At 37.2% G+C, this 264,616-nt stretch overlaps 7 protein-coding genes, 3 long non-coding RNA genes and 1 pseudogene across 15 annotated transcripts; 5 read left to right on the plus strand and 6 right to left on the minus strand.

Moving 5' to 3' along the window:
• Window positions 1–33,051: 33,051 nt before the first annotated feature.
• LOC102803524 (zinc finger SWIM domain-containing protein 8-like) lies at window positions 33,052–67,388 on the minus strand. Its single transcript, XM_085493944.1, has 17 exons — window positions 66,692–67,388; window positions 60,897–61,050; window positions 60,417–60,511; window positions 59,870–60,153; window positions 59,523–59,725; window positions 49,033–49,234; window positions 44,378–45,301; window positions 42,909–43,229; window positions 42,624–42,810; window positions 42,252–42,475; window positions 41,298–41,802; window positions 40,613–40,805; window positions 40,413–40,499; window positions 39,613–39,905; window positions 39,206–39,417; window positions 37,175–38,084; window positions 33,052–36,419 (listed from the first exon to the last, which is right to left on the minus strand). Exons 1-17 carry the CDS (start codon window positions 66,855–66,857, stop codon window positions 36,025–36,027), a joined length of 5,355 nt encoding a protein of 1,784 aa, XP_085350070.1. The 5' UTR covers window positions 66,858–67,388; the 3' UTR covers window positions 33,052–36,024.
• A 262-nt stretch (window positions 67,389–67,650) lies between these two features.
• LOC100374006 (small ribosomal subunit protein uS11) lies at window positions 67,651–76,809 on the plus strand. 3 transcript variants are annotated; one of them, XM_002732335.3, is made up of 5 exons: window positions 67,651–67,743; window positions 68,032–68,182; window positions 71,391–71,552; window positions 72,720–72,796; window positions 76,669–76,809. In XM_002732335.3, the coding sequence occupies exons 2-5, from the start codon at window positions 68,034–68,036 to the stop codon at window positions 76,734–76,736; spliced, it is 456 nt and encodes a 151-aa protein (XP_002732381.1). In that variant the 5' UTR covers window positions 67,651–67,743; window positions 68,032–68,033; the 3' UTR covers window positions 76,737–76,809. The 3 variants fall into 3 exon arrangements, with proteins under 3 accessions (XP_002732381.1, XP_077863350.1, XP_077863348.1); XM_078007224.1 differs by having other exon boundaries at window positions 67,735–67,781; XM_078007222.2 differs by having other exon boundaries at window positions 67,741–67,823.
• A 4,624-nt stretch (window positions 76,810–81,433) lies between these two features.
• LOC100374363 (neurotrypsin-like) lies at window positions 81,434–184,709 on the minus strand (annotated as a pseudogene). Its single transcript, XR_014927489.1, has 22 exons — window positions 184,702–184,709; window positions 184,213–184,453; window positions 166,729–166,971; window positions 165,738–166,004; window positions 155,118–155,333; window positions 152,539–152,754; window positions 149,521–149,772; window positions 149,237–149,371; window positions 147,785–147,955; window positions 140,230–140,278; window positions 132,610–132,680; window positions 131,733–131,984; window positions 118,194–118,304; window positions 117,491–117,653; window positions 116,717–116,895; window positions 115,975–116,118; window positions 99,690–99,920; window positions 84,928–85,081; window positions 83,343–83,536; window positions 83,045–83,234; window positions 82,154–82,425; window positions 81,434–81,917 (listed from the first exon to the last, which is right to left on the minus strand). The product of XR_014927489.1 is annotated as a neurotrypsin-like (transcript).
• On the minus strand, window positions 174,179–175,298 carry LOC144351696 (uncharacterized). The gene is made up of 2 exons (XR_013420437.2): window positions 175,128–175,298; window positions 174,179–174,257 (listed from the first exon to the last, which is right to left on the minus strand). It is a non-coding gene; the product is annotated as an uncharacterized LOC144351696 (long non-coding RNA).
• Window positions 184,710–184,914: 205 nt separating the features above from the next.
• On the minus strand, window positions 184,915–191,619 carry LOC102803543 (uncharacterized). The gene is made up of 3 exons (XM_006820793.3): window positions 191,478–191,619; window positions 185,739–185,772; window positions 184,915–185,294 (listed from the first exon to the last, which is right to left on the minus strand). The coding sequence occupies exons 1-3, from the start codon at window positions 191,547–191,549 to the stop codon at window positions 184,915–184,917; spliced, it is 486 nt and encodes a 161-aa protein (XP_006820856.2). The 5' UTR covers window positions 191,550–191,619.
• Window positions 190,722–191,015, minus strand: LOC144358582 (uncharacterized). The gene is made up of 2 exons (XR_013421881.2): window positions 190,848–191,015; window positions 190,722–190,809 (listed from the first exon to the last, which is right to left on the minus strand). It is a non-coding gene; the product is annotated as an uncharacterized LOC144358582 (long non-coding RNA).
• Window positions 191,620–204,332: 12,713 nt separating the features above from the next.
• LOC146730229 (uncharacterized) lies at window positions 204,333–208,261 on the plus strand. The gene is made up of 7 exons (XM_085494051.1): window positions 204,333–205,331; window positions 205,540–205,665; window positions 206,083–206,261; window positions 206,531–206,675; window positions 206,900–207,019; window positions 207,149–207,482; window positions 207,903–208,261. The coding sequence occupies exons 1-7, from the start codon at window positions 204,876–204,878 to the stop codon at window positions 208,259–208,261; spliced, it is 1,719 nt and encodes a 572-aa protein (XP_085350177.1). The 5' UTR covers window positions 204,333–204,875.
• Window positions 208,262–208,421: 160 nt separating this feature from the next.
• LOC146730230 (uncharacterized) lies at window positions 208,422–212,651 on the plus strand. The gene is made up of 6 exons (XM_085493971.1): window positions 208,422–208,670; window positions 208,951–209,335; window positions 209,895–210,164; window positions 210,452–210,691; window positions 211,378–211,509; window positions 212,009–212,651. Exons 1-6 carry the CDS (start codon window positions 208,473–208,475, stop codon window positions 212,356–212,358), a joined length of 1,575 nt encoding a protein of 524 aa, XP_085350097.1. The 5' UTR covers window positions 208,422–208,472; the 3' UTR covers window positions 212,359–212,651.
• LOC146730231 (ATP-dependent DNA helicase Q1-like) lies at window positions 211,116–218,204 on the minus strand. The gene is made up of 3 exons (XM_085493972.1): window positions 216,950–218,204; window positions 215,273–215,446; window positions 211,116–213,753 (listed from the first exon to the last, which is right to left on the minus strand). Exons 1-3 carry the CDS (start codon window positions 217,063–217,065, stop codon window positions 213,153–213,155), a joined length of 891 nt encoding a protein of 296 aa, XP_085350098.1. The 5' UTR covers window positions 217,066–218,204; the 3' UTR covers window positions 211,116–213,152.
• Window positions 218,205–219,537: 1,333 nt separating this feature from the next.
• On the plus strand, window positions 219,538–222,043 carry LOC144358580 (uncharacterized). Of its 2 annotated transcripts, none has more exons than XR_013421879.1 (2): window positions 219,538–219,593; window positions 221,950–222,043. It is a non-coding gene; the product is annotated as an uncharacterized LOC144358580 (long non-coding RNA). The 2 variants fall into 2 exon arrangements; XR_013421880.1 differs by having other exon boundaries at window positions 219,556–219,741.
• A 1,068-nt stretch (window positions 222,044–223,111) lies between these two features.
• On the plus strand, window positions 223,112–251,736 carry LOC102803422 (SPARC). Of its 2 annotated transcripts, XM_085493611.1 has the most exons (7): window positions 223,112–223,368; window positions 228,397–228,649; window positions 234,140–234,190; window positions 235,285–235,512; window positions 246,071–246,290; window positions 250,625–250,773; window positions 251,218–251,736. In XM_085493611.1, exons 1-7 carry the CDS (start codon window positions 223,303–223,305, stop codon window positions 251,232–251,234), a joined length of 984 nt encoding a protein of 327 aa, XP_085349737.1. In that variant the 5' UTR covers window positions 223,112–223,302; the 3' UTR covers window positions 251,235–251,736. The 2 variants fall into 2 exon arrangements, with proteins under 2 accessions (XP_085349737.1, XP_085349738.1); XM_085493612.1 differs by lacking the exon at window positions 234,140–234,190.
• Window positions 251,737–264,616: the final 12,880 nt, after the last annotated feature.

Genomic DNA, 264,616 nt, shown 5'->3' on the forward strand with positions numbered 1-264,616 from the left:
CAATTGATAGACACTAGTGTTGGTCAGTGTATGCCTATTAATAAAAACTAGTGTTGGTCAGTGTATGTCTATTAATAAACCCTAGTGTTGGTCAGTGTCTGCCTATTAATATACCCTAGTGTTGGTCAGTGTATGCCTATTAAGAAAAACTAGTGTTGGTCAGTGTATGCCTATTAATAATCCCTAGTATAGGTCAGTGTCTGCCTATTAAAAAACCCTAGTGTTGGTCAGTGTATGCCTATTAATAAACCCTAGTATAGGTTAGTGTCTGCCTATTAATAAACCCTAGTGAAGGTCAGTGTATGCCTATTAATAATGCCTAGTGTTGGTCAGTGTATGCCTATTAATAAACCCTAGTGTAGGTCAGTGTATGCCTATTAATAAACGCTAGTGTTGGTCAGTGTATGCCTATTAATAAACGCTAGTGTTGGTCAGTGTATGCCAATTAATAAACCCTAGTGTAGGTCAGTGTATGCCTATTAATAAACGCTAGTGTTGGTCAGTGTATGCCTATTAATAAACGCTAGTGTTGGTCAGTGTATGCCAATTAATAAACCCTAGTGCTGGTCAGTTTGTGCCTATTAATAAACTCTAGTATAGGTCAGTGTTTGCCTATTAATAGACACTAGTGTTGGTCAGTGTATGCCTATTAATAAAAACTAGTGTTGGTCAGTGTATGTTTATTAATAAACCCTAGTGTTGGTCAGTATCTGCCTATTAATAAACCCTAGTGTTGGTCAGTGTATGCCTATTAATAAAAACTAGTGTAGGTCAGTGTATGTCTATTAATAAACCCTAGTGTTGGTCAGTGTATGCCTATTAATAGACCCTAGTGTTGATCAGTGTATGCCTACTAATAAACCCTAGTGTTGGTCAATGTATGCCTATTAATAAACCCTAGTGTTGGTCAGTGTCTGTCTATTAATAAACCCTAGTATAGGTCAGTGTCTGCCCATTAATAAACCCTAGTGTTGGTCAGTGTATGCCTATTAATAAACCCTAGTGTTGGTCAGTGTCTGCCTATTAATAGACACTAGTGTTGGTCAGTGTCTGCCTATTAATAAACCCTAGTGTTGGTCAGTGTATGCCTATTAATAAACCCTTGTGTTGGTCAGTGTATGCCTATTAATAAACCCTAGTGTTGGTCAGTGTGTGCCTATTAATAAACCCTAGTGTTGGTCAGTGTATGCCTATTAATAAACCCTAGTGTTGGTCAGTGTATGCCTATTAATAAACCCTAGTGTTGGTCAGTGTATGCCTATTAATAAAAACAAGTGTTGGTCAGTGTATGCCTATTAATAATCGCTAGTGTTGGTCAGTGTATGCCTATTAATAAACCCTAGTGTTGGTCAGTGTCTGTCTATTAATAAACCCTAGTGTTGGTCAGTGTCTGCCTATTAATAGACACTAGTGTTGGTCAGTTTATGCCTGTTAATAAACGCTAGTGTTTGTCAGTGTATGCCTATTAATAATCCCTAGTGTTGGTCAGTGTGTGCCTATTAATAAACCCTAGTGTTGGTCAGTGTATGCCTATTAATAAACCCTAGTGTTGGTCAGTGTATGCCTATTAATAAACCCCAGTGTTGGTCAGTGTATGCCTATTAATAGACCCTAGTGTTGATCAGTGTATGCCTATTAATAAACCCTAGTGTTGGTCAATGTATGCCTATTAATAAACCCTAGTGTTGGTCAGTGTCTGTCTATTAATAAACCCTAGTATAGGTCAGTGTCTGCCTATTAATAAACCCTAGTGTTGGTCAGTGTATGCCTATTAATAAACCCTAGTGTTGGTCAGTGTCTGCCTATTAATAGACGCTAGTGTTGGTCAGTGTCTGCCGATTAATAAACCCTAGTGTTGGTCAGTGTATGCCTATTAATAAACCCTAGTGTTGGTCAGTGTATGCCTATTAATAAACCCTAGTGTTGGTCAGTTTGTGCCTATTAATAAACCCTAGTATAGGTCAGTGTCTGCCTATTGATAGACACTAGTGTTGGTCAGTGTATGTCTATTAATAAACCCTAGTGTTTGTCAGTGTATGCCTATTAATAAACCATAGTGTTGGTCAGTGTATGCCTATTAATAAACCCAACTATTGGTCAGTGTTTGTCTATTAATAAACCCTAGTATAGGTCAGTGTATGCCTATTAATAAAAACTAGTGTTGGTCAGTGTATGCCTATTAATAATCCCTAGTATAGGTCAGTTTCTGCCTATTAATAAATCCTAGTGTTGGTCAGCGTATGCCTATTAATAAACCCTAGTATAGGTCAGTGTCTGCCTATTAATAAACCCTAGTGATGGTCAGTGTATGCCTATTAATAAACCCTAGTGTTGGTCAGTGTATGCCTATTAATAAACCCTAGTGTAGGTCAGTGTATGCCTATTAATAAACGCTAGTGTTGGTCAGTGTATGCCTATTAATAAACGCTAGTATTGGTCAGTGTATGCCTATTAATAGACCCTAGTGTTGGTCAGTTTGTGCCTATTAATTAACCCTAGTGTACGTCAGTGTCTGCCTATTAATAGACACTAGTGTTTGTCAGTGTATGCCTATTAATAAAAACTAGTGTTGGTCAGTGTATGTCTATTAATAAACCCTAGTGTTGGTCAGTGTCTGCCTATTAATAAACCCTAGTGTTGGTCAGTGTATGCCTATTAATAAAAACTAGTGTTGGTCAGTGTATGCCTATTAATAAACCCAAGTATACATCAGTGTCTGCCTATTAATAAACCCTAGTGTTGGTCAGTGTATGCCTATTAATAAACCCTAGTATAGGTCAGTGTCTGCCTATTAATAAACCCTAGTGTTGGTCAGTGTATGCCTATTAATAAACCCTAGTGTTGGTCAGTGTATGCCTATTAATAAACTCTAGTGTAGGTCAGTGTATGCCTATTAATAAACCCTAGTATTGGTCAGTGTATGCCTATTAATAAACCCTAGTGTTGGTCAGTGTCTGCCTATTAATAGACCCTAGTGTTGATCAGTGTATGCCTATTAATAAACCCTAGTGTTGGTCAGTGTATGCCTATTAATAAACCCTAGTGTTGGTCAGTTTGTGCCTATTAATAAACCCTATTGTTGGTCAGTGTATGCCTATTAATAAACCCTAGTGTTGGTCAGTGTATGCCTATTAATAAACCCTAGTGTTGGTCAGTGTATGCCTATTAATAAACACTAGTGTTGGTCAGTGTATGCCTATTGATAGACACTAGTGATGGTCAGTGTATGCCTATTAATAAACCCTAGTGTTGGTCAGTGTATGCCTATTAATTAACCCTAGTGTTGGTCAGTGTATGCCTATTAATAAACCCTAGTGTTGGTCAGTGTATGCCTATTAATAGACACTAGTGTTGGTCAGTTTATGCTTATTAATAAACGCTAGTGTTGGTCAGTGTATGCCTATTAATAAACGCTAGTGTTGGTCAGTGTATGCCTATTAATAAACCCTAGTGTTGGTCAGTTTGTGCCTATTAATTAACCCTAGTGTAGGTCAGTGTCTGCCTATTAATAGACACTAGTGTTTGTCAGTGTATGCCTATTAATAAAAACTAGTGTTGGTCAGTGTATGTCTATTAATAAACCCTAGTGTTGGTCAGTGTCTGCCTATTAATAAACCCTAGTGTTGGTCAGTGTATGCCTATTAATAAAAACTAGTGTTGGTCAGTGTATGCCTATTAATAAACCCAAGTATACATCAGTGTCTGCCTATTAATAAACCCTAGTGTTGGTCAGTGTATGCCTATTAATAAACCCTAGTATAGGTCAGTGTCTGCCTATTAATAAACCCTAGTGTTGGTCAGTGTATGCCTATTAATAAACCCTAGTGTTGGTCAGTGTATGCCTATTAATAAACTCTAGTGTAGGTCAGTGTATGCCTATTAATAAACCCTAGTATTGGTCAGTGTATGCCTATTAATAAACCCTAGTGTTGGTCAGTGTCTGCCTATTAATAGACCCTAGTGTTGATCAGTGTATGCCTATTAATAAACCCTAGTGTTGGTCAATGTATGCCTATTAATAAACCCTAGTGTTGGTCAGTGTCTGTCTATTAATAAACCCTAGTATAGGTCAGTGTCTGCCTATTAATAAACCCTAGTGTTGGTCAGTGTATGCCTATTAATAAACCCTAGTGTTGGTCAGTGTGTGCCTATTAATAAACCCTAGTGTTGGTCAGTGTGTGCCTATTAATAAACCCTAGTGTTGGTCAGTGTCTGCCTATTAATAGAAACTAGTGTATGCATATTAATAAACCCTAGTGTTGGTCAGTCTATGTCTATTAATAAACCATAGTGTTGATCAGTGTATGCCTATTAATAAACACTAGTATTGGTCAGTGTCTGTCTATTAATAAACCCTAGTGTTGGTCAGTGTCTGCCTATTAATAAACCCTAGTGTTGGTCAGTGTATGCCTATTAATAAAAACAAGTGTTGGTCAGTGTATGCCTATTAATAATCGCTAGTGTTGGTCAGTGTATGCCTATTAATAAACCCTAGTGTTGGTCAGTGTCTGTCTATTAATAAACCCTAGTGTTGGTCAGTGTCTGCCTATTAATAGACACTAGTGTTGGTCAGTTTATGCCTGTTAATAAACGCTAGTGTTTGTCAGTGTATGCCTATTAATAATCCCTAGTGTTGGTCAGTGTGTGCCTATTAATAAACCCTAGTGTTGGTCAGTGTATGCCTATTAATAAACCCTAGTGTTGGTCAGTGTATGCCTATTAATAAACCCCAGTGTTGGTCAGTGTATGCCTATTAATAGACCCTAGTGTTGATCAGTGTATGCCTATTAATAAACCCTAGTGTTGGTCAATGTATGCCTATTAATAAACCCTAGTGTTGGTCAGTGTCTGTCTATTAATAAACCCTAGTATAGGTCAGTGTCTGCCTATTAATAAACCCTAGTGTTGGTCAGTGTATGCCTATTAATAAACCCTAGTGTTGGTCAGTGTCTGCCTATTAATAGACGCTAGTGTTGGTCAGTGTCTGCCGATTAATAAACCCTAGTGTTGGTCAGTGTATGCCTATTAATAAACCCTAGTGTTGGTCAGTGTATGCCTATTAATAAACCCTAGTGTTGGTCAGTTTGTGCCTATTAATAAACCCTAGTATAGGTCAGTGTCTGCCTATTGATAGACACTAGTGTTGGTCAGTGTATGTCTATTAATAAACCCTAGTGTTTGTCAGTGTATGCCTATTAATAAACCATAGTGTTGGTCAGTGTATGCCTATTAATAAACCCAACTATTGGTCAGTGTTTGTCTATTAATAAACCCTAGTATAGGTCAGTGTATGCCTATTAATAAAAACTAGTGTTGGTCAGTGTATGCCTATTAATAATCCCTAGTATAGGTCAGTTTCTGCCTATTAATAAATCCTAGTGTTGGTCAGCGTATGCCTATTAATAAACCCTAGTATAGGTCAGTGTCTGCCTATTAATAAACCCTAGTGATGGTCAGTGTATGCCTATTAATAAACCCTAGTGTTGGTCAGTGTATGCCTATTAATAAACCCTAGTGTAGGTCAGTGTATGCCTATTAATAAACGCTAGTGTTGGTCAGTGTATGCCTATTAATAAACGCTAGTATTGGTCAGTGTATGCCTATTAATAGACCCTAGTGTTGGTCAGTTTGTGCCTATTAATTAACCCTAGTGTACGTCAGTGTCTGCCTATTAATAGACACTAGTGTTTGTCAGTGTATGCCTATTAATAAAAACTAGTGTTGGTCAGTGTATGTCTATTAATAAACCCTAGTGTTGGTCAGTGTCTGCCTATTAATAAACCCTAGTGTTGGTCAGTGTATGCCTATTAATAAAAACTAGTGTTGGTCAGTGTATGCCTATTAATAAACCCAAGTATACATCAGTGTCTGCCTATTAATAAACCCTAGTGTTGGTCAGTGTATGCCTATTAATAAACCCTAGTATAGGTCAGTGTCTGCCTATTAATAAACCCTAGTGTTGGTCAGTGTATGCCTATTAATAAACCCTAGTGTTGGTCAGTGTATGCCTATTAATAAACTCTAGTGTAGGTCAGTGTATGCCTATTAATAAACCCTAGTATTGGTCAGTGTATGCCTATTAATAAACCCTAGTGTTGGTCAGTGTCTGCCTATTAATAGACCCTAGTGTTGATCAGTGTATGCCTATTAATAAACCCTAGTGTTGGTCAGTGTATGCCTATTAATAAACCCTAGTGTTGGTCAGTTTGTGCCTATTAATAAACCCTATTGTTGGTCAGTGTATGCCTATTAATAAACCCTAGTGTTGGTCAGTGTATGCCTATTAATAAACCCTAGTGTTGGTCAGTGTATGCCTATTAATAAACACTAGTGTTGGTCAGTGTATGCCTATTGATAGACACTAGTGATGGTCAGTGTATGCCTATTAATAAACCCTAGTGTTGGTCAGTGTATGCCTATTAATTAACCCTAGTGTTGGTCAGTGTATGCCTATTAATAAACCCTAGTGTTGGTCAGTGTATGCCTATTAATAGACACTAGTGTTGGTCAGTTTATGCTTATTAATAAACGCTAGTGTTGGTCAGTGTATGCCTATTAATAAACGCTAGTGTTGGTCAGTGTATGCCTATTAATAAACCCTAGTGTTGGTCAGTTTGTGCCTATTAATTAACCCTAGTGTAGGTCAGTGTCTGCCTATTAATAGACACTAGTGTTTGTCAGTGTATGCCTATTAATAAAAACTAGTGTTGGTCAGTGTATGTCTATTAATAAACCCTAGTGTTGGTCAGTGTCTGCCTATTAATAAACCCTAGTGTTGGTCAGTGTATGCCTATTAATAAAAACTAGTGTTGGTCAGTGTATGCCTATTAATAAACCCAAGTATACATCAGTGTCTGCCTATTAATAAACCCTAGTGTTGGTCAGTGTATGCCTATTAATAAACCCTAGTATAGGTCAGTGTCTGCCTATTAATAAACCCTAGTGTTGGTCAGTGTATGCCTATTAATAAACCCTAGTGTTGGTCAGTGTATGCCTATTAATAAACTCTAGTGTAGGTCAGTGTATGCCTATTAATAAACCCTAGTATTGGTCAGTGTATGCCTATTAATAAACCCTAGTGTTGGTCAGTGTCTGCCTATTAATAGACCCTAGTGTTGATCAGTGTATGCCTATTAATAAACCCTAGTGTTGGTCAATGTATGCCTATTAATAAACCCTAGTGTTGGTCAGTGTCTGTCTATTAATAAACCCTAGTATAGGTCAGTGTCTGCCTATTAATAAACCCTAGTGTTGGTCAGTGTATGCCTATTAATAAACCCTAGTGTTGGTCAGTGTGTGCCTATTAATAAACCCTAGTGTTGGTCAGTGTGTGCCTATTAATAAACCCTAGTGTTGGTCAGTGTCTGCCTATTAATAGAAACTAGTGTATGCATATTAATAAACCCTAGTGTTGGTCAGTCTATGTCTATTAATAAACCATAGTGTTGATCAGTGTATACCTATTAATAAACACTAGTATTGGTCAGTGTCTGTCTATTAATAAACCCTAGTGTTGGTCAGTGTCTGCCTATTAATAGACACTAGTGTTGGTCAGTGTATGCCTATTAATAAACGCTAGTGTTTGTCAGTGTATGCCTATAAATAAACCCTAGTGTTGGTCAGTGTATGCCTATTAATAAACCCTAGTGTTGGTCAGTTTGTGCCTATTAATAAACCCTAGTGTTGGTCAGTTTGTGCCTATTAATAAACCCTAGTATAGGTCAGTGTCTGCCAATTGATAGACACTAGTGTTGGTCAGTGTATGCCTATTAATAAAAACTAGTGTTGGTCAGTGTATGTCTATTAATAAACCCTAGTGTTGGTCAGTGTCTGCCTATTAATATACCCTAGTGTTGGTCAGTGTATGCCTATTAAGAAAAACTAGTGTTGGTCAGTGTATGCCTATTAATAATCCCTAGTATAGGTCAGTGTCTGCCTATTAAAAAACCCTAGTGTTGGTCAGTGTATGCCTATTAATAAACCCTAGTATAGGTTAGTGTCTGCCTATTAATAAACCCTAGTGAAGGTCAGTGTATGCCTATTAATAATGCCTAGTGTTGGTCAGTGTATGCCTATTAATAAACCCTAGTGTAGGTCAGTGTATGCCTATTAATAAACGCTAGTGTTGGTCAGTGTATGCCTATTAATAAACGCTAGTGTTGGTCAGTGTATGCCAATTAATAAACCCTAGTGTAGGTCAGTGTATGCCTATTAATAAACGCTAGTGTTGGTCAGTGTATGCCTATTAATAAACGCTAGTGTTGGTCAGTGTATGCCAATTAATAAACCCTAGTGCTGGTCAGTTTGTGCCTATTAATAAACTCTAGTATAGGTCAGTGTTTGCCTATTAATAGACACTAGTGTTGGTCAGTGTATGCCTATTAATAAAAACTAGTGTTGGTCAGTGTATGTTTATTAATAAACCCTAGTGTTGGTCAGTATCTGCCTATTAATAAACCCTAGTGTTGGTCAGTGTATGCCTATTAATAAAAACTAGTGTTGGTCAGTGTATGTCTATTAATAAACCCTAGTGTTGGTCAGTGTATGCCTATTAATAGACCCTAGTGTTGATCAGTGTATGCCTACTAATAAACCCTAGTGTTGGTCAATGTATGCCTATTAATAAACCCTAGTGTTGGTCAGTGTCTGTCTATTAATAAACCCTAGTATAGGTCAGTGTCTGCCCATTAATAAACCCTAGTGTTGGTCAGTGTATGCCTATTAATAAACCCTAGTGTTGGTCAGTGTCTGCCTATTAATAGACACTAGTGTTGGTCAGTGTCTGCCTATTAATAAACCCTAGTGTTGGTCAGTGTATGCCTATTAATAAACCCTTGTGTTGGTCAGTGTATGCCTATTAATAAACCCTAGTGTTGGTCAGTGTGTGCCTATTAATAAACCCTAGTGTTGGTCAGTGTATGCCTATTAATAAACCCTAGTGTTGGTCAGTGTATGCCTATTAATAAACCCTAGTGTTGGTCAGTGTATGCCTATTAATAAAAACAAGTGTTGGTCAGTGTATGCCTATTAATAATCGCTAGTGTTGGTCAGTGTATGCCTATTAATAAACCCTAGTGTTGGTCAGTGTCTGTCTATTAATAAACCCTAGTGTTGGTCAGTGTCTGCCTATTAATAGACACTAGTGTTGGTCAGTTTATGCCTGTTAATAAACGCTAGTGTTTGTCAGTGTATGCCTATTAATAATCCCTAGTGTTGGTCAGTGTGTGCCTATTAATAAACCCTAGTGTTGGTCAGTGTATGCCTATTAATAAACCCTAGTGTTGGTCAGTGTATGCCTATTAATAAACCCCAGTGTTGGTCAGTGTATGCCTATTAATAGACCCTAGTGTTGATCAGTGTATGCCTATTAATAAACCCTAGTGTTGGTCAATGTATGCCTATTAATAAACCCTAGTGTTGGTCAGTGTCTGTCTATTAATAAACCCTAGTATAGGTCAGTGTCTGCCTATTAATAAACCCTAGTGTTGGTCAGTGTATGCCTATTAATAAACCCTAGTGTTGGTCAGTGTCTGCCTATTAATAGACGCTAGTGTTGGTCAGTGTCTGCCGATTAATAAACCCTAGTGTTGGTCAGTGTATGCCTATTAATAAACCCTAGTGTTGGTCAGTGTATGCCTATTAATAAACCCTAGTGTTGGTCAGTTTGTGCCTATTAATAAACCCTAGTATAGGTCAGTGTCTGCCTATTGATAGACACTAGTGTTGGTCAGTGTATGTCTATTAATAAACCCTAGTGTTTGTCAGTGTATGCCTATTAATAAACCATAGTGTTGGTCAGTGTATGCCTATTAATAAAACCAACTATTGGTCAGTGTTTGTCTATTAATAAACCCTAGTATAGGTCAGTGTATGCCTATTAATAAAAACTAGTGTTGGTCAGTGTATGCCTATTAATAATCCCTAGTATAGGTCAGTTTCTGCCTATTAATAAATCCTAGTGTTGGTCAGCGTATGCCTATTAATAAACCCTAGTATAGGTCAGTGTCTGCCTATTAATAAACCCTAGTGATGGTCAGTGTATGCCTATTAATAAACCCTAGTGTTGGTCAGTGTATGCCTATTAATAAACCCTAGTGTAGGTCAGTGTATGCCTATTAATAAACGCTAGTGTTGGTCAGTGTATGCCTATTAATAAACGCTAGTATTGGTCAGTGTATGCCTATTAATAGACCCTAGTGTTGGTCAGTTTGTGCCTATTAATTAACCCTAGTGTACGTCAGTGTCTGCCTATTAATAGACACTAGTGTTTGTCAGTGTATGCCTATTAATAAAAACTAGTGTTGGTCAGTGTATGTCTATTAATAAACCCTAGTGTTGGTCAGTGTCTGCCTATTAATAAACCCTAGTGTTGGTCAGTGTATGCCTATTAATAAAAACTAGTGTTGGTCAGTGTATGCCTATTAATAAACCCAAGTATACATCAGTGTCTGCCTATTAATAAACCCTAGTGTTGGTCAGTGTATGCCTATTAATAAACCCTAGTATAGGTCAGTGTCTGCCTATTAATAAACCCTAGTGTTGGTCAGTGTATGCCTATTAATAAACCCTAGTGTTGGTCAGTGTATGCCTATTAATAAACTCTAGTGTAGGTCAGTGTATGCCTATTAATAAACCCTAGTATTGGTCAGTGTATGCCTATTAATAAACCCTAGTGTTGGTCAGTGTCTGCCTATTAATAGACCCTAGTGTTGATCAGTGTATGCCTATTAATAAACCCTAGTGTTGGTCAATGTATGCCTATTAATAAACCCTAGTGTTGGTCAGTGTCTGTCTATTAATAAACCCTAGTATAGGTCAGTGTCTGCCTATTAATAAACCCTAGTGTTGGTCAGTGTATGCCTATTAATAAACCCTAGTGTTGGTCAGTGTGTGCCTATTAATAAACCATAGTGTTGGTCAGTGTCTGCCTATTAATAAACCCTAGTGTTGGTCAGTGTCTGCCTATTAATAGAAACTAGTGTATGCATATTAATAAACCCTAGTGTTGGTCAGTCTATGTCTATTAATAAACCCTAGTGTTGATCAGTGTATGCCTATTAATAAACACTAGTATTGGTCAGTGTCTGTCTATTAATAAACCCTAGTGTTGGTCAGTGTCTGCCTATTAATAGACACTAGTGTTGGTCAGTGTATGCCTATTAATAAACGCTAGTGTTTGTCAGTGTATGCCTATAAATAAACCCTAGTGTTGGTCAGTGTATGCCTATTAATAAACCCTAGTGTTGGTCAGTTTGTGCCTATTAATAAACCCTAGTGTTGGTCAGTTTGTGCCTATTAATAAACCCTAGTATAGGTCAGTGTCTGCCTATTGATAGACACTAGTGTTGGTCAGTGTATGCCTATTAATAAAAACTAGTGTTGGTCAGTGTATGTCTATTAATAAACCCTAGTGTTGGTCAGTGTCTGCCTATTAATATACCCTAGTGTTGGTCAGTGTATGCCTATTAAGAAAAACTAGTGTTGGTCAGTGTATGCCTATTAATAATCCCTAGTATAGGTCAGTGTCTGCCTATTAAAAAACCCTAGTGTTGGTCAGTGTATGCCTATTAATAAACCCTAGTATAGGTTAGTGTCTGCCTATTAATAAACCCTAGTGAAGGTCAGTGTATGCCTATTAATAATGCCTAGTGTTGGTCAGTGTATGCCTATTAATAAACCCTAGTGTAGGTCAGTGTATGCCTATTAATAAACGCTAGTGTTGGTCAGTGTATGCCTATTAATAAACGCTAGTGTTGGTCAGTGTATGCCAATTAATAAACCCTAGTGTAGGTCAGTGTATGCCTATTAATAAACGCTAGTGTTGGTCAGTGTATGCCTATTAATAAACGCTAGTGTTGGTCAGTGTATGCCAATTAATAAACCCTAGTGCTGGTCAGTTTGTGCCTATTAATAAACTCTAGTATAGGTCAGTGTTTGCCTATTAATAGACACTAGTGTTGGTCAGTGTATGCCTATTAATAAAAACTAGTGTTGGTCAGTGTATGTTTATTAATAAACCCTAGTGTTGGTCAGTATCTGCCTATTAATAAACCCTAGTGTTGGTCAGTGTATGCCTATTAATAAAAACTAGTGTTGGTCAGTGTATGTCTATTAATAAACCCTAGTGTTGGTCAGTGTATGCCTATTAATAGACCCTAGTGTTGATCAGTGTATGCCTACTAATAAACCCTAGTGTTGGTCAATGTATGCCTATTAATAAACCCTAGTGTTGGTCAGTGTCTGTCTATTAATAAACCCTAGTATAGGTCAGTGTCTGCCCATTAATAAACCCTAGTGTTGGTCAGTGTATGCCTATTAATAAACCCTAGTGTTGGTCAGTGTCTGCCTATTAATAGACACTAGTGTTGGTCAGTGTCTGCCTATTAATAAACCCTAGTGTTGGTCAGTGTATGCCTATTAATAAACCCTTGTGTTGGTCAGTGTATGCCTATTAATAAACCCTAGTGTTGGTCAGTGTGTGCCTATTAATAAACCCTAGTGTTGGTCAGTGTATGCCTATTAATAAACCCTAGTGTTGGTCAGTGTATGCCTATTAATAAACCCTAGTGTTGGTCAGTGTATGCCTATTAATAAAAACAAGTGTTGGTCAGTGTATGCCTATTAATAATCGCTAGTGTTGGTCAGTGTATGCCTATTAATAAACCCTAGTGTTGGTCAGTGTCTGTCTATTAATAAACCCTAGTGTTGGTCAGTGTCTGCCTATTAATAGACACTAGTGTTGGTCAGTTTATGCCTGTTAATAAACGCTAGTGTTTGTCAGTGTATGCCTATTAATAAACCCTAGTGTTGGTCAGTGTATGCCTATTAATAAACCCCAGTGTTGGTCAGTGTATGCCTATTAATAGACCCTAGTGTTGATCAGTCTATGCCTATTAATAAACCCTAGTGTTGGTCAATGTATGCCTATTAATAAACCCTAGTGTTGGTCAGTGTCTGTCTATTAATAAACCCTAGTATAGGTCAGTGTCTGCCTATTAATAAACCCTAGTGTTGGTCAGTGTATGCCTATTAATAAACCCTAGTGTTGGTCAGTGTCTGCCTATTAATAGACGCTAGTGTTGGTCAGTGTCTGCCGATTAATAAACCCTAGTGTTGGTCAGTGTATGCCTATTAATAAACCCTAGTGTTGGTCAGTGTATGCCTATTAATAAACCCTAGTGTTGGTCAGTTTGTGCCTATTAATAAACCCTAGTATAGGTCAGTGTCTGCCTATTGATAGACACTAGTGTTGGTCAGTGTATGTCTATTAATAAACCCTAGTGTTTGTCAGTGTATGCCTATTAATAAACCATAGTGTTGGTCAGTGTATGCCTATTAATAAACCCAACTATTGGTCAGTGTTTGTCTATTAATAAACCCTAGTATAGGTCAGTGTATGCCTATTAATAAAAACTAGTGTTGGTCAGTGTATGCCTATTAATAATCCCTAGTATAGGTCAGTTTCTGCCTATTAATAAATCCTAGTGTTGGTCAGCGTATGCCTATTAATAAACCCTAGTATAGGTCAGTGTCTGCCTATTAATAAACCCTAGTGATGGTCAGTGTATGCCTATTAATAAACCCTAGTGTTGGTCAGTGTATGCCTATTAATAAACCCTAGTGTAGGTCAGTGTATGCCTATTAATAAACGCTAGTGTTGGTCAGTGTATGCCTATTAATAAACGCTAGTATTGGTCAGTGTATGCCAATTAATAAACCCTAGTGTTGGTCAGTTTGTGCCTATTAATAAACCCTAGTATAGGTCAGTGTCTGCCTATTAATTGACACTAGTGTTGGTCAGTGTATGCCTATTAATAAACCCTAGTGTTGGTCAGTTTGTGCCTATTAATAAACCCTAGTGTTGGTCAGTTTGTGCCTATTAATAAACCCTAGTATAGGTCAGTGTCTGCCTATTGATAGACACTAGTGTTGGTCAGTGTATGCCTATTAATAAAAACTAGTGTTGGTCAGTGTATGTCTATTAATAAACCCTAGTGTTGGTCAGTGTCTGCCTATTAATATACCCTAGTGTTGGTCAGTGTATGCCTATTAAGAAAAACTAGTGTTGGTCAGTGTATGCCTATTAATAATCCCTAGTATAGGTCAGTGTCTGCCTATTAATAAACCCTAGTGTTGGTCAGTGTATGCCTATTAATAAACCCTAGTATAGGTTAGTGTCTGCCTATTAATAAACCCTAGTGAAGGTCAGTGTATGCCTATTAATAATGCCTAGTGTTGGTCCGTGTATGCCTATTAATAAACCCTAGTGTAGGTCAGTGTATGCCTATTAATAAACGCTAGTGTTGGTCAGTGTATGCCTATTAATAAACGCTAGTGTTGGTCAGTGTATGCCAATTAATAAACCCTAGTGTAGGTCAGTGTATGCCTATTAATAAACGCTAGTGTTGGTCAGTGTATGCCTATTAATAAACGCTAGTGTTGGTCAGTGTATGCCAATTAATAAACCCTAGTAATGGCCAGTTTATGCCTATTAATAAACCCTAGTGTTGGTCAGTGTATGTCTATTAATAAACCCTAGTGTTGGTCAGTGTATGCCTAATAATAGACCTTAGTGTTGGTCAGTGTGTGTCTACTAATAAACCCTAGTGTTGGTCAGTGTTTGCCAATTAATAAACCCTAGTGTTGCTCAGTGTCTGCCTATTAATAAACGCTAGTGTTGGTCAGTGTCTGCCTATTAATAAACCCTAGTTTTGGTCAGTGTGTGCCTATTAATAAACGCTAGTGTTGGTCAGTGTATGTCTATTAATAAACCATAGTGTTGTTCAGTGTCTGCTTATTAATAAACGCTAGTGTTGGTCAGTGTCTGCCTATTAATAAACCCTAGTGATGGTCAGTGTATGCCTATTAATAAACCCTAGTGTTGGTCAGTGTATGCCTATTAATAAACCCTAGTGTAGGTCAGTGTATGCCTATTAATAAACGCTAGTGTTGGTCAGTGTATGCCTATTAATAAACGCTAGTATTGGTCAGTGTATGCCTATTAATAAACCCTAGTGTTGGTCAGTTTGTGCCTATTAATTAACCCTAGTGTAGGTCAGTGTCTGCCTATTAATAGACACTAGTGTTTGTCAGTGTATGCCTATTAATAAAAACTAGTGTTGGTCAGTGTATGTCTATTAATAAACCCTAGTGTTGGTCAGTGTCTGCCTATTAATAAACCCTAGTGTTGGTCAGTGTATGCCTATTAATAAAAACTAGTGTTGGTCAGTGTATGCCTATTAATAAACCCAAGTATACATCAGTGTCTGCCTATTAATAAACCCTAGTGTTGGTCAGTGTATGCCTATTAATAAACCCTAGTATAGGTCAGTGTCTGCCTATTAATAAACCCTAGTGTTGGTCAGTGTATGCCTATTAATAAACCCTAGTGTTGGTCAGTGTATGCCTATTAATAAACTCTAGTGTAGGTCAGTGTATGCCTATTAATAAACCCTAGTATTGGTCAGTGTATGCCTATTAATAAACCCTAGTGTTGGTCAGTGTCTGCCTATTAATAGACCCTAGTGTTGATCAGTGTATGCCTATTAATAAACCCTAGTGTTGGTCAATGTATGCCTATTAATAAACCCTAGTGTTGGTCAGTGTCTGTCTATTAATAAATACTAGTATAGGTCAGTGTCTGCCTATTAATAAACCCTAGTGTTGGTCAGTGTATGCCTATTAATAAACCCTAGTGTTGGTCAGTGTGTGCCTATTAATAAACCATAGTGTTGGTCAGTGTGTGCCTATTAATAAACCCTAGTGTTGGTCAGTGTCTGCCTATTAATAGAAACTAGTGTATGCATATTAATAAACCCTAGTGTTGGTCAGTCTATGTCTATTAATAAACGCTAGTGTTGGTCAGTGTATGTCTATTAATAAACCATAGTGTTGTTCAGTGTCTGCTTATTAATAAACGCTAGTGTTGGTCAGTGTCTGCCTATTAATAAACCCTAGTGATGGTCAGTGTATGCCTATTAATAAACCCTAGTGTTGGTCAGTGTATGCCTATTAATAATCCCTAGTGTTGGTCAGTGTGTGCCTATTAATAAACCCTAGTGTTGGTCAGTGTATGCCTATTAATAAACCCTAGTGTTGGTCAGTGTATGCCTATTAATAAACCCCAGTGTTGGTCAGTGTATGCCTATTAATAGACCCTAGTGTTGATCAGTCTATGCCTATTAATAAACCCTAGTGTTGGTCAATGTATGCCTATTAATAAACCCTAGTGTTGGTCAGTGTCTGTCTATTAATAAACCCTAGTATAGGTCAGTGTCTGCCTATTAATAAACCCTAGTGTTGGTCAGTGTATGCCTATTAATAAACCCTAGTGTTGGTCAGTGTCTGCCTATTAATAGACGCTAGTGTTGGTCAGTGTCTGCCGATTAATAAACCCTAGTGTTGGTCAGTGTATGCCTATTAATAAACCCTAGTGTTGGTCAGTGTATGCCTATTAATAAACCCTAGTGTTGGTCAGTTTGTGCCTATTAATAAACCCTAGTATAGGTCAGTGTCTGCCTATTGATAGACACTAGTGTTGGTCAGTGTATGTCTATTAATAAACCCTAGTGTTTGTCAGTGTATGCCTATTAATAAACCATAGTGTTGGTCAGTGTATGCCTATTAATAAACCCAACTATTGGTCAGTGTTTGTCTATTAATAAACCCTAGTATAGGTCAGTGTATGCCTATTAATAAAAACTAGTGTTGGTCAGTGTATGCCTATTAATAATCCCTAGTATAGGTCAGTTTCTGCCTATTAATAAATCCTAGTGTTGGTCAGCGTATGCCTATTAATAAACCCTAGTATAGGTCAGTGTCTGCCTATTAATAAACCCTAGTGATGGTCAGTGTATGCCTATTAATAAACCCTAGTGTTGGTCAGTGTATGCCTATTAATAAACCCTAGTGTAGGTCAGTGTATGCCTATTAATAAACGCTAGTGTTGGTCAGTGTATGCCTATTAATAAACGCTAGTATTGGTCAGTGTATGCCAATTAATAAACCCTAGTGTTGGTCAGTTTGTGCCTATTAATAAACCCTAGTATAGGTCAGTGTCTGCCTATTAATTGACACTAGTGTTGGTCAGTGTATGCCTATTAATAAACCCTAGTGTTGGTCAGTTTGTGCCTATTAATAAACCCTAGTGTTGGTCAGTTTGTGCCTATTAATAAACCCTAGTATAGGTCAGTGTCTGCCTATTGATAGACACTAGTGTTGGTCAGTGTATGCCTATTAATAAAAACTAGTGTTGGTCAGTGTATGTCTATTAATAAACCCTAGTGTTGGTCAGTGTCTGCCTATTAATATACCCTAGTGTTGGTCAGTGTATGCCTATTAAGAAAAACTAGTGTTGGTCAGTGTATGCCTATTAATAATCCCTAGTATAGGTCAGTGTCTGCCTATTAATAAACCCTAGTGTTGGTCAGTGTATGCCTATTAATAAACCCTAGTATAGGTTAGTGTCTGCCTATTAATAAACCCTAGTGAAGGTCAGTGTATGCCTATTAATAATGCCTAGTGTTGGTCCGTGTATGCCTATTAATAAACCCTAGTGTAGGTCAGTGTATGCCTATTAATAAACGCTAGTGTTGGTCAGTGTATGCCTATTAATAAACGCTAGTGTTGGTCAGTGTATGCCAATTAATAAACCCTAGTGTAGGTCAGTGTATGCCTATTAATAAACGCTAGTGTTGGTCAGTGTATGCCTATTAATAAACGCTAGTGTTGGTCAGTGTATGCCAATTAATAAACCCTAGTAATGGCCAGTTTATGCCTATTAATAAACCCTAGTGTTGGTCAGTGTATGTCTATTAATAAACCCTAGTGTTGGTCAGTGTATGCCTAATAATAGACCTTAGTGTTGGTCAGTGTGTGTCTACTAATAAACCCTAGTGTTGGTCAGTGTTTGCCAATTAATAAACCCTAGTGTTGCTCAGTGTCTGCCTATTAATAAACGCTAGTGTTGGTCAGTGTCTGCCTATTAATAAACCCTAGTTTTGGTCAGTGTGTGCCTATTAATAAACGCTAGTGTTGGTCAGTGTATGTCTATTAATAAACCATAGTGTTGTTCAGTGTCTGCTTATTAATAAACGCTAGTGTTGGTCAGTGTCTGCCTATTAATAAACCCTAGTGATGGTCAGTGTATGCCTATTAATAAACCCTAGTGTTGGTCAGTGTATGCCTATTAATAAACCCTAGTGTAGGTCAGTGTATGCCTATTAATAAACGCTAGTGTTGGTCAGTGTATGCCTATTAATAAACGCTAGTATTGGTCAGTGTATGCCTATTAATAAACCCTAGTGTTGGTCAGTTTGTGCCTATTAATTAACCCTAGTGTAGGTCAGTGTCTGCCTATTAATAGACACTAGTGTTTGTCAGTGTATGCCTATTAATAAAAACTAGTGTTGGTCAGTGTACTAGTATGTCTATTAATAAACCCTAGTGTTGGTCAGTGTCTGCCTATTAATAAACCCTAGTGTTGGTCAGTGTATGCCTATTAATAAAAACTAGTGTTGGTCAGTGTATGCCTATTAATAAACCCAAGTATACATCAGTGTCTGCCTATTAATAAACCCTAGTGTTGGTCAGTGTATGCCTATTAATAAACCCTAGTATAGGTCAGTGTCTGCCTATTAATAAACCCTAGTGTTGGTCAGTGTATGCCTATTAATAAACCCTAGTGTTGGTCAGTGTATGCCTATTAATAAACTCTAGTGTAGGTCAGTGTATGCCTATTAATAAACCCTAGTATTGGTCAGTGTATGCCTATTAATAAACCCTAGTGTTGGTCAGTGTCTGCCTATTAATAGACCCTAGTGTTGATCAGTGTATGCCTATTAATAAACCCTAGTGTTGGTCAATGTATGCCTATTAATAAACCCTAGTGTTGGTCAGTGTCTGTCTATTAATAAACCCTAGTATAGGTCAGTGTCTGCCTATTAATAAACCCTAGTGTTGGTCAGTGTATGCCTATTAATAAACCCTAGTGTTGGTCAGTGTGTGCCTATTAATAAACCATAGTGTTGGTCAGTGTGTGCCTATTAATAAACCCTAGTGTTGGTCAGTGTCTGCCTATTAATAGAAACTAGTGTATGCATATTAATAAACCCTAGTGTTGGTCAGTCTATGTCTATTAATAAACCCTAGTGTTGATCAGTGTATGCCTATTAATAAACACTAGTATTGGTCAGTGTCTGTCTATTAATAAACCCTAGTGTTGGTCAGTGTCTGCCTATTAATAGACACTAGTGTTGGTCAGTGTATGCCTATTAATAAACGCTAGTGTTTGTCAGTGTATGCCTATAAATAAACCCTAGTGTTGGTCAGTGTATGCCTATTAATAAACCCTAGTGTTGGTCAGTTTGTGCCTATTAATAAACCCTAGTGTTGGTCAGTTTGTGCCTATTAATAAACCCTAGTATAGGTCAGTGTCTGCCTATTGATAGACACTAGTGTTGGTCAGTGTATGCCTATTAATAAAAACTAGTGTTGGTCAGTGTATGTCTATTAATAAACCCTAGTGTTGGTCAGTGTCTGCCTATTAATATACCCTAGTGTTGGTCAGTGTATGCCTATTAAGAAAAACTAGTGTTGGTCAGTGTATGCCTATTAATAATCCCTAGTATAGGTCAGTGTCTGCCTATTAAAAAACCCTAGTGTTGGTCAGTGTATGCCTATTAATAAACCCTAGTATAGGTTAGTGTCTGCCTATTAATAAACCCTAGTGAAGGTCAGTGTATGCCTATTAATAATGCCTAGTGTTGGTCAGTGTATGCCTATTAATAAACCCTAGTGTAGGTCAGTGTATGCCTATTAATAAACGCTAGTGTTGGTCAGTGTATGCCTATTAATAAACGCTAGTGTTGGTCAGTGTATGCCAATTAATAAACCCTAGTGTAGGTCAGTGTATGCCTATTAATAAACGCTAGTGTTGGTCAGTGTATGCCTATTAATAAACGCTAGTGTTGGTCAGTGTATGCCAATTAATAAACCCTAGTGCTGGTCAGTTTGTGCCTATTAATAAACTCTAGTATAGGTCAGTGTTTGCCTATTAATAGACACTAGTGTTGGTCAGTGTATGCCTATTAATAAAAACTAGTGTTGGTCAGTGTATGTTTATTAATAAACCCTAGTGTTGGTCAGTATCTGCCTATTAATAAACCCTAGTGTTGGTCAGTGTATGCCTATTAATAAAAACTAGTGTTGGTCAGTGTATGTCTATTAATAAACCCTAGTGTTGGTCAGTGTATGCCTATTAATAGACCCTAGTGTTGATCAGTGTATGCCTACTAATAAACCCTAGTGTTGGTCAATGTATGCCTATTAATAAACCCTAGTGTTGGTCAGTGTCTGCCTATTAATAGACCCTAGTGTTGATCAGTGTATGCCTATTAATAAACCCTAGTGTTGGTCAATGTATGCCTATTAATAAACCCTAGTGTTGGTCAGTGTCTGTCTATTAATAAATACTAGTATAGGTCAGTGTCTGCCTATTAATAAACCCTAGTGTTGGTCAGTGTATGCCTATTAATAAACCCTAGTGTTGGTCAGTGTGTGCCTATTAATAAACCATAGTGTTGGTCAGTGTGTGCCTATTAATAAACCCTAGTGTTGGTCAGTGTCTGCCTATTAATAGAAACTAGTGTATGCATATTAATAAACCCTAGTGTTGGTCAGTCTATGTCTATTAATAAACGCTAGTGTTGGTCAGTGTATGTCTATTAATAAACCATAGTGTTGTTCAGTGTCTGCTTATTAATAAACGCTAGTGTTGGTCAGTGTCTGCCTATTAATAAACCCTAGTGATGGTCAGTGTATGCCTATTAATAAACCCTAGTGTTGGTCAGTGTATGCCTATTAATAATCCCTAGTGTTGGTCAGTGTGTGCCTATTAATAAACCCTAGTGTTGGTCAGTGTATGCCTATTAATAAACCCTAGTGTTGGTCAGTGTATGCCTATTAATAAACCCCAGTGTTGGTCAGTGTATGCCTATTAATAGACCCTAGTGTTGATCAGTCTATGCCTATTAATAAACCCTAGTGTTGGTCAATGTATGCCTATTAATAAACCCTAGTGTTGGTCAGTGTCTGTCTATTAATAAACCCTAGTATAGGTCAGTGTCTGCCTATTAATAAACCCTAGTGTTGGTCAGTGTATGCCTATTAATAAACCCTAGTGTTGGTCAGTGTCTGCCTATTAATAGACGCTAGTGTTGGTCAGTGTCTGCCGATTAATAAACCCTAGTGTTGGTCAGTGTATGCCTATTAATAAACCCTAGTGTTGGTCAGTGTATGCCTATTAATAAACCCTAGTGTTGGTCAGTTTGTGCCTATTAATAAACCCTAGTATAGGTCAGTGTCTGCCTATTGATAGACACTAGTGTTGGTCAGTGTATGTCTATTAATAAACCCTAGTGTTTGTCAGTGTATGCCTATTAATAAACCATAGTGTTGGTCAGTGTATGCCTATTAATAAACCCAACTATTGGTCAGTGTTTGTCTATTAATAAACCCTAGTATAGGTCAGTGTATGCCTATTAATAAAAACTAGTGTTGGTCAGTGTATGCCTATTAATAATCCCTAGTATAGGTCAGTTTCTGCCTATTAATAAATCCTAGTGTTGGTCAGCGTATGCCTATTAATAAACCCTAGTATAGGTCAGTGTCTGCCTATTAATAAACCCTAGTGATGGTCAGTGTATGCCTATTAATAAACCCTAGTGTTGGTCAGTGTATGCCTATTAATAAACCCTAGTGTAGGTCAGTGTATGCCTATTAATAAACGCTAGTGTTGGTCAGTGTATGCCTATTAATAAACGCTAGTATTGGTCAGTGTATGCCAATTAATAAACCCTAGTGTTGGTCAGTTTGTGCCTATTAATAAACCCTAGTATAGGTCAGTGTCTGCCTATTAATTGACACTAGTGTTGGTCAGTGTATGCCTATTAATAAACCCTAGTGTTGGTCAGTTTGTGCCTATTAATAAACCCTAGTGTTGGTCAGTTTGTGCCTATTAATAAACCCTAGTATAGGTCAGTGTCTGCCTATTGATAGACACTAGTGTTGGTCAGTGTATGCCTATTAATAAAAACTAGTGTTGGTCAGTGTATGTCTATTAATAAACCCTAGTGTTGGTCAGTGTCTGCCTATTAATATACCCTAGTGTTGGTCAGTGTATGCCTATTAAGAAAAACTAGTGTTGGTCAGTGTATGCCTATTAATAATCCCTAGTATAGGTCAGTGTCTGCCTATTAATAAACCCTAGTGTTGGTCAGTGTATGCCTATTAATAAACCCTAGTATAGGTTAGTGTCTGCCTATTAATAAACCCTAGTGAAGGTCAGTGTATGCCTATTAATAATGCCTAGTGTTGGTCCGTGTATGCCTATTAATAAACCCTAGTGTAGGTCAGTGTATGCCTATTAATAAACGCTAGTGTTGGTCAGTGTATGCCTATTAATAAACGCTAGTGTTGGTCAGTGTATGCCAATTAATAAACCCTAGTGTAGGTCAGTGTATGCCTATTAATAAACGCTAGTGTTGGTCAGTGTATGCCTATTAATAAACGCTAGTGTTGGTCAGTGTATGCCAATTAATAAACCCTAGTAATGGCCAGTTTATGCCTATTAATAAACCCTAGTGTTGGTCAGTGTATGTCTATTAATAAACCCTAGTGTTGGTCAGTGTATGCCTAATAATAGACCTTAGTGTTGGTCAGTGTGTGTCTACTAATAAACCCTAGTGTTGGTCAGTGTTTGCCAATTAATAAACCCTAGTGTTGCTCAGTGTCTGCCTATTAATAAACGCTAGTGTTGGTCAGTGTCTGCCTATTAATAAACCCTAGTTTTGGTCAGTGTGTGCCTATTAATAAACGCTAGTGTTGGTCAGTGTATGTCTATTAATAAACCATAGTGTTGTTCAGTGTCTGCTTATTAATAAACGCTAGTGTTGGTCAGTGTCTGCCTATTAATAAACCCTAGTGATGGTCAGTGTATGCCTATTAATAAACCCTAGTGTTGGTCAGTGTATGCCTATTAATAAACCCTAGTGTAGGTCAGTGTATGCCTATTAATAAACGCTAGTGTTGGTCAGTGTATGCCTATTAATAAACGCTAGTATTGGTCAGTGTATGCCTATTAATAAACCCTAGTGTTGGTCAGTTTGTGCCTATTAATTAACCCTAGTGTAGGTCAGTGTCTGCCTATTAATAGACACTAGTGTTTGTCAGTGTATGCCTATTAATAAAAACTAGTGTTGGTCAGTGTACTAGTATGTCTATTAATAAACCCTAGTGTTGGTCAGTGTCTGCCTATTAATAAACCCTAGTGTTGGTCAGTGTATGCCTATTAATAAAAACTAGTGTTGGTCAGTGTATGCCTATTAATAAACCCAAGTATACATCAGTGTCTGCCTATTAATAAACCCTAGTGTTGGTCAGTGTATGCCTATTAATAAACCCTAGTATAGGTCAGTGTCTGCCTATTAATAAACCCTAGTGTTGGTCAGTGTATGCCTATTAATAAACCCTAGTGTTGGTCAGTGTATGCCTATTAATAAACTCTAGTGTAGGTCAGTGTATGCCTATTAATAAACCCTAGTATTGGTCAGTGTATGCCTATTAATAAACCCTAGTGTTGGTCAGTGTCTGCCTATTAATAGACCCTAGTGTTGATCAGTGTATGCCTATTAATAAACCCTAGTGTTGGTCAATGTATGCCTATTAATAAACCCTAGTGTTGGTCAGTGTCTGTCTATTAATAAACCCTAGTATAGGTCAGTGTCTGCCTATTAATAAACCCTAGTGTTGGTCAGTGTATGCCTATTAATAAACCCTAGTGTTGGTCAGTGTGTGCCTATTAATAAACCATAGTGTTGGTCAGTGTGTGCCTATTAATAAACCCTAGTGTTGGTCAGTGTCTGCCTATTAATAGAAACTAGTGTATGCATATTAATAAACCCTAGTGTTGGTCAGTCTATGTCTATTAATAAACCCTAGTGTTGATCAGTGTATGCCTATTAATAAACACTAGTATTGGTCAGTGTCTGTCTATTAATAAACCCTAGTGTTGGTCAGTGTCTGCCTATTAATAGACACTAGTGTTGGTCAGTGTATGCCTATTAATAAACGCTAGTGTTTGTCAGTGTATGCCTATAAATAAACCCTAGTGTTGGTCAGTGTATGCCTATTAATAAACCCTAGTGTTGGTCAGTTTGTGCCTATTAATAAACCCTAGTGTTGGTCAGTTTGTGCCTATTAATAAACCCTAGTATAGGTCAGTGTCTGCCTATTGATAGACACTAGTGTTGGTCAGTGTATGCCTATTAATAAAAACTAGTGTTGGTCAGTGTATGTCTATTAATAAACCCTAGTGTTGGTCAGTGTCTGCCTATTAATATACCCTAGTGTTGGTCAGTGTATGCCTATTAAGAAAAACTAGTGTTGGTCAGTGTATGCCTATTAATAATCCCTAGTATAGGTCAGTGTCTGCCTATTAAAAAACCCTAGTGTTGGTCAGTGTATGCCTATTAATAAACCCTAGTATAGGTTAGTGTCTGCCTATTAATAAACCCTAGTGAAGGTCAGTGTATGCCTATTAATAATGCCTAGTGTTGGTCAGTGTATGCCTATTAATAAACCCTAGTGTAGGTCAGTGTATGCCTATTAATAAACGCTAGTGTTGGTCAGTGTATGCCTATTAATAAACGCTAGTGTTGGTCAGTGTATGCCAATTAATAAACCCTAGTGTAGGTCAGTGTATGCCTATTAATAAACGCTAGTGTTGGTCAGTGTATGCCTATTAATAAACGCTAGTGTTGGTCAGTGTATGCCAATTAATAAACCCTAGTGCTGGTCAGTTTGTGCCTATTAATAAACTCTAGTATAGGTCAGTGTTTGCCTATTAATAGACACTAGTGTTGGTCAGTGTATGCCTATTAATAAAAACTAGTGTTGGTCAGTGTATGTTTATTAATAAACCCTAGTGTTGGTCAGTATCTGCCTATTAATAAACCCTAGTGTTGGTCAGTGTATGCCTATTAATAAAAACTAGTGTTGGTCAGTGTATGTCTATTAATAAACCCTAGTGTTGGTCAGTGTATGCCTATTAATAGACCCTAGTGTTGATCAGTGTATGCCTACTAATAAACCCTAGTGTTGGTCAATGTATGCCTATTAATAAACCCTAGTGTTGGTCAGTGTCTGTCTATTAATAAACCCTAGTATAGGTCAGTGTCTGCCCATTAATAAACCCTAGTGTTGGTCAGTGTATGCCTATTAATAAACCCTAGTGTTGGTCAGTGTCTGCCTATTAATAGACACTAGTGTTGGTCAGTGTCTGCCTATTAATAAACCCTAGTGTTGGTCAGTGTATGCCTATTAATAAACCCTTGTGTTGGTCAGTGTATGCCTATTAATAAACCCTAGTGTTGGTCAGTGTGTGCCTATTAATAAACCCTAGTGTTGGTCAGTGTATGCCTATTAATAAACCCTAGTGTTGGTCAGTGTATGCCTATTAATAAACCCTAGTGTTGGTCAGTGTATGCCTATTAATAAAAACAAGTGTTGGTCAGTGTATGCCTATTAATAATCGCTAGTGTTGGTCAGTGTATGCCTATTAATAAACCCTAGTGTTGGTCAGTGTCTGTCTATTAATAAACCCTAGTGTTGGTCAGTGTCTGCCTATTAATAGACACTAGTGTTGGTCAGTTTATGCCTGTTAATAAACGCTAGTGTTTGTCAGTGTATGCCTATTAATAATCCCTAGTGTTGGTCAGTGTGTGCCTATTAATAAACCCTAGTGTTGGTCAGTGTATGCCTATTAATAAACCCTAGTGTTGGTCAGTGTATGCCTATTAATAAACCCCAGTGTTGGTCAGTGTATGCCTATTAATAGACCCTAGTGTTGATCAGTCTATGCCTATTAATAAACCCTAGTGTTGGTCAATGTATGCCTATTAATAAACCCTAGTGTTGGTCAGTGTCTGTCTATTAATAAACCCTAGTATAGGTCAGTGTCTGCCTATTAATAAACCCTAGTGTTGGTCAGTGTATGCCTATTAATAAACCCTAGTGTTGGTCAGTGTCTGCCTATTAATAGACGCTAGTGTTGGTCAGTGTCTGCCGATTAATAAACCCTAGTGTTGGTCAGTGTATGCCTATTAATAAACCCTAGTGTTGGTCAGTGTATGCCTATTAATAAACCCTAGTGTTGGTCAGTTTGTGCCTATTAATAAACCCTAGTATAGGTCAGTGTCTGCCTATTGATAGACACTAGTGTTGGTCAGTGTATGTCTATTAATAAACCCTAGTGTTTGTCAGTGTATGCCTATTAATAAACCATAGTGTTGGTCAGTGTATGCCTATTAATAAACCCAACTATTGGTCAGTGTTTGTCTATTAATAAACCCTAGTATAGGTCAGTGTATGCCTATTAATAAAAACTAGTGTTGGTCAGTGTATGCCTATTAATAATCCCTAGTATAGGTCAGTTTCTGCCTATTAATAAATCCTAGTGTTGGTCAGCGTATGCCTATTAATAAACCCTAGTATAGGTCAGTGTCTGCCTATTAATAAACCCTAGTGATGGTCAGTGTATGCCTATTAATAAACCCTAGTGTTGGTCAGTGTATGCCTATTAATAAACCCTAGTGTAGGTCAGTGTATGCCTATTAATAAACGCTAGTGTTGGTCAGTGTATGCCTATTAATAAACGCTAGTATTGGTCAGTGTATGCCAATTAATAAACCCTAGTGTTGGTCAGTTTGTGCCTATTAATAAACCCTAGTATAGGTCAGTGTCTGCCTATTAATTGACACTAGTGTTGGTCAGTGTATGCCTATTAATAAACCCTAGTGTTGGTCAGTTTGTGCCTATTAATAAACCCTAGTGTTGGTCAGTTTGTGCCTATTAATAAACCCTAGTATAGGTCAGTGTCTGCCTATTGATAGACACTAGTGTTGGTCAGTGTATGCCTATTAATAAAAACTAGTGTTGGTCAGTGTATGTCTATTAATAAACCCTAGTGTTGGTCAGTGTCTGCCTATTAATATACCCTAGTGTTGGTCAGTGTATGCATATTAAGAAAAACTAGTGTTGGTCAGTGTATGCCTATTAATAATCCCTAGTATAGGTCAGTGTCTGCCTATTAATAAACCCTAGTGTTGGTCAGTGTATGCCTATTAATAAACCCTAGTATAGGTTAGTGTCTGCCTATTAATAAACCCTAGTGAAGGTCAGTGTATGCCTATTAATAATGCCTAGTGTTGGTCCGTGTATGCCTATTAATAAACCCTAGTGTAGGTCAGTGTATGCCTATTAATAAACGCTAGTGTTGGTCAGTGTATGCCTATTAATAAACGCTAGTGTTGGTCAGTGTATGCCAATTAATAAACCCTAGTGTAGGTCAGTGTATGCCTATTAATAAACGCTAGTGTTGGTCAGTGTATGCCTATTAATAAACGCTAGTGTTGGTCAGTGTATGCCAATTAATAAACCCTAGTAATGGCCAGTTTATGCCTATTAATAAACCCTAGTGTTGGTCAGTGTATGTCTATTAATAAACCCTAGTGTTGGTCAGTGTATGCCTAATAATAGACCTTAGTGTTGGTCAGTGTGTGTCTACTAATAAACCCTAGTGTTGGTCAGTGTTTGCCAATTAATAAACCCTAGTGTTGCTCAGTGTCTGCCTATTAATAAACGCTAGTGTTGGTCAGTGTCTGCCTATTAATAAACCCTAGTTTTGGTCAGTGTGTGCCTATTAATAAACGCTAGTGTTGGTCAGTGTATGTCTATTAATAAACCATAGTGTTGTTCAGTGTCTGCTTATTAATAAACGCTAGTGTTGGTCAGTGTCTGCCTATTAATAAACGCTAGTGTTGGTCAGTGTCTGCCTATTAATAGACCCTAGTGTTGGTCAGTTTGTGCCTATTAATAAACGCTAGTGTTGGTCAGTGTATGTCTATTAATAAACGCTAGTGTTGGTCAGTGTATGCCTATTAATAAACCGTAGTGTTGGTCAGTATATGCCTATTAATAAACCCTAGTATAGGTCAGTGTCTGCCTATAAATAAACCCTAGTGTTGGTCAGTGTATGCCTATTAATAAACCCTAGTGTTGGTCAGTGTCTGCCTATTAATAGACACTAGTGTTGGTCAGTGTCTGCCTATTAATAAACCCTAGTGTTGGTCAGTGTGTGCCTATTAATAAACCCTAGTGTTGGTCATTGTCTGCCTATTAATAAACCCTAGTGTTGGTCATTGTCTGCCTATTAATAAACGCTAGTGTTGGTCAGTGTCTGCCTAATAATAAACCCTAGTGTTAGTCAGTGTGTGCCTATTAATAAACGCTAGTGTTGGTCAGTGTATGTCTATTAATAAACCCTAGTGTTGGTCAGTGTCTGCCTATTAATAAACGCTAGTGTTGGTCAGTGTCTGCCTATTAATAAACGCTAGTGTTGGTCAGTGTCTGCCTATTAATAGACGCTAGTGTTGGTCAGTGTCTGCCTATTAATAGACCCTAGTGTTGGTCAGTGTGTGCCTATTAATAAACGCTAGTGTTGGTCAGTGTATGTCTATTAATAAACCCTAGTGTTGGTCAGTGTGTGCCTATTAATAAACGCTAGTGTTGGTCAGTGTGTGCCAATTAATAAACGCTAGTGTTGGTCAGTGTGTGCCTATTAATAAACGCTAGTGTTGGTCAGTGTGTGCCTATTAATAAACGCTAGTGTTGGTCAGTGTATGTCTATTAATAAACCCTAGTGTTGGTCAGTGTATGTCTATTAATAAACCCTAGTGTTGGTCAGTGTATGCCTATTAATAGACCCTAGTGTTGGTCAGTGAGTGCCTATTAATAAACGTTAGTGTTGGTCAGTGTATGTCTATTAATAAACCCTAGTGTTGGTCAGTGTCTGCCTATTAATAAACGCTAGTGTTGGTCAGTGTCTGCCTATTAATAAACGCTAGTGTTGGTCAGTGTCTGCCTATTAATAAACGCTAGTGTTGGTCAGTGTCTGCCTATTAATAAACCCTAGTTTTGGTCAGTGTGTGCCTATTAATAAACGCTAGTGTTGGTCAGTGTATGTCTATTAATAAACGCTAGTGTTGGTCAGTGTATGCCTATTAATAAACCGTAGTGTTGGTCAGTATATGCCTATTAATAAACCCTAGTATAGGTCAGTGTCTGCCTATAAATAAACCCTAGTGTTGGTCAGTGTATGCCTATTAATAAACCCTAGTGTTGGTCAGTGTCTGCCTATTAATAGACACTAGTGTTGGTCAGTGTCTGCCTATTAATAAACCCTAGTGTTGGTCAGTGTGTGCCTATTAATAAACCCTAGTGTTGGTCATTGTCTGCCTATTAATAAACCCTAGTGTTGGTCATTGTCTGCCTATTAATAAACGCTAGTGTTGGTCAGTGTCTGCCTAATAATAAACCCTAGTGTTAGTCAGTGTGTGCCTATTAATAAACGCTAGTGTTGGTCAGTGTATGTCTATTAATAAACCCTAGTGTTGGTCAGTGTCTGCCTATTAATAAACGCTAGTGTTGGTCAGTGTCTGCCTATTAATAAACGCTAGTGTTGGTCAGTGTCTGCCTATTAATAGACGCTAGTGTTGGTCAGTGTCTGCCTATTAATAGACCCTAGTGTTGGTCAGTGTGTGCCTATTAATAAACGCTAGTGTTGGTCAGTGTATGTCTATTAATAAACCCTAGTGTTGGTCAGTGTGTGCCTATTAATAAACGCTAGTGTTGGTCAGTGTGTGCCAATTAATAAACGCTAGTGTTGGTCAGTGTGTGCCTATTAATAAACGCTAGTGTTGGTCAGTGTGTGCCTATTAATAAACGCTAGTGTTGGTCAGTGTATGTCTATTAATAAACCCTAGTGTTGGTCAGTGTATGTCTATTAATAAACCCTAGTGTTGGTCAGTGTATGCCTATTAATAGACCCTAGTGTTGGTCAGTGAGTGCCTATTAATAAACGTTAGTGTTGGTCAGTGTATGTCTATTAATAAACCCTAGTGTTGGTCAGTGTCTGCCTATTAATAAACGCTAGTGTTGGTCAGTGTCTGCCTATTAATAAACGCTAGTGTTGGTCAGTGTCTGCCTATTAATAAACGCTAGTGTTGGTCAGTGTCTGCCTATTAATAAACCCTAGTTTTGGTCAGTGTGTGCCTATTAATAAACGCTAGTGTTGGTCAGTGTATGTCTATTAATAAACCCTAGTGTTGGTCAGTGTCTGCCTATTAATAAACGCTAGTGTTGGTCAGCGTCTGCCTATTAATAAACGCTAGTGTTGGTCAGTGTCTGCCTATTAATAGACCCTAGTGTTGGTCAGTTTGTGCCTATTAATAAACGCTAGTGTTGGTCAGTGTATGTCTATTAATAAACGCTAGTGTTGGTCAGTGTATGCCTATTAATAAACCCTAGTGTTGGTCAGTATATGCCTATTAATAAACCCAAGTATAGGTCAGTGTCTGCCTATTAATAAACCCTAGTGTTGGTCAGTGTATGCCTATTAATAAACCCTAGTGTTGGTCAGTGTCTGCCTATTAATAGACACTAGTGTTGGTCAGTGTCTGCATATTAATAAACCCTAGTGTTGGTCATTGTCTGCCTATTAATAAACCCTAGTGTTGGTCATTGTCTGCCTATTAATAAACGCTAGTGTTGGTCAGTGTCTGCCTATTAATAAACCCTAGTGTTGGTCAGTGTGTGCCTATTAATAAACGCTAGTGTTGGTCAGTGTATGTCTATTAATAAACGCTAGTGTTGGTCAGTGTCTGCCTATTAATAAACGCTAGTGTTGGTCAGTGTCTGCCTATTAATAGACCCTAGTGTTGGTCAGTGTGTGCCTATTAATAAACGCTAGTGTTGGTCAGTGTATGTCTATTAATAAACCCTAGTGTTGGTCAGTGTGTGCCTATTAATAAACCCTAGTGTTGGTCAGTGTGTGCCTATTAATAAACGCTAGTGTTGGTCAGTGTGTGCCAATTAATAAACGCTAGTGTTGGTCAGTGTGTGCCTATTAATAAATGCTAGTGTTGGTCAGTGTGTGCCTATTAATAAACGCTAGTGTTGGTCAGTGTATGTCTATTAATAAACCCTAGTGTTGGTCAGTGTATGTCTATTAATAAACCCTAGTGTTGGTCAGTGTATGCCTATTAATAGACCCTAGTGTTGGTCAGTGAGTGCCTATTAATAAACGTTAGTGTTGGTCAGTGTATGTCTATTAATAAACCCTAGTGTTGGTCAGTGTCTGCCTATTAATAAACGCTAGTGTTGGTCAGTGTCTGCCTATTAATAAACGCTAGTGTTGGTCAGTGTCTGCCTATTAATAAACGCTAGTGTTGGTCAGTGTCTGCCTATTAATAAACGCTAGTGTTGGTCAGTGTCTGCCTATTAATAAACCCTAGTTTTGGTCAGTGTGTGCCTATTAATAAACGCTAGTGTTGGTCAGTGTATGTCTATTAATAAACCCTAGTGTTGGTCAGTGTCTGCCTATTAATAAACGCTAGTGTTGGTCAGTGTCTGCCTATTAATAGACCCTAGTGTTGGTCAGTTTGTGCCTATTAATAAACGCTAGTGTTGGTCAGTGTATGTCTATTAATAAACGCTAGTGTTGGTCAGTGTATGCCTATTAATAAACCCTAGTGTTGGTCAGTATATGCCTATTAATAAACCCTAGTATAGGTCAGTGTCTGCCTATTAATAAACCCTAGTGTTGGTCAGTGTATGCCTATTAATAAACCCTAGTGTTGGTCAGTGTCTGCCTATTAATAGACACTAGTGTTGGTCAGTGTCTGCATATTAATAAACCCTAGTGTTGGTCAGTGTGTGCCTATTAATAAACCCTAGTGTTGGTCATTGTCTGCCTATTAATAAACCCTAGTGTTGGTCATTGTCTGCCTATTAATAAACGCTAGTGTTGGTCAGTGTCTGCCTATTAATAAACCCTAGTGTTGGTCAGTGTGTGCCTATTAATAAACGCTAGTGTTGGTCAGTGTATGTCTATTAATAAACCCTAGTGTTGGTCAGTGTCTGCCTATTAATAAACGCTAGTGTTGGTCAGTGTCTGCCTATTAATAAACCCTAGTGTTGGTCAGTGTGTGCCTATTAATAAACGCTAGTGTTGGTCAGTGTATGTCTATTATAAACCCTAGTGTTGGTCAGTGTCTGCCTATTAATAAACGCTAGTGTTGGTCAGTGTCTGCCTATTAATAGACGCTAGTGTTGGTCAGTGTCTGCCTATTAATAGACCCTAGTGTTGGTCAGTGTGTGCCTATTAATAAACGCTAGTGTTGGTCAGTGTATGTCTATTAATAAACCCTAGTGTTGGTCAGTGTGTGCCTATTAATAAACCCTAGTGTTGGTCAGTGTATGTCTATTAATAAACCCTAGTGTTGGTCAGTGTCTGCCTATTAATAAACGCTAGTGTTGGTCAGTGTCTGCCTATTAATAAACGCTAGTGTTGGTCAGTGTCTGCCTATTAATAAACGCTAGTGTTGGTCAGTGTCTGCCTATTAATAAACGCTAGTGTTGGTCAGTGTCTGCCTATTAATAAACCCTAGTGTTGGTCAGTGTGTGCCTATTAATAAACCCTAGTGTTGGTCAGTGTTTGCCTATTAATAAACCCTACTGTTGGTCAGTGTATGCCTATTAATAAACCCTAGTTTTGGTCAGTGTATGTCTATTAATAAACCCTAGTGTTGGTCAGTGTCTGCCTATTAATAAACGCTAGTGTTGGTCAGTGTCTGCCTATTAATAAATGCTAGTGTTGGTCAGTGTCTGCCTATTAATAAACGCTAGTGTTGGTCAGTGTCTGCCTATTAATAAACCCTAGTATAGGTCAGTGTCTGCCTATTAATAAACCCTAGTGTTGGTCAGTGTATGCCTATTAATAAACCCTAGTGTTGGTCAGTGTATGCCTATTAATAGACCCTAGTGTTGGTCAGTGTCTGCCTATTAATAGACACTAGTGTTGGCCAGTGTCTGCCTATTAATAGACACTAGTGTTGGCCAGTGTATGCTGATGCTGATGAACATGATCATGACCAGTTTATAAAGTCAACATTTATTTAAGCATCATTAGGACGCTGACAATGGCATAAATAATTCACAATCTCAATAGAATAAGAGAAAACAGATAAATAAAGTGTCCAGTCTAACTGCATATTCACATGATAAAATATTCAACCTAGGCTACCTGAATAAATCTACACTGATGCAGGTTTGCATATGGAAATTAAATTAGTAAAATTCTAATTGCAGGATTTACAAGTTTTATGAATTATCTACAGAAAATAGCTAGCAAATAGTTTTCATTGTAACTGGTAGACAACACTAGAAATATCACACAATTCAAATAATCACATTCAGGCTACATTGCTTTTTGTTACTACCATGACCTGGGGTTTTAAAATGACAGTCCTTAAGTCAGAAAAATGTACACTCTTAATTTAAATTCAGACTACCTTTAAATAAATACAGAATAGCTAACTTCTGCCATCATTTAACATAATATTCAAATTATTCAGAGTTACATGCAAGAATACAACCAACCTGATCTGAATTGAGTTGTCTACAACCTCCCAGATCTAGTCCGAATTGAGTCCTCTACAATCGACCAGGTCTAGTCTGAATTGAGTTGTCTACAACCTACCAGATCTAGTCTGAATTGAGTTGTCTACAACCTTCCAGATCTAGTCTGAATTGAGTTGTCTACTACCTACCAGATCTAGTCTGAATTGAGTCCTCTACAACCTATCAGATCTAGTTTGAATTGAGTTGTCAACAACCGACCAGATCTAGTCTGAATTGAGTTGTCTACAAACTACCAGAATTGAGTCGTCTACAACCTACCATATCTAGTCTGAATTGAATTGTCTACAACCTACCAGATCTAGTCTGAATTGAGTTGTCTACAACCTACCATACCTAGTCTGAATTGAATTGTCTACAACCAAACAGATCTAGTCTGAATTGAGTTGTCTACAACCGAACAGATCTAGTCTGAATTGAGTTGTCTACAACCTACCATACCTAGTCTGAATTGAATTGTCTACAACCAAACAGATCTAGTCTGAATTGAGTTGTCTACAACCGAACAGATCTAGTCTGAATTGAGTTGTCTACAACCAAACAAATCTAGTCTGAATTGAGTTGTCTACAACCGAACAGATCTAGTCTGAATTGAGTTGTCTACAACCGAACAGATCTAGTCTGAATTGAATTGTCTACAACCGAACAGATCTAGTCTGAATTGAGTTGTCTACAACCGAACAGATCTAGTCTGAATTGAGTTGTCTACAACCGAACAGATCTAGTCTGAATTGAATTGTCTACAACCGAACAGATCTAGTCTGAATTGAGTTGTCTACAACCGAACAGATCTAGTCTGAATTGAGTTGTCTACAACCGAACAGATCTAGTCTGAATTGAATGGTCTACAACCGAACAGATCTAGTCTGAATTGAGTTGTCTACAACCGAACGGATCTAGTCTGAATTGAGTTGTCTACAACCGAACGGATCTAGTCTGAATTGAGTTGTCTACAACCGAACAGATCTAGTCTGAATTGAGTTGTCTACAACCGAACGGATCAATGACTACAGTTGTAGTGATCACAATACTTCCATTAGTAACCCAACATGTTTTTCCATGGTTATAATAAAAAGATGTGCTTATAACAGAATAGAGAAAATACAGAATATTACTGAAGATGAACTATGGCAACCAATCAAAAGTTGATTCAATTAATGACATCAGCAGTCAGCATCAACATGAACATTTTATATAAAACTTTACCACTTTCCAAACATGGGGGTACAATTACATTTTATAAAATATTTAGAATTCTCAGAACAAAAGCAGTTAAAACACATTTGTGCTCATGTTTCAAACAAAGTCATGCTAGGAAACCAGTAAAGAAAGAAACTGTTTGAAACTATCTTGGGATTATTGTTTCATTCTGAAAACAATTACATTGTTTCATTGTAGAAAGTTAGACACAATTAGTGCTTAAATGGATAGTACCGGTACCTTTAATTAATCTGCAGAAACACTAACAAACTTAGGGATATTTGGTGACTTTGGAACATAAGAGACTTTAAACCTTAAACAAGGAGTGGAATGAAATTGATATGTAGCACCAAAATGGAATGAATCGCACACCCTGGCTGGCAATTTTGCTCTTGGATTTTCTGGATTTGTTATTTGAACCAGTAAACAAGGGTGTGAATTACGTAATCTACATTTGCATAATATTGAAGAAAAGCAGAACGTGCAGTAAAATTTGTTAATTTGACGGTGAAAGAAATTGAGTTCAATAACTTACTCGCGGCTTTGTAGTAGATCCTCACATACAATGAATAAAACAATTTCTAGACATTGTTTGTTAATCAAATGAAGGTTCAACAGCTAAGTGCAGCATGTGACCCTTTAACTAATTTTTTAACTGTAATTTGTGTTTTAATTTCAAAGAACTGAACATGTCAAAGGTGAAAACTTTTTCTCATAGCATCAGTGAATGTATTCCTAAGTGGGATGTTCCAATTTAAAAAGAGTTCACTGATTGGTCCACATAGTATCAATGAGAACTTTTAACAAGTGTGACGAATATTGTCAGTACGTTTACTACCACAAATCTATAAAATTTTAATTAAAGCAGCAATCACCAAAAAAAAACAATTTTAAAAACTCCTGAGATTCAAAAATACAACAGATCACTTCGCAGCAGATGAATTCAACTGATACTGAACAGCGCCCTCTATGTTGAGTACTCGCATCACTCTAAAGAATCACATTAAAACAAATATTTTTTTTAATTAATTAAGTTAATTTTTCAAGATTTTTTTTTTGTATTTTCAGCATTTATATTGTAATGAAATTTTTTTTGTACAAAAAGAACACTTATGTGTTCAGTCTCAGCATTTTTCGGGGGAATTTGTGAGGTTTGTTAAATCAACATAGTATATTCAGAACGACTTTATCAGTAAAAATATTTCATGACACCCCCCCCCCCCCTTAAGTTTACATATTTGGTGTCGCAAGACAGTTCCATAGTCGCTGCCACAGTTTTTTTTCACAAGACTTGGATCGTTGTAAAGTTCGGAGTAATTCACTAAATTGTACCATGCCACCAGGAACCATGGAGAATGCACCCCTTGCAGATCGTACAATATTCACAAATTCATCATACTCATTTGGAGCAATATGGAATAAACGCTGGTGTATACACTGTGTATACATCTGAAGGCATTTCTGGACAATAGGACTGAGAATAGGAGATCGTAGATTGGCTGATACTTGAGCATGATTGGTTTGTGTCAAGTAGTGCGCTGATTCTATCGCAATTTCTTGTAGTATAAATGGACTAACGATGATGTTAACAGCACTGACGCAGAATTGTTGTAAGAATGATGTACCTACAAATTAAATAAAATGCAAGTATATCAGATGATATAAAGAATGTATTAATTGTATACAGTACAAAGATATGATTCAATATCAGATAATATCACTCTCTCATGCACAAATTTCAGACTTGTTGATATCATGGAAACATTTTATGTGAAATGAACAATCAATTAAAATCAATCAAAAGCTGCCTGATCACAAAGCAAATGCAAGACAAGCGACTGACAGTGGACACTCATGCAAGAACTTCAAAATCGCACATTAATAGCTGAAGTGTTGCATTATACACCTTGAGAAACTGCTGATTATTTTGCATTAGTATAACTTTATTTAGGGAAGTGGCGGAGGTTTTCTGAGCTTCTGCAACAATGCAAGTATATCCTAACAGCATTATTGTAATCAAGACCTATTTTAACACATTCATGGTAATAGAAAGCTATAATCGTAAACAAAATAACTGAATTTTCCTGTTGGAAACCTATATAGTGTAAACAGTATACAGTGTATTGGTTTCCTTCATTGACTAAAAAGTGTTCCAAGAACATTCAAGCGCAGGATGCTATTCATTGCATTCTCAGAATACTAGTATTATATCACACATAAATCAATAAACAAATTGACAGTAGAAAATTATCAAGTAAATAAGTGCATGTGTTACTAATAGAGCAAATATGGTAAGACAAAATACACAAGTTTTAACTGGCAATTAGTTTTAGCTAGTCTTGTTACCGGTGTTATAACTTAAGAGAAGTTTGATAATTACCTAGTTTCATGGCAACATTTAGCAGCCACTTGATGTCATCACCGTAAGGAGGGCTTCTAGCAAATCGTGTTTGTGGTCGTTCATCATGTACTCGTCTTGCGAGAGTCTCCATGGCTAGCATACCCACACGAAAGGTTGAATGTAGGTAGTATAGAGCTTGTTGATTGGTTGGAGATGCTACCACAGCCACAGGTGTACAGTTTTGGTTCGTCTGAGCAAGTTGGGGTGATGGTAGAGTAAACTGAGCCTGTGATGGATGTGCATAGGATATTGGTGCTGGAATGTGAGGTGGTTGAGTTACTGTTGGTGGTTGTGGTACATAGTGGAAATGTGATGACATAGGAATTGGTAAACATGTTGGTACCTGTGTAGCATAGTGTGATGGTGGAGGTGCTGTGGCTGTGGGTGGTGGTGGTGGTGCAGTTTGATAGGCATACTGTGGAATATATGCAGGTGGCATGGCTTGTGGACTGGTCACTGTCACAACAGCTGATGTTGACATAGGAGGTGTTACAGTCACTGGCATTGGCTGATCATATCCAGGTCTTTGACAGTAAGTATTAATGGGTATAAACTCTGCATACATCGGTGCATACGTGACAGCGGTTGTATAGCTTGGTGATATCCCCCCCATAGCAGCATTCATCATACTTTCATCCATTGGAAGAGACTCGCTCACATGAGTAATAAAATTAGTACTATCTGCAGTTACAGTCACTTGAGAATTTGTCGGAATTGCGACACAATTTGACAAAGAACTTTCATTAGATTTATGACAGGATTTCTCAAATAACCAGGACCACTGACGAGCTACATTAAACAAGACTTCAGGATACACTCCACCGCCTTTAGCTGCTTTCTCCACGGCAGCACAGGCTTTTTCCAGCATTCCCATATCCTGCTCTTTACACTGCAAGATTAAATCACAAAGTACAATTAGACTCAAAACAATCGACAACATTTAAATGATTTTGTTCTGTTACAACTCAGTTGAAAGAGCTAGATGTATCAGATGTTATAATATTATTTTGTAATGTCTACATTTGATGACAGGTGAAAGTGAGACAGGTATGTGGCGATTACAACTCCATGCAAAGGTTCTTGGCAGAAATACCAACAATCATTTTGTAATTCATAATCAAGTGTCAAAGACCAGCTACTATAAATATTAGAAATATATAAAATATACAAAACTAGTGTTTTTACTATATACATAATTGCTTTGCCTTGAATAACTTTACATCAAATTCAAATTTTGGCAACTTTGGCTGTCAATTGAATAGCATTGTTACATGTACTGAGGAAGTAACGATTAGAAAAACACACTAAACTGGTTGTAAAAAATGAAGTTGAACCAATTTACTTAAACTACAGGATCATATCACACACAAATGGAAGTGAAAATACATTTTGACCAAGGTGCATGAGACTCTGGAAAACATAAACACTAATGCCCATGTGTAAACAAAATTAGCATAATTTATTAGTGGACGAGTAAACAACAATATAGACTTTGCAGACTTGACTTGATTATTTTTGGGACTTCAAAATAAATAAAAAACAATCTTTAATTATAAATTAGTTGTAATGTGTTCTTTGTTTATGATAAAATAAATAGGATGCCAAAATTGACTCACTAAGTATTTTGGGTCATCATGGCTGCTCAGTTTAATATGGCCCATCAGTTCAAATTATTCCTGTAGCTATTTAATCTTAAAACCAAAAATGTTAATGATATAGCAGTGTTTATTGAAGACAACTGCATTGCTACAGCCATTGGTGAAATGATGGTGCTTTTTAAGACCTCTGAAGACTCAAGAAAGGTGCACTACTTCTAGGGCTTTGGTCATTACAACCACGCCTCAGGGGGATTCAATTACGGCAGGTATATGCAGGGGGATACTCTAAAAAGGTTTGATATTTATGAGAATCAATGATGGCGATAAAGAGTTGATGAATATACACAACTTAAATTATTTGCACACAAGATTTTTGCTACAAATACTACACCAATTTTTGAAAAATACTTGCCTGCATGAGGGCTCTGTTGACTTCGGTAGGGTTCAGAGCATGTGCATGTGGTAAACAGGACAAAGCCAACTGAGCTGCTGCTCTCACCATATTTGGATCACGCCCTCTAGAGGCACGGTCTGCCAACGATGCTACTTCTGGTGGAGTTAAGTGGCCTTCCCAAGATTCCACCAATAAGAAGATAGCAGCACTACCAATCTCCATAGCTTGGCCTACAATAACAAGTAATAGATCATTTTTATAAAATTTGTTACTCTTGAAATGTGAAATAAATATGTTCACACAACCCATTGGTAAATACATAGAGTATGCTGTGAAACTTACCAGTTATCCATGAAACATGAGATAATTATGTACAGGACAACCAATTTGGAGATATATAATTACTTGTATCTTGCGAAACTTACCAGTTATCCATGAAACATGAGATGAGTACGTCCTCGACAACCAATTTGGAGATACATAATTATGCAGTCCCAATGCATAAAGACCAATCTCAAATGCACAGAGATGCAAAGCACGGTGAGGTCCGGCTTGATTGGAGCTATTAGCTGGCTGTGTAAATAGTGATGTACTACTGCTACCTCCAGCTTTATTGAGTACAGTTTTAGCTAACTCAAAGTAGAAATGAGCTGCTGCTTCACTAGGTTGGTTTGGCACTGTAGGGGATAAGCCTTCATTGCGACGACCACGTCGATACCTACTTGTTACAAAAAATACACCAATAAATCAAACTGACTCTAACAATGACACTTGCTTTAATGTAAAGCTTACATTAATTGTGAAGCCAAATGAAGATTGTGATTGTCAGGACCACTGGAGGAGACATTTAGCGTTTGCTAGCTTTAATACAAATGAAATAACGACAAATAACAATGTGTCCATGAGGAGTCATAAATAAAATGCCACAGTCATGATTGGCACCACAGCGATGTCGTCTCTCTTGAATGCTAGCAGTCACATTTATTTTGGTCAAGTTTTTCAGTCATTTATATTTACCTTGTATGCTATCATTGACGAATTATTAAAAGTAAGGTAATTAATATGCACAGATTTTACCCAAAAACTAATCAGTTCTTCACTTTGTTCTCGGGCATAGATGTACCAAGTTTGACTGAAATGCAATGTTTAGTTCTTGAAATAAAGGTGGTGTGTGCGCACACACGCGCACACACACACACACACACATAGCTGAGAGAGTACATACCGATTAGTTTTAGGACTAGGTGTAGAACTTCTAGATTCTCCCATCTCTGCAGCAATAGCAGGTCCTAAGCGCACAGTCACACCAGAGCTGTAACAAACATGAAATACTGACTTGGTGGTTCTTGTGGGTGGGTAGACAGTAATCTTAGTAACATCTCATCAATGTTCAACTGAACAAATCTGTTATTTATGCTTACTAACCTTTCAAGATCTCTTATCTTCTGCCTCGTAGTCTTTTCTCCAGAGCTACTAGAACTGACAGAGTCACTTGAGTTACCACTGCTGCTACTGTCACTGCCAGGACCAGGGTGCCTCCAAGCATATAATGCTGGGCGACGATTAAACATTATAGCATTATCTCCATGGGGATCAGTAGAGTCAGTTACAGGTACACCTATGTTAAGAGATGTACACAGTTAGTAAATGAATCAGAGGCAGAGGTCTCCCCTTCTAAGTATATGGCACAAACAGCTTCATTTAATAATGGCCTTCATACGCTATATCCTTGTAGAAGTCATGCACAGTGTACATTATAACCCTAATTAATCCAGGCACATACCAACTCAAACTTATTAGCCATCTCAACCCAGGCTGCCATTTATATTGCAATGGCACACATGAATTAACATTTCATACCTGGTTACTATTTATTACTTGGTGGAGAGAGGCAGTATGAGTCTGCCCTCGGATACAAACCATGGTATGGCCAAGACTAACAACTAAAAATTAAACTAAAATTAAAGTAGCAACAGTCATATATTAACACAGAACATTTCCTTCAATTATGAACTTGGCCTTGCCTTTTGAGTTTTTTTTGCTACCATGAGTGCAATTTTAGTGACCCTGAAAAAGACCTGACATCAATGTTCACATCTGTAGCACTCACCTCTACTCTTCTTAGTTTTAAACCACATCCTAGCCTGCCAGAAAGCACCAGTGTGATGGTGAAGATGTCGTTGTTCCCATGGTGGTACTGGTGGTGGTGGAGGTTGCGAGGATTCAGATAAGGCTTCAGCTGCATCTTTCTGCCATTCTGTCACCAAATCATTTTTGTTATCATATTTCTCAACCATGTGACTAGACTCGCCACCTTCATCCCTGGAAGTGCCACTATTACCTGCAGCGCATGCTAAATCCATTACTCCAGTGTCTTCAGGATTCCATCCACTCTTCTTTTCTGATTGGCTACATTCAGCAACACTAACAGCTTCACTTCTCACTGATTGGCCAGCTTCATCTACATCAACAGATTGCCTCATACATTTGGGTGGCTCAGATTGACAAGCTGCTCTGTTAGCTGCTGTTTGCAGGGATGATTTCTCAGCCATCTGGTTGTTACCTGGTGGTTTATGCCTCTGTTGAGGAGTTTTATCCAATAAAGCATCTAAAATCTGAAAGTATAGAGAAGAACAATGTAATAAACCACTCAAGATCCACTACGGGTTAAATAAATGGGACAAACAATGGTCATAGCGTTGTAGTGGTGTCAAAACATTGTAAGGAATTTAACAAGTACTAAGCATTTTTGGGTATTTCACATTTAATATTGTGCTAAACACATTTGATGATGGTCAATTATGTTATAGTAAGGATATCTAAATGCAATGTTCTCCTCTGAAAGTATTCAGTACTTGAACATTGAAGAATAAGGAAATTCTAGTTCAAAAGATGTTCATTCAGTCTCTGCTTTTCAGGTATAATGCAATCTTCTATAAGTTTGTAAAATGTTTTATTGTACTAGATAATCATAGCAAGCTTGCAGTGTCTCGTGTATCGCTAATAACATTTTTTATTTTCAGTTCAATATATTAGGATGGGTGCATTTTGTGACAATACTCACCAGTCTTAGTTTACTTTGGTCATCTTTATATCTTAATAATAACATAATAGCAAGTTCACCTCGCTGTCGTCGTGTACCTTCACACAATAAAGGATGATCAGCTTCACATACGTTGGCTTTTAGACTGAGTGCTGCTACAGCTGCATCAAATCCTAACTTCTCATCACTGGGCAAACGTTCTTTGGTATTGCGACTTGGTGGCCGACTTGCATTTGGTGAGGTACCTGTTATAATAAGTTTTACTTGAAGCATACTTTTGTGGCAACATCAGCATTTCACGATGAGCATAAAACCATGTAACCAGGCAAATCAAATACATACAAGGCATGAAAGTATCATCTAATTATGCAACCAGACTAACTGAATACTTACAAGGCATAGATAGAGCATCAAAGAGGAATGTTGCCAGCATAATAGGAAGTAAAGCATCACCACGACTTTTCAATCTGCCATCTTTGAGTTGTTCAGCACGGTCTCTTACAGCTGAAAGCTCTGCTATAGACAATGGAATTTTCTTCAAAAGACCAACTAATTCTGATTCTTGATGTGCTAGTTTGACCTGAATACAACACAATGGAGACAAGTTGTTTAGTACATGTTCTTTGTGACTTGTAACAGTCGGTCATCATTGAACATATTGCATAACATAATACTTACCTCTAATGCCTTGTTGGATGCTGGCAACCTGCACATCTCCAGTCCCAGCATGGCAACTTGAAATGCAACATGGTATGACTCTGCCTCCTCAGATAACACACTACATAGAAACCCTGCCTTGGCAAGTGTATTACTTGCCAATAAACTGAGAACATTCAGTTGTTTTCTTCTTGCTTTGTTTGATAAACCAGACAACATGGATTGGTCAATTGTTACTTTCGGTTGATTTGAAAGAAGTTCTTCAGCTAATTGAAGAGCTAGTTTACATGCTTGCCTTGTATAACCATGGGCATACAGTGCTTCAGCTTGAGCAAAGAGTATCTGAAAGAAAACAATGTGATTAGGAATTATCAGAAATGTTTAAAAATAAGATTGGCTGAGCAATCTCAAAGCTGGTATTCTGAAAATCAATATTTCTAGATAACACAGCCCAGACTCTTCAGAGTATGAGCTTATAGCTAAGCAAGCTGATTTCTGGTTATCTAACATTTCAACAATGTTCTGTAACAATGTCTTGCAGTAGAAACATCTATTCATTTTGGTAACGACATACATACATTTTGCTGTATTTGCTCATATAACAACTTGTCCAACTTGGTCTGAAGGCTACTTGCTAGTTTGAAAAAAATATCTGCCTGAAAGATATATAGAGGATATCTTGTGAGTGAACCTACAGTATCAGATTTATTGAACAAGTGTAACCTAATTTTCATTTGTTCTGAGTTAAATAAATCTGATATTGTAGGGTCACCAATTTGATATCCTGTTTATCCCATACATCCATCTTGACATATTGGCTTATTTTGGAATTGCCATAATTTTATTATGTATTACACTGCTTTATTATACTGAACTACCATGATATAAATTGGATAAGTGTCATATATTATAATCTTTCAGGATTATTTTTTTATTTTTTTTTATTTAACACCCACATTTTTATTATCAGATTTTTCAGGTTTAGTTCCAGACATTCAAACAATGAACGACACTGTTATCGTTCTTGATTTTCTTTTATGTGCAAATAGCGAGTGCAAGTACTGACATATAGTGAATTTTGTTACAGAACCAATTCCATGTTTGGGATAACATGACAGGGCCTGGTGTCAACCATTAAACCTGTAGCATACTCACCCAAGGTAGGAGTTGACACTTTTTGGTGTTCAACCAAAGGTATTATTTCATGATTCAACAACCACTACATGTAGCAGTGACCTGTTGTCAATTTTATTGGCAACTGGAGTGCTATTTTTCCAAATCAGGGCCAAACTTAGGCGGTTGAGTTTCATTTGATAGTCATATTGAATGTTAGTAATGACTGAGCATAGTAAAATTGTGGTAATTCAACAGATGAGAAGAAAATGTGTTAAAAATCAACCGATTGGTCATGATAAACAAACAGCTTGTAGTGTGAACCAGTAAGTGCAATGTTGCTGTTATATTTGGTGTAAAAACTAGCATATACTTACATCCATGGCAATTTCGGGCTTCATGATACCAGCAAATAAATTAGGAGGTTCATCTCTCTTCCTGTTTCTGTCATTACTAGGCGGTAATTTAGCTTTTGTGTCATAAAAATACACCTGGTATTCATCAGAAGGCGGCGGGGATTCATTTTGAACTTTACTGTCAATAGCTACATCTGACTCAATATCACTGCTCTCGTTTTTCCCAGGTAAACCATCTTTAGCTACAACTGCAGCCACATCAACTTCACAATGTTTGCTTTTGGTTTTTCTTTTACCACTTTTTTTAGATTCCAAAAATTCACCTGCAGAAGTTGTTATATTATTGTCTATATTTGATGCACCCTGTGATGGTTTAGTGTCAGAACTCTCAGAGTCAGCATCCTCCCCAAGGTCATTGGATGCTGAGCTATTGCTAGGCTCTGCAGTTATTTCACACTTACTAAGATTTTCCTGAGATTGAAATGCAGCAGTCTCTTGAAGATTTTCAGCAACCCTATTTTCAGCAACGTCACCTGCAGTTTGTGAACTTTGACCTTCAACAATCTTGTGATGCAGACTAGGATGTCTGTTTATACAGGCAATACCATCAACTGGGTATTCAGACCAGTCTAACAAACATGCCTCAATAGATGGTTTGAATCCAGAAAACAATTCTATATCAGCTTTGCGTATTCCACGGCCTTTACGCACTTTATCTATGACTTGAGTATGCCAGTGTCTTAACTGTTCCCATAGGTCCTGGCATTCTTGAGGTGTTAAGGTTGGATTTAAAGCTGCTAGTCTCCATAGAGTTACTATCTCATCACATAGACTAGCACATGCATGCTGTGATGCTGCAGAAGAACTATTATTATTACGATTACCATGACCACCATGTCCATTATGAGATGCTGACGTTCGAGTATTAAACCACCAAATTATTATCTGTATGAATAAAATCAAGCTATCATTATTTAAACTTTATATGAAACAAACTGTGACAGAAAAATATCCACCGAGTTTTAAATTCACTAGTTTGTAAAGGAAACATTGCATTATGTTGTCAACAGCATTTTCACTAGGTTTTAATTTACTGTAAAATACTTTATTTTAGCTGGAACTAATTTTTGCTGAATATGCTTTTTGGGTGTTTTGGGTGGAATTTAGTTTCTCTAATTTTTGACGAGTTGAGTGTAAAATATAGGAACAACAGTATATTCGCTGGGTTTTATTTTCACTGAAACATTCTTTCAGCGAAAATAGCTAAAATTAATTCCCAGCAAAAACAAGCCATGCATGGCACAGTCCCCGTTAGTTATTAAATTTAAGATATATAGTTTTGTTTATAGTAATATAGCTGGAATATAACCATGTCAGGAATATGATTTTTTAACATTAAAATGATTGACATTTGTATCTGATCCTCAAACAAGTACTTGTCCATATTGAGAGAAATTGCTCTGGAACAGCATTCAAAATCAGCCATTTTGAATACATGTATATATATATATATATAACATGATGTATAACGAATATATATATATATAATCTAGAAGTCCAATCATCAAAACAAAATGGCCGCCAGGCAGTCATTTTGAATCCAATCTGAAAAATATAATGACGAGCATCAGGAACCCATAATGTCTAATGTATTTACCAAGTTTGAACGAAATCCACCCATAAATGCTTGATATTTGATGATTTTTTAGCACAAAAATTAACAACCATTCGGCCATTTTGAATAGGATAGTCAAATCAATATATCTGTCTATCTATGACATGATGTAAAATGAATATTTAAAATTTGAACAAAATCAGTGAAAGCAAGTCAGAGATATGGCACGAGAACCACATTCATTAATACAAAATGGTCGCCAGTCGACCATTTTGAATCCTATCTGAAAAACAAAATTATTTGCATCAAGGTCCCATAATGTCCAATGTATATACCAAGTTTGAACAAAATCCATCTGTAAACAGCTGAGAGATGGTTGATTTTTAGGATTTTTTAGCTCAAAAATGGCTGCCATTCGGCCATCTTGAATCAGATCGTAAAACAAAATGATGTGCATCAAGGTCCTATAATGTCTAATGTATATACCAAGTTTGAACAAAATCCATCTGTAACCAGCCGAGAAATGCTTAATTTTGATGATTTTTAGCACAAAAATGGCCGCCATTCGGCAATCTTGAATCAGATCGTGAAACAAATTGACGTGCATATGTATAATATCATGTATGATGTATGTGTGAAGTTTGATTGTGATTGGTCCAGGCATTTCTAAGATACAGGTCGGGATGCACGCACAGACGCACACACGCACGCACACACACACACACACACACACACGCACGCACGGAGGTAAAAACATAAGTCCCCGTTTTCGGACTGCGTCCGAACGGGGACTAATAAAGTATTCTACAGTAGCACATTTAGCTATCAGTGAAATAAGCGAAAATAAAACCCAGCCAAAAATTAAACTTGTATCACAAATAAACTTAGTTGAAAGCCTGTTCAATTTTTAGTAACTTAGCGAAAATTCAAATCTGAAAGTTACATCTTTTGTGTGTACACTGATTGAAAACTGACATATGCTGAAAACTGACATATTGGCAACATACATATCTAACTGTACAGTATAAAGCCTTCAAACAAAATTTTGCTGACAATACTACTTTAATAACAGGTAATGGGACTGTATAAAAAACTGGCATCAGTATTCACATGTCCCAATGTCGTGTACAATACATGTACGGTCAACATTTTACAAAGAGTTGTTGCAGAATTCAAGAAAAAATACTAGCAATTGGCAAATTGGAATAAGCTAAGTTCTCGGAAGAGTTATGTGAAAAAGTAAAAGAAAACTAAAACCCTTTAGGTGAATTTATCTAAGGGCAATATTTGATGTTTTTTCCTGCATTCAGTACCGTAAAAATCATATTTGAGGCAGCAGCTTCAATAGAAGCCACACCCCTAACTTGAGACATTGTTTCATGTTGAAATTGACAAGTTTTGATCCTAGGAAAAGGTCTGCAATATAAGCCGCACCCCAAACTTTCACAAACCAAACAGCCACCACATATTTCAGAAAAAGATATACCATTTAATTTTAAATTAAGGCATAATTTTTCGAACATTTCAATCTTTCCTGACGCCAAGATTAGTCTAATTCAGGTTTTCCGTAGTCATTGACGTACAATGTTCATTGTGGGTAGCGTGAATGGGTAAAGTGCATTTCGACAATGAGCTGCTATTATCGTCAAACTTCTTCTTCAATGTTCAGCTTGTCTTTCGAAAACAACTAATTTCTTAATTTAAAAAAAAAAATCATGCCGTTTTCCCATCAAAATCAAAGCACTACAACAACGGTAAATCTCTCCAGTTTTTACCATGAAGTCGCCGAACTACCATTAACATATTTAAATGAGCTATGGTAATTTAAACACGTTGGCACCATCCAGCATTTTGATTGGTTAATTAGCGACTATCAGGTCAAAAAACAGTTTCAAGTCACTAAAGTGTTTGAACAAACATGGCGGATATCGTATCGGATCGAGCGTTTACATGTGACCAAAATCATTCGCTTGCGGTGAAGCTAAGTTGAATTTTCACAATATTCCAACGAATTTATTTTTTGTACGTTATTGTAATCACTACTGAGCAATAATCATCAATTGTAACACTTCGAAAACAAGTAGGTTACTCACTTGTATGAAACAAAGCATGACCGGCTGGAGTGCGATACCGTTACCGTGATCATTTGTTACTAAGAATGCATTCGTTTTTGTTTTTACTTCTTTTAGAATATACTTTTCGTTATCAAAAAAATTAAGAAAATAAATATACTGAGTATTTTTTTGTTATCATGTGAAATTTTTTTATTTTTTGATTGACTGTAATTTCCCCGATGTCTAAATTAGAACATGGAAGGTACAGTCGTTCTACCGGAAGTCAAACATGCCAGTAGTCGAACGCAATCGACTGTGTCAGACAACTGTCTCTCAGTTATGAGAGTGCTAATGAATTAGAGTGACGTCTATTCAAGAGATTATAGTTTACGGTACCGTAATCTGCAAATGCGTAAAAATCTATTTGTAGATATTATTTTTTTTGCAGTATGTTATACAGTGTGAAATTTCGTTTGTGTACAAGTTTGTCTGTGTGTAAAAAACCGAAAGTGCGCTTAGAATTGCAACAAAGTTGCAATAGATTGTCATGTATCATCCCTTCTGGCCTTTGTTTTCTGAGAAAAATTTCCCACTGACACCGAAGTGAATGCTCTAATTAAAGCCGCACCAAGACTTAACGCCTCTGAATTCGCCCATTGAAAAAAAGAATTTTAATTAAAGCCGCAGCCTCAAATAGGAATTTTACTGTAAATAAATTACCAGAATGCACTATCGTTCTCCGAATGAGGTTGGTCAAGATGTAATTAGTTTGCCTTCCTTTCATGTTGTTTCAAAATGAAAATTGACCAAATATTACAAATGCGGCTAGAATTTTTGTTTGAGTTTACAAAAGGGTAGAGGGTGAAGACTCTTCTGCTATGGGCTGGGAAGTACAAGTTGTACGACCGTAATACATGATTGGGCTGGCCTTAACACTTGAGAGGTGATCTGTAACTTGATAGGTTATTGTGGACAATAATGATCCTAATGAGCAACACCATACATACCTGTTCACAAGCAATGCATTCTTCTGTTAGGATCTTCAGTAAGGATATGCCATTGCTGTCCTGTCTTTTGTACATCTCTCGTACAATGGACAGCAAGTTCCATACACCTTCGGGTTCACGTCCCCGTAGAGGACGCAATAAACTAGCCCACTCCGCAGCTGATGGAGGTGCAGTGGAAGACAGGTACAGAGAGTTGACATCACTGCAAACAATAAACACTTATTGTTATATTGACATGATATACAATATAGTCCAAGTGTATCTCAATTCAAAGCTGACTATCACCCATTATATTTATGTACACCGAGTGCAGCCAGAAAATATATCAAGTGCAGCCAGGACATACACCGAGTGAAGCCAGGACATACACCGAGTGCAGCCAGGATATACACCGAGTGCAGCCAGGATATACACCATGTGTACTCAGGACATGCACCATGTGCAGCCAGGGCATGCACCATGTGCAGCCAGGGCATGCACCATGTGCAGCCAGGGCATGCACCAAGTGCAGCCAGGACATACACCAAGTGCTGCCAGGACATACACCAAGTGCTGCCAGGACATACACAGAGTGCTGCCAGGACATACACCATGTACAGCCAGGACATACACCGAGTGCAGCCAGGACATACATTAAGTGCAGCCAGGATATACACCGAGTGCAGCCATGACATACACCAAGTGCAGCCAGGACATACACCATGTGTACTCAGGACATGCACCATGTGCAGCCAGGGCATGCACCAAGTGCAGCCAGGACATACACTGAGTGCAGCCAGGACATACACCATGTACAGCCAGGACATACACCGAGTGCAGCCAGAAAATATATCAAGTGCATCCAGAACATACACCGAGTGCAGCCAGGATATACACCATGTGCAGCCAGGATATACACCATGTGCAGTCAGGACATACACCGAGTGCAGCTAGGGCATGCACCGAGTGCAGCCAGGGCATGCACCATGTGCAGCCAGGGCATGCACCATGCGCAGCCAGGGCACGCACCAAGTGCAGCCAGGGCATGCACCAAGTGCAGCCAGGACATAAACCATGTGCAGCCAGGACATAAACCATGTGCAGCCAGGACATACACCATGTGCAGCCAGGACATACACCGAGTGCAGCCAGGACATACATTAAGTGCAGCCAGGACATACACCGAGTGCAGCCAGGACATACACCATGTGCAGCCAGGACATACACCATGTGCAGCCAGGACATACACCATGTGCAGCCAGGACATACACCATGTGCAGCCAGGACATACACCATGTGCAGCCAGGACATACACCGAGTGCAGCCAGGACATACATTAAGTGCAGCCAGGATATACACCATGTGCAGCCAGGACATACACCAAGTGCAGCCAGGACATACACCGAGTGCAGCCAGGACATACACCGAGTGCAGCCAGGACATACACCGAGTGCAGCCAGGACATACACCGAGTGCAGCCAGGACATACACCAAGTGCAGCCAAGACATGCACCATGTGGAGTCAGGACATACACCGAGTGCAGCCAGGACATACACCGTGTGCAGTCAGGACATACACCGAGTGCAGCCAGGACATGCACCATGTGGAGTCAGGACATACACAGAGAGCAGCCAGGACATACATCATGTGCAGTCAGGACATACACCGAGTGCAGTCAGGACATAGACCGAGTGCAGTCAGGATATACATCGGGTGCAACCAGGACATACACCAAGTGCAGCCAGGACATACACCAAGTGCAGCCAGGATATACACCATGTGCAGTCAGGACATACACCAAGTGCAGCCAGGACATGCACCATGTGGAGTCAGGACATACACCGAGTGCAGCCAGGACATACACCGAGTGCAGCCAGGACATACACCGAGTGCAGCCAGGACATACACCAAGTGCAGCCAGGACATACACCAAGTGCAGCCAGGATATACACCATGTGGAGTCAGGACATACACCAAGTGCAGACAGGACATGCACCATGTGGAGTCAGGACATACACCGAGTGCAGCCAGGACATACACCGAGTGCAGCCAGGACATACACCGAGTGCAGCCAGGACATACACCAAGTGCAGCCAGGACATACACCAAGTGCAGCCAGGACATGCACCATGTGCAGACAGGACATGCACCATGTGGAGTCAGGACATACACCGAGTGCAGCCAGGACATACACCGAGTGCAGCCAGGACATACACCGAGTGCAGCCAGGACATACACCAAGTGCAGCCAGGACATACACCGAGTGCAGCCAGGACATACACCGAGTGCAGCCAGGACATACACCAAGTGCAGCCAGGACATACATCAGGCGCAGTCAGGACATACACCAAGTGCAGCCAGGATATACACCATGTGCAGTCAGGACATACACCAAGTGCAGCCAGGACATGCACCAAGTGCAGCCAGGACATACACCGAGTGCAGCCAGGACATACACCGAGTGCAGCCAGGACATACACCGAGTGCAGCCAGGACATACACCGAGTGCAGCCAGGACATACATCAGGTGCAGTCAGGACATACACCAAGTGCAGCCAGGACATACACCGAGTGCAGCCAGGACATACACCAAGTGCAGCCAGGACATACACCAAGTGCAGCCAGGACATACACCAAGTGCAGCCAGGACATACACCGAGTGCAGCCAGGACATACATTAAGTGCAGCCAGGATATACACCGAGTGCAGCCATGACATACACCAAGTGCAGCCAGGACATACACCATGTGCAGCCAGGACATACACCATGTGTACTCAGGACATGCACCATGTGCAGCCAGGGCATGCACCAAGTGCAGCCAGGACATACACCGAGTGCAGCCAGAAAATATATCAAGTGCATCCAGAACATACACCGAGTGCAGCCAGAATATACACCATGTGCAGTCAGGACATACACCGAGTGCAGTCAGGACATACACCGAGTGCAGCCAGGACATACACCGAGTGCAGCCAGGGCATGCACCAAGTGCAGCCAGGGCATGCACCGAGCGCAGTCAGGGCATGCACCAAGTGCAGCCAGGACATACACCGAGTGCAGCCAGGACATACACCGAGTGCAGCCAGGACATACACCGAGTGCAGCCAGGACATACATCAGGTGCAGTCAGGACATACACCAAGTGCAGCCAGGACATACACCGAGTGCAGCCAGGACATACACCAAGTGCAGCCAGGGCATGCACCAAGTGCAGCCAGGACATACACCGAGTGCAGCCAGGACATACACCATGTACAGCCAGGACATACACCGAGTGCAGCCAGAAAATATATCAAGTGCATCCAGAACATACACCGAGTGCAGCCAGAATATACACCATGTGCAGTCAGGACATACACCGAGTGCAGTCAGGACATACACCGAGTGCAGCCAGGACATACACCGAGTGCAGCCAGGATATACACCGAGTGCAGCCATGACATACACTAAGTGCAGCCAGGACATACACCATGTGCAGCCAGGACATACACCATGTGTACTCAGGACATGCACCATGTGCAGCCAGGGCATGCACCGAGTGCAGCCAGGACATACACCGAGTGCAGCCAGGACATACACCATGTACAGCCAGGACATACACCGAGTGCAGCCAGAAAATATATCAAGTGCATCCAGAACATACACCGAGTGCAGCCAGGATATACACCATGTGCAGTCAGAACATACACCGAGTGCAGCAAGGACATACACCGAGTGCAGCCAGGGCATGCACCGTGTGCAGTCAGGACATACACCGAGTGCAGCCAGGACATGCACCATGTGGAGTCAGGACATACACCGAGAGCAGCCAGGACATACACCGAGTGCAGCCAGGACATACACCAAGTGCAGTCAGGACATACACCGAGTGCAGCCAGGACATACACCGAGTGCAGTCAGGATATACATCGGGTGCAACCAGGACATACACCAAGTGCAGCCAGGACATACACCAAGTGCAGCCAGGATATACACCATGTGCAGTCAGGACATACACCAAGTGCAGCCAGGACATGCACCATGTGGAGTCAGGACATACACCGAGTGCAGCCAGGACATACACCGAGTGCAGCCAGGACATACACCGAGTGCAGCCAGGACATACACCATGTGCAGCCAGGACATACACCATGTGCAGCCAGGACATACACCATGTGCAGCCAGGACATACACCATGTGCAGCCAGGACATACACTGAGTGCAGCCAGGACATACATTAAGTGCAGCCAGGACATACACCGAGTGCAGCCAGGACATACACCATGTGCAGCCAGGACATACACCATGTGCAGCCAGGACATACACCATGTGCAGCCAGGACATACACCATGTGCAGCCAGGACATACACCATGTGCAGCCAGGACATACACCGAGTGCAGCCAGGACATACATTAAGTGCAGCCAGGACATACACCGAGTGCAGCCAGGACATACACCGAGTGCAGCCAGGACATACACCAAGTGCAGTCAGGACATACACCGAGTGCAGCCAGGACATACACCGAGTGCAGCCAGAACATACATTAAGTGCAGCCAGGATATACACCATGTGCAGCCAGGACATACACCGAGTGCAGCCAGGACATACACCGAGTGCAGCCAGGACATACACCGAGTGCAGCCAGGACATACACCGAGTGCAGCCAGGACATACACCGAGTGCAACAAGGACATACACCAAGTGCAGCCAGGACATACACCAAGTGCAACAAGGACATACACCATGTGCAGTCAGGACATACAGTACTCATTCCGCCCAACCTCCCGCTTTTATCGCTTTTTTTCCGACCGCTTATCGCTTAATTTCCGACCGCTCGCTGCTTTCCGACCGCTTTTTTTCCGCTCGCTCGCGTTCGCTTTTGTTCGCTCGCTCGCTTTTGTTCGCTCGCTCGCTCCTGCTATGACTGGCTTCAGAAACACCGTCCGCTTGCCAACCGACCGCTGGAGTAACAATGATCGTACATTGTATGTATAAACTTAAGTTTTTATTCGTAATAAATTTAGGTTTTAATGACGATTCAAAATACAACGCCTATTGCTTCTCTGTTTTGGAAAAAAGACGCCTTCAAATCACTTGACACATTGTAACGTTTGCTACGCAAGTCGAACTGTGACCTGTATTTACATATTTACGTCCTTGTGTGTGTAGTTCAAGCAGCTATATAACTGGTCAATCGCGATATTATTGAGTACTAGTATTTGTGTGTTGTGTGTGTGTGTTTCTGTGTGATTTTGACTAAATTTATTCCGAACGGCGCTCAAAATAATTTGACACTTTGTTATTTGCGAACGCAACTCACACTATGACTCTTACTCAATTTGCACAAGTAATACGAATGCTGTAGTTCAGAAAATCTATTGGTTAACTTTTGATCGTGTCTGGGTGCGCAAAACAAAACTGCACATATAATTATCGCATAGCTGAATTTCTACAAATCAATTGGACTTAAACAACTAGTATAATGACTGTGACGATTAATCGCTTGTCTGATTACATGCGATGACGAATTATTGGATTGGCAGCAGCCGGACGAAAAATGAAAGAGGTCTCGGAACAGTTAATTTGTTGAGGAAAACAAAACAAACGCAGCCAGTGATACATTTTGAAAACAAAAATACAAAATAAACGCAATCAGAGGCGCCGACCACGCGCGTTGGAAATAAATAAAACATCTGTTTTAGTATGTTGTGACAGTCTCACCAAACTCTTTTACTCGCGCAATATAATTATGTTATTTCCCAAAGCACTTATATTTAATACATTGACGAAAAACACCGCAAGAAAAATGTAAATCAGGCTTATAATTACTAGTAACGCTACTCGAACGCAATGTTGATCACTGTAAAAGTGGATAAATTCGAACCGTCATCAAATTCAAAATTCAAGCGATCTCGTTGAATGTCAAAAATAAACTCGATGTTTAGAAAGACAAAAACAACAACATATTAGAGTGCAAAAAAAGTTAGCAGCAAAGAACGTGAAGTGCATGTGGGAAAGCGATGAGTGAATTCGAGAAAAATTATGCTGATGTGAGAACAAGCCATATACCCGCGAAGTACTCGCTAAAACATCGAGAAAATGTGCCATTTCAAAGAGCACCCTTACAAATAATGTCTGCGATTGTGTGAACATGATAACGTGCAAACAAGGAACAGAGCTCGTGGTCCACCAAGGAAACTTAGCGATGACGCAGTTTTAGATGTATACGGCTGTTGAAAACAGAGACTCCTTCGATCTCATATAAGCAGGTTCACGTGGATGTATCATTTTCAACTTTTACCAACAACGCTATGATAATAAAGACATTGTGAAATTATTTTGTTTTTATGTAGAAAAATACAGTAATTTTACCAAGTAAAATCATATTTATTAAAATTGTTGTTCATACATGAGTTGTCGAACACACTACATACATGTAGTTTGTAATTTCATCCAGCTCCTTTCAGTCACGATTCAAGACAAACAAAAGGCACAAATATAGATAATATAGCAAATTATTTTTTTCTGTAATATTCGTGTGTAATCAGTAATTATGAAAAAAAATTATGGGTACATATGGAATACATTTCGTTATGAATTATTCTTAATATCAATTTCTAAATTATCTTGTCAAAATCAGTTTTTTTTCAGGGTTTTTCCCCCAAAACGAAAGAATTTCATAATGTCGGGAACGATTTTTCATGCAAACATTGTGAATGGTTCCCCGACACTGATTCCTTTTTAACTTTCAATTTTTCTAAGACGCGGCAAACCCTGCTCATGACCGGAGACGTCGTCGAGATGCAGGTGCGATTCCTCTTAGCAACGCGTTCTATTTATTTCCAAAGCGTGTGGTCGGCGCCTTTGATTGCGTTTATTTTGTTTTTTTTATTCACGTAATCTATCACTGGCAGCGTTTGTTTTGTCGCGTCTCACAACTTAATGTCCAAGCTGACTTTGTTTTGGCTGTAAGTACAGCTCATTAAAGTATTTCGCCCGGAGTTCGCAAAAAACGGAATACCCTGCAAACTATGAATCCTTTATTTTATAACGAGACATTGGGCGCAAAAATAAAAACCATAATTGTAATTCAACAAGTTTATGTAACGTGTTAGTCCGATTGCCAGCCGCCTAGTTAAAAAACGCGATCTCCATTGATGTCGGCTTCGACAACTTCGGACAAGTAAGATGGGCGCTGGCCGACATTACATTTGCAAGTATTGTATTTGTTTGACAAATTTCAATCGATTGGTCGTTTTTTTTCACAGTCTTACTATTCCTGCAGATATTGTTCAATTGTTATAGGTGCCATAGATTTACATAATTACAACTTGACCCGTGTTAAACCCAAACCATGCGTGCATGACAACCGTCACCCTATACACGGTTACTCAATGAATACCATACTCTACAGTAGACATTTTAAGCTCTCCACCAAAAATTGAATGGTTTTATTTCATATTAGTTGTGTCTGTGTCAGTGTCGTATTTGATTTCACATGTTTGGTTCGATCTTGTTTATGGTGGACATTATTGCTACGCGTATGTATTATTACCAATTTTATATGGCCGTGTGATCCACCGTATTTTTTCAACGGTCGTTCTATAAATTTTTGATTGTATTTATTCTTATTTTAACATCATAAAAACAAAAATGACACACTTGTACATGAAACAGTAGGTAATGAACTGTAAATGCGGGCGGTTGCACTGTCAGGCGAGCGAGCGATTGCGCGAGCGGATACTTCCGGATTTGCGCGGTCGAAAAAAAAGTGGAAATTGCGCGGTCGAATTGAACAAAGCGAGCGAAAAAAAAGCGATCGAAATCCGGAAGCGGGCGGGAGGCTGGGCGAAATGAGTACTGTACACCAAGTGCAGCCAGGACATACACCATGTGCAGTCAGGACATACACCGAGTGCAGCCAGGACATACACCGAGTGCAGCCAGGACATACACCATGTGCAGTCAGGACATACACCGAGTGCAGCCAGGACATACACCGAGTGCAGCCAGGACATACACCATGTGCAGTCAGGACATACACCAAGTGCAGTCAGGACATACACCGAGTGCAGCCAGGACATACACCGAGTGCAGCCAGAACATACATTAAGTGCAGCCAGGATATACACCATGTGCAGCCAGGACATACACCAAGTGCAGCCAGGACATACACCGAGTGCAGCCAGGACATACACCGAGTGCAGCCAGGACATACACCGAGTGCAGCCAGGACATACACCGAGTGCAGGCAGGACATACACCATGTGCAGTCAGGACATACACCAAGTGCAGTCAGGACATACACCGAGTGCAGCCAGGACATACACCGAGTGCAGCCAGGACATACACCGAGTGCAGCCAGGACATACACCATGTGCAGTCAGGACATACACCAAGTGCAGTCAGGACATACACCGAGTGCAGCCAGGACATACACCGAGTGCAGCCAGAACATACATTAAGTGCAGCCAGGATATACACCATGTGCAGCCAGGACATACACCGAGTGCAGCCAGGACATACACCGAGTGCAGCCAGGACATACACCGAGTGCAGCCAGGACATACACCGAGTGCAGCCAGGACATACACCGAGTGCAGCCAGGACATACACCGAGTGCAGCCAGGACATACACCGAGTGCAGCCAGGACATACACAGAGTGCAGCCAGGACATACACCGAGTGCAGCCAGGACATACACCAAGTGCAGCCAGGATATACACCATGTGCAGTCAGGACATACACCAAGTGCAGCCAGGATATACACCATGTGCAGTCAGGACATAGAACAAGTGCAGTCAGGATATACACCATGTGCAGTCAGGACATACACCAAGTGCAGCCAGGACATGCACCATGTGGAGTCAGGACATACACCGAGTGCAGCCAGGACATACACCAAGTGCAGCCAGGACATACATCAGGCGCAGTCAGGACATACACCAAGTGCAGCCAGGATATACACCAAGTGCAGCCAGGACATACACCAAGTGCAGCCAGGACATACACCAAGTGCAGCCAGGACATACACCATGTGCAGTCAGGACATACACCATGTGCAGTCAGGACATACACCGAGTGCAGTCAGGACATAGACCGAGTGCAGTCAGGATATACATCGGGTGCAACCAGGACATACACCAAGTGCAGCCAGGACATACACCAAGTGCAGCCAGGATATACACCATGTGCAGTCAGGACATACACCAAGTGCAGCCAGGACATGCACCATGTGCAGCCAGGACATACACCGGGTGCAACCAGGACATACACCATGTGCAGTCAGGACATACACCAAGTGCAGACAGGACATGCACCATGTGGAGTCAGAACATACACCAAGTGCAGCCAGGACATACACCATGTGCAGACAGGACATGCACCATGTGGAGTCAGGACATACACCAAGTGCAGCCAGGACATACACCAAGTGCAGCCAGGACATACACCAAGTGCAGCCAGGACATACACCAAGTGCAGCCAGGACATACACCAAGTGCAGCCAGGACATACACCGAGTGCAGCCAGGACATACACCAAGTGCAGCCAGGACATACATCAGGCGCAGTCAGGACATACACCAAGTGCAGCCAGGATATACACCATGTGCAGTCAGGACATACACCAAGTGCAGCCAGGACATGCACCATGTGGAGTCAGGACATACACCAAGTGCAGCCAGGACATACACCAAGTGCAGCCAGGACATACATCAGGCGCAGTCAGGACATACACCAAGTGCAGCCAGGATATACACCAAGTGCAGCCAGGACATACACCGAGTGCAGCCAGGACATACACCAAGTGCAGCCAGGACATACACCGAGTGCAGCCAGGACATGCATCAGGTGCAGTCAGGACATACACCAAGTGCAGCCAGGACATACACCAAGTGCAGCCAGGACATACACCAAGTGCAGCCAGGACATACACCGAGTGCAGCCAGGACATACACCGAGTGCAGCCAGGACATACACCGAGTGCAGCCAGGACATACACCGAGTGCAGCCAGGACATACACCGAGTGCAGCCAGGACATACACCAAGTGCAGCCAGGACATACACCGAGTGCAGCCAGGACATACACCGAGTGCAGCCAGGACATACACCGAGTGCAGCCAGGACATACACCGAGTGCAGCCAGGACATACACCAAGTGCAGCCAGGACATACACCGAGTGCAGCCAGGACATACACCAAGTGCAGCCAGGACATACACCGAGTGCAGCCAGGACATACACCAAGTGCAGCCAGGACATACACCGAGTGCAGCCAGGACATACACTGAGTGCAGCCATGACATACACCGAGTGCAGCCAGGACATACACTGAGTGCAGCCATGACATACACCAGAGTGCAGCCAGGACATACATCAGGTGCAGTCAGGACATACATCAGGTGCAGCCATGACATACACCAAGTGCAGCCAGGACATACACCAAGTGCAGTCAGGACATACACCGGGTCAGGGTAAACATACCAAAACATTCTATGACACAAGGTATACATTGTAAACGACTTTACCTGAACACAATAGGAGCAGGTCCACTGAATCGAATAAGAGTTTTTTTGATATTTTCATGCAGTGTACTGTCATCAAGACACCATCGTGTTTGTTCTGTAGCTGATGGCCCAGCAGTAGGATCAGGAGCTCCACATACTGTATTAATAGCACTTTCTTGTGAAGAGAGTAATTCATCCAATAAACGCTGAGCAGTAGGTAGAATCTACAAAAGAAATCATACATGTATTTAGGTTTCAATCTAGCACATGCTATGTAGGTTTCGATTTAGCCTGATTGCTCTAATAATCAGATAACAAGTGGTCTGTCAGAGATGAATTTGTTCATGTGGTGTTTTTTTCTCTCTCACCTGTTGCGGTAGTTCACTAATTAAATACTGTGCAAACTTCTGTAGTTGATCACGATGCAGTCTGGATAAGGATTCTGATACAGGAGCTCGAAGACACACCCCTGACGCTTGATGGATTCTAAAGAGACACAGAGCCACCACATGTGCACACCATTTGGCTAGACTACTACAGGTACAACTACATGCTGTTATTTGTCTTCTGTCAAACATAACCGCAACATTAAAAGTCCCTTTCGGTTGGGCTAGATGTTGTGGTGGAACTACTGTAGCACTGAGGTGAAACCCTGTGTGAAAAAAAATTAAAACCCAATGAATAATTAAAGCATTAATGGTATAAAACATGTGCATCTTCCAGTGAGTCAAAAATCTATTTTCCAAATAAGAAATATGCTATGCTCAGTGTGATAGTCTCTACTCATCATGTCCAATAAAAATACAGCCTGATAACATAATAAATTTGATGCACCAGATACACAACCATCATGTACAATAGAAACACAGTCTGATAACATAATAAACTTGCATGCATCAAATATTGTACACATACCTATTTGTAAGACTTCTTTGACTGCTCTGGATTTCAACAAATGTTCACCTTTTTGGAATTCTTCAGCTGAGCCATTAGCCAGGCATGAATACAACCTGTGTGAAAAAAGAATGAGAAGTTGAAATGGAAAAACTGATGGAAATTATGGCAACACTATGGGAGAAGACAGTAGATGCAATGGGAAGATTGGTAGGAACACTCTGGAAGAACGGGTAAGGCAGTAGATGAAATTAGAAGAAACTGATAGAAATGAGACAGTGAATGAAATGGAAAGACAGGTTGAAAATATGGAAATACTATGGGAAGAAATGAGTAATGAACAGGACAGACAATGATGCACATACAGATGATCAGATAACTGTCAACAACACAGGCTAAGAATATTCTAGCATTTCTTACAATTCTTAAGTAAAACTAGTGTTTTCTACTGCATGGAAATAAAAAATACTGTTGTCATTTTCTCCATTCAGTATTATGTACCTTATATCTTCTTCATTCTCTGGGAAGCTCCAAAACGCAATCCTTAGTTGTAGTTGTTCTGGAACTGGAGGATATACACGCTCAACAAACTCAAATGGCAGCTGACATGCTACAACTCTAGCTGCTAGTTCAACCAGGGGCATTACTTGACATTCTACAAAAATATCAAAGGTATCAGGTTTAGTTTCAAACATAATTCTTCTTGTTTTAGTTACTCCAGTAACTCCAGAGGAAAACCATTTTATTTTCAGTAAGACAAGATGGCCGACATTTTACATTTTTACTAACAAGAAAGCTGCATTTGGCAGTCAATTAATCCTCTACCTAAAGCAGACTTCAATGAATTTTTCATACATAGTATTATACAAGCAGCCTCTCGGCTGAGATAGCTCCGCTGTTAGCAATGCACATTTCAATTAAAGAACAGAAGATATCATTAGAAAATGAACAATATGCATAGTATCAATGCAATGGGACTTGCTGTTTTCAACAAGAATTCAAAAATATCATTTTTCACCATAAATGATTGTGGTTTTTAACAGGAAGAAAATATCACTTTTTACCAAAAATGACAAAAATATTCACCAAAATTAAAGAATTAAAGATATCATTACAAAATGAATAAATCTGAGAGAGGTCCACATGTAGTACCTATATATGTAATATCAAAGCAATTGGACTTGCGGTTTTTAACAAGAAGTCGAAAATATCACTTTTTACCAAAAATGACAAAAATATTCACCAAAATTAGAGAATTGATGATATCATTACAAAATGAACAAATTTGAGAGTGGTCCACATGTAGTACCTATATATGTAATATCAAAGCAATTGGACTTGTGGTTTTTAACAAGAAGTCGAAAATATCACTTTTTACTAAAAATGACAAAAATATTCATTAAAATTAGAGAATTAAAGATATCATTACAAAATGAACAAATCTGAGAGAGATCCACATGTAGTACCTATATATGTAATATCAAAGCAATTGGACTTGCAGTTTTTAACAAGAAGTTGAAAATATCACTTTTTACTAAAAATGACAAAAATATTCATTAAAATTAGAAAACTAAAGATATCATTACAAAATGAACAAATCTGAGAGAGATCCACATGTAGTACCTATATATGTAATATCAAAGCAATTGGACTTGCGCTTTTTAACAAGAAATCGAAAATATCACTTTTTACCAAAAATGACAAAAATATTCACCAAAATTAGAGAATTGAAGATATGATCATGAAATGAACAAATCTGAGAGAGGTCTACCCAAGGTACATATACACCAAGTATCAAAGCATTCAGGCTTGTAGTTTTCAAGAAGAAGTCGAAAAAGTAAAACATTGACACGGACGCCGGACGACGACGGACAATCACTCATATGATAAGCTCCGCTCGACTACAAAACTGTCCAATTTAGATTGAAAATTCCCAAGAAATTACATAAATCGTAAATAATCAAAAACAAAAACTATTGTAAATCTGTATTTACAGACTAGAGATTGATGTCTTTCATTTCAATAACGATTTTAGACAGGCACTTTCTATTTTCTGGCTATAACCATGATAATTAGACAAGCAATTTCTAGAACCAACTGTCCCAACCAAAATGTGCCTGTTTGGGACAAAAAAAGCATTACCACACATTTAGTCATCCAATAATATTGAGAAACAAGAATAACTGCTATAGTTGTTATGTTGTTGTTGTTGGGAAAAAAATTTCTCGTTTCATGAAAATTTTAAAATGAGGCGGCAAGGAGTTTTTTCTTTTTAATACTGAGCTAAAATGGGGAATTCTGAGACAAGTGCGAGTACAAGCGCATTTTGGAATGCTTTAGAAGGAAAAAAACGTTCAAGGCACACATTTCAAAATGATGTGTGTGGAAACGAGAAACAGATATTTTTTTCTCAGCCTTATGGGTCATAATATACATCACCGGCAGGCTAGTTAAGTTTCATACATGTGATTTGGCATGTGATAACTGACACAGGGTCAAATAGTCTTTTTCCATTTAAGTGTTAACACTTGTTTGATCAAATTAGTTCAACTTTGTTTTTTTAGTAGTTTTATGTATTTTTCAGTAATTGCTGATGGAAGTAGATGGATGGTTGCAGCAAAACTGTTCAACTAACACCGGATCATCAGCAATGGTTGCAAAGCATTAAGCTTTGAACATGCATTCTCATAATAGATAATACAATAGGGGTGGGATGGACCACTTGATAACTGGTATTTAATAAAATTTAAAACAAATGTACATTCCAGACTGCCTGCAGTAACGATGAATGAACACTTAACAAAAATTGTATTTTTGAAAAAGCTGGATACGATTGCATGGCTTTTATTTTATTTAAAAAAAATAGACTTTATCTACATGCGTATATGCATTTTATTATAATAAAATTAATATTCAGGTTTAATGTTCACAATGAGTTTGAATTAAAGTTAGTGTGAGCAAACTGAAAGATGTACATTACACTGATTCACTGTCACAGACAATGTCAGTAAAAATCATGAATTTTTTTAGCAATAAATATTTGTGTTCTATGACCCATGTGTCAACGACTTTCACACTATTTTGTTTAAATATAAATGCCATAAAATCATCAGCTGAAATTAGTTTAAGTATATTTGTTTAGATATACCCCCCTCCTTAACTTAACATATTGCTATATAGCTATTTATACGATTAAATGAACAAAATTGAAAGGGAATTGTATCTTTACTTGATATTCAGTATTAGTTTGGCATCCCTGTTGAGGATCAACCAAACTTGTTTATAAAAAAATGATGAAAAGCAAAACATATAGTTTTATACACTTGTATTCCCATTGTAATTTAGCATTCACAATAAATCTGATAGTGTATCAAAAATGGATAATATCATGTAAATGATACTGCCTAATAGACTGAACAGTGAGCATTCATTTATATAAAATGCATTCATTGATACATCCACACTATCCATTAGCTGTGATTACTTCAGTTACAATGCAGTAGTCCACCGAACTAGCTTTTATATGGAATACTCAAAATGGAGATTACTTTTTAATAAGAAAAGATAATTCTTCTCCATTCAGATTGTTAAATATCACGTAAGCTATCATAAAATTACCATTCTAATAATCAGTAGAAAACTTACACACTTGGTATGGCAAAAGGCTAAATACAGACGGCCTCAACAACTCTATGGTGGTCCACAAAACATTTTATCATGGCATTTGTCAGTCACTCCAATCTAAATATTCCATTTATTGCCAGCCAGTTAGAGCAGTAAAATGCACTCAACTCAGTAATTATATTCCAAACAATGCAGATCACAGGCATATTTTAGGGTTATATGCATATTCAATATAACAATTAGTCTGATTTTATAGACATTTTAATCTTCAATTTTTATCAAAGGTTGTATATGGTAATTTTGTTGCTATAGACAATATGTCTACCAGTCTACATGTAATGTTTGACCAAGCACGTTTTTTTTTCGAACTAAAACTGAACTGTGTACACTTTGATATTGTCAGACCAAGAGAACCAGACACATGTAAAACCTACTCTATATATTTGACCATGACATAGTTTAGTTTGCTCAATGAATATCACCCAATAGCAATGACATATACAAAAGATGTCCTTGTGGAATCTAGGCCATCTCATCATGTTGCTCCAAGGTAGATTGGGGTCTTCATTTCAACCTTATGGTTTCTGTGTTAGTAACCACATCTATATAAAGACAACCCGTCTATAGAGACCACTTGCAAGTAGTCCCAAGGCATAACCATATGAGCAACCTTTGTATAAAGACCACCTGCCTATATAGACCACTTTTAGGCAGACCCAGGACATAACATATAAACAACCTTTGTATAACGACTACCAGCCAAAAGGGACCACTATCAGGCAGTCCCAAGGCATAACATATGACCAAAAAATATATAAAGACCACCTGTCCATAGTGACCACTTTTAGGCAGTCCCAAGACATAACATACAGTATGAGCAACCAGTGTATAAAAAACACTTGTACTGTATATAGCAACCTCTTTTAGACAATCCCAAGATGCATTTGACAAGCAATTTCAACCTTTAGGTAACATTTTTGTTTTGTTTTTAAAGAGATAAAAATATTAATCATCATTCTGTTTATTGACCGATTTTTAATTTCCACAAGTCAAACTTATTTGATTTTGATAAATCACATCATTTTTTTCTACAAATGTGGCAAAAGTATAAGTTGGCAATTGAATAAAAAAAAATCAACCTCTATATAAAGACCATTGTAATGAAATCCCTTGGGTGGTTGCTATAAACGTGTACCGGTAGTTTATTTTTGAGATGACAAACATGTGACCTGATGCACTGTGAATGCATGCACAAAATTATGTCACAGTAAAGAGATTTTTTTAAAGAGAAGGTCAGCATGACATTATTTGAACCATATCTGATTTGTGTGTTTTTTTTCATTCTGTGCTACTTCACATAGGGGTTAGTGTGCAGGCATGAAATGCACCAATTGGTACACCAAAAGAAGACAACGTATCATACATGTACATATGTATGAACACTAGGTGAATATCACATGACAGTTGTCAGTGAGATGTGAATACAATATCCACATTACCATAGCAGTGTTTCACATACCCCGTCTATTGTCAATAATAAATTTTACAATACCTTGTTATAAAAATTATATTAAAATAATATAAATTAAAATACGAGCTATTTACATGGCCAAATATATTGCTCTGTTGTCCCCAGGAATCTTAGAGGATGGTGGTTTTACCATGCTGGACTTATCATGAATAAAAAAGGGAAATTAGTATTATGCTAATAAAGGCTATTGTTCTAAAATAATCTGTCCTGATCAAGGTAAATAGGTTACAGTGTTATGCAAATAAGAGTAGCATTATGTTTTGATTTTTACTTTATTTCTATATTGATGATATAGAACCACTACAATGTTGTTGGACTTAATAAATCAATATTGTCACAGGACATTAACTAAAAGTAGGTAACAACATTGGTATCATTTAGAAAATAAACAAATTTTTAAAAATATCAAATTCCTATTTGAACTATTTATCTTATCAATTACCCAGTATAGCACTAAAATATCTTACACAAAATAATGTATTTTATAGACACCATGACATGTCACACAAAACTGTCCAATGACAGTAATAGTAATGGAAGGCAACCTTGAAAACAACATATTCAACTATTATCATTTTCTGTCTATTATGATATTTGGGGTGGGTTTACTGGCCTAATTTACTCAAGATGTGAGCAAAAAAAATTCTATACAAGTCATAGGTGACACAGTGATTGATGGAAGAGAAACGGCTTCATGCAATAAAACTTGGGTGAAATATGCAATTATAAATGGCTTCCTTAGAAAGGTCTGCATGCAGCACAGAGATATATTACATACCAACTCGTGACATATTAATTTTTCTCAGTGAACCACTATATTTGAAAATTTTACACAAAACATGTTCCAACAGTGTTTACCAACTATTTCTTTTATAATGATTCCAAAACATTTATACTAAGAAGCTTAATTTACAATACATTGCAATATCTACAATTATCCTACATTGACCTCTCTGTCCTCAGACAGCCTTTGGTTAAATATGTGAACATGCTTTAAAATAGTGTGTATAATCAAGGTCGCCTTTGTCTGCAACCTTGCTGACGTCACAAGGCCACTATGTTTTCAAGGTCAACTTAATTTTTTTATACATTTATGGGGATACATATTTTTTAGCGTGAGCATAATGTTCACAAATATTACCTTCCGGAGGTATGTAGGGTTGGTTTCCTGTTTTTTTCCATCCTCGCCAATTATTGCAGACGCTCTCTGTCTCGCTGATCCAGGAGCACAAAGAGTCTTCTTCGAAGCGATCACTGTCTTCAAATGAAAATTGGTCGCCTTCTTCCCAGTCGAACATGAAATCCATGTCGCCTAGTTGACGAAACTGGACTCAAATGCAAAGTCCACAACTAACAATGTGGTTGTAGTCTCCGAAAGTTTAAATTCTCGTTTCCAACATAGACCGTACGATGACTCCGCCTCAAAATTGTCGGCAGAACTGAAGAGTATTGTTGAACTAGCTAGCGAGGTCCATATGCAGTAATAGCAAATAATAATATTACAAGCTACAAATCGGTATATCTTCAGAATTTAAGATGCATTACGTGGATTAACAGGACTACAAGTTCCGTCATATGAACGACAGGAAGATCATCTTGAGAAAAGTGAATAAACTCTTCAATATTAAAAAGTCCGGCTTCAAAATAAAAACAAAGATGGCCACCTGATCAATGGGTTCGGCAATGGTCGGATCATTTCGGGAAATAAATCGGACGTAATGTACGGGAACACGAACAAATAAAAAACATTTTGTGGAGAAAGTCCCCTATACCGTCAAATAAGACTACCGATAATAACAGCATACGAGAAACGCAGGAAATAGACGAACAACAAGAGGATGTGAACTAAAAAGGAGAGGTCGTCCACGCATAACATGCACCCTAGCTTGATGAAAACTAGTTTTCTTGATGTGAATACTCACCAAATTGTTCTTTTATTAAGAAAGAAGTCCCTACAAAAATATTATATTTTGCAAAATTATACCCATTTTCAGCCAATTCTCACAATGGCCCTTTATGCCATGGTGTTCATCCCAATGTGGCAACAAAATATTAAAATTACGAGTTGACATTGTAAAAACTTAAGGAGTCCAATAGACACCCCCCCCCCGAAAATTCGTAATCTCGCCAAGTACTCCGCGATTTAAACGAGAGTTCAGCCTCTTCGACCAAGGTAGCCATTTTGATAAATAGGTGAGTGAAAACATGCTTCGAAAATCGGCAATCATCAGGTCTGTTGGATAAAATAAAACCTAACTCGCAATAAATTTGAGGTAAAAACATATTTGTGAACAGCATGAAAGAAATATTTGAGCAATATTCTTTCGTAAATATCATAGATTGTACGATGTTTTGATTACTGTACGTTGGGATCTAGGTTGACTTTATCAATGATTATCGTAGGTGTATTCTTTTATTCACTAACAACTGAGTTATCGTCTCTTCCCGCTTACTAAACAATTTCATTGTGAATTGTTTTAGCCATGGCTCCACGTAAAGGTAAAGAAAAGAAGGAAGAACAACAGATCGCACTTGGTCCACAGGCGGTGGAAGGCGAAAATGTGTTCGGCGTCGCTCATATTTTTGCGTCTTTCAACGATACATTTGTACATGTGACAGATTTGTCTGGAAAGTAAGTATCACTACCCTACCAAACATAGTTGTGAGTAGTTGTCACAAACAAGATCACCACAACATCCCTTAATTATTTACCCACTCGCTTCCTTTTTATAAACATCTGGAGTAACTTGAAAATCATGTGTCGTTTGTTGTTGCGTTTTGTTACATTCAGTCCACAGGCGCTCGGAACGTTTCTTGGATAATAAATAAATGACCTATAGTGGGATTGGCATAGTTAGTCAGTCGCGCCGGTACATTCGCCTACCACTCATAATAATAATAATACAAGGTAGGAAAGCGTTGACACCATGACATCGAAATTGTTCGAAAATAACACTATTTTCGAAATTATATTTCGATCCACTTAACACAACTCAAGCATGATATCAGTAGAAACTATCGATCGACTTATATTACCTTTATTCGAACTAAAACTGGTTAATTCCTGTGAAAATCAAAACACCAGAGCAAAAATGCCACTACCCTCTATGCGGAAATTTTGAAGCAGAGACCTGAGCATGCGCAGTTCCCAAACATGTATGCGCATACTGCATAGTCTCAAAATTTAAACATTGTATGTTGTATCATTATATGTTGTATTTTTAAATTGAATTTTCCTGAAAAATAAAAATTGATATAGTTCGCAATATAAAAAAAACATCTGCATCAGTTTTTGATTACTTGGTACGCGCGAACATCTTTTTTTTACTACCAAAAATTGTCAAGATTGTTTATAGCATTCGTAAAAACAAAAGTTTGCAAAAGTTGTTGATGGACTGTGCCGTTAGCACCCAAAGAAATTATCATTGCTATAAAATTTCACAATTTTCACTTAATTAAGAAATTCATGAAAAATTCTCTTATGATATTAAAGTAGCTTACAGTACACAATTCTTTTCAAACCATGTTTTAATTGTGCATGCACATTCAAGGTTTTCTTTCCAAAAAATGTTCAGTAGGAGATTTGAACCTGGTGGTGTTGTCACCTATGCATGCACAGGAATAGTCACGAGCTATGAAACACAAAGACTCGCAGGTAGACACCTGTTTGTAAATGACATGCTATGACTGTCTGCTACATGTGCAGGTCATGACCCCCCTCACTTTAACTGCCAAAAGACAGTTAGATTGTATTGTTTGATTTTTAGGGACAGTCATTTAGGACATAAACAACTAACCTAAATTGTTAGTCTGTCTCTTTTTAAAGAAACTGTTAATGTTTAATCATTTATTTACTCTGATCTCAAACACTATTCAAACACAATGAACAGTATTGTTATTAAGACGTGAAGGGGGCACAATATGACAAATAAAATCAGGCACACACCCTTTTAGCCTATTTTTAAAATCTGTACTTGATATATTGAAAATTAGCTGGTAAAATAAAGAACTGGAATAGTCTAAAGTGACGTGCGTTTATGTCGTTGTCACTAACATATGGCAATTGGATTACTGGTCAACAGATTACAAACAAAACAACAACTGTCAGAATGAATGAATGTTCCAGGCATGCGATTGGTTAAGAACTCCTATCATTGAATCCTAGGTGAATTTTAGCCCTAAAAGCAGGGGTTTTTCTAGAAAAAAACTGCAAGAGGGAGCACTGAAATTCAGCGGAGCCACCAAGTGGGGGAGATGGGGTTCTCCTTACCAGGGTGTGGAGTTTTTGATAATTCAAAGTTAAAATGGAGCATTCTATGGCTTCTTGTGACCAAAATTACTATCAGACAGGTCACAGTTGAAGCCTGTGGCCACATGTGATCCCTGGTCCAGTGTTCTCCACAAGGGGTTTTAGGCGGGCCATCAAGTTTTACGGCCGCCCAGTAACTCAACACCCGCCCACCAACGTACATCCAGCTGAAATTATTAGTAAAAAGCTTGCATTGTTCTTCCCAAGCCTAGACAAAAGAGTAGTTGCCAAACCCTTTATTTTGCTATTGTTTCAACAGTCCAAACATAAACAATGTCCATTGGAAGTCTGCAAGCAGTTATCAAGTGTATTCATGGCAATGTGTCAATCGCTTGAATTCATTGTTGCCCGACATTGTTGCCACTTATTGCTCACGATACGCAACTACAGTGGTTTCAATTTACAGCTGTATTTTTAATAATCGTCTTCCGATCACGAAAGAAAGAAGTAAATACGAACGAAATGTATATGCACAGAAAATAAACAAATATATTAGCAGATTGCATGTAAACTCGAACAAAAATTTAAATTCTAGCCGTATTTACAACGTTCGCTCGATTTTCATTGTGAAAACAGCATGGAGAAGGCAAACTGATGACCTTTTGGCCTACCCCATTCAACGACCGTCTGCTGCCCACCGCTGTTGGCGCTGTAACGATTTAGTATCTAAGTTGCATAGGGGAACAGCGCATTCTGGGTGTTCGTGTACTGAATTCGGAAAGCGGTAATAATTATACATCAAACATGGCTGCTGGATTAGTTTACCACGAGTATTTGTAATTGAATAATATTTTAGTTATCTTTTCCACGTACTTTTTTCAATTTATCTATTTTTTATGTCTAATCTTTCGAGAACATATCAGATTCTTTTATTTTGCCGATTGCTAGCATTTTTTTCTTGAATTCCAAAACAATGTGTGAAAACGCAACGTATCGTGGCCGTACATGCGTAAATGCATCTTACCGTATGTCGGCACGGATGAGTACATGATGCCACAAATAAAAATGTTATGGATTTTGTTTTGACAAATTGTCCATTTTGGCTTCGTGGGCAAATCATCTCGTATATTTTCTACATTATAACTCAATTATGTTTTGTACTTGCTCTTGGTTACTCGAATTGCATTTCATGAACGCAGAATAATTTGCGAACGCATAAATCGCAGATTTCAAACTTTTTGCATTTCGTAAATATTGATAGTGACCAATCTGTTTGTATTTCAAAAAATTGTAACATGTTCCAATTAAATTAAATTAAAAAGAGAATAGTAAATAACTTAGTGTGTATTGCAGTTCATGTCATAAATGCGAGAATGCTGTATGTAAATGATATGCAAATTTATGCTAATTTGGATTGTGGAGAACACTGCTGGTCAATCAGAATTTTATGGTTGCCAGAGAATCTGCTCTCCAGGGTAATGGGGTGAATGCCCATGGCATGAGGGCGCTGCGCCCCGTTCCTTGTTTAAAAACTCTGTCTAAAAGTATCTGGTGATACATTGTTCAATTTAACTACTATTCTATCTTGCAGAGAAACAATTGCCCGTGTGACTGGTGGTATGAAAGTAAAAGCTGACCGTGATGAGGCATCACCTTATGCAGCTATGTTGGCGGCTCAGGATGTAGCTACTAAATGTAAAGAAATTGGTATCACAGCTCTGCACATCAAACTCAGGGCAACTGGTGGAAACAAGTGAGTCTCAACACAAATAGACTATCAGTAAAAACAATGCAGGAACTATACATTGACATACACCCAGACCTGCAAGTTTTTTGTCATCTGGCGTTCAACCTATTAAATGAGAGTGAAAAAATATCAAGTTTTTTCGTTTCACGAAATATACAAATTATCATCTTTTGGGCTTTTTTTTACCCAGTGCAAAATATTTTGATAGAGAAAAACTTACAATATGCAAACATGGCTTTTGTTGTACTATTTCCTTAGTAATTCATGATAAAGCATTATAAAAAAAAAATGTTCATCAGAATTTCCTGATGATTCAAGACGACCACAAATACCCATATAATTTCTTTTATCGTATGTACCCAAATGTAATGTAGAGATGACAAAACTCTGCGCCACCTAAACCAATATTAAATTGTTTTTCAGTGACCATGCTTTGAGATTTTGTGAGCTACCCCCTAAAATAGCCAGATGGTAAAATATGATTTTAATGGTTGTCAACTAGTGTAACAATCATTTATTTTCACTGACATTTAATTTGGCTGTGAAACAATTAGTTCCAATTTTGATGAATATGTTTGGTAAAAAAATATTTTTGACTTCTCCTTGAAAACTGCTTGTCCAATTTCTTTGATATTGTTTATGTAGGTATATCAGGTGGACCTCTGTCAGATTTGTTCATTTCGTGATGATATCTTCATTTCTCTAATTTTGATGAATATTTTTGTAATTTTTTGTTCTCAACTTCTTGAAAACTGCTAATCAGATTGCTGTTTGTAGGGAATCTGTCATATTTGGTAATTTCATGACGATATCTTCAAATCTGTAATTTTAGTGAAATATTTTCTGCAACAAAATCAAGAAAAGTTGGTGTCTTGCAATATTAAAGCAGCTAGCATTAAGTTTAAATTGCTTCTTAGTCATTGTTTTCAGAGCATGCATCACAAACAGCTGAGTTATATCAGCAGACAGGCTGCCTAGTTTTATTAGTTTAGCAAACTTTACTTATCAGTGAAACGGCAAAATTCAAACCCAGTGAATAATTAATCCCTATACACTACCTTTAAGTGTTTCCTCCCTTCTGAGCAAAGTGTGTGTGTCTGTAGGGGAGGTAGAATATTGGAATGTGATTGAACGCCATTCTCAAATTGTAGATGTGTATAATTTTTTTTGCAGAACAAAAACACCAGGACCAGGAGCACAATCAGCTCTCCGTGCTTTGGCACGTTCAGGCATGAAAATTGGACGCATTGGTTAGTATTTATCAGTAGAATCTTAGTTGTGCTGAGTATCAATTATATTTATTGTATTTTATCATTGCTTTGTCAATATAATAATCCCATAATTTGGAGTATTTTTTTTAGTTCTGCTGGGCAAATTCTGCACAAGTGATTGCTCACCTTAAAAAATAGCTATTGTGATACAACTAAAATATGTCAATTATATCTACAGTGGGTTTCTTGTGCAACATTGTAATAGTCCTTGCAACATTGTTGCAGGTTAGGGGATAACAATGTCTGTCATTGTTAACACTGTTCATACTTGAGGACTCTTGGTTGTGTAGTGAAAAGTTCATTAGTGGAATATGGATCAACAAACTGCTGTCATCTCGTGTATGCTGTATCCATGTTGTACTTACAGCAGGTCTCAGAAGTATTAGGGCAGCCAATTTGCTCGCGAATTGGCTAACTGCTTGGGTTTTGACTAAACAGTTGGCTTTCGAATTTTGCTGGCGCCGACTTGTGATCGTGTCCACTCTGGGCGAGTCTATATTGCAGTAGTAGACATAGAATGCTTTTTACGCAGCCTGGTACGTGTCTGGATTCCCCTATGAGTAATTTGAGCCACCCCACCCCTGTTTTAACCTGGAAATAACCAGTCAGCTGGCGTACAAGTGATATGATAAATGCAATCATTTCACCGATATTATATGGGGGTAGCCATCTTGGACACTGCTTGAATCTACAAAATGTAAATAGTCAAGTTGAGAAACATTTTCCTAGAAATCGGGGAGAAAATAACAAACTTTCACATACAAAACATCCATTGGGGTAAAATTAAGGTAGAGATGCAGTTTATTTGTGAATTTCAATCAAAAATAGTTTTTTTCGTTTTTTATGTCGATTTATCTGTGAAAATTTGACCAATGAATTCTTATTGGAACACCGTTAAAATTGCTGTTTATTTTCTGGTTAAAAATAAAAAACACTCACAGGTGGCAATGTTTATGTCCAATTGCCTAATTTGCATGAGTAACCAAATAACAGGACCTTTGATTGACAATATGCAAATCGAGATTGTACTGGTCATAGTTCATTCAATTCATGCGCATGTGCAATTATTATCAAATCAGTTCTCGCTCGCTAGCAAACCAAACATTATATTTCCTCAGCGTTTTTTCCTAATTTTTATCATTACATTATGCGTGGTGTGAAAAGAGGTTGAAAGAAGATTCAGATGATTTCTATGTCGGAAGAGGCAAAAGCTACACTGAAGGCATCAGCCCACCGAACGAAAAACAAAATCGCTGTGAGCGTCCAAACATGGCTTTCCCTGAAGGCGTGAATCAGAGTTTCTGATTGACTGAGAGATTTTATTTTTAAATAATTATTCTCAAAAAATAAACTGAGCATGTGAAGAATAATTTAACATTGTTTACAGTGATAACAGCTCATTGTCGAAACGCAGCTTACCCATTCACACTAGTCACAATAAACATCATACTCTTGAATAGGCGTCAATGACTACGGTAAAACTTAGACTCTATATTAGGCATCAGGAATGATTGAAATGTCCGAAAATGACGCCAAAATACACCTTAAAAGTCCCATTTTATTTTTTAACTAAATCCCATCCCGAATTTACGGCAGAATCTGGTCCCTCAAATAAGGGACACTGAGCTTCGATTCTAACCGGATATATTGCACTGGGTCGGGGAGATACAAACTTTTGTGTATCTTTTGTCCAATGGGTACCTGTACTTCGATCATTCGCAAGTTTTGCTAGGTGGTGCGAGACAGCTTTGTTTGCAACCGGACGAACTCAGTTTAATTCAATGAAGCAAACAACTAACAATGCTAAAATAAATTGCAGAGGTACGCTAAAATTAATTGAAAACAACCAAATAATTTCAATGAAAAATAAATCAGAGAGAGGTAACTTGATACATTACGGTAACAACTCTTTTGACGCGCTGACCGCTTCTCCGCGTCTGATGTTTTTTTCCCTTGTCATAATACTTACTGATTGATGATTTTGGTTTGATTTTTGAGTTTTTTAGCCTGCAACTCGGCCACGACCTTTTCTTTTTCCATGAAAAATGGGTAAGTCTACGTCAATTTGACGGACATTCCATTTTTTTAAACTAACGAAGCACACTGTTTAGCACTCCTATTTTTTTTTCATTTGGCGATTTCTATTCAGAAAAATTCGACCGCTCGAAAATGCACCTTAGTTTTGCACTCTTAAAACATGTCAGATTATTTAAATTATACTAATTATTTAAAACCGGTCGAAATTTTAAAACTTTTACGTTAGGAGCTGGAGCTCTCTTCTTGCAGGCGACCGTCGCCGGTAGTACAACAGCATGTTTTGTACGTACATCCGTGCGCTGATTGTCTGCGACTAGAAAATCCCTGAATAAGGCGTTGCCAAAATCGGAAAAAATAAAAAAATGCCTCCTTAAAAAACGAACAGAATTCAAATATTTCTTTTAACAAATATGTTGCAGTGGGAAAAATGGGATTGGAAACGATGAACAAAACTTCTGTGCCTCGTGTTTCGATTCTAGGATTACGCGATTATTCATTATTGTGCGTTCGCTTCCTGGAGTTGGTTCTCAATACTACATAAAAATCAAGGATAAATAATTTAATATCCCACTTTGTACTCTTCACGGTAAACCATAGGCTCTGAAATACTCGTAGATTTTTTATTGAAAATGCATCGAAGAGAAGCCATGATGTTTTGATCGTGATAAAAGGTCACCTTCCTAGGACCGCCCTCTGTTTAATAATTCATGAGATGACGTCATATTTACTGGGCATTTCCACGTGTTTTTACCGACCCCCATCAAAACACTGGTATGAATGACGTGTTTCTGATTTATAAATTCAAGAGCAGTTGTTCTGGTCCAAAGATTTTACATAAAATGTCTGTCTATACGTTAACTTTCAATTTCAATAGTCTAGAAAGTATGACAAAGCAGTAATTCCCGGTTTAACGCGCAAATATGCAAATTAGCCTTTTTCTCGTCTTCTATTTTTGGTGAATTCTTGGGTTTTAAATTAAAATAGCTGATAGACGCTTTGGCCATTTGCCTCGAAATTTTCACACATTATTGACAAGGTGCTCCCCCTTCAAAATGCGTCTGGACAGTTTATTACGGCGAGTGGAACAAAAATAACAAGTCCGCAATTAACATGGATATATAAATTATGCAAAAAAAGTGAATTTTGAGGTGCGACTTTGATAGCCGTTAGAGAGATGAGTGGACGCATTTGAATTAGTAGTATACCAAGGTATCCAGTGATGTAATTTTACCCACAAACGGACTTGAAGTTTTTAAGCTAATTTTTTTTAAACCACTTTTGTCCAAAAAAAGCATATTTTTGACCCAAAATCAAAAACGCATTCTGGATATTTAAAATAAAGACAAGTTTTACAAAGATTGTATAATAAGCTTTCAGAAAATATATAACATGTTGGATATATAATACCATCTTCATTGTCTAATTACTCAATTAAAAAGCAAGCCAAATAAACTTAGCCGATTGCTAAAAAAGTCATTCGTCATTTTTACGTGGATAAGAAAGAAATAGAACACTTTCCCTAGTATATTTGAAAGCGAAATCGCCACCCAACTGTAAAACAGTCGCTGATTAGCTCCTCAAGTATGACAAGCGTTCCCTACTGTTGTATAGATTCGTCGTAAGTGGGCTGGTCACAAGACAGCGCCAGCGAGATTCGAAAGCCAACTGTTTAGTCAAAACCCAAGCAGTTAGCCAATTCGCTAGCGAGTTTGCAAATTGGCTGCCCCAATACTTTCTAAGACTTGCTGTAACAAGACCAGTGAGTGATCCATTCGCAATTCTGACTGCTAAAATCTGTTTTGTTTGATTTACAGAGGATGTCACTCCAATTCCCTCAGACAGTACAAGAAGGAAGGGTGGTCGTCGTGGTCGCCGTCTCTAGAAATTTTACTCGTAATGCATATAAAATGTAAAATATATAAGTGACAAATTAAAGATCTGTTGTTTTACGGTGATTACTGTCTTTATGTATTGAACTTCCTTATATGCATTGGATGCTTAATTTGCATGTATTAGTAACTGTTTATATATATATATGTATAAAACACATGTTCTTAACCCAGTGAATTTTAACTTGTGTTCAAATGTTTCATCCACATATGAACCATGGCCAATAGAGCTCTGAACTAAAGGATTGTTTTGCCTTGACATCTGAGATAATGTATAAATGAAAGCTGCAGTGGCATTCTAGTAATAATGGAAGCTGACATACAACTGAAATTAATGTCAGTAAAACCCCGAGAAGTGTATGAATGAAAGCTGTACTGGTGTTCTCTTAACAATGTAGACATCAGTCTCAAACTGTTATCTAAATGAAATGTATGCTAAAAATAATGCATGTACGAGATACAAGGTTGCAGTGATGATACTTTGGTTGACAATTTAAAGAACTTGGATACATTTGACAAATGACCAAACCCATTTCAATCTATCATGCAATTCCTTTGCCTGAAAACGCCGCTCTCATAACGACAGTCTACAGAACAAGTCCAATTGTAGTTTCAATAAAATGTTTTTGCCAGATATTTGATCCGAACATAGCATGCAAGTACAAAAAATGTATACGGTTTAATTTGCGGCGGTGCTATTTACAGCACGCCAAATGGTTCTTGTGTTTACATCTGGTGTGGTTTTTGTGGTCCACTTGGCACAGTATATATAGACATTAGCCTTTGCTTTTGAGTTTTCTTCTGATCATGAAACAAGGCACAGGACTACAAATTACCTACCACAATTCTGACTTTTACTGGTGGAAACTAATTTCTATAATACTAAACATTTTCCAAGTTGTTTGTACATTTACAATGTGAATGTCAAATTTAGCTTGGTTTTGTGGAAGGGAATTGATAGAATTGTTAAATTACTGCCAAACACATGGAGTGAATCATTTGAAATCGGGGGTGGGGGTGAATATTTCAACGGGGAAAACAAATTTGCAAATGTACATTTGCCCCAAAAAAATCCAAATGGGGATAGTGAAAAAAAATTGCAAACATGTGTTTTAGAAAAACAAGTTAGCAAATAAAATTAAATTGAAAACAAAGAATAATCCCTTTTGGTGCAAGGTCAAAAGATTTCCACTCCAGATTTACTGTAACAAGGAAGAATGGAACAGCAATATTTTCAGTATGAAATACTGTTTTGCTAATGTAGCCATTTTTTTTAGCAAAACTGTGTCTTGTACTGCAATTTGAAGTGCGAGTCTTTCTAAAGAACACGGTAAATACGATGCAAAGAATTGATTGTATTATATTTATGTAAGGAATTGAGAAATCCCATTTTCTCTGTTCTTGAGAAATTTACGGCAAAGAAGATTCAGGCTTGTGTCGCCTGTGGTATTCTGGGATGGAACCGTAGCAAAAGCACGCACATACACAGTACAATGACAAGACAAACATGACCAAGGCTTATAGAATACTGACATTTTATTGAATTACATTTATTTTATAACGGCGCATACCAGATGTACATTAATTAGCATATCAATAGTGTGTACAAATCACTACATCTCCATTCACACACGTTTTGTCTTTAGAACATTGTTTGGTATTTTATGACAAATCCCAAATGACCAAGGTTATACATGCAAAACAGAATTGCCATATAAATACTGTTAACACTTAAATTTTCACAATTTTAGGATTATATGGTATTTGTGAAAAAAAAATGTCATGGAAATTACTAACATGTCATGACACGAGAGAAAGTTTCACTGCTACAGACTCGTGAAAAGAATGTGGTTTACAGTGTAGATTGATCCACACAATCTTTTGAATTTTTGCATGTAATTGAAATCCTTTACATCTTGAATGGTTACATGGACACTTTTCTCATGCTTATTGTATACATTTTCTAAGTGGAGCCAATCTTATGGAGTTACTACTAATTCATAGACTAATCTAACACTGAATAACATTTTTTTCAAATTGTAAACTGAGAACAGACTTCTCAAAGTAAAGTAAAGTGAGTATTGGTCACCAAATTCGGGAGGAGAATAACTCACTCAAGAGGAGCACTGTAACCAAGATGTTTACTTATCCCAAGTCCTTACAAGATGTTCTGAGCAATGTATCAATCATTGTGCAATTGACTAAATTTGTTTCATACCCTCAAATCATTGTACAAATATTGTAGATATTTGCAATGCATCAACAGTGACACGACCAATCCTTGATGGTCAATGAAGTAAATATAAGAAACCAGATAAAATATTACAAGTAAATGGTATCATACTCAGTAATTTGGTATTCGTAGTTTTCAATTGCTTTACTTTGTGGAAATTCCAATAACATCAAGAGGATGTTTTCCAATCATACATAAGTTATCTAATAGTTTTTCTTATTTTACTATATTTTCATTTATCCATTTATATTTCCATTCATAGTGTATTCAGTGTTGCATGTCATTTAAGAGTTTTCAACTAGGAAGTATTTTTCTGAGTTTTGGTGCATTCATCTCTGCCTAGATTTCTGTAGTGCCTGGTTTGATCAAAAAGAAGCCCAGCAACTATAATAAACTGTACACCTAAGCCTGTATTGGTGGGAGGGGGTACAGGCAGGTATTTAGTATATAAAAATAGAAAAAATAACAGCTGGTATTTTTTTCATAAATTAAATTTGATTTTTTTTCAATTAAAAAAATGTAGGATGGCTAGTACTTTTACCCCACGTCTATACATGGAACATGAAAAGTTATTTCAATTTATTATATCAATTTAGCAATTCCATTATACATTTTTGTTTTAATTCTGATATCAAATGAGTACTGCTCAGCAGCATTCACTACTTTTTTCATATATTGTAGTACATGAACCAAATTCCTTATTAGTCCCCGTTCGGACGCAGTCCGAAAACGGGGACTTATGTTTTGCCCTGTGTGCGTCCGTCCGTCCGTGCGTCCGTGATCACCTGTATCTCGAACATGCATGGACCGATTAAGTTCAAACTTCACTCATACATCACACATTATATGGGACATATGCACATGCATTTTTTTCATGATCCGATTAACGATAGCCGAATAGCGGCCATTTTAAGGCCGAAAATGCATCAAAATCGCACATTTTCACCATTCCGGACCCGGATCTCAGTTATGCATGGACGGATTTTGTTCAAATTTGGTACATACATTAACTATAATAGGACCTTGATGCACGTCATTTTTTTTTTGGATCGGGTTAGAAATGGCCGACTGGCGGCCATTTTGTTTTAAAGAATTCAGTTCTGGATCCGTATCTGAGACATGCTTGGATTGATCGAGTTCAAACTTCACACACACAAGGTACATCATGTCACAAATATGTATGTGCATTTGTTTCATGATCTCATTAACGATAGCCAAATGGGGGCCGCTTTAAGGCCGAAAATGCATTGAAATCGCACATTTTCACCATTCCGGACCCAGATCTCAGTTATGCATGGACGGATTTCATTCAAATTTGGTACATACATTAAACATAATAGGACCTTGATGCACGTCATTTTTTTTTTCGGATCAAGTTCGAAATAGCCGACTGGCGGCCATTTTGTTTTAAAGAATTCAGTTCTGGATCCGTATCCGAGACATGTCTGGATTGATCAAGTTCAAACTTCACACACACAAGGTACATCATGTCACAAATATGTATGTGCATTTGTTTCATGATCTCATTAACGATAGCCAAATGGGGGCCGCTTTAAGGCCGAAAATGCATTGAAATCGCACATTTTCACCATTCCGGACCCGTATCTCAGTTATGCATGGATGGATTTTGTTCAAATTTGGTACATACATTAAACATAATAGGACCTTGATGCACGTCTTTTTTTTTCGGATCAAGTTCGAAATGGCCGACTGGCGGCCATTTTGTTAAAGAATTCAGTTCTGGATCCGTATCCAAAACATGTCTGGATTGATCAAGTTCAAACTTCACACACACATGGTACATCATGTCACAAATAGATATGTGCATTTGTTTCATGATCTGCTTAACAATAGCGGAATGATGGCCATTTTAAGGCCGAAAATGCATCAAAATCACGTATTTTCACAATTCCAGAACCGGATCTCAGTCATGCATGGATGGATTTTGTTCAGATTTAGCACAATGTGTTGTACATATGCAGGTGCATTTCGGTCATGATCTGCTTTGAATGTATATGTCACTCAAATATGAACGGAACGGGGACGTGTCATTGACAATGACTTGTTAATCTACAAGTAATCAGCAAACTATTTTGACTTTCCACTCAATTTATTCAACTTTTCATGCATATTTTATAACCTTCCACCTACTTTGCTGGCACGATGTAATTATTTCAATTCAACGTTTTCAACATTCCATCCAAGTTTTATGTTTTAATCAAACAGTTAAACTATTTTTGAGAAGAATGGCAGACAGACACCAGACGCAGTACCATCCCAACACCCTCAATTTACATAACTGGTTTTATATCATTCTGTAAATTTCACTTTATCTTGTAGTGTTTCTAATATGTAACAATTTTCTCTGTCTAATTTGCCAATGTTGGACTCTCTGCTGAGTTTCAATGATGTTGAAGTGATAAATGGAAAAGAAAGAAAATAATCTACTACAAAGTGGAGAATTAATATGCACTGTATTTTATTTCAAAGAAATTGTTGTGACATGTGGTGTGATTACATCTCATGATGCTAAAAAAATGTTTCTTTTCAAATTAAAATATTTCTAGCAAGATTTTCAAAATAAACAAATCTACAGTATATAAGAAATACAAAAACTATTTCTTTCCTTAGCAACTACCAGTTGCCATATGGTCATTTATCCATGCAACATAGTTAGCGACTTTAGTGTAGACTCCTGGATAGTTAGCACTTCCACAACCATAACCCCATGAAGTGACACCCCATAGTGTCCATACACCATCACGTTCACACACCAATGGTCCACCACTGTCACCTTGGCATGAATCAGTACCACCTCGCATGTATCCGGCACATAACATGTTGTTTGTCACTTTACCAGCATAGCCAGTTGGACGATTGCATTCAGTAGTTGATATAAGAGGGGTTAATGCCTCTCTCAGTTTGGCTGGATAATCACTACCTGCAAAAGAACAAATGAGTTAAGTTAACCAAATGAATGTGAAATTTGGAATTGCTTTTCTATTAGATTAATTATGGAAGATTTAATATAATGTCAAGGGCACCCTCTAACAACAGGAGATGTACATTATCATTAGTCATGTATCATTTGAAGTATGCTATGAAGACTGCCCTCTAACAATTAACATGAATCTGTACCACAAGTTGTGCTGTATTTCTAATGCACAGTACACTTACCTGTACTACCCCATCCTGAAGTCCAACATTCATGTCCAGCAAGAAATTGGATGTCAGTAACAGGAAGACAAGCTGACATTACGTAATCTGTAAAGATCATACCACGTCCATTCTTTGGTTCAACTTTGATCAAAGCGATGTCATTATCTGTTGTTTCAGAGTTATAATTTTCATGTGATGTCAGACACTGTATGTCATATTCTTGCTCTTTGCCCTCTGGCATTTCGTTGTCATGGTCACCAACAACAACTGTAAAACTGTCCTTTCCATACCTATATAAAAACAGAAACTATCACACTCCTGTAATCACTTCAAGTGGAAAATAAAATATTATCACCATACAACATGATTTCACTTTCATCAACTTGTTTGCAGGCAATCATTAGACTGTGATCACTAATTCTCAGTTTGCATATATATTTTCTATAATTTGGGTTTTTAATTTTTGCTAATTTTTATGGTACATAAGGCACAAACTGATAAGAAATATAGTCACATATGAGTAGCAAAGAGCAGTTTTTTTTCAGTGAACAATGTAATTCTGTGATGACGATCATCAAGTTTCTAGGCATCATAATTCAAATTGATGCGGATATCTCAAAGAAAGAAATCTTTAGTCACAACCACATGCAAGTCATCTTTACAAAGTTAGTGTTGATATATAGAAAAGCAAAGTGGTATCTTAGGTGTTGATATAGAAGCTGGCAAATTCATACCTTCATTTTCTCACTCCATGACAGAGGCATTGGCCATCTTGAAATGGACAATAAACCAAAGCAAAACAGGTACCGGTAATACTTTTTTAACCAAACTTTCGATGACATATAAATATTTTGTTATATCAATAAATTCCATTTTACTTCAAATAAAACAGAATGGAGATAAATTTACCTTTCAAAGCAATGAGCAGCAGAAATAATATAATGTTCATTGATAACAGTTGCACCACAATAGTGACCAGATCCTTTAAGTTGGAGTGCAACTTGCCATGGCCATTCTCCAGGCTCTGCCTGTTCCCCACCAACAATACGTAAAGATGGTCCTAGCCTCTGTACTGGTTTGCTACCACATGTACCAGGCTCTACCAAAATTAGAATAATTCAAATATTGAACATTCATAATTCAGTTTTATATAAAGAATACTACGGTATATGCACTATTATTGTATATTTCCATTCACTATACCTACCTATAGTTGGAGGAAGTTCCACTCCACATGTAACCCCAACATCTTCTCTGTGTCCACAATTATGATCTCCCCAGTCTGTTCTACTACACTGTTCCAAATAGCTTTCTGTACCATCGCAGGAAACATCATCCATCCAGATTTGTCCACTACCTTGACCAAAAGGCAAGGCTTCTGCATGGAATTGTACCATTCCACTAAACACAAAAATATTACAGACATTGTTTGAGTTTTTCTTCCCCAAATAGTCATAAATGTCAGCTACTAGGTAATATCATATAGTTTGTTGACATGGTGCCATCTTGAGTAAATTAACTTAAGTCTTAACTTGTACATGTGTGTTCATGTGTGTGTGACAGTATGTTCTAATAGTCAACCATGTGGAAAACACATGTTTATGTATTGTCTTAATTTGTTGTCTAAGTGCGATAAATGTATAATAACATTGGTACAAAATTACAAAAAATATAAATTCATTGATGTGATAATTTGACATTTTTAAACCATACTTATCTTCACCCAATCAATATAAACATATCAATTGAAACTCTTTGACATTGTTTGATCTTATCCCGAGTTCAAAAATACAACTATTTTGCCAAAAACTGGTAGACTGAGGTATTAAAATGCATCCATACAGGTAACCAGGCCCCTCAAGGTTAGTTCTAAATTGTTCACAGACTGAAGTGATGGGAGCCAGGTGGAATGCAATTCACCCATGAAAAAATTCATTCCCAGAAAACAAAAGAGTCTTCAACTTCGTTGTTGCATAACTTTGTCTCAGACTTTGGTGGACTTTGCTAGCAGGGCCTTAGTAGACAGCGCTGCCTTGTTTCATTCCATACCAAGGATCACTAGCTTATGTCAAGGAGTTGTAAACATTTTTTTTGTCAGTTTACTACGATACTCAGATAGTGCAAGTTTATGACTGTGGATATGTGTAAATAATAACAGCACTGTTTCCCGCTGATTTTCTCACAGTCAGTGATCTATATGCTGGTTTACGTTTCCACATTACTCATACTTTTAGAATGCAGATGCGGTGACACTAGATGTATGCAGCGGCGTACATAATTGTTCTGAAATGATCTGCCAGTATGTACTGATTCAGTTGGCTTAGGTCTATATTTAAAGGCTATAGCTTATTTGTTTATTTGAGGAAGTGCATGGATGGTGTGCCATCACTCTGTGTGTTGTAGGGCTTAGTCTCTATCAAAGCACCACCACCACCCCACCCGGCCCGCATCCGCATGTTTCCAAGGAACTCAACCTCGACCTGAAGCTTGTCCTGATCTGTGTATGAGCACTTCAGCATTTGTAGTGCGTCTTTAATTAAGCATGCATTCCATATAATGGCACCTCATAATAAGTTCTCAGAATAGTCAGTTATTTTACAAGTGGAGGTCAAAATCAAAAGAATCCTAGACTATCAGAGTCCATATGCAGATATGGAGGACTTAATGCCTAAGCATTATATGTTCAGCCCTATAAAAACCAGTACATATAGCAGTGGAGATATTGCACCATTGTTGCATTCTGATCTAGCTTGAGAAAATATTTGAAGAAAAGAGAGCATGAATATTTTTACCTGATACCTAGCTGTCTGCATACAACTTGTGCACTGAGTTCATTGAAATCATCATCACATACAGTACCCCACTCTCCATTATAAAATACTTCTAATCTACCTTGCTGAGGACTACTACCGCCAACCAATCGGATTTTAGAAAAATCCACAGGTTCTGAAAATATAGTTCTTAAAATGAAATTACTTTTTGCCAGAAGTTTGTTTTAAGTATTAACAAGATATTGAATGACATTCTGTTTCTGTTTCTAGTACTTTCCGATCAAATTATGCTAAGCAATTGAGCAGTGGCTGAGCTAGAATTTCCAAATGATGGGAGATTGAATCGATTAAATTATGAGCAGCTCTACTGTGAAAGCAACAACAGAAGTTGAATTTCATCTACTCTGACAAGGCTGGTATTGAGTTATTAATTTCATCTACTCTGACAAGACTGGTATTGAGTTATTAATTTCATCTACTCTGACAAGACTGGTATTGAGTTATTAATTTCATCTACTCTGACAAGACTGGTATTGAGTTATTAATTTCATCTACTCTGACAAGACTGGTATTGAGTTATTAATTTCATCTACTCTGACAAGACTGGTATTGAGTTATTAATTTCATCTACTCTGACAAGACTGGTATTGAGTTATTAATTTCATCTACTCTGACAAGACTGGTATTGAGTTATTAATTTCATCTACTCTGACAAGACTGGTATTGAGTTATTAATTTCATCTACTCTGACAAGACTGGTATTGAGTTATTAATTTCATCTACTCTGACAAGACTGGTATTGAGTTATTAATTTCATCTACTCTGACAAGACTGGTATTGAGTTATTAATTTCATCTACTCTGACAAGACTGGTATTGAGTTATTAATTTCATCTACTCTGACAAGACTGGTATTGAGTTATTAATTTCATCTACTCTGACAAGACTGGTATTGAGTTATTAATTTCATCTACTCTGACAAGACTGGTATTGAGTTATTAATTTCATCTACTCTGACAAGACTGGTATTGAGTTATTAATTTCATCTACTCTGACAAGACTGGTATTGAGTTATTAATTTCATCTACTCTGACAAGACTGGTATTGAGTTATTAATTTCATCTACTCTGACAAGACTGGTATTGAGTTATTAATTTCATCTACTCTGACAAGACTGGTATTGAGTTATTAATTTCATCTACTCTGACAAGACTGGTATTGAGTTATTAATTTCATCTACTCTGACAAGACTGGTATTGAGTTATTAATTTCATCAACTCTGACAAGGCTGGTATTGAGTTATTAATTTCATCTACTCTGACAAGGCTGGTATTGAGTTATTAATTTCATCTACTCTGACAAGACTGGTATTGAGTTATTAATTTCATCTACTCTGACAAGGCTGGTATTGAGTTATTAATTTCATCTACTCTGACAAGGCTGGTATTGAGTTATTAATTTCATCTACTCTGACAAGGCTGGTATTGAGTTATTAATTTCATCTACTCTGACAAGACTGGTATTGAGTTATTAATTTCATCTACTCTGACAAGGCTGGTATTGAGTTATTAATTTCATCTACTCTGACAAGGCTGGTATTGAGTTATTAATTTCATCTACTCTGACAAGACTGGTATTGAGTTATTAATTTCATCTACTCTGACAAGGCTGGTATTGAGTTATTAATTTCATCTACTCTGACAAGACTGGTATTGAGTTATTAATTTCATCTACTCTGACAAGACTGGTATTGAGTTATTAATTTCATCTACTCTGACAAGGCTGGTATTGAGTTATTAATTTCATCTACTCTGACAAGACTGGTATTGAGTTATTAATTTCATCTACCCTGACAAGACTGGTATTGAGTTATTAATTTCATCTACTCTGACAAGACTGGTATTGAGTTATTAATTTCATCTACTCTGACAAGACTGGTATTGAGTTATTAATTTCATCTACTCTGACAAGACTGGTATTGAGTTATTAATTTCATCTACTCTGACAAGACTGGTATTGAGTTATTAATGTCATCTACTCTGACAAGACTGGTATTGAGTTATTAATTTCATCTACTCTGACAAGACTGGTATTGAGTTATTAATTTCATCTACTCTGACAAGACTGGTATTGAGTTATTAATTTCAACTACTCTGACAAGACTGGTATTGAGTTATTAATTTCATCTACTCTGACAAGACTGGTATTGAGTTATTAATTTCATCTACTCTGACAAGGCTGGTATTGAGTTATTAATTTCATCTACTCTGACAAGGCTGGTATTGAGTTATTAATTTTGTCTACTCTGACAAGACTGGTATTGAGTTATTAATTTCATCTACTCTGACAAGACTGGTATTGAGTTATTAATTTCATCTACTCTGACAAGGCTGGTATTGAGTTATTAATTTCATCTACTCTGACAAGACTGGTATTGAGTTATTAATTTCATCTACTCTGACAAGGCTGGTATTGAGTTATTAATTTCATCTACTCTGACAAGGCTGGTATTGAGTTATTAATTTCATCTACTCTGACAAGACTGGTATTGAGTTATTAATTTCATCTACTCTGACAAGGCTGCAATCGAGTTATTAATTTCATCTACTCTGACAAGGCTGGTATTGAGTTATTAATTTCATCTACTCTGACAAGGCTGGTATTGAGTTGTTAATTTCATCTACTCTGACAAGACTGGTATTGAGTTATTAATTTCATCTACTCTGACAAGACTGGTATTGAGTTATTAATTTCATCTACTCTGACAAGGCTGGTATTGAGTTATTAATTTCATCTACTCTGACAAGACTGGTATTGAGTTATTAATTTCATCTACTCTGACAAGGCTGGTATTGAGTTATTAATTTCATCTACTCTGACAAGACTGGTATTGAGTTATTAATTTCATCTACTCTGACAAGGCTGGTATTGAGTTATTAATTTCATCTACTCTGACAAGGCTGGTATTGAGTTATTAATTTCATCTACTCTGACAAGGCTGGTATTGAGTTATTAATTTCATCTACTCTGACAAGACTGGTATTGAGTTATTAATTTCATCTACTCTGACAAGGCTGGTATTGAGTTATTAATTTCATCTACTCTGACAAGGCTGGTATTGAGTTATTAATTTCATCTACTCTGACAAGACTGGTATTGAGTTATTAATTTCATCTACTCTGACAAGGCTGGTATTGAGTTATTAATTTCATCTACTCTGACAAGACTGGTATTGAGTTATTAATTTCATCTACTCTGACAAGACTGGTATTGAGTTATTAATTTCATCTACTCTGACAAGGCTGGTATTGAGTTATTAATTTCATCTACTCTGACAAGACTGGTATTGAGTTATTAATTTCATCTACTCTGACAAGGCTGGTATTGAGTTATTAATTTCATCTACTCTGACAAGACTGGTATTGAGTTATTAATTTCATCTACTCTGACAAGGCTGGTATTGAGTTATTAATTTCATCTACTCTGACAAGACTGGTATTGAGTTATTAATTTCATCTACTCTGACAAGGCTGGTATTGAGTTATTAATTTCATCTACTCTGACAAGACTGGTATTGAGTTATTAATTTCATCTACTCTGACAAGGCTGGTATTGAGTTATTAATTTCATCTACTCTGACAAGACTGGTATTGAGTTATTAATTTCATCTACTCTGACAAGACTGGTATTGAGTTATTAATTTCATCTACTTTGACAAGGCTGGTATTGAGTTATTAATTTCATCTACTCTGACAAGACTGGTATTGAGTTATTAATTTCATCTACTCTGACAAGGCTGGTATTGAGTTATTAATTTCATCTACTCTGACAAGGCTGGTATTGAGTTATTAATTTCATCTACTCTGACAAGACTGGTATTGAGTTATTAATTTCATCTACTCTGACAAGACTGGTATTGAGTTATTAATTTCATCTACTCTGACAAGACTGGTATTGAGTTATTAATTTCATCTACTCTGACAAGGCTGGTATTGAGTTATTAATTTCATCTACTCTGACAAGACTGGTATTGAGTTATTAATTTCATCTACTCTGACAAGACTGGTATTGAGTTATTAATTTCATCTACTTTGACAAGGCTGGTATTGAGTTATTAATTTCATCTACTCTGACAAGGCTGGTATTGAGTTATTAATTTCATCTACTCTGACAAGACTGGTATTGAGTTATTAATTTCATCTACTCTGACAAGACTGGTATTGAGTTATTAATTTCATCTACTCTGACAAGGCTGGTATTGAGTTATTAATTTCATCTACTCTGACAAGACTGGTATTGAGTTATTAATTTCATCTACTCTGACAAGACTGGTATTAAGTTATTAATTTCATCTACTCTGACAAGGCTGGTATTGAGTTATTAATTTCATCTACTCTGACAAGGCTGGTATTGAGTTATTAATTTCATCTACTCTGACAAGGCTGGTATTGAGTTATTAATTTTGTCTACTCTGACAAGACTGGTATTGAGTTATTAATTTCATCTACTCTGACAAGACTGGTATTGAGTTATTAATTTCATCTACTCTGACAAGGCTGGTATTGAGTTATTAATTTCATCTACTCTGACAAGACTGGTATTGAGTTATTAATTTCATCTACTCTGACAAGGCTGGTATTGAGTTATTAATTTCATCTACTCTGACAAGGCTGGTATTGAGTTATTAATTTCATCTACTCTGACAAGACTGGTATTGAGTTATTAATTTCATCTACTCTGACAAGGCTGCAATCGAGTTATTAATTTCATCTACTCTGACAAGGCTGGTATTGAGTTATTAATTTCATCTACTCTGACAAGGCTGGTATTGAGTTGTTAATTTCATCTACTCTGACAAGACTGGTATTGAGTTATTAATTTCATCTACTCTGACAAGACTGGTATTGAGTTATTAATTTCATCTACTCTGACAAGGCTGGTATTGAGTTATTAATTTCATCTACTCTGACAAGACTGGTATTGAGTTATTAATTTCATCTACTCTGACAAGGCTGGTATTGAGTTATTAATTTCATCTACTCTGACAAGACTGGTATTGAGTTATTAATTTCATCTACTCTGACAAGGCTGGTATTGAGTTATTAATTTCATCTACTCTGACAAGGCTGGTATTGAGTTATTAATTTCATCTACTCTGACAAGGCTGGTATTGAGTTATTAATTTCATCTACTCTGACAAGACTGGTATTGAGTTATTAATTTCATCTACTCTGACAAGGCTGGTATTGAGTTATTAATTTCATCTACTCTGACAAGGCTGGTATTGAGTTATTAATTTCATCTACTCTGACAAGACTGGTATTGAGTTATTAATTTCATCTACTCTGACAAGGCTGGTATTGAGTTATTAATTTCATCTACTCTGACAAGACTGGTATTGAGTTATTAATTTCATCTACTCTGACAAGACTGGTATTGAGTTATTAATTTCATCTACTCTGACAAGGCTGGTATTGAGTTATTAATTTCATCTACTCTGACAAGACTGGTATTGAGTTATTAATTTCATCTACTCTGACAAGGCTGGTATTGAGTTATTAATTTCATCTACTCTGACAAGACTGGTATTGAGTTATTAATTTCATCTACTCTGACAAGGCTGGTATTGAGTTATTAATTTCATCTACTCTGACAAGACTGGTATTGAGTTATTAATTTCATCTACTCTGACAAGGCTGGTATTGAGTTATTAATTTCATCTACTCTGACAAGACTGGTATTGAGTTATTAATTTCATCTACTCTGACAAGACTGGCATTGAGTTATTAATTTCATCTACTCTGACAAGACTGGTATTGAGTTATTAATTTCATCTACTCTGACAAGACTGGTATTGAGTTATTAATTTCATCTACTCTGACAAGACTGGTATTGAGTTATTAATTTCATCTACTCTGACAAGACTGGTATTGAGTTATTAATTTCATCTACTCTGACAAGACTGGTATTGAGTTATTAATTTCATCTACTCTGACAAGACTGGTATTGAGTTATTAATTTCATCTACTCTGACAAGACTGGTATTGAGTTATTAATTTCATCTACTCTGACAAGACTGGTATTGAGTTATTAATTTCATCTACTCTGACAAGACTGGTATTGAGTTATTAATTTCATCTACTCTGACAAGACTGGTATTGAGTTATTAATTTCATCTACTCTGACAAGACTGGTATTGAGTTATTAATTTCATCTACTCTGACAAGACTGGTATTGAGTTATTAATTTCATCTACTCTGACAAGACTGGTATTGAGTTATTAATTTCATCTACTCTGACAAGACTAGTATTGAGTTATTAATTTCATCTACTCTGACAAGACTGGTATTGAGTTATTAATTTCATCTACTCTGACAAGACTGGTATTGAGTTATTAATTTCATCTACTCTGACAAGACTGGTATTGAGTTATTAATTTCATCTACTCTGACAAGACTGGTATTGAGTTATTAATTTCATCTACTCTGACAAGGCTGGTATTGAGTTATTAATTTCATCTACTCTGACAAGACTGGTATTGAGTTATTAATTTCATCTACTCTGACAAGGCTGGTATTGAGTTATTAATTTCATCTACTCTGACAAGACTGGTATTGAGTTATTAATTTCATCTACTCTGACAAGGCTGGTATTGAGTTATTAATTTCATCTACTCTGACAAGACTGGTATTGAGTTATTAATTTCATCTACTCTGACAAGACTGGTATTGAGTTATTAATTTCATCTACTCTGACAAGACTGGTATTGAGTTATTAATTTCATCTACTCTGACAAGACTGGTATTGAGTTATTAATTTCATCTACTCTGACAAGACTGGTATTGAGTTATTAATTTCATCTACTCTGACAAGACTGGTATTGAGTTATTAATTTCATCTACTCTGACAAGACTGGTATTGAGTTATTAATTTCATCTACTCTGACAAGACTGGTATTGAGTTATTAATTTCATCTACTCTGACAAGACTGGTATTGAGTTATTAATTTCATCTACTCTGACAAGACTGGTATTGAGTTATTAATTTCATCTACTCTGACAAGACTGGTATTGAGTTATTAATTTCATCTACTCTGACAAGACTGGTATTGAGTTATTAATTTCATCTACTCTGACAAGACTGGTATTGAGTTATTAATTTCATCTACTCTGACAAGACTGGTATTGAGTTATTAATTTCATCTACTCTGACAAGACTGGTATTGAGTTATTAATTTCATCTACTCTGACAAGACTGGTATTGAGTTATTAATTTCATCTACTCTGACAAGACTGGTATTGAGTTATTAATTTCATCTACTCTGACAAGACTGGTATTGAGTTATTAATTTCATCTACTCTGACAAGACTGGTATTGAGTTATTAATTTCATCTACTCTGACAAGGCTGGTATTGAGTTATTAATTTCATCTACTCTGACAAGGCTGGTATTGAGTTATTAATTTCATCTACTCTGACAAGACTGGTATTGAGTTATTAATTTCATCTACTCTGACAAGGCTGGTATTGAGTTATTAATTTCATCTACTCTGACAAGGCTGGTATTGAGTTATTAATTTCATCTACTCTGACAAGGCTGGTATTGAGTTATTAATTTCATCTACTCTGACAAGACTGGTATTGAGTTATTAATTTCATCTACTCTGACAAGGCTGGTATTGAGTTATTAATTTCATCTACTCTGACAAGGCTGGTATTGAGTTATTAATTTCATCTACTCTGACAAGACTGGTATTGAGTTATTAATTTCATCTACTCTGACAAGGCTGGTATTGAGTTATTAATTTCATCTACTCTGACAAGACTGGTATTGAGTTATTAATTTCATCTACTCTGACAAGACTGGTATTGAGTTATTAATTTCATCTACTCTGACAAGGCTGGTATTGAGTTATTAATTTCATCTACTCTGACAAGACTGGTATTGAGTTATTAATTTCATCTACCCTGACAAGACTGGTATTGAGTTATTAATTTCATCTACTCTGACAAGACTGGTATTGAGTTATTAATTTCATCTACTCTGACAAGACTGGTATTGAGTTATTAATTTCATCTACTCTGACAAGACTGGTATTGAGTTATTAATTTCATCTACTCTGACAAGACTGGTATTGAGTTATTAATGTCATCTACTCTGACAAGACTGGTATTGAGTTATTAATTTCATCTACTCTGACAAGACTGGTATTGAGTTATTAATTTCATCTACTCTGACAAGACTGGTATTGAGTTATTAATTTCAACTACTCTGACAAGACTGGTATTGAGTTATTAATTTCATCTACTCTGACAAGACTGGTATTGAGTTATTAATTTCATCTACTCTGACAAGGCTGGTATTGAGTTATTAATTTCATCTACTCTGACAAGGCTGGTATTGAGTTATTAATTTTGTCTACTCTGACAAGACTGGTATTGAGTTATTAATTTCATCTACTCTGACAAGACTGGTATTGAGTTATTAATTTCATCTACTCTGACAAGGCTGGTATTGAGTTATTAATTTCATCTACTCTGACAAGACTGGTATTGAGTTATTAATTTCATCTACTCTGACAAGGCTGGTATTGAGTTATTAATTTCATCTACTCTGACAAGGCTGGTATTGAGTTATTAATTTCATCTACTCTGACAAGACTGGTATTGAGTTATTAATTTCATCTACTCTGACAAGGCTGCAATCGAGTTATTAATTTCATCTACTCTGACAAGGCTGGTATTGAGTTATTAATTTCATCTACTCTGACAAGGCTGGTATTGAGTTGTTAATTTCATCTACTCTGACAAGACTGGTATTGAGTTATTAATTTCATCTACTCTGACAAGACTGGTATTGAGTTATTAATTTCATCTACTCTGACAAGGCTGGTATTGAGTTATTAATTTCATCTACTCTGACAAGGCTGGTATTGAGTTATTAATTTCATCTACTCTGACAAGACTGGTATTGAGTTATTAATTTCATCTACTCTGACAAGGCTGGTATTGAGTTATTAATTTCATCTACTCTGACAAGGCTGGTATTGAGTTATTAATTTCATCTACTCTGACAAGACTGGTATTGAGTTATTAATTTCATCTACTCTGACAAGGCTGGTATTGAGTTATTAATTTCATCTACTCTGACAAGACTGGTATTGAGTTATTAATTTCATCTACTCTGACAAGACTGGTATTGAGTTATTAATTTCATCTACTCTGACAAGGCTGGTATTGAGTTATTAATTTCATCTACTCTGACAAGACTGGTATTGAGTTATTAATTTCATCTACTCTGACAAGGCTGGTATTGAGTTATTAATTTCATCTACTCTGACAAGACTGGTATTGAGTTATTAATTTCATCTACTCTGACAAGGCTGGTATTGAGTTATTAATTTCATCTACTCTGACAAGACTGGTATTGAGTTATTAATTTCATCTACTCTGACAAGGCTGGTATTGAGTTATTAATTTCATCTACTCTGACAAGACTGGTATTGAGTTATTAATTTCATCTACTCTGACAAGGCTGGTATTGAGTTATTAATTTCATCTACTCTGACAAGACTGGTATTGAGTTATTAATTTCATCTACTCTGACAAGACTGGTATTGAGTTATTAATTTCATCTACTTTGACAAGGCTGGTATTGAGTTATTAATTTCATCTACTCTGACAAGACTGGTATTGAGTTATTAATTTCATCTACTCTGACAAGGCTGGTATTGAGTTATTAATTTCATCTACTCTGACAAGGCTGGTATTGAGTTATTAATTTCATCTACTCTGACAAGACTGGTATTGAGTTATTAATTTCATCTACTCTGACAAGACTGGTATTGAGTTATTAATTTCATCTACTCTGACAAGGCTGGTATTGAGTTATTAATTTCATCTACTCTGACAAGACTGGTATTGAGTTATTAATTTCATCTACTCTGACAAGACTGGTATTGAGTTATTAATTTCATCTACTTTGACAAGGCTGGTATTGAGTTATTAATTTCATCTACTCTGACAAGGCTGGTATTGAGTTATTAATTTCATCTACTCTGACAAGACTGGTATTGAGTTATTAATTTCATCTACTCTGACAAGACTGGTATTGAGTTATTAATTTCATCTACTCTGACAAGGCTGGTATTGAGTTATTAATTTCATCTACTCTGACAAGACTGGTATTGAGTTATTAATTTCATCTACTCTGACAAGACTGGTATTAAGTTATTAATTTCATCTACTCTGACAAGGCTGGTATTGAGTTATTAATTTCATCTACTCTGACAAGGCTGGTATTGAGTTATTAATTTCATCTACTCTGACAAGGCTGGTATTGAGTTATTAATTTTGTCTACTCTGACAAGACTGGTATTGAGTTATTAATTTCATCTACTCTGACAAGACTGGTATTGAGTTATTAATTTCATCTACTCTGACAAGGCTGGTATTGAGTTATTAATTTCATCTACTCTGACAAGACTGGTATTGAGTTATTAATTTCATCTACTCTGACAAGGCTGGTATTGAGTTATTAATTTCATCTACTCTGACAAGGCTGGTATTGAGTTATTAATTTCATCTACTCTGACAAGACTGGTATTGAGTTATTAATTTCATCTACTCTGACAAGGCTGCAATCGAGTTATTAATTTCATCTACTCTGACAAGACTGGTATTGAGTTATTAATTTCATCTACTCTGACAAGGCTGGTATTGAGTTATTAATTTCATCTACTCTGACAAGACTGGTATTGAGTTATTAATTTCATCTACTCTGACAAGGCTGGTATTGAGTTATTAATTTCATCTACTCTGACAAGGCTGGTATTGAGTTATTAATTTCATCTACTCTGACAAGACTGGTATTGAGTTATTAATTTCATCTACTCTGACAAGGCTGGTATTGAGTTATTAATTTCATCTACTCTGACAAGACTGGTATTGAGTTATTAATTTCATCTACTCTGACAAGACTGGTATTGAGTTATTAATTTCATCTACTCTGACAAGGCTGGTATTGAGTTATTAATTTCATCTACTCTGACAAGACTGGTATTGAGTTATTAATTTCATCTACTCTGACAAGACTGGTATTAAGTTATTAATTTCATCTACTCTGACAAGGCTGGTATTGAGTTATTAATTTCATCTACTCTGACAAGGCTGGTATTGAGTTATTAATTTCATCTACTCTGACAAGACTGGTATTGAGTTATTAATTTCATCCACTCTGACAAGACTGGTATTGAGTTATTAATTTCATCCACTCTGACAAGACTGGTATTGAGTTATTAATTTCATCTACTCTGACAAGGCTGGTATTGAGTTATTAATTTCATCTACTCTGACAAGACTGGTATTGAGTTATTAATTTCATCTACTCTGACAAGGCTGGTATTGAGTTATTAATTTCATCTACTCTGACAAGGCTGGTATTGAGTTATTAATTTCATCTACTCTGACAAGACTGGTATTGAGTTATTAATTTCATCTACTCTGACAAGACTGGTATTGAGTTATTAATTTCATCTACTCTGACAAGGCTGGTATTGAGTTATTAATTTCATCTACTCTGACAAGACTGGTATTGAGTTATTAATTTCATCTACTCTGACAAGGCTGGTATTGAGTTATTAATTTCATCTACTCTGACAAGACTGGTATTGAGTTATTGATTTCATCTACTCTGACAAGACTGGTATTGAGTTATTAATTTCATCTACTCTGACAAGACTGGTATTGAGTTATTAATTTCATCTACTCTGACAAGACTGGTATTGAGTTATTAATTTCATCTCCTCTGACAAGGCTGGTATTGAGTTATTAATTTCATCTACTCTGACAAGACTGGTATTGAGTTATTAATTTCATCTACTCTGACAAGACTGGTATTGAGTTATTAATTTCATCTACTCTGACAAGGCTGGTATTGAGTTATTAATTTCATCTACTCTGACAAGACTGGTATTGAGTTATTAATTTCATCTACTCTGACAAGACTGGTATTGAGTTATTAATTTCATCTACTCTGACAAGGCTGGTATTGAGTTATTAATTTCATCTACTCTGACAAGACTGGTATTGAGTTATTAATTTCATCTACTCTGACAAGGCTGGTATTGAGTTATTAATTTCATCTACTCTGACAAGACTGGTATTGAGTTATTAATTTCATCTACTCTGACAAGGCTGGTATTGAGTTATTAATTTCATCTACTCTGACAAGACTGGTATTGAGTTATTGATTTCATCTACTCTGACAAGACTGGTATTGAGTTATTAATTTCATCTACTCTGACAAGACTGGTATTGAGTTATTAATTTCATCTACTCTGACAAGACTGGTATTGAGTTATTAATTTCATCTACTCTGACAAGGCTGGTATTGAGTTATTAATTTCATCTACTCTGACAAGACTGGTATTGAGTTATTAATTTCATCTACTCTGACAAGACTGGTATTGAGTTATTAATTTCATCTACTCTGACAAGGCTGGTATTGAGTTATTAATTTCATCTACTCTGACAAGACTGGTATTGAGTTATTAATTTCATCTACTCTGACAAGGCTGGTATTGAGTTATTAATTTCATCTACTCTGACAAGACTGGTATTGAGTTATTAATTTCATCTACTCTGACAAGGCTGGTATTGAGTTATTAATTTCATCTACTCTGACAAGACTGGTATTGAGTTATTAATTTCATCTACTCTGACAAGACTGGTATTGCGTTATTAATTTCATCTACTCTGACAAGGCTGGTATTGAGTTATTAATTTCATCTACTCTGACAAGACTGGTATTGAGTTATTAATTTCATCTACTCTGACAAGACTGGTATTGAGTTATTAATTTCATCTACTCTGACAAGACTGGTATTGAGTTATTAATTTCATCTACTCTGACAAGGCTGGTATTGAGTTATTAATTTCATCTACTCTGACAAGACTGGTATTGAGTTATTAATTTCATCTACTCTGACAAGGCTGGTATTGAGTTATTAATTTCATCTACTCTGACAAGACTGGTATTGAGTTATTAATTTCATCTACTCTGACAAGGCTGGTATTGAGTTATTAATTTCATCTACTCTGACAAGACTGGTATTGAGTTATTAATTTCATCTACTCTGACAAGGCTGGTATTGAGTTATTAATTTCATCTACTCTGACAAGACTGGTATTGAGTTATTAATTTCATCTACTCTGACAAGACTGGTATTGCGTTATTAATTTCATCTACTCTGACAAGGCTGGTATTGAGTTATTAATTTCATCTACTCTGACAAGACTGGTATTGAGTTATTAATTTCATCTACTCTGACAAGACTGGTATTGAGTTATTAATTTCATCTACTCTGACAAGACTGGTATTGAGTTATTAATTTCATCTACTCTGACAAGGCTGGTATTGAGTTATTAATTTCATCTACTCTGACAAGACTGGTATTGAGTTATTAATTTCATCTACTCTGACAAGACTGGTATTGAGTTATTAATTTCATCTACTCTGACAAGGCTGGTATTGAGTTATTAATTTCATCTACTCTGACAAGACTGGTATTGAGTTATTAATTTCATCTACTCTGACAAGACTGGTATTGAGTTATTAATTTCATCTACTCTGACAAGACTGGTATTCAGTTATTAATTTCATCTACTCTGACAAGGCTGGTATTGAGTTATTAATTTCATCTACTCTGACAAGACTGGTATTGAGTTATTAATTTCATCTACTCTGACAAGACTGGTATTAAGTTATTAATTTCATCTACTCTGACAAGGCTGGTATTGAGTTATTAATTTCATCTACTCTGACAAGACTGGTATTGAGTTATTAATTTCATCTACTCTGACAAGGCTGGTATTGAGTTATTAATTTCATCTACTCTGACAAGACTGGTATTGAGTTATTAATTTCATCTACTCTGACAAGGCTGCAATCGAGTTATTAATTTCATCTACTCTGACAAGGCTGGTATTGAGTTATTAATTTCATCTACTCTGACAAGGCTGGTATTGAGTTATTAATTTCATCTACTCTGACAAGACTGGTATTGAGTTATTAATTTCATCTACTCTGACAAGGCTGGTATTGAGTTATTAATTTCATCTACTCTGACAAGACTGGTATTGAGTTATTAATTTCATCTACTCTGACAAGGCTGCAATCGAGTTATTAATTTCATCTACTCTGACAAGGCTGGTATTGAGTTATTAATTTCATCTACTCTGACAAGACTGGTATTGAGTTATTAATTTCATCTACTCTGACAAGGCTGGTATCGAGTTATTAATTTCATCTACTCTGACAAGGCTGGTATCGAGTTATTAATTTCATCTACTCTGACAAGGCTGGTATCGAGTTATTAATTTCATCTACTCTGACAAGGCTGGTATCGAGTTATTAATTTCATCTACTCTGACAAGGCTGGTATCGAGTTATTAATTTCATCTACTCTGACAAGGCTGGTATCGAGTTATTAATTTCATCTACTCTGACAAGGCTGGTATCGAGTTATTAATTTCATCTACTCTGACAAGGCTGGTATCGAGTACACTGTGACTTTCAGATTCAATTTTTACCTGAGTTAGTTAGAATCAAAATGCATATCAACTAACTTTGCTGACAATGCATTTTTAGTAAGAAATATTATTGTTAACATAACACATAAACTACTACAATAAAGTTAATCAGTCAGCGTTAACATGTATTATCATAGAAGTATTTTCACAAATATGCCAAATTCCCATTATAATTTGTAGTTAGTGTATTCACCATCAGATAGGACTCCAGAATCACAACAATCAGAAACAAATGGATCGCCAATTTCACTTTTCAACCAACATTCTCCGTAAGTAGGACCAGGTCGTTTGTCAAATGTCCAAGCCATACATCCAGCTGAGTTCTGACATGTCAAACAGCATTCCTCTCGACTTGGAACCCAATTAGCATCTCCTGACAACAGATTACTGCCTTTTCTGTCAATGTCTCTTTCATACACACAATCTGAAATAAGAATACAATGACTCTCATAAACATATTGTAGCAATAGTCAATGATTCATGCTATAAAATAATCTCATCTACAGCTTAATAAGTCAATAGTATAAATTGAGCACATTTCTATATATTTTATCCACCCAAGCTGAATCTAAACCATATAGAGATAAGTATTTAGAAATAAATGTAAGTTGTTTTAAGTACTTTCATGGAGTAGTTGTATGATTGTTGTATGATTCGATCAAAGTCTGTAGTGTAGTAGTAGTGGAGAGTACCAGTCTATGTTTCTCTGTGGTAGTAAACGGTGCCAGTCTATATTACAATTGGGTAGGAGAGGGTACCAGTCTATGTTTCCTTTTGGTAATAGAGGGTACCAGTCTATGTTTCCCTTTGGTAATAGAGGGTACCAGTCTATGTTTCCCTTTGGTAATAGAGGGTACTAGTCTATGTTTCCCTTTGGTAATAGAGGGTACCAGTCTATGTTTCCCTTTGGTAATAGAGGGTACCAGTCCATGTTTCCCTTTGGTAATAGAGGGTACCAGTCTATGTTTCCCTTTGGTAATAGAGGATACCAGTCTATGTTTCCCTTTGGTAATAGAGGGTACTAGTCCATGTTTCCCTTTGGTAATGAAGGGTACCAGTCTATGTTTCCCTTTGGTAATAGAGGGTATCAGTCTATGTTTACCTGTGGTAGTAGAGGGTACTAGTCTATGTTTCCCTGTGGTAGCAAAGGGTACCAGTCAATGTTTCCCTTTGGTAATAGAGGGTACCACTCTATGTTTCCCTTTGGTAATAGAGGGTACTAGTCTATGTTTCCCTTTGGTAATAGAGGGTACCAGTCTATGTTTCCCTTTGGTAATAGAGGGTACCAGTCTATGTTTCCCTTTGGTAATAGAGGGTACCAGTCTATGTTTCCCTTTAGTAATAGAGGGTACCAGTCTATGTTTCCCTTTGGTAATAGAGGGTACCAGTCTATGTTTACCTGTGGTAATAGAGGGTACCAGTCTATGTTTCTCTTTGGTAATAGAGGGTACCAGTCTATGTTTCCCTTTGGTAATAGAGGGTACCAGTCTATGTTTCCCTTTGGTAATAGAGGGTACCTGTCTATGTTTCCCTTTGGTAATAGAGGGTACCAGTCTATGTTTACCTGTGGTAATAGAGGGTACTAGTCAATGTTTCCCTTTGGTAATAGAGGGTACTAGTCTATGTTTCCCTGTAGTAGTAGAGGGTACTAGTCTGTTTCCCTTTGGTAATAGAGGGTACCAGTCTATGTTTCCCTTTGGTAATAGAGGGTACCAGTCTATGTTTCCCTTTGGTAATAGAGGGTACTAGTCTATGTTTACCTGTGGTAGTAGAGGGTACCAGTCTATGTTTACCTGTGGTAATAGAGGGTACCAGTCTATGTTTCCCTTTGGTAATAGAGGGCACCAGTCTATGTTTCCTTTTGGTAATAGAGGGTACCAGTCTATGTTTCCCTTTGGTAATAGAGGGTACCAGTCTATGTTTCCCTTTGGTAATAGAGGGTACCAGTCTATGTTTACCTGTGGTAGTAGAGGGTACTAGTCTGTTTCCCTGTGGTAATAGAGGGTACTAGTCTATGTTTCCCTTTGGTAATAGAGGGTACCAGTCTATGTTTCCCTTTGGTAATAGAGGGTACTAGTCTATGTTTCCCTGTGGTAGTAGAGGATACCAGTCTATGTTTCCCTTTGGTAATAGAGGGTACCAGTCTATGTTTCCCTTTGGTAATAGAGTGTACTAGTCTATGTTTACCTGTGGTAATAGAGGGTACCAGTCTGTTTCCCTTTGGTAATAGAGGGTACCAGTCTATGTTTCCCTTTGGTAATAGAGGGTACCAGTCTGTTTCCCTGTGGTAGTAGAGGGTACCAGTCTATGTTTCCCTTTGGTAATAGAGGGTACCAGTCTATGTTTCCCTTTGGTAATAGAGGGTACCTGTCTATGTTTCCCTTTGGTAATAGAGGGTACCAGTCTATGTTTACCTGTGGTAATAGAGGGTACTAGTCTATGTTTCCCTTTGGTAATAGAGGGTACTAGTCTATGTTTCCCTGTAGTAGTAGAGGGTACTAGTCTGTTTCCCTTTGGTAATAGAGGGTACCAGTCTATGTTTCCCTTTGGTAATAGAGGGTACCAGTCTATGTTTCCCTTTGGTAATAGAGGGTACTAGTCTATGTTTACCTGTGGTAGTAGAGGGTACCAGTCTATGTTTACCTGTGGTAATAGAGGGTACCAGTCTATGTTTCCCTTTGGTAATAGAGGGTACCAGTCTATGTTTCCTTTTGGTAATAGAGGGTACCAGTCTATGTTTCCCTTTGGTAATAGAGGGTACCAGTCTATGTTTCCCTTTGGTAATAGAGGGTACCAGTCTATGTTTACCTGTGGTAGTAGAGGGTACTAGTCTGTTTCCCTGTGGTAATAGAGGGTACTAGTCTATGTTTCCCTTTGGTAATAGAGGGTACCAGTCTATGTTTCCCTTTGGTAATAGAGGGTACTAGTCTATGTTTCCCTGTGGTAGTAGAGGGTACCAGTCTATGTTTCCCTTTGGTAATAGAGGGTACCAGTCTATGTTTCCCTTTGGTAATAGAGTGTACTAGTCTATGTTTACCTGTGGTAATAGAGGGTACCAGTCTGTTTCCCTTTGGTAATAGAGGGTACCAGTCTATGTTTCCCTTTGGTAATAGAGGGTACCAGTCTGTTTCCCTGTGGTAGTAGAGGGTACTAGTCTGTTTCCCTGTGGTAATAGAGGGTACCAGTCTATGTTTACCTGTGGTAATAGAGGGTACCAGTCTATGTTTCCCTGTGGTAATAGAGGGTACCAGTCTGTTTCCCTTTGGTAATAGAGGGTACCAGTCTATGTTTCCCTTTGGTAATAGAGGGTACCAGTCTGTTTCCCTGTGGTAGTAGAGGGTACAAGTCTGTTTCCTTGTGGTAATAGAGGGTACTAGTCTATGTTTACCTGTGGTAATAGAGGGTACCAGTCTATGTTTCTCTGTGGTAGTAGAGGGTACTAGTCTGTTTCCCTGTGGTAATAGAGGGTACTAGTCTATGTTTCCCTTTGGTAATAGAGGGTACCAGTCTATGTTTCCCTTTGGTAATAGAGGGTACCAGTCTATGTTTCCCTTTGGTAATAGAGGGTACTAGTCTATGTTTACCTGTGGTAATAGAGGGTACCAGTCTGTTTCCCTTTGGTAATAGAGGGTACCAGTCTATGTTTCCCTTTGGTAATAGAGGGTACCAGTCTATGTTTCCCTTTGGTAATAGAGGGTACTAGTCTATGTTTACCTGTGGTAGTAGAGGGTACTAGTCTGTTTCCCTGTGGTAATAGAGGGTACCAGTCTATGTTTCCCTTTGGTAATAGAGGGTACTAGTCTATGTTTACCTGTGGTAGTAGAGGGTACCAGTCTGTTTCCCTTTGGTAATAGAGGGTACCAGTCTATGTTTCCCTTTGGTAATAGAGGGTACCAGTCTGTTTCCCTGTGGTAGTAGAGGGTACTAGTCTGTTTCCCTGTGGTAATAGAGGGTACCAGTCTATGTTTACCTGTGGTAATAGAGGGTACCAGTCTATGTTTCCCTGTGGTAATAGAGGGTACCAGTCTGTTTCCCTTTGGTAATAGAGGGTACCAGTCTATGTTTCCCTTTGGTAATAGAGGGTACCAGTCTGTTTCCCTGTGGTAGTAGAGGGTACTAGTCTGTTTCCCTGTGGTAATAGAGGGTACTAGTCTATGTTTACCTGTGGTAATAGAGGGTACCAGTCTATGTTTCTCTGTGGTAGTAGAGGGTACTAGTCTGTTTCCCTGTGGTAATAGAGGGTACTAGTCTATGTTTCCCTTTGGTAATAGAGGGTACCAGTCTATGTTTCCCTTTGGTAATAGAGGGTACCAGTCTATGTTTCCCTTTGGTAATAGAGGGTACTAGTCTATGTTTACCTGTGGTAATAGAGGGTACCAGTCTGTTTCCCTTTGGTAATAGAGGGTACCAGTCTATGTTTCCATTGGTAATAGAGGGTACCAGTCTATGTTTCCCTTTGGTAATAGAGGGTACTAGTCTATGTTTACCTGTGGTAGTAGAGGGTACTAGTCTGTTTCCCTGTGGTAATAGAGGGTACCAGTCTATGTTTCCCTTTGGTAATAGAGGGTACTAGTCTATGTTTACCTGTGGTAGTAGAGGGTACTAGTCTGTTTCCCTTTGGTAATAGAGGGTACCAGTCTATGTTTCCCTTTGGTAATAGAGGGTACCAGTCTATGTTTCCCTTTGGTAATAGAGGGTACTAGTCTATGTTTATCTGTGGTAGTAGAGGGTACCAGTCTATGTTTCCCTTTGGTAATAGAGGGTACCAGTCTATGTTTACCTGTGGTAGTAGAGGGTACTAGTCTATGTTTACCTGTGGTAGTAGAGGGTACTAGTCTGTTTCCCTGTGGTAATAGAGGGTACCAGTCTATGTTTCCCTTTGGTAATAGAGGGTACCAGTCTATGTTTACCTGTGGTAGTAGAGGGTACTAGTCTGTTTCCCTTTGGTAATAGAGGGTACCAGTCCATGTTTCCCTTTGGTAATAGAGGGTACCAGTCTATGTTTCCCTTTGGTAATAGAGGGTACCAGTCTATGTTTCCCTTTGGTAGTAGAGGGTACCAGTCTATGTTTCCCTTTGGTAATAGAGGGTACCAGTCTATGTTTACCTGTGGTAATAGAGGGTACTAGTCTATGTTTCCCTTTGGTAATAGAGGGTACTAGTCTATGTTTCCCTGTAGTAGTAGAGGGTACTAGTCTGTTTCCCTTTGGTAATAGAGGGTACCAGTCTATGTTTCCCTTTGGTAATAGAGGGTACCAGTCTATGTTTCCCTTTGGTAATAGAGGGTACTAGTCTATGTTTACCTGTGGTAGTAGAGGGTACCAGTCTATGTTTACCTGTGGTAATAGAGGGTACCAGTCTATGTTTCCCTTTGGTAATAGAGGGTACCAGTCTATGTTTCCTTTTGGTAATAGAGGGTACCAGTCTATGTTTCCCTTTGGTAATAGAGGGTACCAGTCTATGTTTCCCATTGGTAATAGAGGGTACCAGTCTATGTTTACCTGTGGTAGTAGAGGGTACTAGTCTGTTTCCCTGTGGTAATAGAGAGTACTAGTCTATGTTTCCCTTTGGTAATAGAGGATACCAGTCTATGTTTCCCTTTGGTAATAGAGGGTACTAGTCTATGTTTCCCTGTGGTAGTAGAGGGTACCAGTCTATGTTTCCCTTTGGTAATAGAGGGTACCAGTCTATGTTTCCCATTGGTAATAGAGTGTACTAGTCTATGTTTACCTGTGGTAATAGAGGGTACCAGTCTGTTTCCCTTTGGTAATAGAGGTTACCAGTCTATGTTTCCCTTTGGTAATAGAGGGTACCAGTCTGTTTCCCTGTGGTAGTAGAGGGTACTAGTCTGTTTCCCTGTGGTAATAGAGGGTACCAGTCTATGTTTACCTGTGGTAATAGAGGGTACCAGTCTATGTTTCCCTGTGGTAGTAGAAGGTACTAGTCTGTTTACCTGTGGTAATAGAGGGTACCAGTCTGTTTCCCTTTGGTAATAGAGGGTACCAGTCTATGTTTCCCTTTGGTAATAGAGGGTACCAGTCTGTTTCCCTGTGGTAGTAGAGGGTACTAGTCTGTTTCCCTGTGGTAATAGAGGGTACTAGTCTATGTTTACCTGTGGTAATAGAGGGTACCAGTCTATGTTTCTCTGTGGTAGTAGAGGGTACTAGTCTGTTTCCCTGTGGTAATAGAGGGTACTAGTCTATGTTTCCCTTTGGTAATAGAGGGTACCAGTCTATGTTTCCCTTTGGTAATAGAGGGTACCAGTCTATGTTTCCCTTTGGTAATAGAGGGTACTAGTCTATGTTTACCTGTGGTAATAGAGGGTACCAGTCTGTTTCCCTTTGGTAATAGAGGGTACCAGTCTATGTTTCCCTTTGGTAATAGAGGGTACCAGTCTATGTTTCCTTTTGGTAATAGAGGGTACCAGTCTATGTTTCCCTTTGGTAATAGAGGGTACCAGTCTATGTTTCCCATTGGTAATAGAGGGTACCAGTCTATGTTTACCTGTGGTAGTAGAGGGTACTAGTCTGTTTCCCTGTGGTAATAGAGGGTACTAGTCTATGTTTCCCTTTGGTAATAGAGGGTACCAGTCTATGTTTCCCTTTGGTAATAGAGGGTACTAGTCTATGTTTCCCTGTGGTAGTAGAGGGTACCAGTCTATGTTTCCCTTTGGTAATAGAGGGTACCAGTCTATGTTTCCCTTTGGTAATAGAGTGTACTAGTCTATGTTTACCTGTGGTAATAGAGGGTACCAGTCTGTTTCCCTTTGGTAATAGAGGGTACCAGTCTATGTTTCCCTTTGGTAATAGAGGGTACCAGTCTGTTTCCCTGTGGTAGTAGAGGGTACTAGTCTGTTTCCCTGTGGTAATAGAGGGTACCAGTCTATGTTTACCTGTGGTAATAGAGGGTACCAGTCTATGTTTCCCTGTGGTAGTAGAAGGTACTAGTCTGTTTACCTGTGGTAATAGAGGGTACCAGTCTGTTTCCCTTTGGTAATAGAGGGTACCAGTCTATGTTTCCCTTTGGTAATAGAGGGTACCAGTCTGTTTCCCTGTGGTAGTAGAGGGTATTAGTCTGTTTCCCTGTGGTAATAGAGGGTACTAGTCTATGTTTACCTGTGGTAATAGAGGGTACCAGTCTATGTTTCCCTTTGGTAATAGAGGGTACCAGTCTGTTTCCCTGTGGTAGTAGAGGGTACTAGTCTGTTTCCCTGTGGTAATAGAGGGTACTAGTCTATGTTTACCTGTGGTAATAGAGGGTACCAGTCTATGTTTCTCTGTGGTAGTAGAGGGTACTAGTCTGTTTCCCTGTGGTAATAGAGGGTACTAGTCTATGTTTCCCTTTGGTAATAGAGGGTACCGTTCTATGTTTCCCTTTGGTAATAGAGGGTACCAGTCTATGTTTCCCTTTGGTAATAGAGGGTACTAGTCTATGTTTACCTGTGGTAATAGAGGGTACCAGTCTGTTTCCCTTTGGTAATAGAGGGTACCAGTCTATGTTTCCCTTTGGTAATAGAGGGTACCAGTCTATGTTTCCCTTTGGTAATAGAGGGTACTAGTCTATGTTTACCTGTGGTAGTAGAGGGTACTAGTCTGTTTCCCTGTGGTAATAGAGGGTACCAGTCTATGTTTCCCTTTGGTAATAGAGGGTACTAGTCTATGTTTACCTGTGGTAGTAGAGGGTACTAGTCTGTTTCCCTTTGGTAATAGAGGGTACCAGTCTATGTTTCCATTTGGTAATAGAGGGTACCAGTCTATGTTCCCCTTTGGTAATAGAAGGTACTAGTCCATGTTTCCCTTTGGTAATAGAGGGTACCAGTCTATGTTTCCCTTTGGTAATAGAGGGTACCAGTCTATGTTTACCTGTGGTAGTAGAGGGTACTAGTCTATGTTTACCTGTGGTAGTAGAGGGTACTAGTCTGTTTCCCTGTGGTAATAGAGGGTACCAGTCAATGTTTCCCTTTGGTAATAGAGGGTACCAGTCTATGTTTCCCTTTGGTAATATAGGGTACCAGTCTATGTTTCCCTTTGGTAATAGAGGGTACTAGTCTATGTTTACCTGTGGTAATAGAGGGTACCAGTCTATGTTTCCTTTTGGTAATAGAGGGTACCAGTCTATGTTTCCCTTTGGTAATAGAGGGTACCAGTCTATTTTTCCCTTTGGTAATAGAGGGTACCAGTCTATGTTTACCTGTGGTAGTAGAGGGTACTAGTCTGTTTCCCTGTGGTAATAGAGGGTACTAGTCTATGTTTCCCTGTGGTAGTAGAGGGTACCAGTCTATGTTTCCCTTTGATAATAGAGGGTACCAGTCTATGTTTCCCTTTGGTAATAGAGGGTACTAGTCTATGTTTACCTGTGGTAATAGAGGGTACCAGTCTGTTTCCCTTTGGTAGTAGAGGGTACCAGTCTATGTTTCCCTTTGGTAATAGAGGGTACCAGTCTGTTTCCCTTTGGTAATAGAGGGTACCAGTCTATGTTTCCCTGTGGTAGTAGAGGGTACTAGTCTGTTTCCCTGTGGTAGTAGAGGGTACCAGTCTATGTTTCCCTTTGGTAATAGAGGGTACCAGTCTATGTTTCCCTTTGGTAATAGAGGGTACCAGTCTATGTTTACCTGTGGTAGTAGAGGGTACTAGTCTGTTTCCCTGTGGTAATAGAGGGTACCAGTCTATGTTTCCCTTTGGTAATAGAGGGTACCAGTCTATGTTTACCTGTGGTAATAGAGGGTACCAGTCTGTTTCCCTTTGGTAATAGAGGGTACCAGTCTATGTTTCCCTTTGGTAATAGAGGGTACCAGTCTATGTTTACCTGTGGTAGTAGAGGGTACTAGTCTATGTTTCCCTGTGGTAATAGAGGGTACCAGTCTATGTTTCCCTTTGGTAATAGAGGGTACCAGTCTATGTTTCCCTTTGGTAATAGAGGGTACCAGTCTATGTTTCCCTTTGGTAATAGAGGGTACTAGTCTATGTTTACCTGTGGTAATAGAGGGTACTAGTCTGTTTCCCTTTGGTAATAGAGGGTACCAGTCTATGTTTCCCTTTGGTAATAGAGGGTACCAGTCTATGTTTACCTGTGGTAGTAGAGGGTACTAGTCTATGTTTCCCTTTGGTAATAGAGGGTACCAGTCTATGTTTCTCTTTGGTAATAGAGGGTACCAGTCTATGTTTCCCTTTGGTAATAAAGGGTACTAGTCTATGTTTACCTGTGGTAATAGAGAGTACTAGTCTATGTTTACCTGTGGTAATAGAGGGTACTAGTCTGTTTCCCTTTGGTAATAGAGGGTACCAGTCTATGTTTCCCTTTGGTAATAGAGGGTACCAGTCTATGTTTTCCTGTGGTAGTAGAGGGTACTAGTCTATGTTTCCCTTTGGTAATAGAGGGTACCAGTCTATGTTTCCCTTTGGTAATAGAGGGTACCAGTCTATGTTTCCCTTTGGTAATAAAGGGTACTAGTCTATGTTTACCTGTGGTAATAGAGAGTACCAGTCTGTTTCCCTTTGGTAATAGAGGGTACCAGTTTATGTTTCCCTTGGTAATAGAGGGTACCAGTCTATGTTTTCCTTTGGTAATAGAGGGTACCAGTCTATGTTTACCTGTGGTAGTAGAGGGTACTAGTCTGTTTCCCTTTGGTAATAGAGGGTACCAGTCTATGTTTCCCTTTGGTAATAGAGGGTACCAGTCTATGTTTCCCTTTGGTAATAGAGGGTACCAGTCTATGTTTCCCTTTGGTAATAGAGGGTACCAGTCTATGTTTCCCTGTGGTAGTAGAGGGTACTAGTCTGTTTCCCTTTGGTAATAGAGGGTACCAGTCTATGTTTCCCTTTGGTAATAGAGGGTACCAGTCTATGTTTCCCTTTGGTAATAGAGGGTACCAGTCTATGTTTCCCTTTGGTAATAGAGGGTACCAGTCTATGTTTCCCTTTGGTAATAGAGGGTACCAGTCTATGTTTACCTGTGGTAGTAGAGGGTACTAGTCTGTTTCCCTTTGGTAATAGAGGGTACCAGTCTATGTTTCCCTTTGGTAATAGAGGGTACCAGTCTATGTTTCCCTTTGGTAATAGAGGGTACCAGTCTATGTTTCCATTTGGTAATAGAGGGTACCAGTCTATGTTCCCCTTTGGTAATAGAAGGTACTAGTCCATGTTTCCCTTTGGTAATAGAGGGTACCAGTCTATGTTTCCCTTTGGTAATAGAGGGTACTAGTCCATGTTTCCCTTTGGTAATAGAGGGTACCAGTCTATGTTTCCCTTTGATAATAGAGGGTACTAGTCTGTTTCCCTGTGGTAATAGAGGGTACCAGTCAATGTTTCCCTTTGGTAATAGAGGGTACCAGTCTATGTTTCCCTTTGGTAATATAGGGTACCAGTCTATGTTTCCCTTTGGTAATAGAGGGTACTAGTCTATGTTTACCTGTGGTAATAGAGGGTACCAGTCTATGTTTCCTTTTGGTAATAGAGGGTACCAGTCTATGTTTCCCTTTGGTAATAGAGGGTACCAGTCTATTTTTCCCTTTGGTAATAGAGGGTACCAGTCTATGTTTACCTGTGGTAGTAGAGGGTACTAGTCTGTTTCCCTGTGGTAATAGAGGGTACTAGTCTATGTTTCCCTGTGGTAGTAGAGGGTACCAGTCTATGTTTCCCTTTGATAATAGAGGGTACCAGTCTATGTTTCCCTTTGGTAATAGAGGGTACTAGTCTATGTTTACCTGTGGTAATAGAGGGTACCAGTCTGTTTCCCTTTGGTAGTAGAGGGTACCAGTCTATGTTTCCCTTTGGTAATAGAGGGTACCAGTCTGTTTCCCTTTGGTAATAGAGGGTACCAGTCTATGTTTCCCTGTGGTAGTAGAGGGTACTAGTCTGTTTCCCTGTGGTAGTAGAGGGTACCAGTCTATGTTTCCCTTTGGTAATAGAGGGTACCAGTCTATGTTTCCCTTTGGTAATAGAGGGTACCAGTCTATGTTTACCTGTGGTAGTAGAGGGTACTAGTCTGTTTCCCTGTGGTAATAGAGGGTACCAGTCTATGTTTCCCTTTGGTAATAGAGGGTACCAGTCTATGTTTACCTGTGGTAATAGAGGGTACCAGTCTGTTTCCCTTTGGTAATAGAGGGTACCAGTCTATGTTTCCCTTTGGTAATAGAGGGTACCAGTCTATGTTTACCTGTGGTAGTAGAGGGTACTAGTCTATGTTTCCCTGTGGTAATAGAGGGTACCAGTCTATGTTTCCCTTTGGTAATAGAGGGTACCAGTCTATGTTTCCCTTTGGTAATAGAGGGTACCAGTCTATGTTTCCCTTTGGTAATAGAGGGTACTAGTCTATGTTTACCTGTGGTAATAGAGGGTACTAGTCTGTTTCCCTTTGGTAATAGAGGGTACCAGTCTATGTTTCCCTTTGGTAATAGAGGGTACCAGTCTATGTTTACCTGTGGTAGTAGAGGGTACTAGTCTATGTTTCCCTTTGGTAATAGAGGGTACCAGTCTATGTTTCTCTTTGGTAATAGAGGGTACCAGTCTATGTTTCCCTTTGGTAATAAAGGGTACTAGTCTATGTTTACCTGTGGTAATAGAGAGTACTAGTCTATGTTTACCTGTGGTAATAGAGGGTACTAGTCTGTTTCCCTTTGGTAATAGAGGGTACCAGTCTATGTTTCCCTTTGGTAATAGAGGGTACCAGTCTATGTTTTCCTGTGGTAGTAGAGGGTACTAGTCTATGTTTCCCTTTGGTAATAGAGGGTACCAGTCTATGTTTCCCTTTGGTAATAGAGGGTACCAGTCTATGTTTCCCTTTGGTAATAAAGGGTACTAGTCTATGTTTACCTGTGGTAATAGAGAGTACCAGTCTGTTTCCCTTTGGTAATAGAGGGTACCAGTTTATGTTTCCCTTGGTAATAGAGGGTACCAGTCTATGTTTTCCTTTGGTAATAGAGGGTACCAGTCTATGTTTACCTGTGGTAGTAGAGGGTACTAGTCTGTTTCCCTTTGGTAATAGAGGGTACCAGTCTATGTTTCCCTTTGGTAATAGAGGGTACCAGTCTATGTTTCCCTTTGGTAATAGAGGGTACCAGTCTATGTTTCCCTTTGGTAATAGAGGGTACCAGTCTATGTTTCCCTGTGGTAGTAGAGGGTACTAGTCTGTTTCCCTTTGGTAATAGAGGGTACCAGTCTATGTTTCCCTTTGGTAATAGAGGGTACCAGTCTATGTTTCCCTTTGGTAATAGAGGGTACCAGTCTATGTTTCCCTTTGGTAATAGAGGGTACCAGTCTATGTTTCCCTTTGGTAATAGAGGGTACCAGTCTATGTTTACCTGTGGTAGTAGAGGGTACTAGTCTGTTTCCCTTTGGTAATAGAGGGTACCAGTCTATGTTTCCCTTTGGTAATAGAGGGTACCAGTCTATGTTTCCCTTTGGTAATAGAGGGTACCAGTCTATGTTTCCATTTGGTAATAGAGGGTACCAGTCTATGTTCCCCTTTGGTAATAGAAGGTACTAGTCCATGTTTCCCTTTGGTAATAGAGGGTACCAGTCTATGTTTCCCTTTGGTAATAGAGGGTACTAGTCCATGTTTCCCTTTGGTAATAGAGGGTACCAGTCTATGTTTCCCTTTGATAATAGAGGGTACCAGTCTATGTTTCCCTTTGGTAATAGAGGGTACCAGTCTATGTTTCCCTTTGGTAATGGAGGGTGCCAGTCTATGTTTCCCTTTGGTAATAGAGGGTACCAGTCTATGTTTCCCTTTGGTAATAGAGGGTACCAGTCTATGTTTCCCTGTGGTAATAGAGGGTACCAGTCTATGTTTCCCTTTGGTAATAGAGGGTACCAGTCTATGTTTCCCTTTGGTAATAGAGGGTACCAGTCTATGTTTCCCTGTAGTAGCAAAGGGTACCAGTCAATGTTTCCCTTTGGTAATAGAGGGTACCAGTCTATATACCCCTGGGGTAGTAGAAGGTACCAGTTTATGTATTCCTGGGGTAGTAGAGGGTACCAGTCTATGTATTTCTTGGGTACTAGAGGGTACCAGTCTATGTATTCCTGGACTAGTAGAGGGTACCAGTCTACGTATCCCTTGGGTAGTAGAGGGTCCCAGTCTATGTATTCCTGGGGTATTAAAGGGTACCAGTCTACATACCCCTTGGGTAGTAGAGGGTACCAGTCTATGTATTCCTGGGGTAGTAGAGGGTACCAGTCTATGTATTCCTGGACTAGTAGAGGGTACCAGTCTATGTATCCCTTGGGTAGTAGAGGGTCCCAGTCTATGTATTCCTGGGATATTAAAGGGTACCAGTCTAAATATCCCTTGGGTAGTAGAGGGTACCAGTCTATGTATTCCTGGGGTAGTAGAGGGTACCAGTCTATGTATTTCTGGGGTAGTAGAGGGTACCAGTCTATGTATTCCTGGGATAGTAGAGGGCACCAGTCTATGTATCCCTTTGGTAGTAGAGGGTACTACTCTATGTATCCATTGGGTAGTAGAGGGTACCAGTCTATGTATTCCTGGGGTAGTAGAGGACACCAGTCTATGTATTCCTGGGGTAGTAGAGGGTCACAGTCTACGTATCCCTTGGGTAGTAGAGGGTACCAGTCTATGTATTCATGGGGTATTAAAGGGTACCAGTCTATGTATCCCTTGGGTAGTAAAGGGTACCAGTCTATGTATCCCTTGGGTAGTAAAGGGTACAAGTCTACGTATCCCTTGGGTAGTAGAGGGTACCAGTTTATGTATTCCTGGAGTAGTAGAGGGTACCAGTCTATGTATCCCTTGGGTAGTAAAGGGTACAAGTCTATGTATCCCTTGGGTATTAGAGGATACCAGTCTATGTATTCCTGGAGTAGTAGAGGGTACCAGTCTATGTATCCCTTGGGTAGTAAAGGGTACCAGTCTATGTATCTCTTGGGTAGTAAAGGGTACAAGTCTATGTATCCCTTGGGTATTAGAGGATACCAGTCTATGTATTCCTGGAGTAGTAGAGGGTACCAGTCTACGTATCCCTTGGGTAGTAGAGGGTACCAGTCTACGTATCCCTTGGGTAGTAGAGGGTACCAGTCTATGTATTCCTGGGGTAGTAGAGGGCACCAGTCTATGTATTCCTGGGGTAGTAGAGGGTACCAGTCTATGTATTTCTGGGGTAGTAGAGGGTACCAGTCTATGTACCCCTGGGGTCGTAGAAGGTACCAGTCTATGTATTCCTGGGGTCGTAGAGGGTACCAGTCTATGTATTTCTTGGGTACTAGAGGGTACCAGTCTATGTATTCCTGGAGTAGTAGAGGGCACCAGTCTATGTATTCCTGGGGTAGTAAAGGGTACCAGTCTATGTATCCATTGGGTAGTAGAGGGTACCAGTCTATGTATTCCTGGGGTAGTAGAGGGTACCAGTCTATGTATTCCTGGGGTAGTAGAGGGTACCAGTCTATGTATCCATTGGGTAGTAGAGGGTTCCAGTCTATGTATCCCTTGGGTAGTAAAGGGTACCAGTCTACGTATCCCTCACATAGTAGAGGGTACCAGTCTACGTATCCCTTGGGTAGTAGAGGGTACCAGTCTATGTATTCCTGGGGTAGTAGAGGGCACCAGTCTATGTATTCCTGGGGTAGTAGAGGGTACCAGTCTATGTATTTCTGGGGTAGTAGAGGGTACCAGTCTATGTACCCCTGGGGTCGTAGAAGGTACCAGTCTATGTATTCCTGGGGTCGTAGAGGGTACCAGTCTATGTATTTCTTGGGTACTAGAGGGTACCAGTCTATGTATTCCTGGAGTAGTAGAGGGCACCAGTCTATGTATTCCTGGGGTAGTAAAGGGTACCAGTCTATGTATCCATTGGGTAGTAGAGGGTACCAGTCTATGTATTCCTGGGGTAGTAGAGGGTACCAGTCTATGTATTCCTGGGGTAGTAGAGGGTACCAGTCTATGTATCCATTGGGTAGTAGAGGGTACCAGTCTATGTATCCATTGGGTAGTAGAGGGTACCAGTCTATGTATTCCTGGGGTAGTAGAGGGTACCAGTCTATGTATCCATTGGGTAGTAGAGGGTACCAGTCTATGTATTCCTGGGGTAGTAGAGGGTACCAGTCTATGTATTCCTGGGGTAGTAGAGGGTACCAGTCTATGTATCCATTGGGTAGTAGAGGGTACCAGTCTATGTATTCCTGGGGTAGTAGAGGGTACCAGTCTATGTATTCCTGGGGTAGTAGAGGGTACCAGTCTATGTATCCATTGGGTAGTAGAGGGTACCAGTCTATGTATTCCTGGGGTAGTAGAGGGTACCAGTCTATGTATCCATTGGATAGTAGAGGGTACCAGTCTATGTATTCCTTGGAGTAGTAGATGGTACCAGTCTATGTATTCCTGGGGTAGTAGAGGGTACCAGTCTATGTATTCCTGGGGTAGTAGAGGGCACCAGTCTATGTATTCCTGGGGTAGTAGAGGGTACCAGTCTATGTATCTATTGGGTAGTAGAGGGTACCAGTCTATGTATTCCTGGGGTCGTAGAGGGTACCAGTCTATGTATTCCTGGGGTAGTAGAGGGCACCAGTCTATGTATTCCTGGGGTAGTAGAGGGTACCAGTCTATGTATCCATTGGGTAGTAGAGGGTACCAGTCTATGTATCCATTGGGTAGTAGAGGGTACCAGTCTATGTATTCCTGGGGTAGTAAAGGGTACCAGTCTATGTATCCATTGGGTAGTAGAGGGTACCAGTCTATGTATCCATTGGGTAGTAGAGGGTACCAGTCTATGTATTCCTGGGGTAGTAGAGGGTACCAGTCTATGTATCCATTGGGTAGTAGAGGGTACCAGTCTATGTATTCCTGGGGTAGTAGAGGGTACCAGTCTATGTATCCATTGGGTAGTAGAGGGTACCAGTCTATGTATTCCTGGGGTAGTAAAGGGTACCAGTCTATGTATCCATTGGGTAGTAGAGGGTACCAGTCTATGTATCCATTGGGTAGTAGAGGGTACCAGTCTATGTATTCCTGGGGTAGTAGAGGGTACCAGTCTATGTATCCATTGGGTAGTAGAGGGTACCAGTCTATGTATTCCTGGGGTAGTAAAGGGTACCAGTCTATGTATCCATTGGGTAGTAGAGGGTACCAGTCTATGTATCCATTGGGTAGTAGAGGGTACCAGTCTATGTATTCCTGGGGTAGTAGAGGGTACCAGTCTATGTATCCATTGGGTAGTAGAGGGTACCAGTCTATGTATTCCTGGGGTAGTAGAGGGTACCAGTCTATGTATTCCTGGGGTAGTAGAGGGTACCAGTCTATGTATCCATTGGGTAGTAGAGGGTACCAGTCTATGTATTCCTGGGTAGTAGAGGGTACCAGTCTACGTATCCCTTGGGTAGTAGAGGGTACCAGTCTACGTATCCCTTGGGTAGTAGAGGGTACCAGTCTATGTATTCCTGGGGTAGTAGAGGGTACCAGTCTATGTATCCCTTGGGTAGTAGAGGGTACCAGTCTATGTATTCCTGGGGTAGTAGAGGATAGCATTACCTGGACCTGTTGGTCGCATGGGTGTTGGACAGTTTTCTTCATCAGAATTATCTCCACAATCATTATCTCCATCACACACCCAGGTATCACTGATACACATTGTACCACCATGACATGTAAATTGGTCATCATCACAAATAGTAGCTGAAAATAATACAATGGAGGGGGGGTGATTATTGAGTATCTGATTTCCACTTGTCGTTAGTTATTAGAGATTTTGGGAATATGTAGATTGGTTTCTGACATCACAGTTATGTCAAAATGTCTTTATTTGGTGTTACAAAATTGATTTATTAGATATTACCCTTAATTGTCAGTAAGATCAAATAATATCAATATTTGTAGAGCTTATCATGGAAGGGAAATTATTTTAGAGAAATAAATTTGTTGTTTCTAGAATTCTCTCAACAAAAACAGAAAAAAAAATATTATATTGATCAACTCTACATGGCTTCAGAAATTGAGGTTGTCCCAGACAATTACTTTTATCATGATACAACGCAATTTTAAATTTTCCTTGAAACACTTGCTACCCAGATTTCAAAAATCACTTATTGGTATATGAATATTATCATAGTTTATATATTTTAGCACAAAATAAATATTTTAATTTGTCATTTATTGCATTTCACAACTGGGCTTCTCATTTGCATACTATATTTTTATAGGAAAAGTTAATTTGTCAGATTGATTATATTTTTATATGTGTAAGAGCACACTGAACAGATATACTTAATCTTACCGTCATCAGTCATACATACAACACTGGCAGCCTCATCTGGAGCACAGTTATGTACAGCCCATCCTGTGTTTGGACATTCTGCAATTGAGTTCTCTGAACCTGTGCATTCTACATCGTCCAATAAAAACACTCCATTTCCACTTCCATACATAGAATTACCAATGGCACTTTCAGCTCCTCTAATATTGAAATGAGTGTTATAAACATGATGTTTCCAAACAAATGTGACTAAACAAGGAATATATTAATAATCATTCTTACTAATTTGCTCTAACTTTATATTTTATTCAAAATTGTAAACATTTTTTCAACATTTGTTGGCAATTTCAGCACTAAAAGTGGTTGAAAATGAGGGTGTGGTTTTCTTGCAAAGGTCTGTGGATATTACAGCCAAATATGGTTCTATGACTCGAATGACAATGTTTATTTGATGAAAATTGAAAGGTTTTCTCAACTTGTGCGAGAAATCTCATCCAAGGCTTTTGGCGATGTGGAATTCTGCAACTTATTTTTAAACTAAATTTTGATTTGGGTATATTTATTTAGCAGTGAGTTGGAGATTTTTTTCCATGTGTACTTGCATGTTATGAGTATTAAATTGATACTATAGGTTTTTATGAATAATAATAATATCAACAAATTAGTTGGACAGCAGAAGTCACTTATTCCTATAAGTTGTGGAGCATGATGGGAGCTTTTGTTAACCAGTTTTTTGACAAGAGATACTGGAATTAGGTCATTGTATTTGTTGAAGGATTGTAATAAGTAACACACCTTTGATATCCCAGCTGTTTACAGATAACATGAGCATCATTAATATCCCATAAGTCATCACATATTATGCCCCAGGTACCCATATAAAACACTTCAACACGTCCTTCATTTGAGGATGAACCATCCACTAAACGGATTTCAACTGGTCTTGGTTCTACTGTCCCTGTAACATAAATTAACACAAGATAGTTAATGTATTCACATTGCCTGCCATAGTAAATGCACATTTTAAGAGTGATAACAGTTTTGTGTAACACAATAATAGAACTCAATAATGCATTGATCAAGTAATTTTGCTTTTATTGTGAGATAATATAGTGAATCTCATGAAGTCATGAATGTTTTTATGAAAATTTACAAAATATTTATGAGACATTTACCCAGAATTAGCTTCATTCAAATCCAAAAAATATGGTTTCATTGGTCATCCCTTCAATCATTGACGAATTTACTGTGGACATGCATCCATCAACACATTGTGATTGGTCAAGTTGTTTTTAACCATCTTTAGAATTTATAAGATAAATGAATATTTTATATAAAAGGAATTCATGCCTTCATATTTTGCTGTATCTATGTACAATAGCTTATTACTGTACACAATTTATCGTGAGAATACATGTACCTAAAATACACAAGCAAAATATAAGAGTAAAATAAATCATCTAACAAAAAATACCTTTAAAAAGCAATAGATACTTACCACAATCGCTTTCATCTGTGAAATCTCCACAATCATTATCACCATCACACACCCATGATGCTTCAATACATTGACCATTAGGACAGGCAAATAAACCACCATCACAAGTTACTAAAAAATACAATATTTTATCACATTCACTAAAAATGGTGTTTCATCAGTCAAAACAAATGATACCTTCATGTAAATTTAGAGCCATTTTTAAATGTAGCAGTGATTAAGAATTGAGACAATCAATAGTATTTCAATGAGAAGCTGAGTTACCAATCTGTGATTTATGATTGGTTGCAGGCAGTATATGCACATGTCAGTCATTGGTCTCAGTGAGACGTGGTTGCACAGTAATTCTGACACCTCAATTTATAATCTGCCATCTTACAATTTTATTTCAAATTGCCGCACATCTACTTCAGGAGGTGGTGTTGGTCTCTATATACACGAATCATTGCCTTATACTGTTATTGACTCAGTTATTCTAAGTCATTGTGAGTGTTTATTTGTTGAAACTACATTGGACAACAAACAAGTTATAATAGGTGTAATTTACCGTAAGCCCAATACCTCTGTGCAAGATTTCCTTGATAGTTTTGAGCATTGTCTTGAAACTTTTTGTGCCAATAAAAAATGTATTTTTCTTGGCGATGTCAACATTGATGTTGCTAGCAGCAATAATGCGCATGCTGCCTATGACACAGTTCTCAATGCCAATAATTTTCAACAAATTATACACTCTCCAACTAGAGTAACCGAATCAACATCTACAACAATAGATCACTGTCTTATGAATTTTTTTGATTATTTTATTGAAGCCGGTACCCTAGAGGCGGATCTTAGTGATCATTTTCCAATTTTTGCTGTTTTTAAACATTTACGTCATATATTTAACACAAATCCAACAAATAGTTACAAACATGACTTTTCTTTGTTTAATCCTGAATCATTCAAAGCGGATGTTGCAAAAACGTCATGGATACCAATTTATGAAATATCAGATCCAAATTTGGCCTACGACGCCTTTTACAAACTGTTTAACAACGTTGTCGCTAAACATGTCCCAAGGATTAAAACTCGTTTTTCGTCCAAATCACTCAAAAAGCCCTGGATTACTAAGGGACTGCTGCTTGTCTCTATTAAAAATAAACACAAACTATTTTCTAAAACAAAACGACATTCTGTCAGCTCAATAGTACATAATCAGTATAAAAAGTACCGTAATATTCTCTGTAAACTGTTGAAAGCTGCCAAAAAGTCGTATTTTCGTGACAGATTTTGCACCTCCGCTGGCAATAATAATAAAACATGGCAGGCCATTAATGAAATAATGAATGGAAACATGTGCAAAGCTGGAACCCCTCAAAAATTAAAATCAACCACCAAACCAGATGAATTTGTTACAAACAGTAAGGATATTGCACATTTGTTCAATTCTTACTTTGTTAACATTGGCCCAAAGCTTGCTTCGGAGATTACCTGTAACACCAATTTTAATGACTACCTTGGCAACAGACAATCAGAGTCATTTTTCTTTCGCCCTGTCTGTGCACACGATGTCTTAAATGAAATTGACAAATTTGACATTCGTAAATCCGTTGGTTATGACGGTATTCACCCAAAACTTGTGAAAGTGGCTGCTGAATATATTGCCGAACCAATCGCCTATATTATAAATTGTTCCTTGTCGAAAGGTGTATTCCCTGACAAACTGAAAAAAGCACGGGTGACTCCCATTTTCAAGAAAGGGTGTGCTTATGAAGTTGGAAACTACAGGCCGATCTCCGTTTTACCTGTCTTCAGCAAACTATTCGAATCATTCGCCAATAAACAGTTGTGTGCCTTTATGGACAAATTTAAAATTCTTTCAGAAAATCAGTACGGGTTCCGAAAGCAATATAGCACTAAACTCGCCTTAGCTGATCTCACAGCTGAAATCTCAAAAAGAATAGATGAAGGTTTTGTCACACTTGGTACTTTTATAGATTTGAGAAAAGCTTTCGATACCATTGATCACAGTATTTTGCTAGCTAAACTACAACAATATGGGATTAGAGGGTCAACTTTGAACTGGTTTAAAACTTTTTTGGACGGTCGGCAACAATATGTCAGTACTAAAAACAATGATTCTGACTGTGAAACTATTTCCACAGGGGTACCACAAGGGTCAATCCTAGGCCCTCTTCTTTTTTTAGTTTATATTAATGACATTTCTCGATCATCCCCCCTTTTTTCATTCAGACTATTTGCTGATGACACCAGTCTATTTTATTCCGTAAAAGACCGTTCTGTAAACCTTCACACACTTAATATTGAATTAAATAAAGTTGCTACCTGGTGTAAATCAAATAAATTAACTATAAACATTGACAAAACAAATTTCATGATTTTTCAGACAGCTCAAAGAAAAACAACTATTGAGGGCGTATTATCAATTGATGATTTGTCATTTAGATTGGTATCGTCAGCTGTTTATTTAGGTGTCACGCTTGACTCAACACTTTGTTGGAGACCCCATATCGATAACATTGTTAAAAAAATCAGTAAAACAATTGGGATAATCTCATACTTGAGGCATTATTTACCAAAATCCATTATGATATTACTTTACAACTCGTTGATTCTCCCACACATTGCTTATTGTATAGAAATATGGGGACACACTTTTAGCACATATATTGATCCAATTTTTAAATTACAAAAAAAGTTTGTCAGATTAATTTCTTTCTCTCATTTTCGAGCAAGTACCACACCACTTTTCCTGCAACTTGGCATTCTTGATGTGTATAAATTATGTAAGTACAATACATGTTTATTTGCATACGATTTGAAAAATGGCCGCCATGCACACTCTCTGGATCATTACGCCTTATCAATATCACATCCATACCATACACGATCAGTAACCTCTGAGAAACTTGCCACACCACAAATTAATTTAAGTTCAACTAAGAAAAGTCTGACATTTTCTCTTGTAAAACATTGGAATGAGCTCCCAACTTCGTTAAAAATATTAACTTTACGAAACTCGTTCAAAACGGCATTAAAAAAATATCTTTTAACTAATGTATAAATACATGCATTATTGGTAGTATATGTATTAGTATTGTCTATTTTTGTTTTCTTCATTATTATTGATTATGAGAGTTTGTAGTCTCTTTACTTACTTAATTATGTATTTATTTATTTATTTTTAACTTAACAATATAATTTTTTTGTGTATCACTATTCACAACAACGTATATTTTAACAGTTGAGTATGGTTTTGGGGCCAGGGACTAGATTAGTTCTGCTAGAACTACCTCTCTGGTCCCCACCAGGAATAATATATATATTATTATTATTCATTCAGATAAAGTTCCCTGTACAATTGTCTCTTTTTTCTGGTGGAATAATTCTATTCTATTCTATTCTATTCTATTCTATTCTATTCTATTCTATTCTATTCTATTCTATTCTATTCTATTCTATTCTATTCTATTCTATTCTATTCTATTCTATTCTATTCTATTCTATTCTATTCTATTCTATTCTATTCTATTCTATTCTATTCTATTCTATTCTATTCTATTCTATTCTATTCTATTCTATTCTATTCTATTCTATTCTATTCTATTCTATTCTATTCTAAATTATCAACATGCTAAAGTATGTAAAATTGTTCACAAACAAGCCATGCATGGCACAGTCCCCATTAGTTATCAAATTTAAGATATATAGTTTTGTTTATAGTAATATAGCTGGAATATAAACATGTCAGGAATATGATTATGATGATTGTTTAACATTAAATGATTGACATTTGTATCTGATTGTCAAACGAGTATTAAGAAATATTGCTCTGGAACAGCATTAATTAAAACAAAATCAGCCATTTTGAATACATATATAATGAATATATAAAATTTGAACATAGTCAGTCACACCAGAGATATGGCTCTAGAAGCCCATTCATTAAAACAAAATGGCCACTAGCCAGCCATTCTGAATCCGATCTAAAAAATAGGCCAATAGCCAATTGCTCAACGGCTATTGTACAAAAGATTAGTGCTGTATATGACAAATACTCAAAACATAATGTTAAAAGTGGAATTCTTTTCAAAAATAATAGAAATATTCAATAAAATTAGAATCAAAGAGAGCTTAAAAAGAACTCCAGCGAGTTGAGAGAATAACATAAGATGATATTTGCAATTATCTGAATTCGTAATACATGTATATACCAAGTTTTGTTAAAATATGTTGAATGGTTCTTGAAATAGCACCCAAATACCGGTAGCTTGAATTTCACTAACTGATATGCACCAAAAACTAAATATATCTGGAAACTGCCTCAATGCAACAAGTTTTATTAAAACATATTAAATGGTTCTCAAGATATCACCGAAATAGCCTAAATATTGGTATGTAAATTAGGCAATTTGCATAATTTCCCACCAAAATCAATCATACACATTTAAATATGTTGAGTGGTTATGTTTTCATTACAATCACAATAGACCAATTAAAGAAAACTTAGAACTCCCATGTGCTATGTGAGAATGAGAAACTGTTGACAGAACAAATGGGAAAAATTACATCACTCCCTGTGAGCATATAATTTCAATATGGCATCATTGTATAATCTTCCCAAGTTTTGTCCAATTTCCCGACAACTGTAGTGCATTAAACAGAAGGTAATAAAAAAATCATGAATTTCTGAAATTTTTGATAGATTTGACCACTTTTAGTGACTGGGTGAAGTGTCACCCAAGCTACATGTGTACCAAATATCAAAGAATTTGGACTACTGGTTTTGAAGAACAAGTCAAAAGTACTATTTTTGATGAAAAATGACAAAATATTTGCTAAAATAGAGAATTGAAGATGTCAACACAAAATGAACAAATCTGATAGAGGTCCACCCAACGTATATACCATGCTGGTTTGAGAGCAATCGGACTACCAGTTTCGGAGAAGAAGTCGAAAATAGCATTTTTGACCAAAAATGACAAAAAATATTCGCTAAAAATAGAAAATTGAAGATATGGACATGAAATGAATAAATCTGATAGAGGTTTATCCAAGTTATATACCACATGAGTTTGAGTGTAATCAGACCATCAGTTTCAGAGAAGAAGTCGAAAATAGCATTTTTGACCAAAAATGACCATTTTAAAATATTAGCCAAAATTCGAGAATTGAAAATTTCCTTACCAAATTAACAAAACTGATTGAGAGGACAACCCAAGGCATATGCACTATCAATATCAGCACTGTAGACCATTTAGTGTCAGACAGATAGATAGATAGATAGACGACAGACACAGGACAAAAACCCATCCCATAGGCTCAGCGGACCTATGGTCTGTTGAGCCAAAAATAAAATAATGTGCATCAGGAACCCGTAATGTCTAATGTATGTACCAAGTTTGAACAAAATCCATCCATAAATGCCAGAAATGCTTGATATTTGATGATTTTTTAGCACAAAAATGGACACCATTCGGCCATTTTTAATAGAATCGTCAAATCAATACATCTGTATATTTATGACATGATGTATAATGAATATTTCAAATTTGAACATAATCAGTCACAGCAAGTGACCAGTCGACCATTTTGAATTTTATCTGAAAACAAAATGATGTGCATCAAAGTCCTGAAATGTCCAACGTATATATATACCAAGTTTGATTTTGATGATTTTTAGCACAAAATGGCCACCATTTGGCCATCTTGAATCAGGTCATGAAACAAATTGATGTGCATATGTATAATATCATGTATGATGTATGTGTGAAGTTTGATTGTGATTGGTCAAGGCATTTCTAAGATACAGGTTCGGACACACGGACGCAGCGAGGTCAAAACATAAGCCCCCGTTTTCGGACTGCGTTCAAACAGGGACTAACCAAAGTATGCACATGCTAAAGTATCCACATGCTTATATATCAGATGACACTATTGACCATATTCCACTTCCAAATATTTATAAATTGGATCACTTTGGAAAAAGACTCAATAAGGATAACACATCTAATTCATATGATAAAAAGCTTATTGATCTTTGTTTGTCAACTGATATGAAAATAGTGAATAGAAGAAAAATAGGAGATTTATATGGGAATTTCACTTGCCATGCATACAATGGCTCCAGTCTGGTTGATTATGTAATCGCACAAACAAACCTGTTTCCTAAAATCCAGTACCTGAGAGTGCATTCAATGACCCATTTGTCTGATCACTGTCCATTGTCATTTTCACTGACAGTGAAGGATAAAATCAATAATGTTGATTTAAACACAGGGTTAAAACCATTTCAAGACAAACAACTGAAAAATATAAAACAGCTCTACAAAATCCATCTATCAGCTCAAAAATAACCCAATACTTGCACATGAATTACATGACGGGTGATATTGATGATGCTGTCTTCAGGTTGAATGAGATTATTTACAGTGCAGCTGACCTATCATTAAAAACGGGTCCCAATAATAAAAATATGAAAAAAATTAAGGTCAGAAAATAAAAAGTGATATGATAAGTCATGTTATATTTTAAGACGTGAGGTTATTGGTATGGATGGGTAAGCTTCTAACTAAGTACCCCAGGGAACCCTATGTTAGAAATAGATATTTCCAGTTGAAGAAAGATTATAAAAAATTAGTTAAATGCAAAAAAAGGGATTATAAAGAGGAACTTCTAAATAAAATTATAGAAGTTGAGAAAAATGATCTTGAGGAATTTTGGAATACAATCAAGGAGTTAAAAACTAATAGTGCATTACCCTCCAATAGTGATATCAGTAATAGTATTTGTGTAGAAGAATGGGTGAAACATTTCTCAAATCAAAATGTTAAGTACTGCAATGACAGCTCATTAGATACAGAAATAAATGAGTTGGAAAATAATGCAACTAACAATGAATTAAATAATAATATTAGTACAGGTGAAATTATTAAGGCTATTAAACAGCTTAAAAAGAAAAAATCCGCTGGTAAAGATAAAATCATAAATGAAATGAAATGATTATTTATGGTCAATCAGTTCTGTTAGAGCCAATTAAAAAATTGTTCAATGATATTTTTAATGCAAACAAGTTTCCGGATAGTTGGCGTACTAGTACCATTAAGCCTATTTTGAAATCGGGTGATAGAAATAACCCAAATAATTATAGAGGGATAGGTCTTTCGAGCTGTTTAGCAAAATTATTTACATCTGTACTAAACAAACGTTTGCATAAATATGTGGAGGCAAACAATATTCTGAGCCCTTGTCAAACTGGATTTAGGCCTGGGTACAGAACAACTGATAACATGTTTATTCTTAAAACTGCCATTGACAAATATATCAACAATACTGAGAATAAAAAAAAGGGTGGTAAACTATTTGTTGGTTTTGTAGATCTTAAAAAAGCCTTTGATAGTGTATGGCGTAAAGGGCTTTATTATAAAATGCTGAAAAACAATATCAATGGTAAATTATATAATGTAATTAAAAATATGTATGAAGATGTCAACTATGACATAAAACTAAATAATGGTATTACCGAACAGTTTAAATCATTCAGAGGTGTCAGACAAGGTTGTAACATTAGCCCCATATTGTTCAATCTTTTCTTAAATGATTTCCCAGATAAATTGGATGAGACATGTCAGCCTGTTAAAATTGGAAAGTCATCAATAAGTAGCCTACTTTATGCAGATGACTTAGTATTACTCTCTGAAACAGAGGAAGGGTTACAAAATTGTTTTACTAAGCTACATTCCAATTGCACTGATTGGAATTGGAAGTAAACACTTCCAAAACCAAAGTAATCATCTTTAACAAAAATGGCAGGTTGCTCAATCATAAATACAATTTTTATTATAATAATATAGAAATTGATATTGTGAGTAGTTATAAATATTTAGGTATGGAGTTTAAGCCAAATGAAAAGTTTGATTTGGCAAAAGAAAATTTATATAAAAAGGCAGTCAAAGCATTTTTCTTTATTAAAAAATCTCTTAGTGGGTCTACCAAAATTAATATAAAAACTTGGCTGAATGTCTTCGATCATGTTATTAGACCTATATTAACATATGGCTGTGAGATTTGGGGGATAGAAAAGTATACAGACAAAACAGTCATTGAAAAAATTAACATAAAATTGTGCAAACTACTCCTCCAAGTTAACCAGTCTGCAACAAATTTGGCTGTAAGAGGATAGCTGGGTAGACATCCACTGTCAGTTGTTATTAATAAAATGATGATAAAATACTGGCATAGATCATGCACTGTGAAAGAAAACACTCTAATTCACGAGGCAATGTCTTACAATATCGACAACAAAACAAAGTGGGCAACAACAATCAGTCAAATAACTGGTGTTGATAATATTAATGATTACTGGAAGGAGGATAGTAAAAGTGTAAAGGGAGTTTTAGAAAAAATAGAAGATGATTATTCAACAAGCAGCCTATCGGCTAAGATAGCTCCGCTGTTAGCAATGCACATTTCAATTAAAGAACTGAAGACATCATTAGAAAATGAACAATATGAATAGTATCAAAGCAATCGGACTTACGGTACAGTTTTTAACAAGAAGTCGAAAATATCACTTTTTACCAAAAATTACAAAAATATTTACCAAAATTAGAGAATTGAAAATATCATCACAAAATGAACAAATCTGAGAGAGGTCCACATGTAGTACCTATATATGTAATATCAAAGCAATCCGACTTGCGTTTTTTAACATGAAGTCGAAAATATCACTTTTTACCAAAAATGACAAAAATATTCACCAAAATTAGAGAATTGAAGATATCATCACGAAATGAACAAATCTGAGAGAGGTTCACATGTAGTACCTATATATGTAGTATCAAATCAATTGGACTTGCGGTTTTTAACAAGAAGTCGAAAATATCACTTTTTACCAAAAATGACAAAAATATTCACCAAAATTAGAGAATTGAAGATATCAACATGAAATCAACAAAACTAAGAGAGGTCTACCCAAGGTACATATACACCAAGTATCAAAGCATTCAGGCTTGTAGTTTTCAAGAAGAAGTCGAAAAAGTAAAACATTGACACGGACGACGAACGACGACGACGGACAATCACTCATATGATAAGCTCCGCTCGACAAAGTCGACAGCGGAGCTAAAAAAGTGGAAGAGTGACATTAATTTAGAAAAATCTGATTCAGGAGAGCTCAACAAACTTCGCACCTACAGGAAGTTTAAAACAAACTTCAAAATGGAAAAGTATTTGATGGATGTGAATAATTCAAAATATAGAAAATATATTTTGTAAATTAAGAATTAGTGACCATCAGCTTATGATTGAGAAAGGGAGGTATACTAGACCAAAAACAAAACTGGAACACAGAATCTGCACAAGATGTGACAATAACTCAGTTGAGGATGAGTACCATTACATTATGGACTGCCCACAGCACAATGAAATGAAGCAGATACTTTTTACAGACTTACATAAGGATAATCCTAATTTTACTTCAATGGATCATCCCGATAAATTTATTGACATTATGACAAACTGCCACATTAAGCTTGGTGTGTTTATAATGCAAACAGGTGTGTATTAATAAAACACCTGATTCTGTACTACCTTGTAATTGCCTTTTAATTAATCTGTTATTTTAATTTTTTGATTATCCTTTTTACTTTTTTTTTTATTTCACTTGACTATGTTCATCTTCTATAGAAAGAATAATGTCAATAAAGTTATCTTATCTTATCTTATATTCACATGATAAAATATTCACATGCTGAAATATTACATGCTGATCTATCCACATGCTAAAGTATCTACATTCTAAAGTATCCACAAACTAAAGTATTCACATGCTGAAATATCCATATGCTGACATATTCACATGCTAAAATATCTACATTCTAAAGTATCCACAAACTAAAGTATTCACATGCTGAAATATCCATATGCTGACATATTCACATGCTAAAATATCTACATTCTAAAGTATCCACAAACTAAAGTATCCACAAACTAAAGTATTCACATGCTGAAATATCCATATGCTGACATATTCACATGCTAAAATATCTACATTCTAAAGTATTCACAAACTAAAGTATTCACATGCTGAAATATCCATATGCTGACATATTCACATGCTAAAATATCTACATTCTAAAGTATCCACAAACTAAAGTATTCACATGCTGAAATATCCATATGCTGACATATTCACATGCTAAAATATCTACATTCTAAAGTATCCACATGCTGAAATATCCATATGCTGATATATCCACATGCTAAAGTATCTACATTCTAAAGTATCCACAAACTAAAATATTCACATGCTGAAATATCACATGCTGATCTATCCACATGCTAAAGTATCTACATTCTAAAGTATCCACAAACTAAAGTATTCACATGCTGAAATATCCATATGCTGATATATCCACATGCTAAAGTATCTACATTCTAAAGTATCCACAAACTAAAGTATTCACATGCTGAAATATCCATATGCTGACATATTCACATGCTAAAATATCTACATTCTAAAGTATCCACAAACTAAAGTATTCACATGCTGAAATATCTACATTCTAAAGTATCCACAAACTAAAGTATTCACATGCTGAAATATCCATATGCTGACATATTCACATGCTAAAATATCTACATTCTAAAGTATCCACAAACTAAAGTATTCACAAACTAAAGTATTCACATGCTGAAATATCTACATTCTAAAGTATCCAAAAACTAAAGTATTCACATGCTGAAATATCCATATGCTGACATATTCACATGCTAAAATATCTACATTCTAAAGTATCCACAAACTAAAGTATTCACATGCTGAAATATCCATATGCTGACATATTCACATGCTAAAGTATCTACATTCTAAAGTATCCACAAACTAAAGTATTCACATGCTGAAATATCCATATGCTGACATATTCCCATGCTAAAATATCTACATTCTAAAGTATCCACAAACTAAAGTATTCACATGCTGAAATATCCATATGCTGACATATTCACGTGCTAAAATATCTACATTCTAAAGTATCCACAAACTAAAGTATTCACATGCTGAAATATCCATATGCTGACATATTCACATGCTAAAGTATCTACATTCTAAAGTATCCACAAACTAAAGTATTCACATGCTGAAATATCCATATGCTGACATATTCACATGCTAAAATATCTACATTCTAAAGTATCCACAAACTAAAGTATTCACATGCTGAAATATCCATATGCTGACATATTCACATGCTAAAATATCTACATTCTAAAGTATCCACATGCTGAAATATACATATGCTGACATATTCACATGCTAAAATATCTACATTCTAAAGTATCCAAAAACTAAAGTATTCACATGCTGAAATATCCATATGCTGACATATTCACATGCTAAAATATCTACATTCTAAAGTATCCAAAAACTAAAGTATTCACATGCTGAAATATCCATATGCTGACATATTCACATGCTAAAGTATAGACATGTAAAATTGTTCACAAACTAAAGTATCCATATGCTAAAGTAACCACATGATGATATATTCAAATGCTAAATTATCCACAAACTAAAGTATTCACATGCAGAAGTATTCATATGCTAATGTATTCACAGGTTAAATTATTCACAAGCTAAAGTATTCACATGCTAGTGAGGCCTGTTGTTGTTTCAGATTACTCAATGTGAAACCTACTTGTTTCAAATTAGTCAATGCAAGACATACTATACTTGTTTCAGATTACTCAATGTGAGACTTACTTGTTTCAGATTACTCAATGTGAGACTTACTTGTTTCAGATTACTCAATGTGAGACTTACTTGTTTCAGATTACTCAATGTGAGATTTACTTGATTCAGATATCTCAATGTGAGAATTACTTGTCTCAGATTACACAATGTGAGAATTACTTGTTTCACATTACTCAGTGAGACTTACTTGTTTCAGATTACTCAATGTAAGACTTACTTGTTTCAGATTACTCAATGTGAGACTTACTCGTTTCAGATTACTCAATGTGAGATTTACTTGTTTCAGATTACTCAATGTGAGATTTACTTGTTTCAGATTACTCAATGCAAGACATACTCGTTTCAGATTACTCAATGTGAGACTTACTCATTTCAGATTACTCAATGTGAGACTTACTCGTTTCAGATTACTCAATGTGAGATTTACTTGATTCAGATTACTCAATGTGAGATTTACTTGTTTCAGATTACTCAATGTGAGATTTACTTGATTCAGATATCTCAATGTGAGAATTACTTGTCTCAGATTACACAATGTGAGAATTACTTGTTTCACATTACTCAGTGAGACTTACTTGTTTCAGATTACTCAATGTAAGACTTACTTGTTTCAGATTACTCAATGTGAGACTTACTCGTTTCAGATTACTCAATGTGAGATTTACTTGTTTCAGATTACTCAATGTGAGATTTACTTGTTTCAGATTACTCAATGCAAGACATACTCGTTTCAGATTACTCAATGTGAGACTTACTCATTTCAGATTACTCAATGTGAGACTTACTCGTTTCAGATTACTCAATGTGAGATTTACTTGATTCAGATATCTCAATGTGAGATTTACTTGTTTCAGATTACTCAATGCAAGACATACTTGTTTCAGATTACTCAATGTGAGACTTACTCGTTTCAGATTACTCAATGTGAGATTTACTTGTTTCAGATTACTCAATGTGAGATTTACTTGTTTCAAATTAGTCAATGCAAGACATACTTGTTTCAGATTACTCAATGCAAGACATACTTGTTTCAGATTACTCAGTGAGATTTACTTGTTTCAGATATCTCAATGTGAGACTTACTTGATTCAGATATCTCAATGTGAGAATTACTTGTTTCAGATTACTCAATGCAAGACATACTTGTTTCAGATATCTCAATGTGAGATTTACTTGTTTCAGATTACTCAATGAGAGACATACTTGTTTCAGATTACTCAGTGAGATTTACTTGATTCAGATATCTCAATGTGAGACTTACTTGTTTCAGATTACTCAGTGAGACTTACTTGTTTCAGATTACTCAGTGAGACTTACTTGTTTCAGATATCTCAATGTGAGATTTACTTGTTTCAGATTACTCAATGCAAGACATACTTGTTTCAGATTACTCAGTGAGATTTACTTGTTTCAGATTACTCAGTGAGATTTAATTGATTCAGATATCTCAATGTGAGAATTACTTGTTTCAGATTACTCAATGTAAGACTTACTTGATTCAAATTACTCAGTGAGATTTAATTGATTCAGATATCTCAATGTGAGAATTACTTGTTTCAGATTACTCGGTGAGATTTACTTGATTCAGATATCTCAATGTGAGAATAACTTTGTTTCAGATTAATCAGTGAGATTTACTTGATTCAGATATCTCAATGTGAGAATTACTTGTCTCAGATTACACAATGTGAGAATTACTTGTTTTAGATTACTCAGTGAGACTTACTTGTTTCAGATTACTCAATGTAAGACTTACTTGTTTCAGATTACTCAGTGAGACTTACTTGTTTCAGACTTTCTTTCATAATGATCATAAGGATCACCATCCACATTTTGTAAACCTTGGACACTATATTGATTTTTACTGCTCAAATCACAATCACGAGTTTCTTTATTATAATCAAATGAACGGCAAATAAAGGAGGTCTCTGATATACATTTATCAGCACATTGGCTAGGTTCAAGTCCCATATAACCAGCATCAATCTGTAACAAGGCTTTGTTGGGAATAACACGGAACTCATCCAGGGAATTCACTATAAAATAAAATAAATATGACATGATTTAATCGCACAACATATTAAAAGTTTTCATTTAATTCGAGACAACAACTCATGCTTATACATATAACTGTTTATGAACGCAACTGTTCTTATTTAATCAGTGATAAAAAGCCATGACACAAGCCCTGTTACACAATAAAAAGTTAACAAAACTGAAATAAATTATTTTGAATCTAAACTGAAAACGAATGATGTCAATGTGCGACATGTAAATGTGTAAATTTTGAAATCAAACAATGCATGGTTCTGGAATGGCATTTGTAATTACAAAATGGCTGTTAGTCAGCAAATTTTGAACTAGATCTGAAAAACAAAATAACATTCATGAAGGTGTTATGTATATACCAACTCTGGGTTCAGAATGGCAGAAATGCTCAATTTTGATGCATTTTTAACATTGCAATGAGTGCCAATGATATGTGTAAAACAATGATAAACACAAATGTATGGAGTTTAAATGTGATTGTACAATGTATGTCACATATATGACTCTGAAATAGCAGTTTTGTTAAAACAAAATGGTCATCAGTCAAAATAATCAATTTATGTACCGAGAACTGGTTTCAAAATTTGATTCAGTCACTGTGATGATACGTACCACAATGTGCTTCATCTGATCCATCAATGCAGTCTTCATCATCATCACAAACCCAAGATTCAGGAACACATCTATTATAAAAAGAATACATGAAGTAATTGTCCCAAACCTTAGTACATCAGCTTTTGTCACCACCCAATTTTGTCCCAAATCTTAGTACATCAGCTCATGTCACCACCCAATTTAGCCCAAACCTTAGTATGTCAGCTTATGTCATCACCAAATTTTGTCCCAAACCTTAGTATGTCAGCTCATGTCACCACCCAATTTTGTCCCAAACCTTAGTACATCCAAATTTTGGACTAATCTTAGACGTTGTATTTATTAGTGTTCGTGTTTGTTATGTATTTAATATGGGACTTTTTGGCCTGAAATAAAGGATTAATAATAATTAATTAATAATAATAACATCAGCTCATGTCACCACCCAATTTTGTCCCAAACCTTAGTACATCAGCTTTTGTCACCACCCAATTTTGTCCCAAATCTTAGTACGTCAGCTTATGTCACCACCCAATTTTGTCCTAAACCTTAGTACATCAGCTTTTGTCACCACCCAATTTTGTCCCAAATCTTAGTACATCAGCTCATGTCACCACCCAATTTTGTCCCAAAACTTAGTACGTCAGCTTATGTCACCACACAATTTTGTCCCAAACCTTAGTACATCAGCTTTTGTCACCACCCAATTTTGTCCCAAACCTTAGTACATCAGCTTATGTCACCACCCAATTTTGTCCTGAACCTTAGTACATCAGCTTATGTCACCACCCAATTTTGTCCCAAACCTTAGTACATCAGCTCATGTCACCACCCAATTTTGTCCCAAACCTTAGTACATCAGCTCATGTGACCACCCAATTTTGTCCCATACCTTAGTACGTCAGTTTATGTCACCACCCAATTTTGTTCCAAACCTTAGTACGTCAGCTTATGTCACCACCCAATTTTCTCCCAAACCTTAGTACATCAGCTCATGTCACCACCCAATTTTGTCCCAAACCTTAGTACATCAGCTTATGTCACCACCCAATTTTGTCCCAAACCTTAGTACGTCAGCTCATGTCACCACCCAATTTTGTCCCAAACCTTAGTACGTCAGCTCATGTCACCACCCAATTTTGTCCCAAACCTTAGTATGTCAGCTCATGTCACCACCCAATTTTGTCCCAAACCTTAGTACATCAGCTCATGTCACCACCCAATTTTGTCCCAAACCTTAGTACATCAGCTTATGTCACCACCCAATTTTGTCCCAAACCTTAGTACATCAGCTCATGTCACCACCCAATTTTGTCCCAAACCTTAGTATGTCAGCTCATGTCACCACCCAATTTTGTCCCAAACCTTAGTACATCAGCTCATGTCACCACCCAATTTTGTCCCAAACCTTAGTACATCAGCTCATGTCACCACCCAATTTTGTCCCAAACCTTAGTACATCAGCTTATGTCACCACCCAATTTTGTCCCAAACCTTAGTACATCAGCTCATGTCACCACCCAATTTTGTCCCAAACCTTAGTATGTCAGCTCATGTCACCACCCAATTTTGTCCCAAACCTTAGTACATCAGCTCATGTCACCACCCAATTTTGTCCCAAACCTTAGTACATCAGCTCATGTCACCACCCAATTTTGTCCCAAACCTTAGTACGTCAGCTCATGTCACCACCCAATTTTGTCCCAAACCTTAGTATGTCAGCTCATGTCACCACCCAATTTTGTCCCAAACCTTAGTACATCCAAATTTTGGACTAATCTTAGACGTTGTATTTATTAGTGTTCGTGTTTGTTATGTATTTAATATGGGACTTTTTTGGCCTGAAATAAAGGATTAATAATAGTTAATTAATAATAATAACATCAGCTCATGTCACCACCCAATTTTGTCCCAAACCTTAGTACATCAGCTTTTGTCACCACCCAATTTTGTCCCAAATCTTAGTACGTCAGCTTATGTCACCACCCAATTTTGTCCTAAACCTTAGTACATCAGCTTTTGTCACCACCCAATTTTGTCCCAAACCTTAGTACATCAGCTCATGTCACCACCCAATTTTGTCCCAAAATTTAGTACGTCAGTTTATGTCACCACACAATTTTGTCCCAAATCTTAGTACATGTACATCAGCTTTTGTCACCACCCAATTTTGTCCCAAACCTTAGTACGTCAGCTTATGTCACCACCCAATTTTGTCCTGAACCTTAGTACATCAGCTTATGTCACCACCCAATTTTGTCCCAAACCTTAGTACATCAGCTTATGTCACCACCCAATTTTGTCCCAAACCTTAGTACATCAGCTCATGTGACCACCCAATTTTGTCCCATACCTTAGTACGTCAGTTTATGTCACCACCCAATTTTGTTCCAAACCTTAGTACGTCAGCTTATGTCACCACCCAATTTTCTCCCAAACCTTAGTACATCAGCTCATGTCACCACCCAATTTTGTCCCAAACCTTAGTACATCAGCTTATGTCACCACCCAATTTTGTCCCAAACCTTAGTACGTCAGCTCATGTCACCACCCAATTTTGTCCCAAACCTTAGTACGTCAGCTCATGTCACCACCCAATTTTGTCCCAAACCTTAGTACATCAGCTCATGTCACCACCCAATTTTGTCCCAAACCTTAGTACATCAGCTCATGTCACCACCCAATTTTGTCCCAAACCTTAGTACGTCAGCTCATGTCACCACCCAATTTTGTCCCAAACCTTAGTATGTCAGCTCATGTCACCACCCAATTTTGTCCCAAACCTTAGTACATCAGCTCATGTCACCACCCAATTTTGTCCCAAACCTTAGTACATCAGCTCATGTCACCACCCAATTTTGTCCCAAACCTTAGTACATCAGCTCATGTCACCACCCAATTTTGTCCCAAACCTTAGTACGTCAGCTCATGTCACCACCCAATTTTGTCCCAAACCTTAGTACGTCAGCTCATGTCACCACCCAATTTTGTCCCAAACCTTAGTATGTCAGCTCATGTCACCACCCAATTTTGTCCCAAACCTTAGTACATCAGCTCATGTCACCACCCAATTTTGTCCCAAACCTTAGTACATTAGCTCATGTCACCACCCAATTTTGTCCCAAACCTTAGTACGTCAGCTCATGTCACCACCCAATTTTGTCCCAAACCTTAGTACGTCAGCTCATGTCACCACCCAATTTTGTCCCAAACCTTAGTATGTCAGCTCATGTCACCACCCAATTTTGTCCCAAACCTTAGTACATCAGCTCATGTCACCACCCAATTTTGTCCCAAACCTTAGTACATCAGCTTATGTCACCACCCAATTTTGTCCCAAACCTTAGTACATCAGCTCATGTCACCACCCAATTTTGTCCCAAACCTTAGTATGTCAGCTCATGTCACCACCCAATTTTGTCCCAAACCTTAGTACATCAGCTCATGTCACCACCCAATTTTGTCCCAAACCTTAGTACATCAGCTCATGTCACCACCCAATTTTGTCCCAAACCTTAGTACGTCAGCTCATGTCACCACCCAATTTTGTCCCAAACCTTAGTACATCAGCTTATGTCACCACCCAATTTTGTTCCAAACCTTAGTACGTCAGCTTATGTCACCACCCAATTTTGTCCCAAACCTTAGTACATCAGCTCATATCACCACCCAATTTTGTCCCAAACCTTAGTACATCAGCTCATGTCATCCCCCAATTTTATCCCAAACCTTAGTACATCAGCTTATGTCACCACCCAATTTTGTTCCAAACCTTAGTACGTCAGCTTATGTCACCACCCAATTTTGTCCCAAACCTTAGTACATCAGCTCATATCACCACCCAAATTTGTCCCAAACCTTAGTACATCAGCTCATGTCATCCCCCAATTTTATCCCAAACCTTAGTACGTCAGCTTATGTCACCACCCAATTTTGTCCCAAACCTTAGTACATCAGCTCATGTCACCACCCAATTTTGTCCCAAACCTTAGTACGTCAGCTCATGTCACCACCCAATTTTGTCCCAAACCTTAGTATGTCAGCTCATGTCACCACCCAATTTTGTCCCAAACCTTAGTACATCAGCTCATGTCACCACCCAATTTTGTCCCAAACCTTAGTACATCAGCTCATGTCACCACCCAATTTTGTCTCAAACCTTAGTACATCAGCTCATGTCACCACCCAATTTTGTCCCAAACCTTAGTACGTCAGCTCATGTCACCACCCAATTTTGTCCCAAACCTTAGTACGTCAGCTCATGTCACCACCCAATTTTGTCCCAAACCTTAGTATGTCAGCTCATGTCACCACCCAATTTTGTCCCAAACCTTAGTACATCAGCTCATGTCACCACCCAATTTTGTCCCAAACCTTAGTACATTAGCTCATGTCACCACCCAATTTTGTCCCAAACCTTAGTACGTCAGCTCATGTCACCACCCAATTTTGTCCCAAACCATAGTACGTCAGCTCATGTCACCACCCAATTTTGTCCCAAACCTTAGTATGTCAGCTCATGTCACCACCCAATTTTGTCCCAAACCTTAGTACATCAGCTCATGTCACCACCCAATTTTGTCCCAAACCTTAGTACATCAGCTTATGTCACCACCCAATTTTGTCCCAAACCTTAGTACATCAGCTCATGTCACCACCCAATTTTGTCCCAAACCTTAGTATGTCAGCTCATGTCACCACCCAATTTTGTCCCAAACCTTAGTACATCAGCTCATGTCACCACCCAATTTTGTCCCAAACCTTAGTACATCAGCTCATGTCACCACCCAATTTTGTCCCAAACCTTAGTACGTCAGCTCATGTCACCACCCAATTTTGTCCCAAACCTTAGTACATCAGCTTATGTCACCACCCAATTTTGTTCCAAACCTTAGTACGTCAGCTTATGTCACCACCCAATTTTGTCCCAAACCTTAGTACATCAGCTCATATCACCACCCAATTTTGTCCCAAACCTTAGTACATCAGCTCATGTCATCCCCCAATTTTATCCCAAACCTTAGTACATCAGCTTATGTCACCACCCAATTTTGTTCCAAACCTTAGTACGTCAGCTTATGTCACCACCCAATTTTGTCCCAAACCTTAGTACATCAGCTCATATCACCACCCAAATTTGTCCCAAACCTTAGTACATCAGCTCATGTCATCCCCCAATTTTATCCCAAACCTTAGTACGTCAGCTTATGTCACCACCCAATTTTGTCCGAAACCTTAGTACATCAGCTCATGTCACCACCCAATTTTGTCCCAAAGCTTAGTACGTCAGCTTATGTCACCACCCAATTTTGTCCCAAACCATAGTACATCAGCTCATATCACCACCCAATTTTGTCCCAAACCTTAGTACGTCAGCTTATGTCACCACTCAATTTTGTCCCAAACCTTAGTACATCAGCTCATGTCACCACCCAATTTTGTCCCAAACCTTAGTACGTCAGCTTATGTCACCACCCAATTTTGTCCCAAACCATAGTACATCAGCTCATATCACCACCCAATTTTGTCCCAAACCTTAGTACGTCAGCTTATGTCACCACTCAATTTTGTCCCAAACCATAGTACATCAGCTCATGTCACCACCCAATTTTGTCCCAAACCTTAGTACGTCAGCTTATGTCACCACCCAATTTTGTCCCAAACCTTAGTACATCAGCTCATGTCACCACCCAATTTTGTCCCAAACCTTAGTACATCAGCTCATATCACCACCCAATTTTGTCATAAACCTTAGTACATCAGCTCATATCACCACCCAATTTTGTCCCAAACCTTAGTATGTCAGCTTATGTCACCACCCAATTTTGTCCTAAACCTTAGTACATCAGCTTATGTTACCACACAATTTTGTCCCAAAGCTTAGTACGTCTGCTTATGTCACCACCCAATTTTGTCCCAAACCATAGTACATCAGCTCATATCACCACCCAATTTTGTCCCAAACCTTAGTACGTCAGCTCATGTCACCACCCAATTTTGTCCCAAACCTTAGTATGTCAGCTCATGTCACCACCCAATTTTGTCCCAAACCTTAGTACATCAGCTCATATCACCACCCAATTTTGTCCCAAACCTTAGTACATCAGCTCATGTCACCACCAAATTTTGTCCCAAATCTTAGTACGTCAGCTCATGTCACCACCCAATTTTGTCCCAAACCTTAGTACATCAGCTTATGTCACCACCCAATTTTGTTCCAAACCTTAGTACGTCAGCTTATGTCACCACCCAATTTTGTCCCAAACCTTAGTACATCAGCTCATATCACCACCCAATTTTGTCCCAAACCTTAGTACATCAGCTCATGTCATCCCCCAATTTTGTCCCAAAGCTTAGTACGTCAGCTTATGTCACCACCCAATTTTGTCCCAAACCATAGTACATCAGCTCATATCACCACCCAATTTTGTCCCAAACCTTAGTACGTCAGCTTATGTCACCACTCAATTTTGTCCCAAACCTTAGTACATCAGCTCATGTCACCACCCAATTTTGTCCCAAACCTTAGTACGTCAGCTTATGTCACCACCTAATTTTGTCCCAAACCTTAGTACATCAGCTCATGTCACCACCCAATTTTGTCCCAAACCTTAGTACATCAGCTCATATCACCACTCAATTTTGTCCCAAACCATAGTACATCAGCTCATATCACCACCCAATTTTGTCCCAAACCATAGTACGTTAGCTTATGTCACCACCCAATTTTGTCCAAAACCTTAGTACATCAGCTTATGTTACCACCCAATTTTGTCCCAAACCTTAGTACATCAGCTCATGTCACCACCCAATTTTGTCCCAAACCTTAGTACATTAGCTCATGTCACCACCCAATTTTGTCCAAAACCTTAGTACATCAGCTTATGTTACCACCCAATTTTGTCCCAAAGCTTAGTACGTCAGCTTATGTCACCACCCAATTTTGTCCCAAACCATAGTACATCAGCTCATATCACCACCCAATTTTGTCCCAAACCTTAGTACATCAGCTTATGTTACCACCCAATTTTGTCCCAAAGCTTAGTACGTCAGCTTATGTCACCACCCAATTTTGTTCCAAACCATAGTACATCAGCTCATATCACCACCCAATTTTGTCCCAAACCTTAGTACATTAGCTCATGTCACCACCCAATTTTGTCCAAAACCTTAGTACATCAGCTTATGTTACCACCCAATTTTGTCCCAAAGCTTAGTACGTCAGCTTATGTCACCACCCAATTTTGTCCCAAACCATAGTACATCAGCTCATATCACCACCCAATTTTGTCTCAAACCTTAGTACGTCAGCTTATGTCACCACCCAATTTTATCCCAAACTTTAGTACATCAGCTCATGTCACCACCCAATTTTGTCCCAAACCTTAGTACATCAGCTCATGTCACCACCCAATTTTGTCCCAAACCTTAGTACATCAGCTCATGTCACCACCCAATTTTGTCCCAAACCTTAATACATCAGCTCATGTCACCACCCAATTTTGTCCCAAACCTTAGTACGTCAGCTCATGTCACCACCCAATTTTGTCCCAAACCTTAGTATGTCAGCTCATGTCACCACCCAATTTTGTACATCGAAACCTAATATGAAGTATTTTTAGAATGTGTGATACTTACCCACTGCTATCTGCACACTTGAACTGTGAAGATGTACAGCTGACAACATCTGAAAAGAATATAATTACACACAACACATAATATTGCATAAAATCTAACAAACTTTAAACAGTACAAGTTGTTCAATTGTACCGGATTATGCCGTAAATTCACCCTGGGCCGTTAAATGGCAGTTTAGATTTTTTTTTAAATAAAATGGGACCATAAAATCGCCAAGGGCAATTTTTCAGCATTTTTTAAAGGTGTTATTTTAATCTTTCCTGATACCTAAAAGTTTCACTGTAGTCATTGACGCCAATTCAAGAGTTTTGTTTGGACATGAGCTGTTATCACTGCAAACAATGTTAAATTATTCTTCAAATGCTCAGTTTATCTTTTGAAAACAACTAAAATCATGCCGTTTTCCCATCAAAATGCAAGCCAAAAGATTGTACTACAACATTGGCAAGTCTCTTCCGTGTTGCGTTCAATAACATTAACATATTTAAATGAGCTATGGTAATTTGGACATGTTGGCATAATCCATCATTTTGATTGGGTAATTAGCGATTTGACCTGTCAGGTCAAAGAACACCGTCCCAGGTCAAAACATGGCGGATATTCATTTCTACAGCATCGCATTTCATAACAATTCAACAAATTATTTTTTGCATGTTATTATAATCACTACTAGGTAATAATCAACAATTGTGAAACGCAGCATGACCATATTGTGCTACCAAGATTATCATTCGCTACTAAGCAATGCAGTTGCGTTAATTTTTATTTGAAGCTTTTTTTACGAAATATATTTTCATTACTAATAAAATGAAAAAAGAGGAGTATCTTAACGCCTTGGAGCGGGGAAAAAATGGTTGGTGAAAAGAATTCAGGGATATCACGGATAAAAAAATGAAATGGGAAATTATACAAATACAAAATTAGACAATTCAGTCAAAAATATTCCAAGGCTAAACTTAGGAGAGAAAGCAAATTAAACTTAGACAAAATATCATGATCTAGAATTGTCACTTGATTCCTCAAATGACAGTAAGGTCAGTGAGGAAATCGTAACCAAAATGACTAATATTAAACAACAATTAGATGAAATTGAAAATTATAAAATGAACGGATTAATGTTATTAGCACAAGCTCAGTGGCATGAATATGGGGAAAAAAGTAACATGTTCTTTTTGCAATTGGAAAAAAGAAATCACACGAAAAAGCATATAAGAAAACTTCGCAAGAATGACGACAGCACGATTACTGACCTAGGAGAAATTCTTAATGAAGCCAAAATGTATTATACTGACCTTTACAGAAGATCCCTGCATGTTCGATTTGTTAAATAACTTTATGTCTAATTATAAAACCCCCAAATTATCTTTATTGGACCGTGATCTATGCGAAGGCAAACTGTCCTTTGGTATTACTGTTGAATTTTACTTAAAGTTTTGGTCTTGGTTTGGAGAGTTTGTAGTTGACAGTTTGAATGAAGCTCACGAAAAAGAAGAACTTGTAATAACTCTGATTGACTCTTAAATGTTGATTATAAAATAGGATCGAAGGCTCTGGCAAAACGGATATCCAAGGTTCTACCTCACATTATTCATGAGAACCAGACTGCCTACGTTCAGGGGCGTTATATTGGGGAAACGATTCATACTATCGTGGATGTTTTAGACCACACCAAATATAATAACATTCTCGATTTCCAGAAGGCTTTTGATTCAAATTAATTGGCCTTTTTTAAATCGAGAAATTAAATTTTTGTCCATCCTTCATTAACTGGGTCAGATGTATATATAAAAACTAGTTTCTAGTTGCATTATGAACAATGGGGTTAGCTCTGGTTATTTTAATATCAATAGAGGCACGAGACAAAGAGATCCATTATCGCCTTACCTATTTTTGGTCGCAATTAGAAATGACAATGACATTAAAGGTATTCATATTCACAATGATGTAATCAAATTGGCGCAATATGCGGATGATACCACTGCCCTCTTGCAGGATCTAAATTCTGCCAAATCGTTAATTTCCGTTATAAAATACCATTGGGTATTAAATGGCCTGACACGCCTATCAAGATACTAGGAATATATATCTCGAACGATGAAATGCGATCAAATGAATTGAATTTTCAAAAAAGAATCATAGAAGCTGTTGGTTTTTAGAAACCTCACGCTTCTAGGAAGAATACAAATTGCCAAAACTTATATTGTCTCTAAATTCATGTTTCCTGCCAATTTATTACATGTCCCAAACAATTATGTCAAACAAATGGAAAGCATTATTTTCCGTTTTATTTGGGCTAACAAAAACGAAAAGGTGCGTAGAGATATATTAAATCTGGATCTTGATGGGGGTGGTTTAAGAGCTCTGCACTTGCCAATTATGATTGTATCATCATAAATCATGTGGTTGAAACGACACTTAGTGTCTTACCAGGATTGTTCATATCTCCACAATTATATGCATAAATATGGTGGTTTAAGTAATTATGATGTTAAATATTATAAGGACCTACCAATTTATTATACAAAAATGTTATTTTCCTGGTACAAGCAAATTCCGGTAGCGAGTCTTGCTTTGTATGGAACAATAGAAATGTATTTATTAATAATAAGCCAATCTTCAACAGAAACATGGTGCAAGCTGGAATATGGTATTTTCAAGATCTGTTTTACAGTAACAGTGTTATAGTTCCTTTTGAAATATGGGTACAAAGAGGAGTTAAATTTAATAATTTGTGTCTTTGGGTTGCATTGATCAATATAGCAAAACGAACAAAAATTCTGCAGGCTAATGATCGACAAAGTATCCAACTAACATCTATGCATTCAAATCAAATTTACTGGAGACTTCTGAAACAAAGATATCCTAATTCTGGTGGTAGAATCTGTAGCTATCTTGAAAATAAAAATATTAACTGGGATGAAATATTTCAGCTTCCACATGTAGTAGCAATAGATTCATACACGAAGATTTTTCAGTATAAAATTCTGCACAATTTTCTTGCTACCAATTATTGGTTACACAAATGGAAAATTAAAGATAGTGACAAGTGTAGTTTTTGCAATGTGCATAGTGAAACTGTTTTTCATATATTCTGTGATTGCACCCCTGTAAAATTGTTTTGGGCAGACTTCGTCGAATTGTGGAACAAAACTAGTAACATGCATTTACAGTTGACAAATGATTGCAAAACAATTTATATATGATTGTAGACAAGACAGAAAAGTATCCTCTTTCAGACTATTCATTTGTAAAATTAAACAACGTTTTAATTTAGAAAAACGTCTTGACAGATTCAATGACAAAAGTGTCCTATTCAGAAACCGGTCCACTAATGCAATACTTAGCGTATTAGTTTATATTTTTATATGTAGCTGTTGGCATACAGCGTTGGCTGTTTTTTTTTGTATTTTTTTACTCTCAGTATAATGATTTGAAATGATTCACCAATAACATTACAATACGATACAATAAAGTTACAATCACAAGCTCAATTTACCTTTAAGAGAATTAACTGTATTTGAAAATGTGTTAATCCAATCATGGAAGCCTGGAAGGTACTAACGGAAGGAGCCACGACGCCTCTCAAGTGGCCATTTAAGCTTCTTAACAGGCTTATTTTCTTTTGTTTCAACCCAAGTTAATCCTGATGAGGACATTGTCTAGCTCATCTTTGAAGTCCATGATAGTTTGCGATTGTTTACACAAGTAACGAGTTAGCAGAATATGATACAACCCCGCCGATTTTTAAATGTGACCATAAAATGTATGCGCATTATGAAACTACGGTCATCATACATGCGCACTTGGTTGGTTTAGGTGTGAAAGGTCAAAATACGTATTTCACAACCAGAAATTCAACAGATTAACGTTTGACTTCACAGATTTCACATGTTTTAGTTATTAGTAACTGTAACAAGAACAAGATTTCGAGTGTCTACAACAAAAATTCCTAAGGACTTCTAAAAAATATTATCACAGAGAAAGTGTCTAGGCATGCCCTTCTTTTGATACTATCTTTTCTGGTGGTGTTCGCCGATGCCCGGTGGTTGAAAATTTCAATAGTTTCGGGCGTCAAATCCACGCAATGACAATGGTTCCATTGAATAATGCAGTCGTTATTATGACAGGCAATCATTGATTAAGTCTCATCACCGTTACAAATACAAAAAGATCCACGATAGTTCATCAGTTCTTCTCCAATCGATGTTATGTCTGCTAATTTTTCATTAAAGTTCGCCAAGATCTCCGGAAACAACAGCATTCAAACTTCCGTTAGTACCTTCCATGATCCAATAAGGTACTCTCCAATAATTAATAACCATTGACATTGGCACATTCCACATGATCAAATGTTATTATATAATTACACTCAACAAGCGCCACTGGAATATCAGTTACTGAACTGATTTTGTTTACACAAGTAACGAGTACATGTTTAATTATTATTTATTTAAAAGAACGGGAATGCAGTGTTTATGTCGTGAAATAAATTCAGTTCCAATAGGGCAGTTGCATCACAGTAGTATTGTTAAACTCATTGGTTGAACACAGTTGGAAGAACAAATATGTTTTGTTTTGTTTTTTCCCCTTTTTTTTTATTCAACAAATATATTTACATTTGCTTCTTCAATAGTTTTTATCGTTTTATGTGGTCCAATTGATGGCGTTGAAAGTTGGCGTAGGTGGATTTTCAATGAAAATATAAGTCCCGAAAAATATTTGATGATCATTTTTTGAAATTTTGAACCCCAAATAACCGCCCACCAGGTGAATTTATAGCAGAATCTGGTATATGTGAAAATGAGTGCCATTTAGAATCAGAATAAATCAGAAAGAAATGCATGTCAATAAGTGGTATGTTGGCATGTGATGTGTTACTATACCTGACACTGAATTGGGCATTTGTCATGATACCATGCTGAATTTAGTTACAAGGTTAGAATGTTAGTTATGTCACTAAACTGGCCAAACAAAAAGTTGATTGTCATATCCCTGACTAAAAATCATTGTCAATCATAATAACATGTAAAACAATGATGTCAGCATAATTGATTAGCCAATCGTAAGTTAGACTAACCCATGCAGGGTCATTCATAATTTACCGGTAAATGTAGCTATGAAAATAAAGCAAGATTGTGGTGAGCTTGATGTATATAACCCATCATTTTCGTCAGCTGAACACCAATCTTTTGTTTGCTCAATAGTTTCATCACTATTAGCAAAGATTTGGTTGCATAATGTGGGAAATAATAGTTACCCCAAAACTGTAATCGGATAATTGCTAAATTCATTATCCAAAACAATAATTATTAGACATGGTGACCATTTGAAGATTAATATGCAGTATGTCAAAGAAACAAAGCCACCCCAACACTGAAGCAGGTCAAAATTAATGGTATCATTGTGAGTACATGTGAGGGCATACATTGTGAGGTTACTTATATAGTCAAAAATATATTGGTGAATACGATTATTGCATGCTGTTACTGAAATTTGAGTTATTTTGACCAAGAAAATACCTGTATTACATATGTTAGCATATGCACTACTTAAAAAGCAAACACGATAGGTGTCAGTAACTACCAGAAACATAAAGTTCACTGTAATTTAGCTGTGAGTGAAGATTTAATGTTCCACCAAAAATGATGTACTTGGTGTAGTATATATATATGAGGTATGTAAATGTGTCGAAATGGGCGTAGTGCGAGTGGTTAGTGCTAGTAGCACTAATCGGAAAAGGACCAGATCTAGTGCTAAAATGGCACTAGATCTAGTGCTAAAACGGCCTAGATCTAGTTGTAAAATGTACATATAGTGCAAGTGGCACTGACATCCCGTAATTGTCCGAAAATAAATATTTACGTAAAATTGTTGTATCTTTCATTCATTGGAAATGTTCTGCAGTGGGAAAATTGAGAATGTACAGGAATGTCATTGTCCACGTTTGTCGTAATAGACCTTTGAAACAACGCGATCGGCCGGGAAACTAGCTCCATGGATGGTGAAACTGCAGGTCAAGCTTCGCAATTTTTACAAATTGTGAATAGATACACTGTATGAAATGGTATTGTGTGGAAGTTTGTGTTTTCAGCTTTCAGGTGTATGTAAACTTGTAACTCATATGTAAATGGTGGAATTCAGCATTGATTTTTTTTTTTAAATCGCTGAAGTGCCGTTTTATTTCTAGTCAGCGCCACACTCAATGAAAATAGATCTTCAATGAAATTATGATGCCATATATGAACTTAATAAAATTGTGTATACTCCTAGTCTAAGTCCCGGGTCCCTGTAAAACTCTTGAAATCATGTTCTTGTTACAGTTGCGAATAATTAAAACATGTGAAATCTGTGAAGTTACGAATTCGTCTGTTGAATTTCCGGTTGTGAAATATGTGATGACCGTAGTTTCATAATGCGCATATATTTTATGGTCACGTTAAAAAAGGCAGATTTTTCGGCAGTTTTTAATTTTTTTAATGTTTTGGCGTAATTTTTCGGACATTTCAATCTTTCCTGACGCCTAAAATAGTCTATTTAAGTTTTCATTCAAGAGCGTGTTTATTGTTACTAGCATGAATGGGTAAGCTTTGTTTTGGACAAAGAGCTGTTATCACTGTAAACAATGTTAAATTATTCTTCTAATGCTCAGTTCATATTTTGAAAACAACTATTTTTTTATTTGAAAAAAAATCATGCCATTTTCCCATCAAAATCCAAGCCAAAAGATTGTACTACAACATCGGCAAATCTCTTTCGCGTTGCGTTGTGTGCCTTATTATAATCACTACTGACTAACATTCAACAATTTTGAAACGCAGCATGACCGGATTGCGCAACCATGATCATTTACTACTACGCAATGCAGTTGTGTTCGTTTTTATTTGAAACTTCGTTTAGAATATACTTTTGTTACCAGTAAAATAGAAAACAAATGTATTTGAAAAATGACACTGGGCGACATTGTAATGAAATTTCAGGCGTTCTACTTTTTAATTCAGCAAGAATTATTAATTATTGTTAATTCTGCAATAGTTTCTCTCGTCTTGGGTGGCCCATGGAGCTAAAATAAGATCTTATTTTAGCTCCATGGGTGGCCCAACTGACGGCGTTGAAAGTCTGCGTAGTTAGATACTTCAATGGAAATGGAAGTCCCCAAAAAATATTTGATGATTATTTTTTGAAATTTTGAGCCCCAAACAAGTGCCCACCAGCCGTGAAATCCCCTGGGCAATTTTTCGGATGGGCGAATTTACGGCAGAATATAAAGAAAGTATTATTATGGACATCTCGCATATTGCGGATGTTTTATACTGTTTGTAGTTTGCATATGAAAGTGGATGCCCCTCCTATTATTCGACGTCATTGACAATGCGATAACAATGCCACTCGCACTGTGCACATTTTAGCGCTAGATCTAATGCCATTTTAGCGCTACATCTAGTGCCATTTTAGCACTAGATCTAATACTTTTTCGAATTAGTGCTACTAGCACTAACCACTCGCACTACGCCCATTTCGACACATTTACATACATGTATACATGCATAATACTTACATGGTGTAATAGGTTGCACTGGTTGTTCTGTTGTGGTTTTTTCACTCTCACATTGTAATATATCACAATGTTTCCAGCCACCAAGTAGTTCAGAATCATCAGGATCAGCAAAATAACACCATGGTTTCTGATCACTATCAGGATTACGACAATAATTATGATCACCCAAACCTGCATACAAGACATTGACAATGTGACATTATGACAGGCCAATATTTATAAGGCCAGACCTTTATTATCCCTTGTTTCGCAAACCCACCGAATGAACAGGAGCCGAAAATAAAATTTTATTTCAGCGTAATTTCTCGAGCCCGCCGACTTGCAAGCGCAAAAAATGCTAAAAAAATATTTTTTTTTATCTTCATTTTTTTACCACCCGCCGCATAACAAATCCAAGTTGCATTTTCGTGGAAGTATCATGATCAAAGTATCGAAGTCTCGGCAGATGAGAAACAAGGTTATACATGGACAATTTTATTTCATTTCTTCTCTCCGATCAATGATCTCACTTACAATTCTTTGAGAAGCACACAAATCTAATGAAAAAAAAATTAATTTTATTTTTTTTCCACCCTCCTCAAAAAAATTGCTGTATAAAAACTTGAGAAACAAGTAATACTAAAAGTCTGGCCTAATGTTGACACTATTACAGGTCAATATTATAGGACTGACACTGACAGGTCAATATTTATAGAACTGACCGTATTACAGATCAATATTTATATTACTAACACTATAACAGGTCAATATTTATACATGTAGTTTTGAGACTATGACAAGTCAATATTTATAATACTGACACTATTACAGGTCAATATTTATACATGTAGTATTGAGACTATGACAAGACAATATTTATAATACTGACACTATTACAGGTCAATATTTATACATGTAGTTTTGAGACTATGACAAGTCAATATATATATTACTGACACTATTACAGGTCAATATTTATACATGTAGTATTGAGACTATGACAAGACAATATTTATAATACTGACACTATTACAGGTCAATATTTATACATGTAGTATTGAGACTATGACAAGTCAATATTTATATTACTGACAGTATGAAATCACAAATCATCATTTAGTGGTGGTTTTCTACAGTGATCACTTTTAGGCAGTCCCAAGGCATAAAGTATGAGCTACCTGTGAGACCACTCTTTCAGCAATATTTTTGCAGATTCACCTTTGTTTAGAAACTGAAATAATAATCAGTAGTTTGTAAAAAATATTTGATTCCCTCAAGTCAAACTTCATTAGATTTTGATCAACTCAAATCAATTTAATTTTGTTGCAATAGTATCATTTCATTATTTTCTTGACAAATATAATGTTGAGTGTATTAGTTTGCAATCCATAACAAAAAAATCCAAATATCACTAACTGATATTTTATACCACTAAGGTGATGTGTATTACTGAGAACCAAAAAGAAAACAGACCTGCATTGGGATATGAACTTGGATTGATTGCAGTAATACTTGACATAATATTCCAATTGGCACAAATATCGCCCTCTATGGTGACAGCAACATTTCCACGGTAAGATTCTCCATTGTCATAGTAACAGTTTTCAACTGAAAGAAATATTATTCATTACTATATTTTATAAATCAATGAAAACACATATAGGCCAAGTAGAAAAATTGTAATATTGCAGTGTGAAATATTTGTTTTTTTAAACATTTTTCATTAGGACAAGCAGCCTTACTGTATGTATTATTACCTTCCATTCTGCGTTCATAAAAGTCATATGGATCATCATTATAGTCTGTTTTCAGTGGAACTTCAAAGGAATGCTTGTCACTCAACCAACATATATTATCTTCACGTTTATAATCAAAAGAATGACACATAAAACTTGTTTCTTGTAAACAAGACATGGCACATTGTTCGGCTGTTTTCTCCATCAACTGTAAGTTGTTATGACCAGGAAGTGCAGCATATGGTGTCAGAATGAAAGATGCCAATGCTTTGTCTGAAATTAATACAAATATTTACAGTTCTTATTAATGATATCTTCAAAACCCTAAGAAGGTTTGCATGACATACTTTCTTTCATTCCACAAGGATACCGAAAATGAACAATGAGTCTGAAATGTCATGGAAAATGTTCAAAATTTTTACACTGTTTCAATGGTAAGATTATTTCTTCATATCTCAAAAATTTGCTAGGTAACATTAGATGAAAAAGTCAAATATTATTATTGATACAAATATTGTAATAATATTTCAAAAAAGTAACATATAATTTTGTCCTTTAACCAGGATAATAGCTTTTGATTATATACAATAAATTCTCTCCCATAATGCATTGCATATTTGAGTGTTTCACTTACACAAAATCACCTCAATATATTATTCAAAACAATATTTTTATTTTCACCATAGGAAAAATGTTACATTATATTTGGGGCTGAAAAGTCATTAAAGCATTCATATTAATAATGAACTGATGTATATGAATGAGTCATACTCCATTCATACTCCATTCCTACTCCATTCCTACTCCATTCATACTCCATTCATACTCCATTCATACTCCATTCATACTCAACTCATACTCAATTCATACTCCATTCATACTCCATTCATACTCCATTCATACTCCATTCATACTCCATTCATACTCCATTCATACTCCATTCATACTCAATTCATACTCCATTCATACTTCATTCATACTCAATTCATACTCAATTCATACTCCATTCATACTCCATTCATACTCCATTCATACTCCATTCATACTCCATTCATACTCAATTCATACTCAATTCATACTCAATTCCAACACATAAAGTTTATAAAACGATTTGTAAAGTAACCATGTGTTAATTTATGTTTGTGTTGGTAAATAAATTAGGTTCAATACATCTGACTATAGGTTGATAAACCAATGAACCATCACTATTTGAGATATCAAAGACAAAAATGGCAAAAATCAAGAACATTTTCTTTTATTTTTATTCACTCGCTACCTCATATAAAGTTACTATGCCAAATATAGATTGAATGGTGAAATTGCAGAGTTAGTCTCTATGTACAAAGCTGACATAAAAACACAGGGAATATTGTTGAAAATGTTGCAGGGCATTTCTTAAACAAATGTAATGTCTGGATCTTTGATACAGCATTGTCAATATGTACATCCTAACTTGTAAAACAACTCATTTAGTAGATAAGCATTGGTGTCTGCAATGGTAGTGACATCATAAAGATTGTGAACAACTCATTTGGTAGATAAGCATTGGTGTCTGCAATGGTAGTGACATCATAAAGATTGTGAACAAACTCATTTGGTAGATAAGCATTGGTGTCTGCAATGGTAGTGACATCATAAAGATTGTGAACAACTCATTTGGTAGATAAGCATTGGTGTCTGCAATGGTAGTGACATCATAAAGATTGTGAACAACTCATTTGGTAGATAAGCATTGGTGTCTGCAATGGTAGTGACATCATAAAGATTGTGAACAACTCATTTGGTAGATAAGCATTGGTGTCTGCAATGGTAGTGACATCATAAAGATTGTGAACAACTCATTTGGTAGATAAGCATTGGTGTCTGCAATGGTAGTGACATCATAAAGATTGTGAACAACTCATTTGGTAGATAAGCATTGGTGTCTGCAATGGTAGTGACATCATAAAGATTGTGAACAACTCATTTGGTAGATAAGCATTGGTGTCTGCAATGGTAGTGACATCATAAAGATTGTGAACAACTCATTTGGTAGATAAGCATTGGTGTCTGCAATGGTAGTGACATCATGAAGATTGTGAACAAACTCATTTGGTAGATAAGCATTGGTGTCTGCAATGGTAGTGACATCATGAAGATTGTGAACAAACTCATTTGGTAGATAAGCATTGGTGTCTGCAATGGTAGTGACATCATAAAGATTGTGAACAAACTCATGCATTGTTGTGTGGTTTATCAGTGAAGGTGTCTACAGTAGTGTTTTACAGTAATCATGAATTAATTGTTGCTTCAATAGCATGTCTGCAATATGAGCCGTAATAAGGTTCTTCAATTAACAGTGGCGAGTTCAGAGTTTTGAGTATTTGCAATAATATCACTACCACCAGTGCATGTTGTGATTAATATTGGCAGTCAATTGACATAATACTGCTTCTGCTACATGCAAGGATAGTGGTATATGTAACTGATACACTGTTAAAACAATTGATTTTTCACCTGCAACAATAGCAATAAGCTGCAATTGTATCATGTTGATTTGTACATCTAAGTTTGTATAATTGTTGGTTGAAAACTGGTTTATGAGGACATTTATTTGGTCATTATCTTGACAGACTTTGTGCCTGATTTGCTGATATGTTGGCTAACTACAACTTTATACATACTGGGAACTCTGCTGGAACATTTTTAAATGATGCTGAGTAACGAAATGGTATCTGCAATGAGCAGCGATAACAATTTTAGACAACTTGAAAAACTGAGGACACGGTTGTATGGTTGGGAACAACTGGCCTCTAGAAGGTGCTGGCCCTAGTAATATCAGCCTGTGTAAATTCACATAATCTTTAATTTGTTACATCAACCTGGATCTGATTTTGTTATATATACATGTGGCTTAGAGAGTGACTTGATATATTTCCCACTTTCTAGACATGATGTTCATTTTAACTTTATATGGATAGAATGCAGATAAACCCAGAAACAATTTTTAAGACATGGTGATCACTCAACACTAATCTATTAATGATGATAGATACTTACTTGCAGCATAAACTTCAACTTCACAAAGCGTTAAAACACCTTCTTTTCCAATTAACTGAACACTGACATACTGTCCTCTGATTGGTGGATTACAAGTTATAACAACACTTGGCTTTTCAGTTTGTTCTGCAGTCACATGACTTCCACAGACACTGTTCTCCAAGAAATTTTCACCATTGTGCCCAATACGTACCTCAGCATTCACTAAATTTTCAGCTGAAACAGGTAATAATACAGTCCATATGTAATATAGAAACAGGTAATAATACAGTCTATATGTAATATAGAAACAGGTAATAATACAGTCCATATGTGATATAGAAACAGGTAATAATACAGTCCATATGTGATATAGAAACAGGTAATAATACAGTCTATATGTAATATAGAAACAGGTAATAATGCAGTCCATATGTGATATAGAAACAGGTGATAATACAGTCCACATGTGATATAGAAACAGGTAATAATACAGTCCATATGTGATATAGAAACAGGTAATAATACAGTCCATATGTAATATAGAAACAGGTAATAATACAGTCCATATGTAATATAGAAACAGGTAATAATACAGTCCATATGTGATATAGAAACAGGTGATAATACAGTCCACATGTGATATAGAAACAGGTAATAATACAGTCCATATGTGTTATAGAAACAGGTGATAATACAGTCCACATGTGATATACAAACAGGTGATAATACAGTCCATATGTAATATAGAAACAGGTAATAATACAGTCCATATGTGATATAGAAACAGGTGATAATACAGTCCACATGTGATATAGAAACAGGTAATAATACAGTTCATATGTGATATAGAAACAGGTAATAATGCAGTCCATATGTAATATAGAAACAGGTAATAATGCAGTCCATATGTGTTATAGAAACAGGTGATAATACAGTCCACATGTGATATAGAAACAGGTAATAATACAGTCCATATGTAATATAGAAACAGGTAATAATACAGTCCATATGTGATATAGAAACAGGTGATAATACAGTCCACATGTGATATAGAAACAGGTAATAATACAGTTCATATGTGATATAGAAACAGGTAATAATACAGTTCATATGTGATATAGAAACAGGTAATAATACAGTCTATATGTAATATAGAAACAGGTAATAATACTTTATTTATTTACTTATTGACTCTTACACAATCCCCGGAGGGAAAGAAAATGGTCACAAAGTACAAGGAGAAATATATATATAAAAAACAAAAAAAAACACAATATAACAAATAACAAATAACAAATACAATCACTAAATTACTAAATAATACAAAATCTCTAAAATACAATCTAATATAAAATTACAAAATTGACAGCAGGCATTAAGATGTCAAGTAAGACCCTGCTTCCTGACTTCAAAGCTTTTACTTATGAACTGTGCTACTGGTATAATAATGTTTTCATTCTGTAACAATTCCATGAATTTTTTCTCTGCAGGTTTATTTTCAAATGCTGGGATCATATCCTTAGCTTTATTGAACAGTTTGGCACGCAACTCATTATATTTGTTGCATTCTAGCATACAGTCCATATGTAATATAGAAACAGGTAATAATACAGTCCATATGTAATATAGAAACAGGTAATAATACAGTCCATATGTAATATAGAAACAGGTAATAATACAGTCCATATGTGATATAGAAACAGGTTATAATACAGTTCATATGTGACATAGAAACAGGTAATAATACAGTCCATATGTGATATAGAAACAGGTGATAATAAAGTCTATATGTGATATAGAAACAGGTAATAATACAGTCTATATGTGATATAGAAACAGGTGATAATACAGTCCATATGTGATATAGAAACAGGTGATAATACAGTTCATATGTGACATAGAAACAGGTGATAATACAGTTCATATGTGATATAGAAACAGGTAATAATACAGTTCATATGTGATATAGAAACAGGTGATAATACAGTCCATATGTGATATAGAAACAGGTAATAATACAGTCCATATGTGATATAGAAACAGGTAATAATACAGTCCATATGTGATATGGAAATCGGTAATAATACAGTCCATATGTGATATAGAAACAGGTAATAATACAGTCCATATGTGATATAGAAACAGGTGATAATACAGTCCACATGTGATATAGAAATAGGTGATAATACAGTCCATATGTGATACAGAAACAGGTGATAATACAGTTCATATGTGATATAGAAACAGGTAATAATACAGTCCATATGTGATATAGAAACAGGTAATAGTGCAGTCCATATGTGATATAGAAACAGGTAATAATACACTCCATATGTGATATAGAAACAGGTAATAATACAGTCCATATGTGATATGGAAACAGGTGATAATACAGTCCATATGTGATATAGAAACAGGTAATAATACAGTCTATATGTGATATAGAAACAGGTAATAATACAGTCTATATGTGATATAGTAACAGGTAATAATACAGTCCATATGTGATATAGAAACAAGTAATAATACAGTCCATATATGATATAGAAACAGGTAATAATTGTAGCACACAGGAATTGTTATAGAAGCGTACTTACAACAGCAATCTATTCTGTTAAATAAAATGACTCTATGTACTTTATACTGCATTCTGAGATCTACCGTCCACCATGGTTCCATTTCAGTATTGGTATGACTACAAGAATCTTCATAGAAGGCACCAGTAATATCACCATCTATGGCACGACCAGAGACTGCTTCACCAAGTGTACTACTTTGCTTCGTCACACTGTTAACAGCAACATTCTCTAAAACTAATGATAACAGATATAGTAATATTGCAGTGCTGCTCTACAAGTGTACTGCAATCTCTGGTATTGCAGTGCTGCACTACAACTGTACTGCAATCTCTGGTATTGCAGTGCTGCTCTACAAGTATACTGCAATCTCTGGTATTGCAGTGCTGCTCTACAAGTGTACTGCAATCTCTGGTATTGCAGTGCTGCTCTACAAGTGTACTGCAATCTCTGGTATTGCAGTGCTGCTCTACAAATGTACTGCAATCTCTGGTATTGCAGTGCTGCTCTACAAGTGTACTGCAATCTCTGGTATTGCAGTGCTGCTCTACAAGTGTACTGCAATCCCTAATATTGTGGTGCTGCTCTACAAGTGTACTGCAACTTCTGGTATTGCAGTGCTGCTCTACAAGTGTACTGCAACTTCTGGTATTGCAGTGCTGCTCTACAAGTGTACTGCAATCTCTAGTATTGCAGTGCTGCTCTACAAGTGTACTGCAATCTCTGGTATTGCATTGCTGCTCTACAAGTGTACTGCAATCTCTGGTATTGCAGTGCTGCTCTACAAGTGTACTGCAATCCCTAATATTGTGGTGCTGCTCTACAAGTGTACTGCAACTTCTGGTATTGCAGTGCTGCTCTACAAGTGTACTGCAATCTCTGGTATTGCAGTGCTGCTCTACAAGTGTACTGCAATCTCTGGTATTGCAGTGCTGCTCTACAAGTGTACTGCAATATCTGGTATTGCAGTGCTGCTCTACAAGTGTACTGCAATCCCTGGTATTGCAGTGCTGCTCTACAAATGTACTACAATCTCTGGTATTGCAGTGCTGCTCTACAAGTGTACTGCAATCTCTGGTATTGCAGTGCTGCTCTACAAATGTACTACAATCTCTGGTATTGCAGTGCTGCTCTACAAGTGTACTGCAATCTCTGGTATTGCAGTGCTGCTCTACAAGTGTACTGCAATCCATGGTATTGCAGTGCTGCTCTATAAGTGTACTGCAATCTCTGGTATTGCAGTGCTGCTCTACAAGTGTACTGCAACTTCTGGTATTGCAGTGCTGCTCTACAAGTGTACTGCAATCTCTGGTATTGCAGTGCTGCTCTACAAGTGTACTGCAATCTGGTATTGCAGTGCTGCTCTACAAGTGTACTGCAATATCTGGTATTGCACTGCTGCTCTACAAGTGTACTGCAATCTCTGGTATTGCAGTGCTGCAATACAAATGTACTACAATCTCTGGTATTGCAGTGCTGCTCTACAAGTGTACTGCAATCCATGGTATTGTAGTGCTGCTCTACAAATTTACTACAATCTCTGGTATTGCAGTGCTGCTCTACAAGTGTACTGCAATCTCTGGTATTGCAGTGCTGCTCTACAAGTGTACTGCAATCCATGGTATTGCAGTGCTGCTCTACAAGTGTACTGCAATCTCTGGTATTGCAGTGCTGCTCTACAAGTGTACTGCAATCTCTGGTATTGCAGTGCTGCTCTACAAGTGTACTGCAATCTCTGGTATTGCAGTGCTGCTCTACAAATGTACTACAATCTCTGGTATTGCAGTGCTGCTCTACAAGTGTACTGCAATCCATGGTATTGCAGTGCTGCTATATAAGTGTACTGCAATATCTGGTATTGCAGTGCTGCTCTACAGGTGTACTGCAATCTCTGGTATTGCAGTGCTGCTCTGCAAGTGTACTGCAATCTCTGGTATTGCAGTGCTGCTCTGCAAGTGTACTGCAATATCTGGTATTGCAGTGCTGCTCTACAAGTGTACTGCAATCCATGGTATTGCAGTGCTGCTCTATCTCTGGTATTGCAGTGCTGCTCTGCAAGTGTACTGCAATCTCTGGTATTGCAGTGCTGCTCTACAAGTGTACTGCAATCTCTGGTATTGCAGTACTGCTCTACAAGTGTACTGCAATCTCTGGTATTGCAGTGCTGCTCTACAAGTGTACTGCAATCCATGGTATTGCAGTGCTGCTCTATAAGTGTACTGCAATCTCTGGTATTGCAGTGCTGCTCTACAAGTGTACTGCAATCCCTAATATTGTGGTTCTGCTCTACAAGTGTACTGCAACTGCTGGTATTGCAGTGCTGCTCTACAAGTGTACTGCAATCTCTGTTATTGCAGTGCTGCTCTACAAGTGTACTGCAATCTCTGGTATTGCAGTGCTGCTCTACAAGTGTACTGCTATCTCTGGTATTGCAGTGCTGCTCTACAAGTGTACTGCAATCTCTGGTATTGCAGTGCTGCTCTACAAATGTACTACAATCTCTGGTATTGCAGTGCTGCTCTACAAGTGTACTGCAATCCATGGTATTGCAGTGCTGCTCTACAAATGTACTACAATCTCTGGTATTGCAGTGCTGCTCTACAAGTGTACTGCAATCCATGGTATTGCAGTGCTGCTCTATAAGTGTACTGCAATCTCTGGTATTGCAGTGCTGCTCTACAAGTGTACTGCAATCTCTGGTATTGCAGTGCTGCTCTACAAATGTACTGCAATCTCTGGTATTGCAGTGCTGCTCTACAAGTGTACTGCAATCCATGGTATTGCAGTGCTGCTCTATAAGTGTACTGCAATATCTGGTATTGCAGTGCTGCTCTACAAGTGTACTGCAATCTCTGGTATTGCAGTGCTGCACTACAACTGTACTGCAATCTCTGGTATTGCAGTGCTGCTCTACAAGTGTACTGCAATCCATGGTATTGCAGTGCTGCTCTATAAGTGTACTGCAATATCTGGTATTGCAGTGCTGCTCTACAAGTGTACTGCAATCTCTGGTATTGCAGTGCTGCACTACAACTGTACTGCAATCTCTGGTATTGCAGTGCTGCTCTACAAGTGTACTGCAATCTCTGGTATTGCAGTGCTGCTCTACAAGTGTACTGCAATCCCTAATATTGTGGTGCTGCTCTACAAGTGTACTGCAACTTCTGGTATTGCAGTGCTGCTCTACAAGTGTACTGCAACTTCTGGTATTGCAGTGCTGCTCTACAAGTGTACTGCAATCTCTAGTATTGCAGTGCTGCTCTACAAGTGTACTGCAATCTCTGGTATTGCATTGCTGCTCTACAAGTGTACTGCAATCTCTGGTATTGCAGTGCTGCTCTACAAGTGTACTGCAATCCCTAATATTGTGGTGCTGCTCTACAAGTGTACTGCAACTTCTGGTATTGCAGTGCTGCTCTACAAGTGTACTGCAATCTCTGGTATTGCAGTGCTGCTCTACAAGTGTACTGCAATCTCTGGTATTGCAGTGCTGCTCTACAAGTGTACTGCAATATCTGGTATTGCAGTGCTGCTCTACAAGTGTACTGCAATCCCTGGTATTGCAGTGCTGCTCTACAAATGTACTACAATCTCTGGTATTGCAGTGCTGCTCTACAAGTGTACTGCAATCTCTGGTATTGCAGTGCTGCTCTACAAGTGTACTGCAATCCATGGTATTGCAGTGCTGCTCTATAAGTGTACTGCAATCTCTGGTATTGCAGTGCTGCTCTACAAGTGTACTGCAACTTCTGGTATTGCAGTGCTGCTCTACAAGTGTACTGCAATCTCTGGTATTGCAGTGCTGCTCTACAAGTGTACTGCAATCTGGTATTGCAGTGCTGCTCTACAAGTGTACTGCAATATCTGGTATTGCAGTGCTGCTCTACAAGTGTACTGCAATCTCTGGTATTGCAGTGCTGCAATACAAATGTACTACAATCTCTGGTATTGCAGTGCTGCTCTACAAGTGTACTGCAATCCATGGTATTGTAGTGCTGCTCTACAAATTTACTACAATCTCTGGTATTGCAGTGCTGCTCTACAAGTGTACTGCAATCTCTGGTATTGCAGTGCTGCTCTATAAGTGTACTGCAATCTCTGGTATTGCAGTGCTGCTCTACAAGTGTACTGCAATCTCTGGTATTGCAGTGCTGCTCTACAAGTGTACTGCAATCCATGGTATTGCAGTGCTGCTCTACAAGTGTACTGCAATCTCTGGTATTGCAGTGCTGCTCTACAAGTGTACTGCAATCTCTGGTATTGCAGTGCTGCTCTACAAGTGTACTGCAATCTCTGGTATTGCAGTGCTGCTCTACAAATGTACTACAATCTCTGGTATTGCAGTGCTGCTCTACAAGTGTACTGCAATCCATGGTATTGCAGTGCTGCTATATAAGTGTACTGCAATATCTGGTATTGCAGTGCTGCTCTACAGGTGTACTGCAATCTCTGGTATTGCAGTGCTGCTCTGCAAGTGTACTGCAATCTCTGGTATTGCAGTGCTGCTCTGCAAGTGTACTGCAATATCTGGTATTGCAGTGCTGCTCTACAAGTGTACTGCAATCCATGGTATTGCAGTGCTGCTCTATCTCTGGTATTGCAGTGCTGCTCTGCAAGTGTACTGCAATCTCTGGTATTGCAGTGCTGCTCTACAAGTGTACTGCAATCTCTGGTATTGCAGTACTGCTCTACAAGTGTACTGCAATCTCTGGTATTGCAGTGCTGCTCTACAAGTGTACTGCAATCTCTGGTATTGCAGTGCTGCTCTACAAGTGTACTGCAATCCATGGTATTGCAGTGCTGCTCTATAAGTGTACTGCAATCTCTGGTATTGCAGTGCTGCTCTACAAGTGTACTGCAATCCCTAATATTGTGGTTCTGCTCTACAAGTGTACTGCAACTGCTGGTATTGCAGTGCTGCTCTACAAGTGTACTGCAATCTCTGTTATTGCAGTGCTGCTCTACAAGTGTACTGCAATCTCTGGTATTGCAGTGCTGCTCTACAAGTGTACTGCTATCTCTGGTATTGCAGTGCTGCTCTACAAGTGTACTGCAATCTCTGGTATTGCAGTGCTGCTCTACAAATGTACTACAATCTCTGGTATTGCAGTGCTGCTCTACAAGTGTACTGCAATCCATGGTATTGCAGTGCTGCTCTACAAATGTACTACAATCTCTGGTATTGCAGTGCTGCTCTACAAGTGTACTGCAATCCATGGTATTGCAGTGCTGCTCTATAAGTGTACTGCAATCTCTGGTATTGCAGTGCTGCTCTACAAGTGTACTGCAATCTCTGGTATTGCAGTGCTGCTCTACAAATGTACTGCAATCTCTGGTATTGCAGTGCTGCTCTACAAGTGTACTGCAATCCATGGTATTGCAGTGCTGCTCTATAAGTGTACTGCAATATCTGGTATTGCAGTGCTGCTCTACAAGTGTACTGCAATCTCTGGTATTGCAGTGCTGCTCTACAAGTGTACTGCAATCTCTGGTATTGCAGTGCTACTCTACAAGTGTACTGCAATCTCTGGTATTGCAGTGCTGCTCTACAAGTGTACTGCAATCTCTGGTATTGCAGTGCTGCTCTACAAGTGTACTGCAATCTCTGGTATTGCAGTGCTGCTCTACAAGTGTACTGCAATCTCTGGTATTGCAGTGCTGCTCTACAAGTGTACTGCAATCTCTGGTATTGCAGTGCTGCTCTACAAGTGTACTGCAATCTCTGGTATTGCAGTGCTGCTCTACAAGTGTACTGCAATCTCTGGTATTGCAGTGCTGCTCTACAAGTGTACTGCAATCTCTGGTATTGCAGTGCTGCTCTACAAGTGTACTGCAATCTCTGGTATTGCAGTGCTACTCTACAAGTGTACTGCAATCTCTGGTATTGCAGTGCTGCTCTACAAGTATACTGCAATCCCTAATATTGTGGTGCTGCTCTACAAGTGTACTGCAACTTCTGGTATTGCAGTGCTGCTCTACAAGTGTACTGCAATCTCTGGTATTGCAGTGCTGCTCTACAAGTGTACTGCAATCTCTGGTATTGCAGTGCTGCTCTACAAGTGTACTGCAATATCTGGTATTGCAGTGCTGCTCTACAAGTGTACTGCAATCCCTGGTATTGCAGTGCTGCTCTACAAATGTACTACAATCTCTGGTATTGCAGTGCTGCTCTACAAGTGTACTGCAATCCATGGTATTGCAGTGCTGCTCTACAAGTGAACTGCAATCTCTGGTATTGCAGTACTGCTCTACAAGTGTACTGCAATCCATGGTATTGCAGTGCTGCTCTATAAGTGTACTGCAATCTCTGGTATTGCAGTGCTGCTCTACAAATGTACTACAATCTCTGGTATTGCAGTGCTGCTCTATAAGTGTACTGCAATCTCTGGTATTGCAGTGCTGCTCTGCAAGTGTAATGCAACTTCTGGTATTGCAGTGCTGCTCTACAAGTGTACTGCAATCTCTGGTATTGCAGTGCTGCTCTACAAGTGTACTGCAATATCTGGTATTGCAGTGCTGCTCTACAAGTGTACTGCAATCCATGGTATTGCAGTGCTGCTCTATAAGTGTACTGCAATCTCTGGTATTGCAGTGCTGCTCTACAAGTGTACTGCAATCTCTGGTATTGCAGTGCTGCTCTACAAATGTACTGCAATCTCTGGTATTGCAGTGCTGCTCTACAAGTGTACTGCAATCCATGGTATTGCAGTGCTGCTCTATAAGTGTACTGCAATATCTGGTATTGCAGTGCTGCTCTACAAGTGTACTGCAATCTCTGGTATTGCAGTACTGCACTACAACTGTACTGCAATCTCTGGTATTGCAGTGCTGCTCTACAAGTGTACTGCAATCTCTGGTATTGCAGTGCTACTCTACAAGTGTACTGCAATCTCTGGTATTGCAGTGCTGCTCTACAAGTGTACTGCAATCTCTGGTATTGCAGTGCTGCTCTACAAGTGTACTGCAATCTCTGGTATTGCAGTGCTGCTCTACAAGTGTACTGCAATCTCTGGTATTGCAGTGCTGCTCTACAAGTGTACTGCAATCTCTGGTATTGCAGTGCTGCTCTACAAGTGTACTGCAATCTCTGGTATTGCAGTGCTGCTCTACAAGTGTACTGCAATCTCTGGTATTGCAGTGCTGCTCTACAAGTGTACTGCAATCTCTGGTATTGCAGTGCTACTCTACAAGTGTACTGCAATCTCTGGTATTGCAGTGCTGCTCTACAAGTATACTGCAATCCCTAATATTGTGGTGCTGCTCTACAAGTGTACTGCAACTTCTGGTATTGCAGTGCTGCTCTACAAGTGTACTGCAATCTCTGGTATTGCAGTGCTGCTCTACAAGTGTACTGCAATCTCTGGTATTGCAGTGCTGCTCTACAAGTGTACTGCAATATCTGGTATTGCAGTGCTGCTCTACAAGTGTACTGCAATCCCTGGTATTGCAGTGCTGCTCTACAAATGTACTACAATCTCTGGTATTGCAGTGCTGCTCTACAAGTGTACTGCAATCCATGGTATTGCAGTGCTGCTCTACAAGTGAACTGCAATCTCTGGTATTGCAGTACTGCTCTACAAGTGTACTGCAATCCATGGTATTGCAGTGCTGCTCTATAAGTGTACTGCAATCTCTGGTATTGCAGTGCTGCTCTACAAGTGTACTGCAATCTCTGGTATTGCAGTGCTGCTCTACAAGTGTACTGCAATCTCTGGTATTGCAGTGCTGTACTGCAATCTCTGGTATTGCAGTGCTGCTCTACAAGTATACTGCAATCCCTAATATTGTGGTGCTGCTCTACAAGTATACTGCAACTTCTGGTATTGCAGTGCTGCTCTACAAGTGTACTGCAATCTCTGGTATTGCAGTGCTGCTCTACAAGTGTACTGCAATCTCTGGTATTGCAGTGCTGCTCTACAAGTGTACTGCAATATCTGGTATTGCAGTGCTGCTCTACAAGTGTACTGCAATCCCTGGTATTGCAGTGCTGCTCTACAAATGTACTACAATCTCTGGTATTGCAGTGCTGCTCTACAAGTGTACTGCAATCCATGGTATTGCAGTGCTGCTCTATAAGTGTACTGCAATCTCTGGTATTGCAGTGCTGCTCTACAAGTGTACTGCAATCTCTGGTATTGCAGTGCTGCTCTACAAGTGTACTGCAATCCATGGTATTGTAGTGCTGCCCTACAAATGTACTACAATCTCTGGTATTGCAGTGCTGCTCTATAAGTGTACTGCAATATCTGGTATTGCAGTGCTGCTCTACAAGTGTAATGCAACTTCTGGTATTGCAGTGCTGCTCTACAAGTGTACTGCAATCTCTGGTATTGCAGTGCTGCTCTACAAGTGTACTGCAATCTCTGGTATTGCAGTGCTGCTCTACAAGTGTACTGCAATATCTGGTATTGCAGTGCTGCTCTACAAGTGTACTGCAATCTCTGGTATTGCAGTGCTGCTCTACAAATGTACTACAATCTCTGGTATTGCAGTGCTGCTCTACAAGTGTACTGCAATCCATGGTATTGTAGTGCTGCTCTACAAATTTACTACAATCTCTGGTATTGCAGTGCTGCTCTACAAGTGTACTGCAATCTCTGGTACTGCAGTGCTGCTCTACAAGTGTACTGCAATCCATGGTATTGCAGTGCTGCTCTATAAGTGTACTGCAATCTCTGGTATTGCAGTGCTGCTCTACAAGTGTACTGCAATCTCTGGTATTGCAGTGCTGCTCTACAAGTGTACTGCAATCTCTGGTATTGCAGTGCTGCTCTACAAATGTACTACAATCTCTGGTATTGCAGTGCTGCTCTACAAGTGTACTACAATCCATGGTATTGCAGTGCTGCTATATAAGTGTACTGCAATCTCTGGTATTGCAGTGCTGCTCTACAAGTGTACTGCAATCCATGGTATTGCAGTGCTGCTCTATAAGTGTACTGCAATCTCTGGTATTGCAGTGCTGCTCTACAAGTGTACTGCAATCCCTAATATTGTGGTTCTGCTCTACAAGTGTACTACAAGTGTACTGCAACTGCTGGTATTGCAGTGCTGCTCTACAAGTGTACTGCAATCTCTGGTATTGCAGTGCTGCTCTACAAGTGTACTGCAATCCATGGTATTGCAGTGCTGCTCTACAAATGTACTACAATCTCTGGTATTGCAGTGCTGCTCTACAAGTGTACTGCAATCTCTGGTATTGCAGTGCTGCTCTACAAGTGTACTGCAATCTCTGGTATTGCAGTGCTGCTCTACAAGTGTACTGCAATCTCTGGTATTGCAGTGCTGCTCTACAAGTGTACTGCAATCCATGGTATTGCAGTGCTGCTCTATAAGTGTACTACAATCTCTGGTATTGCAGTGCTGCTCTACAAGTGTACTGCAATCTCTGGTATTGCAGTGCTGCTCTATAAGTGTACTGCAATCTCTGGTATTGCAGTGCTGCTCTACAAGTGTACTGCAATCTCTGGTATTGCAGTGCTGCTCTACAAGTGTACTGCAATCTCTGGTATTGCAGTGCTGCTCTACAAGTGTACTGCAATATCTGGTATTGCAGTGCTGCTCTACAAGTGTACTGCAATCCCTGGTATTGCAGTGCTGCTCTACAAATGTACTACAATCTCTGGTATTGCAGTGCTGCTCTACAAGTGTACTGCAATCCATGGTATTGCAGTGCTGCTCTACAAGTGTACTGCAATCTCTGGTATTGCAGTGCTGCTCTACAAGTGTACTGCAATCCATGGTATTGCAGTGCTGCTCTACAAGTGTACTGCAATCTCTGGTATTGCAGTGCTGCTCTGCAAGTGTACTGCAATCTCTGGTATTGCAGTGCTGCTCTACAAGTGTACTGCAATCTCTGGTATTGCAGTGCTGCTCTACAAGTGTACTGCAATCCATGGTATTGCAGTGCTGCTCTATAAGTGTACTGCAATCTCTGGTATTGCAGTGCTGCTCTACAAGTGTACTGCAATCTCTGGTGTTGCAGTGCTGCTCTACAAGTGTACTGCAATCTCTGGTATTGCAGTGCTGCTCTACAAGTGTACTGCAATATCTGGTATTGCAGTGCTGCTCTACAAGTGTACTGCAATCTGGTATTGCAGTGCTGCTCTATAAGTGTACTGCAATATCTGGTATTGCAGTGCTGCTCTATTAGTGTACTGCAATCTCTGGTATTGCAGTACTGCTCTACAAGTGTACTGCAATCTCTGGTATTGCAGTGCTGCTCTACAAGTGTACTGCAATCTCTGGTATTGCAGTGCTGCTCTACAAGTGTACTGCAATCCATGGTATTGCAGTGCTGCTCTACAAGTGTACTGCAATCCATGGTATTGCAGTGCTGCTCTACAAGTGTACTGCAATCTGGTATTGCAGTGCTGCTCTATAAGTGTACTGCAATATCTGGTATTGCAGTGCTGCTCTATAAGTGTACTGCAATCTCTGGTATTGCAGTGCTGCTCTACAAGTGTACTGCAATCTCTGGTATTGCAGTGCTGCTCTGCAAGTGTACTGCAATCTCTGGTATTGCAGTGCTGCTCTACAAATGTACTGCAATCTGGTATTGCAGTGCTGCTCTACAATTATCTACAATGTGAGCGTTCTCTGCTATGTTTGCCATAGTGGGCAGTATATACATTTGGTTACCTGGGTCACATGTCTGTCCAGGTTGTCCAACATCACAAAACTCCCAACGTACATTAGGGTTTGAGGTATAGCACCAAGTGTCTTCCTCTCCATCTGGATTACGACAATAATTATGATCACCCAATCCCATGTTTGGATATCTTTCCTCTGTACGTATATGAGAATGTGGTGATTGAGATGACCATTTCTGACAAGTTTCACCACCAACAGTTGTTGTCTTGGTGCCACGGTAATCTGATTTGTCCCACATTACAAAACATTCCACACCTGCAAAAAGTCATTGTAATAATTTGAATAATCAATATCTAAATATCACAAACAATAAACATATTATGCATCATCATGGCATTATTGACAGAGATAGCATTTTTTAAACAAAATGGCCCTCTGGTCCGCCATTTTTAATTAGATTTATTGAAAATAACAATTTATTATGATGGTAAATAACGCTGTCACTATGACAACAAAAGAAGTTCAAAGATACTGTACCGGTCACTGGTAGCATAGTGGTTGTCGCTCCAGACTCATGATCGGTAGACCCATGTTCAAATCCTACCTTAGGCTGAACATCAAAGGGTCAACCCCTACCCTGGGTGAGTGTGCCACAGACTCAATGGGAAGGCCAATTCCACTGGCCGAGATTCATTCACTAACGAATGCGACTTTGGGGGAACCTTTGTTAAGGTCCGCAGGTGCTTGTGTTTGACCGAGCCTGGTTGACGCCAGGATAGCGCATTAAAATTGCCATTTGACAGAGAGATGGCCACACAGCCCTGTCATGTAGTCCCAAACATGAATATGACTTCTGTGGCAAAATGCACTATGTGTCAGCACTAGCACTTGCAATTTGCACATAAAAAAAAAAAAAAAAGTCAGGAGAGACAACGGTGACATTCAATGTCCAGAACTGTCGCCTGGCACAAAAATATTTAAAAAAAAAAAAAAAAAAAAAAAAAAAAAAAAAAAAAAAAAAAAAAAAAAGATACTGTACCTTTTCTTTCATAGTAATCATAAGGATCATTTCTGAAGTTAGTTTTAAGAGAAATAACTTGTGAATTCTTATTACTCAGCCAGCACCTCTTGTTAGCTCGGTCATAGTCAAATGAGTAACACATGAAGTCAGTAGTTTCAAGGCACAAAGTTGCACACTGGGAAGCCGACACATCACTATGCCTTTCTTTGTTATGACCAGGAATAGCTGCATTTGGTACATGGCGAAATGCACCAACTGGACCTTAAAAAATAACAATTGAACACTTTTAATTGAAAATAAAAAATAATATTTTTGAGTGATTGAATTATTATACGTACATACATTGTATAGTAGGTTTTAACCAGTGTGATTGTTGAATTAAAATGTTAGTCAAGATAATTATAATCAAAGAAAGCTTAGAAAGAACTCCCATGTGCTGAGGGAATTTGAGACACATTAAAAATTAATTCAAAATTACTTGTACTTGAGATAATGATGGAAAAGCTGAAAACTAATTAATGCAAATCAGAAAACTAATATGAACAGATTTGAGTGTAAAACTAATGAGGTCAGCGCAATGTAACAGAAAATCTATGTACCAAGTTTTATTGAAATGTGATTAGAACTAACAAAATTATAAATTATTATGCTAATCAGGGAATTAATATGAACAGATTTTACCCCAAACTAATTAGGTAATTAATATGTACAGATTTTACCCCAAACTAATTAGGTAATTAATATGTACAGATTTTACAGATTTACCGAAAACTAATTGGGTCTCTGCATAGTTCTAAATTCATTGAAATGTGATGATTAGTACTTTAGATATCAGTAGAAAAGCTGAAAATTAATTATGCAAATTAGGTAATTAATATGCACAATTATTTACCCTAAAACTAATCAGTCCTAAAGGATCTATGTACCAAGTTTCATTGAAATGTGATGATTAGTACTTGAGATATCCATGGGAAAGCTGAAAATTAACTAATTATGCAAATTAGGTGATTAATATGCACAAATATTTATCCCGAAACAATCAATCTCTGCATAGTTATTGAGTATCTAAGTAACAAGTTTCATTGAAATGTAATGCTCACTACTTATATCAAAAGCTGAAAATTAATTAATTATGCAAATTAGGTAATTAATATGTACTGATATTACCATAAAAACTATCAGGTCTGTGCAGTGTCATATGACATCTATGTACCAAGTTTCATTGAAATGTGATGATTAGTATCAGAGGAAAAACCGAAAATTGTATAATCATTATGCAAATTAGGTATGCACGGATTTTTACCAAAAACTAATCAAAACATAGAATTAGTTCAGAGCATCTATGTACCAAGTTTCATCAAAATCCAATGAGTGGTTGTTTAGATATCAGTGGAACAGTCATGGAACCACTAAAAATTAGCTAATTATTATGCAAATTAGGTAATTAATAAGCATGGATTTTTACCAAAACCTGGTCAAATCTGCGCATTGGCCTAGAGCATCTATGCACCAAGTTTTATCAAAAAACGATGTATGGTTCTTGAGATAGCAGTGGAAAAGTTGGACACACATACACACACATACAGACACACTTAACTACAAAGACTCCCATTATGTGCTTCGCACATGGGAGTCAAAAATAAAAAGACATAGCAGCAATGACTGTGTTTGAAGCATCATGGCTAATACATCACACACAAGTGTTCTTCCCAGGATTTCAGTCAGGGATGGTGGCTAATTTGCATAATAATTAGCAATAATTTACAGCAATAATTTACTGCTTATATACTGATTATTACTTTAGTTTTATAATTTAGAATTTCATTCACGATTTATTTTCGACAAGTGAATAAACTTTTCTTCAAACATTTTATTTTTGACATCAGCTGTGGCGTGATCAGTGAATTATGTAAATAAACTACAACGCGCAACAAGTACAAGACTTCGGTTGGTTATTGTTTATGGCTTAAAAGAACAGCGAAGATGAGTCTCATAGAACAATAGCTTCAGAAATCATAGACAATAATAATAGTGTGAAAATCAAGCATGACAGGAGGATTTCGAGTGTGGCGGTGTCAGACGACATGTAGCATGGTGGCCTCTCAGCGCAGCATGGAGGCACTACTACGCTGTATGTATCCTTGGAAGAACACTGGTACACGATTTTAAATTTTTTAAAGTTTGCTGTACATGCACATTTACAGTTGGATTCTGCGAATTTGATATGCTGACATAATATTACATCACATGATCAGATAAGGTCACCAGATATGTTAATTATACCTCTTGCGCCATGCCTTCATCATAGCACTAACTGCATATACATGTATCTATTTCAACAGTGCTTAGGATTTTACAGTTATACATAGTAATGAGGTCGCAAAACCACACATGGTTATCTGAAAGATCCATTACATTTCTTTTCCAATGCTTTCTGTAGTTTTTTATAATTATGCATATTAATGACGTCAGTGTACTTGTGTTATTCTTGATGACTGTTTCTCCCTAGAATGAATTTTCAATTTAAAACACAAATTCTGAGTGGTAATTCCCTATATATCCCTTCTTTCTAAGATGCACTGTTGAATATGAAAAATTGTTGCTCTGCACACTGTACTATAAAATGATATAACAGATGGATGCCAGGTCATGTGACTTATGTGCCTGATTATTGGATAAGAATCACAATGTATGTCTCTTTAACAACATGCCAAATATGAAAACAATAGCTCTTTTCAAATGAGAGTGTTTAAAAGAATTATGGAAGAATAATAAGCAAAGCATTAACAAAAGGGCTTCACACTATAAGGGTCACAACCCTAACAATTATAAAACATATGGTAATAACTTTGTACAGACTTAAATGGGTTTTTACATGGAGTTTCATTTCTTGCCAATACAAGAAACATCAAGGTGGGCATCAGATGTCCTGCAAGATCAAGTAATTAGCTAAGTGGTCAAACCAAGAAAAAATATAAGGAAAATATAAGATAAAATATTAGTACATGTGTATAAGATATCCAACTAAAGGAAAAGGCCCAACGAAGAGAACAGGTTCAACTAAAAGATGATATCAAAAAAGAGGTGCAACTATAAAAGAAGATATCAAACAAGCCATGCATGGCACAGTTCCCATTAGTTATCAAATTTAAGATATATAATTTTGTTTATAGTAATATAGCTGGAATATAAACATGTCAGGAATATGATTATGATGATTGTTTAACATTAAATGATTGACATTTGTATCTGATCGTCAAACGAGTATTAAGAAATATTGCTCTGGAACAGCATTAATTAAAACAAAATCAGCCATTTTGAATACATGTATAATGAATATATAAAATTTGAACATAGTCAGTCAAAGCATGTCAAAGATATGGCTCTTGAAGCCCATTCATTAAAACAAAATGGCCACTAGTCAGCCATTCTGAATCTGATCTAAAAAATAAAATAACATGCATCAGGAACCCGTAATGTCTAATGTATGTACCAAGTTTGAGCAAAATCCATCCAATAATGCCAGAAATGCTTGATATTTGATGATTTTTTTAGCACAAAAGTGGCCACCATTCGGCCATTTTAATAGGATCGCCAAACCAATGTATCTGTATATCTATGACATGATGTATAATGAATATTTAAAATTTGAACATAATCAGTCACAGCAAGTCAGAGATATATGGCAATAGAATCACATTCATTAAAACAAAATGGCCGCCAGTCCGCCATTTTGAATCTTAATATATACCTTATATATAAAATATGTTTTTGAAATGCAGTCCCTCACCCCCTTGGCTATTTTCGCTGATTTTTCGTCGCCGGAATGATTTACGTCCCAAATTATGGTTCTGCAGGCTGGACTGAATTAGATTGGGCAAAAATCTGTCGTTTTTGGCCTCAACAATTTTTTGCTTGGAAACGCAAGGACGATAACAGTTAGCCAGCCATAGCCTCATTTGCATATCTTTAATCAACATTGACGCTACCGTTGACATTTGAATGGGCGATATTACTTCCACGGGGACATGTATTTTCAGCGCTAAAATTCAGGTTTAAAATACTGTGATCTCAAATAAAAAACATTCACACACAAGGAGTATGTTTAGAAATGTACCAAATTCTAATTTTATTGACAATCTGATGTTTATTTTCTGAAATAAGAGACGTCAAAACGAACAATCGTCAGTAATAGTATTTCACGGCAGACTTCTGGCTGATTTACTCAAAAAATAATCAACATGAGAAAAAGACACTTTGCGGGAAGGTAACATACTACGTAATGCACCGAAATAAGTACTTACTATATTTTTAAATCCTTGCGTTATGCAACGTGTCAAAATTAACCGTCACGAAGTCATTGCCGATGAACGCAAGGGCCACCACTTCCGCGGAATTAGGTCATGACCTCACATAGAACGGCTATTGAAAATGCTGGAAGGTGGGGGTGTACAAGCATTATCTCTAAGACAAACACATTATTACATGGATTATTTTATGGATCTTAAACGAAATAATTTTGTTTACACTAATTTATTAGTGTTATGGTAATTTTATATTTAAATACTGTTCATCGGGTAATAAATATAAAGAAAAATGCAGGAATAACAAAGAAGTAAACACCCCCCCCCCCCCGCACAGCAGATACCTACTGTGCGTGTGTGTGTGTGTGTGTGTGTGTGGATGCCATAAAACAGAACTTTCCATCATACATTCTGCAAAAACAATATAGAAAAATACAGCCAAAAAGTTCAATGTTTCTCAGCTTGAAATATAAAAAAACATGTATACTTTCAATAGCAAGGCTAGTTTAAAATAAAATCCAATATCTGAAATTCATTTTTATGATACGAAATAAGCCGGCATACAATAACACATTCGCGCATAAATGTGATCACGTGATCCGTAATATAACAGGCGTGCTTGATTGATGTTTTATTGCATGTTGGACATTATGAAATTGAATAAATTATAAAAAAGAATTTCATCTTCTTGCATGCCTAAGCATATGTTTGTTACAAACGAAGTAATGGTTTCACTAAATTACCGAATTAAGTATTCAAACATAACTTAGCAACGTGTACCATTAAATATACACGTATAAGCAATGATATACCAAAATGGCAAGCAATTTAAACACAAATTGAGAGCGAGTAGAGAATGGTTAAACTGGTCCAAAAAGATCAAAGTTGCGGCGCTTTGACTTAAAATTGTGTTTTCCATAAAAAATGCTAATGTTAAAATGGTCGAAATCTCAAAGCAAAGCAAAAGTTAATGAGCAAGAAAATATTCAGTCATGAACCATTCTCATTAGTTTTGCTATGTCACCATCATCATCATCATCAGGGTAGATATCTTGATCATCCTGTTCTTCAATCCATACGTGTTGCTCTACTAATTCTGTCAAATCGGGGTCATCTTCTAAGGTATCAATTTCTTCAATTCTGTTGTTTTCCATTTCCAATAATTCCTCCATTAAAAGTGTTTCCGCAAGTTCTTGGTCTGAATTTCGCACATTAGCCGTGATCACTGGTGGAGAATCAGTTTCCATTGCTTTTGGACAAATTCCATGTTTCTTGGAACCATTACAAGCTCCTGTATTATGTGGATTGTTACACCCAAGACACAAACAAGCTGGTCCACAAAATCCATGGATTTTGTAGCACTTACAACATCGATTGGTACAGGTTGGTGCTTTCTTACACCGGCATCCCTTTGTAAGTAGAGCAACAGTATTGGAAATTTTTTTAATGTTTTCATCACTGTCCCACACAATACAAAGATTACCATCAGTGCCAACCTTGTATCCATGCAAGTGCAAATCTGGAAAATCAACTACAGTTTGGTCAGCTTGTGCCCATAGCTGAGAAACCCAGCAAGATCTTTTCCAGTGTAGCTCAAGCGCATCAAACGACTGACTGAGCTCATCTTCGTACTGGATTCGCGGCCACATACGTTCCCTTATTTCGTTTAGCCATTTCTGATGATTTGCAAGTGCATTACAGCTGCTATCCTCTAATTTCCGATACAGTTGTGCTGGTGTGTTTTCCTCAAAAGCTGTTAAATGCTTCTTAAAATAAACACTACCAACAAGTCTAACAAATGCAAGTAGGCCATCTTTTAATTTATCCTGGCACGTATCAGACAATGTACCTGGATGTGTGGACACACCTGTAATGAATTCACAATACTGGTAAAATATATTGTAAAATGATCCTTTCCCTAACCCAGCAAAGAATGATACAAAATCACATCCTGTGCACATGAATAATGTTTGCATGATTTTACCAATCATGTCAAGTCGTGTGTGCTGCAAGTCAGGATCAAGATTTAGGGCTGATTTTAATTCAGACATGCTAATATATTTTAGATTGGTAGGATCATTATCCAATTGAACATATATCTCTTTTTGTGAGTGTTTATACAATAGGGGCAGTAACGCGTGATACGTGTCTGTATCAGGTGAAAATATCACTCCTTGATTATACTGTGAACTCAATGCATGTAAAATACACCGACTATCTGCTTCCTCGTGATTACTTTGAGCAATCCATTCATTTGTAATACCTGTAGCATCAACACACATAGAACTGTCCTTTTTATTTCCATCAAACCCACCAGCTGTTATAAAACGTTGGTCGCCTTGTAATAATGGGGCCACCAATTTCAGACACTCCTCAGATAGGAAATTCACTAATTTTCATTTATTGGGACGGCAACCAATAAACTTTCTCCAATTAGTGGGCACTGGGGTTTCTCTCTGAACTAAATCAATTTCCACGTCTGTATTAACATTCTTGTCCCGTCTTTGTCTTTCAATGTCCTTAGGACTGACACCCAAATGCTGAGGATCGTCAAATATTAAATGGACTTCAAAACAAAACCTATTGTAATGGGGAACAATCCATCTCCGAACAAAAAACTCAGCATAATGGGCAAAGGTTCGATGTGAAGCAAGAGGGGCCTTATTGATTAGAAACATTCCATCATATATCATAAACTTTGCTCTCCATTCAGGGGGTAAACTCTCTTTCATAATATCACTGTATCTGGTCTTAAGAATTTTTGTTGTATTGCTCTTTTGACTTTTATATGGCAACCCATCAGATAATGAAATTGCCCTGGGAAAAGTAACAAACTGTTCAAGTGTCTTTACTGGTTCGCCTGTTTTTTTTTGAATGTGCTATCTGTTTTTTTAAGCAGGCAGTGACCATTCTATGGTCATTATCTCCTTTTTTTGACTTGACTATTTGTTTTACTTTACCGGAAAAGGTTTTCAAATGGCGTTTACGAACTGGAGCTCCAGTACTTGGCTGAAACATGATACGAACTCTGACATATGCAAGAAAATCCTGTTTGCTTATTTCCCGACAAGACAATAAATCTTGCTGGACTAATTTCTCTGCAACTTCTCCAGTGAATACATTGAGTACACCCCTATATAAAAATAAACTCCAGACAAAAAAGATGAGTGTAATATAAACTTCTGTAATCCTCAATAATTTATAATATAACAAAACAACATCAGTAGTGGCACACTTGGTATTCTGCAAGATAAAATAAAAAAAAATATGAATAAATAATTTGTAAACACATTCCACAATTTGAAACGAAAAAAACAGAAATTGGGAAGGATCATTGTAGCCCATAGCAACCAGTTTACGGTATTTATCAATAATCTCCTTCAAATCCAATATTGTAGAATTTGTGTGGTAATTACCACCCTTTTAACTATTCTATGTAATGTGTATGTACATTTTAATATAATATTGGGAGTATAACAATTTTATGTGAGGTGATGAGATGTTAAATATCAAACTTTGTATTTTTTATCAACTGGAATTTTAATATTTGTACTTATTTGTAAAATTATGGAAATTCATTTTGTAGTTACCAAGGTATAAATATTGAAGCCCCTCCCCATATATGTATACTTGAACTAGAACGGCTTGCTACTTTGGGGCATGTCAATTTTTATTACATAAAATCACTAGTTGCTATAGAAAGTGTACTTATGAATATATATAACACCTAAAAAACAAACTTAACACGTAAGTTAACCGCACCGTCTCAGGCCCCACATTGACCTGACTAAAGTTGACCTCAATTGACCTAATTTATATAATGGCGCCAACGCGGTATAGTGGGAGAAATTGCTCGTTTTCAGAAAATCGCCAAATATTCTACAGAAATTTTGAAAACTTGAAACTTCAGGGAATAATTGCCTATACCCTTTGCTTAGTCCCCATATATTTGTTATAAATCAAAATTCTTGCGTTATGGTAGGTGTCACTTTTAAAGTTGGGGCGAAATCGTGAGCGTATTTTACCACAGCGGTTCCTATTTTCTAATTTACGAAAATATTTCATTGAAACCACTCTAAAAAATTACATATTCGGCAAGGATGAGATACTAACCTGTTGTGTAGCAAAAATCAGGAAGCTGCGTTGGCCGGTTTTGCTTAAATCACGGTTTCAATATGACCACAAGTCACAGCAGAAATTTGCCGGGAACAGAGTGATACAAATGTACTGGTCTGGAATTTCGAATTAGAATACTGTATAAATTATGTTAATGAGGCTTTGGCTGGCTAACTGATAAGACTCGATTTTCAAGAACGCAAGTCGCTCGGATCGGACGGTTTCTATTGTGTCGAGTCTGTTGTGTGTCTAGAAACATAACAACTTTGTTTTTTGGTGAATATAGAACATGCTCTGTTCCAATAAAGGATTTTGATATGCAAATCGTACAATTTTATTAGTTCCTTATTGTAACGTTTCCCATAAAAATAGTCCTCTACTCCCCAGAATTTGACAATGGTACTAGCCCAGAATTGACTTTCTGTTCAGCACGTCTTTGATTGTAGCAATGTTTACGCCACTGTACGAAAATACGCACACTCGCGAATTTGACAACATTCACTTGAGCATTTTAGGATAGTGGGAATAGAAGCAAATAGATGGGAATGCCAGTTACGTCACTCAATTTGATTCGATTGCTGGCCGGGATAGATGTATTTAGTGTTCATTCAATGCTATATGTCTACACCTGCGATTCTCAATTTCGATGGGTAAAATCATATCGCTGCTGTGGATGGCGACGGCTGACAGATTGTTTTGGTTCTGCGGCTCTCTTGGCATGGGCAACTGATTTTTAGGTTTCTGCTTTTTAGCTCCGCTGTCGACTTTGTCGAGCGGAGCTTATCATATGAGTGATTGTCCGGCGTCGTCCGGCGTCGTCCGTCGTCCGTGTCAATGTTTTACTTTTTTGACTTCTTGAAAACTACAAGCCTGAATGCTTTGATACTTGGTGTATATGTACCTTGGGTAGACCTCTCTCAGATTTGTTCATTTTGTAATGATATCTTTAATTCTCTAATTTTGGTGAATATTTTTGTCATTTTTAGTAAAAAGTGATATTTTCGACTTCTTGTTAAAAACCGCAAGTTCAATTGCTTTGATATTACATATATAGGTACTACATGTGGACCTCTCTCAGATTTGTTCATTTTGTAATGATATCTTCAATTCTCTAATTTTGGTAAATATTTTTGTCGTTTTTGGTAAAAAGTGATATTTTCAACTTCTTGTTAAAAACCGCAAGTCCAATTGCTTTGATATTACATACATAGGTACTACAAGTGGACCTGTCTCAGATTTGTTCATTTTGTAATGATATCTTTAATTCTCTAATTTTGGTGAATATTTTTGTCATTTTTGGTAAAAAGTGATATTTTCAACTTCTTGTTCATTTTCTAATGATATCTTCAGTTCTTTAATTGAAATGTGCATTGCTAACAGCGGAGCTATCTCAGCCGACAGGCTGCTTGTTAAATATTCTGACGTTTACTTGGTCGTATTTTGTATATACCACTCAGACACTGACAACAAGTACATGTATGTAAACGGGCCTTCGCTTCATTGTGGCCTCATTATGGCGACAATGTGGCATCAGCATCGCTTCATCAAACAAAGAAGTACTGTACTCATTTCCTCCAAACCTCTTGACCGCTTCCGCTTTTGACCGGTTAATTTCCGTTTTATTTTCGACCGTGCAAAAATTCGGACTACTAAAAATTTTCTGGTTTTCATAGATCACGGTTACTAGTTTAGTAACCGTGCATAGATGTTGAACAACCGTCAAAAGTTCAAATACTTTTTGTTTTAACTATCTATAATTATATGCACGCAATCTGACCCTTTGACCTAGATTTGGCTGGGATTGAATATTTTATTTTAGACAATATTCCGACGTGACGCACTGCTACAAAATGTATTCAACAGAAGTACAACATGGTTGTCTGGGTTTCTTTTCCTGATTGTGTTGAGTTTACGATTTGTATAATTATTGTTGTTTCCCCCCAAGCAGAAGACAAGCCGAAGGACCATGAAGCTAAATAGAACTCCCACGCATGGACGTGGACTGAGTGAAAGAAAATATTTCTAAGGCTAAAATAAAAATGACCTACTATTACACCTCTTTGTGTATTTGTCAATTTTGTATATATTTGGTATGACCGTATGATCGTAAATACCTAGAAAAATCTCGTCTTTCGTTAATAATTTCATTTGTTTGAAATGTCTACCGACCGTAATTTGTTTCTCCAAACGGTCCCGACGTCCGTCATTCAACACAATCAGCATTTATTTATCGCAGTTCATGGGGATCATGTCTCGTAATTTGCGGGCTGTACAAACAAATAATTAAACAAGTACTATTTATTGTATTTTTGTTTTACCTCGCGAAACTACAACAGAGCGTAGAGTTGTCGCGGTTAAATAGTCGCCTTGAAATCGATGGAACTTCAACTACTAGTATCCATTTCTCACCTTGAAATAAAAAAATCGAAGAGCATCGGGGGATATATTATTAACCAGTCTTACGAATCGCTAGCTTTATTTTATTCGAATTCATAAAATTCACGAGTTTTCGACATTTGTTGGCAACTTCCGCGCTAAAATGGTTGAAAATGTGGGTGTGGTTTTCTCGCAAAGTCCTGTTGATAATACGGACAAATATGGTTCTGTGACCCAGGTCGTGCTCCGATCAGGTGACTCTCAGCCAGTCAATGATGTTGTAACAAAACATATTTAACGCAAATTGAAGGGTCGTCGTACCATCCAATCTCCATCGTCGATTCACATTTTTTTTTTGTGCTGTGACAGGCTTCGCAATTATTCACTGAAAAACATCGGTATATTTTGACAAACGGATGGGATTTTACCTCAGTTCAAAAAAAGAAGAAAAAAAACAGGGCTGAGATACAAATCAGTTTTGCAAGTTGGGAAATAAGGTAAACCAGCCTGGGGTCGATGATTTTCAGTATCGAAGGACTTCCGTGTGAATCATGATTTTCAAATTGTTCATCGGCTGGTCATCAAATATTTACGGCCACACTAAATGGACACGTTTTTTTCTGAAGCCCAATAAATTATTTCTGCATGTCAAGCGCTATTCGATTTTTTTACAGGGCATGTGGCTCGTTTTCATTCGAAAATATATTTGTGAGAATACCTTTAAAGTACGTATAGACTGAGCTCAGATCACTGATCGTGACTTAACTTTGAGAATTGGTTGTCAAATTTTACCAGACCGACGCCACCACAACCATCCAATCATATGTTGGAAATGTAAGCACATGTTTTGGAACTTTGTATCAAGATGACTGGCGACGACGCCGACGCACCAGGCGGCGTACGTGTGTATTGCATGTTTTAGCACAGGGAGCCCAGGAACTATAATCAACTGTAGTACGCAGTCTCTATGAGCGCGGGGGGGGGGGGGGGGGGTATCGGCTGGTATCGAGTGGAAGAAATATTTCTATAGTCTATTTCTTACACTCGATACCAGCCGATACCCCCCCCCCCTCGCGCTCATAGAGACTGCGTACTACAGTTGATTATAGTTCCTGGGCTCCCTGTGGTTTTAGTAGTCCGGGCATGGGGTAGGACTCGGCTAAAACTAAACGAAACACAGAAAAATACTACCGAAATGAGGAATCTGAATCTGCTCTTCTAGCAGCAAATAAAATGAGCGAAAAAAGGTAAATTTTATGGCAAGAACAGTTTCACTTCGTATACAGCAAATTGTGTTGTATCAGAACGACGATTGCATCGTGTGATTTGAATTTATCACGATTTTCCTTCCAGTCAATATGAAACTCGTCACCTTGCCGATTGTAATGTACTTCGCAAAGTTTTTGGTGCCCAATACTCGCAACACTAAAATAATTAAACAAGATATCTTTTTAAAATGTCATTTTACTCTTGATCATATTATTTTATTCGCCTTGAATTTCAAATCGATTACATATCGAACTTCTGTACATGTTTTTGTCTACTGCCCTTCTGCGTGCAAATAATGAGGTCATACTCACGTCACAATAAATTGAAGCTGATGCCATGTTGATGCCATGAGACTGCGAAGCTGAGGCCACGATGATGCCACAAAATAGCGAGGCGAACACAGCTTCAATTTTCAATGACGCGAAGCTGATGCCACAATGATGCGATGCTGAGGCGACAATGAAGCCATGCGTAGGCGACAATGATGCCACAAAAGCCAAAGCTTCCGCGAGAACTGTACATACAGTACAGTATGTAAACGGGCCGGAACATAGTCAACATGCCAGTGGGACTCTGAAGGCCCCGGAGAAAGCGTCATCTTACAACATTAATGAACGAAATTTACATTACAATCTCATGCTTCCGAACAATCTGATATTTATGCTGGATAACAAAGTATACAAGTACTGTCTACGATATACTGCAAAATGGAAATAACATACCTACATACAATAACCAATTTAACCATTGTTGATTTTTGTACAAAATTCCAAGAACACAAAACAAACAACTGACAACAATCGACACAACAAAAACACTACACAGTCACTGTAGTCACACCAGTAAGAAAAAGATACTGTGGAGTTCATTGCAAATGTAAATACAAAATAAATGTCAGTGAATACAATATTTATTAATTTGCAGCCTCCATGGACAAGTTCACAGCCTCTAATATTGCAAATGCAACTGCAAATCTCATCAGGATTTCCACATGAAATTACACAGATAGAAAAAAAATGCAATATTAAGACAAGGAAAAATAATGTTTTTTTTGTCAAGGCTAAATTCTCTTATTTTGCGATATTTTTGTGAGTGTACATGTATGCATTATAATTATGAAAACTTAAAATGTAATCATTGTACAAATGTAAAGTAAACAAAATTATCGAGTGATTTTGGATTTGTTGGAAAAGTAGTCGAAATGCTGTGACATGGTCGAAGTGGTGGTGGGAATTACCAAGCCAGTTTATAAAACAAGCTGGTAGGCTGGTTGGCGATCCGCTCTGCTCAAAAACAAGCAACATCATGTTTTCAGCTGTTGCCATGGTAGGACATGAACATGAAGGTAACGTCGGTTTATAACTGAAACCGGGCACTGTATACGAAGTTCGCAAAAAAACGTTCAGTCTTTAGAAGTCACTTTATTTTATTGCTAGGGCGTATTCTGCTGTTAAATTTATTATTATTTATAACCGTTTTGCGATAGTATTTACTAGATTGAAGGCAGCATTTACAATTCATTCATAGTTCAAAGTTGCATTGGGATTACGTTGATACAGTGTAACAATCTTGGCACCGGTGATCTCTTATCAGTGTGCAACGTAGCCAAAATAAAAAAAAACATGATCATATGAACATTGCTATAATACAAGACTGGTAGGAGGTAATAAATTTGGGGCGAAAGTATTCAAAAATCAGTTTTTGGCTGTTGCCATGGCAGCGGTGAGTGAGAATTTTGAATAGGATAGTCAAACCAATATATCTGTTTATCTATGACATGATGTATAATGAATATTTAAAATTTGAAAATATTATCAGTCAAAACAAGTCAGAGATATGGGTCTAGAAGCCCATTCATTAAAACAAATTTTGAATCTTATCTGAAAAACAAAATTATTTGCATCAAGGTCCCATAATGTCTAATGTATATACCAAGTTTGAACAAAATCCATCTGTAAACAGCCGAGAAATTGTTGATTTTTAAGATTTTTTAGCACAAAAATTGCCGCCATTCGGCCATCTTGAATCAGATCGTAAAAACAATGAGGTGCATCAAGGTCCTATAATGTCTAATGTATATACCAAGTTTGAACAAAATCCATCTGTAAACAGCCGAGAAATGCTTGATTTTGATAATTTTTAGCACAAAAATGGCCGCCATTCGGCCATCTTGAATCAGATCGTGAAACAAATTGACGTGCATATGTATAATATTATGTATGATGTACGTATGAAGTTTGATTGTGATTGGTCCAGGCATTTCTAAGATACAGGACGCACGCACTGACGCACATACACACGGAGGTCAAAACATAAGTCCTCGTTTTCGGACTGCGTCTGAACGGGGACTAAAAAAGATATCAAAAAAGAGGTGCAACTATAAAAGAAGATATCAAAAAAGAGGTGCAACTATAAAAGAAGATATCAAAAAAGGGGTGCAACTATAAAAGAAGATATCAAAAAAGAGGTGCAACTATAAAAGAAGATATCAAAAAAGAGATGCAACTATAAAAGAAGATATCAAAAAAGAGGTGCAACTATAAAAGATATCAAAAAAGAGGTGCAACTATAAAAGAAGATATCAAAAAAGAGGTGCAACTATAAAAGAAAATATCAAAAAAGAGGTGCAACTATAAAAGAAGATATCAAAAAAGAGGTGTAACTATAAAAGAAGATATCAAAAAAGGGGTACAACTATAAAAGAAGATATCAAAAAAGAGGTGCAACTATAAAAGATATCAAAAAAGAGGTGCAACTATAAAAGAAGATATCAAAAAAGAGGTGCAACTATAAAAGATATCAAAAAAGAGGTGCAACTATAAAAGAAGAAATCAAAAAAGAGGTGCAACTATAAAAGATATCAAAAAAAAGGTGTAACTATAAAAGAAGATATCAAAAAAGAGGTGCAACTATAAAAGAAGATATCAAAAAAGAGGTGCAACTATAAAAGAAGATATCAAAAAAGAGGTGCAACTATAAAAGATGAAAAAAGAGGTGCAACTATAAAAGAAGATATCAAAAAAGAGGTGCAACTATAAAAGATGAAAAAAGAGGTGCAACTATAAAAGACGATATCAAAAAAGAGGTGCAACTATAAAAGATATCAAAAAAGAGGTGCAACTATAAAAGAAGATATCAAAAAAGAGGTGCAACTATAAAAGATCAAAAAAGAGGTGCAACTATAAAAGAAGATATCAAAAAAGAGGTGCAACTATAAAAGATATCAAAAAAGAGGTGCAACTATAAAAGATATCAAAAAAGAGGTGCAACTATAAAAGATATCAAAAAAGAGGTGCAACTATAAAAGAAGATATCAAAAAAGAGGTGCAACTATAAAAGATATCAAAAAAGAGGTGCAACTATAAAAGAAGATATCAAAAAAGAGGTGCAACTATAAAAGAAGATATCAAAAAAGAGGTGCAACTATAAAAGATCAAAAAAGAGGTGCAACTATAAAAGAAGATATCAAAAAAGAGGTGCAACTATAAAAGATCAAAAAAGAGGTGCAACTATAAAAGAAGATATCAAAAAAGAGGTGCAACTATAAAAGAAGATATCAAAAAAGAGGTGTAACTATAAAAGAAGATATCAAAAAAGAGGTGCAACTATAAAAGATATCAAAAAAGAGGTGCAACTATAAAAGATATCAAAAAAGAGGTGCAACTATAAAAGAAGATATCAAAAAAGAGGTGCAACTATAAAAGATATCAAAAAAGAGGTGCAACTATAAAAGAAGATATCAAAAAAGAGGTGCAACTATAAAAGATCAAAAAAGAGGTGCAACTATAAAAGAACATATCAAAAAAGAGGTGCAACTATAAAAGATCAAAAAAGAGGTGCAACTATAAAAGAAGATATCAAAAAAGAGGTGCAACTATAAAAGAAGATATCAAAAAAGAGGTGCAACTATAAAAGATATCAAAAAAGAGGTGCAACTATAAAAGATATCAAAAAAGAGGTGCAACTATAAAAGAAGATATCAAAAAAGAGGTGCAACTATAAAAGATATCAAAAAAGAGGTGCAACTATAAAAGATATCAAAAAAGAGGTGCAACTATAAAAGAAGATATCAAAAAAGAGGTGCAACTATAAAAGAAGATATCAAAAAAGAGGTGCAACTATAAAAGATATCAAAAAAGAGGTGCAACTATAAAAGATCAAAAAAGAGGTGCAACTATAAAAGAAGATATCAAAAAAGAGGTGCAACTATAAAAGAAGATATCAAAAAAGAGGTGCAACTATAAAAGAAGATATCAAAAAAGAGGTGCAACTATAAAAGAAGATATCAAAAAAGAGGTGCAACTATAAAAGAAGATATCAAAAAAGAGGTGCAACTATAAAAGAAGATATCAAAAAAGAGGTGCAACTATAAAAGATATCAAAAACTATAAAAGAAGATATCAAAAAAGAGGTGCAACTATAAAAGAAGATATCAAAAAAGAGGTGCAACTATAAAAGAAGATATCAAAAAAGAGGTGCAACTAAGGGAAGAGGTTCAACTAAGCAAGGGATTCATAATGCTTCTGAAGATCTGTAGAATCATGGTTTGTTGTACGAATAACAGCAAGAATTAAGATAGCAATAATAATCTTAGTTAAACTAAACACCAAATAGATCTAGGCAAAGTATAGCCAGACTGAGGGACACAAAATACACAGAAGCATCTTCATACAGAGGTCTAGGCAGATCTGAGATATAGATAGTCCTAAGAACACCGAATACAAACATTGAAATCTATAAATCCTTGTTGACAGATTTCTGGCAACTAGTATCAAACATTCAGAAATGGCTTAATCATTTATGAAACAGCTGAAAGTGCTGTTGACATGATGGATAACATAACAGCACTCTTGTAATGTTATAATGATGCAAAGCAACTCCTGACTTTCAAGTTCCTAATGGCTGCTTATTTGCATAACCATTTCAAGGTTTGAACTTATGTGGGTGCACGGCACATTGAATTGTTTTTGAATGACCAAGGTGTAACATCTTGAATAATCTTACCGGGGGTAGTTTGAAAACAGTTCCAGAACTTCATAAATTTCCCCAGGAGCAGGCATAACATGCAGTAATGTACGAAAGACAAAGCTTATTGAACTTGTAGAACATGATGATAAAACAAATGGTCGTCCCTAGGACCCTGACGATCGTTTTATATGCCTGTTGGTCCAAATCTGGAAATAAAACACTTCCCGCATGTGCATAGAATGTTGTATTAATTCAACCCCACACCAATTACCACTCTAACATCTCTGTCATTCGGGTACTTTAATGTTACGCCCTCTAAGAGTGTTCTGGTGAAACCCGACAACACGAAAGTCAGGATTAAGACCAACATTAACATTATATTACAGCAGTTATGATATAAACACCAAATAATGAGCATTGATTAATCAAACAAACAAAACCATGTAATGTGTGAAGTCACATGACTTACTAGTATTTCTACGCTCATAATAATTATATGGATTTCCCACATAATGCGTAATGCGACTGTTACTGTGTTACTGTCACTTATCCAACAGATCTCCCTTTCTTCTTTGTAATCAAATGACCGACATAAAAATTCTGTTTGTGTGTAACATTGATGTGCACACTCTTCAACTGAGATTCCGTCAATTTGTAGTGATATGTATGTGACAACAAAGTGTCCAATTGGACCCGAGGTATGAAATAACCTGTCAGATTGAAGATGTGCAAATACAGTGCAAAATAACACAAAATAACATATAATTACATGCACATAACTGATGGTGATTAACTCCTAATTTTATGTGATAAGTATGTGATTTCTTTATATAATACATTGTATTTTTTATTTTTTATATGTTTTTTTTGTGATTTTTAACAAATTTCATACTACAATGGTGTGTGCTTGGAACATATACTTCTATGAAAAAAACATTATGTATTGGATTGATCTTACAGTAACATTCTGAGTCAACCAACATTCAATGAAAAGCATGGTGAGACATGATATTTGTTAATATTATTGCTAAATAGTCAATATATATCAACAATAACATCATACATATTAGAGACGTGTTGATATGTGTCAATTATTCGGTATGATCAATAGGGAAAGCTTATAGCAACCTAGGAGCTTAAAACAAATGAGTTGTGAAACATGAATTATGTGTTAAATGTGTAGATTCATACCTTCCTGTTCTTTACCACGAGAATAGTTTTCATCTTGAGAGTTTGCGTCCTCTGTTGTTCTACATCCTTTATTACCCCGACTGTTTTTACCACGACTACGTCCACCGTGGCTACGTCCCCCAACACGGCTACGTCCCCCACTATCATCACGGTCATCACTATCATCACGGCCCCTACCACGTCCGCCACCACGACCAGAACGAGCTACAGTTATTGGCTCACACTCATCATCTCCTTCACTCTCACTGCTACTACTGAATAAATCCCCAACTGCTTCTACAGCAGTTTCAAAAGCATCTAGTATGCCACCGATTATTCGACTATTGGGTCTTCGTGGACCACTTCGTTTTTCACGCTGGACTGAATATGAAGAAAATATTTAGTGAATTAGTGGATAATCTGACATCAAAATACATGTATCCTTATGACTTGTTTTTGAAAGTCACTTACTGTGTGGCTCACACTTTGATAGTGTTGACGGGACAGTCACTATGTGGTTTTGGTTACTGGTCTATGCCACGGTCTCAAAATCCACTGGGGGAAATATAGTACACATGTATGCTATTGCGCTTCATGGCCCAGCAACATGTATTCACTAACTAATACGGACGAAAACTTTATTTTCATTTGTCTTTTTTTTTGCAATTCTCGCTAACAGGATAGATTAATGAAAATACGTGTTTTTTTTCTAAATTTCACATTAAAAAATCAGATAAATAATATAAAGTATTTTACAGTTTGTTGACATAGATTGATATTTCCGGCGGAAAACTGCGGGGCAGGCTATGGCTAAACTATACTTACCTTCGTCGTCTGCTTGCTGTACACTTCTTTCTGCCTGTGTAGAGAAACAAAAACATATACAAGTAACCTGTAGAATACTGTGTGGGTAATATTTTTTATATTGATTTTTGTTGCATTTGCAGCAAATAGTTACCAAACAATGAGAAATCTATAGGATTGAATATACCCCACAGCTGGCTTCACATACATTGTTCATAGTTCATATGGTGCTTACACCAGGATTTAATTACAGCACCTAGGCGGTATGTGGTTACAGCTTAATGTTCGAGTAATCGCAAGAAATTGACATGACAATAGAAATTCATTAAAGACTGCCACTCCCATGCAATTAACAGCGAGTGAAATTCCTGGGATTGAAACATATATTTTGAAGTCACTGGTGTAGGCAACGAATAACTGCAAGTTGACATAAAGACGAGGTAGTTTATTTAATCAGTGGTCAACTAGAGGCTGAAATTATAATTAATTTGTTTATTTCAATTTCTCCTGACGTCAAATAGAATACACTGGTGAAACACGGTAGTAACTGTGGGTGAAAGGATGTTTTGGGGTGTAGTTTACATTGTATATAGAGTGGTAGGGTCGGGTGTAATGTGTTCATTTCCAACTATTATGAAGTCACGTAGAATTTCACTTAATTTATTTTTTCTGACATGTTTTCAAGCATTACATGTGAATCCAATTTTCACTGCGCTGTGTCTCAATAGAGTATGAGGGAAATGGCATATTCACTGGAATTTATTTCAGGGGAAAAATGTTTTCAGTGATAATGAAGTATTATGACAGATACCCTCCCCGTGGCTTTCATTGCGTATGGAAGTTATTTTCACGAGTGATGCGGTGTATCCTGCTGCCGTACTTTCACGAGCGAAGCCACGGGGAGGGTGTGGGGTTCTGTTATTATACACATGTCCCATATTTGATTATTTCATATTAAAAAAAGAACGTGCAACAAACCGGGATAGAAATTTAGATCGGGGAACCCAATTGCCCATTAATATGCTCCAAGACAGTGCTGCGACCTAGCAACGCTTGTCAGTGTAGAACGCGTGTCGCTGTACGTGTGAAAATAAAATAATCAGACGTCTAATTTAAGTCATTGTCCGAATAAATAACTTGTGGATGTTTAAGCGCGGTGGTCGTAGCGCAGCGCGTGTTCGAATTTCATGTAAATAAACAATGTATTTTACACGCGTTGTATACGTCGCTATGAGTCCCATATTGAACAGGACGCGACACGACGACTGTCGCCCTTTAGTTGGGACCACGACAGAACCAGAACTTAAACTGGGCGACTACGATACACGGTTGATGTTAAAAGTTAAAAGTTCCTCCACAGATCTGTGCATTGGCAAACATGCCGTGCAACTGCAGTACTCCACTGACGGAATGACTTTCGTTGAAATCGGTCGTCGCTGACTCGTGAGCTGCACACTACAACCTCGTTTGTGATGTTGCTTGCTTGTCGTGGATGGACTGAGTCTTGGTTACCGGTTAAATTTTGCTAATTTGGCGTTGGTAATCTTTATTTGGAACCGAGTAACGCCGCAACGTCGCCAACAGAAACCTCATGGTATATCGATGTTGATGGTTGCGGCTCCATATTAATCGGAGATTTCACTGCGGGTCCAGGCAGCGGGTGGATCTTCCGAGAGCCCTTCAAGATTTATAAAACTCAGATTCCAGGTGGTCAACAAACATTAAGTTCTCCCAATCCTAGTATTCTATGTGATGTACATCTAACATGCCAAAAATGCTGGTGAACGATTTGAACCTGACAAAAATACTTGAAATAGATACCAGGAAGGGGAGGGGGGTAAAAGAAAAGTTATATAACATTTTATTATTCAATAATTTATTAAAATACATAAGTTTGTCCAACTCCCTGTGATACAACACCTCAGACATAGCTCATTGTACTCGGCTTGAGTGTGGGCAAAAAGTTACTATTTGAATTTTTGATATCTGTTTTCATTAATGAGAAAGTTGACCCCGAAGTTAAAGTAACTGTTCAGCAGGAATGGTTTTTTAACTCTTCTGTGATTTTTTTTGGCTTGGCTGATTTTGTCACGGTTCATACTTGACAGGCAGGTCGTACCATCACTAATTGGAAAAACAATCCTGACCCACCGCTACCATGGCAACAGCCAAAGTCTTGTAATAGCAGTGCCCAAATGATCATGCCTTTTATTTTGGCTACGTTGCGCACTGGTAAGAGATCACCGGCGCCGACATTGTTACCACTGTCAACGGAATCCCAACGCAGCTTTGAACTTTGAATAAAATGTAAATGCTGCCTCCAATATAGAAAATACTATCGCAAAACGGTTGGAAATAATACATTTAACGGCTGAATACGTCCTAACAATAAAATAAAGTGACTTCTAATGACTGCCATGTTATTTTGCGAACCTCGTATAAGGTGCCCGGTTTTAGTTATAAACAGACGTTAGCTTCACGTTCATGTCCCTTCCATGATAACAGCCGAAAACATATTGCTTGTTTTTTACCGGTTTTCATTGGCAACCGAAGTATTTTTATTTTGTAAACAAATTTTCGTCTGCTATTTTTATTCAGTTCAAATCGTTCAGCAACATTTTTGGCATATTAGGTGTACATCACATGGAATACTACGATTGAGAGAACTTGATGTATGTTGACTGATTTTTATCATAGTACGAAGTACCAGGAAGTTACTCAGTTCCAAATAAAGATTACCAACGTCAAATGAGCAACATTTGACTGGTAATCAAGATTCATGTAATCCATGGCTAACAAGCAACATCAGAAGCGAAGTTGTAGCATGCAGTACCAGTAAGTCATCCCGTCAGTGCAGTACTGCAGTAACACGGCATGTTTGCCATCAGCATTGTATTCAAACGAATCACGTGGTGTGCCGTTCTCGTTCAAAACCGGGATTCGATCAATAGGGGAGTCCCAATTAAAAAAACACATTGCAAATCATGCAAGTTCAACATTTTCAAACCAATATACTAAAACAGAAATGCTCAGAGATGCAAATGAAGGATAGATATTACTTTTCACTATACACATCTCTGTTGATACTATCCCTCACATTTTCTACTCCCAATTACTCCTGCGTAAAATGGACTAGCCTCTTCATGTTGACATTCAGACTAAAATCACGTGACAGGCTGTTAAAATTGGCTGTTGTATACTCTTTCGCCGGTCTGGAAAAGGTGTTTAATTAACTCACATTCAAGCAACAATGCAGATTTCCCAGTGGGAGTGAGACTATTCGACTCTGCCACTAAAAAAATAGGGGTGTTTTTAGCAAAAAACGAATAACCCTGGAATACACACAATATACTAAATTTCGGAACAAATCGTGCATTACTTACAGCAGCAGAATACCACAGAAATATCAGACGAAACATGAAAACACTATATATTGTATTTCAGCTTGAACCCTCTATATTGCAATTCAAGGAATTAACCCCATATGTGCATCCATTTCCCACCTTGGTATCACCCACCCCTGAAAACAAACTCTTAATACCACGCTGAAGCGTTTGGTAATAAAGTTTGGTTTCTTTGACTGAATAAAACACAATACGGGTGACTGAACAGCCTATGTGTTTTGGTCTGCTACACAGTCCTGCCTGAACAACACATAACTTCCGGTCAGTCGCTTGAGGGCGGTTGTTGGCATCTCTTTGAGTTTTGCTCGTTTTTCTGAAATCTACTCTGCAGTTTCCAATGGCCAGCTCTTATTTCTGGGTGCATGCCTTGACCAATTTCCTTTTTCATTCACATTTGTAGTTAATATGCTAAATACTATCCCAATATTTAAATATAGTTTAACTATGCTTTTCATTGTTTGGCAAAATCACTAAAACATGACAGGGACTATGTATTGACAATGACTTGTTTCAATGTAACCATCATTTTGACGAAAATATCATCTATTTTGTATGTAATATATATGGACGATAATGTCTCCATATACGACCACATGGGATAACTAAACGATACATAACTTGATGGACGATTTTAGTGATAGTTATATTAAAGCGGGAGAGTCGTCAGCTGCGCACGCGTGGGAATTGAGTCCATAGCGACGATAACAGTGCACGCTAAAATGCAAAGGCTCATGGGTAGTTGTAAATTCCCTCGCTTTAAAAGTTTTGGAAAAATAATAGTATAACTTAAAAAAACGTTGGAATGGGACAATGACGACGACCAGCCGCGACGGGCGTTGTAATTGAACTGTGAAGGGCGTGTAGAAGTTCAACAATATAACCATAATTTTTTTTAAACAAAAACTAACGCCTTGCTTGAAAATGCCCTCTACAGTTCAATTTTCTATCCCACACTCCTTTGCAAAATCCTATACGGAGTTAACCCATTTCTTTGGCGTGAACTCTTCATATGTACCAATGTTAAAATGATCACGACATATTTATATTTTCTTCCTATATTCGTATGAAAAAAACACCCACCAAAACGTACACCTTTGAAAAAAATCTACCATTTTAGCTCCTCAATCCTACAATACGTGAATGTTTTTAAACCCGAAATATTCTGATTCAGTAATTGGTACGCTGTTATTAATACTAAAATATGGTCAACCGAAACATTGCCAATGTGTTAATGTGAACGCAAGATAGTCAGATCCGTATCATTTTAATGACCAGACTAGCGAGAACACGGTGAACTGTTTATCAATTGAATGTTGATTCAAGATAAAGGTCAAAATATTTATCTACACATTGTGTAAGACACATCCGTTGTAACCTCAGGCTGGGTTTTTAGTTTTTCAAATAAAAATCTGTTTCAGTAGTTTTCAGGAACGCCCAGTCTCTTGATGGTGGTACACGATTCTACCCACTAAGCTAATTTTGGCAAAGAACATATATATAATATAACAGTTTTTAATTGTCACACTGTGGCATAAGCGACAGGGAGTTGAAATAAGTGTTTTTTTTAATAAAAATATTTGTCTTTTTTTTACTTTCATCATTCATCATACGTAGCTCCATGCTCTTATGTAACTATCTTATCTACCTACACCTCTATACTTTATGCAAATTTTAACCATTGATTAAACCTCAGACTAGTAATACAATTACTAGTCTGAGATTAAACCATGCAACTACACGCCCTTTGAGTTCTGTAGTTCCATGATTGAACATTATAGTGTATGGCCGCAATTATTATTTCGATATATATTATATCTGGTTGTCTGAGGTATCATAAGGGAAATAGCCCACATAAATTGGCCATGGCGAAACAAATAACAGGTCAATGCCCCAGATCGCTACGTCATGTGACGACATGAGTTTTGCGTAAACATACTTGTTGATCACATGCTTCCTGTGTGCGAGTAAATAAAAAAAATATTTAAAAAAAAAAAAAAACTTTTCGCATTTTTGCATATATTACTCATCACCCGAATCGCACGGTATTCCTGATACATGCATCAACGACCGTTCATGTGAACCTTGGCTGGCGTAGATGAATATTACTTGACCACAAGTTCATGATCAGACCATGGATGTACTAGTACATCCATGATCAGACCAATCTCAGTCGACGTTTGATCATGTACTTTGGTGTGTAATATTCAATCCCTAATTACAGCGGTGTTTATTGGTCCATGCATGGAGGTAAAAATAGATTCACCTCCATGGTCCATGGTACAGCCATTGTTTACAACTATCTAGTAAACCTTATTGTTTTTCCAGTATTGTGGTATAATTAAAACTAATAACTCACCCGTTGCCGTGGCAATGCAGATACTAAAGCCAGCATAACACACACTACCAAAATAAGCTTGTATGTTTCCATGGCAATGTGTTCAAATCTGGCACAAATTTTAGGAGAACAAGATGTGAGCTTCAACCCCTACACTTTGATAAAATTTATCTTATCGTTAAATATTGTGATTTACTTAATCCAACTATTCCATTTTAAGATAGGGGTGGTAACCACAGACGTTTTGAAGAAGTCAGATTATTCTAGTATATATTTTGTTTCAGTTTGACATTCAAAACAATATTGTGGTTACATATTATATCTATTATGCAAGAACTTAACAATTATGCGATTGTAAAATCTATATGTCTGAATACCTGTACAGAATGGTCTGTTCCATGACGTCATCGGATACAAACCTCTGTTCGGTATATTGGCTGTGGGCGCTGTGCATGTGGAGGCGGTAATATAAAAAAAAATAAGTCGCGTTCTTAGAAACACGACGTTTCTTTCACGAAGCGTTGTGGGCTGAAATGTTCTTGCTGTACGGAAATGTCACTATTCAAAATGTTCACGCGAACTGTGTACATAAATACAGCAAGTATTCTTACGTAACAGGATTGACAAGAGTTTATTCTCAAGCGACTTCTCCTTTATTTCTCCTGCCCTTGAATATATTTAGCTTTGAGTATACAAACAGAGTTTTCATATTCATAGATGTAAGCCGAGAAAGTTGTTTTATCTCTTTATACTAAAATATGCGCTGATTAGTCACGTGACGGTCGTATTTGTTTAGAGGCATAGCCATTTTAGACGTATCCACGGTTCCTATATGCATGGAACTATATGCTCTATCAGAGGGACTGTCATATATATGTGTAGAAGTGCAAGTTTGAAAGGAAACATACCCGAGTAAATCGTAATTGTTTTACAAAGCATTTATGCCAGCGTTGATCACGGAACTAACTACCGAGATACAGATAAAGTAAACTTTGTGTTTGATTGGACAAATTTACATTTAATCACAGTTCCTCTATAATGAATAGAATAGAGTAGAATAATGTTTTATTAATACCGTAAAGAAAGAGTTAACATTTCTTTTTAGGTTTTCAGATTAATAAAGTAAATAATAAAAGTACATGAAATGTAAAAATTGATTTAAAAAAGAACTCAAAATTGATGAACGACAAAAATACTACAAACTATTATTAATAATAATATAAGAAATATTATAATACTGTGATATGTAAGTATATATGTATGCAGAACAGAATATGTATAAAATATAAAAGAACATGACAAAATAAAAGAATTAGTCTTGTTTAGATTTAACTAAATATTTGCAGAGAGTGATAAGATGGTTTGTATTTGGTGACTGTAGTATAAGTTTAAATTGTTTTTTTTGTTTGTTTAAGTTTTGGTAATCACTGTTAATTTCTTTAAGGATATTATATATGTCATCTCTGTGTTCTGTGTACAGTTTACATTCTAGTAAATGATGTAATTCATCTTCTATCTCTTTACAGTGGGTGCATAATCTGTCTTTTATCAGTGTTTTTGGTTTTGTGTACCTTTCTGTTTCTATAGCTAGTTTGTGACTACTTGTTCTAAATTGTGCTAGTATTTTGATGTAATGTCTGTTATCTATGTGTTTTATGTAATGTTCCATGTCTAGTGTGGTTTTGTATGTGCTGTAAGTGCGCAGTTTTGCATCATCTCTTTTATTGTCATTGTTCCATGTGTTAGTGTAATATTCTCTGATTGACATTATCAGTTCTTGTATGGTTATATTATCTATATTACATTTAGTTTATATTTCTAAGTTGTCTTCTAATGACAGAGAGACTTTGATTAAATTATTTAGTTGTAGCATGGAAGATACTAACGTCAGTAGTTAGTCCGTTAGTACATTCCATGGTTCCGTTGCAGGGATGTAAATTCAAGTTTATGATTCTGGTCATGCTTCAACCTGAATTTAATTCACATACTTTGACAATATAACCTTCTAGTAACCATACAATATCACATTTATGCAGTTTTCCGCACATCGTGTACCTGGCTTACTTGTTTAGTTTAACATACCCGGTAACTGCAAGCAATCCCTGTAAATTTGATCAATTTAGACTAGCAAGACACAAGTATAACTGTCTATGGTTCAACGTAAGCGCCATGTGATCTGTAGTCGTCCATCAACGAGGATTATTTGTGTGTGATGTGATTTTTGTTATGTTTCTATATTCTAAACGATGAACGACTACACAAACAAAAATACGTTAAGATGGACTATCTAGAGGGCGTGATTTATCATATACAATATTGGTAATATTGCATACATTCGTAACACATGGCCATGAAGTGAGAAACCATTGAGGTAAAAAATGGCGTTCACGATAAACCTTGAATCTGTCTCTGCCTGTATAATCCACTTACAGATTTAATAATAATAATAATAATAATAATAATAATAATAATAATAATAATAATAATAATAATAATAATAATAACAACAACAACAATAACAATGTTCCCATGGCAGTTTGAAATAACATTCTTCTATGTGTTACAGTGACGGATTTTTGGAAACTTGTCCTAATATTTGTAAACAATTCCAGGGGACATAATCGCACTTGTTGCCACTTTTTAAAATCCAGATTTTTTAAATAATTCAGGACAACAAACAGTACCCAGTCATTTACAATAAATATACATATATATTTTCAGCCGAAGTAACCAGTCTATAATTTGAGGTATGGCATAAAATCTCAGCCATAGGAACCTATGGCAAAAGCGTTATAAAACTGGAAAAATGGCCAAGTACAACCATAATTTCTCCTCTCAAGACAGAAATTGTACAAAATATTTTTGGGGGTGTATTTCATACTTTTTCTCACATACACGGTTACTACCCGGTGGCAAATCACACAACGCCCTCACATCCGATGCCTCCTCGGATCATATTTTACAGTCATGGGTTCACTTCAACAGTTCGCCCTGGAAGTAATAACCAGCAGCGTGTCAAGTATCATACATCTCGACATACTGGATAACGATTTATTTTCAGTAATGATACATACTGATTCAATTAATCTCATAATTTTGAGTCGCAAAAAATATGTCTATTGCCGATTGTCAAAGGCTGTTGGAGTCGATAGTATTTTGGTTAAATCGCGTGAATCTATGTAGCGCGCGATACCGCCTTTCCTACCCGCGCAACCACGAGCAGGTATTACAACGTACCTGTATACAGGAAACTGCGATCTGCTACTACTAGTAACGTCTGTGTATTGTATAATAATAATAATAATTTCATTTATTACACCATAATGAAAGTTAACAAATCATTTTAGGCTGTTATGTAATAAATCTTAAAAACAGTAACAAAAATAAAAGTTAAAGAAAATTAAGATAAATGCAGTTTAAAATGGCAAATTAGTCTGAGATAGTGTGGTGATATACAATTATGTATGATAAGTACATGTCTTTGTGTCATGTTTCTTGAAACAAAGTTTTAAGTATTTAGTCACACTTTATGCTTGATTAATTTACGTTCTTTTGAATTTGTTTATATTGTTTTCTGATTGAAAAGTGGGGAGTATATTTGTGAATTCTGTATAAAGTATTTCTCTTTCAGTACTATAAAAATCACACCCTGTTACAAAATGTATTTCATATTCAATTTCTGATGAAGTGCATTTTTTTACAGATTCTTTTTTCTGTTGGTATTTTTGGCCTTTTATGTCTGTCAACTTCAATTTGAAGTTTATGGCAGCTCAATCTCAAGTGTGACATTACTTTGATGTCTTCTCTATTATGTAATAAATGCAGATAGGGTGACGTACTGATATCATTTTTAAGGAGGCAGTATGTTCTGGGCTTAGAATCTGTTCTATTAATATCACTAATCCATGAATCTGTGTAGAGGTTCTTAGTTTTCTCTAAGAATGACTTTTTTGATATGGTAATGGAGTATATATTGTAAATGTCCTTAATTTTGTGTATGCCTTCAATCCATGAGTTTTTATAACAATGTTGTTCAAGTTCCCTAACTGCATGGTATGTGTAACTGATAGGACCATTGTTCCTAATACTTTGGTAATATTTAACAGATTGTAGCTGTATTTTTGAGATTAATGGTAATATGAGGGGGAAATTCTTCTCCTCTGGGGTTCTCCACACGTGCCAGGGGGAAATCTCGTCTGGTCTCTATATCGCGTCCCCTTGAGGTACGGGATCGGGAAAGTCACTCAAGCTTTACAGTCAAAGAGACGCACACAACAAAATACGTTTCAACTCTCGTCTTTAGTCAGTCAGTCGAGCACTATATAAGACACAGCGCCCTGGGGAAAAGTCCCCAAGACTATCGCAAGGTTGACCCAAGACTCGCCCAAGACTGCCTTAGACTGCGTCTGTCCTGGTGTACTCGCCAAGACCAACTAAAACAACTTTGCGCACTTTCAAAACCTTAACCAATTACAAAGAAGTATAAAGACTCTAGGGCGTAACCTTCAACCATACAGCCAATCACACTAAGTACTGAACACGTCATATCTTTTGATTAATCGTTCACTATATGCGAATACCAACTGTCAGAAATAGTAGTCCGAATAGCGACGGTTATCTCGTAATTAGTTCCAAATCACTGAGTCGAGGACCTCGCATGACCCTAAACGATGACAGACATAACACAGCCATTCGCTAGTAATCAGCTAAATAAGTCAGTCAACAGATACACGCAATAAATTCATCACAGTAATCTCCCGAGTTCAAGTCTACAACCAATTGTGCTTGTTCTATTGTTAACATTTAGAATGTGTCTACAGTATTTTATGTGGTATTTTTCAGTTTCTGTTTTGTCCCACTTGTCTGGTTTAATTGTTATTCCCCAAATTTCAGATGCATAGAGAAGTATTGGCAGTTGGACTGTTTCAAATAGTTTTGTCTTAAGCTTAATGTTGTTTGTATTGTTCTTGTAAATGTTTGCTAGCATATACTCTGTTTTCCTTGCTTTATCCGAGAGTCTGTCCACGGTGTTTATTAAGGAGCCATTTTAGCTAAAAGTTGCACCCAGGTATGTGAATTTGTCAGATATGTTTCAGACAGTAAGATTTAGCGGTTCCTGTTGATCACCGGGGGGGGGGGGGTGACACGACGAACCGTGACGTTCGCCCATTCTTCCATGTTTATTTGGCGATATGAGTGATTCAGCCCAGCGCTTATTTATTAGAGTACATGTATGGAATGCATCTACGAGCGTCGTCACGAAGCCACGTCGGCTCCTCAAGAAATTCATAACTTTTGCTAGTCTACATCATTTTAACTGCAATTGTCACTGATATGAAGTGTACTGACTGCGATAGTAAAAGGAATGTACGTTTATGCCAGGGTGACTTGGAATTATGTGCAAAATGCAAAGCAAAACGGTTCCCGGGAATGAGTGATCGACTGGAGAACAAAGCCAAGATGGCTGACAAAAGTATTGAAGAACGACATTCTTTGTCACAGATATAATAGAGCTGAAGGAATGTTTTAAATGCATTCTTTGAAAGTCGGAAATAAAGAATTACGCAAGAGATTAGTCACAACGGAAAGCCGTTTAGACTTGACCACCTGAAAAAAAAAGATCCACGAGCTAGAAACTGAAAATAAACGTACACAAGAATCAAGTCTTAGAAACGAAAGACATTCCAGAAGTTTCAATCTGAGATTTTATGGAATCAAGGAGAAGGAAAAAGAAAATGCTCTGAGCACTGTGAGGGAAATGGTGAGTGAAAAATTTGGTATAGATCCCAAGACCGTGGAAAACGCACATCGAATCCCCCCCCCGAAAAGTAATCGTACTCGGACCATAATTGCAAGATTTATCTGCCGCCCGGACAGATGGGCTGTGTTGTCCACATCAAGGAAAATACTGAACGGAACTGAAATATACGTAAAAGAAGATCTCTGTGACTAAGACTACAGAAGAAAGCGAAGCATGATTACAACTATGCAAAAAATATGGCGGGAAGGCAGAAGACCAAGATTTCAGAACGGGCGACTCAACATTGATGGAAAACCATGTGATAGCGGCGAGTGGATAGAAGACAAAATTAACTGATTGTGAACATCGGGACAATTAGGATACTGGGGGAAATTGGGGAGGGTGAATTCTTAGATCTAGAAGGTTAGTTCAAAGGGGTGGCTGTAGCGTTCGTGTGCATCGGTGTCGGCAGACTTTTTAGGCTGGCACGTTTGTTGTGTTGTAGGCCGTGAGGCATGGTGGAGGGATTGGGAGGGAGCCTGCCGGGCAATGGGTATGTGTTTTTTTTCGTTTTTCTTGTTTTCTTTGTTGTTTCCTTTTTTATTTTGTTGGTTTCTCAAAAAACTGAGTCCAAATGTGCATATAAATACAACAGTTATGCAGCAGTCAAAAATTTTAATTTTGACTTTGAATGTTAGGGGAATTGGCCAATTCAGGAAGCGTAAGCAAGTTTTTAATTGGCTTGCTAAACAGGGCAGTAATATCATAATGTTGCAAGAAACCCATGGCACAGCTGAGTGTGAAAGTAATTGGCAGAGCCAATTTCGGGGAAATGACTAGGGGGGTAATGACAATTTTTAAAAACATTTACTAAGAGATTCAGAAGGTGACCTCTGACCCAGACGGTCAGATCATGGATGTCACATTATATGGTAAGCTTTTTTTGATTATAAATTCCTATGCCCCCACTTCGGAAAAACAGCACGCTATATATTTAAAAAAGTTACTTAAGGAGATCCAATAAATGCACAAATTAATAATAATAAAATAATATAAAAATGTGAACATAATGATTAAATAATGTAAAAATGTGAACATAATGATGAAATAATGTAAAAATGTGAACATAATGATGAAATAATGTAAAAATGTGAACATAATGATGAAAAAATGTAAAAATGCAAACAAAATTAAAAAATAATGTGAACATAATGATGAAATAATATAAAAATGTGAACATAATGATGAAATAATGTAAAAATGTGAACATAATGATGAAAAAATGTAAAAATGCAAACAAAATTAAAAAATAATATGAACATAATGATAAAATAATATAAAAATGTGAACATGATGATGAAAAAATGCAAACAAAATTAAAAAATAATGTGAACATAATGATAAAATAATGTAAAAATGTGAACATAATGATGAAATAATGTAAAAATGTGAACATAATGATGAAATAATATAAAAATGTGAACATAATGATGAAATAATGTAAAAATGTGAACATAATGATGAAATAATGTAAAAATGTGAACATAATGATGTAAAAATGCAAACAAAATTTAAAAATAACGTGAACATAATGATAAAATAATATAAAAATGTGAACATGACGATGAAATATTGTAAAAATGCAAACAAAATTAAAAAATAATGTGAACATAGTGATAAAATAATAAAAAATGTGAACATAATGATGGAATATTGTAAAAATGCAAACAAAATTAAAATATAATGTGAACATAATGATAAAATAATAAAAAATGTTAACATAATGATGGAATAATGTAAAAATGCAAACAGAATTAAAACATGTGAACATAGTGATAAAATAATATAAAAATGTGAACATAATGATGAAATAATGTAAAAATGCAAGCAAAATTAAAAAATAATGTGAACATAATGATAAAATAATAAAAAAAATGTTAACATAATGATGGAATAATCATAGGGGGTATCGGCTGGTATCTAGTGTAAGAAATAGACAAGGGATGAAGGCTCCAGCCAGCTCATATTTTTTAAATTAGAAAAAACAGATGAATAATTACGAATAATTAACGGTTTGCCCGAACGCACGGCACAGTTGGAGGCGTGGCCTGTTCAGCATTTTGTCAACAACCAATCATAAGACTGGTTACGAACCACATCGATTCCATTCAGATGAACTAAACAATTACATAAAAACATATGTGTATACTTAGTATGTAAGAGTTCGGAGTTCGTCGGGGATGGCGCAGCAAGAACAACCAATCTGTGATAGTTGTGTTATTGTTAATGCGTGATTCGGGTCACCCAGATAGAGGTTTCCATTTGTGTACACAATTTAAAAGAAGACTTATGTGTAACAGACAAAAGTTGCCTATTTGCCTATCCGTGACGTGTATTCATATTTGTAGTTCAACACTCTCAAAGGGGAATATAGTGTGGTATGCTGTACTTAGTGTCGTATACACGTTCCTTATAATGCAAAGGCCACAATTCATTGATATGTATTATGATACGGTATGCAGCGTCACCTGATTTGAAGTTACAAGCATTGGGAGTAAGAAACTCAAAGATGTAGGTTCAGATAAGCCAGCGTGGATATACGATCTTCTATATAGGGATAATTTATTAGCTGTGTTTTATAGTCGCTTAGCTCATAGCTAAATTCGATTAATTTAAACCGAGTGAATATGCATGCAAAATCAAAATGCATATTTTCTTCTCTACAGTATTGATATGTTAATTAGCCTGTCTTCTGATTGGTTGAAACATATTAGACATGTCAATTATTACAAGCGTCATTACAAGTGTCATCTTCGGAAAGATAGGTTTAGTACAAAGATTATTTTTACTTGGTCGAAGGTTTATTTTACTTTGAGGACCAATGTTGGCTTTTAATTCTGCAACACACCACGGACAATCAATTACCTGTAAAGTGTGTATACACCCAGAACATTGCAGCGTTTCAAACGTAACTGGGTGAATCCTACACCCAGAACATTGCAGCGTTTCAAACGTAACTGGGTGAATCCTACACCCAGAACATTGCAGCGTTTCAAACGTAACTGGGTGAATCCTACACCCAGAACATTGCAGCGTTTCAAACGTAACTGGGTGAATCCTACACCCAGAACATTGCAGCGTTTCAAACGTAACTGGGTGAATCCTACACATTCTTCACATAAATTTGGTCAGAGGTCAACTCCTCCACCATCTCTTGGACACTGCTGTCCACATTACATAGATTTGTTTTTAAATGCCACTCCACTCTTGCGGAGAATATCCTTTTCTGTTGCGCTGGGTATTTTTGATGCATTGCGATCCGACAGACACACAAAGTTTCCAGTCCTAGTATGAAAGTTTTGTTTTAGTTTTTGACGTTCTCTGGGTCATACACTTGGCGGTCCTGGCTGCGGGCGGAATAAAATATTTGTCTCATTTCTTACACCACGTGCAAAACTTTCTGTTTCACCAGATAATTGAGGCATACTATTATTTGCTTGTGACTGTTAATTCTTTACAACGTCTCTATACAGGTCGTGGATACGCGATACCCGATCCTAGTTACTCCAAAGCTGTCACGCACAGCACAGTGTCAGGCTCAACTTTCTCAAGCAGCGAGCATACTCGAACAAAATTGCAACTCAATGAAAACGACTCGTTTTCCACGATAAACTATCGTTTGTCCATAACATATGTGAGATATAGCACGACTGCCGAGGCGATAGCCATAATATCGACCGACACCGAAGGCGGAGGTAGATATTATTAATTTAGTAACTTTAATTTTAATTTTAACGAACTTCGAATTACGGGAAATATACAACGTTAATGCTATGTGCCCCATAACTCGAAGTTCTCAGGCTGTTATTTGTTAACCGGACATCGAGTGGTTGGGCGTGGTTTCACAGAAGTAGGCGTGGTTTCTGAAATCTGGGAATGGTCAATTTTGTAACTCGATGTCCGTAACTCGAACAATCCAGCATCTCACCTAATAGTGAAATTAATATCAGATTGTTCGATGGTTTTAGAGTCACAATAAGTTATGTAATTGGAATATCGGCGCTATGTAATACAACAAGCCTCAATTGAATAAATAATTTTGAAATTATCTATTAGTCGGTGTAGGAGTTTTGTTTCTAAAACAAGTGTGTGGGTTCACATGGTTCTTTAGATTTGTCACACTAATTGTAGACTAAAGTTTTCAATGAAAAAAGACTCATGGAATCCAAAAGCCTAGCAACTGTTGCTGGTGAAGTCAGTAACAATGTAAAAGAATTTCAGAACGTAGACCATATACAGCTACAACAAATTTACTAAAGAAAGTTGTTGGGCAATGATATATTTTTGAAGAAAGTGGTTAAAATACGGGTTAAAAAGGCATGCATACAATTCCGAAAGAAAATTCTCAGTAATTGTGATCTTTGAAAACAAACGCCCACCATTGTAAAATTGTGAGAAGCACTACGAAGCCATTCATAAGATTATATCTGATTAGCTATCAAATCCTAACACACAATCATTGTTAGATTTTTTTTTGTCGAATAAAATTCTGCCTTGTATATATTCTTCGTCTCAACTGTAATCTTGTAGACGACCCAGTGCTCACCGGACAAATCTGTGCCATTTGTTACTCCAAGTACATTTACATGTATTCCTTGCCATGTAAACAAATTATTGCTAAATATTGGGAATACACGGACTGCTGAAGGGATAACGTTGAGTTGAAATGTAATAAGGTGCCATGTCATCCACAATCAACTTGATTCCGTATTCGGTTTTAGAAAAAACGGTAAAAATATCTCTATGAAAGTTCTACGAACCATATTAATCGCAATATTAAGCCTGTCATGTGTGGAATAGCATATAACAACGTCTTCGGGTGTAACAGGAAGATTGACCTTGGAGTGTGGTTAACAAGTTTTGCGCGATGTTGAGGGCGTATGACTCGATTGTTTCAACGAAGCGTGAATGAAATATTGAATTTACGGACACTCACATCCTGAATATCTTCGTCAGAGAAATCAAGCTTCCTGGTAATGGACATTACGGCATGGAAAACATTAATACTAGCTTGATTGCCATATAAATCAAACCAAATTGAAATAAAAACCACCAAATAGCAAGCACGTTTATTTTCTGTACCAGAAGTGAGGCGATGTGTGTAATAAACTCACCCCCTGCTTTCCGCCGTTAGAAATTCCATTGAAAAAAAATCACTTTTTGCGAAGTGTAAACTATTTGTCCGATTGGACAAGTATTATCCGAGAATTCAAACGAGTGTATAAATCTCACGCACGATGGTTAAGGTAAGGTAAAACTAACCACTACTTTATGAATGCATTCCAACAACATGGCGATATTCCCAGAGTACACTTCGCTTATTAATCGTAATTTTCATTGTGCGAAAAAACAGAACATTGTTTCAATGTAGTATGTAGAAGTTATATTGGTTTTCGAATTTGTTTTGACTTCCAGCTAATTTTCCCTCACATTGCAACTTATTTTTCGTCTTTCAAGACAACTTTATTTTAATTTCCAGTGTACTACCTCAACGTTGTTTTCGACTTTCCATCCAACATTTGTGACTTTCCATCCAACATTTGTGACTTTCCATCCAACATTTGTGACTTTCCAGCGAACATTTGTGACTTTCCATCCAACATTTGTGACTTTCCATCCAACATTTGTGACTTTCCATCCAACATTTGTGACTTTCCATCCAACATTTGTGACTTTCCATCCAACATTTGTGACTTTCCAGCGAACATTTGTGACTTTCCATCCAACATTTGTGACTTTCCATCCAACATTTGTGACTTTCCATCCAACATTTGTGACTTTCCATCCAACATTTGTGACTTTCCAGCGAACGTATACGACTTTTCAAAAAACGTTTTTCATAATTAAATCTAACTACTGCAACTTTAGGGCGTAATTTCGACATTCCATGCACGTTTCACAACATTCAAACCAATATCAATAACAATCTAACATATACTAAATATGTTTGACGTTTGAAGTTAGATTTACTCTCTAGCACGGTAATCAAAGTGTCAATTCTACTATCAAAATGCTAAATTGATGTTCTGGCTATAAATATTTTGGGCCTTATTCGTTATTTTTGATATCTAAACTATTATGGTACGTTTTATATTTTGGTGCAACTGTTCTATATTAGTGCACATTGCAGCCGAAGTCATTCCCGTGCCACGGACCACACAGCATAGAAGTTATTCATAACTTTTCTCATTAATCATTTAATATTTTGTATTATCCAATTCGCTCGAGATCAAGCCTTATTGCCTCGTCAAACTTAGACAATATTTTAATTGCTGACTAGGATTTGTACCATGGTGGTCAAATAACCTGAACAAAAATAGAAATAACTTCAAATTATTTCATGCATGTTTTTGTGATTTAAAAACAAAAAAGACAAACACAAATTCGACAGTTTTCTGACATTCTGGTATTTACCTAGAAATAGTAAAATTAAACACGTATAGTAATTACAATGCATTGTGCACTCACAAAGTTTCTTATGCGACCTGGAGGCAATTTGCTAGAACGTTACAACATGAAAACCCATGATGCGACAATGTAGAAAAAAGAACGTTTTGAAGGTATGCAAACATTCAAACGTAATACATGTAACTATCAAACGCAATTGTAATAGAAGTAGGCATCGATATTTGTCACTTGGTGGCGATATTTACAATATAAAACGACTGTGGTCTTCAATACTAAATCATAAAAGTATTTACTCTCTACATAACTGTCCCTTCTACATTGTAATGCATAAAGGTAGGTGTTTTGGAAGCATGGTAAGAGGGATGACTTGCCAATTGTAATCAGAGTATTAATCAATGATTGACACTTGGTGGCGCTATGTACAAATTTGACAGGCGTAAAAGGCAACATCCCGATAAATTCAATAACAATATACACGCGTAAGCTCGAATACGATGTTTATAACATTATCAATGATCTCCCAATGTTAAAAGTCTATTTGCAGCCATAGACTAGGTATACTTCTAATCCTACTATATCACCCGGTGTGATGTTCATTTGCATCTATCCTCGGGGGCGGACATCCGGTCATTTTCACCGCTTGGCATAGCTGCAGTTCTGTAGCTCTGGATTTCGCTGGTGTCCGTTTTTGGCGTTTTCTGTTGCATCGGTAGTCTGATTCGGTCGTCTATTGGTAATTGCGAAACCCTAGAGCTACAGTACGAGACGTAGTCAGTTACCATACCGGACGACACAAATCCGTGTCGGCCAGGTTATTGACACTTTATTAGCAAAATTGGCTGTCTACGCTCACCTGTGTATGATCGATCGTTATCTAAACACATTTGACAACTATTCTGATTTGGATGTTCTAAATTACCGACGTTATCTACTAAAATCAGACGAATACCGGCGAAAACCCACTATTTACGCTTCAAGGTCAGCCATCTTGGAAATTTTGACCCATGACGTCACGGCGCGTCATAGTCTCGCAATTTCACGAATAAGCCACTCGATTGGAGTTGTGTTGAGATTTAATGAATATTATGGATGAAAACAACCACAAATATATATGCAATGTATAAAAAAAATCGAAACATGGTATCAGAAATAAAATAACATAATATAAATTAATAATTGTATTATTTTAATTATTTATTTTGAAAAAAAAAATGATAATAATAAAAATGAATTGTGGGTATTTTCTCACACAAGCCAGTGTTTGCTACACCTCCATATCCATTACCATGTCTATGTGTATCAACTGTGGGAATGCATTTGAGGTAAAGGCAAAAGGATATAAGAGACATTCTCTTGTGAAACAAGTTGGTAAAGTAGAGTGTGTCAAGGATGCACTGGATGAAGTGTATGAAACAAACCTGACACCCCTAGGCCACAAATCTGATGCACCCAGGTGCCTATGTCAAGATTGCTATGCACTTCTGGAAAAATCTAGAAGAAAAATTAGAGAAGGGAAAGAAGCCAAGCAGGGTTTTTTTGCAAGATGTGCTGAGGGTACATATCTTCATCTTAAAAGAAAAAGATGTACTCCAACCAGAACACCACGCACTCTTAAAAAACATAGAAATGTGGAGGATGCTGATGAAAACCATTATGAAACAGCAAAGGTTAGTGTTATATTAAATACTAGTGTTAAATAAAATAATTTATTTAAAGTGTTTGATACTCTATTCATTATTTGAAAGGAAAGTGCCACAATTTATTGTACTACTTTCTCTCAAACATTGATTGAATGGCAAAAACCTAATTTCACATGTTTCAAATCTTAAAAAAAAAATGTTACAATAACCCTAATTAAAGCTTCTTTTTCAACAGAAATTAACATTTGTGAAAAGAGTCATTCTTGCTGTTAAGAGACATGATTATGAGTCTGCTATTAGCATTCTGTATCACAGAAGTGTTCGTGCACGGAAACAAATTGCTACTGTTATAAGCAACAAGGTAGGTTTTAAAGTTGTTGTTTTTGGTGTGTTCAACCAATTGTCTTTGGTTCAACACACTTTTATTTATGAGAATAATAAAGTTAGAACAAATCTGATTGGCAGTTAGGCATAAATCAAAGGAATTGTAAACATCACATGGTTTAGAGGTCAGACAATGATGACTGGCATTTGTGCTAAAACAAGCCAAGGACACAAAGTTAGCAAACATTGTGGAAATAATCATCTAAGTAGAGATGTTACTAATTAATGCAAAATGATGCTCCTAATGGTTAACCTCAGATTACTGCATAATCAAACAACTAGTTGTATACAGTATTTTAAATGTCATTTCCAGTAATATAATGCAAGGAAAATGTTTGATATTTAATATTTCTTTTTAATATATTTAAACTTCTTTGACTGAAAATTATTATAGGTAAGGAAGGAAGTTGGTAATTACATTAAAAAAAGCAGACCAATGACACTTTCTAAAGAGACATGCGAGTCTTTTCAATGGGAAAAAATAATTGAAGAGGTCAATTGTGGTCTACCTCTGCTGACCAGTATCATCAGAGCAGCTTTAACTACCCAACGTAGTCATAATCTGATAGACATGTAAGTAAAGTTTGTTATAGATGACAATTTTTCAGTATAAATTTTATTAAATGTGCCGCAGGAAAGAAAACAAGGTTGTGTGAATTATCACTTACATAAAGTATGCCAGTTTAGAAAAACAAAAGTTTTTAAACCATATTTGGGAGAGGGTGTTATTCAATTGAGTGTTGATTGGATTTATCACTTACTTAATTGCATAATATTTAAAGAAAACTGCTTTAGCATTATTTTAAGAATTAATGGCATTTATTTCATATTTGTGTTTGTAGTCGTTCTGATGGTAGCTGTGGCAAACTAACTCCAGCATATGGAATGATTATGTGCAATTTGCTACATTTAAGAAAAAGAAGAAAATTTAATATAATACAAGCATTTAACTCCATTCAAATGTATAAAAGTGGCTGTAGTCAGAAGGTATGGAACATACATAACAATAATTTCATGCCAACCAATGTTTAGACATTGTAAATACACAGACTTTTAAATTATATTTTCATGTCAATCTCTGGCTTCTGCACAATCTGTATTATTTATCTGCTTTATTTATCAGTATGCAGTATGCCCACAGTATTTACTAATCTAATTTTATTAAACAACTGACTTTATTTTAGATTATGTTATTTTTTTCAATTATGCAGCTTTTCAAGTGCTTCCAGCATGTTGGTATTTGTTTGGGCGTAAATGGAACACGTGGCACAATAGACAGAATGAGAAAAAACTTTGACAAAGAAATGTATGACATGAAAAGCAAGATAGAGGTAACGTATAAGAATTTATTTGCATAGCTATTGGTGATGAATAGATAATGGATACAATGAATGTCAATGTGAATACTATTAACAATAAAAGTGTATGTTAAAAGTCATTTTAAATACATATTTTGACAGGAAGAACTAAGAGATGATGCTCCTAATATCAGTAGTGATGATGGTGACATAGATGTTGCATTTGGCGATGTTGATAATATGGACAGTAGGCCTAATGTTCATACAACGGATGGTGTAACTACCATTCCTCTTCAAGAGTTAATGACTAGTCCTACTACTAGCAGTGAAAGTGATTGTAGTGCCAGTGAAAGTGATTGTAGTGCCAGTGAAAGTGAAATTTCCATTACTTCTGCAAGCAGTGATGATAAATCTACAGAGGAGGATGGTGTTAGTTACAGACGTTCTCTCTTTGGACCAGACACAGGTGATGGTGGAATTCAACCATTGAATGAATGTATTAGTTATATATAGTGTTTTGCACTAAAGAGAAAATTAACATTGTTGTAAATTAGTTTTTCCTTCATTTTGTATTGGGTTTTGCAGCATTTACATATTCTGTAAAGCCCTCAATTATAAAAATGATCAGTATATGTTATAGTTTCATACCCATGCAGCCCTAGTTTATTGTGACAATTATGCTATTACTATGAACCACCAAGCATGCATACTCATATTCAAATTCATTGTTATCTGCAACAAATTATATTATTTGTACTTTAGACCAGGACCAGTAAAATGCATGGTCATTTGATTGACATAACATAGGAAATGTATGGCTCCATGGAGATGGCAGTTTGCTACCAGTTGAACTTGCACCGGCAGCAGTAGCCTTTCATAATGTTTACCCACTTGTCTGTTTTCATTATATTTTCAGGTCCTGGATACAGTCTGTGCTGGGACAATGTCCAGAAACTAAGTTTATCTCGGTATCATACATCGTCTAAACAGAACAAATTTTTAATGTGGGCGATGTGTTTTGCTACACAGAACAGAGTACCTGCTATGCATTTAAATGATGAAAAACGAGAGCTGGCTACAACAATTCCATTGAATTCTTTCCTTCCCTCTCAAGAGGATTGGGATGCCCTTGAAAAACGTATGGCAGTTGTTGTTTCAAGGATAATCTGCAAACATCTCACACATTTTAAGAGCTCTTATTCTGATTGTGTAGTGGAACATATTATTCATGAACAGTCTGAGTTATCTAAGAAGAAAAGTAAAGTGGTAAGTTAAGCCTGCCCCTAAATACCAGGTGTATGTAAATTAATATCTAGATAATATCATATTCTTAACATGTGTGCATGTGCAAGTATTCTGCATTATAAGCATGTGAAATTATGATATAGGATAAAGCAATGATGTATTCTTTCTTTATCATTGTAAACAGATAAATTCAGGAGTAGTGCAAGAAAACCCAGGGAGTAGCAAAGGGGTGCTTGCAATAATGAAACACCTGAAAAAGTATGTGCCAATGCAGCCAGATGGAACCCCATATACTATACTGTGTAATGGTGATCAACAGTCAGTTGAAAGAATGATTGATGCCCGCATATCTATGGCTGCTAGTGAAGACCCAGCTAATAGGCTAGCTGGACTTGAACCGGCTCCACAGGAGTTTCATAGACGTGGCATTGTATTACAAGTAAGAATCTACCTCTGCTCTTATGTCATATTAGTATTATTAGTACATATTGCATTTTGCTGTATTAAAAGTGCTTCTCTAACTGAGTTAAACAACAGCATTTTATATTCTAGTTGCAGGCATAAATGTATGGAACTATACAGTCATGTGCATCTTGATTCGTGTAATTTATTGTATGAATAATACTACACAACTTGGTGATCAGTATCATAATTTCCTTAGATACAAAGTTTATATCTTAATGGTATTGTAGTAATTAGTAAAACTTTATATTTTCTAGGACATCATGGATAAGATGTATAATGCTAAAAGTGCTGGCAGTAAAGGCACTTTATACAATATAAAGACTGTTTTTAAACACAAAAATGTGAAAACCAAAGTAATGGATAACATGAATGAAGTGACAGATTTATTAACATTCACTACTGAGGGATTGGTGTCACTGCTTTGCATCAAACTGTTGGGATTAGATGATATTGATGACAAACCTGCAAATTCTCCTTGTGAAGAAAGGAAAGAGTTGAGACAACAATACCTACAGACTGTATCAAAGAATGTAGTTACACATTTGTGGCCCGTTATAGATACTTGTTCTATTTCACAAGCTGCTGATAGTGATGATGAAGAAGATGCAAGAGTATTCTGCATATGTGACCCAGATGAAGGTATTCTATAAATTTATGTCACAATTTTCTCAATCACAAGACTTTCTATAAATTTCCAAATTCATTTTTTCTCCTGGCCACTAACAATATCGGGTGGTAGTCAGTATGTGTGTTAAATTGGACTATAACCAACGTGAAATTGCCAAAAAATAATTGTTGGTTCTATACCTAGTGAATTTGTATGAAGCTTACTTACTAATAATTTTCTTAGTAATCTTCATCAAGTGCACAAAAAAATAATAATAACTATAGTGTTTCTGGTCACAGTGTGAATGATTAATTTTCATTTTTTTACTCAGAAATTAACATCAAAGCTAAAAGTAGTCAAAAAGTGAGATAAAATATAAAAAATAAACTTGTGTACCAACATCATGTTTTTAAAATGATTTTTTTTCACTCTGCTTTAAAGGGCTTGTACTACTGCTAGTGTGTTGTGTTAACACAAAAACATAATTTTGTGGGGGTTATGTATTGGGTTCTTCATGTTATTCATTATCTTTAGTATATGTCAAAGTAAGGTGTCACAAGTATTTATGTTTAAATTTTTGTTTTAAAAAAGGTGTGGATTGTGAAACCTGGATTGAATGTTCCGCTGGCAAAAGTTGTGCATTAGGAAGGTGGTACCACATTGAATGTGTAAATTTAGAAGAAGATAACCTTCCAGGAGAAGATGAAGAGTGGTGGTGTTCACCAGACTGTGAAAAAAGTGTTTCATTTTGTTGTAAGGTGTATCAACCTGGTATAGAAGTTGTTAAATGTATGGCCGGTAATAACTGTCTGAATGGTGAACGTTTTCATGTTGACTGCAAAGGATTAGTTGAGTTGCCAGGTAATATATATACATTCATCAAGCCCATAGACACTTTCTTTTGTAGACTATATAATTACCTTCTCATGTATATTTATTTAAGAATACAGATAAGCTGTATGATTCAGAACTTGTTGTCATTATGTAAATATAAATTGGTAGCTGCAGTGTATTTGCTTGCTTACATTCAAATGAAGAAGTGTTTTAAATTTGTACTTTAATTATGTTTGCTAACCTATAGACAAACTTGTAACAGACAGCCACACAGCTATTACATTTTGTTCATCTGACAACATTTTATTATCTAGTTGATGACTGGTATTGTTCAGTTGCCTGTTACAAGTATAAAGAAGCATCAGATAAAAAGGATCACATTGCAGAGTACACCACTGCATTGACCTGGAAAGGTTTGAAGTATTTCTGTGAAAAAGATTCGGAAAGAGAAAATGATGGTGAGGCAATGATGCGGACCTGGAGAATCAATATGATTGATTTTTGGTCAAACAATCACTACAAGTATCTTATACTTGGGCACAGATTATTGGCAGGTAATGATATGTTGCTATAATTATAACATGATTAAGTGCATAGAGGTACATAATTACTGTATTTGCTCTATTAATAGCACATATCGGTACTAGTGTAAATGACAGAGGTACTGATAAGGTGATATTTTGATAAATCATACAATTTAATAAATCAGTATACAATCAATGCAACTGTTGGCTTACAATTGGAGATGCTCTTTTAATAGAGAAAATACGGTAAAAGTTGCAAGTCAAAAGTCTCCATCACAAGGTATCTCTCACTATTATCACCACTACAGACAAAATCTGAAAGCTTGTATAAACCCAGACACCCATAATTGGCAAAGCACAACGTTGCAGAGAAGAACATTTTTACCTCTCCAAATAATAGTTTTCTTCATGTTTCAAGTTTGAAAAAAATGTTGGTGTGAATAATTGAACAAAATTTTACATTAAATTGTCTTTTATTTTCAATACAATTCTGAGAGTGCTAGTACTGGTACCACTGCCCCAATAATGTCTACAAAATATGTACAGTAAAACATAAGCTTTTACTATGCAAGATTTACAGATACTCTGATTAAGAGTAGATTGGTTTCTTATTAGAGATCATGCACTATGGTGCTAGTTTTTACAGTTAATCATCATGGGCAAATAAATAACCACACATGCAAAGTTATTAAGACAATATAAAATCACATTTATAGGCATAAATGGTTGGATGACACAAAGAATTAGCCATGAACTAAAGTATAACAGGACTGCAAATTTGACAGGTGGAGCTGGACATAATATTCCATTAGATTTGGTAAATGAATTCCTAAATAATGAATTCAAAGGTAAGTCTCTCTGACTAAAGTTAAACTCTTAACAGATCTTGCATGAAATGGGATACATAATGCAATTTGAAATGAATAATTATACATGGTCAAGCAATTAATGAGCTATTTGGAGCACAACCAAAGTATAGGTACATTTTGTTTTAGCCCAACATACAGTTCTAAAATTAACCTAAACAATGAATATACTAATCAGCTTTTTAATATCACCAGATATAATTGTCACCCTAAAGATCCTATACAACACTTTGAATTATCTACATACCGTATTTGTCTTTTATGTGTTAAATACATCTTTAGATGTCTTTTCAATAGCCATAAACCCAATTGAATCATGAACTGTATAATTACATTAACTACATAACAGCTTAGCTAAATCAGCCAATATATCATGCTTGCTAAAAAGACACGTTTTACAGTGTACATGTACATACAATTTGGTTAAAAGTATTTCTGCAGACAGAAAGCACACACTAAACTTGCTTTAATATTTTTTCAGATAACTTGAAGCACACACATGGACAGTACAGTGATTCTCAAGTTGCACGTACCAGTCAATTGGTCGGGAATCTGGGCTCTAAGATGGACCAAGCCTATTTTTCTAAGGTCATTGACATTCATATTTCAAGGACAAGAGCATCCAAAGAATCTTATGTAGATGATGTTAGGAAATTTATTTTAACATACAGACATGATGGCCTTTTTGATGTAGTGGATGGCAGGCGGCATAAAGATTTTCCTGACTTTGAAAACAAAATCACAATAGAAATGCCACAGAAATTAAGAACCAGATTGCACAAATATTCTACAAATTTAGATGCTGAAAGAAGTTGTCTCCCAACTGAGTAACATCAATTACAATAAATAGCGCCAAAATATATGTGGGGAAGGCTAGCAATTTGCCAAAATGGTCACTGCAGCACTGTATTTTGCCACCAATACATACTTTGTTTCCATGATATTCTATATACGTTTTTCATGAATATTATCACAACATCTGTTGACAAGTGTACATATGTTTTATTTATATCTAGACACAATGTAAAGTATAGGAAAGACAGTTTTTAGACATTAAGTGTTGATATTAGATTTTTACTGTTTTGTATTATGGCTTAAAAATAAAATTACGTGAAAATAAAGTATTACACAGTATTGGGTCATTCCAGTTTATATCTGCACCCCTTCATGCATAGTTATATTTCCAAATCACAATTCACCATATGATATGATGGAAATCCAAAAGTATAATCCTTGTAGTGTTAGGGAGTTCATTTGTGTCACCTTGATAGTTGTTTCCATACATAAGATTTCCTGGTCTCTTTTATCAAACAAGTATACAACCTGAATTATGAAATATTTTTCCCATAATATTTTTGGAAAATTCTGCCTCATCAACAAAGGGTGCAGATATAAACTAGTATGGCCCATTGTAAGTCCTGCCATTCTTCTACAAGAATGATAAATATGCAGATTTGGGTAGCAATGTTCAGACCTTACAATATGTTTTGAAAAGGATGGAAAGTTGAGTTGTTTATTTCTGCAAATCAGTGTCATTATTACACTCAAATGTATCAATATTAGATAATGCATGTGGTCAATATATGTTGTAATGAAGTTTGGATTAGTGTGAAGGGGTTGTATGGCTATACTCCAGCTGATAAATGTTGGCATGGACAGGCTCCTCTACAGATACAGCAACATACACAGTGATGACATGTACATTTTTCCCCACATGCTTGTGTACACCTATCTCGGTTAGTGAGACCCTTCAGGTATTCTGCATCCATTTCAGGTATTGTCAGCTCTTGAAGAATTGCAATTCTGAGACACTTCATTTTGCCTGTATTCAAGTTATTGCAAAGTTTCTTCATATCTTCGTCACACCTTACAATATCGGTTTTAACTGCATAACAGTAAGCCTCACCCTTCCTTGTGACATCTCTCCCACATCGCCCAACTTCTTGCCAATATTGCAAAATATTATTGCTCCCTCCCCAGTGCAGTACCAAATCGACATCTGGGATATTGATCCCCATGCCAAATGCAACAGTAGCAACAACGCATCTGATTGTGCTGTCTGATAGAGCAAAGTTCTCCAGTACTCTTTTCTGGTCCTCTAATTCCACATTGGCATGAAAGACATCGACCATTCTACATCTTACATTTTTTTTCTGGTCAATGTATGCATGGTTGCCCAAGTAATTCATGATATTACTCCACTGTCTACCAGTTTGGGTTTGAGTTCTGGAATTTGTATTGACAACACAGTAGTGTTAAATTTGACATTAAATTAATTTATACTGTTAGTAGCCCTATTAGTAGAACATTTGCTTATATAATACATTGTAACCATGTAATACTATGAAATCAAAACGTCATACTTTAATTAAAAAGTGATAGTCATCGCACTGCTCATGTGCATCGTTTGTGTTAATAAACAATTTATGATTTACCGTTAACACATCACTTTTCTTACAAAAATTGAACCAAGCAAGCACATTTCCCTTATTTCTTTAACTTTATGGAAGCTCTCTTTCAGTCACAGTTGTATTTGTATTGCTAATGTAAACATTGCATCATGGGGTGTGTTGTCAACAAACTGCATGGAGTTTGACCTTGCTCAAGCACAGTATGATGACTAGTATTGCCCTTTAAGTGATCAAGTTTTACAAAAAATATCATTTTGGATGTACTTCTACTGATGATGTACTTCTAATAAAGTTATTTTTAATTTCTGATAATAATCATGTATAATTCGCTGAGAGGAGGTAAACAGAAGATGAAATATTTAGACCTGGTCTAGTCCATATTGTGAATACCCACTCTGGCAATTAAGGGCTATACATTATATTTTAGCCTGTTAATGCCACACTTATCAGTATACTGTAAAATACTTTATTTTCGGTTGGATTTAATTTTCACTATTTCCGCTGAAGGAGTGATTCAGTGAATATACCTTTTTTTCCTTTATTTTACATTCAAATCACCAAAAATCAGTGAAAAAAATGCCATACAAAACATCCAAAAAGTCTTTTCAGGGAAAATTAATTCCAGCTAAATTTAAGTATTTTACAGTATTTACTGATGCAGCAATATACATGTAAAACTTCAAAGTTAATATTTTGATTACACTGTGTTTGTAGTTTATAAGTAAATCATGTACGGATAAAATAAACTCTTAAAAAGTGTTGTCTTTCAAATGGCATCTAATTGTGCTATAGTCTTAACAGGAAACCTCCAAGTTAATTTATTTTTTTGTAAAAATGTTCATGGTTTTGTGCAGAGTGACAATGCAGTACATTTCCAATAATGTCAGAACATGTAATTATTTTTTTTTACTCCAATTACAGTGTAAATGTATATACAGAAACATAACAAAAGAACAAGCATGCAATATAATATATGTGAAAACAAAACATTTATTAGCATAAAATTAATTAGTTTACAAAAATATTTACTTCAAAGACTAATAAAAATTTGTTCGTGAGAGAAACTTTTATCTTTTGTTACCGAATATTTGATTATATGCAACATAGATTAATTAAAAATACAGACCTCATGTATATAATTGCTTTTCTTGCATTTTTCCCCATTAATTTAATTTCATCAATATACCACCTAACATCCTCTAAAAACTTCATTCCTGGCTGACTCTTCATTGATAAATAAATATTAGGCCTATATAAAATGACATTTTCTTACATTAAACATTTTAACTATTCTAAAATAAAGATCAACATTATGTAATATTGTAGTTATTTACCTGTCAGGATGCCTAGCTATTGTAAAAACTTCTTTGTCTTCTAAATGCAAGGTGTTTAAAATAATCTTCTGTACTTTATCTGTGCATGTAGCACTCAATATGGCCAAACTTGCTCCTGTGAAATGGCCTCGGAAATCTCCAACTCGCTTGTAAACAGGCCTAAAAGTTTCTCCCCTACAGGTATTATGAAACTTCCATGAATATATGATATAAGCATGTATCAAATGAAAGGCATAGCATATTTTTGAAAATAAGAACACAGATTCACAAATTCAACATTGGTTTTTGTGTTCCTTTTTTTTGTAATATGACCAGGGTAGTTACCAAACTCATTTAACATAATCTAGAATCAAGTATAAATATTTGTATGCAACAATATAAATTTGTTCAATGCAATGTACAATGAAAAAAATGCTCCCATGTATGAGGGAGATAAAAACACAATTAAATATGTAAATGAGCTATTAATTAGGTGGCAACTCATAACTACATATTATACCCATCACCTGCCAAGTTCAGTCACAATAAATTTCAGTAGTTTATAAGATACTAACAAAACTTAAATATCAGTTAAACCTGCAAAGCGACTCATTAAGTGAACTCGATAGTGCATTCCTCATAGATTAATACACAGTATGTTTTTTAGTCACATTTAAACTAACAGTTCACAAAATATCAACAAAAATTCAAAAATCAATATGCTAATGAGCACATTGATTAAATTAAAAATCAAGAGTACATTTCTTATAGCTAAACACTACGTCGCTATTAAAAATTTTGTCACATTTGGACTAACAGTTCACGAGATATATAAATCAAAATAATAAAATATGCAAAAGAACCCGTTAATTGAATTGAAACTCTATATGGCATGCATGGTGCAAAGCTCATATGGAAATGTATAAGTATGCTTATACCATGTTTAGTCAATAACACTACCGATAGAAGTTTAATTAAATATGCAAATAAGCTAATTAATTAAGTTGCATCTCAATAGTGCATATCTTATATGGAAATATAAAGTATGCTAAAACCAAGTTCACAGATATCAATAAAAATTCAAAATTAATTAAATATGCAAATGAGATTGTTAATTAAGCTGCATAGTGCACACCTGGTAAGAAAATATAAAGTTTGTTTATACTAAGTTTGGAGTCATTTCGACTATTAGTTCATAAGATATTAACAAAAAATTAATTGATCAGTAACCTAATTAATGTTACAGAATTATAATTCCTCTTCAGTCTATTCAACTGTACATGTGTACCAAAGTTCAGCTAAATTGGATCAGCAGTGTCCGAGATACTAACAAAAGGGGAAATTATTTAATTGGATTTATCTTGAAGTAAATATGGCAATGAGATTACCATAACAATAGAAAACAAGAGACTGCCACTCCCATAGAAATAAACATCAAGTGCAATGAAATTGAAACTTTCCTCTTTAAAAGACATCTGTGTTCATGCAGGGACAAACATGGTTAATTCCATAAACTTTCTATAAGCTTTTGAGCTAATAACATGGACATGACATCATAACAACGATTTCTTGTATTATAAACTAATTTTTGCCATTACTTTTACCTGAATTTATAGTAACTTAGGAATGTCATAGGATAAGTTTAATTCTGTATAAAATATGGATGTGTAAAATAAATTCACTAACTAAATTTATTACCATGTGCAAATAACATGAGCCTCATCCAGTGCTACAAGACATACGCCTTTCGTGTATATTTCTGATTCTAAAATAAATGACCAGTCATCTATTTCCAAAACACTCTCTGGTGACATAAAAATTACACTGTATCTTCCTCTTTTCAGACCTTAAAAAATAATAGAAAAAAATTTGAGTCACTTTTGATAAAAGATATTTTATTTTTTGGTTGTGTAACAAAGTTATTATTATTTTTATTATGAGCTACTTCTATAAAAAAAACTTTATTTCTGGTTAATTTTTATTTTGAGAGCAAAAATAAATAAACTCACCCTCAATGGTCTCCACCTCCATTTCATCTCTGTTTACAATGCCAGCACATTTTATTCCTTTTAATGACCAGTTGGCCACTTGATCCATAACCAAACTTTTTAGTGGACTCACAACCAGGGATATGTGGTGAATACCAGGCTCTGCTTGGTCCAACAATAAAGGCGGGGTGATGTATACATCAGATTTACCAAAACCTGTAGGCAATATGCCCATGGTATGCCTTTTATTCATAATATTTGTTATGAGCTCCAGTTGGTCCTTCTTCAACTCATAACCTAATAAGGTTTCCATCTTAACGCCAAACAACTGCCTCACAACTTCTGTTGTGTATGAACTCATTTTATTGTACAACACTGGCTTGTGTGAGAAAATACCCACAATTCATTTTTATTATTATCATTTTTTTTTTCAAAATAAATAATTAAAATAATACAATTATTAATTTATATTATGTTATTTTATTTCTGATACCATGTTTCGATTTTTTTTATACATTGCATATATATTTGTGGTTGTTTTCATCCATAATATTCATTAAATCTCAACACAACTCCAATCGAGTGGCTTATTCGTGAAATTGCGAGACTATGACGCGCCGTGACGTCATGGGTCAAAATTTCCAAGATGGCTGACCTTGAAGCGTAAATAGTGGGTTTTCGCCGGTATTCGTCTGATTTTAGTAGATAACGTCGGTAATTTAGAACATCCAAATCAGAATAGTTGTCAAATGTGTTTAGATAACGATCGATCATACACAGGTGAGCGTAGACAGCCAATTTTGCTAATAAAGTGTCAATAACCTGGCCGACACGGATTTGTGTCGTCCGGTATGGTAACTGACTACGTCTCGTACTGTAGCTCTAGGGTTTCGCAATTACCAATAGACGACCGAATCAGACTACCGATGCAACAGAAAACGCCAAAAACGGACACCAGCGAAATCCAGAGCTACAGAACTGCAGCTACGCTTGGCAACCCTGGCGGTGGAAATTTAGTGTAACATGAATAAATTTGGTTGTTCAGTATTACTTCAAAGTTGAGTTTGTGTTGTTTTCTCGAATTTTCACCGGCTCGACCGGCGTTCCACAGCAGCGCGAAAAGAGCCCATAGAAATGCATGTACAGTGGTGCGCGTCTTAGCAACGTGGAACGCCGTCTTGTGACGTAGCCCCGCCCGAGGATACTTGAACCTGTATATTTATTTGAAAATATATCACAGATTACGCAGAACAGTTTGGAAAAATGGCGACCAGTAACTATATTCAATTCTTGAATATTTTGGGAAATTTAATTCAAAACAAAATGAATCATTCCAGAGTCACTTTTTTGTCTCAGATGTTATCGCGGAGATTCAATAAAAACACAAAAACGTTTAAATGTACTTTTAAATAAACATGTGTTTAACATAATTTTGGCTGACCTGTATTATTCCATACTAAATGTTCATCCAAATTTAAAAATACATTTACTAGTAGTAATTAACAATGAATTACATTTTTATTTACAAATTTATTTAATTGTTGTTTTATTATATTTACCTGTTAAATCAGTTTGAGATGATTTCGCATCAAGTCGCATCAACACATTTCGGCATCACAATTTTCGTATTTCTTTAAAAAAAGACATTACTGTCAGTATATAGTGAACTGTTTGCTCGTCTCTACAGTTATATTCAAGTACATTCCCAGGGAGCAATACGTTATAAACAAGTATCAGTATTCTTTTACGCAGGCACACAAGTTAGTCTAGGCATGGTCCATGGTCTGGGTGTATGTTTGGCACAGTAAGTACGCAGATAAGTTGTACTTGGTGTATCTCCGACTCAGTTTGAACAGTTACTTGTAGTCGGCGTATCAGACACACATGCGAACATATATATTAAATAGATTACAGACAGATAGACACACCGGAGCTTAACATGCGTAAAAAACTAGGTATTTGTATTATCTAACTGCCTAGTCTTGTTCGCATTTTGGATTTTTTTCTTCAAGAACACTTTGATTATTCCTTTTTTCATTGACACTGACTTATGTAAGTGACGTAGGTAGATTTGAGTGATAAAATACTGCATAGACTGTGAGCACAATCCTAAAAGCGACCACTGCGACTCCGCCATCATTGAATGACTACTGTGAAGGATAAGATAATGGTATAAATTCTAATTATAAATATCTGTGTATCTGAACAGAGAACGCAGTAAAATATCATTTGTTTTACATAGTTGCCCGTACAGGTGCTCTTATTGCTATGTTAAAGACTGTTACGTAACCACTGACTAGAAAAATAAGTAAGTTGGAGCAAATAGTGAATATACAACACGATTGGTTGACTTGGTAAGTTGTTTAAGGGGATATTTCGCAACTGATACTTAGATCAGTTTTTCTGTAGCAATTAATCGCACGCTTATCGACTGGACTAAAATCTGCATCCGGGCATACAAGGAATATAACACATAACTGCTTTCCTTACACGGATTATCTGGTAAGTGAAAAGACACCACGATGTTTTTTCGTGATTCCTCGGTTTGAATGACAAACTACTAGTATTTCCATTTGATCAGTCACTGTCGTAAATTATTTTGTTGAAAATATAATCTGCATTCATAGTTCTACTCTAGTCTGTTTTTCGGCGGTAACGCTATTACGGTCCGTCTTTTAGTGATCGAGAAACGATCACACGAAATACGTGAGACGCAATAACCCTACTCGTAATAAATATTAACTGCATTAAAACACCAAAAAAGAACTGAGCATCTCTTTTTAGCTCTGGTGATTCAAATTTGTGTTGACGGCGAGAAAATTTAAAAATTCCAACTGCCATCCAATTGAAACATTTGCACCCTAAAGACATCTATCAACCAATAGCAGGTCTTAAAACAAATGTTTCACTATTGAATCACTGTCGTGAAATATTTCAATTGTCATCGTCTGTTCGTTCTCCCTCCACCAACATGGCAATTTTTTTTCTTGCCTTTTTTCCTTGTGAGATTTTTTTCAACTTCAGACTTGACAATGTGATTGTTTGTTTTTTCTTATCTCTTCTTGTGTTGGTTGTTATCTTTGTGGTGGTATTTTAGGCATATATGTTGTATCATTAAATTCGTTATTTTCAAATTATAAAATTGTTATCGACACAGAAGATCTATGGTTCCTCTCATAGTCTTGCGCAACACAAACGTGCGACGCCAAATGGCAATAAAAGTCAATAAACTTGAAAGCAGAATATTTTCTCGCATCACACCATCAAAGCTAACGCCAATCGATAATATTTTTATTAAACTTTATTAAACTTTTCCCGGGATTTAGTGCTCCAGACCACACGTAACTCCAGCGACAACGAGGACAGTAAGATCTCACTGGAGAAGGTATTCCCGATAACTTGTTGGATACTTCCATAAAGCAAACTACTCGTCGTCGTCTGCTAGCAGATGTACTGCCCACGGTTTTTGAGAGAAATGTACAAATAGATGTATTTTCATGCGTGTAGGATACAGGGGAAATAGACAACAGTAAATACCACGAAGTCTATTGCGTAGTAGCATACGACCATTTCCTGGCGTTTTAGATGTTTCACTTTCCGAGGAAAGTTCTAGTACAGTGACTTTATTCAGTCAAATAATTTTGTTCTCGTTTGACCTAAAAAAAAAGGCTGTCACTAGAATTGCGAACGGTTAAGCGAACTAAATCCCGGAAAAACTACTTCAAACAGAATTTCTTGCTTGCGAGTGTTCAATAAACATACTATCGATCGGTCATAGTTTCGTATTGCGTGCTATATGAAAATGGTGTACTTTTATCGACTTGTATTTGCGATGCTATTTGGCGTCGCGCGTTTGGGAGGAATCATAGCTCTTCTGTGTCTATAAAAATTCTAATATCTGAAAATAGCAAACGTAATGACACCAAATGTACCAGAAATGACTAAAATACCATCACAAATACTAAAGACCGGCAAAAGAAGAGCTATGGACCCACAGCAAGGCTTTTCCAATCTAAACAATGTGATTGGTCGATTTTCTAATACAAACTTGACTTGATGGAAGACAACAATTGTTTTTAATATTATAACTGTTAATTGGGCATTTATTAGACCAAGCTGATTCAAAATAAGATCATAGTTTTATTTATTTTTTCATTTTTTTATTTTTTTTTATTTTTTTTTTATTTTATTTTATTTTATTTTATTTTATTTTATTTTATTTTATTTTATTTTATTTTATTTTATTTTATTTTATTTTATTTCTATTCTATTCTATTCTATTCTATTCTATTCTATTCTATTCTATTCTATTCTATTCTATCATTATACCGAATCACAAGTACGTAACAAAAATACAAGATAATTAAAAAAAAGTAGTAAAAGTAAAATATATAAAATAAAATACACGCCGTACAATACATAATATTTTAATCAGATTGTTATAAGACGTGGAATTCAACTAATATTTTATTATGCATGTAAATCATGGAAATTAAAACAAAAACATGTCTGCATCATGATGTAATCTATACGTAAAGTATACAAAATTCTAATATATTATGTTTTCCACTAATATTACAAAATGTAATCTGGTCGAACAATATTTAGTCTTGGAACTTAGTTATCCCATCTACTAGTATTCCATATTGTATTTTTTTATTTATCATGTATTACATAATAGTCAATGCATATTTTCTCTTCTTTTACCAGGCATACGATTACTGAGACACTGTAATGAACCGACGAGTAGACGACGCTGCTGCTTCTACATCCTTAGGAACAGCTAGGAGGACAGCAGGACATGGTGTGTATTACTGTTTTACAATTTACTATAACTACCACGCTCATGCTAAAAAAATTCTGTCTCTAATCAAAACTCATATTGTAGTACATGTGATTTTTAATGGAATTTCAATAGAATCATTCTTGGCATTACACAAAACAATTATAAATTAATCTGTTTGTAATTCTTCGTCATTTTGTTTACCGGTATTAAGTTATGAGTGATGTAGTGTGTATATGTTTGACATTATACGCCTTTGAGAAATATCACTGATGTAATATTTTATATTGCAATTTCTTTCAATTTGAATTAGTTGTATTGCAATTTCACTTACTGCGAAAGCCAATCACCGCGAAGTGAAGGTAGTAATAATAAATAGATTGTATTTGTAAACTAGCTCTGCTGATGTCTGATCAGGTGGGTTGTGAAGGTCTGTGATAACGCGAGATGTCCAGACAGTAGTGCACATATACACAGTAAGGTGAACTGTCGGTTAACTGAACCAAACTGAATTTAGCAAACCCCATGCATGGTGTCTGAAACGAATACTGTCTGGGTTGTTCTGTGTACGTAACATTAGTAAAAGTCGAGTTTTCTTTCGAGTGGAAAGTTCTAATACCGAAGCAGGACAAAGAATGGATAATGGAATTTCGATGTCAACAGATCGGATTCTGTCATTAACCCAGTTCATTCTAATGTGGGGTACGCATCTTTAAAACTGTTGTGGGTGTAACGTTAATGCATTTCTGTTTTAAATGAATCAAATAGATACACTTTTAAAAATAGTTTTCTTCTTCATGTCTTTAGTTTTAGTCTAAATGCATACGTGGTATTCTTGAAATCATTAATGTTTACTTGAAAACCCCTATTTGGCAAAATGAGCGCTCCCGATCACGCATTCCGGTACTTAAAAAAAAGTTTGTGACTCCCTAGCAGGAAGAATTTAATCATATCATAGAAGTTTAAATTTGTTATCTTATGTTTTCATACATTTGTTTATACACGAAATAAAACTGTCATTAAACGGAGAATGTCTCTAGTAATATTAGAAGATTGAGCAATGCGTGCAAGACAGTTTTAAGAAGATTAATTCTATTTCTAGTAAGTTAAAGGGTCTTATATACAAAGACTTCGCCGCCGGGGTCTTGGTAGAATTTTCTTCCAGTCTTTCTTCCTTGCACGGAGAAGTTGGATATCCCATTTCACCGACACGTCATCAGTTTTTCGCCCAGATCTTTGTCGCTTTTACTCAGTTTTGTGGATTGTGACAGAAGTTCAAGATGCGTGTGTTATCTGTAATTGTCCTCGTAGTATGTCTGATGTGTGTGGATTTGGCTTTGGCTAAGGTAGGTAACTTTTCTCAAGATTTGGCCATGGACTCAAAACTTTGGATAAACCATGGAGGTAAAAAATAAACCATGGAGTTCCATGGATAAACCGACTTGAGTTTTCCTAGACTAGTTCTCGAATGTGGATCACTATATTTCGCATGTAAATAGGTGTCTGGATTCACCAAAAATGTCAAATTGTATGTTTTGAATTACTGCCTTGAATATGCCTTGGCATCATCTATAAATTCGTTGAGACGTTACTGACTGATTACAGATCGAATTTCATAAAATTAGTCTGCAACTTGCCTGGGAAATAATCTGTTGATTTTTAGTTTATATATTCTTTTGCCGTTCTCTGAAAGACAATTTCTGTCCGGGTATTGACATTTTTACTTTGTTGTTTTATGCCATGACCTAGCCTTGGATAACAAAATGGCCAAGGTTTCGACTGTTCACGCCCGCCACGTATCTTGCTAAGTTATGCAGACCCGCTGCCTTATGTATAACTGTAAGACCAACATCTGTGTTTCTCATTAGTTCGAGTAGCCGGTCTCAGTTAGCGGGTCAGCTACTGGTAGCTCAACTGTCACCAATTGTAACTGTTGGGAGGGGGACGAATTTATCAAACTGTCTAGACCAGTTCCCATTATAGTTTATTGTCATAGACCTTTAAAGTATATTTACTCTTTTGTCAGAATCTCTCAAAGAATTTCCTCCGTTTTAACTCCACAGTTAACACTGAGACTGTTGTCTGGCTGGCACAGTCATGTATAAATCAATTTATTATTACTATCAAGGATTTATAAGGGACTGGCACTCAATGTTTGGTGATATGCATTGAAGAGTGCGAGAACCACATTAGTCAAACATACTTTAAACCAAATGGCATCACAGAATGTTGTGAATGCCTGGAAATTTTAAAAAAGAATAATCAAGGATACTTGCGTAAACAGCCTGAGATGAACAAACCAGTTTCAACTCATTTGCATACAGTTTTTCTAGAAATATACATTTGTTCTGTGATTTTCTCGCAATTTGCCAGATTACTTCAATTCCTTGTATGTACAAATTGTATACTCTCATCATCTTGTATCTTCCAACCAACATTTTTTTTCCATGAAAATGTCTTACCCATTATATTAAGAAATAGTCAACATGATAAATTTGCATTGGAATAACTGTTACCATGGCTACAAATTCACATTACCAGTAGTTGATTTGTTGGAACCTTATTAGCAAAGGTAGTTGGCTACCATTAAAACTTGACTTTTACCATATGACTTTATTTTATTCCGTTCACAAAATCTAGATAAAAAGTATGGTCACTAAACTAGTTTTTGAATAAAAATGGGCAATTTGGAACAATTTATCATTAGTTTATATGGTAAAAATCTTATGCCACAATTCAAAATTTTGTTTGTGTGGTATGATTTTTAATTTCTAAAGACCCATTTCAGAATTCAGTTTCTCTCCTAGAAAAATATATTATACCAGGAAAACAAATTCTTAAATGACTTGTGTCTAAATCAAGAAACACAACAGAAGGAGTGATAACTTTTTCACTCTAATTTAATAGGTCAAATGCTGCACATGAAATAAGTAAAAACAGGTTTTTAGCTCCGCTGTCAACTTTGTCGAGCCGAGCTTATCATACGAGTGATTGTCCGTCGTCGTCCGTGTCAATGTTTTACTTTTTTGACTTCTTCTTGAAAACTATAAGCCTGAATGCTTTGATACTTGGTGTATATGTACCTTGGGTAGACCTCTCTCAGATTTGTTCATTTTGTAATGATATCTTCAATTCTCTAATTTTGGTGAATATTTTTGTCATTTTTAGTAAAAAGTGATATTTTCGACTTCTTGTTAAAAACCGCAAGTCTAATTGCTTTGATATTACATATATAGGTACTACATGTGGACCTCTCTCAGATTTGTTCATTTTGTAATGATATCTTTAATTCTCTAATTTTGGTGAATATTTTTGTCATTTTTGGTAAAAAGTGATATTTTCGACTTCTTGTTAAAAACCACAAGTCTGATTGCTTTGATATTACATATATAGGTACTACATGTGGACCTCTTTCAGATTTGTTCATTTTGTAATGATATCTTTAATTCTCTAATTTTGGTGAATATTTTTGTCATTTTTGGTAAAAAGTGTTATTTTCGACTTCTTGTTAAAAACCACAAGTCCAATTGCTTTGATATTACATATATAGGTACTACATGTGAACCTCTTTCAGATTTGTTAATTTCGTGGTGATATCTTCAATTATGTAATTTTGATGATTGTTTTTGTCATTTTTGGTGAAAAGTGATATTTTTAAATTCTTGTTGAAAACAGCAAGTCCCATTGCTTTGATACTATACATATTGTTCATTTTCTAATGATATCTTCTGTTCTTTAATTAAAATGTGCATTGCTAACAGCGGAGCTATCTCAGCCGAGAGGCTGCTTGTTTTATTTATGCAAATAATTAGAGGAACCAAATATAAATCACTTGCAAAGAATTCAAAATAGTTGTCATGGTTATGGAGGTAAATAAGATGAAATATGATTTATTAAAGAACAATTTATTTTGTTCGAATAGAAGCACACATAACTAAAAATGAATCTAGTATACTGGATTATTTTAAGTAATTGTCTTCTTATCTCTCTACACATAGAGCATGTACATATGTATACCATTAGTACTCTCCTAGAATGAAGCAATGGCCTACTCAGGAAATAAAAGAATTGATGTTTACCCGTAGTCGTCAGTGTTTCCTGTTGCATGTCATTATTTCCTTTCAGTACAAAGCATTCTGTGACTGTGATATTGTTATACAGTCTCTCTGTGAAGACAGTTTTCATTATTTATCACAGCTCTGAGTGAGTCATTGTTGTAGGCTGACCTTGTGATAACATTTTATGTGCAAAACATCATTGGTTGGTGACAGTGTGCCGGTAGTCTCAATTTGTAAACTATCCCTCGTACCAAAAAGTATTACTGTAAAAAACTTTATTCTTACTTGAAATTTATTTCCACTGAATGGGAGGATATCAGTGAAATTAAACTCCATACAAAAATGTCCAAGAAGTCTTTTCAGTGAAAATTATTTAAATTTTAAAGTAATTATTTGCTTTGGTCAAAATAAGTAATATTTTAATGATTGTGTATACATGTATGTGTTTAAATATAGTAACTTTTCAACGATGTGTGTCCCCTGGACATGTACAGTGTGTGTCCCCTGGACACGTACGGTGTGGGTCCCCTGGACATGTACGGTGTGGGTCCCCTGGACATGTACGGTGTGGGTCCCCTGGACATGTACGGTGTGGGTCCCCTGGACATGTACGGTGTGGGTCCCCTGGACATGTACGGTGTGGGTCCCCTGGACATGTACGATGCGGGTCCCCTGGACATGTACGATGTGAGTCCCCTGGACATGTACGATGTGAGTCCCCTGGACATGTACGATGCGGGTCCCCTGGACATGTACGATGCGGGTCCCCTGGACATGTACGATGCGGGTCCCCTGGATACGTATGATGCGAGTCCCCTGGACATGCACGATGCGAGTCCCCTGGACATGCACGATGCGAGTCCCCTGGACATGCACGATGCAAGTCCCCTGGACATGCACGATGCGAGTCCCCTGGACATGCACGATGCGAGTCCCCTGGACATGCACGATGCGAGTCCCCTGGACATGCACGATGCGAGTCCCCTGGACATGTACGGTGTGGGTCCCCTGGACACGTACGGTGTGGGTCCCCTGGACACGTACGGTGTGGGTCCCCTGGACACGTACGGTGTGGGTCCCCTGGACACGTACGGTGTGGGTCCCCTGGACACGTACGGTGTGGGTCCCCTGGACACGTACGGTGTGGGTCCCCTAGATATGCACGATGCGAGTCCCCTGGACATGTACGGTGCGTGTCCCCTGGACATGTACGGTGTGGGTCCCCTGGACATGTACGGTGTGGGTCCCCTGGACATGTACGGTGTGGGTCCCCTGGACATGTACGGTGTGGGTCCCCTGGACATGTACGGTGTGGGTCCCCTGGACATGTACGGTGTGGGTCCCCTGGACACGTACGGTGTGGGTCCCCTGGACACGTACGGTGTGGGTCCCCTGGACACGTACGGTGTGGGTCCCCTGGACACGTACGGTGTGGGTCCCCTGGACACGTACGGTGTGGGTCCCCTGGACACGTACGATGTGGGTGAAATACAATGTATGCAACATTTTGGTCACATCAACAAAATTGCTGAATCATTGTGAGTCCCCTGGACATGTACGATGCGGGTCCCCTGGACATGTACGATGCGGGTCCCCTGGACATGTACGATGCGAGTCCCCTGGACATGTACGATGTGGGTCCCCTGGACATGTACGATGTGAGTCCCCTGGACATGTACGATGTGAGTCCCCTGGACATGTACGATGTGGGTCCCCTGGACATGTACGATGCGGGTCCCCTGGACATGTACGATGTGAGTCCCCTGGATACGTATGATGCGAGTCCCCTGGACATGCACGATGCGAGTCCCCTGGACACGTACGATGTGTGTCCCCTGGACACGTACGATGTGTGTCCCCTGGACATGTACGATGTGTGTCCCCTGGACATGTACGATGTGAGTCCCCTGGATACGTATGATGCGAGTCCCCTGGATACGTATGATGCGAGTCCCCTGGACATGCACGATGCGAGTCCCCTGGACACGTACGATGTGTGTCCCCTGGACATGCACGATGCGAGTCCCCTGGACACGTACGATGTGTGTCCCCTGGACACGTACGATGTGTGTCCCCTGGACACGTACGATGTGTGTCCCCTGGACACGTACGATGTGTGTCCCCTGGACACGTACGGTGTGGGTCCCCTGGACACGTACGGTGTGGGTCCCCTGGACACGTACTATGTGGGTGAAATACAATGTATGCAACATTTTGGTCACATCAACAAAATTGCTGAATCATTAAAATATGACATGTTTAGGCAATAGATGCGTCAATTACATAAGTACATGCATATATTTTATATCTCAATAGAAGAAACGTGACAGATACCATAAGCATCGTGAAGTTGAGCAGAAAGAAGCTAAAGAGGCCCTAGATGCTTTGCAGTATGACAAAGAACAACAATTTGATCTCCGTGGCGATGATTGGGATGAAGAATCCAACTCAGAGGAGGAGGAAGAAAGAGAGGAAGAGAGAGAGGAAGAGAGAGAGGAAGAGAGAGAAGAAGAGAGAGAGGAAGAAGAGAGAGAGGAAGAAATTAAGGGATATGTAAATGAGATTGACAGTTAGTAGTATTTTCTCAAATTGCAAAAAGAATTGCATTTTTTTTGTTCATTGGCAAACCTGACATGTATGTACAATAGATCAAATTTATTTTTAGCTCCGAAAATGAATGAGCATAGCTCATGGGTTGACTGACCCTGTTGCTGTCTGCCCAGCATACTTTACCCCAGACCATTCGTCCCGGTGTTATCGCTATCGCCACACGAGACTCCAGCTTGTCTCCTATACAATTTGACTGCGCACATCCAGAAAGTAGATGTAGCTGTGATTGGTGGAATACTAATGAGTTGAGTGTCAATCAAACGCCCACGCTATCTTTAGTAAACAAAGTCGCGTGACACGCGCCATTTTAGTTTTGGCAGGCGATTTCAAGGCAGCACGCTTAACCCTTTCGTTCACAGGTTGGGAGATATTAGAATGACTGACAATTTCACGCCACTGTTTTACATTATTGGCGGATTTTTCTGCGCTATCAATCTTTCTCTTACAAACTAGACATAGATGAGACGACAGAGTCGCTCCTTTCACAACGTCGCACTGGATCAAATTGGAAAGACGATTTCCATAAGTTATCCCTCCTGCTTTTCCTGGCTTGAATAAATTCACACACGACTTTAACTGTCCACAAACTAGAAGACTACACGAACACAGTCTACAATAGTCGTCCGCAACAATATGTATGTATTTCTTCGGTGTACTGATGCACGAATGCACCGTGACACGGTGTTTCTCGGGTGTCGCCATCGCTGAGAATGCCGCCGGCGCAATTTTTCACCCAACTCGCGATTCTGTTTTGCAACATTTTATCAAAATTCCCTTTGACAAAATCGCCGACAAAAGCACCGCTTTGCTGATCTTTTGTTCTATAATTCTTAATGCAAACACCGACCCTAGTAGTAATTAGTAATGTCGCCTAGTACATATGAACGGTCGTCATTGCAAATCGAACATCCTTTTGAAATTTGGACGTCGGGCAGGCGATTTCAAGGCACCGCACTTAAATATTAGCAACATATTTTTCTGAGCGGTTGTTTATTCTCTTTCAAACGAGACATAAATGTGACGACATAGTCGATCCCTTATCCACCGCTAAGAATGCCGCAATGTTTCGTTCGTTTTGCAACATGCCACAAATCGTCGAAAAAAACACCACTTCGACGGAAGCTTGCGTAATAAGGGGGTTAAAACAAGAAAACAAATGCCATGTTTAATACATATCGACCTGTTTTACTTGCGAAAGATAACGGAACATGAACTCGTTTCGTGCGACTTCGGAACCCGGAGGAACACACCAACAACGTTGAATTTACCCGCTATCTTCCAAATATGGTATATTAATTTATTCAGTTGTTTATTTAGAGTGACGTCCGCGGTCGAATGCGATTGGCTATCGATGTCAGTGCAAAGGTCATATGAATATTAAAATTAAGTGGGCGGAAGGAAAATTGTATAGGAGACAAGCTGGAGTCTCGTGTGGCGATAGCGATAACACCGAGACGAATGGTCTGGGGTAAGCATACTTTTATTCAAGCGACTTCTCCCTAACCGTAAGCTAAATCACCTTGCTATTTATAGCACAGATACCTGGTGTGGTCAGATTTGTTCAATATCATGACATGACATCAAATCTAAACCCCTATATTTAGGGAATATTTTTGTCATTTTTGGTCAAAAATTATTTTTTCAACAAATACTTGTCAGATTGCATTACAATTTAGCATGAATTTTCTTGACATGGACTAGACTCTGACTTACTAATTTCATGAGACCATATGCAGCCTGAAAAGGAGAGTATAGTTTTTTATTTCTGGTTTCTGTCTGTGACATCTCTAACATTTTCTCAGAAAATCTGCAGCAGATATCAATGGCAGGTTGATGAACAAGTCTCTGTCGATTATGCATCTAATTTTTTTTTACAGATCTGAAAATTCTAAACGGGTCTTTTTCATGATTTTCATACAAAATTACCTCTCCCAACACCATTGACAGAACAACTGAGCATGCTCAGAATAAATAATTAGCTTAGGTTTTTAGTGATGTCATGACAATGTCATGACCTGGTTATGACCTTGATCCGTCTCAGTGACAGTACAATTACCAATCTCTGTGAAACTGTAGAAGAGTGTCAGGGCTACATTTTGATGGGGATTATAGTGGTGATACTGAAACAAACACAGGTCCTGGTAATATACAAAGATATGAATTAACAAAGAAGTCAAGTTGTTATTAAAGGTACATCAAGGTTTACTCAGATTTATGAATGCAGTTTCTTGAGCATGTATGAGACATAGTTTGGTTGCATTTGTGTACTCTGAGATTTTGGTCGATGGAAGTTTTCAGTTATCAGTACAATACTAGATGAAGGTAAATCACTTGATGTATATTTTCACTTTTTCTCAAAAACCAACCTGCCAGATTGCTGAGGGTCTCATAATGTAGACACATCCAATTTGTTCATTTGGTGAATATATCTCTATTTTTGTGTTTTTTTTTTAGATTTGTAGTTTTATTTTTCCCACTTTGCCATACTAATGTATAAGGGCTATGTATAATACATGGACTGTAATGGACAAGTGTATTATTGGGTTCTGAATGCCAATGTTTTTATAAAATGTAGAATTTCAGGTCAAGGTCATTTCAATGTTTATATGACTGCTGGTATTATATAATGATGTTGAAGTTGTGGGCAAGGTCACCCCCATCTTCAGGGTAGAGTTGAGGTCTTAGCATAGTCACATGTTCATTGTGCGTGTAGATAGGCTGTGTAATATAGCATGCAAAAGAGCTCTACTGTAACATCACTGAAACTTGGGTTTCCAACTTTCCAAATTTTAAGGTAGCGAGAAGGTTTTGTGACGTTTTCGAATAAAACATTCTCTGTCTGTTGTCTCGTTCAGAACAGTAATTTAGCTTATATATTTCAAAAGACTAGAGGTACAAGTTCGCACAAACTGGACAGTCATTGTTTACATAATTATCACGTGACATCAAAAATGGCGAACCTTGTAAAAATGACTAAGTCCGCGATTGCAAGAGCACACTGCGGAATTTCCTGGTTAAATTTACGTCATGCATTGTCCGTAATCAAGTCCATTGAAATGTGTCCCCGATAATCAAAAGACCTATTATTCCGATTTCTATGCAGGTTTGTTTTTTTGTCCCCAAATTATTTCATACTTGGCACCTTTAACAGACTATTATTCTGTGACAAAGCATTTTCTTTAAAAACCCAGACACATTTCGCACCATCATTATCTTTTGAACGATAACTGAGAGTTTGAATGTCCTAGTCCGAACGCACTTCATTTGGCAGCGGTCCCAATGAGTCATACTCAGTCAAAACCTCAATTCGAGAAAAACGCAAAAAAACAGTTTTGGTTAATGAAACACTGTAGATTTGCTGCATTATTATAAATATACACTAAAAATGGCCAAAAATATTAACCTCTGATATCATAGAACTCATAAAGGTGTCAGATAATGATTAATTTCATGCTCGAGCGTGAAAAATGAAGAAAACTGCTGGCATTTGAGTCCGTACTCCAGGAACGTTTGGGTTTCCATTGTTATGCAAACGCACAACGAGGGATAATCCTCTGACAAACATTACTGTCCCACTGTACACGCTGACAGTTTACAAACAGGCTAATCCTTAAAGTGTCTCTGATAAGAGATCTAATAAAACGGTTTTCATGGTGAAACAAAATGGCCGATGTTTGAAAAAAATTGCTGTTTCAGACTGCGACACTGAGTGGCAGATTTTTCTTTGCCTCGTCTGTCAACGTTTTCTTTTTTTCGCCATTGCGTTATAAAAAATGGTATTAGTAAAATTGACTTGGAAAATAAAACAATTTAAAAGAAAGTTGTACAAAGTTACAGTACTTATTTTGCACAACCTCCCACCCGCTTCCGCTTTCCAATCACCTTTTTCACTCGCTTTTGCGACCGCTTGTTGAATTCGACCGAACAATTTCCGCTTTATTTTTGACCGCGCAAACCCCGAAATATCACCGCCCGCTCACACGCATTTGAAATTAGGATTAATAGAAATATTTCCGAGGTTCACATTGTCTTATAATTGTCTTTCTGGTTTTTATTAATGTTCAACAGCTGACAAAAGTTCAAATACATTTTTGTTTTAACTATCTATAATTATATGCACGCAATCTGACCCCGTGACCTTGATTTGGCTTGGACTGAATATTTTATTTTGAACAATATTCTGACGTGAAATACAAAATGTATTTCAACACAAGTACGACATGTTGTCTGGGTTTTCTTTCCTGATTGTTGAGTCTTCGCAATGTGTTTTGTATAATTATTGTTGTTTTTCCCCCCCGAGGCAAAGACAAGCTGAAGGACCATGAAGCTAAATGGCAGTTTCATGCAAGGGCTGAGTGAAAGGAAATATTTCTAAGCCTAAAATAAAACCTTATATTACACCTCTTTGTGTATTTGTTAATTTTACATATGTTTTTAATGACAGTATGTCTGTAAATATCTAGAAAAATCTCGTTTTCGTTGATAATTTCGATTGTTTGGAATGTCTGTTTACCGTGTCCCCTGGACAATTTGTTTGGAATGTCGATCCCATTTGGTTTCTGCATACTGAGTTTAGGAAGGGCGTCGATCAACACAATCAGCTGAAACGGTACAAACATTTACCGTAATTCATGGGGATCATGTCCGTAATTTGTGGGCTGAGACCCCAAATAATTTAACAAGTACTATTATTATTATAATATATATTTTAATTACATCGCAAAACTACAACAGAGCTGGAGTTGTTCGCGGTGAAACAACTGCCTTGAAGTCGATGCAACTTCAACTAGCCATTTCTTACCTTGAAATAAAAAAACAACAACTAACAATTCGAAGAGCATCGGGGAAAATATTAATAATCATTCTTATCAATCGCTTGCTTTATTTTATTCGAATCCATGAAATTCACGAGTTTTTTGACATTTGTTGGCAACTTCCGCTCTAAAAAAGATTGAAAATGTGGGTGTGGTTCTTTTGCGAGGTCCTGTTGATAATACGGACAAATATGGTTCTGTGACCCAGGTTGTGCTCCGATCATGCGACTTTCAAGCAATCAATGATGTTGTAACAAAGCATATTTGACGCTAATTGAAAGGTCGTCGTACCATCCAATCACCGGCGTCGATTCACATAGTGTTTTTGTGCTGTGACCGGCTTCAAAATTCGCTGAAAAACATTGGTATATTTTGACAAACGGATGGAATTTGACCTCAGTTCAGAAAGAAAATACTAGGCTTAGATACATTTGAGTCCACGGCGAAGTTGGGAAATAAAGTAAACCAGAGTAGGGTCGATGATTTTCAGCCCTGAAGGACTTCCGTGTGAATCCTGAGTTACGAATTGTTCATCGACTGGCTACCAAATATTTATGACTATAACTAAATTTGACACGTTTTTTTAAGCCCAATAAATTATTCATACATGTCAAGCTCTGTTCGATTTTTTTCAGGGCATGTGGCCGTTTTTAGTCGAAAATATTTGTTGTGGGAACACTTTTACGGTACGGTATAGACTGAACTCATTCATTGATCGTGACTTATTTTTGAAAATTGAATGTCAAATTTTACCAGACATGGACCGACGTGGATTCGGTATCGTTATTTTTGGAATTAATCATTAACATTTCCTCGTTTCTCTACTCTGTCAAAATGAGTTACCTATGTATTTTTCACGTAACTGTCATTAAAAAAATAAAAAAAAGTACATCTAGAACAAGCACCCAAAACATGTAACAAGAGGTCACAATTCAGTTGCTTTCACGATACAAGTGTCATACAACTATTAGATTTGAGGTGTCGTTCAGAATTTAATAATAGTTAATACTAGTTGTATGTTCACACTTTACTATCAAAACCACCATTTCGACCACCCATGTGCCAGTGATCCGTGTTTGGGTAAGCGGCCGGTGTTTCAATGAGCGAGCTAGCGAAAAAAAACGCGATTAAAACGCAGGTGGTTTCTGGTCGGACAAGACCGCATGGTCGGAAATTAAGTGATAAGCGGTCGATGTAAAAGCGGAAGGTTGGACGAAATGAGTACTGTATGCCCGGACTGTATGACCATGTTTCTTCGACAAAGTCTCGACTGACAATAATGCTGGCAATGGACGTTAGATAAACACGCATTGTTTGCGACGGAAAGCTTATCACCCGTTATATCAGAATCGTCAACAACAGAGTATACAGATAAGATGTTATCATTTAAACCCTTCCAAAGATAAACATTATGCAAATATCCACGAAACGGCAGTTTTAGTCCTTTCTTCTAGCGTTTTAAAACACTAATTTAAGCAACGTTATTTTGCAATTTCGATCTTTTGTAAACCTGGGATGATGTATCAAGGTCTGAAGTAACCGTTTTATCAATTTTTGAAAAATCAAGAAAAAAGTGAAAATTTCCCTTCTTGCTACCTTAATTGAAATTAATATTCATAAATAATTTCATCATGATTTCTAAAAACATTTGTTTAGCTTTTCTTTGTTTTTAGCATTGGAAATAGTTATGCACAACTTCTTAGTCATGTATGGCTATTGGGTGGCCATCTCCTGCTTAAAGGTAGCACTTAAAAGACTCTAAACGCTGTTTTGTTATTAGATCCTTGCATGGAGTTTGAATGTCCAATGGGTATGATGTGTGTTGTGGATGGATTCTGGAAACCATACTGTACATGTGTTGAAGAGTGTGCAGAAGAAGAAGTTGAGGATTACTTTATCTGTGATACCAATAACGTAACTTATCAAAGTGATTGTGAATTCTATCGTCTGAAATGTCAGAATGCAGATATGGCTGATGTTGAACTTGATTACTATGGATCTTGCAGATGTAAGTATTTTGTTATCTTTTGTAGAACTTTACATGGAAGTCAATGCTACAATATGGGTACATGTAGGACTTTGCATGGAAGTCAATGCTACAATATGGGTACATGTAGGACTTTACATGGAAGTCAATGCTACAATATGGATACATGTAGGACTTTGCATGGAAGTCAATGCTACAATATGGATACATGTAGGACTTTGCATGGAAGTCAATGCTACAATATGGGTACATGTAGGACTTTACATGGAAGTCAATGCTACAATATGGATACATGTAGGACTTTACATGGAAGTCAATGCTACAATATGGATACATGTAGGACTTTGCATGGAAGTCAATGCTACAATATGGGTACATGTAGGACTTTGCATGGAAGTCAATGCTACAATATGGATACATGTAGGACTTTGCATGGAAGTCAATGCTACAATATGGATACATGTAGGACTTTGCATGGAAGTCAATGCTACAATATGGGTACATGTAGGACTTTGCATGGAAGTCAATGCTACAATATGGGTACATGTAGGACTTTGCATGGAAGTCAATGCTACAATATGGGTACATGTAGGACTTTGCATGGAAGTCAATGCTACAATATGGGTACATGTAGGACTTTGCATGGAAGTCAATGCTACAATATGGATACATGTAGGACTTTGCATGGAAGTCAATGCTACAATATGGGTACATGTAGGACTTTGCATGGAAGTCAATGCTACAATATGGGTACATGTAGGACTTTGCATGGAAGTCAATGCTACAATATGGGTACATGTAGGACTTTGCATGGAAGTCAATGCTACAATATGGATACATGTAGGACTTTGCATGGAAGTCAATGCTACAATATGGGTACATGTAGGACTTTGCATGGAAGTCAATGCTACAATATGGATACATGTAGGACTTTGCATGGAAGTCAATGCTACAATATGGGTACATGTAGGACTTTACATGGAAGTCAATGCTACAATATGGATACATGTAGGACTTTGCATGGAAGTCAATGCTACAATATGGATACATGTAGGACTTTGCATGGAAGTCAATGCTACAATATGGATACATGTAGGACTTTGCATGGAAGTCAATGCTACAATATGGGTACATGTAGGACTTTGCATGGAAGTCAATGCTACAATATGGATACATGTAGGACTTTGCATGGAAGTCAATGCTACAATATGGGTACATGTAGGACTTTGCATGGAAGTCAATGCTACAATATGGGTACATGTAGGACTTTGCATGGAAGTCAATGCTACAATATGGATACATGTAGGACTTTACATGGAAGTCAATGCTACAATATGGATACATGTAGGACTTTGCATGGAAGTCAATGCTACAATATGGATACATGTAGGACTTTACATGGAAGTCAATGCTACAATATGGATACATGTAGGACTTTACATGGAAGTCAATGCTACAATATGGATACATGTAGGACTTTACATGGAAGTCAATGCTACAATATGGATACATGTAGGACTTTACATGGAAGTCAATGCTACAATATGGATACATGTAGGACTTTACATGGAAGTCAATGCTACAATATGGATACATGTAGGACTTTGCATGGAAGTCAATGCTACAATATGGATACATGTAGGACTTTGCATGGAAGTCAATGCTACAATATGGATACATGTAGGACTTTGCATGGAAGTCAATGCTACAATATGGGTACATGTAGGACTTTGCATGGAAGTCAATGCTACAATATGGGTACATGTAGGACTTTGCATGGAAGTCAATGCTACAATATGGATACATGTAGGACTTTGCATGGAAGTCAATGCTACAATATGGGTACATGTAGGACTTTGCATGGAAGTCAATGCTACAATATGGGTACATGTAGGACTTTGCATGGAAGTCAATGCTACAATATGGGTACATGTAGGACTTTACATGGAAGTCAATGCTACAATATGGATACATGTAGGACTTTGCATGGAAGTCAATGCTACAATATGGATACATGTAGGACTTTGCATGGAAGTCAATGCTACAATATGGGTACATGTAGGACTTTGCATGGAAGTCAATGCTACAATATGGATACATGTAGGACTTTGCATGGAAGTCAATGCTACAATATGGATACATGTAGGACTTTGCATGGAAGTCAATGCTACAATATGGGTACATGTAGGACTTTGCATGGAAGTCAATGCTACAATATGGGTACATGTAGGACTTTACATGGAAGTCAATGCTACAATATGGATACATGTAGGACTTTGCATGGAAGTCAATGCTACAATATGGATACATGTAGGACTTTGCATGGAAGTCAATGCTACAATATGGATACATGTAGGACTTTACATGGAAGTCAATGCTACAATATGGATACATGTAGGACTTTACATGGAAGTCAATGCTACAATATGGATACATGTAGGACTTTACATGGAAGTCAATGCTACAATATGGATACATGTAGGACTTTGCATGGAAGTCAATGCTACAATATGGGTACATGTAGGACTTTGCATGGAAGTCAATGCTACAATATGGATACATGTAGGACTTTGCATGGAAGTCAATGCTACAATATGGATACATGTAGGACTTTGCATGGAAGTCAATGCTACAATATGGATACATGTAGGACTTTGCATGGAAGTCAATGCTACAATATGGGTACATGTAGGACTTTACATGGAAGTCAATGCTACAATATGGGTACATGTAGGACTTTGCATGGAAGTCAATGCTACAATATGGATACATGTAGGACTTTGCATGGAAGTCAATGCTACAATATGGATACATGTAGGACTTTGCATGGAAGTCAATGCTACAATATGGATACATGTAGGACTTTACATGGAAGTCAATGCTACAATATGGATACATGTAGGACTTTGCATGGAAGTCAATGCTACAATATGGGTACATGTAGGACTTTACATGGAAGTCAATGCTACAATATGGATACATGTAGGACTTTACATGGAAGTCAATGCTACAATATGGATACATGTAGGACTTTGCATGGAAGTCAATGCTACAATATGGATACATGTAGGACTTTGCATGGAAGTCAATGCTACAATATGGGTACATGTAGGACTTTACATGGAAGTCAATGCTACAATATGGATACATGTAGGACTTTACATGGAAGTCAATGCTACAATATGGATACATGTAGGACTTTGCATGGAAGTCAATGCTACAATATGGGTACATGTAGGACTTTGCATGGAAGTCAATGCTACAATATGGGTACATGTAGGACTTTACATGGAAGTCAATGCTACAATATGGATACATGTAGGACTTTACATGGAAGTCAATGCTACAATATGGATACATGTAGGACTTTACATGGAAGTCAATGCTACAATATGGATACATGTAGGACTTTGCATGGAAGTCAATGCTACAATATGGATACATGTAGGACTTTACATGGAAGTCAATGCTACAATATGGGTACATGTAGGACTTTGCATGGAAGTCAATGCTACAATATGGGTACATGTAGGACTTTGCATGGAAGTCAATGCTACAATATGGATACATGTAGGACTTTGCATGGAAGTCAATGCTACAATATGGATACATGTAGGACTTTGCATGGAAGTCAATGCTACAATATGGGTACATGTAGGACTTTGCATGGAAGTCAATGCTACAATATGGGTACATGTAGGACTTTGCATGGAAGTCAATGCTACAATATGGGTACATGTAGGACTTTGCATGGAAGTCAATGCTACAATATGGGTACATGTAGGACTTTGCATGGAAGTCAATGCTACAATATGGGTACATGTAGGACTTTGCATGGAAGTCAATGCTACAATATGGGTACATGTAGGACTTTGCATGGAAGTCAATGCTACAATATGGATACATGTAGGACTTTACATGGAAGTCAATGCTACAATATGGATACATGTAGGACTTTGCATGGAAGTCAATGCTACAATATGGATACATGTAGGACTTTGCATGGAAGTCAATGCTACAATATGGGTACATGTAGGACTTTGCATGGAAGTCAATGCTACAATATGGATACATGTAGGACTTTGCATGGAAGTCAATGCTACAATATGGATACATGTAGGACTTTGCATGGAAGTCAATGCTACAATATGGGTACATGTAGGACTTTGCATGGAAGTCAATGCTACAATATGGATACATGTAGGACTTTGCATGGAAGTCAATGCTACAATATGGGTACATGTAGGACTTTGCATGGAAGTCAATGCTACAATATGGATACATGTAGGACTTTGCATGGAAGTCAATGCTACAATATGGATACATGTAGGACTTTACATGGAAGTCAATGCTACAATATGGGTACATGTAGGACTTTGCATGGAAGTCAATGCTACAATATGGATACATGTAGGACTTTGCATGGAAGTCAATGCTACAATATGGATACATGTAGGACTTTGCATGGAAGTCAATGCTACAATATGGGTACATGTAGGACTTTGCATGGAAGTCAATGCTACAATATGGGTACATGTAGGACTTTGCATGGAAGTCAATGCTACAATATGGGTACATGTAGGACTTTGCATGGAAGTCAATGCTACAATATGGGTACATGTAGGACTTTGCATGGAAGTCAATGCTACAATATGGGTACATGTAGGACTTTGCATGGAAGTCAATGCTACAATATGGGTACATGTAGGACTTTGCATGGAAGTCAATGCTACAATATGGGTACATGTAGGACTTTGCATGGAAGTCAATGCTACAATATGGATACATGTAGGACTTTGCATGGAAGTCAATGCTACAATATGGATACATGTAGGACTTTGCATGGAAGTCAATGCTACAATATGGGTACATGTAGGACTTTGCATGGAAGTCAATGCTACAATATGGATACATGTAGGACTTTGCATGGAAGTCAATGCTACAATATGGATACATGTAGGACTTTGCATGGAAGTCAATGCTACAATATGGGTACATGTAGGACTTTGCATGGAAGTCAATGCTACAATATGGATACATGTAGGACTTTGCATGGAAGTCAATGCTACAATATGGGTACATGTAGGACTTTGCATGGAAGTCAATGCTACAATATGGATACATGTAGGACTTTGCATGGAAGTCAATGCTACAATATGGATACATGTAGGACTTTACATGGAAGTCAATGCTACAATATGGGTACATGTAGGACTTTGCATGGAAGTCAATGCTACAATATGGATACATGTAGGACTTTGCATGGAAGTCAATGCTACAATATGGATACATGTAGGACTTTACATGGAAGTCAATGCTACAATATGGGTACATGTAGGACTTTGCATGGAAGTCAATGCTACAATATGGATACATGTAGGACTTTACATGGAAGTCAATGCTACAATATGGGTACATGTAGGACTTTGCATGGAAGTCAATGCTACAATATGGGTACATGTAGGACTTTGCATGGAAGTCAATGCTACAATATGGGTACATGTAGGACTTTACATGGAAGTCAATGCTACAATATGGGTACATGTAGGACTTTACATGGAAGTCAATGCTACAATATGGATACATGTAGGACTTTACATGGAAGTCAATGCTACAATATGGATACATGTAGGACTTTGCATGGAAGTCAATGCTACAATATGGATACATGTAGGACTTTACATGGAAGTCAATGCTACAATATGGGTACATGTAGGACTTTGCATGGAAGTCAATGCTACAATATGGATACATGTAGGACTTTACATGGAAGTCAATGCTACAATATGGGTACATGTAGGACTTTACATGGAAGTCAATGCTACAATATGGATACATGTAGGACTTTACATGGAAGTCAATGCTACAATATGGATACATGTAGGACTTTGCATGGAAGTCAATGCTACAATATGGGTACATGTAGGACTTTGCATGGAAGTCAATGCTACAATATGGGTACATGTAGGACTTTGCATGGAAGTCAATGCTACAATATGGATACATGTAGGACTTTGCATGGAAGTCAATGCTACAATATGGGTACATGTAGGACTTTACATGGAAGTCAATGCTACAATATGGGTACATGTAGGACTTTACATGGAAGTCAATGCTACAATATGGATACATGTAGGACTTTACATGGAAGTCAATGCTACAATATGGATACATGTAGGACTTTACATGGAAGTCAATGCTACAATATGGATACATGTAGGACTTTGCATGGAAGTCAATGCTACAATATGGATACATGTAGGACTTTGCATGGAAGTCAATGCTACAATATGGATACATGTAGGACTTTACATGGAAGTCAATGCTACAATATGGATACATGTAGGACTTTGCATGGAAGTCAATGCTACAATATGGATACATGTAGGACTTTACATGGAAGTCAATGCTACAATATGGATACATGTAGGACTTTACATGGAAGTCAATGCTACAATATGGATACATGTAGGACTTTACATGGAAGTCAATGCTACAATATGGGTACATGTAGGACTTTGCATGGAAGTCAATGCTACAATATGGGTACATGTAGGACTTTACATGGAAGTCAATGCTACAATATGGGTACATGTAGGACTTTGCATGGAAGTCAATGCTACAATATGGATACATGTAGGACTTTACATGGAAGTCAATGCTACAATATGGATACATGTAGGACTTTACATGGAAGTCAATGCTACAATATGGATACATGTAGGACTTTACATGGAAGTCAATGCTACAATATGGATACATGTAGGACTTTACATGGAAGTCAATGCTACAATATGGATACATGTAGGACTTTGCATGGAAGTCAATGCTACAATATGGATACATGTAGGACTTTACATGGAAGTCAATGCTACAATATGGGTACATGTAGGACTTTACATGGAAGTCAATGCTACAATATGGATACATGTAGGACTTTGCATGGAAGTCAATGCTACAATATGGATACATGTAGGACTTTGCATGGAAGTCAATGCTACAATATGGATACATGTAGGACTTTACATGGAAGTCAATGCTACAATATGGGTACATGTAGGACTTTGCATGGAAGTCAATGCTACAATATGGGTACATGTAGGACTTTGCATGGAAGTCAATGCTACAATATGGATACATGTAGGACTTTGCATGGAAGTCAATGCTACAATATGGATACATGTAGGACTTTACATGGAAGTCAATGCTACAATATGGATACATGTAGGACTTTGCATGGAAGTCAATGCTACAATATGGGTACATGTAGGACTTTGCATGGAAGTCAATGCTACAATATGGATACATGTAGGACTTTACATGGAAGTCAATGCTACAATATGGGTACATGTAGGACTTTACATGGAAGTCAATGCTACAATATGGGTACATGTAGGACTTTGCATGGAAGTCAATGCTACAATATGGATACATGTAGGACTTTGCATGGAAGTCAATGCTACAATATGGATACATGTAGGACTTTACATGGAAGTCAATGCTACAATATGGATACATGTAGGACTTTGCATGGAAGTCAATGCTACAATATGGGTACATGTAGGACTTTGCATGGAAGTCAATGCTACAATATGGATACATGTAGGACTTTGCATGGAAGTCAATGCTACAATATGGATACATGTAGGACTTTACATGGAAGTCAATGCTACAATATGGATACATGTAGGACTTTGCATGGAAGTCAATGCTACAATATGGGTACATGTAGGACTTTGCATGGAAGTCAATGCTACAATATGGATACATGTAGGACTTTACATGGAAGTCAATGCTACAATATGGGTACATGTAGGACTTTACATGGAAGTCAATGCTACAATATGGGTACATGTAGGACTTTGCATGGAAGTCAATGCTACAATATGGATACATGTAGGACTTTGCATGGAAGTCAATGCTACAATATGGATACATGTAGGACTTTACATGGAAGTCAATGCTACAATATGGATACATGTAGGACTTTACATGGAAGTCAATGCTACAATATGGGTACATGTAGGACTTTACATGGAAGTCAATGCTACAATATGGATACATGTAGGACTTTGCATGGAAGTCAATGCTACAATATGGATACATGTAGGACTTTACATGGAAGTCAATGCTACAATATGGGTACATGTAGGACTTTACATGGAAGTCAATGCTACAATATGGGTACATGTAGGACTTTGCATGGAAGTCAATGCTACAATATGGATACATGTAGGACTTTGCATGGAAGTCAATGCTACAATATGGATACATGTAGGACTTTACATGGAAGTCAATGCTACAATATGGATACATGTAGGACTTTGCATGGAAGTCAATGCTACAATATGGGTACATGTAGGACTTTGCATGGAAGTCAATGCTACAATATGGATACATGTAGGACTTTGCATGGAAGTCAATGCTACAATATGGATACATGTAGGACTTTACATGGAAGTCAATGCTACAATATGGATACATGTAGGACTTTGCATGGAAGTCAATGCTACAATATGGGTACATGTAGGACTTTACATGGAAGTCAATGCTACAATATGGGTACATGTAGGACTTTGCATGGAAGTCAATGCTACAATATGGGTACATGTAGGACTTTGCATGGAAGTCAATGCTACAATATGGATACATGTAGGACTTTGCATGGAAGTCAATGCTACAATATGGGTACATGTAGGACTTTGCATGGAAGTCAATGCTACAATATGGATACATGTAGGACTTTACATGGAAGTCAATGCTACAATATGGATACATGTAGGACTTTGCATGGAAGTCAATGCTACAATATGGATACATGTAGGACTTTACATGGAAGTCAATGCTACAATATGGATACATGTAGGACTTTGCATGGAAGTCAATGCTACAATATGGGTACATGTAGGACTTTACATGGAAGTCAATGCTACAATATGGGTACATGTAGGACTTTACATGGAAGTCAATGCTACAATATGGATACATGTAGGACTTTGCATGGAAGTCAATGCTACAATATGGATACATGTAGGACTTTACATGGAAGTCAATGCTACAATATGGATACATGTAGGACTTTGCATGGAAGTCAATGCTACAATATGGATACATGTAGGACTTTACATGGAAGTCAATGCTACAATATGGATACATGTAGGACTTTGCATGGAAGTCAATGCTACAATATGGGTACATGTAGGACTTTACATGGAAGTCAATGCTACAATATGGGTACATGTAGGACTTTACATGGAAGTCAATGCTACAATATGGATACATGTAGGACTTTACATGGAAGTCAATGCTACAATATGGATACATGTAGGACTTTACATGGAAGTCAATGCTACAATATGGATACATGTAGGACTTTGCATGGAAGTCAATGCTACAATATGGGTACATGTAGGACTTTACATGGAAGTCAATGCTACAATATGGATACATGTAGGACTTTGCATGGAAGTCAATGCTACAATATGGGTACATGTAGGACTTTACATGGAAGTCAATGCTACAATATGGGTACATGTAGGACTTTGCATGGAAGTCAATGCTACAATATGGGTACATGTAGGACTTTACATGGAAGTCAATGCTACAATATGGATACATGTAGGACTTTGCATGGAAGTCAATGCTACAATATGGGTACATGTAGGACTTTACATGGAAGTCAATGCTACAATATGGATACATGTAGGACTTTGCATGGAAGTCAATGCTACAATATGGATACATGTAGGACTTTACATGGAAGTCAATGCTACAATATGGATACATGTAGGACTTTACATGGAAGTCAATGCTACAATATGGGTACATGTAGGACTTTACATGGAAGTCAATGCTACAATATGGATACATGTAGGACTTTGCATGGAAGTCAATGCTACAATATGGGTACATGTAGGACTTTACATGGAAGTCAATGCTACAATATGGGTACATGTAGGACTTTGCATGGAAGTCAATGCTACAATATGGATACATGTAGGACTTTACATGGAAGTCAATGCTACAATATGGGTACATGTAGGACTTTACATGGAAGTCAATGCTACAATATGGATACATGTAGGACTTTGCATGGAAGTCAATGCTACAATATGGGTACATGTAGGACTTTACATGGAAGTCAATGCTACAATATGGGTACATGTAGGACTTTGCATGGAAGTCAATGCTACAATATGGATACATGTAGGACTTTACATGGAAGTCAATGCTACAATATGGATACATGTAGGACTTTACAAATGTGTCTGGCTAAAGCCAAGAAGCCATTCACTATATGATACAATGGTGTCTGTGTCAATTTAAATGGATGTGGTTTCACATACACTAAGGTCTGAGCATCACTGGTTTTGAGTGCCTTAAAGCTAGCTTTGCTGCCACATATCTAAATTGTCATACTAGGAACATAGTTAAATGCTCATTTAAAAGTGTTTTTAAAAGCTTGAAATTTATGTTATGACCATGCTTTACTGTTTATCTTTATGTAGTTCTCAAATCAAGTGTTGATTTGATTGAAATATATGAATTGCATGGCATAATGACAGTATACTTGTTACAGCATTCCCAGAGTGTGATAGTTATGAGTTGGAGGAATTCCCATTACGTATGCGCGACTGGTTTGTCAAGATCATGAAACAGTTAGCTGAATGGCCTGCTGAGGAAGGTGGTTTGACAGAATCTGAAAAAGAATTAGAGCGTTTGGCTGAAGATGATGAAAAACCTTACATCAAACCTATACATTGGAAATTCCGCTCTATGGATATTGACCCAGTTGATCAGTAAGTGAAACAATGCTATACAAAGTGGTAACTTCATTAATTATTCCCGTTCAGGCGCAGTCTGAAAATGGGGACTTGTCAATGTTTTACTTTTTCGACTTCTTGAAAACTACAAGCCTGAATGCTTTGATACTTTGTGTATATGTGCCTTGGGTAGACCTCTCTCAGATTTGTTCATTTCATGATGATATCTTTAATTCTTATGAATATTTTTGTCATTTTTGGTAAAAAGTGATATTTTTAGCTCCGCTGTCGACTTTGTCGAGCGGAGCTTATCATATGAGTGATTGTCCGTCGTCGTCGTCGTCCGTGTCAATGTTTTACTTTTTCGACTTCTTCTTGAAAACTACAAGCCTAAATGCTTTGATACTTGGTGTATATGTACCTTGGGTAGACCTCTCTTAGGTTTGTTCATTTCATGTTGATATCTTTAATTCTCTAATTTTGGTGAATATTTTTGTCATTTTTGGTAAAAACTGATATTTTCGACTTCTTGTTAAAAACCGCAAGTGCAATTGCTTTGATATTACATCTATAGGTACTACATGTGGACCTCTCTCAGATTTGTTAATTTTGTAATGATATCTTTAATTCTTTAATTTTGGTGATTATTTTTGTCATTTTTGGTAAAAACTGATATTTTCGACTTCTTGTTAAAAACCGCAAGTCCAATTGCTTTGATACTACATATATAGGTACTACATGTGGACCTCTCTCAGATTTGTTCATTTCGTGATGATATCTTCAATTCTCTAATTTTGGTGAATATTTTTGTCATTTTTGGTAAAAACTGATATTTTCGACTTCTTGTTAAAAACCGCAAGTGCAATTGCTTTGATATTACATATATAGGTACTACATGTGGACCTCTCTCAGATTTGTTCATTTTGTAATGATATTTTTAATTCTTTAATTTTGGTGATTATTTTTGTCATTTTTGGTAAAAACTGATATTTTCGACTTCTTGTTAAAAACCGCAAGTCCAATTGCTTTGATACTACATATATAGGTACTACATGTGGACTTCTCTCAGATTTGTTCATTTCGTGATGATATCTTCAATTCTCTAATTTTGGTGAATATTTTTGTCATTTTTGGTAAAAACTGATATTTTCGACTTCTTGTTAAAAACCGCAAGTGCAAATGCTTTGATATTACATATATAGGTACTACATGTGGACCTCTCTCAGATTTGTTCATTTTGTAATGATATCTTTAATTCTCTAATTTTGGTGAATATTTTTGTCATTTTTGGTAAAAACTGATATTTTCGACTTCTTGTTAAAAACCGCAAGTCCAATTGCTTTGATACTACATATATATGTACTACATGTGGACCTCTTTCAGATTTGTTAGCTCCGCTGTCGACTTTGTCGAGCGGAGCTTATCATATGAGTGATTGTCCGTCGTCGTCGTCCGTGTCAATGTTTTACTTTTTCGACTTCTTCTTGAAAACTACAAGCCTTAATGCTTTGATACTTGGTGTATATGTACCTTGGGTAGACCTCTCTTAGGTTTGTTCATTTCATGTTGATATCTTTAATTCTCATTTTTGGTAAAAACTGATATTTTCGACTTCTTGTTAAAAACCGCAAGTCCAATTGCTTTGATACTACATATATATGTACTACATGTGGACCTCTCTCAGATTTGTTCATTTTGTGATGATATCTTCAATTCTCTAATTTTGGTGAATATTTTTGTAATTTTTGGTAAAAAGTGATATTTTCGACTTCTTGTTAAAAACCAATAGTTCAATTGCTTTGATATTACATATTTAGATACTACATGTAGACCTTTCTCAGATTTGTTCATTTCGTGATGATATCTTGGATTCTATAATTTTGGTGAATATTTTTGTCATATTTGGTAAAAAGTGATATTTTCGACTTCTTGTTAAAAACCAAAAGTTCAATTGCTTTGATATTACATATATAGATACTACATGTAGACCTTTCTCAGATTTGTTCATTTCGTGATGATATCTTCAATTCTCTAATTTTGGTGAATATTTTGGTCATTTTTGGTAGAAAGTGATATTTTCGACTTCTTGTTAAAAACTGTAAGTCCGATTGCTTTGATACTATACATATTGTTCATTTTCTGATGATGTCTTCAGTTCTTTAATTGAAATGTGCATTTCTAACAGCGGAGCTATCTCAGCCGATAGGCTGCTTGTTTATTTCGTGATGATATCTTCAATTCTCTAATTTTGGTGAATATTTTTGTCATTTTTGGTAAAAAGTGATATTTTTGACTTCTTGTTAAAAACTGCAAGTCCGATTGCTTTGATATTACATATATAGGTACTACATGTGGACCTCTCTCAGATTTGTTCATTTTGTGATGATATCTTCAATTCTCTAATTTTGGTGAATATTTTTGTCATTTTTGGTAAAAAGTGATATTTTCGACTTCTTGTTGAAAACTGTAAGTCCAATTGCTTTGATATTACATATATAGGTACTACATGTGGACCTCTCTCAGATTTGTTCATTTTGTGATGATATCTTCAATTCTCTAATTAATTTATTTTGGTGAATATTTTTGTAATTTTTGGTAAAAAGTGATATTTTCGACTTTTTGTTAAAAACTGTAAGTCCGATTGCTTTGATACTATTCATATTGTTCATTTTCTAATGATGTCTTCAGTTCTTTAATTGAAATGTGCATTGCTAACAGCGGAGCTATCTCAGCCGATAGGCTGCTTGTTTTATTCCTTGTTAAAAACCGCAAGTCCAATTCCTTGGATATTACATATATAGGTACTACATGTGGACCTCTCTCAGATTTGTTCATTTTGTAATGATATCTTTAATTCTCTAATTTTGGTAAATATTTTTGTCATTTTTGGTAAAAAGTGATATTTTCTTCTTGTTAAAAACCACAATCATTTATGGTGAAAAATGATATTTTTGAATTCTTGTTGAAAACAGCAAGTCCCATTGCATTGATACTATCCATATTTTCATTTTCTAATGATATCTTCTGTTCTTTAATTGAAATGTGCATCGCTAACAGCGGAGCTATCTCAGCCGAGAGGCTGCTTGTTTCATGTTATGCATCTCAAATAGCAGACAAAAATTAGTTGCCAAGCTTTTCTTTTGAAAAGCAAATCTTAAATTTTAATTTTAATGTGTCCCTAATATTCTTTAAGCATACAGGAGTTCTTTCTAAGCTTTCTTTGATTTGTCTGTGGCATCTCTAACATTTTCTAATTAGCTTAGACCTGATCAGAATTAGTGACAGATGGGTTGTACCATTACCAATCTCAGTGGAAAATGTAGAGGGGTGTCAGAGCTACAATTTGATGGGAATTATAGTGATGATAATGAAACAAACCCAGGTCCTGGTAATATACAAAGTCAAGTTGTTATTAGTCCCCGTTCGGACGCAGTCCGAAAACGGGGACTTTAATATGTTTTGCTCTGTGTGCGTCCGTCCGTCCGTCCGTGATCACCTGTATCTCGAACATGCATGGACCGATTAAGTTTAAACTTCACTCATACATCACACATTATATGGGACATATGCACATGCATTTTATTCATGATCTGATTAACGATAGCCGAATAGCGGCCATTTTAAGGCCGAAAATGCATCAAAATCGCACATTTTCACCATTCCGGACCCGGATCTCAGTTATGCATTGACGGATTTTGTTCAAATTTGGTACATACATTAAACATAATAGGACCTTGATGCACGTCATTTTTTTTTTTTTTGGATCGGGTTCGAAATGGCCGACTGGCGGTCATTTTGTTTTAAAGAATTCAGTTCTGGATCCGTATCCGAGACATGTCTGGATTGATCAAGTTCAAACTTCACACACACAAGGTACATCATGTCACAAATATGTATGTGCATTTGTTTCATGATCTCATTAACGATAGCCAAATGGGGGCCGCTTTAAGGCCGAAAATGCATTGAAATCGCACATTTTCACCATTCCGGACCCGTATCTCAGTTATGCATGGATGGATTTTGTTCAAATTTGGTACATACATTGAACATAATAGAACCTTGATGCACGTCTTTCTTTTTTTTCGGATCAAGTTCGAAATGGCCGACTGGCGGCCATTTTGTTAAAGAATTCAGTTCTGGATCCGTATCCAAGACATGTCTGGATTGATCAAGTTCAGATTTAGCACAATGTGTTGTACATATGCAGGTGCATTTCGGCCATGATCTGCTTTGAATGTATATGTCACTCAAATATGAATGGAACAGGGACGTGTCATTGACAATGACTTGTTAAAGGTACATCAAGCTTTACTCAGATTTGTTCATTTTGTAATGATATCTTGTTAACGGTGTCATATTGTGTATTTTAGATATTTGACTCAGAGAGAACTTGCAGAATTGCGTGCACCATTGCAGAGATTGGAACATTGTACCAAACCTTTCTTAGAAATTTGTGATGATGATGGAAATGGTTTGGTGTCCATCATTGAATGGGGAAACTGTCTGCTTCTAGAACCAGGTAGGTGTGGTTAAATTGCTTCATATTTTGCATATCTCTACAACTCTGGCTTGGTTCTGTAGAATGAGAAATATTAACTGGATGTATTTCTGGCAGACATTTTATAAATAAATGAAAATAAAACTTAGCTAATAAGTATTTAATTTTATCAAAGCTGCATTATGAAGTGGTCAATATTAGTATATGGCTCCTGGTGTACACTTCTGTTCACATCTTTTTTTTAACTTGTGTACCTCAAACGTCTAAAAAACTAATCCTCAATTTTGAATTAATTTTAATATTCCCTATTTTTACTTGGTATGCGTCTCTCATACTCTCAGCACAAAGGAGTTCTCTCTATGTTCTCTTTGTTAACTATTTTGACAGGTATTGCGGTTAATAAAAGTATATCAGTGTTTATTAATTAGTATTTATTTTTACAGAATGGAATTTGTTTTGTTGCAGATGAAATTGAGTACTAAGGTGCAAGTGGTGCAAGCTGTCCCTGGTGTTCAGGTGCCACATCCCTGTATTGTGTACTAGTCTACAATCATTTTTGTCATCGGAGGACAGCTACATTTTATTCATTGGTGCTAAATCTTCTCGTTTTATATTTTTATCCTATTGTCTTTTAATATCGATCTAAACAAAGTTTATATGTTTGTTGTAGTTTTAACAGTGATATTTCATAGTTAAAGTAAATCTGTCGTATGTGAAGATTACGTTATGTCACATAGGTACTGTTAATGAAAATGAAAGTTTTGGGTCAAGTTTCATTCAGATGTATGAAAACATTGACATTCTTTGTCATTTCAGGAGAAGGAAAACTACTGACTGAATTATAATTTTAATCGTGTTTAAAATGAATGAGTCTTCAAAATCCCAACTGATGAAAGTTGAATGTGACATGGTGTAACTGTCAAAACTGTGATTAGTCTTATCTTATATTCATTTTTACAATAAAATCCTTTGTAGATTCTGTCAGAGGTGTGCCCATGTGTTGTTTACTGGTGATTGTTGTCAGGACTACGAGTGCTAGATTAAGGTTTATCTACATGTCATAGCTTTTTTGCAAAGTTTCCTCCAAAAACAGCAGAACAAGAAAAGTACATGAAAAATGAATTATAAACACAAACTTTAAAAAAAATTTGTAAAAAAAAAAATTATTCTGTGGAAAAAAAAAAAAAAAAAATAGCAATTAGGGCTTGTGTTGGCTTTTTATCCATTTCCTGAATACAATTAAATAAGATATGTGGTGTGGTGTGGGATGTACAAGGAGATGTCTGCTCAAATAAAGAGTTCATTCTAGCAATATTACAATGCAGAACAAAAAAAAATGAACCCATGCAAGTTGATTCCACACTGAAAACTAATAGGTGACTATGTACTAGTATTTTAATAATTCTGCTTCTGCTTCTGTAGTCTGTTCATCCACCCATGAAATATTGATAAAAGTTGATTAACCTTTTGATCAAAAACTAAAATCACTATCTGATACTGTATAAACGAAAATGATGATGAAATTCAGTGACAATTTAACTTTCAAATATTTCAACTGAATTTTGGGTGGTAAAAATATCAAGGCTATACTAATGGCCATTTACTAAATCTATTAGTAATTTTTGTTTGCACGTATGATTACAACATCTATCTATGTAAGATTCAATTGATCTCACAGACTCCAAAGATGACAGGTGATTGTATGTCGTGTCACATAAACTTTTCTTTTAAAGTGACTTCTTAAAAACTGTAAAACTAGTTTCTGGGTGGACCGCTTAGATTTGAACATCTTGAATGGTATATTTGTTATTTTCCAACATCTTGTAAACTGCTACACCACAATTGCTCTGCCAATTCATACATGTGGACCTTGATACACCAATTCACAGACATATCACAGTGCATACTTTTAGGTATCCTTGTAATAACATTATTATACATCATGGGAATGCCGAAATCCAAAATGTTTAGAACAGAATCGGCAAACTTCGTTGTGTGGAGTCCGATCAAATCCGGTGGCAGCACTGTTTTTTTTTTTTTTATTAGAAAACGCTTACCCACATAATCATTCCATATTTGGAATTCACATTTCCTAATATGGTAGGATGAACCGTAAAAATTACGGCACGCTGTAACTTATGGCGTCACTGTAACAGATATAATAGTAATCTTCAGAATGTTCAAATAATTCTTGACAACCACAAACATCATTTTTTCATCGTGTGTAACCAAATAAAATTTTGAGATTTTTTATCATAGAAACCAATGTTGAATGGCTCAATAATTTTTATTTACAAAATCGAGTTTGATGACCATATATTTTGATATCAAAATTGTATACAGTAAAAACAAAATAAGTCTAAGAGTAAATGACAAAGAAATCCGGTTTCTCATATGACCATTTAGTTGAATAGTGCCAAAAATGACGACTTGAATTGCTTTAAACTGGCCCAAACTATATTACTGATTGAATAGTAGCATTCTCCCCACAACTGTGCATAGATTATTTGAATAGTCTTACAATGACAACTGTGATAATTATTGTTATTTGTTAAGTGTTTTAATTTACCTGGCATAGACTTTACGATGTGAAGACGTGGGTGGCAAGTAATCTTAATCAAAACTATACCTTGAAATTTACACAACATATTTTACAAACTAATTGAAAACATTTGATGCCAGATAGTGCTGCACAATTTACTATATGGAAGCATATTTGCCCGACCACTTGGTTATTCTCATTAAACCTATCGAAAGTGTCACCTCTAGAGGGCGACATACCTGGTGCTGCATCAGAATAAACGGACATGTGTGTAAATTGGTGGAGGCCACTAATTAGATTATGCCTACAAGTAGGTGTTTGTGACACAATCAGATTATGCCTACAAGTAGGTGTTTGTGACACAATCAGATTATGCCTACAAGTTGGTGTTTGTGACACAATCAGATTATGCCTACAAGTTGGTGTTTGTGACACAATCAGATTATGCCTACAAGTAGGTGTGACACAATCAGATTATGCCTACAAGTAGGTGTTTGTGACACAATCAGATTATGCCTACAAGTAGGTGTTTGTGACACAATCAGATTATGCCTACAAGTTGGTGTTTGTGACACAATTAGATTATGCCTACAAGTAGGTGTGTGTGACACAATTAGATTATGCCTACAAGTAGGTGTGTGTGACACAATCAGATTATGCCTACAAGTAGGTGTGTGTGACACAATCAGATTACACTACAACTCTATAATGAAGATGGTCTCTTCATCTGATGCAGGGATTCATGACAGTAACTATCTCAGAATGTCTTCATTAACTATTACCTGAAAGACCTCTAAACGCTGGAGGAGGGTCTCTACAGGTTGAGTCCAGTGGTGACAGGTCAGACACTGTTTTATGCATTAAAATTGTTGGGACCATATTTTATTGTTCAGAGACGGGGTTTAGTAAGCCTCCCTAAATTTGGGGGGTCTACTCCTGAAGCACCCGGTCCCTGAAGAATCACCTGATTGGTTGTATTCCAGGACAGTAGTTTTAGATTTCTATCAGTTTTTTGACCTTTTCTGTTTTTTGTGTTGAAAAATGTACATTCCAGTTGTTGGAGCTTCCCCGCCTCTGGTGAGCGTGCTACTCTACTCTGGTAGATGATGTAGTAATCTAAAAGGGTTGTCCGTGCCTCATTGTTTACCTAATCATACCTACCAGAAAACCCGTGTAACTCCGCCCACCTCCCCACAAGCTTCTGGCGGCACGTTGTGGCGCATCAGAAACGTTTGTGAGATTAGAACGGTCAGGCCTCTGTTGCGTGATTGCGCTGGGGATGATCCCTGGGCAAAGCCCTTTTCTTAGAGAATGCTACGCTAGGGTGTTCTTTGTAGACCTGGGTATATTCTCTAATTGTTTCTGTTCGGCGCTGTAATCTGTAATTAAGCCTAACTAGTAATAAATGAAATTTATTAATTCCATGGATTTTCTGGTACACAAATGCAGGTGATTGTTTGAGCAAAATCTTCAAATTGACTCGAACTTTCTTCATTTCCAGAAATATTGAAAAAAAATAAGAAAAAGTGCAGAAGAATTTGGGCAAGAAAGTCTGGTTGTGAATCACAGCGATCACATCAGGATAATTGAATAGTTACAAAGTGACCACAACTGTGTATACAATGGTTGAACTGTTTACAAGAAGAAGCCAGACTGGCACAACATTGAGATTTTGTTGCCTGAGAAGTTAAACACATATTCCATAACTGATAGATTTAATTATTGTGAACTTGCATATTTATTCAGTATTTATTGCATTGAAGATGAATATCATCTGGGACTCAATTACAGACTCTGAAATGAGGGTCAGCTCAACTCAAACATGCTGGATGGACACTCTACCCATGGAAGCCAAGCACAGACTCTCTGATGTTGGTTGGACACTCTACCCATGGGAGCCAAGCACAGACTCTCTGATGCTGGATGGACACTCTACCCATGGAAACCAAGCACAGACTCTCTGATGTTGGTTGGACACTCTGTCCATGGGAGCCAAGCACAGACTCTCTGATGCTGGATGGACACTCTACCCATGGAAGCCAAGCACAGACTCTCTTATGTTGGTTGGACACTCTACCCATGGAAGCCAAGCACAGACTCTCTGATGCTGGATGGACACTCTACCCATGGAAGCCAAGCACAGACTCTCTGATGCTGGATGGACACTCTACCCATGGGAGCCAAGCACAGACTCTCTGATGCTGGATGGACACTCTACCCATGGAAACCAAGCACAGACTCTCTGATGTTGGTTGGACACTCTGTCCATGGGAGCCAAGCACAGACTCTCTGATGCTGGATGGACACTCTACCCATGGAAGCCAAGCACAGACTCTCTGATGTTGGTTGGACACTCTACCCATGGAAGCCAAGCACAGACTCTCTGATGCTGGATGGACACTCTACCCATGGAAGCCAAGCACAGACTCTCTGATGCTGGATGGACACTCTACCCATGGAAGCCAAGCACAGACTCTCTGATGCTGGATGGACACTCTGTCCATGGGAGCCTAGCACAGACTCTCTGATGTTGGATGGCCACTATCTGTGGGAGCCTAGCACAGACTCTCTGATGTTGGATGGCCACTATCTGTGGGAGCCTAGCACAGACTCTCTGATGTTGGATGGACACTCTGTCCATGGAAGCCAAGCACAGACTCTCTGATGCTGGATGGACACTCTACCCATGGAAGCCAAGCACAGACTCTCTGATGCTGGATGGACACTCTACCCATGGAAGCCAAGCACAGACTCTCTGATGCTGGATGGACACTCTGTCCATGGGAGCCAAGCACAGACTCTCTGATGCTGGATGGACACTCTACCCATGGAAGCCAAGCACAGACTCTCTGATGTTGGTTGGACACTCTACCCATGTGAACCAAGCACAGACTCTCTGATGTTGGTTGGACACTCTGTCCATGGGAGCCAAGCACAGACTCTCTGATGTTGGTTGGACACTCTGTCCATGGGAGCCAAGCACAGACTCTCTGATGCTGGATGGACACTCTACCCATGGAAGCCAAGCATGGACACTCTACCCATGGAAGCCAAGCACAGACTCTCTGATGTTGGTTGGACACTCTGTCCATGGGAGCCAAGCACAGACTCTCTGATGTTGGTTGGACACTCTGTCCATGGGAGCCAAGCACAGTCTCTCTGATGCTGGATGGACACTCTACCCATGGAAGCCAAGCACAGACTCTCTGATGTTGGATGGACACTCTACCCATGTGAACCAAGCACAGACTCTCTGATGTTGGATGGCCACTATCTGTGGGAGCCTAGCACAGACTCTCTGATGTTGGATGGCCACTATCTGTGGGAGCCTAGCACAGACTCTCTGATGTTGGTTGGACACTCTACCCATGGGAGCCTAGCACAGACTCTCTGATGTTGGATGGCCACTATCTGTGGGAGCCTAGCACAGACTCTCTGATGTTGGATGGCCACTATCTGTGGGAGCCTAGCACAGACTCTCTGATGTTGGATGGACACTCTGTCCATGGGAGCCAAGCACAGACTCTCTGATGTTGGATGGACACTCTACCCATGTGAACCAAGCACAGACTCTCTGATGTTGGTTGGACACTCTGTCCATGGGAGCCAAGCACAGACTCTCTGATGTTGGTTGGACACTCTGTCCATGGGAGCCAAGCACAGTCTCTCTGATGCTGGATGGACACTCTACCCATGGAAGCCAAGCACAGACTCTCTGATGCTGGATGGACACTCTACCCATGGAAGCCAAGCACAGACTCTCTGATGCTGGATGGACACTCTACCCATGGAAGCCAAGCACAGACTCTCTGATGCTGGATGGACACTCTGTCCATGGGAGCCAAGCACAGACTCTCTGATGCTGGATGGACACTCTACCCATGGAAGCCAAGCACAGACTCTCTGATGTTGGTTGGACACTCTACCCATGTGAACCAAGCACAGACTCTCTGATGTTGGTTGGACACTCTGTCCATGGGAGCCAAGCACAGACTCTCTGATGTTGGTTGGACACTCTGTCCATGGGAGCCAAGCACAGACTCTCTGATGCTGGATGGACACTCTACCCATGGAAGCCAAGCATGGACACTCTACCCATGGAAGCCAAGCACAGACTCTCTGATGTTGGTTGGACACTCTGTCCATGGGAGCCAAGCACAGACTCTCTGATGTTGGTTGGACACTCTGTCCATGGGAGCCAAGCACAGTCTCTCTGATGCTGGATGGACACTCTACCCATGGAAGCCAAGCACAGACTCTCTGATGCTGGATGGACACTCTATTCATGGGAACCAAGCACAGACTCTCTGATGTTGGTTGGACACTCTACCCATGGAAGCCAAGCACAGACTCTCTGATGTTGGATGGCCACTATCTGTGGGAGCCTAGCACAGACTCTCTGATGTTGGATGGCCACTATCTGTGGGAGCCGAGCACAGACTCTCTGATGTTGGATGGCCACTATCTGTGGGAGCCTAGCACAGACTCTCTGATGTTGGTTGGACACTCTACCCATGGGAGCCTAGCACAGACTCTCTGATGTTGGATGGCCACTATCTGTGGGAGCCTAGCACAGACTCTCTGATGTTGGATGGCCACTATCTGTGGGAGCCTAGCACAGACTCTCTGATGTTGGATGGACACTCTGTCCATGGGAGCCAAGCACAGACTCTCTGATGTTGGATGGACACTCTACCCATGTGAACCAAGCACAGACTCTCTGATGTTGGTTGGACACTCTGTCCATGGGAGCCAAGCACAGACTCTCTGATGTTGGTTGGACACTCTGTCCATGGGAGCCAAGCACAGTCTCTCTGATGCTGGATGGACACTCTACCCATGGAAGCCAAGCACAGACTCTCTGATGCTGGATGGACACTCTATCCATGGGAGCTAGGCACAGACTCTCTGATGGACACACTAACCATTTGTGCCACACATCACATTATGCATAGAACAGAATAGAAACATTGTTACCAGCTGTCTTCTTTATTGAGCATATCAATACTACTATAAATAACACCTGACAATGTGAAAATAAATACATTTAACATATTACCCCAAATTTCTAACTTTCTGTAAAATATATCACAAGACCAACACAATATTTCATGGAATGAAACATAATGAAAAATAATTTTGATATGGATGACATTTCTTGCAAGGAATGCCACTTAATTGATAGATCACACCCCAATACACAAGATTCATAACTAAACAGAATCAAAACTAAGTATATTATCATTAGAACAAATTATTTCAAATTACTGCTGTGTCCAAACTACTCTCCTTCATAGCACTGTATGCTGTTCATACGGGTCAAATGTTAACACATTGACAGCAATATCACTGTAGGCTGTTCATATGGATCCAATGTGTTACATTGTGTTACATTGACAACCATAGCACTGTATGCTGTTCATATGGATCCAATGTGTTACATTGACAGCCATAGCACTCTATGCTGTTCATATGGATCCAATGTTAACACATTGACAGCAATATCACTGTAGGCTGTTCATATGGATCCAATGTGTTACATTGACAACCATAGCACTGTATGCTGTTCATATGGATCCAATGTGTTACATTGACAGCCATAGCACTCTATGCTGTTCATATGGATCCAATGTTAACACATTGACAGCAATATCACTGTAGGCTGTTCATATGGATCCAATGTGTTACATTGACAACCATAGCACTGTATGCTGTTCATATGGATCCAATGTTAACACATTGATAACCATAGCACTGTATGCTGTTCATATGGATCAAATGTTAACACATTGACAACCACTCTATGCTGTTCATATGGATCAAATGTGTTAACACATTGACAACCATAGCACTGTATGCTGTTCATATGGATCCAATGTTAACACATTGACAACCATAGCACTGTATGCTGTTCATATGGATCAAATGTTAACACATTGACAACCACTGCATGCTGTTCATATGGATCCAATGTTAACACATTGCCAACCATAGCACTGTATGCTGTTCATATGGATCCAATGTTAACACATTGACAGCCATAGCACTCTATGCTGTTCATAATATCACTGTATACTGTTCATATGGATCCAATGTTAACACATTGACAACCATAGCACTGTATGCTGTTCATATGGATCCAATGTTAACACATTGACAACCATAGCACTGTATGCTGTTCATATGGATCCAATGTTAACACATTGACAACCATAGCATGCTGTTCATATGGATCCAATGTTAACACATTGACAACCATAGCACTGTATGCTGTTCATATGGATCCAATGTTAACACATTGACAACCATAGCATGCTGTTCATATGGACCCAATGTTAACACATTGACAACCATAGCACTGTATGCTGTTCATATGGATCCAATGTTAATACATTGACAACCATAGCACTGTATGCTGTTCATATGGATCCAATGTTAACACATTGACAACCATAGCAATGTATGCTGTTCATATGGATCCAATGTTAATACATTGACAACCATAGCACTGTATGCTGTTCATATGGATCAAATGTTAACACATTGACAGCCATAGCACTGTATGCTGTTCATATGCATCAAATGTTAACACATTGACAACCACTCTATGCTGTCCATATCGATCCAATGTTAACACATTGACAATAGCACTGTATGCTGTTCATATGGATCCAATGTTAACACATTGATAACCATAGCACTGTATGCTGTTCATATGGATCCAATGTTAATACATTAACAACCATGGCACTGTATGCTGTTCATATGCATCAAATGTTAATACATTGACAACCATAGCACTGTATGCTGTTCATATGGATCCAATGTTAATACATTGACAACCATAGCACTGTATGCTGTTCATATGCATCAAATGTTAACACATTGACAACCACTCTATGCTGTCCATATCGATCCAATGTTAACACATTGACAACAATAGCACTGTATGCTGTTCATATGGATCCAATGTTAATACATTGACAACCATGGCACTGTATGCTGTTCATATGGATCAAATGTTAATACATTGACAACCATAGCACTGTATGCTGTTCATATGGATCCAATGTTAATACATTGACAACCATAGCACTGTATGCTGTTCATATGGATCCAATGTTAATACATTGACAACCATAGCACTGTATGCTGTTCATATGCATCAAATGTTAACACATTGACAACCACTCTATGCTGTCCATATCGATCCAATGTTAACACATTGACAACAATAGCACTGTATGCTGTTCATATGCATCAAATGTTAACACATTGACAACCACTCTATGCTGTCCATATCGATCCAATGTTAATACATTGACAACCATAGCACTGTATGCTGTTCATATGAATCCAATGTTAACACATTGACAACCATAGCACTGTATGCTGTTCATATGGATCCAATGTTAATACATTGACAACCATAGCACTGTCACACAAGGTAATACAAATAGAGTAAAAGTGTATCCACACAAAGCAGTGTACTATGAAATGTGCATGCAAAAATTTAACAATTTGCATGGAAATAAAGACATATCTTTTTGATGCAAACTACCCATATCAGTGGACATTATTTGGGTACAGAAACGCCCATTTTCAGTAAAATAGTGTAGACAGTGATTAGTAAGTAGCACTACTGTATTACTAAAAGCATTGGCTAGGAAAGGGAAAATGAGTATTCAATATGAATGCATGTGAAGCAAGTACATCAAATAGTAAAAGCTTTTGATTATCAAGGGCATTTCATTTGATTTGTACTGCACAAGATTCTGTTTTAGCATTCAAATATAGAGATTATAGAAATATTAGAACAGCATTTCAAGATATGTTATTTCAGGGTCTTAATCAATCACATGATTACTAATCACATGAATGAAATCACCAATCACATCACTGGTGGTCACATGAATGAAATCACCAATCACATCACTGGTGGTCACATGAGTGAAATCACCAATCACATTATTGGTTGTCACATGAATGAAATCACCAATCACATCATTGGTGGTCACATGAATGAAATCACCAATCACATCATTGGTGGTCACATGAGTGAAATCACCAATCACATTATTGGTTGTCACATGAATGAAATCACCAATCACATCATTGGTGGTCACATGAATGAAATCACCAATCACATTATTGGTGGTCACATGAATTAAATCACCAATCACATCACTGGTTGTCACATGAATGAAATCACCAATCACATCATTGGTGGTCACATGATTGAAATCACCAATCACATTATTGGTGGTCACATGAATGAAATCACCAATCACATCATTGGTGGTCACATGAATGAAATCACCAATCACATCATTGGTGGTCACATGAATGAAATCACCAATCACATCATTGGTGGTCACATGAATTAAATCACCAATCAAATCATTGGAGGTCACATGAATTAAATCACCAATCACATCATTGGTGGTCACATGAATGAAATCACCAATCACATTATTGGTGGTCACATGAATGAAATCACCAATCACATTATTGGTGGTCACATGAATGAAATCACCAATCACATTATTGGTGGTCACATGAATTAAATCACCAATCACATCACTGGTTGTCACATGAATGAAATCACCAATCAAACCATTGGAGGTCACATGAATGAAATCACCAATCAAATCATTGGAGGTCACATGAATGAAATCACCAATCACATTATTGGTTGTCACATGAATGAAATCACCAATCAAATCATTGGAGGTCACATGAATGAAATCACCAATCAAATCATTGGAGGTCACATGAGTGAAATCACCAATCACATTATTGGTTGTCACATGAATGAAATCACCAATCACATTATTGGTGGTCACATGAATTAAATCACCAATCACATCATTGGTGGTCACATGAATTAAATCACCAATCAAATCATTGGAGGTCACATGAATGAAATCACCAATCAAATCATTGGAGGTCACATGAGTGAAATCACCAATCACATTATTGGTTGTCACATGAATGAAATCACCAATCACATTATTGGTGGTCACATGAATTAAATCACCAATCACATCATTGGTGGTCACATGAATTAAATCACCAATCAAATCATTGGAGGTCACATGAATGAAATCACCAATCAAATCATTGGAGGTCACATGAATGAAATCACCAATCACATCACTGGTGGTCACATGAATGAAATCACCAATCACATCATTGGTGGTCACATGAATGAAATCACCAATCACATCACTGGTTGTCACATGAATGAAATCACCAATCACATCACTGGTGGTCACATGAATGAAATCACCAATCACATCATTGGTGGTCACATGAATTAAATCACCAATCACATCATTGGTGGTCACATGAATTAAATCACCAATCACATTATTGGTGGTCACATGAATGAAATCACCAATCACATCACTGGTGGTCACATGAATTAAATCACCAATCACATTATTGGTGGTCACATGAATGAAATCACCAATCACATCACTGGTTGTCACATGAATGAAATCACCAATCACATCACTGGTGGTCACATGAATGAAATCACCAATCACATCATTGGTGGTCACATGAATTAAATCACCAATCACATCATTGGTGGTCACATGAATTAAATCACCAATCACATTATTGGTGGTCACATGAATTAAATCACCAATCACATCACTGGTTGTCACATGAATGAAATCACCAATCAAATCATTGGAGGTCACATGAATGAAATCACCAATCAAATCATTGGAGGTCACATGAATGAAATCACCAATCACATCACTGGTGGTCACATGAATGAAATCACTAATCACATCACTGGTGGTCACATGAATGAAATCACCAATCACATCATTGGTGGTCACATGAATTAAATCACCAATCACATCATTGGTGGTCACATGAATTAAATCACCAATCACATTATTGGTGGTCACATGAATGAAATCACCAATCACATCACTGGTTGTCACATGAATGAAATCACCAATCAAACCATTGGAGGTCACATGAATGAAATCACCAATCAAATCATTGGAGGTCACATGAATGAAATCACCAATCAAATCATTGGAGGTCACATGAATGAAATCACCAATCAAATCATTGGAGGTCACATGAATTAAATCACCAATCACATCACTGGTGGTCACATGAATTAAATCACCGATCAAATCATTGTAGGTCACATGAATGAAATCATCAATCAAATCATTGGAGGTCACATGAATGAAATCACCAATCACATTATTGGTGGTCACATGAATGAAATCACCAATCACATTATTGGTGGTCACATGAATGAAATCACCAATCACATTATTGGTTGTCACATGAATGAAATCACCAATCACATTATTGGTTGTCACATGATTGAAATCACCAATCACATTATTGGTGGTCACATGAGTGAAATCACCAATCACATTATTGGTGGTCACATGAATGAAATCACCAATCACATCATTGGTGGTCACATGCATGAAATCACCAATCACCTTATTGGTTTACACATGAATGAAATCACCAATCAAATCATTGGAGGTCACATGAATGAAATCACCAATCAAATCATTGGAGGTCACATGAATGAAATCACCAATCAAATCATTGGAGGTCACATGAATGAAATCACCAATCAAATCATTGGAGGTCACATGAATGAAATCACCAATCAAATCATTGGAGGTCACATGAATGAAATCACCAATCAAATCATTGGAGGTCACATGAATGAAATCACCAATCAAATCATTGGAGGTCACATGAATGAAATCACCAATCAAATCATTGGAGGTCACATGAATGAAATCACCAATCAAATCATTGGAGGTCACATGAATGAAATCACCAATCAAATCATTGGAGGTCACATGAATGAAATCACCAATCAAATCATTGGAGGTCACATGAATGAAATCACCAATCAAATCATTGGAGGTCACATGAATTAAATCACCAATCAAATCATTGGTGGTCACATGAGTGAAATCACCAATCACATCATATAAATAATGTAATGAATAAAATGTGGCAAAAAAGCAGCATATGTTGAGTTAATAAATAACAAACAATAAATTGGAAGACACTGAGTTTTGAAACATACCCATGGATACCAATGATGAATAATCTCACAAGTAAAATTCATAATTTATCTATATAAAAACAAAATGCTGGCTGAAAAACTGCAAATTATAGGAGAGTGTGTGAAGAGTGCCAATATTCCCTGGCAGGAAACACCCTGTATGCAATACTACACAACATGTATAACTAATTATCAGCAGCTGTGCTTATCATACAGAGTGTACTGGTACAATATTACCAGTATATAAC

This window comes from Saccoglossus kowalevskii, chromosome 19 (genome assembly GCF_978046115.1).
Source record: "Saccoglossus kowalevskii chromosome 19, keSacKowa6.1, whole genome shotgun sequence".
In the NCBI taxonomy this organism is placed as follows: Eukaryota; Metazoa; Hemichordata; class Enteropneusta; family Harrimaniidae; genus Saccoglossus; species Saccoglossus kowalevskii.

Excerpts from the sequence above, each read along its gene's own strand:
- LOC146730231 (XM_085493972.1), bottom strand. The coding sequence starts at position 217,065 with ATGTCACCAGAGAGTGTTTTGGAAATAGATGACTGGTCATTTATTTTA. Across the intron at positions 215,447-216,949 it reads GCTCATGTTATTTGCACATG|GGGAGAAACTTTTAGGCCTG; the intron begins GTAATAAATTTA and ends TAATACCTGTAG. Across the intron at positions 213,754-215,272 it reads ATAGCTAGGCATCCTGACAG|AACTCAAACCCAAACTGGTA; the intron begins GTAAATAACTAC and ends TACAAATTCCAG.
- LOC102803543 (XM_006820793.3), bottom strand. The coding sequence starts at position 191,549 with ATGGAAACATACAAGCTTATTTTGGTAGTGTGTGTTATGCTGGCTTTA. Across the intron at positions 185,773-191,477 it reads CTGCATTGCCACGGCAACGG|GCAGAAAGAAGTGTACAGCA; the intron begins GTGAGTTATTAG and ends TTCTCTACACAG. Across the intron at positions 185,295-185,738 it reads ACAGCAAGCAGACGACGAAG|TCCAGCGTGAAAAACGAAGT; the intron begins GTAAGTATAGTT and ends CTTCATATTCAG.
- LOC146730230 (XM_085493971.1), top strand. The coding sequence starts at position 208,473 with ATGAAACACCTGAAAAAGTATGTGCCAATGCAGCCAGATGGAACCCCA. Across the intron at positions 208,671-208,950 it reads GACGTGGCATTGTATTACAA|GACATCATGGATAAGATGTA; the intron begins GTAAGAATCTAC and ends TATATTTTCTAG. Across the intron at positions 211,510-212,008 it reads CCTAAATAATGAATTCAAAG|ATAACTTGAAGCACACACAT; the intron begins GTAAGTCTCTCT and ends ATATTTTTTCAG.
- LOC146730229 (XM_085494051.1), top strand. The coding sequence starts at position 204,876 with ATGATAATAATAAAAATGAATTGTGGGTATTTTCTCACACAAGCCAGT. Across the intron at positions 206,262-206,530 it reads AGTCATAATCTGATAGACAT|TCGTTCTGATGGTAGCTGTG; the intron begins GTAAGTAAAGTT and ends TTGTGTTTGTAG. Across the intron at positions 207,020-207,148 it reads ACATGAAAAGCAAGATAGAG|GAAGAACTAAGAGATGATGC; the intron begins GTAACGTATAAG and ends ATATTTTGACAG.
- LOC102803422 (XM_085493611.1), top strand. The coding sequence starts at position 223,303 with ATGCGTGTGTTATCTGTAATTGTCCTCGTAGTATGTCTGATGTGTGTG. Across the intron at positions 228,650-234,139 it reads ATATGTAAATGAGATTGACA|GGCATGTGGCCGTTTTTAGT; the intron begins GTTAGTAGTATT and ends GATTTTTTTCAG. Across the intron at positions 246,291-250,624 it reads GATATTGACCCAGTTGATCA|ATATTTGACTCAGAGAGAAC; the intron begins GTAAGTGAAACA and ends TGTGTATTTTAG.
- LOC100374006 (XM_002732335.3), top strand. The coding sequence starts at position 68,034 with ATGGCTCCACGTAAAGGTAAAGAAAAGAAGGAAGAACAACAGATCGCA. Across the intron at positions 68,183-71,390 it reads GTGACAGATTTGTCTGGAAA|AGAAACAATTGCCCGTGTGA; the intron begins GTAAGTATCACT and ends TCTATCTTGCAG. Across the intron at positions 71,553-72,719 it reads AGGGCAACTGGTGGAAACAA|AACAAAAACACCAGGACCAG; the intron begins GTGAGTCTCAAC and ends TTTTTTTTGCAG.
- LOC102803524 (XM_085493944.1), bottom strand. The coding sequence starts at position 66,857 with ATGGATTTCATGTTCGACTGGGAAGAAGGCGACCAATTTTCATTTGAA. Across the intron at positions 60,154-60,416 it reads CAAAGAAGTCTTACAAATAG|GGTTTCACCTCAGTGCTACA; the intron begins GTATGTGTACAA and ends TTTTTCACACAG. Across the intron at positions 36,420-37,174 it reads AAATGTTGCCATGAAACTAG|GTACATCATTCTTACAACAA; the intron begins GTAATTATCAAA and ends TTTAATTTGTAG.